This window comes from Cyprinodon tularosa, unplaced genomic scaffold (assembly GCF_016077235.1).
Source record: "Cyprinodon tularosa strain WSP-4 unplaced genomic scaffold, ASM1607723v1 ctg121, whole genome shotgun sequence".
NCBI classification, from domain to species: Eukaryota; Metazoa; Chordata; class Actinopteri; order Cyprinodontiformes; family Cyprinodontidae; genus Cyprinodon; species Cyprinodon tularosa.
In genome coordinates this window covers 178,381-439,945 of record NW_024038015.1, presented here as the reverse complement: position 1 = coordinate 439,945, position 261,565 = coordinate 178,381, and the positions used below count along the sequence as shown (strand labels likewise).

The 261,565-nt window shown below is 37.4% G+C and overlaps 7 protein-coding genes across 10 annotated transcripts; 3 read left to right on the top strand and 4 right to left on the bottom strand.

Annotated features, from left to right (window-relative positions):
* Positions 1 to 35,549: 35,549 nt before the first annotated feature.
* fjx1 (four-jointed box kinase 1) lies at positions 35,550 to 37,283 on the bottom strand. Its single transcript, XM_038275369.1, has one exon. It carries the CDS (start codon positions 36,872 to 36,874, stop codon positions 35,612 to 35,614), a length of 1,263 nt encoding a protein of 420 aa, XP_038131297.1. The 5' UTR covers positions 36,875 to 37,283; the 3' UTR covers positions 35,550 to 35,611.
* A 25,648-nt stretch (positions 37,284 to 62,931) lies between these two features.
* On the top strand, positions 62,932 to 102,456 carry pamr1 (peptidase domain containing associated with muscle regeneration 1). The gene is made up of 14 exons (XM_038275358.1): positions 62,932 to 63,182; positions 77,272 to 77,448; positions 80,376 to 80,501; positions 82,501 to 82,615; positions 86,847 to 87,064; positions 87,582 to 87,689; positions 92,577 to 92,747; positions 92,891 to 93,082; positions 94,717 to 95,562; positions 95,660 to 95,836; positions 96,410 to 96,476; positions 96,584 to 96,813; positions 101,109 to 101,467; positions 101,539 to 102,456. The coding sequence occupies exons 1-14, from the start codon at positions 63,026 to 63,028 to the stop codon at positions 102,070 to 102,072; spliced, it is 3,477 nt and encodes a 1,158-aa protein (XP_038131286.1). The 5' UTR covers positions 62,932 to 63,025; the 3' UTR covers positions 102,073 to 102,456.
* A 15,744-nt stretch (positions 102,457 to 118,200) lies between these two features.
* slc1a2b (solute carrier family 1 member 2b) lies at positions 118,201 to 163,998 on the top strand. Of its 3 annotated transcripts, none has more exons than XM_038275341.1 (11): positions 118,201 to 118,457; positions 150,119 to 150,258; positions 152,135 to 152,287; positions 152,511 to 152,761; positions 154,812 to 154,959; positions 155,340 to 155,466; positions 156,292 to 156,525; positions 156,647 to 156,841; positions 157,787 to 157,921; positions 158,034 to 158,298; positions 161,744 to 161,815. In XM_038275341.1, the coding sequence occupies exons 2-11, from the start codon at positions 150,129 to 150,131 to the stop codon at positions 161,813 to 161,815; spliced, it is 1,710 nt and encodes a 569-aa protein (XP_038131269.1). In that variant the 5' UTR covers positions 118,201 to 118,457; positions 150,119 to 150,128. The 3 variants fall into 3 exon arrangements, with proteins under 3 accessions (XP_038131269.1, XP_038131276.1, XP_038131260.1); XM_038275348.1 differs by lacking the exon at positions 118,201 to 118,457 and adding an exon at positions 147,800 to 147,837 and having other exon boundaries at positions 158,034 to 158,222; positions 161,744 to 163,998; XM_038275332.1 differs by lacking the exon at positions 118,201 to 118,457 and adding an exon at positions 147,800 to 147,837 and having other exon boundaries at positions 161,744 to 163,998.
* A 6,813-nt stretch (positions 163,999 to 170,811) lies between these two features.
* Positions 170,812 to 187,443, bottom strand: cd44b (CD44 molecule (Indian blood group) b). Its single transcript, XM_038275322.1, has 8 exons — positions 187,070 to 187,443; positions 177,332 to 177,497; positions 176,951 to 177,090; positions 176,810 to 176,860; positions 175,448 to 175,756; positions 173,209 to 173,265; positions 172,997 to 173,075; positions 170,812 to 172,505 (listed from the first exon to the last, which is right to left on the bottom strand). Exons 1-8 carry the CDS (start codon positions 187,134 to 187,136, stop codon positions 172,292 to 172,294), a joined length of 1,083 nt encoding a protein of 360 aa, XP_038131250.1. The 5' UTR covers positions 187,137 to 187,443; the 3' UTR covers positions 170,812 to 172,291.
* An 8,355-nt stretch (positions 187,444 to 195,798) lies between these two features.
* Positions 195,799 to 244,656, bottom strand: pdhx (pyruvate dehydrogenase complex component X). Its single transcript, XM_038275280.1, has 12 exons — positions 244,604 to 244,656; positions 242,938 to 243,073; positions 238,350 to 238,433; positions 236,314 to 236,414; positions 227,907 to 228,103; positions 227,087 to 227,185; positions 223,368 to 223,539; positions 223,021 to 223,168; positions 219,815 to 219,873; positions 218,324 to 218,482; positions 197,287 to 197,351; positions 195,799 to 196,601 (listed from the first exon to the last, which is right to left on the bottom strand). Exons 2-12 carry the CDS (start codon positions 243,071 to 243,073, stop codon positions 196,346 to 196,348), a joined length of 1,476 nt encoding a protein of 491 aa, XP_038131208.1. The 5' UTR covers positions 244,604 to 244,656; the 3' UTR covers positions 195,799 to 196,345.
* On the top strand, positions 200,289 to 202,538 carry LOC119776719. 2 transcript variants are annotated; one of them, XM_038275303.1, is made up of 2 exons: positions 200,289 to 200,357; positions 200,427 to 202,538. In XM_038275303.1, the coding sequence occupies exon 2, from the start codon at positions 200,498 to 200,500 to the stop codon at positions 201,284 to 201,286; it is 789 nt and encodes a 262-aa protein (XP_038131231.1). In that variant the 5' UTR covers positions 200,289 to 200,357; positions 200,427 to 200,497; the 3' UTR covers positions 201,287 to 202,538. The 2 variants fall into 2 exon arrangements, with proteins under 2 accessions (XP_038131231.1, XP_038131240.1); XM_038275312.1 differs by having other exon boundaries at positions 200,295 to 200,328.
* A 7,096-nt stretch (positions 244,657 to 251,752) lies between the features above and the next one.
* ehf (ets homologous factor) lies at positions 251,753 to 260,069 on the bottom strand. The gene is made up of 9 exons (XM_038275291.1): positions 259,849 to 260,069; positions 257,914 to 258,028; positions 257,236 to 257,493; positions 255,688 to 255,732; positions 255,542 to 255,580; positions 255,367 to 255,429; positions 255,240 to 255,284; positions 254,960 to 255,155; positions 251,753 to 252,849 (listed from the first exon to the last, which is right to left on the bottom strand). The coding sequence occupies exons 2-9, from the start codon at positions 257,987 to 257,989 to the stop codon at positions 252,750 to 252,752; spliced, it is 822 nt and encodes a 273-aa protein (XP_038131219.1). The 5' UTR covers positions 257,990 to 258,028; positions 259,849 to 260,069; the 3' UTR covers positions 251,753 to 252,749.
* Positions 260,070 to 261,565: the final 1,496 nt, after the last annotated feature.

Genomic DNA, 261,565 nt, shown 5'->3' with positions numbered 1-261,565 from the left:
ATTGACCTTGCAGGCTACACTCTTCCTAGATGTGGCCACAGCAGACATTCGCTTGCAGTGTTTCACTGACTCTTCATCAATCACTCACATAAAGCATGAATGCAGTGACATTGGGGAGGAACAACTCAATTTTAACATGGAGAAACCTCTGAAAGAACCAGGCTTAAATTGACCTTCTGCCAAGACTGCCGGAGGGTCTGAAAAGAGAGAGGCAGAGACATAAAAGGAACAAGAAGCACTGATCTATAAGTAGCTTGTATGATAGAAAAGCTAAAAGTAAATTAGTTCCAAAGGTGGCTCTGCCTAGGAAGGAAACAATTAAGTAGACAAGCTCTGAGGCAGCTATCATGTCAGAAGCGATGAAAAAGAGCACATTAATTATGACTCCAGTCATTGTGAAGTGCTTTGACAGAAAATTTTATCATCACATTTCACTTGAATATTGTAACCCATAAAATCTAATTTGCCTTAAAAATGTGCTGCACCTTACACCAACTCTACAACACTGTATGTACATTTTGGAGACAGGAAAAGATTTGCAACATGAGGTGAGGGGGGAAACTGCAGACTGACGCATCGTAATTCCTTTCAGATATTTGCTTTCACTTAATATGAAACTCTAATTATAGATTGACTTTATCAGACCTGAAACAGTGGTGTGAGATATTTTCTTACTAGTGAGCTGTTACTCTCTGTAAAGACTTATCAAAAAATGAATGAAAAAATGAGCAGCTTAAATTTTACTTTAACATCTGTGCAATATAGAGTAGCCTACCCAAACAGCTATGTTAGCATGCTATTCACGGACTGTACCTTAGCCCTATGCCATTCTTTCCTGAAATTCTGGCCCTTAATGTATAACTTTTCAGAGCTGAACCTCTGCCCACATACAATGTTAAATATATCAATAGTCCTGGCTGTCATTATCAGCGGCACACAGCAACACAAACATGTTACGCAAAGCACTGATGATTGTTTTGCTATGGATAATTCTATCTAAGCAAATAAGCAATTCACGACATCCATCACGGGGATGGATGTCGTGAATTTCTTATTTCAACTGTTGTGTATATTAGCAGCGACATAGGAACCAAGATGCTATGACCGGAAAAAAATTGATTGACAGATGACTATTGATATATGATTGGCCAAATTTAGGTGTACAGGCTGATGTACACTCACCGGCCACTTTATTAGGTACACCTGTCCAACTGCTCGTTAACACTTAATTTCTAAGCAGCCAATCACATGGCGGCAACTCAGTGCATTTAGGCATGTAGACATGGTCGAGACAATCTCCTGCAGTTCAAAGCAAGCATCAGTATGGGGAAGAAATTTGATTTGAGTGACTTTGAACATGGCATGATTGTTGGTGCCAGAAAGGCTGGTCTGAGTATTTCAGAAACTGCTGATCTACTGGGATTTTCACGCACAACCATCTCTAGGGTTTACAGAGAATGGTCCGAAAAAGAAAAAACATCCAGTGAGCGGCAGTTCTGTGGGCGGAAATGCCTTGTTGATGCCAGAGGTCAGAGGAGAATGGCCAGACTGGTTCAGGCTGATAGAAGGGCAACAGTGACTCAAATAACCACCCGTTACAACCAAGGTGGGCAGAAGAGCATCTCTAAACACACAGTATGTCGAACTTTGAGGCAGATGGGCTACAGCAGCAGAAGACCATACCGGGTGCCACTCCTTTCAGCTAAGAACAGGAAACTGAGGCTACAATTTGCACAAGCTCATCGAAATTGGACAATAGAAGATTGGAAAAACGTTGCCTGGTCTGACGAGTCTCCATTTCTGCTGCGACATTCGGATGGTAGGGTCAGAATTTGGCGTCTACAACATGAAAGCATGGATCCATCCTGCCTTGTATCAACGGTTCAGGCTGGTGGTGGTGGTGTCATGGTGTGGGGAATATTTTCTTGGCACTCTTTGGGCCCCTTGGTACCAATTGAGCATCGTTGCAATGCCACAGCCTACCTGAGTATTGTTGCTGACCATGTCCATCCCTTTATGACCACAATGTACCCAACTTCTGATGGCTACTTTCAGCAGGATAATGCGCCATGTCATAAAGCTGGAATCATCTCAGACTGTTTTCTTGAACATGACAATGAGTTCACTGTACTCAAATAGCCTCCACAGTCACCAGATCTCAATCCAATAGAGCATCTTTGGGATGCGGTGGAACGGGAGATTCGCATCATGGATGTGCAGCCGACAAATCTGCGGGAACTGTGTGATGCCATCATGTCAATATGGACCAAACTCCCTGAGGAATGCTTCCAGCACCTTGTTGAATCTATGCCACGAAGAATTGAGGCAGTCCTGAAGGCAAAAGGGGGTCCAACCCGTTACTAGCATGGGGTACCTAATAAAGTGGCCGGTGAGTGTATAACTAACTGGCCTGCACAAGATAATGAAGAAAAAAAAACCCACAGATAAATGACAGGATTGTTTTTTTAAATAGAAATTTTCCAAATTTTGGGACAATATAGTCTGATAAAGAGGATATTTATATACATGTTTAAGCCAGAAGGATTTGACATTTAAATATGACTTCCCTACCACTTTAAACTAAAACTGTTCAGACTTTTTCTTCTGTAACAGTTAAAGCTTCTCCAAAAGGTATCTGGCTTTTCTACAATATGAACAGCCTAAAATGTAACTGATGTTTGAAGGTGCCAATTGTTCTTATCTTCCTAAAGCAAAATGGAATGGATAGACCAAGGTTATGCTTAAAATGGGTTACTGCATCTGGTTTTTGCTATTGGCTAAGCCGGGAATAGGAGGTAATTTAGAAGAACTGACGGGCAGCTGTGGCTTCTCAGGGACTAACGATAAATGTCATGATATTTTTAAAATGTGAAAGGAAAAATAACTAATTGCCTCTATTTCTGCAGCAGACTAGTGACCTGCCCAGGGTGAACCCTGCCTCTCGCCCATAGACTGCCGGAGATAGGCACCAGCCCCACCATCACCCTGACGGAATAAGTGGGAGAAGATGGATGAATGTTTATATTTTAAAAAATTATGCAAAGAAATGCAATTCCCTAAAAATGTGATAAGTCTGTGTCTTCGGCAGGCGTAGAGCTAACAGAACTGCCAGTGTTGCAAGGCAAGGGCTCAAACATGTACAGCTGTAAGCCTTCTACACCAAATGAAGCTTCTGCCGCCCTGGTGTCCTCTTCCACAACATCTTTGTCCCCTCTTCCCTCCTCTAAATAAAAATTTATGATGAAGGAGACTCCACGATGAAGGACAATCCACGACCTCCGACACAAAACTCTCCTCCTTTTGCATGTTTCCACTCTCCATAGCCTTCCTTGACAGTGTTGTTTCTAAGTCACCAATTTAGTGCTACTTGGTCCTAATGGAATTTCCTATTGAGAACCTACTAGGACTAAGTTACTAACTGGTTAGCAACAATGCTTCCGAGAAAACAGCCACAATCAAACTTGCTTACAAACCTTCCACCACAACAATCCCACCCCCTTGATAAACGACCAATCAATTTAACTTTATTCACTCGTGTAATGTCGAGCACCACTCGGGAGAATTGGGAAATGCAACGGTTGGAACAGCTGCTTCCCTATGACTTTAATGATTTGAAGGATGTTCTAAGAATGATAAAGAGGCTTTAAAAACCCCCAAACAATGCTCTAGGGGAGGCTTTCTGCAACCTGTTTTGGACCTTACACAAAGTGAATGAAGTAGCTAGGATAAAGAAGAAATTAACAATTCCTCAATTTCTACTCAAATCCACATTTTAGACCTGTGGACCGTTTGGTTTAAATAAAAAAACACAACACAATCCTAAACACATTGAATTCTTGTTTAAAAATAATAATAACTTGAACCATTCATGTAAAAAGCAACTCAAAAACAATAGTCAAATTATGAATAAGGAAAAACAACTAATTTAAATTAGCTCTGCCATTTCTAACAGGAGGAAATGGATGTGGATTTCTATCACCAGCACAAGGATCAAATGTCTCTTTTGTACACTATTATAAATCAACTCTGAAAAAGCATAATACTTGAAACAAATCCTTAATTTCACATTTAGTTAAGTGATGAGTATATGTAAACCCCTGGCCCAACCTTATATAATCAAGACAGACAATTTGAAACAGAAAAATTTCCAACATCCACCAGTCTGATCTGGAATGTTATACAGCTGAAATAAAGAGAGATGTGTTACATTTCACTTGCTGCTGAACCAGAAAGGCTGTTTTCAAAAGATAAGCCTCACGTCTGCGTGTGCAGGGCATTTTCAGAGGAGTGAATGCTGTCAAGACTGAATGGAGGCACTGCAGTGGTCTGAGGTACTGGTCAGTGCAACAGGGCAGAAGGAGGAGCTATAAAAAGCTGGTTTTACAAGGAAGGGCACAATAAGTATCTCACAATAGTTACCCATGAATGTAGCTGTTCCCTTGAAAAATACTCAACTGTTTTTAGTATACAGCAGAAAAGAAACTATTTATATTTAGAAATTTTTGGTTCAGCTCTACACATCCTATTCTTGTTGATTAAGGAATTTTTATTGCCTTGGTTTATCTTGATTAACACACTTGCTAAAAATGAAATAAATATTTCCAGTCATCTATCCATTGTTTAACTGTGTGGAGGTTGCAGTGACGATGGTGCCTGTCATATGTCTTCTTGTTACAACCTAATAGTACCCACTGCAAAACAATGCAATTGTAAAGCCTTTCAGTATGATTCATTTGTTAATATTTATATACAGTTTTATAATAGTTTAATACCCAACAAGTTCTTTCTGTTTAATGCACAACGTTTCTGTCAATTTTCTTTTCATACATTGCAGTGTATAACCTTTTTTTGACTTATTCACCCCGTTTCTTTGTTCCAGACAAGCTGACGATAACATTAAAATGTATGTGTTATTTTTAGCCGTAGAATTTCTCGGAAATAGCATCGTTCCCTAATGAGAATTAAATGATTTCTTGTTGCAGTCATTATTTTCCATTATGGGCAATGATGCACTTCTTTAATAATAGGGCTACATTAGTTTCATTCTTCAGTGAATTCATCCAACTGTCTTCTGGGATACAGCATATCCTATTCAGTAATTTCATGATTTCCTATTGGACCAATTTAGACTTTGGTTTAAATTACTGGATTTAAATTGACAAAATAAAAGAAAGCCAAGCAGTGGGTTTTCTTAACATGTTAAGGGATAGTTATATATTTGCTTTAAATGGTTGGTTGGTTTCTTAAATAAACAGTTATCACATAACTTCTTTTGTATGTCTTATCCTACCATTAACCTAATAGGCTTTGAAAACAGATGGGTTTTAGATTAAAAGCCTCTTTTTAAAATATTTTTTTGAGCAAGTATTGAAAACTCATTTTATTAGGCCAGATTTTAGCATTGAAAATGTATCTTTACTAGCTTTATGTGATTGTCATGTCTTCGAAATAATTGAATATTGCTTTGTCATTATTTGTAAGACGAAATACATCCTAATTAACAGAGAAAACCATAGAAAAATCAAAATCAGCATCAGTCATGATTGCCATGTCTTTGGGTTCATAAATGGGAATTAAAGTTCAGTTCCTCTTTGAATGGATCAGAGAATGAATGTTAATTTTTAAACTAAGACATGGAAAGTGTTTATTTGTATAGCACCTTTGAGTAACAAGAAAATCCAAAGTTGAAAATATAGCTAGAACGATAATGCATGTCTTTGTTCAAAAAGTCTTTTTGGTTACAGTCTTTCACTATACAACAGCTTCATTTGATTATAGTTGCAAGCTGCACAGTGCAAGATTTCCTGTATCTGCTAAATTCTCGAGATTCCAGAGATCTACTGAGTTCTAAACAAACTGTTCCAGAAGGGAATACATGTTTAGTTGAATTACATCCTCTTTGGTGTAACTGGATATGCAGCAATGCTTAAAATTCGTTTTATCCTTATCAGATACTGTACCTGCAGAACACCCCCCCAACCCCCCCCCCCCCCAAAAAAAATAAAAAATAAAACTATATTTCCTTTCACCTTCACAAAAAGACTCTGGTTTCAACTATAGAAAATATCCTATGGATGTGGTTTAACAATGATCAATGTTGCTTTTGTTTCAGATATAACCTTTGGGATTGTGCCCATTGAAAAACACCCTTGGATTAAATCTGACGAATTTGATGAAAAACTGTTTAGAAAGCTTTAGGCAGGCCTGGGTGATCTCTTCAGGAGAAATTGGTTGCATTTTAAACCTTACAGTACTCCTTAGTTCAGACAGGACACAGGGGACTGCTGTCACACATGGAACTCAACCAATACTTCTCAGAAATTCCTGTAGAAGTGTGGCTGTTGGCTCCTTTACAGCCTCCCTGACCTGGTTCCATTTTGTCCTTTTGAATTTTGAATAAACTCATGTAATCCAACCCACTTCAGCCTTATATATGAAGAACTTTAGGAAACAAAAAGTTGGACCAAACTTGAGCATTTTATATATGTTATCAATATAATACAAACAAACAACAAACCAAACAAAAAATACAAATAAGACAACGGAATCGAACTACTATGGATATTTAAAGCCCACACAAAATGGTGTGAATTCAAAAGAGATTTAAAACCATGAAGGAGGAAACCTTCCTATGTGCAGCAGCAGGCTGTTCCAAAGCTTGGGAGCAGCTACAGAGAAGGTGCAGTCTCCTTTGAGCTTCTGCCCAGTTCTTGGCAATGACAGGAGCAGCAGGTCAGCAGATCTGAAAGAATAAATGAGGCACATATAGCAGTAAAAGCTCAGAGATGTAGGGAGGGGAAATACAACTTAGAGACAAATTGAAAAAAAGAAAATGAATCGTAAATTAACAAGCAACCACTGAAATAAACACCAGTGAAATGTATTAAAATTAGTGTGTGGCTAAACAAAGATATGAAACAAGATTTTGTACCATTTGGAGATATACAATGGAGAACTGATTGACAACTCAAAATACGGTGTGCAATAGAAATTCAGGCTAATGGTGATAAAAAAAACTTTAAAAACTGTTTAAAAGTGCTTTGACGTCCGCATTGGCTATAATTGGCCAGCCATCAGAGCTGAAAGAAAAAGTAAATCCATTATGTTTCATGATGTTAGCACTGATGCCTGGTCTGCTAACTAATGTCACATAGCTACATACTTGACAACCGAGCACGCCACTGACGTCAGCTTTGGCTTTGCCTTCTGGGTGATCCTGCCTACATGTGTCTGCTCTGTTCTGATCTCCTGCCTGTCCTCTGACCACCACACACCAACACCACGTTCCAGCTGGTCGGCTGGAACCATCCTCACCCTCTTTGATTTAGGTTTCTTTAGTATTGTATGTTTTATGTGTGTTCTTTCATGTAACAAAAGCTAATATTTATCTTATTTGTAATGCTATCTTGGTCAGATTTTAAACGTTTTTAACATTTTTTGCATGTTTCTATACATTTTGATGTTATTTTCATTATATGTCAAATATATAGTTGTGTTGTAAAAACCCAGTTAAAACAATCAATCGTTTGTCCTCATCCTTAACTGTTGTAAAAGAACAGGTGCCTAAAACTACATCTACCAAAGGGTTTCTACCTTTGGAACCAGGTTATTACAGCTTTGTGTGTTACTTGGTATTTCAACTCGTGTTAAACACATATCACACTGAAAATAAAAAAAAAGGCATTTAAAATAGATGTATCATGTTTTCATGTTTTACTTTTTGTCCTTTTGTTTTTTAATTACAGCATAAGGCACATTTACATAGTGCTGCACAATAACAACAAAAAACAAACATTTTAAAACATTGAAAAAATATTTTCTGTTGTAATAGTTATACTTTATATTTGATATTAGTTTATCTTAAGGGCTCCTGTATATTCATTGTACACTGATTGGTGTAAAATTCCAAAACAACTAACCTTTTATATTTCATTGCTTTTTTAACAGAACACGAGGTTCTCTGTCTACTAAAATATATATTCTTAAAAATACAGACCCACCATATTAATATCCTAGGATTTAGTTTAATGAGATGCTGTTTAGATGGAGCTGTTAATATTTGTTACAGCAGAGATAACACTTCTCGTTTATTTTAGGAGCTGTATGAAGTCGTTCTTTGACACTTTTAGCTGATAATGAGCTCTGCTGTGCTGTCATACAGGTTGTGTTGTTGGAGGCATACTGGATATAAAAAAAAAAAAAAAAATGTTTCCCAGATTTTGGTTAATGTTAATGTTTAAATTATACCTCAATAAATCACTTTTTTTCTTTTCCTCTAAGGTGTATTTAGAAAATTAATTGATTTTATGATTTTTAAATGAACCACCTTTCTTTAGAGAGGTGAAGGAACAGTGTGTCACGTCATCTGTTTTGCTCTTAACATAAAACGGCGACGATTTCATCTCTTGAGTTTTCTATCGAATGCTTTTTGAAATCGACATTTCTTTGTAGGCTGCATACTTTTCTTACATTCCTCTGTACCTGTTTTTCTTCCAAGGATGTTTTATTTCTTATACATGTGTTTCTAAGTTTCTTTTCTTCCAAGGCTATTTTATATTTTACATTTTTTATCTAAGCATGTTTGATATACTTTAAGTATGTCTTTTACTGGTGCTTTATATTTTGTGGAGCAGGTTTGAGTGAGTGGAGACTTTTTTCAAATTCTGTCTGCATCTAGATTCTTGATTACATTTTTTGGAAGAAAGAATCTGGCTATTCTTTGGTAACATTAAAGGTGATTAGACTAAATCAACAATCTAAACTCAATTAAGAGCAAAACTATAAAACTTTTTACTCAAGTATGAGTAAAACATAACCATAAAAAAAATAGTTCAAGCAAAAACGTTATGCTCTCTCTGCATTTTGTCATAGTAGCTTCATCTGGTCTGTTCCTGTTTGGCTGTGACATGATCCTGGAGAGAAATATCAGCTGTCCTGCTGCCATCAACACCTTTGTTTATAGATCTTCGAGCTTAGCGTGTTTTTCAGTGTAGTCTTGTTTCTCTGACTGTGACTGGATGGATGTGCTTGCTTCGTCCTCTGACATGGGAACTAGCTCGGAGCTCGTCTGCCTGGCTGTGTTTTCTGGATGGGCCGCCTGTGGAGCTGGTTGACAGTTGCCTTTTGTATCTCTGCTTCTTTCTGTATGTCTGGCTCTGTCTCCTTGAACCCCAGTCTGCCTCGCAGATGGCAGCACAAACTGAGCCTGGTTCTGCTGGAGGTTTTTTCTTGTTAAAAGGGAGTTTTTCCTCTCTACTGCCGCTACAAGCATCCTTGGTGTGAGGGATTGTGTTCGACTAAATGTGTCGATCCAACCAACTGCTTTTTTCATAAATAGAAAACTTTGAATCAATCTGACAATATGATCTGTTTGAATTGTCTCTATATAGGGCCTTAAGATGACATGTGTTGTGAATTGGTGCTGCATAAATAAAAATTAATTGAATTAAAATAACTCAATAGTAAATAAGTAGTTTGTGAAAAAAGCTACACAAGTACTAAGTAACCTGATCATAATGTGAATTGAAAGTTAAACATTTTGTGATCAGACAAGCAAAAATAAAAAAAGGATAGCTTAAAATTCTTGTATTTGAAAGACTTAAAAAATGTATACCACTAAAAACATATTAACAAAATATGAAATTCAGAAAGAAGACACACATTTCCAGTTTTCCATATTCTTCAACATAAAATGTATAAAACTAGTATGTTAATGTCAGGGATCTAAGTGAAACCAGGGTATGATACGTTCAGTGATATTATAAATAGTTTACTATAAATTCACTTTCCTTATATTACAGCTGATAGGAAATATCAATAAAGCAATGAAGCTTTTGTAAAAACAGGAATTCCGACTTAAAGATACCGTAAGTTTTATGTTTATGTGCTTGATTAGGTTAGGTTAAGATTAAACAATAAAGCTCACTGGGCAGAGTTGGGTGAAATGATATCCAAATAAGACTAGTGACACTTCAAGTAAAAAATCAGAGTGGACTAAAACAACCTCTTAAGGTATATGATCTTCCTTTCAATTTAACTGAGTGAATGTATCTAGTTTTCCACCTCTGGTTAAAAGCAACACGTTTAGTCAAAGATAATAAAATTACAATAGATTTATTGAGCTCTATTAGATTAAATGGTAGAAAGAAGCTAAATTGATTTTCTCATGAAACCTTTTTATAGAAGCCTTGACATTTGTTTTTTGAAAAAAAAAAAAAAAACAACTCATTAAACCTTCCTCAATCCCTAATATGGTTAGGATGGAGGAAGTGTGTTCAACTTTTGGTTCAACACTAATTCAGTCAACATCTTCCCTCGAACCAAGAGAAAAAAAAAAGTGAATCCAATACAATGGACAGGTTGTCTAAGGAGGCTCTTACTCGGCTTTTCTCACACAACATTGTTTTTGCTACATCTGTGCTTCATCAGTGGAAAACAAGTGTGTTCTTGCCTGTGAGTCAGAATCTTTCAAGCAGAGAACACAAGAACCTCTTGTGTTTTCAGTCCCATGCCTTCTAAAAATTTAAGGAGTATGAGTAAATAAAGTATGAAGCAAAAATACATTAATGTCATATTTAGCTTCCTTCTATTCAAGTTTGAGTATACTGATACTAATGACTTTTTTAATAGTGTTGCATGCTTGGCCACAGCTGGATAACTGCCTGCCTCGATGTCTTGGGATGTGGAGCATATCACTGGCTTTCTGCCCTCAGACAATGACATTCAGTGTTTTTCTCTGTGGCCCCTCTCTGCAGGCCCCTGAACGTGGGCGCCAGGTCACAATGCTTCTCTGTGCCCTCAGACGTATGGCATTCTGGCACCGGTGTCGTACTGGAAAACTCTCAGGGTAGCGCCGCAAGCCAAAAGCCCTCAACCCTTCCAAATCCCTGGATGGCGTCCTCCAGGCCTGAAACTCAGCTTCTGAAAGGTTGAAAGAGAAACCTCTCTAATGTGAAAGTGCATTAAAGTATAAAAGCATTGTCATAGGAAAGTGCTTATTCATTGTTAACCTTTTGACAGAGTACAGCCACAAACAAAAGAAAGAGACTTTATTGTGAAGTAGAACGAAAATGATTCTTGACTTTTTAAAAAAAAAATATATATAAAATTGCATGCATTTCACATTAAGTGCTCTAAGTCAATACTTATAGAATCACTTTCTGCCACAATTATAGCTGCAAGTCTCTAGGGGTAATGTCTCGACCAGCGTTGAAACATTTTTTTTTTTTTCTCATTCTTATTTGAGCGACGGATCTTACTTAGTCAGGATAGGTAAAGAGCATCAGCGACCACCAGTTTTTGGCAATTTTGCCACTGATTTTCAAAAATATTCTTGCCTGGAGCTTAACTTTGTTTGAATGCATTTTTCTGAGGCTGCACAGCAGTCACCAATTCTGCATAGAGTTTGCCTGTTCATACTGTATATGTGGGTTCACTTCAGGTATTTAAGCCTTCTCTCATGATCCACAATCTTGCATGGTTGGCTGATTGGTTGCCCCATTAAAACATGTTGAGGTTTGATAATGATGCCAATAACATGGAATATTGCAGAGCACTGCAGGTAGGAATGTCTAGAGGGAAAAATGATTTTCTATTGACTGCTACTGAAAACCTCTTTAAACACACTTTTCCTCATTAGCTCTCCACACTGACACTAGATGTCTCAGTCTTTCTATGAGTTCCCCCATCAGTGGCTTTCATTGATCCCAGATCACTAAGACACAGCACCTGGCAGTCAAAAGGTGGCAACAAGATCCTGATTGCTTTGTGCAAAAAAAAGAAGAAAGAAATCGAGGGAATGAGGCCGCATTTGATTCAATCACTGAGGTAAGCAGAAACTTTAAAAGCAAGAGAAGTTCTTAGTGTTCAAACCTCTGCTTGTGTGTTTCTAATGTGGCTGACAGGATAGCAGGAAAGAGGAAACACACTGAGGAACAGTAAGAAAGGAAGGACAGAGGCAGAGGATGGTTTTAGTGTAAAAAGCAGGGTGATAAAAAGGGGCGAGCAAAAGAATTCTGTGAGTGAAGGGATGGAGATTGAATTTCCTCTTCACAGGAGAGAACACCGCCTGCGAGCAAACAAAAGAATGAAAAGATGACCTGCTGGTGTTTTCTTGCTGACGTTTGGACAGTCCCCTGTCTTCTCAATGGCAGCCCTTACTTCTCCCTCCCTTTTTTTCTATCACTATCTAATATCAACTCCTAAACTATTACTGGACTGCCAAAGGGGTTGGCATGTGCCAAGTCAGCACACAGACGTTAAAGAAGACCTGTCACAAAGCATAGAGCCGGCTGAAAAAAGCATCTAGTTAAGATTTTAAAAAATGATGAAGCAAAAATCCGATGCATCAATGCAGAAATTAATCTCTAAAGATGGTTAAGCTGATTATTAAATGTGCTGAGGCTGCAGATGTCTACGTGCAGATGTGCGTGTGCCTGTTCATCTCCTATCTTGAGGGCATACCACATCTCATCAAAGCAAAAGCAGATTATAGGATGAATCGGTGTTTCTCTGGGATATAGATGGAACAAATATACGAATGAACGTAGAAACAATGGCATTAAAAGGAAATCTGTTTTGGATGTGTTTATTCCTGAAAGCTATTAAGGGTAGCATGCTCATACTGTCTGAAAAAATATTTTCCTAGATGTTTTACTAAAAGATACGTTAATGTACGTGGCCAACACAAAGGATGAGAGCTTTGTTCTGTTTATGGTGGCTTTACTGAGAGAAAAGAAAAGAGTCGTTAAATCAGTTGGACTTATCAGCTCTGAAGGGGATTTAATCTCCAAACAATAACAAGGAATTTTTATCTGTTGCTTTTTTTGTCTCCAGTGCCTACAAGATTGCATCTTAAATACACCGCGTAATCATGTGAGATTAAATGGTTTTTACATTGTTAATGTGCTGTACAGGAATATTAAATCTGAGATTGTTTAAAATTGGCCCTTTGATGTGAAGTCTCTGCAGGGGGTAGTGCTTTTTCCGTGTTTCCTGTGTTTTTATCACCACTTCCCTGCTTCAGGGTCCCTCTGTGTGTTTTGAAATAGGATATTATAACCTAAATGAAAAAGTGGGGCTGCCTCGCAATGCACAACACACGGCGGCAGATGTGTAGAGATATCTGAGAAGGAGCCAAAAGAAAAATAAGACCAACATAGTTGGAATTAAGGGAAAAAACAAATAGGGAATAGCCCGAAGATGATAGAAGAATAAAACAAGACAGTTGATAGGTTTTGGAAGCTGGGCGTACAAAAGAGGGGAAAACAAGTGAGAAAAAGAGGGTTTAGAAGTGAAATGGAGAGGAGTTTAGAGGCTCTCAAACACTTTTCTCCTGCAGCACAGCAGATGCCACATTCTGTCTGGCACGGTGATCTGTGGCCTGCGCTATTTATACCCTCGCTGTGTCACTTCAGGGCCAGTACAACACACACTACACAAAGATAGCCTCACACACATTAAGGATCAGAAATTTGTAGCCCCCCTGCTTGACTAAATGAAGCAATTTAGAGAGTCGCTCTGAATGGTGCAAGGAAGGAAAACAATATGAAAGCACAGAGACCAAATGCAGCCTCATTGATGTACACAGAGTTTCTGTAAAATGTATTAGCTTCCCTGTAAAGATGTGCAAACTACCTTAATATGAGTTCATCTTTCATTGTAGTTAGAAAAAATCTAGAAGCACATTTTTACAAGAAAGATCCAAACTTTCATCAGATGAAATAAATAAAAATGATCAGTTTTTGCAAAATCATTATTTGTCCAAAAATTGGTACAACTAACAATAGCATTCTTTTCAACTTACATAGGTGGTACTTCAAGAGGGGAGCCCCGCTTATAGCATTGATACTATCAGGCGCTGTATGCTGACCTGAGGAATCATTTAGAATAACTTATATGCATCAGCTCTTTAGGTCACAAAGTCCATGATGTGATAATAAAATAAGAATAAAATCTCCTGCTTTCTGCAAGAAGATCTTGATCAAATCAACACATAGATAGTTCACCACAGACAAAAGTCAACCTTATTTCCTGGGTTTCCAATATTTGCATACCTTCTGTTTCCTATATAAACCCCTGGGTTAAGCTAAAGAGAAGAGAGCAATGAACCTGGATAGTCAATAGTAGCTGTTATGGATCCAGTTCTCTGTATGGTACAGATATGAGAAATATTTGCAGCAGACCATAACAACTGATAACCTCAAAGTAAAGGTTTGATGCATTTAACACCACAGTACAGCGTGATTTTAAGCTATGCTTACCACAACAGAATGTGTTTTAAGTGTTAAAATATTCATTATGCATCAGGTTTACTTGGATTTTTTTTTTCTCAATATCTTTCAAGTGTACTTTTTTATTGCCAAAACTTCTCTTTCGTACACTAAAGAAAGCAGAAGGCAAAAAGAAAGCAAACTGCAGTTTGGCTAAGATGTGGGAAAACAGAGACCTTTTGGATCACCCTGGTTACTTGGATTAACTGCCACAACTTACATCAGCTTTCAGCCTCACAAAGAGACAGGGAAACGAATACAAGAGGCTCCAGTGAAAGCAGAGAGCACAGTGAAAAGGGAAAATGCATTTAAGTAAGAGAACTGTGACCTCAAAAGGTAAAAAAATCACTGAGCTTCAACGTCTTTGTCTTCATCAAACAACTGGTATTGAGAATCGCCTTATTTAGATTGTTTAATTCTTTCTGGGTCATCACACACCTTCACCGTCTTCTTGTAAGTTAAAAATAAATCTAGCGAAGCTTTACTTAAAAAGCTTAAAAATAAATACAAATATTTTTAAACACACCAAATGTGTAATCTCATTTGTAAACCTATGTTGTATTGTTAAGAAGCAGCACAACTGCATGCTAAATGGGCTATCTTTTTAATCAATCAGCCCAAATGTTACAGAGGCAAAGCAGGCTTCATTACACATTCGTTTGCAGAGGCGATGCTATGCCACCCATCCATCAACTTTCCACACCGAGGGGCCCCTTGCAGTAAAATGTTAGATGTTTTGGAACGCCGGAGCTTCTCGTATACAAATACCAACACACTCCTACGGAACATTGTAACCTATTAAGTGTACATACACAAAGTCACCCAAACAGATTGTACTAAGATGGAAGGAGGTGGCGTTTAAGTGCTGGGATATATTATGCATGCAGTAAAAAAGCAATCTTTGAAGGGTCACCTTTGATATCATGGAAGATAAAATGGTTGATTGTGTTTGTGGGATATTTCTTGAATGACAGATGTAAACGTAATAGAAGTACAATGGATTCCTGTGTTTTTTCCTTACTAATCTGTGTGTAAACGTGGTTAAGCAAGCCCTCTGAGGTACAGAGCTGTAGATTGAGCCGGTCGCACCCCATGTGCGTTTGTTGAAACAACAACCGTGTCCTTCTCTTTGAAGTGGAAACTATCACCCCCTCCTATCCTCACTCCATACCCCCTCCGCTATCCATCAACAAGCCATAAATCCAGGCTCTCGTCTAAGTTGCATGTGCCTCTGAAGTTCAGGAATGCCCATGTGAGATTTGAGAACCCAGTGAGTTATGGGGGTGGGACACCTGGGAGGGGTGAAGGAGACGGGGAAACAGAAGGGGGGCTGGAGGGGTTGGCATGATTACACCTATGAAGGGCAACACGCTGACAACAACCAAGACAGATGGATTAGTTCTGTTGAACAGCTATCTTTCACCTTTGAATCATGAAATAAGTGTGAAAAATACAAGCCTGCTGGTATGCACTAGCTCACGTATTCATCTTATTTTTACCAGACCAGGAGTGTGAAGGGCATGGCTGCATGTCCAATGGCAACTTCAGATTGTAATAAGCTGTAGAAAACAAAAGGGTGAGACAAAGAAAGGGTAGAGGTATGTTTTTCAAAATGGCAGGAGGTTATAAAAACAAAACATGGCCGGGGTCACTGGGCCTTGCTTGATTTCTGATCTTCTGCTGCAAGTTCACATTCCTCATGCTTGCGCGCTCAGAGTCCGACCTATGTTTGTGGCAGTGATCAGCAGTTTGTTTGAATCTGTTTACCAGCTGTGTTTTCCTAAGCTCTCTTTCAGCTTCCTGCTGCATGGTGCACAAATGCAGGATGAGTGTAGAGACAAATAATTTGTCAGGAACCGTTTCATTCCAGACGGTGAAGAAAACAGCTTTACAAATTATGACAAACATTCAATCTACAGCACTGAATCCTTTTATGTCCATTTTAGTCATTTTAGTCCATTTGAAACAATTAAAATCATTTGAGGTAGTTCTTAAAAATCCTTAACACATTGTTTGAAACAAACAAAAAAAAATTGTTTTATTAAATCTACATCTTTTACTCTAACATTAACCAGTCTTGATTTAACAAATCCTGAACATTTTTTTTGTTTTTTTCTTTAAGCTGTTCGGGTTTAACCTGGCAGTAGCCAGATAGATGTGTGTGGAACTGAGATGAGTTTTATGTTATCAATCTGGGATTGCTGCCATTCAATCTGTCTGTGAAAAGGAGGGATGTTTAGTACAATACTTTTAATTTGATGGAGTACCCGCTTTCTAAATATACTTTCAGCCAATCATAGGAGCAAATTGAGACGTTTCGTAAGCTGATAAATCAAACTTTTTCCAAATCCTGTCGGAAGAAAAGCATAGACATCTTTTCCATCTACAAATGCACAAAATACTTCTCTTTGCTCCTTTTTTAGATTTGAAAATGTTTACCATTCTAGCTAAAACCCAGTAATGCAACATTCACACCACATGCGATTGAAGCAGCAGAAGCAGCTAGTTCACATGTAAAGTCAATGGTTGACACACATCAAGGTGCATCAAACGGTCCTGTCTTGAGCAGCAGGAGAAGTGTGTCTTGAGGAATCTGACAAGCAAGAAGTTCCTCAAAAGCTTCTGAGCATCTGAGGCACATGACACGATTCACAAGCAGCAGATGCTGGAGTTGGAAAAATTTACCTTTTGCTGCTCGACACGCCATATCAACCAATCAGAGAGCTGATATGGAAGCTGGCAGGGAGACAAACACAGCACTGCTGATGCAGATCGCTATGATCACTCCACTGAAACTGTTAATGCCTAAATTAACTTCAAATTTTGAAACCTGCCGGCAAAAAGTTTACTTTTTTTATTCAGGTGCCTGCAGTTTGTACCACATACCTGAAAAACGCTAATATCTACTTCCAACCAACCCCAAGCTGCTGCTGGGAATTCGCAATGATAGCACACCACCTGTATGTGGGGATTTGCCGCTTCGGCAGCAAAATACTTTAAGGCCGAATCGTAATCTTGAAGAAGTGAATGCAAAGACGAGGTATTATGGTGTACTTTCTCCCTTAAAATTTTTTTTTAAATATATATATATATATATATATATATATATATATATATATATATATATATATATATATATATATATATATATATATAGAAAATATAGCAAAGCCTCTCTCTGCCATTGAACACAGGAGCAGCAGAAGCATCACACGTGTCTGGACAAAATTTACTGGAAACAAAGCAGGGACTTCAAAGAAGTTTGTGACAGGCGTCTGACCTTAATGTGTATAAACATCAACAATAAGGCAACAGGCGCTGTTTTTTTGCCCAAGGCACATGTGGTGTGAACGCAGCATCAATTGTGGTATAGACAGGTGAGTCCTTCAGTGTAGCCATGTTTGTAATGCCCCAGCAAGGCCCTTCTGACTGTTGCCATACCTACATGTCCCACCCCAGTAAACACTTCTGCTTGCATGTCATTGGTCTGATCGCTGGTTGTTATGAGACGTTTTATTGTGAATTGTTCAAGATGGATTTGTTGTGAGACTGAAAAGACAACAGTCCAACTTGCAGTGCAAGTTAGGCCCCGTCCACACGAAGTCAAAACGAACACGAAACGCTAATATTTTCCAGAACGTTTGTCGTAAAGATGGAGACGTAAAATAAATGTGTTCGTCCACACGAATGCATGAAAACGCTGCAAAATGTATGCCAGGCCTGTAAGTGGCGCTGTGGTGCCAAAGCAAAAATAGGCGACGAAATGTTGGGCATGTGCACTAATATTTATACATGGTTGCCCTGCGGGTCCATTTTCGTGGTTCAGTCAATTTCAGGTGCTGAACTATGTCGTCGATATTGCTCTGTTCTTCCTGGAGATATTCCAGAAGAAGAAGATTCTGTTGTAAGCCTGACAGCAGGGTGAGTAGCATGAGCAGCAACCATTCAACACAGTACGGCGCCATTGTTGTTATGATACTGTGTCGCGCATGCGTGTTTAGAGGCGACGCTATGACGCATGCGTGTAAGAAAAAAAAATGCGGTTAGAGCTTAAAGATGGAAACGCGAAAACGGCGTTTCAAAATCTTCCCACTCTGAAGGCTGAATAAAAAAAAGATTGTTTACAGACCCCCGAAACGCCGTTTTCGTATGGATGAGAGGCTGGTTTGGTGAAAAATTTGTGCGTTTAGGCCAGGGTTTGGCTTCGTGTGGACGGGGCCTTAGTCCGGTTTGCCAATTTTATCTATATAGATAAAATTTAGAAAAGCACACATTTGGTGTTAAAGATGCTTTTTAATTAATGATCAATAATGAAATAATTCTAACAGCAATAATTTTTTTTTTTAGAAAATTCTAAGAAAAAATATTTAATTAATTTTCCAGTAGAAAGAGGAACTGCTTTGTGATCAAGGCATGAATGATTAAATGTAAAATTTTGGTGGAATACTGATACATTTTCCAACCTACCACACATTTTTCTCCTGACAGTCAAAGCTAAAATTTGATTTACTTAAAATAACTTTAGCAGAACAAACCTGCTGGTGAGCAGGTTTGTTTTCTGCTTTTGTAATGTCACTAAACCACACTATAAATTTGATTAATAAACGCCCACCAGAAAATATTAAACTAAAAATAAGTACTTGTTTGAAATGAGATCATTACTCAATGTTAAAATAAATGGTTAATCTGATCTTCCATAAAGTCCGAATACAACAAACCAGTGCAAATCTTATTACAAAAATCTATTAAGGAAATGCACTGACCCATTATTCTGCTTGAGAAATGTAATGCCATCCTCAGATGAAACTGTTTCCAATCCAGTTAAGTGCAACATGAAGAATAAATTCAATGATTGTTCCATCGATCTGATCAAAGAATGAATGCGTTCTCAATGATTTGTTATTAAATGAACAAGTCATTTATCTCTTAATCATTCTGCTGAAGCCACTCATCTGTGTGGAATGTCTTAAATGACAAGTTTACAGATACCTAGATATTGTTTGCATTTTCCTCACATTCACTGGTAAAACAAGACCAGCATATAAGTCCAGACAGAAATGATTACACCACTTTGTTGATTTCCTTGCTGGAGAGGTACAGTGCCCAACTCTGTACTTTTCAATTTCCTGATGGGGGGCCATAAATTTCCGCGATTAAAATTGACTCACTAACAGTAGCTGATCTTTCTGACATATTTCAAACCCCAAGAGTCAGATAAATCTCCCCGTTTTCTCTTTGAAAGCATCAATGATACAGAATTAATGAGGTGGTTCAAAAATCGAAGGAGTGGCGGAAAAATGAACAGAGTCAAAATGAGAGAAAATAGATATCTCCCATGTGGTAGAGAGACCTATATTACTTTGGACTGTGGAACCCTAGGAAGATTTAGTTCCTGTTGCAGTGACATTGATTGTGTTGTGTATGTCATTGTAAGTAGAGCTAGATGATTAGCCCCCCCACATTCACTCAATCAATGCCCACAGGATCTCAAAATGACAATACTGACCCAAATCAGATAAATGGAAATAAAAAGATGAGTCAGAAAAGAAGAGTATTTATTGGAAAACTGAAGGAATTTGTGGAATATAAATGCGAATAGCAGCCACATCTCTTTGTTTAAGCCCTTTTCTGTCTTGGATTCAATTAGCTGATTATTAGATGGTATATACCAGCTGTAACCCGACCTTTTCTTCTAAGAGATGCCATTTATTAATATTATATTAAAACCAAGTGCACTAATTTCAGTTCTGCTGCCAAAGGAGGGGTATTAGACATTGGTATAGAAATAAATGCAAAAGCTTTGCTGTTTCTATTGCCCTTCGGTGCGGAAGGAATTGAACTTTCACACCATGTATTGTTTTCTTTCTGTTTAAGGTAATTTAAGAGTGTCAAGAAGTGCCAGACATAAATCCTTACCCTGCAGCCGTGTCACGATATAACTGTTGTTGCTGTTCGCGTGGGAAGCCAAGATGCCTCTGCCTTGTTATTTAAAATGAGTCAGGTTACAGGTAAGACATGTAATTGGGGTGGGGGTGGAGTGGGAACTTCCTGAGAGGGCCTTTGTAAAGAGTACCGTACATATTATCCAAGGCAATGCCTTGAAATAGAAATAGATATGTGGAGATTGTATATTCAAAAAGAGAGAATGTAGACAATGTACATCAAGAAGACACATTGAATCTTGTTTTGTCTCAATATTCACTTCTTATACAGGAGACTCCACAGGCTGAACTGCTATGAAACTTATTTGTGACTTTACAAAATAGATGGACTCTCATGTTTCACATGGTCAGGGATTCTTGCCTTGTAACTCTCTCAAGGCCATTAAAAATGTTCTTTGTCATTGAGGTGTATTGGAATAATTCTTTGTGGATTATATCCTCTTGTGATCACTTTGTATAACAGGATGTACAACTTAAACCGTGAGCAGCTATGATAATGAAGTTTCTGCTGGTGAGATACTGACATTATAACCAGCAAGATTTAGAACTTTTTGAAAATTGAATTTCACTACTAGCTCTAAATTAGCAGCATCAAATTCTGTGGTTCATTTTTGCTGATGTGTTTTTCTTTTTCACTTGTCTGGAAACACACACATTCAGAGGTTGATTGCTTTTTCATCTAATGAGGGCTGCTAATTTCAATGGTTGTTCACTAAAAGGCAGGGGGGTTAATATTAGACGCTGAGTTGATTAAACTTTACTTTGTTGCCATTAAACAACAGATTGGGGGGGTGTTAATGTGACATACTGCTTGTATTGGATTTACTAAGCTAGTTTGAGCAGCTGCACTGAAATAATTATAAAGATAACTAAATAGTGACTGACAGATTAAAGTAGTGATGATTTTCATGAAATGGTACAGATACAGTTTTTGTGTGCATTCAGGGTTAGATCAGTATAAAATCTTTAAAATAAACCCCTTGTTCGTAATTCTTAACTTTCATTTTTTGTTATATTTCAGCAGCCAAATATGTCTTTAGTTTGATAAGGTTAATTTGTAAGGGGCAAAGTTTTAAGAAAATAATTATTTTTAAGAAGAAAACTCAATGCTTGTTGTTTAAAAAACTAGAGCAAAGAATGGAGTTGTGTGCCTCTTTGTTCTTTAAAGAAATAAATATATACCTTGACAGCGTCACTTTCCTATATATATAAAAAAAAAATTGTTGTTGAACACAATTCTGTCACATTAATTAACAGTAATTCAAACTCTGACTGCATCCAAAGCTCAAAATTTGATGTTGGGGAAAATTGGATTGGACATCCAATGAGGTACCATATCTAATATATACTGTCACCCTCAGAAAGATTGTACCCAGCATTCGAGGCAGACAGATGATTGGAACGAAGCAGACGAAGGAAGGCAGGATAATCCAGAGTCAAAGCAGGTGTCGAGGTGGTGCTCAGGATTCAGAACCAGGATATCAGAGATCCGAAGAGGTTCCGAAGGGAATTCCAGGACGCAGTCAGGAATAAGTTCCAAGTTCAGTACACAGAAAGGCAGAAATCCAGCAGGAGTCCAAAGTAGATCAGGTGAACAGATCCGAACAGAAACAGGCAGGCTCAGAGGTCCAGAGGCAAAAAGGGTCAGGATCAGGCAATCAGAAACACTCAGGTACGCAAGAGAACTCTCACCAAAAGCTTGAATAATCTGGCACTGATGGCTTGTCTAAAGGCTGGTTAAATAGAGACAGAAGCAGGTGGATCAGATGAACGGTAATGAGAACTGGGCGGAGATAAGCAGGTGAATGAAATGAGTAATCAGACCAGACATTAACGCTGAAATCATTACATATACCTGTTGTATCATTCAATTCATTGCTTTTGATGTGATTTGATGTTACACACACACACACACACACACACACATATATATATATATATATATATATATATATATATATATATATATATATACTGATTATTGGCATCCTATTTATGAGCATTTAACTGTCCTAGCATAGGAGCATTGATTTTTGATCAACTTTTACTTTTCCTGGTTTAGGCTTCCCTATTCGATGTTTTATATACTGTATCTCAAAGGCAGTGAAAAGACCAGGACAAGCTTCTCCTCTCACATACCAACTGTATTGAATTTACATAGTTTTTCTTCAGAATATTTTATTATTTAAAAAAACATGATTAATGTATTATTGTGATGAGTTTCCAATTGTGCCTTATACATAAATCTTACCAGATCTGACTATGCAATTGTACCAGATACATTTTTTTCACAAAAAAAAACAACAGGATATTCACCCAAGCACAGCCTGGCATGTTCATCAATGTGAAAAAGAACATCAGAGGACAACTAAAAGGGGATTTATTGAACAATTCCTCCATTAACACATTGACCCAGTTCTAAAACACTGGGCTATATTGGTATTTCATTGACATTCTAATTGAGGTTCCTACAAAGGCACTTAAAGCAACTATTTTGTACCCAGATGTTGATCCCTGATATGTTTTTCCAGCATAGTGACAAGTCTTAAACCATATTCTATTTCTTTCTATTTTGTCAGGATTTTGATTAGCTTAAATTAAAAACTGTAAGCATAAAATACACTTCTTTAACTTACTGTATAAAGCATATGATACTTAACCTTTAGATCATTCCTATATGAAAAAGGCAGCTGACATTGAATTTAGTTTAATCAAACAAACTAACAGAGACACAGTTTTGGCCATTGTTTGTAAAGTGTAAAGTTAATATCTTGCATTAAAGTAATCCTGTTGATAATCTGTTTATATGCAATCTAACAAACAGCAAAATTATGTTTTATTGGGCTCTTTGTAAAACATTTCCTACAGTGGTGGATAATCCAGGTGCAGAGGGTAAAAAGCAGAGATCAGTTCCGACCATTTGCATTTCCAGCTTCACAACACAGACTGGGAGCTAATCGCTGCATTAAGTGAAGAGGATGAAGGAAAATTTGAAAGGGTTTTTATTTCTGGACCTGGATTATCCACTTCTGGTTTCTTGGAGTTATTTATTTTGGAATTAACTTCTTAAGTCCATTTCTTAACCCTTTAGCCGGCAGATCATTATTTGTTCTTAATTTATCTGTTGAACTGAAATGTCTGAATAACCATCATGCCAACATATTCCAATAACCAGCTAATAGTGAATTTGGGTCCACCTAATGTGGATATTATCTACCTGGTCTTCATACTCTGTTATAGTCAAATGGCTTTTTTAATGCAGAACATGAGACTAAAGTATGGGACTGCTTTGGAAATTATTTTTACTTTTAATCCAACATTTAACTTTAAATTTATCAGTAAAGAAGTTAACATTCAGGAATGTTGACATCCAAGTTTCTGAATGCTGCTTAATTTAAAGTTACATTTGGAAGAAAAGATAAAGAGGCTCTTCTGTCCTTTCATGGTGAGATATACTTTTGGAAGTCTTTTTTTCTCCTTCAAATCAAAAGTTCGCCTGTAGAAATAGATTTTCAGATTTTGTCAAGCTGCAAGATGAATAAATGTATTTTCTGAGCTTTGTCAGGCAGTGAACACATTTAATCAGGAGGCAGAATAAACACGTTCAACAATAGAAAATATGCGACTTTTGATAAAATGTCCGCTTAAGCTACTTCTGAGCTTAGCCTTTTAAATGCAAACTCTCGGGTTACATTTGATATCCATGCTCTAATGATTTCTAGCATGGTGGATTGGGCAAAGAAACAGATTTCATTCCACTGAAATGTCTGAAAGGTCTGATAAAAGGAAACTTGTGATAGAACGACTGTGTTGATGAATGAGTCAAATATGCACCAGTGTAAAAGCCTGGAAAGCTATTACCTCTTTCTGAAGGATTACAGAAAAAAGTCTGGCCGCTTAGATTTGCAAAGAAATGCAGAGTGAAAGTTGCTGTTCATATTATATTTTAAAAACTTCAAATGGGTCATTGGGGAGCTCAGTGGTTTTGAACTTTTAAATGTGAAAAAGATAATTGAAAGGCCAAACTATTATTTCAAGACTAAGCAGCAAGATGGTAATTAGTTAGATTGGCTCAAAACAAGACGATCTTAGGTTTGAATTCAAGCTAAGCCAGACTTTGAAGTTCACCTGTGCAAAACTGACTTAATTCTGTTTCATCCCTAAGACCTTATCTTTACATTAGGACTCAACGTTGCCATTTGTCTGAAGTGTGAGGTTGAATTGATATATCTCCCTTGTTACTAAGTAGCTGTGTGACAGACTGGTAACCTCTATAGATCACTGCTAGACTGCGAGAGTCTGGGAGATAATGAAAAAATGAGTATAGTGAATGAATGAATTGGCAGTTTACAATTGAAAGTCATACCTTAACCTTACATTTTCATTACCCAATAAAGATTTAAAAACTATTTGAGTTTACTAGAACATTTACTAAATTCAATTCAATTAAATTCAATTATACTTTATTAATCCCCAAAGAGAAATTCAGTATGTCTTGAAATATAAAATAGCATAATTGAATGATTAATTTTAAAGGGAGGTTCCAAATTAAAGTGTTTTATTTTTATAAAATAGGTAATTATTTTGTTTTAAAGAACATATGTCAAATAAGAAGGCTTTATATAACTGTGGAGGCAACGAATCCTTTTTGAGAAAAAAAAAAATATATATATATAATGGTTGGTTTTAGATATTATTTGCAAAAACAGCATAATATGATTAGAGAACATATTTCAGAGATGGGAATGGAAAATGATAAGCTGCTCGAGTAAACAGGTTTAAATAACTTTAAGATAAATGCACAACCAGTAGGATGTGAAGGAAAAAGCTTAATGTAACATCCAAAGGTAGAAATTCAGCCCTTTGATGATTTAAGAAGGCCTATTGTTATGGGCATAGTTACTCTACTGTCACAACTGGGAATCCAGTCATTCTTAAGAAGAATTCAGCGTCTAAGGAGGCAAGACTCTTCTCTATGGTGTTAGGACAGTTTGTCTGACTATCCTGAAACAATGAATTCATGGAATGGTACAGATGGTTTGAATGAACTAAAATACTTAGAGAGGTCATCTTGCCTTCTGCTGCCGATAAAATGCTGATGAGTTTGATGTTTAAATAAGAGAAAAGGTGGAAATGAGTATCATCTTAATTTATGTTCAACATTGATGCCTGTCCAATCCCTGGACCTCAGTCCAAGAGGTGACTGTCACTATGGTGTTTCTGAGACAATAATTCCTTTGGAACAATGGAATGTAGTCAAAATTGTCCTGCTTTGAGAAGAAGTTGCATACAACAAAATATTATTTTTTCTTTCATATTATTTCTTTCAAACAAATGCTTAAAGTTACTTTGCATTTCAAAGCTAAAAGAAAAATTTCAAACAGTTACTCACTTGCTAACATCTATCATTTCTAATACTGTACACGTTGCATAGTCTTCTTTATCACCAACAGGACATAGCTGATTTGTAAATGAGGGAAAAACTTTTTAAGGTATTTTAAGTTAGAAACCTCATCGAACAATGTGACATGATGGATGATGTAGATTGTTTTTTTTTCTCTCTTTTTTTTTTTGGCAGATATTAAACTCAAGCGAACAGATTCAGCCTATATTATAACCTTTAAAATAGGATGAGCATAAAATCACATTAGGACTATCAACCTAAATCTATTGATAAAATAGATATTATATAATATGAAAAATAGATAAAAATATGATTTATTGTCCCACAGTTGGAATACAGTTACACATAAAAAAAAAAAAAAAAAAAAAAAAAAAAAGGAATACAGTTACACATGCATACAAGTGACAGGCAAATAAAATTTTGCAGATGCACGAAGGTAAACAAAAATATAAAAATAAAACAAAATGTATTAGAGGCTGTATGGAAAGGGCACATTTTCAATAAGAAACAATACTGTAGTGCTATAAAAGAAATTCATTCTCAGGTTTAAGAATTTGGCAATAGAGTAGGGAGACAAAAAAAGGCGTATGTAAATTTGTGAACATTATTTACAAAAAAAAAAAAAGTGTGCAAAAAAAGCAGAGATGTAAAAACTAATGAAATTAATATGGAGAAGTGGTAGTTATAAAATGGGTGTTGCTTTCTTGGTACTCTACTGTACTGACCACCATACAATAGGTGCTTCAGAGACACTCAGTTCAGTTCAGTGTTTGCAGTCAAATCACAAACCTTACTTTTTTCTCAATGTACTCATCCTCAGTGTAAATACAGTCAATAATCAATAATCTTTATTGTCATTATCATGAATAAAGCCTCAATTCTTCTTTATTTAATGTATCTGGACAATATCTCCTATACCAGTAATCACCCCCTTATGTTTTCAGTCTCTTTTCTTTCTACACTTCACCCAAATTGTCTTTTTAATTAATGCCTGTCATTATATTTTGTGAGTTACATTTAATTATCTCACTATAGCAGCTCACCAATAAATGAGAAGAAAAGCCTATGTAGCTGCTGTACAACATCCTGCTATGGCAGCAGAACATGCAATTTACATAGAAATGGCTAAATTATCTGACACTGTTAAAGCAAGTGGAAGACTACTGTGAGTACCTGCATGTGGGTCTCTATCAGGGTTCAGCCACTAGCCAACACTAACATGCAGAGAGGAAGTTTAGCTAGCAGGGAGGAATGTGCTGTTTCAGCATGTTGTTGGTATTTGTCATCAAGCATTACATGTCCTTTTGACCTTCTGTATATCGATTCCTCCTACCCTTCAGGCAAGGAGAGGATAAAATCCTCAACATATCCGTGAAACATGATGAAGGACATCAATGACATGTAGCAACCGTTTAGGTTTCAGGCATTTTATACTCTTAAAGTTTTTGATACATATTTTTCTGTAATCTGATAAAGTAGTTGTAGTACCTTAACCTTTGCTCATTTGCTCAACTTTACCCTGAACCCTTGGTCATATCTATATTTTGACCACTGCTGAACTTTAAGTAATGGAAATTTCATGAGAGTTGTACAAAATGAAATTTATTTTGGAAACACTCTGTGTATACAAAATGACAGTAAAAGTTGTCGAGGTCTAGTGTAAATCATATCCACTAAATTGGGCCAGTCAGTTATTTGCATTGTTCTGGGGTTCATTTGAGATCTCCCACCTTTACTTGATTCCTAAAATTTGCATAAGAATATCTTAATTAAAACCGCATTCTGGGCTAAGTGCAGATGGCCGCCAGAAAGATGCATTCAGCTGTAAAATGATAGATTATCTCCACATGAATATGATCAGTTGTTCTTTTCCGCAAAAGAGTAAAACAAGACCTAAAAATAATTTCCATAAGCGGAGTGATTTACATTTACATAGAAATGAATCCAAAGACAAAACAGTTTGTACTTGAAAAACCTCAGTTGGATGTAATGAGACATCAACAAACATCACACTTAAGAATCTGAATCCATCAAAAATGTCCATCAATGCAGCGACAGTAAGGATGGTGGAGTACAAAACATTTAAACCAACGCTGTTATGGATCTGAGTGAGTTTAGATGGAATAAATTGAATAAATCAAAATTCTTTTATGATAAGAATTTAAATTATATCATTAAAGACCTTCTGCGACATCATAAACATCCTCTGAAGATGCTTTTGAAACTTGAATGATCATTATATTACAATTTAACATAACACTGTAGATCATTTACTAAAAAAAAAAAAAATCAGGCTGAAAAGAAAAGTTGAGAACTTCTTAGCTAAAATGCTGCCATCATTAGTTTCTGCAGGCTCCGGGTTGACATTTTGTCGACAGAGCTTGAGGGACAAAGCATATCGAATAGGATGGAATTAAGTGATGAAATTAATCAGGATTTATTTTTATATATGCTATGACTAGCATGAAGCAAATCGTGTTAAGGAAAAATGAAAGCACTCTAAATTGAGGTTAAACAGTTCTTGTTTCTAAAACAGTTTAGTGGATTATACCTAGATAAGTATGCATGTGTATGCACTCAGTACTATCATCAATTTAAATCCTATAATGTAAAATCACACTACCAGGTAATAAGTGGTGTTGTTTGGAATGATCCGATTCTTCTGTCAAAGTTAAAACATAAGGTAAATCTTTGACTTGGGCATCCATTTCCCTCCAATTTAAAAATGTGCAATACTTTTGCAAGATATTGTACATAACTGACTGCATTAACCAACTTTACATTCAACTTTACTGGCAAGTTTGCGGATTTAGGACACTGGTTCATTTAAATATCTCCTTTAAAAAGTTTTTTGCAATATGGGAAATTGATCCACATGCCACCGCAGCATCAAAAACAAGCAGTACTGTGCAAACATTTTTATTTTTACCAACCTGAAAGCAGACCAGAAGTTGTCTCTGAAAACACTTGTTTGGCTTTCTAAAGACCATTATTTCCCTTTAACCCTTGACTTTCAGTCAAGTGTTTCATGATTTTTAGGCCTAACCCTGACTATCCTTTGAGTTAATCAGATATACTATTTCAACCTGGAGAGACTCACAGAAAAGAAGATTTTATTCACATGAAGGAAACAAGTTCTTTGGCGCTCAGACCCCGGCAGAATACATGATGCTGTAAGTCGACATGATAGTTGATGAACAACTTAGGAGGAGGATTGGTGTAGTCTGGTAGTAGAATTAGGTGGAGGATGAGTTGGTCTAACAATAGTCTAAGGCAATTGAAGTGTATTTGTATAGCATAATTCAGTAAAAAGAAATTTCAAAGTAATAAATAATAAAATACAAGAAAAATTAAAGTAGAATAAAAGCAAATAAAGATAAAAGATGATAAAAGCAAGAATTAAAATAAAAAAAAAAGGTTGGACCATAACCTTAAACTAATAATACCTCAATTAATAGTTTACTTCATTAGCAGTTTTAAACGAATGTGTTTTTGACTTTGACTTAAAAGAACTCAGGTTTCCAGGACTTTTACATCTTCTGGTAATTTGTTCCAGATAAGTGGAGCATATAAACTAAATGCTGCTTCTCCATGTTTGATTGGGCTGTAGAGAGTATGCATGAACTAGAAGACCTAAGTAGTCTGGGAGGTTGATACACTAACAACAGTTCCGTTATTGATTTATATGCTGATCCATTTAATGATTTATAGGCTAACAGAAGGATTTTAAAGTCTATTCTCTGAGATACAGGGAGCCAGTGTAAGGGTTTCAGGGTTTCATCAGCGAGGCTGATGAACTCTACTTTCTTAGTTCTAGTTAGAACAAGGGCAGCAGCGTTTTGAATCAGCTGCAGCTATCTCATGGACTTTTGTGTCAATTTTATGAAGACACTGTTGCAGTAATCGATTCTACTAAAGATAAGTGCATGGATGAGTTTTTTAGATCCTTTTTTGATATTAATCCTTTAATTCTGGAAATGTTCTTTAGGTGATAAAAGGCTGATTTAGTAACTGCCTTTATGTGCCTCTGAAGGTTCAGATCTAACACCAAGATTTCAGCCATAATCACGTTTCTAGCTGTGGTAGCTGAAGCTGTTAGCTACAGACTGGAGTCAAAGATTCAACAACTTCTCTGGAAACGTGAGTCAGCAACCAAATTCTCCTCTTCAAATTCAAGAACCAAATTTCCTATTGAGCCTGAACTAACCACTGTGTCTTCCCCTCACTTTTCAGTTCTGGTTGAGCAGTGTTCAGAGCAACACTTGATTCAGCATTATCTCTTCAATAAACCTGTTAAACCTTTCCCCTGGTCTCTCTGAATTGGTTTCTCTGCATGTGGGTCCGAGCTCTTGATAAAACCATGACAGAAATGAATACAAAATGTGATCAATTGACCTTATAATAGCTTAGGCCATGCTTCTAGAGTTTGGGTTTGTGCATTTTGAAAGACTGACACTTGAGACTTTAAATCTCCTTTATCCTTCACAAGTGGATTTTTATTTTGAAAAAAAAAAGGATAAATAAATAAAAAGATTGTTTTGCGAAAAGCATTGTAATGAATCAAATGAGGACATTAATGAAAAAGCAGCAAAAGTCTACTACAAGTGTTCAAACCTTCAGAAAATATGGAAACTATTGATCAAGACTATTTAAAGAAAATGTCATTCCCTCTTAAAATACAAAGAAAGTAGGAGAGGTATTGAACATTTGCACAACATTATTTCTTTATACGTTTATGATGCAATTATAAATTTGCTTGAGTTTTGGCATCTTGATTTAAAAAAGGAGAAGCCAAACAAATAGGAATCAAACAGCATCTTAACTTTAAGTGAAAACAATATTTTTTGCATCTAAAATGATATCAACAGTTTAAAGAACACACAAATAGAAACTAAATAAATCTTACATCGTATTTAGGCTTTGCTAAAACTATTGTGTAAATATTACTTATTCTACTTTCTAGTACAAAGTATTTGCAAGTTGCAGTCCCCCTTCCCCCTCTGAATCTGAAATATATTAACTTCAACTTTCTCTTGAGAAAGAATGCTCAAGGTTTTGACCTTCCTCCTACAACAGCGGTTTGGACAAAGCCAAGCATTGTCCCACCTCTGCAGGACACCACAGTCTTTATGCTGTCAAATCCCCTCCAGTCATCGACTCAGCCCCCCAGATTACCCACCATGGCCCATATTCATTCAGCTGTGACAAAGTGACTCATGTCTATGTGTCATAATGTAATCATGTGCAGGAGGTTCCACGTTGTGTGGAGCCCTAATAAGAAGGCTAGTTATGTCTCTACACATGAAAAACTGAGTGAATACTAAGTCATCTGATCTCTACTTGAAGGAAATTAAGGTACTTTTTCCAGAGGAAAAAAAGGTTTTAGCTCAATAGTTTGGATGTGTGGTGACTTTAATGGTATTAGTAGGATTTGCCTCTAAACGAGCATAAAAGTCAAGAAAAGCTTTAGCTGTGTGAGCCAAAAGGAGGTTTTAACATTCCATATAAAATTAGTTGGGATTTGGTGAAAAATATTGTCCAAGTCTGGAGACTGTATCTAAAGGTATTCCTAGTAGATACATGAAACTATGCATTATATTTATTTCTCTGTTTTTTTTTTTTATTATTGTATTTGTTTTTGTATATTTAGCATTGTTGTTGCTGTATAAAATGTGGCAAAAACATTTAGATTTATCAAAGAAAACAATGACAATAAAGCTTCTCCTTTGATTGTTCTGCAGTTCTAATATACTGGAGGTTTCTACTGTAGGACTGAAGATAAGTAGATCTCAGCCGTTTCTATCTTTCTTGGTGTTACAATTTCTTTCACTGAAACACTTTCAAACTGTTCTTAACTGCTGCAGATAAAACACTGAATTACTGTGAAAAAGATTTCTTAAACACCTAACATTTTCTAGTTTCAACTCTGAGAAAAACAGAGAAAAGCCATTTTATAGCAATTTATGTACACAGCTGGGACTGTTTTCAGTTGCCTGCCCGAGCACTGTCTGTGTGTGTTGGTGTGTCCATGGAGATGATCCTTCCTCTGCTTCTGTGGAATGTTTGCAATGTGCGCAAAGAAGCAGGAGATCAGCACAACTACCTGGGGTCTGTGCCTGGGCATGCCTAGATCCCCTGGTAGTGAGTCTACAATTAGGGTTGTTCTGAAAACAAGCATGTCAAAATAAAAGAGCAGAAAGCTGACATTTAGAAAGTTAAGGCTTGGAGAAAGTCTGCAACCTGCAGAATAACCTACTGAGAGTGGCATAGGCTAAAAGGAAAAAAAAAAAATCTTGAGTGCATACAGATTTGTTGCTATTGGGTGGAAAAGGGAGGTTGAAGAGAAACAGACAGGAAAAATGAAAGAAGAACATATGTGAACAGTTAGAGTAGTTTGAAAACCTCTTTGATTTCTCTCCATTAGTGATTGCCGCTGGCATGGTCCCCCTGGTTAAAAGGGCTCTCATGTGCAGAGGACTCCACAAAAAGGCTAATTAGGAAAATGAGACCCTCATTCTGTCTTTAATTTAGAAATGAAGTTGACAATGGTGTTTATTAAGAAGACAGATGCATTGGAGAAAAGGATTTGAAGTTTATGAAAGACAGGGCATGGGAAAAACCACTAGAAAAGAAGGATCAGGAGTGTGGTTTCGACATGCAGACCTCTGCTATGTATTGTCTTTAATCTCTGGGGTCTGCAGCTTGCTAACAAATCTCTGCAGAGCATAAACAGACATGCTTACATCACCAAACCCAGCTGCAAGTGCAGCCTTTGCAAAATTCCAGCTGAGATACAAATATTCACATATATATCCCCTTTACCCAGCTCATTAACATGACCTGCTTTCGCCCGTATTACAGTCAGTGCACATATTGATCCCTGAGTCCCTTTTGTAGCTGAGGTCCAGTCTGCAAAAGAAAGGGGAAAAAAATCCAGCTGCACCTGCATATATTTCTGTAGTGGAACATGCAAGAATCCCGAACAAAAATGCAGCAAGTACAAAAAATAAATAAATAAGCAGGAATAATTAGACCCAAATTGAGTCTTAAAGGGACTATTGAAAGAAATATAGGAGAAATGGAGAAGTTATGCACTTCCTAAATTATTTTTTAAAATACTACAACTGCTTTGCACGGATCTTCTTTAATAGCCACTTTTACTAAAAACTTTAAGCATAAAAAAAGGAAGTTGTAGTTAGGGATCTATAAAACCAATTTTAAAAACTTCCCATAGGGAAAGTTGTCTTCCTTAGCTCAGCACTTTAATTTTGATGAAAAGAGGGGATTACAGAGATTCTTGTTGTAGCATGCCTGTTGCTGACAGTCTAACTTTTGGGAAAAACTGCCTGCATGATACTCCAAAGGTGAAATATGAGTGGCATAACACACACACTAAAGAGGCTTCAACTCAACACCCCTTCAGCCCAACCACAAAACAAATCAACGCTGTATTTAATGCCTTTGGATACATCCTGTGTACAAATAACACAGTTTAAATTAAGTTTAGTGTATTTAAAAAAAAGACAAGATTTTGGAATGTTACAATGTACATTACATCCATTTCGCATTAAAACTTTTTTGCAGGACAATATTTTCAATATACATAGCAAATGCACAATAGATACAACACACCTGTGAGTTTTAAGGCTGAATATCAAAACACATTGACAACAGTGCAGGTGCTATCTATTAAAGTGTGCAAATTACTGTCTATAAAAAGTGATCTAGATGCCAACAGAAATTACTGAAGAAGCAACATAGGTTAAGGCTTAGGAGTAGGCATATGTTACTTGATATTTAAACAGAAGGCAAAACTTTAAACACACAATAAAGGGATTATTCAAGAGGAGGATAATAATCCACGTCCAAAAAGTAATTAAACAGGTTAGTTTCAATCATCCTGCTCCCTTAACCAGGTGATTATTCTCCAGTCTGTGTTTTGGAGCTGATAGAAACTAATCTCTGTGTCTGCTTTTTACTTTCTGAACCTGGATTATCCATCTATGAATAGTTCTAATTTTTAGTTAAAAATGGTCTTGAGCTATTAATGATTGGAGCTGAAGAAGCTCCCAAATATAGTCAAATAGAAACCCAAACAAAAAGTGGGCTAATACTGTCTTGAAATTGTGACTCTGATAGGAAAATCGGCATGTTCTATCCTGTGTACACATTTCAAAGGGAAGTTCTTTGGAAATGTACAACCACCTACCTCCATTTCTGGTGAAAAACTGCCATATACAGACATGAATCCAATGTTTATAAAAGGACCTTTGCATAAACTCACTTTTGAGAATGGCATTTAAAAAACAAACAAAAAAACAGTAGGAGTCAATTTAGCAATTGGTTCTTATCTAAATAGCCATTAGCTTCAGATTTGGGAGAAAACGAATTCCTATTTTTGTAAAGTTAAGACAATATAAAAGTTATCAGGTGCTTATAAGCTATGAACAGAGATTTCCCTTAAATGACTGTATTATGGTACCCTAGTCACAAACAGGTGTACAGCATATACTCTTTACATTTATCCATTCAGATTTGCAAATGTTCAGCAAATTAATAAAAATAAATAACTTAAAGTGGGCATACTATCTCCTCTTTGGGAGGCATTTAAGTGAACGGGAAGCATAACAACAATTCTAAAACTTATATATTTTATATATATATATATATATATATATATATATATATATATATATATATATATATATATATATATATATATATATGAAATAGGCAAAACATTCTATTCACAAGAGGTAGTTCAGTTATTCATATCAATATTTTTTTAAACAGGCATCAGTTTTGCAAAGCTCATTTTACAGTGCAAACAACAAACTACGGCATTCCATTAGTGCCAAACAGTTGCTTACCATTTCCTACCATTTCTACAGTAAAGAAATTATTTTAAGCTCAACATTTAATGTCAGAACACAATAACTGTCTGTGGAAAACTAACCAGAATACCACATTTGTCATTTTATCCAGTTCATTGCAAAACTGCATTTAAATTATATTAATGAATGGAAGAAAAAACAATATCAAAACAAACTATCTTTAAAACACCCCATGTCATACAGCTTTAGAATAAATTCCTGCTCATAAGGATACAAAAAATATTCTATCTGATCATAAATTACACCTTTTCATACCTTTATTCCCATCTGCCTTTTGTCTTATACATATATAATTACTTTTAAAACAAAAGTAACACAAAAACCCTCATTGTTAACGCCAACCGAAGTTGATTTTAGACAATATGCTGCCTGACACCTTCAGACTTCTGTAAAGTTGTATTAAAGTCTTTAACACAATGACAGCCTAACCTTTTTTTCCCCCCACATAAGTCAACAATAGTATGAATAATCAACATATTCTCATTATCAGTGCGTATGAAATCGTACGAAAAGTTATGCACACTATTTCGTACGTTTTTCCTCAAAAAACCACATCAGTGCGCATGCGCTGGCAGACAGGAAAAAAAAAGCAGATCCGCGGATGGACGTAAAACTGGGAAAAACAGTGCAATCATCACTTATTCATGTCTCTAACTACTTTGCTTGCTGTTTTATATCTTAGGGTTAGGGTCAGGGTTAGGGCTAATTGTAATTTATATTCTATATTGGTGAATGGTGCGTCAGATGAGCATGCGCATGTGGCAAAAAAAAAAGTCCAAAACGTACGAAATTACAGTGCATAACTTTTCGTAGGATTTCATACGCACTCATAATGAGAATAGGTTGGAATAATTGAGGTAATTTTTGTTCATTTTCAAAAAAAATTGGAAAACCTAAATTAAGGTGATCTCCCAAAAATAACATTTTAAAAATTGCTTTAAAAAAGTAATAAAAAAAAAGAAGGCTTTCAAATCGCCCTCTCTAGTATGTTTTCTGACAGTTTTCAACTTTTATTGTGTCCTGACTCAAATGTTTGAGAAGCACCATTACTTGGCATCAATGGCTTGCCATACAGATCTATCGCCAGTGCGCTCTGATTGTTCACATCTGTCTGTATTTTCCCTTGCAGTGGAGGATGTGTTTGTACAGTCGGTCTATCCTGTCCTGGAGAACAGCAGCGTGTTCGTCTGACAGAAACCCCAGTTCTCGAGACAAAGGCTCGCTGTCCCTATAAAGCTCCAGCAGCCTCCACCGAGAGTCCCTGCGCCTGTGCAGCTCCGCCACGCGCTGCGTGGTCCTTTTCCTAAACACGCACACGGAGCTCAGGACTGAATGGTGATATTTCTCCCACAGGTTCAACACCCGAAAGCCGTGCACAAGCCCGGCCTCATTGTCTATGAACACCAGATCTCCGTGCGGCGTTCTCAGCAGATTATTCGTGTCCCTCTCCATCACATGCGGATCCCACTGCAGGCTGAACAGATTGCTGACCAGTCTGTCGAAGTTGGCAGTCAGGTAGTCGAACACGATCAGGTCGCTCCACTGCATCAGCTCCAGCAGCTCCGCTGTGGTTTGGTTCTCCAGCCGCTTTAGCGCAGGATTCAGCCCGACGCTCTGTTGTCTGAGGGGCGCAGGTGTGACCACTCCCGTCAGGTTGGAGATCCACTCTGTGAGAGACACAACGGCTCCATCGCTCCACTGCAAATGGCTCATCCGCGTCCTCACAGCTGCCCATTGCGCGCTGTCGCCGTTCAGCTGTGACAGAATGAGCGGAGGCAGATTGGTGATGCCCAGCAAACCGGCCAGGTAGTATGTCAGAGTTTCTCCCTGCACCTGGTCCGCGTTGATCCCGTAGCGCACACACGCTTTAGTCCCATCTGCAAACGTGGCCAGCTGATTGGACACCCTGCCGCATCCAGGCTCCAGCTTTATAACCGCGGATGTCCTTGCCTTGTTTCTCCAAGCCTCTGCGTATCCCTCAGTGAATCTTACAGGGAGGAGGTCTTCCAGCCAGTCGCTCCAGAATATCCCATCATCGACTGGGGAGCCTAACTTGACCGGAGCCTCCCTTTGCGCTGACCTCTTGTTCCCATTAACATGATAATCACGGGTTCCCACAAAGGCAGATGGGTAGCTGAGGTTTTGAACCTTCTGCCTTTGTGCAGCTGGAACGGCAAGCAGCGCTCGGAAAGTTTTAGCAGAAAGGTCCTCTGAAGGACCTTGCTGAAAGGACTCCTGGCTCGGTCCTGAGAAGCGTCGCTTGTGTCTCTCCAAGCGATTCTCCAGTGCGCTCCAGACGTAGAAAACACTTGAGAGGGCGCACAATAAGAGCAAAGCGAACAAGTTTGCTGAGAGAGCCCTCATGGTTGTCCCTTGGGGTCGGAATCCAGCAGAAATGAAGCAGCTCTGCAGGAGAGATGCAGCTGTGTTCAGCCCACAGTGGAGCTGGTGCGGTTCTGCGCGGTGCGCTCCGCGTCCCGGACAGCCTCGACGCACCGCTGAGCGCAGGATGACTGCTGGGGATCAGGCGGAGATCTCCGGGTCTGCGCGAATCTCCTCTCCCGCCCTGTTCAAGGGACTTCAGGAATCAGTCAAAAAAAAAAAAAAAAGGACAGAAAAAAAAGCGAGAGCGGCGGATGTAATGTTAGATGTTCGCTGTTAAAGCCCCCTGGCGTCGCGAGGGCTCTCAGCCTGTGAATCATAAGGCTCTCTCCCGCTCATCTCATCCTTCCTCTCCGCCGGGCGCTGACTGAGGGTTTGATTTGTGATGGTGTAGAAACGCCGAGAGACACTAGGCGGTGAGGCACGTGACAACAGCCTGAGGTGGTGGGCGGATCGTGGGAAGGAGGGCTCAGAGAGGAGCGAGGCAAGTGCACCGCGTTTTATACTGTGCATAGTAAAGGTAAATATGCATCTACTATAACATTTAATAGTAAATGCATTCATCTTTGCAGTCATTCACCCCATTTTTTAAGCAAGTTATAGGCCCACATTCCTTAAAAATGAAAACATTGATAAGTTAGAGCAGAATGAGGTTAAGAGGTCTGGAATAAGCCTGAGCAGTTCTAATGTGTGAAGGTTACCTTTGCTATACCTTATGCAATTAGCTGAAACGATTAATTTTACATTTTGGTGGTGTTTTATATTACTATACTATATCAATATAGGCTGATTTCCTTTGACTTTCATGTGTTTTTTTTTTCCATTCATGCAGCACTTTTCATAACAAATATGTTGTAAACAATTGCATATCAATTTTCCATAAGTAGGTGATGGTGATTTGTTCGATTCTTTTTAAGCTGCACACTGGAAAAAAGCCCAAAATCTAGATAAGTCATTTTTTTCTTAAAATAAGTGCATTTGTTCTTGAGGAGATAAAAGAGACATTTTGCCAATGGAACAAGACAATTTACATTTAAAATAAAGAAAACACAATTGCATTGTTTTATTTCAAGTGCATATTATTGAATTATCTTATTTTAAGAGTAAAAATACTATTTCCATTGGCAAATCATCGTATTTACCTACTCAAGGTAAGGATAAATACACTTAATTTAAGACATTTTTACTCATATTTAGATCGTTTTTGCAGTGCAATGCTTAATTTTCCTTAGATATGTTTTATTTCATTGTTTAGATTTTGCCAAATAAAGAAAAAGCAAATTTAAAATATACTTTTATTTCTGTATTTTGACAAAGACCAAAATATTTTAAAAAATTATTTGCTTTCCCACTTAAATTTGATATTTGCAGTAGGGCTAATTACTCTTTAAACTTGGCAGCGTTTTCAGGTGTTCATTGTAAACAAGCTGCCAGCTTCTCATTTTAAACTTGTAAAGGGGGACCTTTACATTGTAATATGTTCTTTTTGATTTTGTATCCAGATCATGCATTCATTTATTTATGCATTTCCCCATAAACCCAATCACATTTGTAATGATGACCCAAAGAATTATGAAAATACTGTTAAGTCAATTTACTAATATCTGCAAATTATACCTAAAGCCATGTTTAAAAAGTACAATAATTAGTAAAACCTGTATTACTCGAACCGTTAAAGTCAACATTAAAGTTCAAATTACATGGTCATCATTACAGTATTAAGGCACTGATAAATGTAATAATACTTTAATGAATTATTATAAATATATATTACAGCTTTATCACAAAGTCTAGATTGTAGAAAGACACATGTTTCATAGCAGCTTAATGAAAATATAAGCAAGAGTAGAAGATGGATGTATTCAAGCTGCTTTCCTGCTTTAAGGTGTTTACATCTAATAAAACAAATAATTCAAATTCCAAACATGAAAATTAATGCTCAATTGCAAAAAAAAAGAAAAAGGACTTTACAATGAGAAGGTGTTTGTAGGACACAGGGCAGTGGGAAGAACTATAATCATGAAAAAAAAAAGAAAGAAACCTAAATGGCCTTTAGTTCCTCTATGCAGTTTGTTTTCAGAATAATATCTGAAATATGTTCCTTTTTTTATTCTAAAATAGTCATTTCCCTCTACCTCTAAACCAATTTCCCTCTAAATTGTCCAGAAAACAATGTTCTCTTCCTGGCTTTTAGCCAGGTGTAAGGCATATTAAAATGTACTCATCAACAAATGTTTTTTTTTTTTTTTGGTAATGTTAATAGACCACACCATAAATTTGTATTATTACTAACCCACTAAGTGCTGCAGAATATTTTAGACATGTTCTTTGAATATATGCAGCATAAATACTCACGTTTCATTTGCTTCATCCTTGTTCAAAGCTCTTGTTAGCCTAAATGTAACAAGTACATAAACGTCTTTATTTGCATCTCTCTTGCTGAATTGTTTCTCATTAACACCCTCCCTCCCCTCACTCTTATGATTCTACTCATGTTTTCACACTCCGCATCTTGAACCTTAGCTTCCTAATCAAATTAATTGGGTCATTTTCTAAAGCAACATGCCAGGATGTTAAATTGCCTAAGTCAAAAAGACAGCTGCAGACAGGAATACATGATTAGAGCCAATAAACTACATATCTACTAATGTATGCTTTAAGCAGTGTGAGCTGGCACTGTCTTATCTCTATACAGATTTTAATGAGATTTTACACCTTGAAGAGAGACGTTTTCAAACGGCATTAAAGCAAACCTTGGTTTCTTCTTGAACAGCGAGTGGTATGTAAGCAGAAGTGAAAAACATTTGCACATGGTTAGAGACGTACAGTTCAAACCATAAATGTAAATGTATTATGCAAACCTACAGAAAGCTTTTTTTTCTTACTATTTGATATACATTGTTGGGATTTTGTAGAAATTATGGTAAAACTATACTAGAATGTCAGTCAATACCTGTGAATTTTTTTCATAGAGTTAAAAATATATTTACATAGAGTCCACAAAAACACATCTTACTGTTTTTTCTTTTTTTTTTTTTCTCGCCTTACTGATATTACAACCTATATGAAATGGATTCAACATAGGAATAAACTTTGCATGTTTATCAGTTAGGCTTGCCATAATTATTTCTGTTTCTTAAATGAGAAAATAATAATATTCCATTTGTCAAATGTTGTTATTTAGCACATAGAAATTATTTTAGTTATTCTAAGTGAACTGCAACAGGAGAATTTTGTTTTAAAAGTATTGTGGAGGATTTTCACAAATTTTTATAAAATGGTAAACGGCATGTACTTATATAGCGCCTTTTTTCAAGTCATGTAACTTGACCAAAGCGCTTTACACTACATTCATTCACCCATTCACGCACACACTCCCACACTGATGGTGGCAAGCTACATTGTAGCCACAGCTACCCTGGGACCTGCCCTCTCCACTTCAAAAAAAAAAAAAGTACATGCCAAACCCCTGTACCTGCTCCCGAGTGGAAACGCCTATTAAACCTTCACGAGAGCATGCATGAGCATATTTCTCCTCGTGCACGTTCTGTTTAAAAGTTGCTGTTCTCACGACTCATACAAGCTTACTATGTCCCAACATCCGACCTCACCCCTAAATCCCTCAATCACTGTATAGAGCAGGAAATATATAGCGGACTTTATAATGAACTCAGTTAACTTACTGTCGGACAGATGATCAATGCTTTTTGCTCCCTGATAGTCACGTAAGGTATGCGCCATCTTTGTTATCAGCTGTCGAAGAGAGCTCTCCATGCAAAGCATTCCGGGATATATCTGCCTCTTCTGAGGCCTTTCTTTTCTTCTCATACACTTCGTAGATCCTTTTTCTCTTACGACCCTCGGCCATTTTCAAAGAACCGTGGTGAAAAGGGTGAGCTTCAATTAATGTCTGAAACCGTAGCTCACCAAATATACACTGAAAGTGCATATGCGCAGAAAAAGATAGCTAACGGACAGAGCACGTAGGACGGCCTTTAGTAAACGTCTCACCAGAATGATTGATAATTGGGAAGACCACTTATTGAGATGATCCACCCGGAAATAAGATATCGTCCACTTTAAGACCAGACAATTAGACATAAATGTTATGTTTTATAACTTACAGGTTCATCCAAAAATCTGTTTAAATTGTGAAAAATTTAAATATTAATTTGACTCATATCTGCATACTTCAGCTGATTAGAAGATAGAAGTATGGTAGAAAAACAAACACAAGCAACAGGGATAATCGTATTGTCAAGCATGATCAATTCAAGTACCGGTATTTAGGGAGATTTATAAGGCATGGACTCTATCAAGAAGAATAGAAGGGACACCAAATCCAACAATACAGATAAGCTAGAGGATGTCCTAAAAGTATCCTGGACTTTTATAACACCTCAGAATGCTCAGATGCATGAATAAATGCATTAGTTCTTGCAAAGTAGGCAAAACCAAATACTAAGAGCATAGAAACAAAAATATGTTTCACACTGCATAAATTCTCTTTTTAACATTATGTTTTCTTTCTGATACACTAAAAGTTTGTGTTTCATTATATGTAAGCCGTAATCATCAAACTGCAATATATAAAGGCTTGAAAAATGGCACGTATGTAATCCCTGTTAGGATCCGGGGCCTTGCCCACCAGAGGGCGCCGTGGATCCATGCCTGGGGAGCTTGGGCTCAGCATGGACAGCTGTTTCCCATCAGCTCATTAAGAGCTCTCCCTATTTAAGCTGGAGTAGAGCTCCACTCTGAGCCGGATTGTTGTCCTTCTGTGCCACCATGCCTGTCTGAACCTGAGAACCCTGTGTGTTTCCAATAAATATTGGACTTTTAATCCTCCCTCTGTGTCCGTGAGTGTCTGCACTTGGTCTAGTAAAACCTGCGCATCATGACAGAACAATCCGGCCAACAGACTAGCCCAGCAGACATATTCCGGTGGATGTTGGAGTTGAATCGCGTCATCCTGGAACTATTGAGCCGTCTGGAGGCCCCTGAGCCCGCTCGGTGCCGTCTGGAGACTCCTGAGCCCGCTCGGTGCCGTCTGGAGACCCCTGAGCTCGCTCTGTGCCATCTGGAGGCCCCTGAGCCCGCTCGGTGCCGTCTGGAGACTCCTGAGCCCGCTCGGTGCCGTCTGGAGACCCCTGAGCTCGCTCTGTGCCATCTGGAGACCCCTGAGCCCGCTCTGTGCCATCTGGAGACCCCTGAGCCCGCTCTGTGCCGTCTGGAGACCCCTGAGCCCGCTCTGTGCCGTCTGGAGACCCCTGAGCCCGCTCTGTGCCGTCTGGAGACCCCTGAGCCCGCTCTGTGCCGTCTGGAGACCCCTGAGCCTGCTCTGCGTCTTCCAGAGACTCCGGATGTGGAGCCACAATCGGTGGTTTCCTCTGTTCCTGAGGTGGAGCCACAGTCGATGGTTTCCTCTGTTCCTGAGGTGGAGCCACAGTCGGTGGCTTCCTCTGCTCCTGATGCGGAGCCGCAATCGGCGGCTTCCTCTGCTCTTGATGTGGAGCCGCAATCGGCGGCCTCTTCAGTTCCTGATACAGAGCCGCATGTGGGCGGCCCTGTCTGTGCCTTTTGCAGAGCAGCTGGAGCGGAGACGGCGTCCTCCTCGGGGCTTGCTGCTGGAGCAGGGGCGGCGTCCTCCTCGGAGCTTCCTGCAGAAGCAGAGACAGTGTTTCTCTCGGTGCTTCTTGCTGAAGCGGAGGTGGCGTCCTCCTCCAAGACCCCTGCAGTTTCTGAGCCACTGCTCTGCTGCCGGTCCCATGGCCGGCCACCTGAGACTCTGCCTTGCATCCCTGGTTTGCCCTTCGCCCACCATGGGCGAGTTGTTTTTTTTGGGGGGGGTCTTTTTCTTTGGGGCGTCTGGAATCCGCCCTTGAGGGGGGGTACTGTTAGGATCCGGGGCCTTGCCCACCAGAGGGCGCCGTGGATCCATGCCTGGGGAGCTTGGGCTCAGCATGGACAGCTGTTTCCCATCAGCTCATTAGGAGCTCTCCCTATTTAAGCTGGAGTAGAGCTCCACTCTGAGCCGGATTGTTGTCCTTCTGTGCCACCATGCCTGTCTGAACCTGAGAACCCTGTGTGTTTCCAATAAATATTGGACTTTTAATCCTCCCTCTGTGTCCGTGAGTGTCTGCACTTGGGCTAGTAAAACCTGCGCATCATGACAATACCTTTATATATTAGGAGTTTGACTTTCTAAAATAAGGGATGTTATTTTTACGTGTACCTGTACAGTGTGTGAGAAGTTTGTTTCATATGGAGGTAAAAAGTGGCGAAGCTTAACCTTTTCAGGGGGGGCTGGGTATCTCAGGGGCGTCCACAGCCTGGGCAGCATGAGAATGTATTTATGAATGGGTGATTCAATATCTTCAAAACAGAGAAGCAAAATAAACAGCTATAGCAGTACAGGCAATTAACCATCATACCAAAGAAACCATGGCTGGTGCAAAAGGGATTAATTACTGATTCATTGTATGTGTAATTATTCTTCTCATATTTATTTAAACTGTTTATCATTAGCTGACAGTTTAAGGCAAGTAATACCTCTTTTCGTTTATATAATGGACCTGACGGATTTTTTTTATGCTAACAAAAAGGCAAAAAGGTAATATTTATTTAACTTTATTTTTTGCTCCAGTAATTTTAACTTTTATTTAAGTAATATTTTACTCTGGTAACTTAAGTTGTATTTGATTTTTTAAATAAAATTTTTATTTGATTTTTATTTTTGTTCCTCTGTTTTTGGACCTTGTTCTTCTTCTAATTGTGTGTATTTCCATACAGTGAACATAAAGGGCTGCACAGTCTCTGTTAAATGTAAAACAGGACTAATAGATTGAGAGAATACTGCAATATAGGACTGTATGACAAACCACGAGTCATCTAGACTGAAAACGAAGTGAAAGTAAAATTTAAAGAGTCCAGGCACGGATATTAAAGCTGGCCTAAGTACATTGCTGGAATTCTATGTGATCTGTTTTGCTTTCTGGGAGGAGGGGTAACAGAAGGCCTAATGACAAGCTCAATCTGCAATGGCTCATAGTGTTTCTTTCCTTAAGTGCAAGTATGGGCATGTTCACATATCAAACCTATCTGTTTCATGAATTGCATTCTATGCTGGTCTGCCAACCTCAGAGCGACCCCCGTCTCAGGGCTGCTGTCCCCCCTCCTGTGACATTCCAGCTTCAGCGGCCCCAAGAGAGCTGTAACACTGGGGAAGCTTTACCCCAGCAGTCATGGCCGTTGCTGGTCAAGCGCTGCAGTGACACGAGAGAGCTCAGATCGTCTGTCATTCTGTCTGCAGCGACAGAGTGGCTGTCTGACACCACAGCTGTGATACGATCTCGTCTTCTCTGTGTGGTTCCTGTCTGCCGGTGCAGATGGACACAGGGAGGGGCCGTAGACATAAAGGCATGGCGAAAGAAGAGGAGAAAGTGTGGTGGGCTTATGTCACCCCACAGTCTAAGGTTAGCTCATGCAGAGTAATAACTCAAAGGTCCCTCGACACATTTCAGCTTCCTGTACTGAATAATGAATGTGCACGGCTTCCATTAGCGTTGAAAGCAGCAATCATTTTTCCGGGGCTGATGATTACTCATATATTAGAATTCAGAGATGGGTGGGGGAAGTTTCATGAGAAGAAAATTTGTGTCCCCTGTTTTCTGAGTGAAGAGGATATGTGAATTACTGTTCTGATCTGTATTCTACTAAAGTGAAATTATTTGAAAAAAGAGGGTATTGCACTGGTTATGAATCTATTATATGCAATGCTTTGAAAATATGAACCTTTTCATGTGCTTTCATGTGAACCACAAAGTTCAAAGTATTTTATTTCATTTAATGAATGACAAAAATGAAGAATAGTTTTAAATTGTTTTTTTTTTTTTTTTAAGAAAACCATAACATTACAGTATAATTTGGTACAGTCTTAAGCTTCTATGCACAATTGCTTTGGCTCAGTTATATTTGATGAGAAGAAAACATTAACATCGATTTTTAAGTGCTGCAACAGTGATCAGCCTTAGACTGATTATCTCTATCAAATGCATATGCTTGATATAAACTGATCAACTTTGGCTCTTCATGTTGTTTTCCTGCTGGAAAGTTTATCTTCTTATTACCAGTCTCAAATCTTTTTAAGTCTATGTATGTTTTTTTTCCTTGTATTGCTCTCTTTTTAGCAACTCCAGACCAACTTCTGTGCATTCATTAAAGAAAAGCTCCTCCACAGCATGATTGTGCCATCACTGTGCTTCACTATTAAAGGTTATATTTCAAGCATTCTATATTCAGTAAAGATTGCTGAATATGGGGATTGCAGTCTTTAATGGCTTTGCTCTTTACCCTACAATATCATTTAGACATCAGAAAGAATTTAGTTCAGGATGTACTGGTAAAATAAATGCTTCAGAGACAGATAAGACCTTTTTGTATTCAAAGGGTATTAGAGTCACAGATCTATAGCATTAATCCTAGCACTTATCTCTTGGGTTTGAAAACTGCATAAATTCTCCCAGAAACCTAACTTTATAGTCAATGGTCTTCTCTCAGTTTCTTGGCATCAATTAGTGGGCAGATGGTGCTTGTATTAAATGTTAGAGGTCATGCACTCAATCACAGGATTTTTCAGGATGACGCAGTTTCTAAAGCAGCCTCACTCCCAGTTTTATCATGACAGAAACACAGGGAGTGAGGAGAAAGAATGAGGCGCTGTTGCTACAGCAGTGCATGGCCAGCAGCCACTAAAACTGCTGCTTTATTCCACCATCCACTATGGTTTCCCAGGTCTCCCTTTGCCAGGTTACTGTTACGGCAGTTGAAGGTTTCTAGAAGAACGTCCAAGCACTATTTTACCAATGAATGAATAAGTGGATGCAAAGTGAGGAAAAGCAGAGGGTTTAGTTTATAGATGCACAGTACCATACTCCCCATCTCCATCTGGTTTCAATGCAGCAGGGGAGGTGAGCGAGTGTGTGAGTGTGGATCAGAAACAGTGGTGGGCCATTTAAATTCAGTGCTACACAAGGGGGACTCTCTTGCAAGAGTGAAATCAGGGGAGGAGGAAGGAGATGTACTGTGGAGCAACTTGATTAAAGAATCAGTGTCCAATCTCCTGGATTACAACCCCTGACCTGGCACTGCAAATCCCCTATTTAATAAGTCAGGAATGGAATCCTTTTTCTCCCTTTCCCACTAACTGGCTCGTTGACAGAAGTGTGCTTGGTACTTTCTGGGGATGTTTCTCTTTGATTAAGGGGGAAAAAAAGGAACGCTTTAAGAACATCTGACTATGATTAACAAAGTCATGAGTCCATAAGCCTTTTTTTATTGCAAAAGATGAATTACCCATGTGATATGGCTTTCATCCAGTTTTTAAAAGGCAAGATTAAAAATGGTGGTAAATATCCTCCTAAAGTTTAAATGAAATATTTAGCAGCTCATGGTGGTTCATCAGAGTGGAGTATATGTTCTCATATTAGTTTGAAGTCTACTGTAGGGCATGCTCAAGCAAAGTGTCGTGGTTTTCATGCGTCTTCTCCCTCTTCTCCTCTCCAACCCCTGCAGAATTAAATCCAGTTCAGGTAACCACCAATGAGAAGGACCAAACATTTAAAACAGGGTATTTATTTACAGTTTGAGCAGATGCATGAAGATGAGCATCATGTGGTTCTATTTCTGTGGGCTGGGTGGCGAGAATAAAGAGAGACAGGAAAAACCACACTTTGCATTTTCAAGTTCCAAATGAAGAGCTTCTTGTGGGATCAACCACTTTAATATTTACTTCCCATATGGGATAAACTGTAAACATATGTCAGTTAACAACTGCTGCAACTATTTGCGTAGTTTAAATTTAAAATACTCCTTACTTGATCTACTGATCGGATATTGCTACAACATTTATTTATCAAGAATTATTAGTATTCTATTTTTTAAGAGGCTCGTTTTTTCTTCCCCAAGACATTTGATTCCTGTACAGTACGGTTCAAATCATATCCATGAGCCACAATGGCCTAGTCAAAGTCTAGAGATAACCACTATCCAATGAAGAATCTGTGGCAAGGTTTGAACCCTGACATTTCAAGCTATCCTTCATCCAAACTTACTGTGCTTGATCTACTTTTAAAAGAAATAATTAGGATAATTGCAGCACTATAGGCTTCAATACTTATGAACTCTGCATCCCTAACTATTAGATGTGGATCAACAAAGTTGTTATTATTTTATTGTTTTTATTATTCTTACCCAATTTTAGCTAATTATACTTGTCTTTCTATTATATATGATGTCCTACTTTCTTCTTGTGTCATATAAAATCAAAATAAACACAAAGCGGTAAAACTGAGAAATGAGACTTTTTCTGCCCTTTAAGCACTTGGATCTGTTGACAGTAAAATATAATGTTATACTAATTTCCATCTGTATTATTTAAGGGTTTCTCTTGTTCTAGCATAAAGATTTATGTTTTCTCAAGGCAGGACTTTTAATGGTTCTTCAGCAGAAGTAACAACCATCCTGGGGCATTAAAGGAGGGAAAAGGTCAAAGTTCTGGTGCCCCGTTGGAATGTCGTCCCCTTTCTACCCATGAGGCTGGGGGTGTTGAGAGCACATCGGATTGGAGGAGGGGTAAGCAAACAGGCCACATGGAGAAGACTTCCTAAAAGGTGCTGAAAGACCAACATAAAATACAGGAAACCTTATCAAACTGCTTTAGGCTTTTGTGTATAAACAATATTTACAATCAACTGAAAAAACTCTCTCTACTATCCCTTTCCTTTAGTCTATGTCTCAACCGAGAATGCCTCAAACAATTTAGCATTTTCCTATCCTGAGAGGCTCAGAGTTTCATCCAAACTTAAATTACAATTTCAGAAGCAACAAATTCCTTATTTTGGGCATGATACTATCAGAAACTGCTCTCAGTTACAGGGCGTAGAAATAAAGAAATGCATTGAGATAATATTTTATAACTTGAATTCCAGGCTTCTGAGTCACAACCTGTTACTCCTGTTAAGTGTATTAACAGGAGAGCTATAAAGTGGTCAGCTTATAGCGATGAAAAAATTGATCTGTAGGTTGAAAAGGGGAAACTCTACTAGTGATCTATAAAAAACTAGTCAGTGTAGTCTAACAGAAAGAAAAACATTGGAAATTAGGGGTTTTTATGCTATAACAGGTTAAGTAGTAAACTGTAGAATAAGTTGTGCATATACATGTAAGCGGAATAAAAAAATATCCAGATAGCCAGTGCATGGCTGAATGGAACTCACTGTTCACGGCAAGAAAATGTAAATCTTAATAAGCCATTTTTTCTTAAAATTTTTGCCTTTTTTCTTGAATTGAGGAGGAAAGTGAGATACTTTGCCAATAGAACAAGACAATTTACTTTTAAAATAAGAAAAAATAATGTTATTGTCTTTTTTTTTAATGGCATTCTATCTAATTGTCTTATTAACATTCCTCATTTTATTTGCAAATTATCTTATTTGCCTGCTCAAATTTAGGCTAAAAACACTTTATTTAAGACATTTTTTCTTCTTTCTTGATTGTTTTTTGCACTGTTGTAGATTCTAGATGATATAAAAAGTTGTTTCACAACACAGTAATTTTTCTTTTTCCTGACCTCTGCTGCAGAAAAAAAGACTTTGAGCTGGAAATAGAACATAGTTCACATCTAGTGTTTCTGTAAATTTGCCCTGCACACATGCAGCAATTAAATAGCTTCTTGTCACAGGAAGAGCTTAAGTCAGAATATTTATGGCTGTGGCTTTATGGAGCAGGCATTTCCTGGACACCTTGAGATTAAGTGTATTTTGTCTGCCTGTGCTCTGCTGGTGCCTGGAATTATCAATGTGGAAGACAAGGCGCTCACCACTGATAGATTTGTGTCCCACAGGATGTGGGGTTTGTATCACTGTTGCCTGTCAGCACATACATTATCCTGTTTAAGCAAGAATGATCACTGCTATTAAGAACAAAGCAGGCCCAACTGAATAATTTAGCAAACCAGGTTGAGGCGGCAGGGACTCAGCGGTGATAAAAGAAAAGGAGAATTGATCAAACAGCCAGAACTCAGCGGTGCTGGTATAAATGATAAAACAAGATCAAAGTGATTATTTCTGGTCGTTTTATTCCTAGTTTAACTGGAAGGATTTCGACTCTGATCTTCTTGACTATCATAGCTCACTTTGGTAAATTAATATGTTTTGAAATATATAAAAGTAAAAGGGCTGGGAGGTTCTCTGTGTGTAATCAGACCAGTAATAGGCTGTGTAGCATTTGTTTCTTCGTGTCACTTTAATCATTTTTACTTTACTGGCTGAAGCAGTTCCTTGAAAGAAAAACACACATCACACAGTTCACATCAGGTCTTCACATCAGGCTTTTTCATCTCAGGTTTAGTCTTAAACTGCTAAAATCATTTGTATGGCATGACTCCCTCTAGAGGCAAATAAGGTGAGCTACAAGTCTAGAATAATAATAAAAAAATGTTAAAGTTAAGTAGGCAGGTCTATTGATTTGAAAAGATATTTAAAAAGATTTTATCACAGCCACAGCCTGTATTCTGTTGGGAATTTTGTGTTAGACCAACACAAAATAGTGCATGAGTTGTAAAATAAAAGAATGGCTGAACAAAATGTTAATTTTTTTTGCAAATAGAAATGATGAAAACCGTGTTATTTAATGCAGTTATGTATCGATTAGAGAATTTATGGCGAGTTAGAACATTTGTGTTCATACATACTCTATGGTATCTGAAATAGTGTGAGCTTTTGTGCAAAACAAACCAAACAACGGACCTAGATTCTTGTCTCAAATGTATGAAGCTGGCATAGACATAGCCTTCAAAATCTACAGCTCTACTTTCGCAAAGGCAGTTTCTCAAGTTATTTAATGGGAAGGGATGAATACAAATAAACTCATTTTTTTAAATATACATTTTTTTTTGTTCCACTTCCCCATTTTATTTTAATTCATTTTAATTATGCATTTTGTCAAGGAGTCAAATATGCCCTTGCATTGGACATTGCATAAGATGCTCTTTGTTTTTAAAACTTAATGGACATGCAGGAGACACTGTTACATCTTCTGTAATCAAGGTTATAAGTGGCATTGGAGCTCACCTCAATGGGCTTCGGAGCGCTATGTCAGCAGTCTACTGCAGGACTAACAGAGACACACATCAATGCACGCTCACTTCCCATTAATCAAATCAGTGACCTTGTTGTTTAACAAAAGTGCTCATCTTTTAAAAAAATCAACTTTTGCTAATTAAAGGGTTGTGTGAATTAAAGTGGTGTCAGACAAAAATGAAGCTTTGGCTTGGAATGGGTTATGGGACTGGAATGAGCAGAGAATTCAGATCAGCATGATTCTGTCATCAGAATAAAGATGTAAAATTCACAGATTTTACTTTAACATGACAAATGACATGAAAAATCATTGGCATAAACTCTTGGAAATAGGTCTGGAAACACTTCCTTTCCAAAAAGAGTTTCAGTTTCAGCTTTTAAATTCAGATAGAAGGGGCAAAATATGGCTTCAGCAACATGAGTATTACTGGTGGTCTTGCTGTATCAGACAGAGGGATATCCTCATGGCAGTCTTTAGCTTACCTTAATGTTGCTGCTGATCCTGTCAGCTCCTTTATGGCAGGTGAGCACACATTGCACTGTTATCAAGTTCACATGATTTCAAGCCAACAGATCAAATTACAAATGATCAGCTTTGGTAAGTAGCAGAATGGGAGCTTCTTAGCATGGATGTGGGGAACACAAATCTACAACTACTTTATGATTCTATCATTTTGATATTAAGGAAAACCTTGTATGTTAATCTAATTTCCATACAAGGATTAGATATCTAAATTATATCTTTTTTAACATAAAATGTTTAAAAAGTGAAGACAAAATCTTAGCACATCTGAAGGCACAGGTGTGTAGGAAGAGGGCGCAGTCCAAAATGTGTCTGATAAAGGTCATACTGACCAAAACAGTCCATCAATATATCTTTCACAGAGAGACTGATATAGTGTGCAGAAACCTTACTTTGAATTTATGAGCATAAAATGCTTAAAACTAATACTTAGAATGGGATAAGGCACTTTCACTAACAAAAGTTTACTGTTTAATTTATATTCACTTGAAATCCAAGCAACACATCAGAATCAGAGGAGAAAAAAGAACAGTGCACCAATGTGTTATAATAATAATAATAATAATTTAACTTTATTGATTTCACACTGTAGAAATGTACCTCTGCATTTAACCCATCCACTCGGGGAGCGGTTGGCTGCCATTGTGTGGCGCCTGGGGAGCAGTGTGGGGTCTTGTTCAGGGACCCCGAGTGGATCAAATTGGTTAACCTTCTCAGAGCACAACCACACTGCTCTAACCACTGGGCCAACACTCCCTTCCAGTGAGCTTTCCAGTGATATCCAGGGCCTCATCAAATTTTCTGCTTATAATTGACAACAGTTTCACAGTTGCTTGGTTAATCAAAGTAATTCTATGAAGCTAATTACACATTTTTCTTAATCTTACTAAGCTGAACATGCATTGCATTTGAAATCATCAACCTCATGGGATGGATGCTTTGGTTCACACACTTGTTTGTAGAATCTGTCTGCAAGTGCTTGGTTTTATACACATTGGGTGATGATATAGGAGTTGGAATGCCTGAATTCAATGATAGGGAAGGATGTCACAATACTTTTGAGTAAGTGAATGTATGCTGTACTACGTTTTGCTTTTTGGCCTGCAATTTCCTCTTTGTCCAGAAGAGGCTGCCGCACACAATCTATTTGTCTCTCCTTGTTAGTAATATTTATTGATTTCATATATGGTCACAAACATGATCATTTTTGTATATAGACAGTTGAGAATGTTTCTTATTTTTTATTTGTATCAGATCCTATACACAACAAGAATCAGTGCCACATGGATGAAATCTCATTCAACTCCTCTGCTAAATCTGAGAGCCTACAAACCTTCTCACGGAACAAAGTCCTAAACTAATATAGCTATAAATACAACTGACAGATCAAGTGTTATTAGGGTGGAGCGTGACATCTACAACCCACATTCTGACCGCCAGCACAATCACCATGATCCCACCCCTGTTGTTTTTCCATGTCACGCCTCATCAGTGGCCTTTTTTCTCTGATACGATGAAATCCTGAATTCAAATATTCCATTTTACAGTTCAAATGCCACTTATGTCAGTGGAAAAATATTGAAACCTCTCAGCCTAAGCTTGGCACTACTAAAGAGCAACTGTTGATGTAAAGAAATTGGAGACAGGTAGCTAGTTGACCAGCAGAAGGCATGAAAATTAAAGTCATAGCCTCTAAAGGTTCATGTTGCAAACACGGGCCGTTAGCTGCTGTCTTCAGCTTACTGTCTGAAGACCGCCCCCACCCCCCCGTCTCTTTAGCCAAATTGTTTCCATCACAGTAGCACAACCTCTGTGTTCTACTAAGTAGTGTGACAGGAAGGGCATGCAGGAAAAAAATGATATAAACAGAAACCCTGTTTCCATGATACACCCAAACAAACTCTCTGTGTGAGACAGCCGTCCAGATTACTGGCCTGGAGGCTAACGTTTAGTGGCAATGACACAACAGGAGTCACTTTATGAAAAACAGCAAAAAAAGAGGGTCTAACATGCTGGACAATAAGCAGACAGGACTCATTTCAAAGACTTAAATACCCTGTGGGGGGCAAACTTTTCCATTCAGTGATTTAAACACAAGAGGTTTTTGTTCTTTTTTTATGTCCTGGATCTTAAAGCTGGAATTCTAAAAAACAAAAACAAAAAATATATATATACTGTATATAAATAAAACCTCATTCTATTGTGTTGATAGTCATTTAAATCAGAGTATTTCAAAGAAACTTTCAGCTGAAAAATATTGATCTGACATTGAAAGTCAGTTTTATCTACAATTTTGTAAGTTTAAAACATAAAACTGATTGAATGGGCTAGGTGAGCATTAGAAGCAACCAGGAAACCTAAGGTAGAAGTGGAGAAGCTGTGGAGAGACAAAGCTCAGGCATAGACTCTTTCAACAAAACCCTCTCCAGTCTACAGCCTGTCACACATTATATTAAAGATCAAGTCATATTGTTATCTTTTGTTGATGTAAACTTCCACTGGGACACCTGCTGGTGGATGGATGCATCATGGTATGGGGAGGCTTTTTTTTTCCACATAGACAGACCAGCTAGAAATAGCTAATTTTAATACTAGGTGGAGCTAAAGCCAGGGAAACATACAACCACATCGACAATTTAATGGTTTAGATCAGTATTTATGTATTAGAATGGACTAGTCAAAGTCCACATCTAACTAGAAACTGTGGATAGATCTAATAACAAGAACTCCCAGGATCTGTGATGGAGCTGGGTCTACTTTTTAAAGAAGAAAGAGAAAATAGTTCAGCCTTTAGATGTGCAAAGCTAGTAGAGACATGAGCCCAAGGGAGGGTTCTTGAATGTATTGACTCATTGTGGCTGGATAAAGATCTGGAACCCAGATAGCCCAACTAATAAATAAAAAATAACAAGACGATGTAACATTGCGCATTTGCTAAACTAAAAGCAAAATTGTAACTAGAAGGGTTTGAGCCAAAACCTCACTTTAAATCATGCCTGATCTTGTTAATTTTCCTATTTACTTTCCTCCATCTTCTTGCTTCAACTATGAAGATCCTTATCGTTCAGTAAAAGTCGAGGGAATACATGCATTACAGTCACCTTGTAAGTTGCCAGACCTATGAAGAAAATGTGAAATCTGGAAAATGATGCTTCAGATAGAAACAAGTTCTGGCCTATTAAAGCAGTGTCTGGTTAAGTTATCTCAGACAATGAACCAATACAAAACACACATCACCATTCCAGGTGTTCAGAAGCTTCTCGTTATGCTCAAACACTGGTTTAAGGCAACAGATACTTTCCTGGATAGACAATAAAGTCCTAGAAGAGTTCCAGCTGGATGATGAATCCTCTAAGTGTGGAGCTCAGCTATTCATCCAAGCCTGTGCACACATCCTAAACTGTGCACTGGATATCTTGCATCCCATATGTACGTGCCATCTATGCTGCTATAATAATCCCAGAGCTACTTTGGCCATTTACTAGTGAATTAGGAGTAGGCAATGGAATGTAAAATTCATTCCAAGTTTGTTATCATGAGCCAGAGGTGCTTTCATTGCTGTGTAACTTCATGGGGTGTGGACAAAGAAGCCTGCTTTTTAACATTTAAGCAGCTTTTAAATGTACATGACCTGAATTATAAATTCAGGTGAATCAAAGAAAGTGTGGACAAATGGGAGTGTGACCTGAAGGCAAGAGAGAGTATATAAAATTATGCAGAATACCTGCAGAAAAGTAACTTTAAAATAAGGGGATACTTTAAAGTGTCATGGAAGGGAAATAGTGTAAAAATGTATTCATTTATTCATTAAATAAGTTCTTTACTGAAAAGCATATATAAAATAGCCTTTTTATTTGATCCTTTAAGAATAAAACATCGTTTGATGATCTGACTGACACCTCAATAGTTCAGCGCTGATGCATTTATAAGCATGTAGGCTATTTTCCTTAATTTACTGCAGGTTAAAAGTTTTTTAGGCGGATATGACATCAAGAGCATCCATTTTGAATAGGTGCGACCTAGCAAACAATCACAGCATTATACACAAGATGGATTACGCGGATACTCAGAAGTGTCTAGCATCCAGCTCAACTTAGGCACCAATAGCAAATCCAGATAAGGTAAGGAAAAGCAAAAAAAAAAAAAAAAAAGAAAAAAAATCCTTGTCAGTTAGGTGCGCCAGCTAGAGAAAGAACAGAAGAGTACTGCAGTTTCGTGTTTTGGTCAAAGGTGGCAGTATCATTAGAAAATGCCTCTTTAATCCAGCATGGTGTGCATGTTGCCATGTTTAAAATTAACATGAGAAATTCATAATAGAGATCTGGGGGCCTGGAATTGCATACTTCTTCAAAGACGTGGGAAATAACTTAAATCTTTTTTTCAGTAATAGTTTTTTAATAGTACTTTATTAATAAAGCAGAGCATAACTGAAAGAAAAGTCTAGGATATTTTCAAACTTTATGAAAGTCAACATTCTTATTCTTGAGTTTTATGTTATCTGCTTTCTTAATGATTAAGGTGAGGTTAAAGGCTTTACATATTTTGTCTCTCTATACACTATGAGTGATTAAATATATATATAATAGCAGTTTTTCTGAAGTGAATGCTTCTCTTCTATGTGCACCACATAAACGAAAACAGCACATTTGGCGTGCAGTTTTAAATGGTCTTGCCCCATTGAAATAGTAGAACTGCAGTTTGTCATGGTACCAAGGTTCTGGCACAACTGCTTCTGGCTTTGCTTAAAAAAGCTGCTGTTGGCATCTGTCTTTTACCTTTGAAATAGCCAGCCTAATTTCCATCCACCACATCTAATGGAAACAGAACGTAGTAGTTTGGCTAAGGGAGAGTCAGGGACACTAAAAGGTAATTGTGTTTATACCCTGTTTTAAGTAAGCAATGCAAAAGACAGATTTCTTGATATAAATACATCCTTGATTTTTAGTTACATGTCTTATGTAATTAAATGCTGTGAGAATTTATCTCAATTCTTTTATTTCAACATTTAAATGCTGATGTGGTATCATGTTTTGAGTAAAATTTTATAAATGCATCCTTATAAACCGTGTGATATACATTGAATATCAGACAAGATGTCTTCTCTTTGCACGCTTTAGGTGATGATGGGTCCTTGGTAATATGCTTCTCTTCCACTGCTGCACTCTCTTTATGTGGTTGGTAATGAGATTTACCAATCTCTGTAGGCAAAGAGGCCCATTTACTTTGACCAAATGCTGTTCTGTCAGCATCGCAGCTCATGCGGTGCAGGGTCTATTCATCTTGAGAAAATGTTTTCCACATGACTAAATGTCACTTAACTAATGTAGCAGGATGGATAAATGAATAAACGTCCAACATAGGGCAAAACATAGACTACTTGATTGAGTTAAAATGATCATAATTCTGCTTGTCTTCCACCTTTTAGGATATGAATTGATGGTGTAAAGGTTAGTTCAGAGAAAACACATTGGAATCAATAATTTGTACAACTTCTGACACAGGAGGAAAAAAGCAGCACATAATTACATTGGATGGAGCTGGATGACAACAAAATAGCAGCCACCATGTTTATTTTCAAAACAAACCTTGCAATGTCTGAGAAGGTTTTATTACTCCCATTAATACTCCCATTAGTGACAGAAAATATGTTTTTGGAGCAAGTCTAAAAAAGGTGGAATTTCCTCAACTTGGATAGGTTTATTAATCTAAGCTAATTTCCCTCAATAGTTAGATGAATAACCTTCAATTATAAGTTGATGATTAAATTGCTTTAAATAAAGCATGACAAAATATCACACTACTTGAAATTCTAAATAATTTTCCAAAAACTAAAAGCACTTCACATTAAGGAGATGCCAAATAATGATGTTACAGTATTGCTTCATAGATGATTGGAAACTTGTTGCTATTCTGACTGTTGGCTCAGACAAATGATCAAGTTGAAACTAATTGAATCAAATCGATTTAATTTGATTCAATTAAGAAATACTATACAAATTGTTTATTGATTAAAGAATCTATTATGGTTTCATCATAAATCAAAATACACATTTTGTGTGTTCAAGCTCAAAATTGATGTTCTATTATTTGGACCTAAACATGTTAAGATGAGCAACCTGAACCCATTTTGTCGATAAAACTTTTAAATTAAAGCATTTTAAATTCATCGACTATTGGTCAGACTCAAAAAACTTCGTTTTTGACTCTTTAAGATCAGTTTTTATTTTTTGACGTTCTACCTACAGTATGCTGCTTGATGACCTTTGTGGCTGCAGCTAATCTAAACCTTGAATGTATGTATTGCATTTTGAGGTGATAAGCAGTCTACTATTTCATATGCATTTGGTTTCACTGAAATCTATCATTAGTCATAACATATGTTTTTACTTTGTTGCAGAAGAAAGGATAATATCTGCATCTATTTCTACAAACTAACTTTCCACAAATGATCTCATCAAGTGTATTAAAGATAATTGAAATCATTTTTTTAATTTAGTCTGAGGCAATTTATTCCCATCGGTAATTACTTGGAAGCAAAGCACATGTTTTTCTACTCACGGCTTTAAAATACCTTTTTTTATATGAAGAACTTTATTTATATTTTTTCTAAAGGAATGGAATTAATTTATTATGAGAATAGGCTTCAGTCTTTAAATGTTAAGAGTGCAGTTGTCAGATTTTTAATGTTGCAATAAAGTTTTAAACAATGGGTTGATGTAAAATGCTACTAACTTTTTACATGTGTTATAAGAAACCCTGTGTACTCTAGTTGATGGAAAACCTCCAGTCAAACACTGCTCAGAATTGCTAGAAGTAAAATAAAAATCAAATTCTCCTTATCATGTGCATCGTGAGAAGCATAATTTCTTCTGGTTTTGTTTCCTCATTGTCTATGTTTTATGGATTGTGTATTGATCCTGACATTTAATTTAACTCCTGTCTCTATTAGGGAAAAGATGGTACAGTATAAGAGGTCAACAGTTAAAATGTTGGCGAATATGTTGGGGTGTAACCTGGCATAAGCCACATTGATAACATGTAGTTCAATTTGAATAATATCCATCTGGAAAGGCTCCTGTAGAAAGTGTTTCGAAAAGGGGAAAGGCATTCAGTACGATTCCACAAGCTGATTGAGGTAAAACACTAAGGGGCACCGTCTCATACGTTGAGTTTTTTTTAAGGTTTTACGGCACCAATGGGCTGTACAGTGGGCTGACAGGAAAGGGGGTAGGAGAGAGGGGAAGAGACCTGCAGCAAAGGACCACAGGTCAGATTTGAACCCGGCGTTCTGTCAGATGAGCATACCCCGTCGCGTTGTTGATGTTGTTTTTTACTAACAAGAACCAGATAGGATAAATCAATATTCTACTCCTTTTTGGTAACATGGTTAAAGAGAGGTTTCAATCTGTGCATAATCCGCTCTAACCTAATCTAAATAAAACCAAATGGTATTGATTTAAAATAAGTCATTTTACTAGCGATAATGCTTGCAAACCTTGATTTTTTTGCTTAGGATGTTAAACTATATAGTTAATACCAGTATAATGCTCTATTAATACAGATAGCGCATCCAATTTAGCTTGAAGATGAAATTAAGGAATGACAAATATAAGCAGGCTTTAGGGTTTTGTTTTTCCCCAGGCCAATATTGTGAGTCCTTGCATAGCAAATGTGTCAACCCGAACACACAAACACATTGTTGCATATTTCAATCTGAAAAACTCACACAGAGAGAAAAGATAATTAGAAGAATTTATTGATAAGAAAGTATAGTCTTTGGTGCTCAGACCTCGGCAGGAACATTCATGCTGAATTATGCTTTAACATGCATGAGTAGATGAATGTGAATAGGGATGTTCCCCCTGGCCTGAAACTGGTGGTGGTTTGATCCGAGCTGGTTGACAAGGTGATCTGCTGGGCAGAATTGTGGGACTAGAAGACTGAGGGAGCTGACGCCGGGGCTTCACTCAGACTCGGGATATAGAGGTCCTGCTTGGTGATGCAGGTACCGTGAACTGTCCATGATGAGCAAGCATGAAGCGACAGTGGAGAGGAAAAACTCCCCTTTGGGAAGAAACCTCTGGCAGAACCGGGCTCAACATGGTGGTCTTCTGCCGGACCAATGCGATGAGACGAGGGATGGTGACAACTGGGATTAATACTCTCTGACGAGGTTGAGGTGAAGTCGTGTCATGGAGGACGATTCAGCTGCGATGGCGGAGAAGGGGATGGAGGTGGGTGAATTGTCGTCTGAATCGAAATCCGACATTGCAATTGCAGGATAGCGGCTTGGGTGAGATTTGAGGGAGTTTATAAAGTGGAAGCAGGACGCTGATTGGGCTTCGTGGTGGAGTAGTTCGAAGCTGATTGGCTCGCTTCAGAGACGGATCAGCTTCTGATTGATGGAGGTAAGTCAGAGTTTCTTCAATTGAACTTCCGCTAGAGCTTCATATTAGAACTCAAAGTAAAACTGGTTTTATAGAAAACCGACTTTCCACTTCTTCAATCAGTTAGTATATAGTGAAGTGGAAAAAAAGGAAAATGCTTTAACTTTTTAACATTTGCAATGCTCATAAGCAATCCTTTAAAATGAACCCGTTATGATTCTGGAGTCGGCTTCTCGTTAATTAAGTATCCTGCCTGCACTGCAGATGCTGTTTTTTATTTAGTGCAAATAAAGATGTCAAATAGAAATGTAATGAGTTATTTTTTATAAAAAAGTAAAACTGAAAACAAATGACAGAAGGACTGGTCATTTATCTAAAAAGGATATCTTTGACAAATCATTCATGCAAAACTCTGCATCCGCTACTGTTCCATCGAACCGTTTTTCTGTATTCTTCTGATGATGGAAATGTTGTAGCACTGGTAATTCATTTCAGTGCAAATATTTTTCTCGCCCTGACCTGTCAGGCTTACATTTCTTTCTGATAATTGTTTTTCATAAGCATAAAGAGGACCATTTAAAGGCTTATTATTTTGAACTGTGCATTCACACATAAAAAAAAAAGCTCATCATGCATAGGCTGCAAAATTACATAGTTCTGAGAATATATTGTGGGTGACTGGTAGGTCAGATTGCTTTAATGTGCTTTCAAACTTTACAGTACAGAACCCTCCTAAATGGGCCTGCCCAAGGCAGACTGAAGCAACTGTACAGGGCTTTAGGGAAACTGATTGGCCATCAAGCAGTGGCAGCTTGCCAAAAGAGGGCACTAGGGCGCTGCCCTACCAGACCAGTGACCTTGATTAAGACAGAAAAAAAAAAACAAATTACAAGCAAACAAATTGTGCTTCCAACATGTACATCTGACATGTACAACTTTTATTTCTCATTAAAGTTGTACTTGCGCTGTTGCTCCTCTGCAATACAGAAGTATAGGAGAGCACCAAAGCTATGCCCTGAAGTGACAGGAACTGTCGTCACAGTTGCTCTACAGGGGATTGACAGTGGGGGAGGGAAGCAAACTTAACAAGAGAAGCTAGAGGTGAAACGGTTTAGAGCTGATCAGCCGAACATCAAACTTAATCAGCAGTCCAAAAGACATATGGAGATGGTACAGTGTCATTTTGCAAGAACTGGTTTAGCTACAAGCTTGGCAATCTGCATGCAGTGAGGCTAACGCTTTATTCTGCTTTCCTGCTTCCCTTTTCAAACACAAGGATGTTACCCAGCATGGATAAAGACAGGAAGGAGTGATTTAAAGCAGTTTTTAGAAAAGGCAAAGAAGGATGAACAACCTAAGATTCAAACCCAAAATAATATATTAAAGTGTACTTTTCTATATGTTTGTGAATTTGCAAAATAAATTGTTTTTATATATTGGAAAATTATAACGCTGTCTAATAGCTTCTTCATTACTACAGTATACTGGTACATTATTTTTTTAGGTTTGTGACACCATATTGGACCATGCAAAATATAGATTTACCTTCACAAAGCCTCAGAAAGGCAACATTTATGTACAAAAAGTAAACCCCTACATGAAATTATGTTTTGTTTTTTATAAAATTTTTTTAGAATCTTTTCTCTTGTTTGCATTCACATAAATATACCAGTTTGATAACTTGGTATACGTTTGATTGGTTTTTGGTATAAGTCTATTTTGAATTTATAGTCCCCCGTGGAAAAAAACACCACCAGCCGCCACTGCCATAAAGACAAACAAATTACCTCCAACAAGGAGTTTATGTTTTAGGAGAGTTTGTTTGTTTGTCTGTCTGTCTCTGTGTACAGGATAGCATGGAGAATTGTGAACTTATTATTATGAAAGTTTTAGCAGAGGTGTACATCATACCAAGGAACAATCTATTAAAATTTGATGATGATCCAGATCATAATCCGGATACAGAATTTATTTTTTTAAAGGGATTCTCTATCATTGTGAGATTTATGAAGGAAACGAGCAGTTTCTCCCTAAACCAGAAAGTGGCAGCAGCGACCATTGAAAGCTGAAGCATTTGACTCAAAAAGTCATGGTCCGGTCCAGGCAAGCTAGATTTAGCTATCGGTCACAAAACAAGGCAAAATGTTTTTCTAGTATGTTTTTTGGAACGTGTAGCTTTTTGTGTATGATTACAATTACAACACACAATTTTATGATAAAATGTTGCTTATTTTAAATTAATATATCTTCAATCTGGTTCTGGGGGCCAGATTGACACACAGACCAGTGTAAACTTCTCCAAGACAAACTTATCTTTGGAAAACTTTCTGACTGGATTTAGAAATGGAAAACCTTTCAGACATTTAGAAGCAGAGATTACGTTATTTTCTCACTCAGCTCTTGAACTGAGATCTAAACTCTCCCCAACTCTTCGGGTAGCTCTTAGGATGACCTGCACTCTCCATGTGATTGTTATATCTGCGGAGATAAGCTTTTTTCTACCCAAGATCTTCCATGGCATAAAAACGTCTTATATGTGGCTAAGAGTAATTTATGCTATCAAAAAGAGCTTTTGCATAAAGTTATATACTTTAACATAGTTTTTTTTTCAACAAATTATTTAACTATAAATAAAATTTCATCAACTTAATATTATTTACGTTATTCAAGAAGCTAATTTGTATTCTACTGTTTATTTAACACAAATATTTTCGCTTTTATTCTATTCCATTTTTCTTTTTTTATTAAAGCAAATGTATTTGCTGCTCTTTTACTACAGGTTATTTTTGCACATTGCAGTTGCAGTTGGAATGAAAAAGTATAAACCACGCAACCGTTTTGCTGTAAATATAAAAATAACTAATATTCTATTATCAATAGATTGTAAACAGGCACTGCAAGAACTGCAATGGTTTTACGATTGGTGTTTGAGTGATCTGATTAATTGCAGGAATCTCTAATATTGGCAGAAATAATATATAAAATTTAATTTAGGTTAGGGCCGCATGAAGGCTTCTGAGCACTTTTTAGTTTGATAAAACCATTTGAGAAAGAAAGTGAAAAAGCCTTTTTGGTTTACAGTTTTAAGAGCATTATGTGTAAATGTGTGGTAGAGTCTAAAAGTAGAAGTAGTAGTTTTCACCCAAAGGGTCTGTTTTTAAGCTTCTGTGCCATCACAGTGTACTATGTCTGGTGCATAATTGTAAAAAGGGAAATGCATATTTGGGAATAAAAATATAAACTTTTAATTTGTTTTCTCTCCCTTTTACAGGTTTTAAATTTGCATTTCAAATTTTAAATCATTGTGTTTACTGTAAAGTGGAGTTTTTTAAATATTTTCAGTAACTCACTGTTCACGTTTTCAAGTGTTGCAAAAATTAAGTTCAAGTCAGCAGTCAAGTGCTGTGAAACCTTTTTATAACTTGTTATAAGTGGAGTTTCACAGTTTCAAGTCTGTATCAGTCTCCTGTGGCTCAAGGTTGTATCGTGACACATTATAAGAGAGGCTTTAAAATTCACTGGGTGCACTTTTCACTTAATCTAAAACTAATGACTCTTTTCCATTCTATTGTAAACTGCTTACTGCAGTTTGAGACTAAACACAGCTGCTACATTTGCCCTTGTGTGAACTCAAACATAACTGACCTCAGAATATTTCTATCATGAACACATATCCATTGAGGCAAATATGAGTTCTGTCACCTAATTGATTACGATTATGGCAGCAAGAGTGTGGATCACAAACTGGCTGAATAGCTCACCACGAGCATGTGTTTTTGGATGTGAGATGATAATGAGTTTAGCATAAAACACTGACGCCTGCTTTCATTCATCAGCAGTGACGTCGCTGTTTTAGTGAGGCGAGGAGAGTTTTATTTTATTTGGGAAACCACTGCCAGTGGAACTCCTCTGCAAGGCTGGGTTGTAACTTGAACCCCAGGAGCTGTAAGAGAGGGAGAAACCAAGGGAGAAAGACACGGGGAAAGAAATAGGGAAATGAAGGGAGGGGGAGGGAAGGAATGAAAGGCATAGAGAGAGTAATGTCAGCTGAGTTCAGAAAGTAAACAGAGGCAGAGATTGCAGCATGCTGTCTGCAGGACGGGGAATACAGCTGAGGCAAACCCACAGGAGCACTCGGACAATTGGATGGACAAACACCTTTATGTCCAGAGGAGAGGGCTGGCTCTTCTCCTTCTCCTTAATTTTCATCTCTTTCCCATTGGGGACAGCATGGCCATTCGGTAAGAGCTGTGCTGTGACTTTACCTTTACTGCACTTGTTTGTTTCCCTCTTCCTATCTTTGTTTCTTTGTTCTCAACAACCCAGCATCCACACTGTTTTCATTCTCTCTCTCCTCTTGTCAGTCCATGCACTCCAGCCAATAGTTGAACCACAGGAATCAAAGCTTAAAGTCTATTTATTGCTGTTTTTACAGATAAAAAGACAAGTCAGTGCATGTCCTTGTCATTACATCCCTCAAGGGGAAACATTTGTCCTTTGAAGCCTCAGTGAAGATGATGAACTGTTTTGTTTTTTCTTCTGTTTTTTGTGAGAAAAATAGAAAAAGTTATTGTTATAAAGAATCACCAACAAAGCAATAGTAGGATGCCGTCATGCATTCCTTTAGGTAAACTAAGGCACTTGAAGTCTTAATGATCCAGTTGAATCTTGGCACTCTTGCCCTATTGTCTAGGAGCCCTTCTTTAAATGCTCAAGCATGTTGTGAGGAGAATTAACTACGACTGTCTGAACTGCTGGAAGACATGAGTCACTTTTGAGTCAATTACCCTTGCTAATATGTATACCATAAACCATCCCAAATATACCCCTGCCCCTTGGTTTGATCCCCTTTAGGATGCTTAAATTTCAATAAAACTATACATACAGATGCTTGAGTGTGACATATGGCTGAGCAGCTTGCAGTAAGTGTAGTTTTGACAGATTTCACTAATTCTGTTGTTGTCAGCTTAATTTTCCCCTACTTTTCTTGTTTCATAATCAGATGAAGACGATGCTGATCCATTGCACAACATTAAGTGTGTTTTCTTTTAAAAGAAAAAAACAAAAACATCTTTAGGGGTTGTTTACACATGTGTTTCTGCTTGTGTTTATGGCAGTTCGGTCATGTTTTGGTGTCCTTCTCTGGCTTTTTGATGTGCATAAGACTTCCTGTTTAGGATTCCCTGTTCTGTCTCCTGTTGCTCTTTGTGTTTAACTAAAACCCACGCAGAATTACTCATTTGAGTTCCCTGGTATTGCATAGCGGGGAAGCATAGACTAAAGCCTGCAACTCTAAGAAATGGAGTTCCAACCAGATGTTTACACACAACAAGTTGTTTTTACATGCTTTCTGATATTAAATCTAACCTAAATATTTCTGGTTTATTTCAGATAGAATTACTTACATTATTCCTATTACTTAAATGACAGAATATAGAGGCAAAAAGGGTTCAAGGTTAGGTGTTTTATATGATATATTTATATTTTTATGGCATTGTTGGGTCTGGGTATAATCACTGGAAGAGTAAGATAAGATGATACCAGACTCTTCAAATGTAACAATGGCCATTATTATCAAACACTTTGATTTAAGTTCCACCTCCGCAAGAGAGATGGATACCAAAACAAAGTTTATTCTCCTGAGACTTTTTTCTAGTTTTAATTTGGCTTTTGTATTTTGCTTTTCTGTATGACTCCTATGTGAGTCCTGTACCCTAGTGGTACAGACTTAGTTTAGAGCACAGACCTATAGTTTAATACTAGGTCACACACTTTTATAAGCATTTCTACACACTGCTTACCTACAGAGAAAGAATGTGTGGAAAGACATTTAATTCCATCTGTGGTTTTCAGTTTAAAAGAAAAAAATATATTTAAATCAATCTACCTCGACTGGCCAATCAGATCAGGCCTCTGGGATCTCTTCAGACAAACATTGACCACAGTGCTGCCCTGGGATTTTCCCCTTTGCATGATAATTAAATCACTCTGACCTCAAAATACCAGACAGCTGTTGTGGGCAGCAAGAAAAAGAAACTGTATACCCCCATACAGCACATATCTATACTGTTCCTTCTATCACAGCTGCTGCATAACCCCCCCCCCCCCCCCCCCCCCCCCCCCAATCATACATTAGTGTAAAATAAGCTTAGAAATGTTTTAATAATACAACTAAACTTCTTGATTTGCTGATTTTTTTTTTGGTGAAATTGTAAAATTAGTCACTTAAAACACAAAAAAGTGATTTTATCTGCCTTGATGAAATCTTAATGTGCTTTTAAGCACTAAATTATAGGCAATAACCAATTGTGTGGTCAAGCAAGAGCAAAACAGCGAGGGCAAAACAAACTAACCTAACTAAAATGACTTGAAGTGATTATGTCACAATTCAGTTTGTTTTCCCAAGGTTAGGCTACAAGGCTACAAATAAAATGAAACTGTTTCCTTACCCTAATTTAACAGAACCCAACCCATTAATGTGCTTCCAGTGAAAAACTGTAAAAACAGATCAAATGTTTCCGCCAATGTTTGCATCAAGAAGAAACTGCAAGTGAAAAATAGAAGACATCTCGTTGTGCCAAATAAAATGATTGCTTATGCCCACCCCTGTTATGACATATATGAGGAACCGTTCCAACACAAAATATGAGGTCCTGATTAATTCCTTTCACCACAAATTGTCTTTAGCTAAGTTTGCAGGTTCTTTCTATTCAGCTTCTTTCCAGCTACTCTGATTGACGATTCTAATGTGATGGAAAAAAATGTTTTGAGAATATTTTTATTTATTTTTTTTTGTAGCTCTTCTTTTTTACTGAAAGAAATATGTTTTAAAATATTTGATATATTCTTAAAATGTCTGTGACTAAGGATAGGTTAATTTTTATGGAATGGAAAAATGAAAAAGAGTTTTGAATCAGCAACAATAAAAGAATAATATAAGCTTGTTCTGAAATGTCTTGTATTGAAAAAAACAGAACAGCTTTGATTATCAAATGCTGAAAAATAAATGTCAGGTGGGTTTGGCATTTTCTGTGATCAATAAGATCTGTAATGTGAATTGAGCCACTGAGGCTGACAGGAACTTATTCTCTGCCTGCTTCCTCCTCCCACACATGGCGATTTGTCAACATGAGGACAATGCTGACAATGCCAGCCTTAAACTGACTTTACATTGGTATGGCTGCCCTCATATTACCAATCTGAAAATGAAAAGTCTTCATGTGATTCCTGAGATCATGGTGTTAGAGATCATATGTTTAAATATCCTCACTCCCTGGCCTGTTGTTTTTTTTTTTGTTCTAAAAAGCTTATTTTTCATCTCTACCAATAAGCAATCTACTTGTTGTTTGTCCAGCGTTGTTTTTGGAGCTGGAGTTGGCTGATTTGCTCCCCCCCTAAATCACCTAATTTCAGCCTTTTTTGACAAGAATCTTAAGACAAGTTATGTAAGTTTTAGGTCAGAAAAAAATGTTTCCTGCATATTTTGTGGAAGTGATTCACTAAATGATGATCCTCCTTTATCAGTTTTTGCAGATCTGATTTTATGTGACCTTTGGTCTAAAGTTTGTGCTTTAAAACTCTGTATAACAATGTCTGGGGCACCATTACTACCGTGGGCATGGTAACCAAAGATTTACAAAGGTTATGACTTGGGGCAGATTTTACAAAGTCTCAGCAATTTTAAGCGTTAACTAGAACAGTGTTTTTATTTACATAGACTCTTGACATGCATGCTGAGCAGCGTGTTTGGAAACTCTGTATCTGGAATGGAGCAAGCAGACACTTCTTACATAAGAGAAGATGAACATCCCCCACAAAAATGTGCAGACTTAAAAAAACCTACGGCTGAAAAGAGAAAAAAAAAAAGCTTTTCTGACCTTCATAAGGATTTTATTCCTTAGAGTTTGTCACTTATCCTGTTTTACCAACAATCCTATACCTATAACTAGACAGCTAAAAGGCACAATGGATTATGAATTTCTTTTTAGCCAGGGCACCTCGCCGATGACTGTCAACACCTCCGATCTGTGATTAAATACACATTATGTCTGGGCTCATTGCAAAACCAAAATCTGGAAATGAATTATAATGTGTTCTGCATGTTTAAGTAGTTTTTTTTTTCTCCCATATTTTAATTATTATTGTTAGAGTCTCTAAAATAATCTAAATGAACCTGAAAAGGACATCTGTAAAAATGCTAGAAAAAGGAAAAGTGGTTGTTTGCAGGCCAACAGCTGTGCATTGATAATTTCACACATGTTCTGACCTTCTTAAACTGCCATAAAATCCTCATGACATTTCACCAGTTCAGTCTGTAATAACCTGCAGGTGTTCAACTGAGCACCCAACAGATGTTCTTTTACAGGGTGGTAATCTCATTGATAAAAGGGACAAATTTAAAGAGTCAAAAAGCAAGCCTTGCGTCTGGTGAACGCTTATAAAAGAAAGAGAAAGTAAAGATTTTATTCCAGCATGCATCTAACTATTGGAAGAAACTGTGCAGCTACATCGGCATCACTGGAGGTCAGGAAATCCAGTTCAGTGTGCAAACTCTGAAGACACTGTTGCCTAAGTCAGAATAGAATAGCTGGTTTAGCAGAGCATGAGGAATTATGTGAACTTTCATTGCATTTTTAAAAGGAATTAATAACAAGTCTTCTTTTGCAAACTGTGGGACATTTTTTACAATCTCTACGTCAACATCACAAGCATCAGTTGTCTATATAATGACAATACCAGACCTACTCATGAAGTCCTTTGACTCTTTCATGTTTACATCCATTAAATCTGGTTTCATGGCCTCCCCAGACCATACTGCCACCCCAGAGGCACACAACCTACATAATAAGAGAGAATGGGATCGTAAGCACCTCCTAAAACAAAATGCAGCCAGCAGCACCTCTTCTAAGTACTACTCACGTCTTGTTTTTCAAAAGAAAAAAAAAAAGCAGAATAGCATATTTGACTGTAAGGTTAGAGTGTCAAGAATGCTGATTTCCTTTATTAAATGTATTAATTACATGTTTAACTTTACTGATGCCACCACCAGCACATACAACTTCAAAGCAGACAAAACCAAAACAGTTCAGCAGCTCCATATATATATATATATATATATATATATATATATATATATATATATATATATATATATATATATATATATATATATATATATATATATATATATATATATATATATATTTATTTATTTTATTTATTTACGTGTTTATTTGAACAGGGACAGTGCACATTAATAAACATTTGTGTAAATGAGCCAGTGTTAGCTAAGTAGCTAATTTTCAACTGTAGTCCCTGGGCAAGGTTTAAAATGCCAACATAATAAAACAACAACATTAAAAATTAGTGCAAACAATAAGATAAAATACATAGTTAGTAATCTACATAAAAGTTGGACATTGATCTGTAAAAAACAAAGACATTTTTAATTCAATTCAATTCAATTCAGTTTATTTATATAGCGCCAAATTCACAACACATGTCATCTCAAGGCACTTTACAGTTCAACCAGATCATACAGTCAAATTGATACAAAGTTTTCTATCTAAGGAAAACCAGTTGATTGCATTGACTCATTGACTCAAATACAATCCCTCACACTAAGCATGCTTGTAGCGACAGTGGAGAGGAAAAACTCCCTTTTAACAGGAAGAAACCTCCAGCAGAACCAGGCTCAGTGTGAGCGGCCATCTGCTGAGGCCGACTGGGGTTCAAGGAGACAGAAGCAGAGATACAAAAAGCAGCTGTAAAAGGCGGCCCCGTCCAGGAAACACACAGCCAGGCAGACGAGCTCCAAGGCAGCTCCCATGCCAGAGGACGAAGAGAGCACATCCACTCAGTCACGGTCAGAGAAACAGGACCACACTGGAAAACAGGCCGATCTCCAACATCTATTAACAAGGGTGTTGATAGAAGCAGCACAGCTGATGTTTTTTTTCCAGGATGACGTCACAGCCAAACAGGAACAGACGAGGCAAAGCTACTCTGAGGAAAAGCAGAGAGAGCAGAAGGTTAGAGATTGAACTAACAGATTCTGCAGAATAGGAGAACAGAGAGAGAATGAAGCAGAATGATGAAATGGGGGTCCCTATGTCCTCCAAAAGTCTAAGCCTATAGCAGCATAACTATAGAGATAGCTCAGGATAACCTGAGCCACCCTAACTATAAGCTTTATCAAAAATGAAAGTTTTAAGCCTAGCCTTAAAAGTAGACAGGGTGTCTGCCTCACGGACTAAAACTGGTAGTTGGTTCCACAGGAGAGGAGCCTGATAACTAAAAGATCTGCCTCCCATTCTACTTTTAGAAATTCTAGGAACCACTAGTAAACCTGCAGATTGAGAGCGAAGTGCTCTGTTAGGAACATAAGGAACAATCAGATCTCTGATATAAGATGGAGCTTGGCCATTTAAGGCTTTATATGTGAGAAGGAGGATTTTAAATTCTATTCTTGATTTAACAGGAAGCCAATGAAGAGAAGCCAGGATAGGAGAGATATGATCTCTCTTTTTCATTTTCATTAGAACTCTGGCTGCAGCATTTTGGATCAGCTGAAGGCTTTTAACTACAGTTTGTGGACTTCCTGATAGTAAAGAATTACAATAGTCCAGCCTTGAAGTAACAAATGCATGGACTAGTTTCTCAGCATCACCCCTGGACAGGATATTTCTAATTTTTGCAATGTTCCTCAGATGAAAGAAGGAAATTCTAGAAACCTCTTTGATATGGGATTTAAATGACAGGTCCTGATCAAAAATAACACCAAGATTTTTTACTTTATTATCTGAAATCAGTTTAATCCCATCCAAATGAAGTGACTGGCTAATCAGTTTCTTTTTCAGAGACTCTGGTCCAAAGACTATAACTTCTGTTTTGTCTGCATTCAGAAGCAGAAAGTTGAGAGTCATCCAGGTTTTTATGTCTTCAAGACATGTCTGTAATCTATGTAATGGGTTAGCTTCATCTGGATTTATAGACAGATATAGCTGGGTATCATCAGCATAACAGTGGAAATTAATCCCATGCTGTCTAATAATTCTACCAATTGGGAGCATGTATAAAGTAAAGAGAATTGGTCCTAGCACTGATCCCTGTGGTACTCCACAGGTAACCTTTGAGCGTGTTGAAGATCTATCATTAACATGAACAAACTGAATTCGATCAGATAGATAAGATTTAAACCAGTCTAGTGCTGTTCCTTTAATTCCAACAAAATATTCAAGTCTTTCTAAAAGAATATTATGGTCAACTGTATCAAATGCAGCACTAAGATCCAACAGGACGAGCACAGATACAAGTCCATTATCTGAGGCCATGAGAATATCATTAGTGACTTTCACCAGAGCTGTTTCAGTGCTATGATGAGCTCTAAAGCCAGACTGAAACTCTTCAAAAAGTTCATTATGGTGGAAGTGATCGCAAACTTGTTTGGCAACTACTTTCTCAAGAATTTTGGATAAGAAAGGAAGATTGGATATAGGTCTATAATTGACCAAGTCATCTGGGTCAAGAGACGGTTTCTTAAGCAGAGGTTTAATTACAGCAATCTTAAAAGCTTTAGGTACATATCCCTGTAACAGAGATAGATTAATCACATCTAAAATGGAGGAGGAGATCAAAGGGAATACCTCCTTAAATAACCTGGTTGGAACTGGATCTAACATACAAGTTGAAGGCTTAGATGAAGACAATAATTTTGCTAATTCAGAGAGTTCAACTGGATCAAAGCAGTCTAAACCCGGTTCAGATTCCATGACTACCTCAGGTACAATCGCGGATAGAGGAGTGCTTATGATCTTATTTTTAATAAGATCAATCTTATTTATAAAGAATCCCATAAAATCATTGCTGCTAAGAGCAGGTGGAATGGACGGTTCAACAGAGCTATGGCTCTGGGTGAGTTTGGCAACTGTATTAAAAAGAAATCTAGGATTATTCTTATTCTCCTCTATTAATGAGGAGAAGTATGCTGCTCTTGCTTTACAAAGGGTCCTCTTATACAGCAGTAAACCATTTTTCCAGACTAGGAAGGACTCTCGCAGGCCTGTGGAGCGATATATTCTCTCCAGTTTCCTAGCATTTTGCTTCAAAGTACGCAGCTCTGCATTAAACCAAGGAGCAAGCTTTCTATTTTTAACGGTTTTCATTTTCAAAGGAGCTGCGTTGTCTAAGGCAATACGCAGAGAACTAGCAACCCCATCAACAAAATCATCAACCTGTGAAGGGGAATAAGCTAAGCTTTTGCACTCTGCAGCACTGCTCAGTGACACAGAGCAGAGAGAAAGTGAAGCAGATTCTTTAAAATTTATAACTGCACTATCTGATAAAGATCTACTAAAATTGAACCTTCTTTTGGGGGAGGAGAACTCTGTTAAAGTAATCCTGAAGGTTATTAGAAAGTGGTCAGAGAGGACAGGGTTGTGAGGAAATACTGTTATTTCTTCACATTCTATGCCGTATGTCAGCACAAGATCCAAAGTATGAAGATGAGAATGCGTGGGACTATTCACATTTTGAACAAAGCCAATAGTGTCTAAGATAGCATTAAAGGCTGCTGTTAAGCTATCGCCTTCAATGTCAGCATGGATGTTAAAATCTCCCACTATGATGACCCTGTCAGTATTTAATACCAAATCAGAAAGGAACTCTGAAAACTCATCTAAAAATTCAGAGTAAGGACCTGGTGGACGATACAAAGTTACAAAAAGAAGAGGTTTTCTTGCCTTGAAATTTGGATCAGGGAAATTAAGGGTTAAATGTTCAAAAGAGTTGTAGGTATTAATTGTTTTGGGAGTAATCAGTAAGTCAGACTGGAAGATTGTTGCTACTCCTCCTCCTCGCCCAGAACTTCTGGGGATGTGAAAATTTAAATAGCTTGAAGGAGTTGCCTCATTTATGCTCACATAATCCTCTTGCTGCAGCCAGGTTTCTGTAAGGCAAAACAAGTCAATGTGATTATCACAAATCAAGTCATTAACTAGTAGACTTTTAGAGGAAAGCGATCTTATGTTAAACAGACCGCATTTAATTGTTTTAACTTTTTCCCCAATTGGAGTTATTTTGATTTTAATTAGATTAACATGATTTACTCCTTTGGGAATCTTTGCTAATTTATTAGATTTTGGTCGTGGGCAAGACACTGTCTGGATGGAGTAAAGAGTGGGTAACAGTAGAGAAGCTGCAGAGATGTGTGTTAAACTACAAGAGATGTGTGTTAAACTACAACTCTGCTTCCTGGTCCTGGTTTTACAAATATAAGATTTAAAAAGCATTGACAAAAGTGCATCAGACAGGCAGACAGAAGTTATTGATTATGATTACAGGTTTGATTCTCCTGTAACCATGCTTTTAACATGTTTTTGAAAGTTCTGTATGTGTCTGCATTGCGTATATGAGTTGGAATGGTGTTCCAGGACTGAGCTGCTCACACTGAGAAGGCTGACTGACCAAATGAGCTTTTTCTCAGTGGGACTGTAAGGTTATTAGAAGAGACAGATCTGGTGATCTGGTATATATATATATATATATATATATATATATATATATATATATATATATATATATATATATATATATATATATATATATATATAAATGACATTTAATTTTGTACAGCTTTCATTAGATTTCCATTCCTTAGAGTGTAGCAGTGATCAAATGCAAACATTGTGGGTGTTTGGTTTGGTGGTGTTAGTGTGATGCAGAATCTGTGACATGATTTAGAGTTTTATAAACAGTTCAGCAATCTGATGGCAGTGGGGAAGAAGCTGTTTCGGAATTGGCTCAACCTGCATTAAAGGCTTCGAAGCCTCTTCCCAGAAGGCAGCGGTAAGAACAGTCCATGGTGAGGGTGGAAGGGGTCATTGATATTGTTAGGGGCTTGGGAAACGCAGCGGTGGGATGAAATGTCTTTTATGGAGGGAAGAGGAGATGATCTCTGCTGTTCTCACCACTCTTCTTACTTTCTTCCAGTCTGAGAAGCTGCAGCCTCCACACCACACAGTGAGACACCTGGTCTGAACGCTCTCTATGGTGCTTCTGTAGAAGGTGGTGAGGATGGTTGGGGGCAGGTGGGCTCTCCTCATCCTCTGCAGGAAGTATAATCACTTTTGTGCCTTTTTGACCAGTTAGGTGGTGTTTACAGTCCAGGTGAGATTGTCTTTTGTGCAACCCCAGAAATTTGGAGCTGCTGACCACCTCTACAGCTGAGCTGTTGATGAGCAGTAGAGCATGGTTAGGTCGGTTCTTTCTGAAGTCAACAATGATCTCCTTCATTTTCTCCACATTCTGGATCGGGCTGCTATTTCTGCACCAGCCCACCAGCTGCTCCACCTCCTCTCCGTAGTCCTGGTCGCTGTCGTCTCTGATGACGATAGCGTGGTGTCGTCTGCAAACTTCATGGTGTGATAGGTGGTGAACCTGGGGACGCAGTTGTGTGTCATTGGGGGGAACAGCTGGGGGCTCAGGATGCAGCCCTGAGGGGAGCCTGTGCTTAAGATGAAGACATCAGAGGTGTTCTCCCCAACCCGGACTGACTGAAGTCTGTTTGTGAGGAAGTCTAGCAGCCAATTGCAAAGGTGTTTTCTATCAGATGCTGTGAGATGAAGGTATTGAAAGCTGAACTGAAGTCCAGGAACAGCATCCGCACATAGGTGTTCTTCTCGTCCAGGTGTGCCAGGCTCAGGTGGAGTGCAGAGGAGATGGCGTCTTCAGTGGAGCGGTTTTGTCAGTAGGCGAACTGGAGTGGGTCAAATGTTAGCGGCAGACTGGAGACGATATGACCGAAATGAGGTGGCGGACTTGAAGCATGCTGGCATTATGGATTGGTCCAGCAAAGTGGTAAAAATGTCAGTGATGACACCAACCAGTTGACCTGCATATTCCTTGTATATCCACCCAGGTACAGTATGTTATCAGGGCCTGGGGCCTTTCTTGGGTTGACTCTCCTCAGAGTTTTCCTCACTTCAGCTATGTTAAGGTTGAGTGCCTCCTGCCCCTGGTGTGGAACGGCTTTCACTGCTGGAGTGCTGTTTAGTGCCTCAAACCTTCCAAAGAAGTTGTTTTACTCATTTAGGAAGTCAGCATTAGCTGCATCTACCAGGGGGGAGGGTGCGTTTTAGTCTGTGATCGCCCGTATGTCTTGCCACATCCTCCTGGTGTTGCTGGCATCATGGAAGAGATCCTGGTTCTTCTGGCTCTGGTTCTGCTTCACTGATCTGATGGCACGGTTCAAGTTGGTACGTGCTGTTCTCAGTGCCTCTCTGTCACCAGTCTTTAAAGCTTAGTCCTGTGCTTTTAGTGATTACTAACCTCCCCATTCATCCAGGGTCGTTGGTTGGCCCGGGTGGTGATGTTCTATGTAATGCTGACGTCTTCAATACATTTGTTGATGTTGGCTGACATAGTCATGGCGTACTCATCTATATATTTTTTGTGTGTGTGTCTGTGTGTATGAGAGTGAGTGTTTCTGTGTTAACAAGGATTTGAAAGAAATCAAACTAGTATAAATGGTACTGGAATCCTTAATAAGGCAAATAGCCAGTTAATCCAAACAGATAAAATACATAAAATGCATAGGAATATTACAAAAAATCATTTGTTTCCGGTTTGACTTTATCTTATTTTCAGAAACACAAGCAGATTCTGTTTGGTATACTTGAGAATGGAGAGAGGCGGAAGTTCAATAAGAGCCTGTACACACGTAGAAGTGAGTTGCAAAAAAGAAATACTGTATCTTGCATACACTGTTATTTGAAATAATACTACACACCTGAGTAAAAAAAAAAAGGTTTTCATCCACAACAACCCACAGAAACACACCACTGAGCATTTGTTATAATGCACCATATGACCAAGTAGAGGTGTTAGTTGTGGAGCCATTAAGTCATCTCTATGCAGGGAGTGGCGGCCTAGTGGTTAGGGCATAGATCTTGGAATCCTGAGGTTCTGAGTTCGAGCCCCACTCTTATAGACCACCATTCTGGGAATCTGATCAAGACCCTAACTCCACATTGCTCCCTGGTGCCCCATGATGGCAGCACACTGCATCCCCAAGGGGATGGGTTAAATGCAAACATAAATTTCTCCAGTGTGAGATCAATAAAGTTCAATTATTATTATTACTATTAAGTCATGTAGTTGTTCTGCTCTGCTCTGAACGGAGGTGAGTCCAAGCTGCAAAGTGACTTAAATTGTGCAAATTGGACCAAAGAACTTTACTGGAGTTAATACATCCTTAGATTGGAAAAAGTGTGTATGATTTTCAGTGTTTCTACTGTAGACAAAATTAAGCCTAATAAAATATTCAAGACTGGACTAAAAGTGGGACTGATTAATTATAGATGTTTAAACTTTTAGTAAAGGTTGTAGCCTCAACCTTTCTTCAAATGGACCTAACAAAACTTACATAGCAAAGCAGACATTTGACTGAGAAAACATGAAAGCTGTCTGTCCTCTAAATCCTATTACCCGGTATGTTGAATATCTGATAATATGCTGTAATGATGCATGCTACATACATTAACACATTTAAAAAGTTGTTTCACATAGCTAGAATATGCTTAACCATGTACCGCTAGCATTTAGTAACCTAATGCTATTTGACTTTTCTAAAAACTCATGGTGATATTGCATCTTTCTTACACAGGTAAGAAAACTAATAGTCGAAACATTGTTACACAACCAGTAAATTCTAAAATGCATGTACAATTGCTGTGAATTTGATAGGTGATTCTTGCTCAGGCAATGCTTAAGTTGTAGGGTCTTATGTTACTTTGGTCACTGGTGGGGTTCTAGTTCAAGTCCTGAACATAAACAAAGTGGTGTGGAAATGGGCCTAACATGTTCCCTTAGCATTCCAATGTGGTACCAAAGGGCTCCTAACAAAGCATCAGCATGTGATGAACTGGGTGGGAACCTGGGCTTGTGTAATCTTCTTTTTTAGCCATGTCTTCTTTTCTCAGCACACATCCCTTTAAACATGCAGGCCAGACACATGCTGTGGATGTTTGTGGCTTTAAATGTTCGCTCAGCAGAAATCCAAAAAAATCACTGTCAGGATAGAAAGTACACACTTGCTTTTATCCAGAGGAGATTAGATATTAAAAAAAATTAAGAAAGTGAAAGGATTATCTAGGACTATTACAGATTAAAAGGCCTGCTTTCAGTAAATGACAAGAAATAGGAATTTACAATAAGGAAGCTTTAATAGACCACAAGTTCTGATTTGCACAAAGCAGTACCCCAGAGAGAGCTCTCCTATTCAGTTAAAGACATGACTTACTACCCTTCAGTGTGTTTCCTGAGGTTAATGCCATATCCAGCTGAACCTAAGCTAAAAAATAGCATATACAGCAACCCAAATATAGTAAAGAACATACAGTCAGGTACTGTAAGTGTGCTGGGAAACCCGATAGCCATCCTTAGAAAACCTGTAGAGACATTAAGTCAATAGTATCATATTATTTACTGCCTGCCATATGTCAATACACAGCTATAGACAAAATAGTTGAGGAGAGGGCTAACTGAGACAATTTATGATATCATCAATGTGGAAGAGCAATAGGGTGGATTCACAACATTCCAAGACATCTGTGTTTGTCTCCCGCTGACCATGATCCTCTGAAAGATTTATCACAATTTTTTTCCTTGGTATGTTCAATTCCTCTCTTGTGTCTGTGGAACAAAAACTTCATGATGAATTAAAAACAAAGCATGTTGTTGTGGCTTTTGAAAATCCATGGTTAAGTGCAAAGAAGTCATTATTTATGTGGGACTAAAAAGACGTACAATATGTTGCACTGTCATTGTGCCAAGTTTAAAGTGCTGCCTTGGTTCACCACATCTGCCACAAAAGCATTTCCACTTGTCTGTTTTAGCTTTTAGATCCACTGTTACATAATGGCCACTCAGGCTTGAAGTTATTTAAATGACTGATTTTAGATCCAGTTCAACATAACAGTTATTGGATTAAGACATTTCAAACAATGACTGTCTTTGCAGAAGAGTTTACACAGAGAAAATTCACTTGCATCTGTTTCCAATTGTTTTTATTATTATATTTCTGATTAAGCAACACATAGAGGGTGAAAACTCCCTGGGGTTTATCTTTCCTCTGAAATCAAAGTGAAAACAAGAGGCAGGGAAAAGCAGTTGGAATGAAAAACCAAACTCACAAATGTTTTCATCCCCTCCAAGATCGCTCTCTTTATCCCTGGGTAAATATTTCGTTTGGTCTGTATCCTTCATGGTCGTTCACATAAAACCTCCTTTGTTTTTCCATCATCCCTAACCTGCATGTAATTTGTTGTTCAGATTACAGGTACTTGCACAACCACTGCCCAGGTCCAGAGTGGAACATTATGTGCAGAGGCTGCTGTGAGTATGACGTTATCCGCTGTAAGTGTCCTATACAAGGCACTCCGGTTGGCTACGCTGTGCCCTGCTGCCGGAATGCCATCAACGAGTGTGACCCCTGCATCATTCATCCAGGTAATGCCACTGTGAATACTGACACATAGAAATACAGCACTAAGTTTGCCATTAGCTTTAAATAGCTTGTAGCCTTTCATATAATATGCAGATAAAAAATACTTATAACAACTGATGCATTTGCTTTGTTTCCTTTCTGTTCAATGTTCCTCACATCCTTCACTCATTCAATGCAATAGGCAGCTGTTTTAAATCTCTCAAGAGTAATGAACTAATTTTAGGTGAAAAACCAGATCAGTATTGAAGTGGCAGAGCTCCACTACAGAAACTCTGATCTTAAAAAGGTATGCTGGCTGAAGTTTTACAACTTGTTTTACACTCAATACATTTTCAGTAGATTATGGATTATTAGCAATCTTTATAGAAGCAAAGTTATTGAAGTTGTGTTGATAAATCCGTGCAATTGTCAGTTGTCAGTTTAACCAAGCACTGCGAAGTCATCCTATGTCCTCGTCCATACGACGTCATCTCACATGGCTGTATTAAATAGGAATTAGAAGCTGAAAACTAGTACAGACTACATATTAGTAATGGAAAGTTTGGATAAATGTGTTGCAAAAAGGAAAGGGTTAGGGTTCTTACCTTAAAATCTCAGCTAGTAATGGTGAGTAACATCTGAGAAGAAACTGACAGCAGAAACAGCTGATAAGTCATGTGTTCACTATGTCGGAGCTGATTCCAAAATAATGTTTCCATCTCCTGTTTTGCTCATGAACCCTTTTTCGCAAAAAAACAACAACCCCAAAAACAAACAAAAACCACCTAATAGAATTTTAGGGAGTTTATTCATATTTAGCTGTTTACATCAAGCCAATCTGTGTAATGACCGGGGAAAAAATTAAAAATAAGGATGACCCAGAATTTGACCAGGAGAAAGAGAGATGTTTAAACAATTTATTGGAATGGGAAACTTCCATCTGTTGGGAGGAATTCATCATAGTCAGCAACTAGAAGTTCTGGAAAGAGATTGGACAGATGAGTGACCAGACAGAAACAAAGGGGAATGTTTCTGTTGTTGGATTATAGTTCACTAACCTTCTTTGCGTTTGGGGACAAACTTTGAGAGTTTCTGAAGATGCCAGTTGGCGTGTGACATCACTGGTGGAATTCTGATGATTCCACAATCTGTCCAGGCTGATTTGGAGGAATCCTTCTTTGACAGTTAATTGTTAATCCAACAGAACGCACAGGGTCAGATTGGTGAGAGCAGAGACCGGCAGAATGATGAAGGGGATAAACCAGAGTTCACAATCTGCGAGCAGGTCCAGAGTCAAAGCCAGAAGATCAGAGATCCAGAGACAACCTAGGGGAGAATCCAAGACAGAGGTCAGGGCACAAAAAGCAGGTCGGAGATCCAAAAACACACGACAGGTCCCATAGGGTTTAGGTAAGCTCAGAAAATCAGGAAACAGAATTGGCTCAGAATCAGGCAGACAAGTTTAAAGAAATGCTGAAAAAAACTCACGATAGCTAGTAATAATTTGGCACTAGTTACTGGTCTGAGAGCTGATGGGGTCAGGTAAACTAGTGAATGAGATGGAGGCTGATTGGAAATAGGGTGGAGCTGACAGGTGTGTTGAATCCTGAACCAATCCAGCAGTAGTGCCTGAAATTATGACACTCTGATGTGATACTTCAAGAAATACTTCATTAGGAAAAGTTAAGGGAAATGCACCTTGTGTTGGGGTTTGAGGTGCATTTGTTGCTTGTCTTCTGTGATTCATCTTCACAATATGTTGCCCCTGTACGTTTGCTGCTGTGCAAACTTAACCAAGTAGCCAAGTCAAGGAAGCTGCAGATTGTTTTACACCTATATACACAAAGAATTTACCCAGAATCACTCTATCATGAACTACATAATGAAACCTAAAGAGGCAACAGACGTAAATAGAGGGAAACTTGTTTTAAGTGATTTTACATGAATATGTCAGGAAAGAAAAAGGGTTGTCTGTATATTGAATGTGATAGTACATTTCTAAATATTTCAAATGTGCTGTAAATCCACTCAAACTACCTGTAAAAAATACACAGATTTCCTACTTTATTGTTCCCAAATTGTGTCAACACAGAGAAATGGTCTTGTGCAAGACTCTATTTTAGAAACCAGTCTAACTTCCGATTTTAAGCTTACAGGAACCATTGTTTTAATACATTTAACACACACAAACAGGTTTTTTTATTTGCCCATTTATTTCTTTAATTCATAGTTATTTACAAATAGGTTAACATTATCTATAGTATGTATTGTATGTAAGATACTGAGTGACAATATGAATTTCCAAGAATACACTTTAAACTACTTTAATATGTCCAATTATATTTTGAGGAAAAATGTTTTTTGACATTTTATTTTGAGATTAAGATAGTCTATACTAATGCAGACTAAGATATTTTAACACATGAAAAACACTATTGCTTTCTACATGCTTATTGCCTGTAGAAGAATGTCAGTTTTTCTTCACTGCAAGAATATGCTCATTATCTCTTTTATGAGGAGAAAACAGATGTTCTAAGTTAAATTAATACCTACAAAGCAGTTTTACTGTTTAACACAAAAATGCTGTTTAACCCTATAATCATAGACTTCCATCAGCCCTATTGTTTAAACTCATAGTTTTTCAAGCTGTACATTGCTGTTCACTTTTAATAGACAGACTGGCCTCTTAAGTGAAAATCCATCTGTAAAGGGAACATTTCTAAATTTTCTATTTCAGGAAGCAGCAGCATGTGTTTGTATTCTGTTGTAGTGACAGCTAAGTTTAATAGGTTTAGCAGAGTTGATGCAAAAGAAAGTTAAGGGTCTGTTAAAGAACAGCTACCTTGCTGTGGTGCTTCTCGTAAAATGTAAAATTTTCCTACATATACAGCAGCAGTGTACACTGCATACCCTGGTTATTATAATGTTTCCTGTTCTACATCTGTTGCAGGCTGCAGCATATTTGAGAACTGTAAGCGTTGTAACAATGGCACATGGGGGCCCAAGGATAACTTCTTTGTTGATGGCCAATACTGTGCCGAGTGTCGCCCCGGCTGGTCTGGAGGAGATTGCATGAGTAAGTCTTTTTATTCACTCATGGTAGATTTTTCTCTCTATACTGTAAGTCAAATTGAACAAAGGGGTATGTGTCCTGTGTGCTGGTACAGTTTATGCACAGTTGCCTTGCAGCAAGAAGGTTCTGGGGTTGATCCCCGGCCAAGAGTCTTTCTGCATGGAGTTGGCATATTCTCCCCAAATGTACGTGGTAATTCGACTGAAACATGGACTAGGAGTTCATTTAAATGAGTTAATAGTAACTCTAAATTGCCCTTAGTTGTATGTGGTTGTGTGTCTCTGTGATGGAATGGCAAACTGTGTATCACTGGGTGTATCTAACCTTTCTTGCCCATAGACTTCTTGAGATAAGCACCACCCCACCGTGACCTTTATGGATAAGCAACAGAAGATGGATGGTTCCATATGTTTATTTTTTTTCTTTCTTTCTTTCAAGTTGATTTATCTTCATTTGAGGCTTTTGTGCCATGCTGGATCTTTGCCAAAACCTCAGGGTTTTTTCCACAAGCATATGAATGACAAATCAGTCAACAATTGGCCTGCCCATAAAACAAGCTAAAATATAGCATTAGGTCTAAGTTCTGTTAAGGAAGAAAATATTCTAAATAGTTAACTTTGGAAAAAGGTTGGGTGTTTCTCTTCCTCTCCCAGGTGCGCTCAGCGAGCTGCGTGTGGCCCCCAAGGAAAACCAGCAAGATATGCGAACGTCACAGAATCACAGAATTTAATCCAACAAAAAACAGCTTATGAGTTAACAACAAAACTGCAGAACAACAGAAACATACATTCAGTTACCTGAGGTAAAGAAAAATAGAAAAAGAGAGGCAAAGACGCGTCTTTGGAGAGAGCTGGTGCAAAAGCAAAAAAGTGGCAGCTATCTGAATTTTTGCCCCTGTGCCCAAAATTTTATAATGTAGATAAGTCCTTCCCTTTAGTATAAGGTCGTCCAGCTTGACCAATTGGAAGCTACTTTGGACACTCAGAAAAACTAATTTACGGCCGGGCCCCCCACTAGATTCTAAGGTCATCTGGCTGTCATGAGATAAAGTTTAACAGAATCGATGTGGAATGTTGAGGGCCCCTTTCCTGCCATAAATTTCAAGAACAAACTTAAATTCAGTATTTTGGTTCAGGGAAAGGTTATCTTCACAGCTCAATCATGCTCTTTTGCACCATTCCACCCCAAAAGATTGAATCCTGCCTTAAACCACATAGAATCAACAGAACATAAAATACAATTCCTTTTTCTCACATATAAAACATAATATTCAATCTAACATATTCAATTACCCCATTAAACCTATATCCTGAGCAATTTTCTAATAGTAAACAAAACATTTTCATTCAAACAATTTCAATTTGATTCTGATATTCACACAGATAGTACAACTTTCAATTAAAAAACATGATATTAATACTTAGAAAAATGTCTTAAAAACTAAATGTTAATGTTTTAACATTCTACATTTTATTCAGTATTACAGCATCTCAGATGTTTATTCTGGAAGACCTTTGATCTTCTGTAAACCAAAGAGACCTCTCCCCTGAGGCTCAACTGTTATTCACCCCCCAGGAGATACTCATTTTAAGGCCTCCTGTGCTTTGAATACTTACCCATTAGTAGTTTTAAATCATTAACACAGCCTTGTCCAAAATTCAGAAATATGGTCAAAATGAAAGTGTTCAACATACCTTTTACACACGCCATAAGATTAACTGTTTTAAAAACTAAAATAATCATTTTTCTTTAACAGTTCCATATGCAAATATTCTACCACAGGGCACAGCATACATAGTATGCATCTAATTAATGGCAGATGCCAATGTTTCTTTGTGAATCTCTCTGTTGACTCTTTATATTCTGTTTATGCCTCTTCTGCTTCTTTACTGATGTTGAAAAATTATAAACCATATTTTTCCAGGAAAACAATGCAGAAATATGTTCCCCAAACAATTATCCACTGCTAAAAGAGCAGCATATATCTCTCTGTATGTTTCAGAGTGTGGGGGAGTTATTCGTAAACAACAGGGACATTTGGTTCTTGAGAGCTACCCCAACAATGCAAGGTGTGAGTGGACCTTGCAGGTGGAAAGGCCTTTTACCATTGAACTTCGGTAAGGCAAATAAACTATTGTTTTTAAACATTTCCTTCCTCATCTGTGTAATAGGTCAACGCTAGTTGATTATCTTATGTCTGTGTAGCATTAGTGAGGTGTGGTGAACCATACTAATGTATATATAACCATATTACTGTATAAATCACATTCTTTAAAATTGTCCTATTCAAAGATACCACGATTATCATATACAGTGTATGCTTATTTTGGGGAACTGAAAACAAGCGGTGCAGATGGCGAGGTGGAGAATAAAAGCTACATGCATTATGATTCCTCTCAGAAATGAATTTTTTTTAATCAATATAAAACTTCAATCAAAAGCTGACTTTTTTATTAGCATTAAAATTATTATTAATTGTTATTAAGCATTAAAAACTGCAATTTTACATAAATGCTGTCATTGGTGAGGCATCCCTACACATGACCTGCCACATGAAAAGAAAGACCTAATGGCCAACCTAAATATTAAATCGTAGTCCACACAATATTTAAACACTCTCTACCCATAACAGTGCTCTCCTCTATGATTATTAAAGTGATGTGTACTACAGATTAACACATAAACTTTAACAATCACACTGATTCCTGTAAACCATTAAATTGCATTGTGATGTAGTAATGGTGTGAAAATATATGCACTTTCACAGCTGGTAGACATTTTAAATGAAAGATGTTTTTTTCCTGGATGACTAGGATTTTCAATACCCGTAATGATGAGTCAATCAGACTCCCATTGCTTTTTGATATATACTAGCTGGGTTCAGTAATGGAATAGGGAATGTTGTTGTTGATGTCAATAGTGATTGCCAGGTGATCCGAGATGTCGAGGCTGAGGTTTGAGATATGATTTACTGAGATGCTGAAGGAGCAGAGAAAATTCAGGGTTTGACAAAGAAAGTGAGTAGAGAAGATAAAATGTTTGAAGTTGGGCAATGTAGCAGGTCCAGGACCTCAGTAGCAGGTTTGCAGTTGCTGTCATCATTGCGGAAATCAAAATCAACTAAGAGGATGTCTGCAGGTGAGATGGCACAAAGCCGTGTCAGAAGAACAGAGAAATCAGAGAGAAATTAGGGGTTAGTATTACGGCTCAATAACTGACTGCTAGGACTAGAGAAGTAGGACCAAATAGCTTAAATACAACATGTTAAAATTAGGGATAATCAGGAATGGAGAAGGAGGTATTTTCATTTTCTTTTTTATGTACAGCTGCAACACCACCTCCTTGCCTCTCAGTGTAACTTTTTTTGTGTATATGAAGCCATGGATTCTGGTCTGGTTCAGAAATTATCCAGGAGCAAACCCCAGGATTATCTGTCTCACTGGCCTTTTCTGGATTGTGCTGTGAACACTGACGACAATGAGAGGGTCAATACTGAGGTTTACTGAAAAACCTACACATATAGACTAATATCTGAAATTTGATTCACATCAACCACTGGAACACAAACTTTCATTGAACCGACCTCTTATTTACCAGGCTAACAATGTTCCCTCAATTGCAGAAACATGTGGTTTTCTGAACCTTACATTTGTTAAGTTTTCCAAAAAAAAATTTAACATGAAGAACACTGCATTTAATAAAGAGGAGAAGACAAAGAGCCAAAAACATTGCAATGCCATGAGTCAGGAGTTTCTTAGAAACTCAGAGGAATTTTCTCTAAATATAACATAAGAAATAACATAACATCCCCATTCCCATAAAAGTTAAAAAGTCTGGCAAAATGTTATTATATTAATTGTGTTTCAGGTGACATAAATTAATGCTGGCTATTTATTTTAATGGATGCTAAATGGACAATGATTTTAATTCTAGTATAATAGCTGCTGTTTCATTCATGCTCACAAGCCTAAAGCCAAGTTCACGACCTTGGAGATATAATAACGGCAACAATATACAGCACAAAGTTTCACAATCGCAGTCATCACATCACCAAAAAGATTTTTAAAAAGATATTTATCACATTTATAGTTTGAATTCAGTTGTATCCAAGTACATTTGAAGATGGTATAAAGCTCCCCAAGCTAAGGAGAACAGAGGCCAGTGAAAATGCTTGGACATTTGGTTTTAAATGTATGTTTGTGCCTTTGTATATAAATAGACAACCAAAAGGAACCCTCTCCATGTTGTTCCAACTTCGCTACACAAATGTTTAATCTGATTCACAGAAAATACTTCATTATCAATCATTTGAGATTGCAACAACACCTTCTATGTGCTCAACATCTCAAATATTGGTCTCTTTATCACTCATCTGTAGAAGCCATTAATAAATGGCCTGATGGATTGAAATTTTTTACTTTGCACAAGTATTAAGTGTTATGTGTTTTTTTTAAGTTAATATCAGAATTCTACAACCTCCCTCTCCAATCAGGAAAATGTATGAATTTAATTATAACATGATTTTCTATTTCTATACTTGTGTCCCAAAGACTTTCAAAGGAAGCTTTTAAACAGAGACCTAGCACAGCTGTTCACAGGCTAGTTTGTTTATTTATTTTTTTCCAGTTGAAGTTCTTCAACAATATTCGAATGATTTATTCTGAAATCCAAGTGATATCAATTTGTAGAAACTGTTGCAGACTTAATTTCCCTCAAACATCATCCCTTATTAGTTAATATTCAATTAATTTTAATACCATTTATTTATATACCGCCAATTCACAACACGTCACCTCAAGGCACTTTACAGTTCACCAGATCATCCAGTCAAATTGATTCAAGGTTTTCTATCAAAGGAAAATGAGTTGATTGCATCGAGTCATTGACTTGAAGGCAATCCGTCAAACTAAGCATGCTTGTGTGCTGGAGTTGGTGCAGAAACACTACTATATTAACCCTGACCATTGTTTGCACACAAAAAACAAACACACCAAAGCTACCACATATTTATAAACTGAGAGACAATTTTACACTATAAATTTAAGTTATATGTATTTCAAATTCTGTTAAAGGAGAACATGGTTAATTAATTATCAAGGCAACTTTTTGCCATACCGTATTTGGTGAGGCTGTAAGTATGCAGGGAGTGTTTGGTTTTTAAGTCTCAGAGGACCGCATCTAAGAGCAAGCTAAGAACAATCTGGTGTTTAGGCTCCTTTTAGTGGCTCTTAAGCAGTTTATAGATATGCTGGATTTAAGAAGAATCAAACAAAAACTAATTGGTCATATTACCAGTGCAGAAAAGGCAGCATGAGGCCGGGACCCTCTCTGTGGCAGAACCGATTACTAGAATCTACATGCAGGACCAATTAAGCAGTTAGGTGGTTTCTTATGCAGAGCTAAATCAAGAAACAGAGGGAGAAATTGGGCTTAATTACTGACAGAAACTGTTCAACATTAAACTTCTTTGGTCTTACACTGCCTCCACTTTAGGAGCTTTAATGGGGTTGCTTCTGCAAGGCCAGCAGTGGGAAAGTGGCCTGAAGCAGGCCAAGATCTTTTTCATGCTTGTTTAGTTTTTTTAAGTTACATAAAATTTTATTTATTTACAGCTCCATTTAGAATTTGGTTTTGTTTTCAGAAGACATAAATGACTCTTAGGTTGCAATAAGAAGTGTGTATGTTTGGAGTCAAGGTCTAGTCTTTTTATCCCTCTTTAGAGCACTATATCAAGCATGGTGGTAGCCTCCTAATGGTAAGGGGATGTTTTCTGCCAGTTGTTATGGGTTTCTTAACCCTGTACCTCAGGGCCCACTTTCCTTCATATTTTAGATATGTCTCTTCTTCGGCACACCAGATTCAAATGATTGCATTACGTCCTTGGCAGCCATCAAATGTTGCAAAGGCCTTTTGATCACCTTTTCATTTAGATTAGGTGTGTGGAGGCAGAGAAACGCCAACAACATGTAGGACAGTTGGCCCTGAGGACCAAGGTTAAGAAATTATCCATTATGGTACACTGAAAAAAAGTACAATAATGAGAACAAAGACTACCTTATTTAACTTAACTTTAATTTGCAAACAATTTCTGTGGATTTAGATGTGGTCAAATATATCAGTGTGAATTAAAGAAACCCATAAATGATTAAAGCTTTGATCATGTTGTTTTGAAGATTCATCTAATGTAGACTATGTTGTATGATCAATTCCTCTTGAAAAAGGAATGCATGATTAAAAGCCAAAAATAATGTTTATATATCCATGAAGTAATGTAAAAGTTTGAATTTCTGCAACTGTGTCTTCTGAAACATCTAAACATTTACTTCCTTGCTTGTTATTTACATCCAGGTTTATGATGCTGAGCCTGGAATCTCACCCTTCCTGTCGTTATGACTTTGTGGAGGTCCGTGATGGAGACAGCATTAACTCCCGTGTCATCGGTAGATTCTGTGGAAACAACCGTCCCGCATTACTCCAGAGCTCTGGCAACACTTTGCACATTCTGTTTGTTTCTGACGGATACAAGAATTTTGACGGATTCTTTGCTACTTTCCAGGAAAGCTCAGGTTGGTTGAATAAAAAAGACAATAAAGCACCTCTTGATCAGAATAGTTTGTATATTTAACTGTAAAGATCAGCCAAATTTTAAATCCTCACCAGTATTATTAGCAATGGAATATATTTTCACATGAAAGGAATATTAGTTCTATAAAAGTGAACTGGCATATGTTTTGTGTAATAAATATAAAGGGCATTTGTAACACGACACGCAATGAACTAAGAGGCTCTGTAGAACCGTAGCCCACAACAGATGAAAACAAGAAGAAGTTGCCATGGCACCCCTCATCCATTGCCTTTGTGAAGCTCTTTGGTGGTGCGTGACTGGCACCTACATGTTGCAGGTCAGAATTTGCAAAAGTAAACGGAGGCTGCTTTGTGTGCAAATACTTACATGTATTTAGAGACGAAAGCAGGAAGGACTTCAGCTTTTTATATGAAGGATTTAATAATTTTGAAAGGCATTTAGTAAATATATGTCCCTAATTCTGGTTGCATCTCAGCATCACATTTGTCTTTTAACAGCTTGCAGCTCATCCCCTTGCCTGCACGATGGGACTTGTATTCTGGACACTTCTTACACTTACCACTGTGCCTGTTTAGCAGGCTATACTGGGAAGAGGTGTGAAAATGGTAGGTGTTTAAGATTTAACCATGCAAACACAGTGCTAGTAGTTTGTATTTAAATATAAAACCACAGAGATAAAAATGTTGATCTATTCAAGTAATTTTAAGTCCTATACCCTAATTTTTTTAATCTAAAGTAACATCTGAAGAACCATACTGAGCTTTGTGAAGTACGAAAACTATTTGGGTATATCTGAAAGGAGGCACACCTAGTTACGGCATATTTATCAAGAACTTATTTCTTCCTTGAAGTTTTTTTTTTTCTATTGTGTTGCTGGCCTGAGTCAGGCGATGATTCACAGTCTTGAGGGAAATGTTTGTGGTCTGGACTGAGTTCTCATCAGCTGCCTCCAACAATTGTGGTTTTCTAAAGCTATAAAATAGGTTTTTAGTAGAGAGGCTGAAATCCACCTAACTAATCCGTTTTCCTGATTCTAGGGAGGATAATGAATGACACAATTATTTCAGTTGATGACAGTGACCTGCGAAAATATTCACACCCTTTCATTTTTTTAATTCATCCTGCATAAAGTTTAGTTCAGCTAAACCAAACTGTTTTACAAATTATTTTATTAAATTTCATGTGAGAAATCTAAAGAAAACTGTAGTGGGAATAAATAATCTCTGTCAGGGTTGGTGGATGCAGTTTTGGACCCAAATGCAGAGTAGAAGGAGGTACAGAAGATTGCTTGCAAAATTTAATGAACAAGGCAACAGAAACAAAATCCAAGAATCGAATGCAGAAAACCAAAAACCAGGAGATGTCAGAGAAAAGCACACATGGGGAGCCAAGTAACAACTAGAAACCAGCAAAGAGTAACTGAACCGGAGGTGTATATATGGGAGACAGAAACAATGGGGGGAATAATTATCTGTTAGGGAGCAGGTGTAGACAGAAGTAACCTGAAGGAGCTAAGCCAAAGGAGACAGGCACAAGGGGGCAACCGAGAGCAACTAAAAAAATACAACACTGCTTAAATATAACACAAAATGGAAAAGAAACCAATGAAAGAAACCAAGAAAACGGAATGACATAAATAACTGAAAACTCAAAAAGAAACTCAAAAAGAAGTCCAAAAGGGGAGAACCATAACAAATATCCCTTAAATTCTGTAGCATGTTATAGGTAGGCTCTATGTATGCACCCTGATGCTATATCTCTCAGATTCTTTTTCCTGAAAAGAGATCACTCAGGAAAAACTCTTTAAATAATACTTCATAACTTATATGTTTTAAATAACTAGGAGACATGACAACAGATTTTGATAGAAATTGTATTCTTACTCAGATCAGAGAAATTGCTTAGAATTTACAGAAGGGAGCTGCTCACCTCCGGGCTCATCTCTCAGGCAGTGAGATTAACAGTTAACAGTTAAAAAGGCATTTTATACATCTCCAGTCTGCCACATCATCACATTTTAAATCATACACATTAGCAGATGAGTAGACATCATGGCTCTAGCTTTATCAAAATATTACAATTTGTTCTCAGTTGAAGGACACTGCTCTCATTCCATTCTCAAATATTTGCCCCGTACAGAATTAAGATTATAACTGTATATCAGGACAGAGGCACCATCTTAACCAGATAAACTATTGTGAAAAACATCAGTTCTGACACGCTACAGGCAGCCAATACCAAGGTGTAATAAACTCACACATCTTAAATGATAATTATCCTAACAATTGTAAAAACTAGCTACTGAGTAACCAGGCAACAAATGACTTTCCACCAAAACTGTGAGTGCAGCCACAGGGAAACAAATAGCAGCCAAAACTCCTTTGGTATTTGGTAGCAGTAGAGGAACTCTAGAGATTTATAACACAGGTAGTCAAATCTTTAACTTGGAAACTGTTTATGACAGCTGAAAGAAATCCATAAAACATAATTTTGGAGTTTCCTAGTAGTCAGGAGGTTAACAATTGTTGCAGAAAAAAAGAATAATGGTTACAGAACACCAAAATTAAACTATTTGGCCTGGATGCAAAAAGCATTCAGTAGCAAAAAACTTACTATATATGTTTCCTTGAGCTCATAGTCCATATAGTTAAACGTGTAGAAGCTTCATGTTATCTGTTGCAGGAAAGCTGGTTAGAGTTGATTAAAATATGCAGGGCAATCCTGGAAGAAAACCTATTAGATAAAATAAAAAACACAGCAAAAACCTTGAGGAGCAGAGGGTGCATTTCTAGTTATGACAAATACAGTACAATATATGGATAAACCATGTGGATAAATAGTAAATTATATAGAAGATATAAATTACATATTTAACAGGCACTATCCATCCAGTGAAAGATGGTTTTATTTTTAATTTACTAAATATACAAAGTTTGTAGAGGCATGTATGAAGATTTGAATCTTTAAGTCAAATCTTATTTCACACAGTACATATCCATCTGTATTCTCCTGAGAAATCAAGTTATCTTTGGATTTATTAAACAACAAATGTCTTTCATGTTTTAAAGTACATGTAGTCCACATTTACTACCTCAAAGTCAGATAACACATTTTAGATATAATCTCAGTGTCAATATTTTGTGTTTGTAATGATCAGCTTGCATGTCTTATATAAACGAGCGTATATTGTTTTATTGGTAACACTTATTATAAACTTCATATAAATCTTACTTTCTTTTGCCATTTTATTTAATTATTATACACATAATTTCCAAATAAAATATAGAAATTATGGGTCACGACTCATATTACGTGTCATTATGAGCAGCATGCATTGTGCCCTAATTACTCCAGATTGTTTCATATGAATGTGGACAAAGCCTAATATAGACAAGTAAGGAAAAAACATTAACATTCAGCGAAGAACAGCTTCTCAGGCAGGCTCAGCATCGTCTGCACGGGGTTCAAATAGGTTATCTTTTATGACAAATGGCTTTAAACATCAGAACATTTTAGCAAAGTATCATTGTGAGGTTAAGGAAGGAGGTTTCTGAAAAAGAAAAACAATCTGAAAACCTTCCTAATAATAATAATAATAAAATGAAAACACTTAAGGACAGTGAACCAGGCAATGTAAAGGGAGGTAAAGTTAGCAATAATAAGAGAACATGGAAACATGAGCAGTGTCAAATATAGACGCCAGAAAATAAGAGAAGAACTGCAGCTAAGTTGATGGAAGGACGGGTCCTACTTGCATTGACTGTGGAAGGAGCAGTTCAGGCATCCAGGTTGCCTCTCCTCTTAATTTGACATATACCCAATCTGGTTAATCCTTTTTGTCCATCTGGATATTAACCGGTTTACCCCATCCACCATCAGATAAAGACTCAATCTATGTTTTGAGGGACAAGAGGGGGCTGCTAGTAGTACTACTGCATTGATAAGACTGGCTTATATAGGAAGCTGCATGAATGAAGGTGTTTGTGTGAATGAGATGTAAATACATCTGAGCAAAAAGGGACAAACATGGAGAAATCCAACGGGAAAAAAATTAAAAAAGCAGAATTAGCTAAGAATTAACTAAGAGATAAATATAATTAAAACAGTCGGTTGTGCAAAAATTTAAACGCTTCTAAATCATGACAAAAGTATCATAGCCGCTAAAAATCATTCAAATTCAGGGATGTTACAACTGTAATATTCCACATATTTCAATGGGATTTTAAATTATGAATAGTTTGGGAAAGAAAAGAAACAATTCAAGTTTTTATTACTTGTTGATTGCTTTTACAAATGTAAGCTTTGTTTGCTTTTAAGTACAGCTACAAGGTTTTAGAAGGCTAACTAGAATTGACTTGCATTTATCTCTTCCTGTCAACTCTCTGGTTTCCCGTCTCTGTGGAAAAATCCCAATGCATGATGTTGCTGCCACCATGTGTTCTGCCAGGGTTGGTTTTACTGTAGCGTGCAGTGGTTGTTTCAACACCCAAATTGCATGCACTGATTAAACTTGGAAATAGAGACTGGCGCTCTTTCAACAATAGTTTTCGTTCTGCTACTTTATTTTTTCTTAAAAAAAAAAAAAAACAGATCTAAGCTCTCTGATTATAAGAGCCTGTGTGCCTTTTATTTTTGTGTATAAACTTATAAATGGCATCCAAGCCACTGCATGTTACTACCAAACAGAAACGATTGAGTTCTGCAGCCTGATACACAAGCACATGCAGTAGTAGCCATTAAAAATTTCCCCACTTTCCTTGATCGGCTAGTCCTTGGCTGGTCCCCTACAGTTCCTTTTTAAACATCAATCTTTCTACTAAAATGTTCTTTCTGTCATGATTTGTGGACGTTCAGATCTAAGGAGAAGCGTCATCTCCCAGTCAGACCCTGTAATTCAGCGAAAGGGTGGAGTCAGAATTAAAAAATACGCAAGAGGGTGTCACTCCAGTGGCTGGAAGTTGGAGGGGATTTTGCTGGGAGTTGGAGGGAAGTAGGCCCCCATTTGGCTGGTGTTTAACTGCGAAAGATCCTTTTGAATAGCTGCTACTGTAACTAGACCTAGTTCAGTTCAAAAATGTTCTTTAACAGCAGTGGAAAGTTGAACAGTTTGACTACAGCAGTTTTATTACACATTTAAAGGCCATGTGTGAAAATCTTGCTGTTAACTGTTCACACTTCCACATGAAGGGGTAAATTAATTGTAAATGCTCTCTGTAGTAACAGGGTAACCTTTAAAACCTCTCTCTAAATGAAAAACAAATGTGTTATGTTGAACTTTAGTGAGTCTACTCCCTGTTGGTTAGAACCAGAAGGATATTATGGCACTGATGTTGTGTTTTGTTATCCTTTAGAATAATCAGTTACAATATAGACGTTCCATACAATATGCCTTCCATATGTACTCATTGTGAAAATCCACATGTTTAAAATAAAAGGAAATGAAAGCAGTATGTGTTCATCAATAAACTGTGTGTGCCTTTATTTCCACTCAGTGGTGGGATGCCGCAGGCCTCCAGTACCCAAACATGGCTCCACAGAGGGGCTGTTTCTTCACTCTGGTGCCCGTATCACTTACCGGTGCGATGTGGGGTTTAAACTGCGAGGGTTTCGTACTGCTATCTGCCTTAGCGATGGCACCTGGAGTGCACCGGCACCTGAATGTGGTAAGATGAAATAAGGGGTTTGTTTTTATCCAAACAGTAACATTTTTACATTTGGTTCGTCACTGTTTTTGTAAGATTTTTACACAGCCTGGGGGAGGATTTAGATCATGGAAAAAAGCTTGATTTTCTCTCCCTGCCTGCAGTGCCAGTGGAAAGAGTTTGTACTTTACCACCCAAGCCAGTAAATGGTGACCACTTGTTGGTTTATGGACCCAATGATGTCCTTATTGCTCTTCAGTATATATGCAACCAGCCCTATGAACTCATTGGAATCTCTCAGAGAACCTGTCTCCCTAACAACACCTGGAGTGGGACTCCTCCTGTTTGCTCTAAAGGTCAGACATTTTTTCACTCAACGGGAAAATAATCATATTTTGCATTAGAAAATTGTCAGTTAACTTTCTTTTAAGTTTTCATTATAAAAAAGTAAATGCTTAAAGTGTGCGTTTGGATTCAATTACACTGAGAAATTATTTGTGCACCTTTTGTAACGTGTGGTGTTTGTCCTACTGGTTTTTCTCAACTTGACACTCAGTCATACAGATAATGTGAAAATTCTTCTTAGGGTTGCCATATATTCTTAACGATTTGACCAGCTTTATATTTCTGGTCGTACGTCCCCTAGTAGAACATCCACCATAATCAAATGTCAGTGTCATCCCCGAAACACCAGCTTCTCTTTCCCTTTAAAACAAGATTAATCCCTATATCATTATGTTTTGATCTTAATTTTTTAAATAGTGATGGTAGTTAGGTAAGGTCAACATTCTTCACAAATAACATTTTATATCTAGTTTAAAAGATAAATTTTATTTTTACTAAATCAGAGTACTTATTTCCCATATTTACTGAGTCCCTTACAGCAGTGATAACCGGGGGAAATTGTATTCCTAGTGTTCCACGAGTGCATTGCAAGGGGTACATGAAAATATTTAATTTCTTAAGTAGTGAAATAAAACATTGCTGGGATCTGTTTTGCTTTTTGAGAACACAATTGAAAAAAAAACAACCTTTTTCAACCAAAAAGTAAGTTTTTCTTATGTGTTTGAGTTCACCTTCAGCTGTGACACACATCAAAACCAAGCAGAGAGACAGAATGGATGTAGAGAACAGCCTGGGATCAGCTGTTTTTCAGACTGAGCTACCGGAGCTCATCAAAAAAAGCTCAGGTGTCTTAATGGAAAACAAAATAACACTAATTAACTCAGTTTGACGCTAATTTTTGTTTTGTATTTTTTTCCCAATTCCTCAACCTTAAATGTCATTGTAAGGGAGTTACTCATGAGTTCCAGCTTTATAGCGACAGGCTTATAACATGATTTTATTTGCTATTTATTTCGATTCCTTACTTACAGGCAGAGATAGAAAGAATACAATGCCTAAACTTTAATGCTGAAAAGTTTAAGTAAAAAGGTTTTTATTTTATAACCAGTTATTTAATGTTTTCCTTTTGGACAATACTTTTGACTGAGGGGAAACTCATGGGAAGAAAAAAAACGCCCAAAGGGGTACAAAAGCAGAAAAAGGTTGGGAAACACTGTTTTACAGGCCAGTCCGATTTGAAGGGCTAACAACTAATAGCTGACTTATCAACAAATTGTCCCGTCATGATCCAAGAGAGCTGAAACCATTAGGCTGATTTTTGTTAAATATTCTCCTAAACAGGTCTGTAGTAAATGGCCAGGAGTTCTGTCATACTCTTAATTTTTTTTTCTTTTTATATATATATAGTTTAACAGTCCCTCCTCGGATGTTCAATCCTTTATTGTTCTATGCATACATGTCTTCACAGCTTTTTTCTTTATGATGTTTTTTTTATTATTATTAATATCTCTAAAAAAACTTTTTTGGTGGCCTAATCCCTAAAATACAAGGAAATGTGAAATCATTTGGACAAATGTGATGGGCATCAAAACTGTTCCAAGTTTCTCACTCACTACAGTATATATTCCTCTTCTTTCATCCTCAGTGAATAACACGTTATCTGAAAAGGATAAAGGGCAAAAGACAGAACTTGGCAAAGGACCAGATAAAGAGACTAACAAAGACACCAGCAAAACCAAAGAGATACCTCAACAAAATACAACAGAAAACAAACGTACTGGCGGGGAAGATATACACTCTGTTGGAAAGAACACAACATTGGTTGACAAAGAAGATAAGTTCACTGGAACAATTCCAGAAAATACTTTGGAAAAGGGTAAGGATGAAGGAGATATAGAGGAAACAAATACAGGTTTAGAAAAGACAAATGAAGACAGAAAAAAAGAAGTGGACACTAAAAGCGGTGATGGCAGCCTTAACAAAGTTGAGGAAGAAGAACCAGAGGCATCACAACCACCTCAGAAAAAAGAAGACAATCCAGACCCTGAACCAGAGAAAAGAAAGACAAACACAACGGAAACAGGGGATAAAAAAATCAAAGGGCAGGAAGATAAGGAACGGAAAGAGGAACAAGTTAATGGAAAGAAAGATCCAGATAAATTTGGCCCAAATGACACAAAACTGAAGACAAATGTATCTGAGGGTGAGAGTACGTTGGAAATATTTGAGCTGCAAACAATAAAAATTAGCACAAGTACCATGGATTTAAAGGATGCAAAAAAAGAAACCAGCACCATTGGGACTCCAACAATGGTAAAGAAAATGAACCCCTCTAGAGTTAATGTGACACAGTTCACTTTGTACAGAGCAGGAGGGGAAAATGGGAAAACAAAGGAGAAATCTGAGGACGAAACTCAAATCTTTGAAAAAACAAAGCAAGTGGAAGCAAAGAGGAACGAAAAGGAAACAGAAGACAACCTGAGTATCGCAGGTAAAATATTTCTTTAAATAAAAACAACGAAAATACTGTGTTGTACTTATTACTGATGTCTATTCAGACTCACTGACAGTGTGCTCCACTTCTGTAGAGAAGAAGTGTCCACCTCTGCCTCGCCTATACAATGGCTACCACCAGGCGGTGCCAGAGTTGGATATGGAAACTGTGGAGTTCATTTGTAACCACTCATATGCACTGAGTGGTGATAAAAGGCGAAGCTGTCAGTCTGATGGTACCTGGAGTGGCAAACAACCTCTTTGTTTCAGAGGTATTACTTTTTAGATAGAAGTGTTACTTCAAAGAAAGAAGGAGATAAATTGTTGTTCTGGGTTTTCCTTCATAGACACATTTTTTATGTGAGATTATTTGATCCAAAAGATATAGAAAAGATTGTCTTAAATCTTCCGCTAAATTCCCACTAAACATCTTGATAATAGTTTTAACATATCTGAAAAAGGTCATCCAGTCTAATTATTTGGAGCTTCTTGTCATGGGTTAAAGAAAGAAATATCCTCATGTTTTACTCTCATGATAAATGTAAGTAGTAAGAAAAAACTCAAAGCATGTTTACAAAGAGAATATCAATTTGGCTATAATACTTAAACATCCAGATCAAAACAGTTCTCCTGTCTTATGTTGATGTACAGTAAAGACCAGTCATTACTAGACACTTTTAGATACACTTTAAAACAATTCCTGTTATATATGTAAATAAAACATATCAGTGAACTTTTTTCTTGTGTTGTGTGTAATGGATGTATTCTGAATGTTGTGTTTTTTCACCTTTTTTTTTTTTTGTTTGTTTGTTTTACCTGTACCTTATTCTTTTTTTTTTTATTAGCATGTCGAGAGCCTAAAGTATCAGAGCTGGTGAGACAAAGAGTTCTGCCACCAAAGGCACCATCAAGGTACGTTTATTCATGTTTTACCATTATTTGTTGAATTGTTAATTAATAGTTCTGAGAGAATTTTTTTTCTGCATTTAAAGAGGATGTTTTTTTTTTTTTTCCCACAGGAAGACGGTAGTACACAGGCTTCTCTCCTCTGCACTTAACCAGCAGCTCTATCTTGCTGCACCCACCAAAAGTTCCCCAGTGCTTCCCCAGTTGCCCCAGGGCTTCCACCATCTTTACACTCACATTGAGTATGAGTGTGCTTCTCAGTACTATCAACATTTTGGCAGTGCTCGGCGGACATGTTTGAAGACAGGGAAATGGAGCGGACGTCATGTCTCATGTTCACCAGGTGAGGACAGCAGAGGATTATTTATTGTAATGTGATAGAGGAAAGATCCCAGGTTTACTAAAGCTGTTTTAACATGTATATCAGCTATCATAAAATGTCAGGAGATCATTTATTAAAGTTCACAAACTAAAAACTAAATAATTTCACATGCATATTGATTTAAAGATACAGAGAAGAAAATTAAAATACCGGTAAGCAAAATCGTATTGAAATTTAAGAAATTTGTGTTTTTTACACTTTTTTTCGACTAAGTCATTCTAATTGGTGGATTACTATACTTCAGGTCTTCTAATTGTTTCTGGACCCCATATCTGGTTATTGAGAGATAGTATAGATTCTCAGATGTGGTTTTACTAAGAGTTTATGATCATTTATATCTAATCAGCATATCACTTAACATTTAGACAGACACAGATACAGATATTTTAGGATTTTCTGCCATGGAGAGCCAGACAAAGACAGAAATAAGATATTGTCATCTAAAACAAACAACAACAACAACAAAAAAACACAACAACCCCTGAGCTCTATTTACAATTCATACAGACTATAGATTCCACTTAGAAAGGGTTCATAAATCAATCCAATCCAATTTTTCTACAGCTTATAAACGTGCAGTCACATGGCCTTTTCTTACGTCAATGATAAACGAGTATTTGGCAATCAACAAGTTTCTCTATCTCCTTCTTTTGTCAGTTTACTAATTTATCTTCAGTGCCTATTACTCAACAAATATATATTTACCGTGGGTTAATAGCTGAGTTTTTAAAAGATGCGTTTTACTTATAAAGTTGTATCTAGAAACTATTACATAACTGACACATATCAGATGTTCACTGACACTAGACGGTTTTTAACATCTTGTTTACAACAGGTTAGAAGGCTAAAGGTTTACATTATCTCAATGGTGAACACCTTAAATTTAAAATTTTGTAATGGAATTTGTTCTAACATATAGAGAAGAATAAAACTTAGATGTAAACTTAGCTGTAAAACTTGATAAAGAAATTAATACAAGGACATTGAAAACATATTTTTTGTATTAAAAAAGTTTTTACTGCAAAGTAAAGTCCCCAGAAGGGCACAAATGTGAAAAAGTGAAAAATATCTAATATCAAGAGGGATAAGACCTAAGTAGTGCTTGGAATACAATATAAATGTTGCTGCTCTTTATAGCAGGAGCTAAAGCCTCAGAAGCTGGGGAATTGATGGATGCATGAGTTGATTATTGCCACTAGATGGTGATAGGGTACAATATTGTTTGCGTCTACTGATCACTCTGTAAATAAAAATGACTCTGAGGCTCAAGAAGGGCACATAGTGCTTTATTTTCACATATACAAATGGTTTGGGTGATTTTAGTATGGGCTTAGGACCTAACAGAACACCTTTATTAAAACAATTGTTTATCAGAGCCAAGCATTTCTCTTCTGTTTGACAACAGCAACAGGAGTTTATTTTTAAAAGGCAATAATCAATAATATTATAAAAAAGTTATAATATTTAAAGTTTGAACCACAGTGCTTTGTAAAAGATTTCCTGGATTTATTACTGTGTTTAAGTATGGATGTATGATTTTATTACATTTAAAAGTTCCAAACTGGTTGTGTACCTTATTTAGCCAGTCCGATCTATACTTTGGTATTCACCCAATTTCATTGATAGAAACCATTAGATTAAGCTTTGAGTGTTTGCACTGAAAATTAAAACATGCCAATTAGGATTTCTTCTTGTGACTAGCCTTCCTGACTGGGCTGAAAGAAACATCCCATCGCATGATATTGCCGCTACATTATGGGAAGGTGTATTCATGGTCATACGCTAGTTTTTCCTGTAAAACATCATCTAAATCCAGATTAGAACATTTAATTTAGGTCTCATCTGAACTAAACACGTTGAGCCACCTGTTTGCTTTGACCCTAACATGACATAACATAGCAAACATTAAACAAGACTTCTTGCTATTTTCTCTTAGAAATTACTTTTTCCTTGGCACTGATGGCCATGCTTGTGAAGTACAAGACTAAGCTATATTCTGTAAGAATTAATATCCATTTTTACTGGGTATTTTTTTGTGTTGTTGTTGTTGCTTCTGTTGGAGTTTACCCCAATGGACAAGATAGTTACATCCATGCACCTTTGGGTAGGGGGGAGGTCTCTGACTGTTGTTTCTGGCTATGAGCTGGACTGCAGTACAGCGTACTGGTCCTTTTTGGCATCTTAAGGGGGTCAGCACCCCTCAGGACAGGGAATCTAAGCGTACCATGCTTTCTGCTTCTGTTTTCAATGAAGCTGCCCATAGCTGTTGTTGTAGAATCTGCAGTGCCAGGTGCAGCAGCAATCCCCTAACCCTGGGAGTAAGGGTCCTATAGAGCCTGGTTATCTTGTGGAACTCCTGAGGCGACATGCAGGTATCATGAGGTAAGGTGTCCCACTGCCAGGGCAGCTACAGAGGCAAACACTAGTGCCCGGGCGGAGTATGTAGAGACTGGAGTGAAACACTGTCTGTCAGCCTTAAAGCGAATTTGGCAAACGGTCCAGCGCCTCTGAAGGAGGAAGCAGTGCTTTGCTAACACTGTTTTTATAGGGAATGGAGCGCTGCTGACCTTGAATGTGAACATTGTCAGATGGTGTAAAAGAATACCCTGAAGACAGCATCCTGCAGTGGAAAAGGAGAGAGGGCAATGGGGCTGGACTTGTTAATCAATCCGGCTCAAGTAGGAAAATTCTACAGTGACAAGGGCATCTGGGATGGTGGGATCCGCCCTATGTACCTTAGGTCTCTGGATGTTGTCTGGTTGTCTGGCTGTCTTGGCTGACAGCTGTGGGTGTGTTCCAACTATAGAGATAATTCTTCTTAGATAATTCTTCCTTGGTAAGGATCAGGGTTCTGGAGAGGAGAGTCTAGCTGACATTGGCTTCAGGAGGAGCATGGTGGTTGTTGTCCTAAAACTGGACCAGCTCTACACCCTCTTCAGGGTGCTTACAGGGTCCTTGGGGTTTGGCCAACTGGTCCACATCTGTTTTGTGGACCTGAAAAAAAGATTAAACTATGTACCCCATAGAGCCCTATCACGCCTTGTAAAGGGCACTGTCAGGAGCCTTTTACAAGGACCCCTTTACAGGTCAGTAAAAGTCAGTACAAGTGGAGCAGAAGTTTTGTCCACATAGTTGGTATTGACTTGGACCCATTAGCAGAGCATGTTGGACTTAGCAGGGCTGTATTCTGTCACCACTCCAGTTGATAATTTCAGCTCCTCCAAGTCATGAATTCTGATTCAAGATTGAGACCAGAATGAGATCCTCAGTGCAAGTGGCTGAAACAAGTTTCCTCCGCAGGGTGGCTGGCCACTCCTTTAGAGATAGGGTGAGGAATTTGGTAATCCGAGAGACATTTGGAGTAGAGCCATTTCTCCTCCACATTAAGGCTTGGAAGTCTTTTTTGATGGCCCCCTGGAGAGCTTTTCCAGCTATATCCCGATGAGAGGAGGCCCAGGAGACGATCCAGGACACAAAGGAGGCCGTTCCTTGGGTGGCTTAGGAGTGCATTGGGATTTCCCAAGCAGAGCTGAAGGAGACATCTGTAGAGAAGGAACTATGGGAGTCTCTGATGAGACTGCTGCTCCTGTTACCCAGTCCTACGTGAATTGGAAGATGATATTATGAGTACAAGTAGTTTTGTTCAACAGGCCACAGTGTTTCACTGAAGAGTACCATGCAAAGTAGGTTGAATACTTGATTTTCACGTGATAATTATTCTTAGTATTTTGTTGATTTGACAAAAAATCCCCATAAAAGTAATTAAAATGGGTTTTAACATTAAATGCAATAGTTTAAGGGGTAAACTATTGCACTGTATCATGCTACTTTTAAGCCATTAGAAATTAAACAAGTAATATTTCAATTCGTTCTGATTTCAATTAGTTGATTATTAGATTTATTTGATAAATAATACAAATATGTACCAACATTTTTATAATATGTTAAGCAAACAGTCAAAACATTACATAAATTAAATTTAATGAGCTTTTTTTTTATTTTATTTTTTTCCTGTGCCAGACTTAGAACCTACTTAATTAGAATAGTTCTTGGCATTTAACATCTCCATCTTTGCCACAGATTTTTTTTTTTTTTCTCAAAACAAATCTAACATCATTGCTCAACCCACAGTTTTTACTGTAGTTCAGTTTCAGTGTATGTAAAAATGATAAAAACAATTTAAAAAAAGTAAATATTTCTAAGCCTCTTTTTCCTGTGATGAAAGGCTTACCTCTCGTTTTCTCTCTTTTTGACAGTCTGTGGGAAACATGTAAACTTTGACCCAGAGAGGCTGGAAGAGGCTCACTGGCCCTGGCTGGCAGCCATCTATCGCCGCTCCCACAAGGGGACAGGGACTAAGGTGATGAAGGCAAGCAGCCAGGATGAACACTTAAAGAAGGATACAGGAGCAAGAAGTAGCTACCTTGATCATGGCTCTGACTGGCAGCTGGTCTGCAGTGGGGCCCTGATTAACCAAAGGAGTGTGGTGGTTGCAGCTCACTGTGTGACAGAGTTAGGTAAGATGTATCCTGTGGATACAACCACTATCAAAGTGGTCATGGGGAAGCACTATCGCGATGACCGCAGAGAAAATAAAGGTCCTCAACAACTCAGGGTAAGCTTTTGGATGCTCTTTTTACATTCTTTATAAGGAGTATCAAAGTAACAAATCTCTTTCTTTTTCAGGTAAGCTCAATTGTTGTTCATCCAAACTACGATCCTTTTATTCTTGACTCTGATATTGCTGTTATAAAGTTACAAGACAAGGCAAGGATTGGAGAAAAAGTCCTGCCGCTCTGCCTGTCAGAGACCCAGGAAGAAGAGGTTCCATCTGGTCAGGGGCTTGTAACAGGCTGGTCTCCTCTGCAGGATATGAGTTTGGGCCCCAACGAGAAGGCAAGGGTTGGGCTGGTTCACCTTGCAGATATAGTCCCATGTGAGCAGCAGTATGCACGTAATGGCATACCAGTCAGTGTTACAGACAATATGCTTTGTGCCAGCCAAAAACCTGACTATGGACCATCTAACATATGTCCATCTGACACTGGAGGGATCCTTGTCCTCCCTGCAAATGCTGAGAACCAGGTCAGCAAAGGCTTGTGGAGATTGCTTGGACTAGTGAGCTTTGGTTATGATCAGGGGGAGTGCAATCCTGAACTCTACACAGTTTACACACGTGTGGCCAACTTTAAAGACTGGATTGAAAGCAACATGAAATAAAGATCAGACTGATTTTTTTTCTCCTTTTTCGAGTAATCTTTCTGTCCAATGTCTATTGCAATGGGGCATTTTCTAAGCAAATGCAGACGCAACACTGGACAATATACTGCTTTAACTAAAGGGGGTGCCAAAATAAATAGATGCATTCCATTTACCTCTTCCACTGAATAACTCAAAGTTTAGGTCCCTAAACCTAATATTAAAGACTTGAAAATTACCAGAAAACAATTCAGCTGAAAATTCAGCTGATAAAGGTTTGGATTGTACTGATTTTTATTATTTCAGTTTTTCTGAATATCTTCAGCTTTGATAGTGCAAAAGATGTACATAATATATTAAAAGACATAATGTTACATTTTTTAATAAAGATTGTATTAAAGTGTACCTGTGGTTTTCTCTTATAATTTTTTTTACCAGCATATGCATATGATATATACATTCATTTGTATTTATACACCTTGAGCCTTTTTTCTGTTTTGTCACATTTCAGCCACAAACTTTGAAAAATTGTGTATAATACATCAACAGACATGTAAGGCAAGGCAACACAAGTTTATTTGTATAGCACAGTTCAATGCATGGACATTCCAAAGTGCTTTACATGAATTAGATAACTAAATAGAAGATAAATAAAAGCAGAATAAAAGCATATAAAGATTAAAAAAAAGAGCTGGACCACAACCTTAAACTAATAATACCTCAGTTGACAGTTTAACCTCAGCAGACAAAGGGTTTTTAACTTTGACCTGAAAGACGTATTTTTTAGTTTTTTAAGTGGGAAAAAGCAGATATTTAAAAAGTATCTTGCGATGGATCCTTTTAGATTGGATTTATATTCATTACCTAAGTACTGAATACCCTGAAGAGCCAAATACTGCAACTCTAGTTGCAGTATTTGTTAGAATGTCTTTACCAGCTCTGGAAATCTTTCTTTGATCTGGTTTCAAATGGCTGTATGTATAGGGTCAATTACTTGCTCCAAGGTAAGCCCTAAGTGTAGCTTTGTGCTGTATCATATATAGTATTATCTTCTTTTTTCTAAATGGTTACCAGCCTCTGTTTCCCTACTTTGTGTTGGTGATATTTCATGAGAATAAAAAGAAGAAGCATTTGGTCATAGTAGAATAAAATGCTAAAAGAAGTCCCAGAGGTTTGATTATTATCAACAGGGCCTTTATGTAAGTGACCTGTACTATATACTGTAGCTCTTTTCAAATCCGGAGACTTGACCAAAGTGCTTTACACTAAATTCAGTCATTCAACAATTTACACACACACACTGATGATGACAAGCTGCACTGGGGCTCACTGACAGAGGCGAGGCCACTCTGACCACCAGCTCTGACCACCATTAGAAGGCAATGCAGGTGAAAGCTGGAGCCAGCAATCAACAACCTTCCTGCATCTGACGCCACTTTCGCCCCATGTACACGTTTACCAAGAAATCTGTCTGAAAATTCAAATAATAACAGAATATACTGTATTTTTTATATAAAATAATAGTGTTTTGCTGAGTGAATACAAATAACTTTTATATATATTTTCACAACTACTGTTTATAGATAATCTTAAGCTTGTTGCACAAATAAGATCTTTTAAAAATAATTTTCTATTTAGAGATTATTTTACACAAAGGCAAGATTTACGGACTTTCAGATAGATAAAATAAAAAAATTATTATTAATTATATTGAATCATCCATATCTAAAGTGAATAAAAAAGATTAGTATTAAAAGAAAAAGCCAAAATAGGACTATAAAGCATCATACCAAAATAAATTAGCATTCAACAGCTTGAGAACTTGAGGAGAGCCCAATCACAAAGCCACATAGTTTGTAACTTTATAAAAAGTGTTTGGTTGTGGTATGGAGTTGGTCCTAATATGCAAAAAGATGGAGAAAACCTGCTCAGTGACCAAAAGGTTTTAAAGGAAATTTCTTAAAAAAGGTAAGAGCGAAATCCAGGAGCATGATCAGGAACTTAGTGAAACATGCAATGAGATGTGGTTATACAGCAAAAAGTAAAAACAGAATTAAAGAGTGTATAAATAGTAAGCACAGGTGATAATGATTAGCATGATGCAGGTGGACCAAATGAGACTGGTTAAGTTTGACCTGTGGTTTTATTGTAAAATGCCGACAACGAGGCCTTGAAAGGAAATACTATGGGGTTGTCAGGGGTAACGGCAGGTCCAAATTGAAAGGTGTGGGAGGCAGGTGATTTATTAAATATTAAACAATCATTCCAGACTCTAAATAAGGTGAACATGACCACTGATATATTCATTGTCAGCACAGGAATGACATGTGATGTTATGCAATAAGTTTATATCAGGAAACAAGCAAAGCACTAACTTCTGCTGGGATGGTGACGTCATCAGCCGTCTTAGAAACCAGATAAACATAGTTTTACCTGCACAAATAAAGTAGCACTTAAAAAGTAAGCTAGATAATTTGATTAAATTCAGAGCTTAATGGGGGGATAGTTGATCTTTTGGTGACCTACAAAATAATGTTTAATATCTCTGAAACAACAGTACCACAAAAAGCACACATAAATAAATTTGAAAAATGTATTTATATTGTTTTTCCTTTTTACAAATGACAACTTTAAGTGCACAAACCTGTACTAATGATGTCATGGTTTTGGTTCTGTTCAAGTTTTATCTCTGAGTTTTCATTGGTCTTATTTTCATTTTGTGTTGTAGTTATTTTTGATTGTATTTGAGTTCTAGTAGGTATTTCTTGTTTGCCCTCTTGTGTCAGTCTCCTTTTTCCTAGCTCCCCTCTTCCCTCTGTTCACACCTGCTCCAAATCTGCTAATTAGCCTGGTCATAGTTTCTTCTCTCTCCTCATATATTTTCCTCCTGTTCAGTCACTCTTTGCTGGTTTGTTGTAATTTCTTTGCCCCCTTGTTGTGAGTATTCCTGGTTCCCAGTTTCTGTGGATTTCTGTTTTTGGATTTTTACTTCTATTGAACTTTTTGGATAATAAATCTTCAATTAACCTCCTTCAGTTTCAGTCTGCATTTAGGTCCACCTGTTCAACCCCCATCCCCGCGGGGACAAATGAAGCACTAACCATTCAGTCTATTTGGTGAGTTTTTTTTCACGTCGATAGGGTGTCAGCTTAACGCAGCTAAAGCTTCTCCTGTTTGATGACTCGGTCCAGGGTTTAAACACTGTGGATCTGAAATGCAGAGCAGTGAACTGCGGCTTGTCTAAATCACTGCGGACATCGCGTTCGGTCTGAGTGTACCATAAGAAAACTCATTATGAACAATAGCATGCTTAAAGGATAATTTAACAAGGAAAGCTATAAAAACAAGAGGACAATATCTAAAAAGCATATAACGACTCATTGGGCAGATAAAACCAGATAAAACCATTATTGAGTTTGCTGTTTGACAGCAGCTGGTAGGAGCAATCTGGTGAAGCACTCTTTTGTGCATCCAGGATGCAATAGTGTTACATTGAATGAGATTTCCAGCTCTGCCAGTGCTTCATGCAGGGGTGGGAGACATTATCCTACAATAATGTAATTTTTTTAGACTTAAAATCCTAACTAATGTCTACCTCCGTTTGCATTGGGGCAGTATTAGCCCAGTGGTCAGGGTAATGCACATGGAATGCAGAGTTTTGAGTTCAAGCCCCTCTCCCACAGACTGCCACTCTGGGTCCCTGAGCAAGACCCTTAACCCCACCCTGCTCCCCGGGGGGATGTGTTAAATGCAGAGAGATAGTTTTGTTGCTCTGTACTTGTGACAGTGTAATGGCAAAAAAAAAATTTAAATTATGCCCAGTAGATATCCAAGGACATTGCAGGCCCTCTTAATAAGCTTATTCAACCACCTTATCTCTGCAGCACTAAGTTGATTCTGTAGAATCCCATGTCATAAGAGAAAAGACTGATCCCACCACCGAATTAAAAAAAACTTTTGGAGTTCCCTTTGTACTCCTATCTATCAAAAATACAAAAAAGAAAAATACTCTGCAGCAAGGAATATTCTACGAAAACAAAATTAGACGTTAGAACACCAATCTGTTCAAAGCCACTTATAATATTAATAATACTAAGTAATACTACTTTTATTTTTTAGTGCAGCATGGTTTTAATCATCCAACATTAACATTATTAAAAGTCTTTTCATCTTACTGTATTCCAACCCTTTTTGAATAATAGGTTGAGTCCTGAATTTCCCAGAGGACAGTTCTAACCACTGAGGGAGGAAGATCGTCTCAGTTCACAGGCCCCTGTGAACTTAGACGGCATCATCAATAGACAGAAAAACAGAAAACACTCAACCATAGACTGACTGATCTGTTAACACAGGCATTGCCCTGGCTTTGCACTAGAATAGTGATGAGAAAACCCCATGAGAAAGCAGTTAACACTAAAAAGCCAAATGGGGCTAAATAGTTAACCACCATGAAATCTTTAGGTTTCTGTTTTTAAGTCGGTGGCACTCTGACTCGGTGTGAACAGGACAGCCATAAAGCTGGTGGAACTATTACAATGGCAAATCCTTTAGACTCTCACTATAATGCTATAAAATGTATTTTTAATAACTATGTTTAGAATTGTATTTCCTAGAGAGATGCATTTTTTTAATCTGGATAATAGCTTTATGCCATTTATTTGTTGTTAAGCATAAATGTCGCCTATGCTGATGAAGCTAAATATACAGCACATGAAACAACTGATCTCCAAATAATTCTGATAGCTGAGTCTTATATTGGTGCTAATAACAAAACTGATTGCTTCTCATGTCTGATATTTTATCTTTATTTTGAAAAAAGAAAATAACTTTTTTTTCTTTTTGGTTTTCAAACATCCATTCAATTTATCATTTAAATAAAAGATGTTCTCTGATAAACATAGAGAAAATAATCGGACTCTGGATTTCTTTGAAACTGTTCATTTTTGCACAGATAGAAAGTATGCACAACTGCAACCTCAATTGTCCTTTTTTTTTACTGTTACCCAACTTTAACTTTAACCACCTCTGCCTCCCCAGTATAATGCAAGTGTAAAGATGTTGAGAAATATTTCCATTTCTTGTGCTTTTTGAAATTATTAAGGGAAAAAAAACTTACCACAATTAATACCTAGACCAATTAAAATGCCTTGTATTGAAATCTAATAATCTAATACTGAAGCCTCTAATTTTGCTATGAGCATTTGTGATTTTATGTTTTGTTAAAGCTAATGCAAAGCTGGAAAGCTCAGTGAAAGAATGCTGCACCCAATCTGCACTATCTGTTAACATTTTTTTTCAGTTTGATGGGATTGCAGTTGTGGAGATTAACCTGGACGGATTTCAATGGACCGGAAAGGAGCAAGAAATGGACTTGCTCCTTATGGGAAGGACAGAGAACATGTATCTGAAAGGGGACGGTCTGAAAAGCCACGGTGAATGGTTTTTCAGACTGATTAATAAACATAACAACACAGTTACTTCGTCGGGAGTACATGAGCAGAACGGAGAATTTAGGGAGGACATGAAATGTCGGGGTTAGGACTGCTGCGCTACAACATTTTGCGGTGGTTGACCCAGCAAACATGCAAAGTTGTATTTGAAAGCAATTTGTTCAAAAAAACATATAAGTCAACATGTAGAAACAAATCCTTCAGCAATAGACAATTCATTGTAAAACATTTCAGCATATAAACTACTGGTAACTAATTCCCCATTTTTTTATGTCTAAATACTGATTTCATCCACCCACACACACACACACCCACCTGTCCGTCCGTCCGTCCGTCCGTCCATCCATCCATCCATCCATCCATCCATCCACATCCATCCATCCATCCATCCATCCATCCATCCATCCATCCATCCATCCATCCATCCATCCATCCATCCATCCATCCATCCATCCATCCATCCATCCATCCATCCATTTCACGGAAACACAGAGACCCACAACAGTGCACACACACACACTCTGCCTAGGGACAATTTAGAAATGCCATTTAATCATCAGTCATGCTTTTGGGAGGAAGCTGGAGTACCTGCAGGGAACCCACACATGCACTGGGAGAACATGCAAGCTCAACGAAGACAGACCCTTTGCTGGGAATTGAACCAAGGACCCTCTTACTGCCTTACTTGCAACGTAAAAAATATAAGGAAAAACACCCAATTTCTGCAATATTTGTTTGCTTTTATTATTCTTGTTACACTTAATTACCATGATTTACATTAGGAAATGGCCTATTACATTGGCTTCTATACAGAATATTATACAAATGCTCATTTACCCCACATAAACAATCAATTGAACCATAATAATCATATTACTCCATATTATGTTACTGTAGCCTCAGAAGATGGTCTGTTTCTGAACGGTTAATGCTTGGCATTTTAAATTCTTTTGTGTCTGTTTTAACGAGTCATGATGACTCCTAACCAATAAACTGATGCTGTTCAGCCAGTGATTTGCTTGTTCCCAGTCAAGTTTGTATTTTTGAAAGTGGTGGAGAATTGGGTTTAACGCAGGTGACAGAGAGCTTTGTAGATGAGGCGAGTCTGTCTCTAGGCAACCATGACAGCAGCTGATGTGAAACTGAGAAGGTCCTGGTAAAAACCCACCTGGACATTAGTGCAAATGCTTTAGGAGTTCCTGCTATACATTTAGTTTTTTTTAGTTTTTATTTAGTGTTGATGTGAATTTGACAGACATGTGTATTAATAGAAATGCGGGACAAATCCTTTTCATTTATGGAGTCAGTACAGGATGCAGTGTTTAACTGGCAAATAAAGGATGATTCCATATTCTGAGGGACTGAGCTATTACACTGTATCATTAGTGTTTTCTGAAAAACAGCAATTTTAAGCATGTTCATATTTGAAAAATAAAGGCCACTAGTGCGCACACCACTGAGCTACTACTACAATATCTATAAAGTGCTACAGAAGCAATGTCAGAGAGAAAAAGCATAGAAACAGTTTAATATATATATTTGCTTAAAATAATCTCGTAAAAGTCAAATGTATTTGCTCAACTTAAATTACTATAATTTACTTACTTTACAATAATCGTATGGACATCAAGTGCACACCAGTACTCTGAGGTTTTGAATATTTAATGGTTCCAAACCTGAAAGACTTTGGACTAACATGACTGTTTTGCTTTGTTTTCCGAAGCTTTATGGGGTAAAACCATACTCCCTAGCATGACAAAACTGATTTATTGTCAATGCTAGGAGCAGTATGTGTTTCAACTCAGCAGCTGTATTGCGTAATAAGGAACAGTCATTAAAAAATGTCATGTTCTTCTCAGGATTTTGTTAGCCACAAACATATATCACTTCTGAAACCTAGAAAATAAAGTTCAATGTAAGTCTGCAGTGAATGGTGAGATGTAAAAAAAAAACAAAAAACATAACAGATTTAGGTAAAAATACAATATCTAAAATTGCAATTCTACTGTTTGCAATTCTCATCTTTTTTTCAGTCAAGTTTACTCAGGACAGTAATATTTAACAGTAATAGGCAACAAGAACTCTTACCTTCGACAATCAAAACAAGCCATGTAGTAAAATTTTTATTTGATTACATTCAATTATTTGACTGACTGCCTCCATAGAGCAAGTCAGAACTAGCTCTAAAATGAGCAGCATTCCTATTCCTTCACTTAAAAATGAATTGCCTTTTTTTCTTTTGATGGTAAAGATAGTTGAAGTTCCACTGAAAGACTGCAGGAAAGCTGTATTTTACTTAAGAACAATATCAGCATTTTATTAAATTAAAAGGCTTATAAATAAATTAATAAATTAGACATATGGGAAATAAAGAAGTGATTAACTAATATTGGGCAGAACAACTATTCCCTGTATTATAAATATTAATTTTTACATTTTAAAGATCACATAAAATAGATTTAGCAATTTTTAAAAATCATATTATCATTAATATAAGGGAGGTTAATGAAGTTGGATTTTTCACAGGTACATTTTAACAAGTTAGATGGACTGGATAAATTGTTGGAAACTGGTCTGAAATAACAAGAAGGAAAAGCATTGGAAAACTTGAAAGGCACTTGGAGAGTCCAGACCTCTGTCAAGCAGCATATTCTGCCCCATATTATGTCAGTAACTAAAACTCACACAAGATCTGGAACATTTTAAGAATTGTTCTTTGAGGTGCACCTTTGGTAACAATTGCTTAAAATTTGTTTCATAAGTTTATAAATAAGGCACAACATGTGTCTGCAGCCTCTGGTGTTTGTTCTGCCCTCATCTTCGTCATTCACTCTTCTTTCATCTTTGATCAACAGATCAAAGCTTTGAGCGACGCATGGCTCACCTTACCTGCATTTTGTCCTCAGTCTAATACTTCTGGACTATTTGGAATCCGATGCTGAAGTTGTTAATATTCACTGCTGCCACCCTCTGGTTTAGGGGGAACTGCTTGTTATGCCAAATAATGTTAAAGAATATAAAAAAAAAATCCTGCTTTTAAGGTTATAGTGTGGATCATCACCAAAATGTAATTGCTTGTTCTTTGGACTGAGTTGCACCTTAGTAAAACATTTCCTTAAAATCTATTCATAAATTTTAATCTTATCCTGTACACAGATGTACAAGCACAAACTCAACTAAAAACATAACCTCTTTGGCAGAGGTAATGACAATCACAATGTATAGACGATGCAATGACTAATATATATTCATACAGTACATCAAAATCAGCATTCAACGTCTTGATGCTTTGTATAATAGTTATGAATGAAAGACATTTACAAACTCTCCATCACCACTTGCCTCTGGTGACGTCTTTCTTTCTCTGGGTTTTTAATCATACATCACACATGCTCACTCTGTTCCTGCCATAACACCTGCTCAGTCAGATACCCCTGCTTGTCTGCACAATTCTGTTATCATCTCTCACTAAATTTAGAAAAAACCTATTTCCTGCATACAGCAAAATTGAATGTGTGCTTTTTTTGTTTGTTTCTTTTCATCATGTATCTTAAAATCTACAGTTTTAAGGCTGTATGAGAGTAAATAACACTTGTTTCCTCCATGAGAAATATTTCACATGGTATTGTTTCGCCCACATTTGCAATTACAGCCCTTACTTTATCCCCAATATCCAGGGTGGCAAAGCTGCAAATAGAATCAGTGAAGCTCTACTGTAAATGCTGCTTCCCACATGAATGCCTTTTTTGCAGCCAAGCCTATGTGTTGCTTTGATTTATAGATAAAGCCTTCTGTAGCTGATAAAACTATTTGTTGTTACTGAAGGCAAAATAATTTATACATTTTGGAAAGAAATAAAACGCTTCTGGTAAGTATTCACTGTGCTGCATGTTTTACAGTATATTACAGCCTGATTTCAAATGATATTAAATGAATCTCGTTCCTCAAAATGTGAAACCAAAATAAGCCAACGCACAAAAAAACGGTTCTATGAGCTTTTTGCAGATTTTAAAATAACAGATTTTAAAAAAAGATAACAAAGGGGCTTAACATTAAGCTTAGGCAATTAAGAATTCTGTTTACACTGATCATACCTGAGATTTTTTAACTGTTAAAAGAGAGTCTACCATTGGGATATTTAACACACATATCTATATAAAGTTACACAATTAAAAGTGGTAAAGTGGATGTCAGTAAAAAAGGTAGCTAATTGTTAATTTCAACAATTTTTTTGTGATTTTATAGTAAATAAAGACAATGCATGAAGTAAAGGAAACTGCAGACTTCTGAGACAAGATTGTCTTGAAGTACTGTAAATCTGGAGGAGGCTGCAGAAACACTTCTGGTACACTGAAGGTCCCAATAACTAATCTAAAGCCTCTAATGTAATGTAATTATCATAACAATGTAATACATATATATTACATGTACAACATCAATTTAACACTTTTGACACATCATTAGATAGTGTGTGTGTGTGTGTGTGTGTGTGTGTGTGTTTGGGTAATATTCTTAATATCTGACTACAGTATTATAATGCTCCATTAACATATTAATATTGTTGTGATGGATTTCTATAAAGTTCTATTACATGATCTATAGACTTCATACTGAATATGCAATGTGATGTGCCTATTTTTTTTTAACTTAAACAGTTAAACAGTTTTGATGCTATGAACGTGCAAGTGTGTGTCAAAATAATGGATTTATCTGTGTTTTAAAAATCTTTAGCCCCCCTAAAAATGAGAACCTCATCGTTGTTTAATGCTGTAGCGCATGTATTGTTTACGTTCCAACCGGTCTAACTAAGGAGTACCAATATGGGGGCTTGTGACTTCACTCCACCCTGTACTACCAACGGGCTATCAGCTATCCAGTGAATAAATGGAGATCAGTGGTCCCATTGAGCACAGTGGCCTCCATCATTTGTAAATGGAATTTCAGAACCACCATTACCTCCTCCTAAAGTTGGTTAAACTGAGAGAAGAGCCTTAATGAGGGAGTTGAACAATTGCCTGGTGGTCAAATCTCTGTGAGGGCATCTGTTTTCCTATGTGGAGTGAACATAATCTTCCGAAAGAGCAAACACCTCTGCTGAATCCACCAATAATGCCTGTATCGTAAAATGGCCAGAAAAAAGGTAGATAGGAGCTTGTCTGGAGTCTCCCAAAAGACAACTTAAGGACTTTCTAATCAAGAGACAGAATTATCTGGTCTGATGAGACAAACGACGCAACGCTTTTGTTGCAAATGTCATCTTTGGAAAACCAGCCACCACTTATCACCAAACCACAATTCATACAGTTAAACCTGTTATTGGCAGCATCATGCTAGGGGGATTTTATTTTTATCAGCATTAGGAATTGAGAGGTCAAGATAAAGAAAAAGATAAATGCAGCAAGGTGGAGAGACATCTTCAGGCATCAGCTGTAATTTCCACCTGAACCAAGGAGAGTTGAACCCTGTGCATTTCAGAGCCACCAAGCTAATCACAGGAGCAACATATTCTCATTATGAGTGCGTATGAAATCGTACGAAAAGTTATGCACACTATTTCGTACGTTTTTGGACGTTTTTCCTCAAAAACCACATCAGTGCGCATGCGCTGGCAGACAGAAAAAAAAAGCAGATCCGCGGACGGACGTAAAAATGGGAAAAACAGTGCAATCATCACTTATAACAACGTTTCTTGCTGTTTTATATCTTAGGGTTAGGGTCAGGGTTAGGGCTAATTGTAATTTATATTCTATATTCGTGAATGGTGCATCAGATGCGCATGCGCATATGACGAAAAAAACGTCCAAAACGTACGAAATTACGGTGCATAACTTTTCGTACGATTTCACACGCACTCATAATGAGAATAGGTTGACAGGAGGAGCCTCTATCTGCTTGCTAGTTTCAATCAGTGATGGGCAGTAGCGCCGCTACATGTAGTGAAGCTATTAGTTTAACTACATTTTCCAGTAGCTTGACCGTAGCGTCGCTGCTTTATTTATCAAGTAACTTTCCTGTAGCGACGTTATTGTTTTGATCAAGTAGCGACGTAGCGTCCACAAACGCTACAAAATCCAGGGCAAAACTAAGAAATGAAACCAGGTTTTCTATTTTGAAACAACAATCAGCCACAAGCTACTGTAAATAGCAGTTTCAGCTGACGCTCTTGTAAGTGGCGTAGTAGCACAGGCACACTCAGTAGGGTTAAACAAGCGCACCCTTTCCGAGGCTGTCGTTCTATTGGCTGGAAAGGTTGCTAGGCAACGATCCAACTGCAGTCTGAGAGAGCAAAACAAATCCGCAAGCAGAGCCTACGGGTTTGCGAGCGTAACAGAGCGCGGTTTGTGCGCGAAGAGAAGGAGGCAAGCGAGAGGAGAAAATATCTGTGCAAGAAGGATTAAATCTGAGAGAAGAAACAAAGATTTGAGAGAGAAGAGAAAATATTTGAGAGAGAGCGCATGTTTTGAGTGTGAGCATTATAAGTTTTGAGAGCAAGAAGATGAAATTCTTTTCTCAAATTGAAATGATGTGCTCTTGCATTATGGCAGGATAATTCTCCCATATCTATGTGCCACTAAGATACTCTAATTAGAGAGCAGTAGTGAAACTTCCATATTGTGTTTTCATGGCCTAGTTTACCTGACAGGATGTTTACATAAATCTGTTTTTAGGCTGTGCACAGATAAGATTTTTTATGGAGGAACAGCTCTACCGTATATAAAATAAATACATAAATAAATAAATGCTCAATAAATAAATAAATAAGCATTCAATTAATTGCCTCCAAAAATACAATGAATAAATATGTAGGTAGAAATTAAATTAAATGGTGAGACATATATATATGTATCTCTTAAATAGCTTATTTATTTTTTCACCTTCTTTTGTAAACAGTTTTGTTTGTTACTTGAATCAACTGTTTAATTGAGGTCTTTTGTAGGGTTTTGTTTTCCCTAGAGATGTCCATTGAATGCAAACTCATAGCCATGTCTCGGTGTGTAGAACACTACACAGTACCTTTAATTTGGTTCTAATAACAGCAGATTGTTTACTAGTTTGTCTACTAGTAATTACTTTAGTTTTTATTTTAATATGCTGATCATAAAGCAATGTTTACACTGTGATATGTCATTGGCTGATCTTTAATAAATATTTTAACTAGTGTGTCAGACTCATTTTGAATTGATATTAGGTTGGTACAACGTTAAGTAGCTTCTGATGTAGTTAAGCTACTTTTAACACATTAGTGTAACTTAGCTTGCTATAATTCTTTAGGTGGTAGCTTTTGTGTAGTGAAGCTTAATTTATTGTTGAGTAGCTGATAGCTTAGCTCACTACACTGGACAAGTAGCTTGCCCAACACTGGTTTCAATGTAATATAGTGGACAGGAAATTTATAGAGCAAGTGAAAGCTTGTTTTGCTGTGAAATGCAAAAACACTCTGTTGGCATCGATAGCTGTGGATCCACCCAATTCTTCCGAAACTAAGTCTTGAGAGAGTATGCTAACCTACTCCAAGAGCTGCATCTGAATGACAGTTGGTTTTTGTGGTTCTTCCTTTCATCTAGCCGAGCAAAGAATACCAGAAGCTGTAACTGGGTGGGGTTTGCGCTGGAGCTGGGATGACAAATAATGAATGACTCCACAGATTTTAAAACAGCTTTTTAAAAGACAACTAAAATCATCTTAAGATCATTCCTCATTTAATCCTTTTTCAAAATTATTTACTCTGCATTCCATTTTGATTGAAAAAGCTTTTCTTCACCTATGTCACAACCACAACCAGTCCCTGATTGGCTGCCTTTACGTGATTTTATAGAAAAGTTCTGATTTTTGTACTTCTCCGGTCACTGCAAGGACCTCTCTCACCACATGGAACTCACTGCTGGCCTTGTCACTGTACTTGTCCGCACCATTTCATAGTGATACTATCTAAATCCACTCCATAAGACATGAGGCTGCAGCCAAAGGTGAATCAACAGTGTTAAGTAAAGCCTATGAATGCTTATGCACATTAGATCTTTAAGCTTTGTATTTTTAAAACATTTTCATGAGTAATCTGTGCGGAATGTTGAGTAAAACATTAACTCAGTACCATTTGGAACAATGTAACACATAACTAATACACTACCATCGCAATGTTTGAGTGTAAAAACAAAACTTTTCTTTATTTTTCTAATTGGTGTTTTAGTTTTACACCAGAATTAATAAGATACACACATTTACAAAAAGTTATCTTTTTTTTGTTAGGTCAGACAATATTTCCTTAACCTTCTGGGTGCCATAAACTTGTTTTTTGGAAAACCTAATACAACTTTTTTGTGGTCATTTTTCGTTAGCAGTTCCTTTTGCATATGGTTACCAGTTTACAAGATGACATTTCAAAATTTGTAATAACATCCATTACTGCGAGAGATTTAACAAGTAGTTTATTCATATAAAATTGCTCAGAAATAAGATTTTATGCAAGATTTTAAATTTTGAATGTTAATAAAGAAGACAAATTACCTTTAAGTACACACCGATAAAAAGAAATCAAGGATCTATTGATCTATTTGAGCGTTTTAGTTTCTTTAACACTATTGCTTCATGTCTTAAAGAGAACATGATAAGATTGTTTGGTTGCTATGATTGAAGACCTAAACAACTAGCATCTGCCAGATGATAAGTTTTTGGTTGATTAAAAATTACTATTTTAATGTACTTCGAGAACATAAAATTGTACAGATACTGCAGTACATAAAAATAAAAACAGTTGGAATGTTTAACTTGACTTGATCATAACTAAATGAATTTAAATTAAAGTTTTCTCAATGGTATTCTAGAATTGAAAAATGAGGCCACAAAAGTCACAAAGGTAAATCAACAAAAACCCACCATCATTACCTTCTTTTGTGTAAAGACAGATGATCAGCTTCAAACAATGTTCAAGAAATAATTAAAATTAACATAATGAGATATTGATAGAGAATTAATATTCCTGAAATAATGTGTTCCCCTGGTCCAGATTCAAGGTCCAGCAATACACCATTATTAGTTCATGATCATCAATCATCAATTGATAGCTTGAGAGATTGTATTTTTGCCTAAAACCTTACCCCTGAGTTTTAATTGATCAAATAGTTTCGGGGAGCAGTAACTGAGTAATGTTGAAGTGGAGCAACCAATTTATTTGGAATTAACACATCATTGTAGGCTGATGCTAAATCAAAAGCTTGGTGTGCAACAAAAGTTAAACAAGGTAGTCCCAAAAGGATCTTTTTTTTCAGTGAAGGGATGCTCATTGCTTTAGAAAACAGATTATAATTAAAGTTCTTTTTTTCTGGGTGGAATGACGTGGATGGCATAGTTGAGGTGACTAAGAAGTCCTAGGAACCGTTATCTTGCTCACTGACAGGAAACCAGCGAGCAGGACAATAGTCAGTGATTTTAGTGTTTAATGAAGAACAAAAACAAGCCTGTTGCAGAGATTGAGTTCAAAAACTATCCACTTGTTGCTCTGGCAACAACCAAACAATAAGCCCCACCAAAACAAAGGAATGTGTGGTAAATGGCAGGAGGAATGGGGAAAAAATTGTGTCCCTGTACACTTTGGAGAGGAGTTTGTGGAGAGGATCAGGACCCCCAAACTACTTGGGATTGGTACACACATCTCCCAGGACCTCACATGATCTGTTAACACTGTCACTGCTCAGGCATCTCTGAAAAATGCAAAACAGTACATTTTGAAGACATTAAGGAAAATGAAAATCTTCAAGATATATTATTTTGTATTGCTGCATTTATTATAAATGCTCTCAGGAAATGGTCTGCATGATCACTCAAGGCATCTTAGTGTGACAGAAAGGCTCCTAAGAGAGTGAAGGTCTCTAAGAGAGGTCTGCTAAAAAAATATAAGACACTGCTCCCCATACTGTCTGCCCTTTAACAACTGATGGCTGTGCTGATTAAAAAGAATCATATAGGGCTGTTCTAATCAAGAATGTGCTCTTTTTAAATTTCTGCCAGTTTTCATGTTGAGCCTTTTAGATTAAAGTATGTGCCCAAATGTTTTAGTTACATTTATAAAGAAATACTCTGTTACATTTTATTTAGCATGGGTTTCTAGGGTTGCCAATATTTTTTCAAATACTACAAAGATATGTATTTCATATGGTATTTCAACAACGCGGATATAGTTATATTAATCTGCAATAATATATTAATTAATTATTGATTTTAATCCAGATCATAATTGTGAGACGTGTTATAAATTGGTGTAACTTTGACCACAGGGACACAATGTTCTCTGCACATTTGCTTGGATTTTATTGGTGTTTAAAGCTGAAAAACTCCAGCTTAGGCTTTCATTTGTTTTTTTCTTATCCATTTGAAATAAAATCAGTCTAAAGGATTTATGTTGTATTTAAGAAAAACAGACAGACACAGAAAACGCTTATTACTTCTATGTTAAAGCTTGGATTCAGGCAATTACAATTCAGTGTGGTGGGTTCTGATCACAGACTCTGTACTCCCTGTGCTTCCTGTCCTAAACAGGTTTCGCATGAACTTTAACACTGAATGGTGTTTTTGTGAGGGTGATTAAAAAAAGGGAGAAAAATAAGGAGACAGCGAGGGGAAGAGGGAATGTAAGGCTGCATCTTCAACCGATGGGAGCTGACATTCCCATACAGAGAGGACAAAGAGGAGGGGCAGGGAGGAGGTAAATTGTGGGGAGTAAAGCGCAGAAGAGCGAGGAGAGGCAGAGCTCATTCAGTGGGAGCGCACAACTGCGGGAGCTGCTCGGATTTTAGTGGCAAAAAAAAAAAAAAAAAGCAAAAACGAAGCCGCTCTGTTTGGTGTGTGAAGCGCTCCTGTCCCGGACCGCTGCGCGCTCTGCTGTGGCTCACCTAGTCTGAAGCGGATGCGCTTGTAGAGTCTGCACAACCAAAACTTTTCCCATCCTGGTTCCCAGCTAAGGTAAGACATTTTTGGCATTTATTCTATTATGCAAACGACAGGGTGATCATAGGGGAAATAGATTTACCAGTTAAATCTGCAGGAGGACAAGGGTGGCATTGCTTAAGTTTAGATAATTTCAGACTACAATGAGTGTGAAAATGCATTTTTTGTTATTTTTTGTTATTTACACCTAATCAATGAAATAACAAGTAGTACTGAAATAATGACCATCAAGATTGAAGACTGACTTAGCCTAAATCAGCCACTGATCAGCAACTGTATATATATATATATATATATATATATATATATATATATATATATATATATATATATATATATATATATATATATATATATATATATATATATATATATATATATATATATAATTTCATCCACATATTGGATTGAGTTCGGAGCAAAGAAATGTGTAATAAAAAAGGGAGGACAAACTGTGCTTTCCCGTTGAGACTGCAGCTTCTGGCTAATATTGAAACACCTTTAGGTGCAGAGCCTTGTCCTCGTTTATTATTGTGTCTCTTGATTCTTTAACGTTGTTTAAATCGGCCAGCCTTACATTAAATATTACCGAGTTACTTTAATAACCCATCTGATAAGATTAGCTGTCAAATAAAATAGGGTTAAAGTTGCATCCAAATTGATACTGTTTGGGAATTAATTAACCACATTGCGTTTGAAGGACACGTGTTGCAGGTGGATTTTCAGCTTTAATATATAACGTTCCTTTTTGTCAACAAAATAAATGCAAGAATTCCAGTGAATAAAAGGTTTTTCAGTCGCATTTATATGTGAGAATATTAAATAGTCATAACCAAGAAAGGTACAGTATGCAGCTTTTCCTGTTTTGCAAACATTTTTATTCAGTTCTGTGTTAATTCATTAAGACAATTTAGAAAAATAAAATACAGGAATCGCTTCTTTTTGCACCTCGGTGACGCCACCCACCTCCCGATCCAATCAACACCATCCTTTTTCTCTCACATATTAACAAGCTGGATGCTCATGACACTCACTCACTCACAGAAACATACACTTTTTTCAAAGGTACAGTACCATAAATGTTACCATGGAAACCAAGTCTGTTCGCACCCTGAGTTGCTTTTAAATGGTCTTGCAGGAGCATGTGTCTTCATGCATTAGCAAATGCTCATGTGAACTCTTGATCAGATTATTTATCAGAGGATTGGGAAACATAAGTATTTGCATCTGTGGGCATGTTTCTCTGTTGGACCAGGGTGTCTGCGGCTTGTGTCCCAATTTCCTAATGAAAACTTGATGAATTGTAGTAACCTGGATAGTTTACAATCTATTGCATTTTGTCGTCTTCCCAGTGGCTGCTATCTTTTTGGCGTTTTCTGCCCAACATGAATGTACAAAGCAGACATTTAAGGCAAGCTTGGACACGCTGCAAAGCACAAAGTGTCATTTGGTATTAGCACATGTCTTTAGGGGTGGGTTGTTACATGCAAGCATATATGTTCACTATAAGGGGGAATGTAAAATTTTCCAATCTTATGAATAAATAGCAATCATAATGTTTATGTTTTACATATGTTCTATACATATTTGCTATCCAGGCCCAAATTTTAAGATGAAATGAGGACGGTTTAATTTCTGGGGGTCCACTGTGGTTAACCCTAACAGCCACCACTTTTTTTTTTTTTTTTTTTTTTTTTTTTTTTTAGCAGATGTAGGAGATTAATTATTTCATGGTTGGCAGAACTTCATTTCTTAATGGTGACCAAATACAGGAAATATTTTAAACATTTACCACAGAAAAACTGTAATTGAGTGATTTAATTGGTTACCAATGTGCATGCAAAATGTTTAATTAATGCTATCCAAGTATATTGTGTAACATGAATAAGAAACACATCTGGCATAGAAACATGTAAACGTCATGCATGCCTACAAACAGATAAATGTCATGCATGCCTACACATGCAAAGCATCATCAACTCAAATTCTTCTATCCATGTTATATAACTGTTGTCTGTCAGTAATTTAAATAAGTATATTGTGTTTATGTAGGTAAGGCATTTTAGAGAAAAAATTAGAACATCTGCTAAAATTCAGCATATAATGTTAGCAGGAAGGTTACAGATAGGGCAGGCTTATGTCTATTGTTTTAAGCTCCATTTTATATGTAGCTTTGATCAGTGCAGTGCTGTTGTAAAATAAATAAACACAAAAAAGAAGACGAGAGGTAATGAAACTCTTGTTTTAATATTTTATGTACATATCTCAGTTCGACAGAGCATGTGATTGAGTAGAGGCGTTGGGTCTCTCTTTCTTCAGGCTCTTTTGTGCTACTAAAGAATCCTGCCTATGGGCAAGTAACCAGAAGATGGAACATATGTTACCTGCCAGGGAGTGCAGTTAAAGCTTTCCTCTCACTGTTGGGAGGGAGATAGATTGTAGGCGCCACACTGGAAAAATTAACAAATCAAAAAAGTGGAAGAGAAAAAGACAGTAGAACCAGGAGAAAAGGAGGTGAGAACTCAGGTGAAATAAACAAGAGACTCAGCAGGGGAACAGTCACTGAGATGGGGGAGTTTGGACTTGTGTACGGCTGTGCATGACCATTGATGGAGCTTCTCTGCCATCGTTTTGGCAGTCTTTTACATGTAGTTTGAGTAATCCTCCTGGGAACATGCGCAAGATGCCAAAGTACCATCCAGCTCTTCTTTTCGCTCTTTACTACCCTGTTGCTTTTTTATTTCTCTTTCTCCTGCTTTTCCAGTGTCCCTCTTTTTACCCAGTCATTTAATTCCTTCCCAATTAACTTAATATCATCAAGTTTCATTTGTTTTCCTCACCACTGTATCCTGGCTGTGAATCTTCCCAGTGCTAAGAAGAGGGGGATCCATGCTTTTATGAGTTTGCCTATAGAATGCCTGTAGCCTGGATTCTTTCTCAGAGGGCCTGAACAGAGTGAGTCAATTCCCATGGACTGACCAAACAAAGAGCCTGCTTCCCTTCACTTCTGTATGACTGCACAGGAACAGACACGGAGGCATTCACCAGCAGGGCTGCTGCTCGGCGGCTACTGATAGATCTCTGCTTGCCATGGCTGAAGCGCTTCTTTGCCTATTCAATACGATGGATGCATAAGTTATGTCTGTAATTTCTGCAGGTGTGGTGGAAAGGAGCACTGATGTTCATTCTTTCTATATTAAGCCTGTTTGAAGGTTTGTTTTGATTTCATTTTAAGTAAACATAAAATACCATTGAGAAAAATCACATATTAGAGAGTAATATTAGGAATTCTCAGAGTGTTGTTTAAAACAAAGCATCCGTCAGATAACACAAGTAACGGGCTTTATATTCGCAGTTATGATACCTTCATATAGAATTCTGGAAGAATAGCAAACCCAGAGCAAGTTACTGCCAAATGGGGATTTTTGGTCTTAACACAAGACTTAACACAAGTCAAATGGTTTGGTCAAGAAACCCACCATTATGATAACAGGTTGCAAGTTCATAAAGGCTGTATGATAAGATTCATATATATATATATATATATATATATATATATATATATATATTTTTTTTTTTTTTTTTCTGAACAAAACTAACATCAATGTGTAGGAGTGGCCAGAGAAAATGTTTGAATATGATGAACCTGTGGATGTTGCTACAGATTATGGTGATGGCAAGGAGGCCTTCCAAATTAAAAAAATTGGAGCTTATCAATAACAATAAAACATCCAAATTAAATTGGAAACATGAAAGAGTCAATTAACCTAATAAATAGTAGAGATTTTTTTTTTCATTTTTTTTTTCAAAGATCATTTCTATCAAGACAGGAATTAATCATGCCTTTACAAATCTTGTGTCTTTTGAGAGAAGCTTTTCTAATATGTATAAAATAAAAGTTATTGACAAAATACACAGAATTGTTACCTTTATCTAAGTCTGTCAAAAACTGCAATACATCTTCAGTCCAGCAGGTGGAATAATCAGTTGGGTTAGTTGCAAACCCAACTGATTATTTCTTTACTTTCAGTGCTATGACTGATCATAACAGTGTTTGCTCAATTTAAAAGAGGCTATTTATTTGTTGCTATTGTCCAATTAACAAATGATAGTACACTAGCAACGTTAGTGTTACTGCAAATGATTAATTCCTTTCATTTTAAATTAAAGTATATACAGTAATTTGGAATCGAAAGCTTAAATAAGGATTTGCCTATTATTTATTTTTCATTAACGTTCATCTGTCCAGAGTTGTTGCATGATTCATGTAAAATAAATAACTAAAAAGGTTTGTGGCTGGCTTTTAAAAAATCCACTTTAATTTAGCTCTAGAAGGACTGTTTCATGGTCTCCCTTTTTGTGCAGACACTGATAATCTGCTGCCTTCTTTTTGTCTTCCCAGCATGTCTCTCTGCTTCTCCTTCCATTTCCTGCAGTTAGTCTAGTGGCTAGCCTCGATCAGCCGTAGCCTCACCATGCTTTGTATCTGTTATCCTCCCCCTGGCCACCTGTTGCCTCTACCCAGCCTTTAAGGCTGATTTATACTCCGAAACCAGGTCGTCTGCGTAGGTATCGCAGTGAACAAAAAGCCATGCCCGCCCTCTCCGCAGACACTCCGCTGTACCAATTGAAACTGGCCGCAGACAGTAGGCCGGCTTGTTCTGTTTTTATGACCGAAATTGCAGAAAACAACTCGTGAAGATTGACCAGCTAGAAGATCGAGGTGCGCGAGAATGCTGGGATCCTTCTTCCACTTGGATCCCCGCTATTTTTCACCGTCATGTCCCTCCGTTGTCGGACTAAACTCGCCCCCACTTCCTCATCGCCTCGGCCGTATATAGACCCACTGCCTATAGCGCAGACCACGCTTCAAAATTTAGCATAAATCAAAAATGTCTGCGTCAAGCTCACTGCAACACATTGCTGCAGGAGTATAACCAGCCTTTTAGTGCTGCTCCCCTGACTTATCTGATCTTCTGCTGTGCTCCATTGATCCTAAGCAGTTAGTCTCTAAAGCTAGCCTCTGTCAGCTGTAGCCTCTCCCCTCGCACAGGGACAGCTTCCCCAGTGGATTAGAGCAAATTTTTTGTGATCTTTATCCTTATGTGTTGGTAGAAGTTTTCATGGTATTCATAAATCATTGTGACTCACATCACGTAACATTTACTGTGAGTTTTGTCTTATTGTCCATCTCTGTGGTTACTAATGATGTTTACCCCTAAGATTGAGGCAATTGTCTAGACTCGCACTTGTATGTGTGATTACACCTTAATGCTGTCTATAAAATCTAAATCATACAGTCAACCTTTTCAGGAACATTTGGTCATAACCGCGTCGTTCAATAGAATGAAACAATATTGAACTTTAAGAAATATATTGAACCACTATCATTAACTGATTTCTACTTCTTAGCTTAGTTCAAATCAGCATACACAGGGAACTTCCGTATTCTGGTTCTTGATACGTCATCTTTTATACAGAGCTAACAGTTAAAGTTAGTATGGAATGCCTTCAAGCTAAAGATAACGGCTGAAGTTAGCTTTGCCAAACTAAACTACTATACACAGAGAAATGCTGCAGAGGAGTGATTCCCCAAGTGGTTCTAATTGAAAATGGCGCTGATTCACTTTCTTTAGTGCTTTAAGAATCAATGGGGATTTGTACTGGGCTGAGATAGCAATGGTTGTTCACTCATTAATTGTATAAATTACAGCTCGCACTTGGGAGTGATTCGCACTACAGATTCTATCACTTGCCCAGTGGTGAATTCGTTCACGCTGTCAGGCTATGTTTTGGCTATAACGAATCATGCTTTTATTCATGCAGTATACTCAAACATTATAGTATTCTCAGATTCACTTAATTTAAATGCTTTTCTTTTCTTTATTTTTTATTTGTTTTTGTTTTTTAAAGGACTGTAAAACATAAAATAAAAAACATATAAGGTATATACTTAGTAGGAGCATAGTAGTAGTTTTGATAATTCTCATTTATACAGAAAACTACACTGTACTCAGGAAAAGTACACCAAAGTGCAGCAAGCTTGTTGATACACAAATAGTTAAAAATAGTGGAAATTCATGATCTAATGTATTTGATGAATAAAAAGAAGATAATCAAAATATTCAGTATTGGACTAGCAAATTACTCATCAGAGATGATCATGTGAAACCGATCAGTGAATATAGTTATATTTATAGTTTAATATCTGGTTATCTTTTTGAATCACTAAATCTCCAATTTTTTGATTCCTACACTCACAGAAATTATATAATTATTATAATTAAAATCATAGGTTTACATAATTAAAGTGGGAGTCTAGAAGGGTTAGAGTCAGCATGTATGACCCTGTTATCTCATTTGCCCTTTCAACACTGTAATTGTCCTCAAATTCTGATATTCCCAAACCTCCAACATCCTATTGGTGCTACATCGGAATTCAGGTCAGCAGGGGTGGGGGGTGGGGGTGGGGGTGTGTGTCACGGAATTGCTCCCTAAGTGATTGGTAAGACATAGAGGAGGTAGAGCAGGAAGTGGGTAAAGGGTGGGGGTCCCATATTTGTTTTTTCTCTCCAGTTCCAAAGACCATGCCACTGTAAATAATCTGCCTATTGTGCTGCTACAAAGCAACCATAATGAAGCACATGAAGAGATTTCTTTGAAACAAAATTGTTAATCTGAACATTAGACACAAGATTAAGTCTGACAGATTCACACATGGAGCTTTATTTAGTTTATGCTGGGGCTATCTGTGCCTTACACATGTTGTATAATCTGAAAATGAGAAAGGTGACAAACAACCATATTTTAATCACAGATTAAAAAAAATAATAATAATCAAAGCAATTGGACCCCCCAAAGAGAAAAACAAGAATATAGTGCTTATATGTGTTTGAAAATGAAATAATCCAATAGTGGCATGCACTTCGATGCAATTCAAAATAGTATATTTGAAAAGTTGTCAAGTTTCTTTAGTATCTCCACCTGTTTTGTGAAAAAAAAGAAAAATAAACAGGAATGCGATTTAGTTCTAAATGTCTGTTTGCACATATTAGAATTACAGTTGTTTAGATGAGATAGACTCGGCTTAAATTTAGGACTGGAAACAGCAACAATCTTGATAAGAATATAATTTCTGATTGAGTCATAGAAAGCTAAAGTTTTACTGTACACATCAGCATAAGCATAGTATGAAATGTTGTAGTAGTTCATAGGGAAATGCTAGAATCCGATGTTGAATAAAAGTGGTCCAAACATTAAGCCTTGAACAACTATGCATGTAAATGCTGTTTACAAAGATTTAAAATAGCAAAATGATGCTAACTTGTCCCAGTTTTTATGAAAAAAAAATCTGATGTTAAGTGTAAAGCACAAGATCTACAAACAGGTTTAGAAAATGCTTGAGTCTGATATTGGCCAGTAGGTATTGTGGCATCCAGATAAGCTTCCTCCTCTTAAGAGGTTCGATCCCTTATTGAATAAGAGAAAAGAAAACTAGATTCAGATTAATGAAAAACAGATAAATGGATATACTGTAGACATTATATCATATTCATTGCCCTGTTGGTTTTAGAATTCCCCATGATAAAGCATCAAAAACTCTATGAACCTAAAAAAGTTCTTACTGATGATGCATCCCCCCAAACACATATAAGCAAACTGTTTTATTGCTCTCTTTACTCCCTCTTCCTTGAAGTCTGAGCCTTCTTTCTTTCAATTTTTACCCTTTTTCACTATTCCACAAATCCTCAATTAAGTTTGTAATGACCCTCAAAGGCAGGTTTGTGTGCATCTTTTGTTCAGACTTGGGGATCGACTGGCATCAGTGTTCCCTCTCGGGTATGCAAATAGCCTGAGCTGTGGGAGAGTAAGGCAGAGTTGTCAATTACCCGCTTAATCACGAGAGCTCCACTACTTTCAAAAATTTTAGGGAGCAAACATGGGACATGCATTAGAACTTCAACTTTAAACACAATGCCCAGACTCAGAACAGTAACCCTCAGCATCCATGTCCTCCCCTCCTCTCTCAATGTTGCTGTGGCCTGTTACTTTCAGGGTCTGTCACCCTCATCCAACACCCATTTGAAAAAAAAGCGCAAGCCCTAACTGCCTCTGTTCACTTACATAGAGCCCTGACCAATCTACCCCTTCCAGTGATCGGTCTATCCCATCCTGACAAGCTTCAGTTGATAGACCCTACACTGTAGATCTTTTTACCTCACCCCACTCATCCAGCGGAACACACAGCAGTGCTGTTCACTGCCCGTTTGTCAGTCCCTTTTTCAGAAGTAAAAGAGGAGAATAGAGGAGGGGGAGTTGCAAAAACAAAAAACGGAGGAAACAATTAAGTTTTCCCTCCTCCCTATGAACCCCATGTTAGCAGTTTCCCAGCTCCGGATTCTGTGAACCAACTTGGGGCCAGTAAAGTGTCCCATTATTCTAATAGAGCTGGCGTGTTCCAAGAGCGGCTTGCCTCAATGGCTAATGAACACAGAGAGGGGTTTGTTAGGGGGTTTTGGCTCGCTGCATAATGTTCTGGTTAATTGGGAACTCTATCTATCTATCTATCTATCTATCTATCTATCTATCTATCTATCTATCTATCTATCTATCTATCTATCTATCTATCTATCTATCTATCTATCTATCTATCTATCTATCTATCTATCTATCTATCTATCTATCTATCTATCTATCTATCTATCTATCTACCTACCTACCTACCTACCTACCTACCTACCTACCTACCTACCTACCTACCTACCTACCTACCTACCTACCTACCTACCTACCTACCTACCTACCTACCTACCTACCTATCCATCCATCCATCCATCCATCCATCCATCCATCCATCCATCCATCCATCCATCCATCCATCCATCCATCCATCCATCCATCCATCCATCCATCCATCCATCCATCCATCCGTTTGTACTGGGTAAAAGTTGGCTCTTGCAATACTGAAACATGCTATAATATTGTAAAGCAATGTTTACTGTGCTTGTAAATATTTTTTAAAACATGTTTGTAGAATGATCACTTTATGAAAATATCCTTGTATTTGGGTGGGGTGTGAGGATATGGTGTCTAAGTTACAATTGACATATTCATAAGATCCATTTTTCTTTTTATCTTCAGTGATTTACTTGGGAGTTTTACTGTATCAGATTTATAATACGAAACAGGCTTCTGACTCAGCTTCTGTTATTTTAATTGCTCAAGTGCATAAAAACAATCCTGTAACAATCCAAACAAGGGTACGTGTTGTGGCGCTAGGGTAAAGCGCCTAAACTGACAGTATAGTAACGTAAACTGACACTGCTGCTTACCTGCACTTTAAAAAATCAAATAGTCTAGAGAGCTAACAAAATTTCTTTTTGTTTACACTTGTGTGTATAAAATGACAAAATAATTAAAAAAAATCTGTCTCTAAGTACAGTCTTTAGCATGTGTTTTACTAAACAGGGGGGTTACACAACAGGGGATTACCGTACCCTGTTTTACTTCAGTTAAATTTAATGGCCTCCTCCAATAAGATGCCGAAAACAAGAAATCTATAAAAAAAAATCAACAAAATCAAAAAGTAGACTTTAAAGTTTATGATCTATAACCAAGACCAATAACTTGTCAGGTTAGGAAGTGGTTAGTTGAGGATGAACTCTTATAGGTTTAATAAAATCAAAAAGGCAACAGAAACAAAATCCAAGAACCAAAATACAGGAACCAGGGGGAAAAAAAAACATGTGGAGCCAAGTAACAAGAAACCAGCAAAGAGTCATTAAACAAGAGGTGTATATATGGGAGACAGAAACAAAGGCAGGAATGATTATCTGATAAGAAGCAGTTGTAGACAGATGTCACCAGAAGGGGCTAAGGGAAAGGAGACTGGCACAGAGGGCAACCGAGAGCAACTCAAAAAACACTGCTTAGATATAACACAAAATGGAAAAGAAACCAATGACTTATACAACTAATGTGCAGCAGTGATCAAATTCAACAAGATGGGAGAAAATACATGGTGCAAAACTCAATGATATGTAAGTTCAGGACATTGCAAAGACAAATATATATAGATAGATATAGAAAATATATAGATATAGAAAAGACAGAATAACAGAAATCAAAGTGGAACTAAAAACTTAAAAAGAAATAAACAGACGTCCACATAGGGCACAATCATGACACAACTATTTCAACCATATGATAGGTTATTGAGCTCAACCACGGAGTAAAAGCACAATCATGACCACTAAGGATTATATCAATGGGTTCTACAGAAATTTAAAACAACATATATTATCTGACATAAGTAATCCACTTGAAGCTTAAACATCAATTTATATCAAAGTCAGTGGTACCAACATGCCTGCTCAAAACACATAGGTTATTCTTTTTGGCATAGCAATGGTCATAAGCATATATTTCAGCTTTATAATATTTTTTAATTTTCTCATGCAATAAGCATTGTATGTTTGCAAGAATGCCCTTTAGTCAACACTGCGGGGTGGTGTGAGGAGAGCAGGCAATGGCTACTGGTTCCGGCTGTGCTTTGTCCCCAAAGACTCTGCTGTTTAATTACAAAGAGAGCATCCAACCTATTTTAATCCATCTATTCTCTATGCAAAGGCAACCTGAGTCCTCTGACTTAAATTGCAGCAGACTGAGATTTAGGATTCCAAATGGCTATGTCATATTATATTGCTTGGGTCTGCATGTGTAAGTTTGCATTTCTACAGTGGGGACTGGTTGGAAATGGACGGTTTCCTGCGTGATTCCTGTGTGATTCCCACGTGAATCACGTTGTATTTCCTGAGGCCAGTTTTTTTATTTCAAAAAGAACTGCAATGTACCCGGACAACCACCAGGTGGCGCTTGGGACCTCTGCCGTGCTGAGGGTGACGTTTGTGGGCCTGCAGTCAACTGAAAAGCAGGTTTATTGGGGATCTTGGTGTGATACTGTGCTATTTTATTTTGTTTTTGATTAAAATAAAGTTAATGAATTAATTTAACTGCATAATCTTATTTTATGAAAATGGTTGCGTAGTTATAGATACACCTCCGATCTTATCTGAGAACTGTTATTTCTATTTATCTGCATCGCTATTATTTAATGAAAAATAAAATTAATTAAGTTGGAGCCGGGGATACGGACTGTAGCGCAACCAGAGAAAGGCGACAGAGACAGTGCTGCGGCTGGTGATGTTGAAATTAAAATCATATCCAAAGTTGATTCCTCATTAAGATAAGCCAAAGTTATTCAAAAGGGTATGTAAGAAAATATATTTTCTTTAGTTTTGTAAAATATAAGGGCCGTTGAAAGCTTTGTTTTTGTGTGTTACTTTCTTGCCGTGCAATACGTGACACCCCTCCCAGTCTGGTCAAGTAGCAGACTGGGAGGGCTGTCACGTGTTGCGAACTTATAGCGCAGTGGTTAAGCTGAGTGGTCTCCAGATCAACAGCTCGTGGGTTCAATCCCAACTGTGGCCGAGTTGCCTTAAATGTTTTTTTTATTTTTTATAAAGCATCTTAAAGCTACAGTGTGTAATTTTCAGCGACATCTAGCGGTCAGACTGCAGACTGCAGCAACATGAACGTCTCCCCCCCACCGCTTCTCCCCCCCAACAGTACGGCGAGCGTTACGGGACAAAATGTCTTCCACGACGTCCGCATCACCTACCTTCTCAAGTGATGAGGTTTGTTTACATAGATAATTTTACAGATAGTATTTCATTAGTCTGTGTAGGGTATAGATTTCATGTAGACTTAAGATAATAAATATACCCGTTATTTTTTCTACGTCGTTGTGACGTTTTGGTGAGCTGCTTTGCATGGTGATATAAACAGACGAAGTAATTGTAGTCATTAGTTTAACAGCGAGATTGTGTTCGCTGGAAGAATATATATTCCCCGTTTACAGAGTCCAAGTCTTGTTTGTGGCACGGGGGTTACAAGGCAAGGAAGAGGGAAAGGAAGAGGGCAGAGAGGCCGGGGTGAGCATGCAGCTGGGGCCAGGTGAGAGAGGGGAGCCAGCGGGGTGAGAGCAGAGGAGGAAAGGCTTGAAGATCTCCAAAGGAGCCGGAGAGAAGTAACCGAGGTATATATCCAGAAAATTATTTTACAGAAAATTACTGAATCATTACCTGTGAAACGTCAGGGACGTTGCTGAATAAGTATACTGGAGAGTAACAGCATCATCACGCAGCATGTTATTGTTTTAGACAGGTCTGAGCATCCTGTACTCCAAAAACTGCAGTGATATTAGACAATTGTGTGTATAGGATTAATTACCTGTCCAAGAGAAAACTGGCAACTTGAGCGTCACTTTGAAAACCTTTTTCCTCCATCAGTGACTTCCATCGTGTAAATGCCGTGCCAATGTTGATCCGTGTTTTTTGTCGTTTCTTGTCACTCTTGCGTTTATTCTCGTCGTGTTTCCGCTTCTTAGATGACGGGGGTTCGGTGTCCGCCGCTTTTCGTTGTGATACAGAGTAGGCATGATCCTCCATTCGTCTGATGTTTGGCCACACAGTGCCAAACAGTTTGCAAAGTCACTCACGCCTGCCGCCTTGTTTACCTTTCTTGTTACCGAGGCGCAGTATACCTGCTTCTTCTTCTTCTTTGGTTTCAGGCAGACTAAACGCTTCTCAGGCATAATACTGCCATCCACTGTTCAGTACCGTCTCAGTTCATCTCTCTCAACTTGCCGTAGTTATTTTCGAGCGTAATGGGCGATCTCGCAATCGCTAGTTTGTTGCCTCTGCGCTGCCGTAGCGCAAAGATGTCAGCCTCCATGGCTGCGAGACCCGCTCCTATGTAATTATAAATAACGAATTCTAAGGCAACGCAAATGTTATGGTTAAAAGGCTGAGCTCATAGGTGATGATAAATAACATAGTTATGTATAATATATTAAATTTCTGAATTTATATGCCTGTAATTATTACACACTGTAGCTTTAATGCACCTTTTTCCTCCCTGTTTGCACCTCCAGTAACTTCTATGCCAATATGTGACGAGTGAATTTCTCCGCTGTGAGATCAATAAAGCTCATCTAATCACATCTACTCCAATCTAAATAAATAAATAAATATACACATGTTCAATAAATAAATAAGCATTCAATTAATTACCCCCAATAAATAGTGAAATGATATGTTCTCATAATAAATCATTTATTTAAAAAATGCTGTTATGTTCCTTTTTTTTTAAATTCCTTTTAAAATGCTTAACTATTTTTATTCTTTTATTTTCTTTCAAAAAATCACTAGATAACCACAAAAAAAAAAAAAAAATCTGTAAATGAATTGTCTTGACAAATAAAAACATTTTGAAGATATAAAAACTGTAAAATAATAGGAAATAAAATATGACTAGAAAGGATTCACAAAAAACTGAATTTTAAGTATTAAAAAATTAAATATATAAATGTTAAAGTATTGCAATTGTTTCCAAATTAATTTTTCTTTGCACCAACCAAAGGGAAAAAAAATAGAAAAAAAGCATCTGAATTTTCTTTTTCTTTTTTTTTTTTTTGTGGTTATCTGCTGCGGACATACTGTAAGTGGACTGGTCATGTTATTGTCCGACTGATGTGTGGGTTATACAGGCCAAACATCTTCCCTTGCCAACCCAAATAATGAAATCGTTTTTTTTTTTTTTTTTTTTTTATCTTGACGAAAACCAGAAATATGGTCTGCCTGCATTCATCAACAACTTATGTTTGTGAGACCCCCTACCCCTCAGGACCCCCGCCTAATCAATGCAAAAAATAACGACAAATGGCTTTAGCAGGTTATTCAGAGTTGACGCGGTACTTTGCAGACAACTTACTCTCTTGTTCTCTGACAATAGAATTCAACCACCACCATTTACAGAGACCCCCTCCCCCTCACAGCTCAACTTTGTGGTTTCAACACTGCAGCGAAAGTTTCCTGATATGGGGAAGAGTGACTTGAAGGACTGCATTGATAAGATCAACGAATTTCTCCGTACAACACGCAAATCATCCCAACGACTCTCAATGTAAACCTGTTCAGTATTCATCACAATAAACACATTTTCTCTCATGCTCTTTTCCCACTTTGTGTTGTTTTAAAATCTAATCTGAAATATAGAAATAGAAATTATAGAAACAAAATGTTTCACAGCAGTTTTTTCAGGAACAGAATCAGGTTTATTGACATTGTCAGAGAAGGAGTTCACAAACTAGGGATTTTTTTATGGTACAATCGTGCAAGATGACACATATAAGGGTAAATAGAATTATAAAAATATCTAAACACTGTGGCAATATATAAGCAATATCTATACCGTATATCCAGGTCTGGGACGGATTTTAGCAGGGGCTTACCGGGGCTGCAGCCCGGGGCCCCGGCATTCCCGTAGGATTTATATTTTTGTGAATGGATAGTGTTAGAATTTACCGTATTTTCACGACTATAAGCGCACATAAACGTCTTTTTATCCCTTGAAATGTGCGGTGCTCCCTTTGGTAAGGAGACCAGGTGGGGTTTTTTTCCACTCATCAACATCGCTGTTGATGCAGAAGCAGCGAGTTTAAAAATAAAATTAATAAAATTGAACAATATCACACCAAGATTTGTGTGTTTTGGTGAGACGTTTCCTAGCTTTCTTTAGTCTGTCTGCTTCCCTGATTATGACCAGTTTTTTGTCCTGTGGATCAGCAGTCAACTGAAAAGCAGGTTTATTGGGGATCTTGGTGTGATATTGTTCAATTTTATTAATTTTATTTTTAAACTCGCTGCTTCTGCATCAACAGCGATGTTGATGAGTGGAAAAAACCCCCACCTGGTCTCCTTACCAAAGGGAGCATCGCACATTTCAAGGGATAAAAAGACGTTTATGTGCGCTTATAGTCGTGAAAATACGGTAAATTCTAACACTATCCATTCACAAAAATATAAATCCTACGGGAATGCCGGGGCCCCGGGCTGCAGCCCCGGTAAGCCCCTGCTAAAATCCGTCCCAGACCTGGATATACGGTATAGATATTGCTTATATATTGCCACAGTGTTTAGATATTTTTATAATTCTATTTACCCTTATATGTGTCATCTTGCACGATTGTACCATAAAAAAATCCCTAGTTTGTGAACTCCTTCTCTGACAATGTCAATAAACCTGATTCTGTTCCTGAAAAAACTGCTGTGAAACATTTTGTTTCTATAATTTCTATTTCTATATTTCAGATTAGATTTTAAAACAACACAAAGTGGGAAAAGAGCATGTGGGAAAATGTGTTTATTGTGATGAATACTGAACAGGTTTACATTGAGAGTCGTTGGGATGATTTGCGTGTTGTACGGAGAAATTCGTTGATCTTATCAATGCAGTCCTTCAAGTCACTCTTCCCCATATCAGGAAACTTTCGCTGCAGTGTTGAAACCACAAAGTTGAGCTGTGAGGGGGAGGGGGTCTCTGTAAATGGTGGTGGTTGAATTCTATTGTCAGAGAACAAGAGAGTAAGTTGTCTGCAAAGTACCGCGTCAACTCTGAATAACCTGCTAAAGCCATTTGTCGTTATTTTTTGCATTGATTAGGCGGGGGTCCTGAGGGGTAGGGGTCTCACAAACATAAGTTGTTGATGAATGCAGGCAGACCATATTTCTGGTTTTCGTCAAGATGAAAAAAAAAAAAAACGGATTTCATTATTTGGGTTGGCAAGGGAAGATGTTTGGCCTGTATAACCCACACATCAGTCGGACAATAACATGACCAGTCCACTTACAGTATGTCCGCAGCAGATAACCACAAAAAAAAAAAAAAAAAAAATTCAGATGCTTTTTTTCTATTTTTTCCCCTTTGGTTGGTGCAAAGAAAAATTAATTTGGAAACAATTGCAATACTTTAACATTTATATATTAAATTTTTTAATACTTAAAATTCAGTTTTTTGTGAATCCTTTCTAGTCATATTTTATTTCCTATTATTTTACAGTTTTTATATCTTCAAAATGTTTTTATTTGTCAAGACAATTCATTTACAGATTTTTTTTTTTTTTGTGGTTATCTAGTGATTTTTTGAAAGAAAATAAAAGAATAAAAATAGTTAAGCATTTTAAAAGGAATTTAAAAAAAAAGGAACATAACAGCATTTTTTAAATAAATGATTTATTATGAGAACATATCATTTCACCATTTATTGGGGGTAATTAATTGAATGCTTATTTATTTATTGAACATGTGTATATTTATTTATTTATTTAGATTGGAGTAGATGTGATTAGATGAGCTTTATTGATCTCACAGCGGAGAAATTCACTCGTCACATATTGGCATAGAAGTTACTGGAGGTGCAAACAGGGAGGAAAAAGGTGCATTAAGATGCTTTATAAAAAAAAAAAACACATTTAAGGCAACTCGGCCACAGTTGGGATTGAACCCACGAGTTGTTGATCTGGAGACCACTCAGCTTAACCACTGCGCTATAAGTTCGCAACACGTGACATCCCTCCCAGTCTGCTACTTGACCAGACTGGGAGGGGTGTCACGTATTGCACGGCAAGAAAGTAACACACAAAAACAAAGCTTTCAACGGCACTTATATTTTACAAAACTAAAGAAAATATATTTTCTTACATACCCTTTTGAATAACTTTGGCTTATCTTAATGAGGAATCAACTTTGGATATGATTTTAATTTCAACATCACCAGCCGCAGCACTGTCTCTGTCGCCTTTCTCTGGTTGCGCTACAGTCCGTATCCCCGGCTCCAACTTAATTAATTTTATTTTTCATTAAATAATAGCGATGCAGATAAATAGAAATAACAGTTCTCAGATAAGATCGGAGCTGTATCTATAACTACTATCAATCTATCTATAAATATTTTCATGAAATAAGATTATGCAGTCCCAATGTTAAATTAATTCATTAACTTTATTTTAATCAAAAACAAAATAAAATAGAACAATATCACACCAAGATCCCCAATAAACCTGCTTTTCAGTTGACTGCAGGCCCACAAACGTACAGACACGGTGTCTCTGACTAAAGGAGCTGGTCAGCTCCTCTTTTTATACAGGCTCATGCGTGAATGTCCAACGAATAACTCCAATTGTTGTTTCAAAAATAGAAAACCTGGTTTCATTACTTTACATTCTAACATTCATTACTTTATAAAAAAGCGATAATAATTATAATAAAAAAAAAAAAAAAACATTTAAGGCAACTCGGCCACAGCTGGGATTGAACCCACAGTCTATTGAACCAAAGACCACTCAGCTTAACCTCTGCGCGATAAACTCGCAACCCGTGACACCCCTTCCAGTCTGCTACTCGACCTATGTAATTCTGACTCATGGGACGCCGAAATGGAGTCAGACTGCCACCTAGTGGCTATAGTAGTCACATGTTTTTCACACAATACGTGAAACACGCGGAGCGTGAGTGAAGTGTCCATTTCCAACCAGCGCCCACTGTATTTTTGTAAATACAAACTTTAAGAGTTAGTTTCAAATGTGCTGGATCATTTAAATAAATTTTAAATCTGAGAGTGTATGAAATAAGTTAAGTGATCTATATTGCAAAAATTGATAAAGGAAATGCAATCCATGGAGCCTGCTGCTCTACAATTTATTGATAATGTAAAAATAGTTAACATGACAGCACTAAAGAAAACACCCTTTTCCACCCTTTCCTACACATTTCTTTATTATTTTTAATTTCCCTTTCCATTCATTGATCTACATCCTTTTATTCTTTAGACAAACCTTACCTATTCCTCTCCTTTGTTTCAACCCACTCCCAAACACAAACACTGCTACTCATCTTTATTTGCACTAAATTATTGCTGTCTCACTTCTCTCTGCCTTCCCTGTCAACATCACAACGGGTATGCTGAACCATGGCGGTACTTGTGGAGAGGGGTGTGGTGGTGATTTAATGAGCTCCTGTGGGGATCGTACTGAAGCCATCAAAGGCGAAGTTTTGCTATATACTGTTGCATGTTCAGTTAAGCAGAGGCACATTTCCTATAGTTCAGTGATTCTTTCTTAGATATAGAAAGCAAGAAAGAGCATCTAGATGTTTTTTTTTCTCTGCCTTAAAACTAATCTGAGCGATAGAGACAAGGGAATAGTGGACTGATACTTTACTTTAGGAGGATTTGTATGATGGGCATCTAGAGTAAGATTCTGAAATAATGAGACACCGATGTCAAGGTTATGGTAAACTGGAACAGGGAATATAAATTTCAGGTGCTTAGTGATAATGTCCTCAAGTTGTGGCTGCTCAACTGACCTTCAGCAGTGAAAAGTTTTTTTTTGTATGAATTATATGCTAATAAACCTATCTCAGATTTATTGCAGTCCTGTCACAGCAGAATATCATTATATGCTGATGGGACATAATGACTGTGATGCTATTTGCATCTGAGAGAATTGCACAGTCGAACAAGAAGACACACAGACCTTCTCCAAGGATTCCCTCATTAAACATCTGTCTATATCTATAGATAGATAGATTATCTATCTATCTATCTATCTATCTATCTATCTATCTATCTATCTATCTATCTATCTATCTATCTATCTATCTATCTATCTATCTATCTATCTATCTATCTATCTATCTATCTATCTATCTATCTATCTATCTATCTATCTATCTATCTATCTATCTATCATCTAAACATCTGTTATTCATGTAGTTTTCAGTTAAGAGAAATTAGTTAAAGAGTGTACACAGCAGCACAAAAGCAATGATTTTTCAAAAATGTAAATTCATAGTACGAGTGTAGATGTTATAGGTTGAGGTTTTACCTAATGGCATCTTAAAAGCTGCTTTTTAAAAGGAACTCAATCTGCACTTAAGTCAGTGTAATCCATTCTTATATGAGTCAAAACTCCAAATGAGGATTACTGTTTCCTACATCACAGAACAACAAGAATAAAAGCTGTACTTTTTCAGGTCAATCTTCTTAGTCAGATGGAGCTCTAGACTTTGACTCGACTCTCATCTTTCCTTCATTAAGGGTTGTTTAGGTTTTTCTGGAGGGGACATCAATGTGACAAAATGAGTGAATTTGTGACTGACTATATAAACTGACTGACTATATAAACACTATATACTGACTATATAAACATCTGTGTGGATAACACCATCCCAACCAGAACAGTGAGATGTTTCCCCAATAACTAACCCTGATGATCATGTGATATAAAAGAACTAACATTCAAGAGAAAATGAGTTTCTACGGAGGGAGAGAGGGAAATATTGAGTATACAGTAGCATCTTAAAGATTAGAAAACGCAAGGAGGCATACAGGAAGAAGCTGGAGAGAATGCTACAGCAGAATAATTGTAGAGATTTGTGGTCAGGAACTGATTGCAGGCTTCAAACAGAAGGGAGATCAGACAGACAGAAATCTGGTCAGAGTCAATGAACTTAGCACATTCTTCAATAGGTTTAGTTCAGGAACAACCTCAACATCCTTCTCTCCTACTCATGGTCATACAGACATCTCCCGATCCAAAGTTTCCTTGTCACACCTAATTTTTCATCTTAGACATATGCCATGGACCCTCCTGCTTATAATATTTTTTTTTTCTCAGCAAAATCAAAAGATGGTGCTTTCTTTTGTCTCTCCCTTCCACTGGTCTGTTTCCAGAAGTCAACTGGAGAGGCAAATGGAGAGACGAAATCACAAAAAGGCATTCAGCTCAGATGGTGTCCAGAAGCTAAAGTTGTAAAGGCCTGTGGAGAGCAGCTCTGTTGAATATAATACCAAATCATCAACCTTAGCCTGACCAAGCAGATGGTTGCATTGATGTGGTAGATCTCCTGACAAGACCTTAGTGGCATCGGATGAAGGAGTTTCCCTGCAACTGAAGGGTTGTTGGTTCAAGCCCTGGCTCCGGTGTTCATTGTTGTTGTGTCCTTGGGCAAAACACTTCACCTGAATTGCCTACTGATGGTGGTTGGAGGGACTAGTGGCACCAGTTTTCGGAAGCCTCGCTTCTGTGAGTGGGCCCCAGGGGAGCTGTGGCTACAATATAGTTTGCCACCATCAGTGTTTGAATGTGTGCATGAGTGGTTGAATGACTAAATGTAGTGTAAAGACCTTTGCTCAAGTCCTTTGACTAGAACAAGGGCTATACAAGTACAGGAAATGTATCGTTTACCATTTTGTTCTAGTACCAAAAAGAAATTCAGCCAACAGTCCTCAATGACTATTGATTTGTTGCTCTGACATACAATATCAAGAAGGTCCTAGAAAGACTCATGTTAGTTCACATAAAAAAAAAAAAACAAACAACTATCAGGCCTCTTGAATTTTGCTTGTTGCCATGGAGTTGAAGATGCCATAAGACACCTGCTTCAACAAAACCACTGTCATTTACACAAGGCAGAGAGAACTATGAGGATCCTGTTCTTCGAGTCTCCAATGCAGTTAATATGATACAGCCTGATTTTCTTTGTAAGAAGCTTCAGAAGACTGAGATGGAGGCCTCAACATTACCCTGGATCAAAGACTATCTGAAAGACATAGAGTTTGTGATAATGAAAGTTCAGTTATAAAATTAAAGAGTCACCAGGAATAGCACTCCTCCAACTTACAGTGCATGGCAGACTTCTGCCATTTGTAGAAATACTCACATGACCCTGGAAATTATCATCTGACCCTGAATGTGAATAAAACACGAAAGATGACTGTAGATTTCAGAAGAAATAGAAGCAAGCTGATTACTATTTCCACCATGGGAGAAGTGGAGGTAGTGAAGGAGTGAAAATAGTTTAGTGTTTATCCTGTCGAAAGGACTTGACTGCAACTGTGAAACCATCTAGAAGTAGGAACAGAACAGACCACAAATTTTAAGGAATCTTGAGTCCTCCAGCACTACACAACAACTTTTTTTTACATTTGCGTTGCAAAATCCAATAAGGCACTAGTTTTGGCAGTGCCCTGCAGGGAAGAAGAAACTGAGACAAGCTTTTTTAATCCAGTAGTTCTCGATGCATGTTTAAAGTGTCTGCTTGCTACCAGTGACCTGGCTTAAATAAATAAGCAATCTGCAGCACCTGATGCCTGCTGAGGAGTCTATGTAATCATTTCATTCAGGTCTGCTGCAACAGAGGCTAAGTTCAGACATTTCTTTTGCACATATGCGACTTGAATTTGATCTTTTCATGACAGTCTGAACAACCCAGATCCAATTTTTTCCAATGCAACCCAGGCCACATTGCTATGTGGTCCTGAATTTGATACGTATCTAATCTTTTCAAATGTGACGTGTTTGGGAATGGCCAGGTCGCATTTATCCATCCTGTATGCCATTAATACTCGAGAAAGGTCACTATTCTGTGTCTTGCTATGCATAAGCGGCAACAAAAACAACAACCATGGTGGACGGTAATGTGGAGAGCAGCACTTTCAACCATCTTGAAAAGATTGTGTTGTGTTGGCTAAGGTTGGAAAAGATTGATGTGCTCCAGCAGTACCATCCATGTTTACCTCCGTAAAGACAGAGCTTGCCTGCTTGTGACGTCATTGCGTCCTCCACTGTGCATGGTGGACACAAGTTTTATGAATGCAGTTCACACAGGAGATCACATACAAGTCCAAATATTTGTAAAAGTGAACAACCACGCAAAAGAATCAGACTTCACAAAATTGAACGGACTTGAGCATTAATGCCGGCAATGTGAACGTAGCCGGAGATACATCTAAAACATGCAGGAGGATTAGGGTTGAGAACCACTTTTTAAATCAAAATGAAAGAGAGAGAAATTTATATTAACAAAGGATCAAGTAGGTCTTCTTTAGAGGTTTGATGGTGGCTTTTAAAAAAGCTGTTTTACTGTTTTAAAAGAGTCATAGAAGAGCTTTTTCAATGCCTTACCTCTTGCGGAGACTCTCCCCCACTATTCTCTGATCTACCGCTGTCCTCCTTTCATCTCCTGCGGTAAGCTTCTAGAGGCTAGCCCCGGCCTGCTGCCACCTCTGCCCGTTCTGTCTCCTTGGTGGACTTCTCCTATGTACCACTGTCATCCTCCTCCTGGCCTTCTGTGCTCTATCACTCAATCAACCACTGTGCTTCTTTGATATTTGCAGTTAACCTGTGAAGTTAGCCCCTGCCAGCCGCAACATCTCTCCGTGCTGGCATCGTTTCCTCAGCATGCTCCTCCTCCTGACCTACAGTAGCACTAGCAATCCGCTGCCTCTCCCCTGCTCTAGTGCTTTGTCTGCTCAGCAGGCTTCTCCAATCTCCAATGGTGGTAGTTTCAGAAGAGGGCACTGCTGGTCACCTTGACTTGATTCTGGTGCTCTTTTTGTTGGTATACTTGCACAGATTTCCTGCTGGTGCTGCTCCAGAACACCTTCTCACGTTAGAATCAATGATGTAGTACAAATTCACCTGAATTTCAAGGAATAGCTTGCAAAACTTCCACACTTACGTTCAGTGTGAAAGCACCATTGGAGAACCTACTAGGGGAGATTCTTTTTACCTTCAGCTGCCTTTATCTCCAACTCATTAAAAAAAAACTATAACATGTACATCAACTTTAAATTTTTGAATGACTGTGAATGAAAAGATATTTAGCCATTTAAAGACTGACTTACCAGTGTTATCCAGATAATGTCCTGCTCTTTAACCTAAGCAAGCTGGAGTTAAATCAGTCAGACTGAAACCAAATTATTAGTCTCACCCGAATATTCTTGAAAATGTTCTCATTGAGAGCAATATATCTATATAATATTCAAAATGTATCTAAGGTAATGCTGGATTTTGAGCAGCTCAGACCATCACATTATCACTACCATGTCTAAATTTAAATGCGATGTTCTTAATTCTAAAATGCAACATTTCATGTCAGAGGTTAAGAATTGATCCAAAATGTTTTTTGTTTTTTGTTTTGTTTTTTTGTCAGTCTTTAAAATTATTTTCAGTAGTTTAGCTATCAAGATTTAGTTGGGGAAATAAGATAAAGATAGTCTCTCAGTTCCTTTGTGAGATTGTTGTCTTTACCTGAGAACTATTTTCAGAGCTGTCAAAAGTATCAAAATGCATTACTCAAATAGAAGTATAAATCATACTGCTTAAAAACACTTTTTTTAGAAGTTAGAGTAGCAGCTTAAGCTTTTCTCTCAAGTAAAAGTGTAAAGGTACCATTTTAAAACTACTTAAAGTATAAAAGTAAAAGAAATGCAGGAAAAAAGTTTAAGGACAGATACTTTAAGCCTTATACTGGTTACTCCACTAGCCTATTAGAAAAATATTTCTCTACGATTTTGTATAAAACTAAGAAAATTAGGATAACGAAGTTATCATTTCTTATACTTACTTATCTTAGTTTTAGAACTAATGTTATCGATATCCAATTTAATTTAGTGTCATCTTGAAAATAATTTATTGTGGTCTGTAGTGAAGTTCCCCTATACAGACAAATTGGTGCAGTCCCAAGTCCAACCACAAAAAAATAAATTCTCTGGATGAAACAAATTATTTTGATGTAATTTTTTTATATACCAAAAGGCCATAATAAAAATAAGCTTAAATAAAATCAAAACTAACGATTTTTAGAATACTTGACACTTCTGACTATCTTTACCTGGTCCTTTTCTCATTATTGAAGCACAATCAATAATCGCAATTGAGATTAATGAAGACTGAGACCTTATGTTGTTGGAGTGTGTCAGCAGTTCCTTTAAGATTAAGACATTGAAGCTATGGACCAGCCCGTCTGTTCATCAGACTTGAATCCGATTGAGCACGTCCGGCACATCATGTCTCGATCCATCCACCAATCTCATGTTGCAAAACAAACTGTCCAGGAGTTGGCAGTTGCTTTATTCCAGGTCTAGAGGAGATCCCTCAGGAGACCATCCGCCATTTTATCAGGAACATGCCTAGGCAGGTTATAGAGGCACATGGAGGGTGCACAAAATGCTGCACATCATTTTGATCTGTTTTAAGGATATTACATTGAAGATCAGCCTGCATAAAAGCATTCTATTATATGTAGTACAGTCAAGTGTTCAGGAAAGATGATGAATTCAATCATCAACTGCATCAGGGCACTGACCACTTGATGGACAGCCAGACAGACTGTATTTGTGGGGTCCCTTATACACTAGCAACAAGTCTGCACACATCACAGCCCTTCACATGACCACTGACATAAACACAAAAACAGGAGATGGTCTTAGGTTGTTTTCATGCACGTTATTATACATGCATTACTTAGCCCTTGAAAGGGTTCACAGTCACCTGATGAGGAAAAAATGTAAAAACACCTGCTTAGACAAAAGGTACCTTTTCTTTAAAGCAGCCATGTGCTGCAGCAGAAAGGCAGATCCAGTTTTTCAGCTGCTCAAATAGAATAAAGTAATCAATGTTGTTAAATGCTAAATAACACTGTGGTTCGTCTGGCAGTCTGCATTTTTAAAGATATAATTTAACATCTCGGCAAGAGCATTTTTGGATTTTGGAGAGTACGGAACCCTATCTGGTAGATGTCAAATCTGCTGGTAATCTTAAGGTATTTAAATGTGGAAAGTTGCCTTTTACATGAAAATCTCGATTAAGGGGGTGTTTGAGATGTCCAAATTTTGTTACTAGGGAGGAGTGTAGGTTTCAAATATAAGTATAGTAAATTAATTTTTTTTTACACAGTGTTAGCTAGGTATAATTTCAGTTGGGTCCTGTTCATTGTTATAGTTTAAGGGGAAATTGATTTGCAGTACACATTGTAAAAGCACAGACATACCTACAACCGTCAATGGTCACTAATTTGTACAGAACAGTACAATAGAAGTTCAAAGAAGAAAAGAAATAAATGAATATTTCAATAAACACATAAAGCTACTGTCAATACATCTAAGCACATGGTAGCTAAAATCATTGCACATAGTGCATTGAAAGTGCATTACCTTCCAAGACATTATCTCCCAACGTCAAAGTGATCATAAGACAATTTTTTGAAAGAAAGACAAACTAGTCTTTAGATAAACTAAAGAAACTAAACCTAGTGAAGGCTGCGTAAATTATTGAAACACTGCTGTGTTGTTTTCTAGTCTTTGGCATCCTAAAGCTGAAGGATGTGAAACTTAGTAAAAGGATGGAGGTTCAGGACAGCTGGGTGTATATTTGGCTTTAGATCTTACTCACATAAGTGTATATATTTTGAAACTGGGCTTGTTCTAAATAGACACAAGCTATAACACAACTCAATTTCATTAAAATGAAAAGGTGCTGATGGACCTTTTTACACACAGCATCCGTATAGATTCAAAGATCAGCTTATGGTCAGTAACAGTTACCAGATACGTATTTCTGCTTAGTTTCCAAAATTCAAGAAGCATGTCTTTAGCTTCAGGGGTTTAGGTACTACACAGGAGAAATAATTATTTGAATTTTTGCATGCTGTTTTCATTACGTTATTGTTTATGAAAATGTATTCAGTTAAACCATTATCTCATAAACCACATAGGCACTGATTGTAAGACAACAGCTCCTCCAAATTGTCTAATTAATAGGGAATCCTTAGACAAAGTGGATGTATATCAGCTTTACCATAGTAATTGTTGTCAGAATAGCACAGGTAGTAAGGAAGGAGGTAGAAAAAATAGCCTGAAGGCCTTCTATCATGTTTTCTTTTAGCACTGAAAAAAATCTAATTAATCTTGATTAATCGATTATTAAAATAATCGTCAACTAATTTAGTAATTGATTAACCATCAATTGGAGTGTACAAACTGTAAAATATGCCTTAAGCTGACAGAGCAACCCACTTAGAGCAGTAATTTTTTTTTTTTATTGTAAAAAAAATTTATAAACATTTTGCATTTAGGATTTAAAAAAAAGTTTTCGTCTGTCAATGTGCTCTATTCAGAACTCTGCAAGTGGAAAAGTTTGTGTTTAGCCTGGTTTAATTTCATTAAAAAAATCTTCTTTAAGGATCCTCTGGCTACCGTAATCGAAAAGATAATCAAAATATCAACATAGATTGAAAACTTTGAATCAATTTGACTCTAAGATCTGGTTGAACTGTAAAGTGCCTTGAGATTGCATGTATTGTGAATTGGCGCTATATAATTAAATTGTATTTCATTGAATTGAATTAATAATTTTGCAAAATAACCGTAAATTGCAACCCTAGCTTCTTTAAAATTGGAAGCTATACCATGGAGCTATAAGGAGTCATACATTACTTAATGTGATGGTCCAGTAATGAACAAAAATACATAATTGCTTCACGAGTACTATAAATGGCAAATGTACACACCTGTATGTTCCCCACATTTGTGTAACTTGTGCTTTTTTTAGTACTTTTTCTAAGGAATTTGACCAGCATCATAAATGCTGTTTATGTCATGTACAGTAGTTATGCATGGAAGGCTAAAGACTATCCAGAATCAAAACAGCCGTCCACAATTACCTTCTTATCCTACATAGAGTTTTTTCTGTTGAGCTCATTGAAGTTGAAGGACCAGGACATAGGAACAAGAGCTGGGTCTACAATTAGACAATTTTAGACACAGCCAACTATTGAATTACCCAAAAAAAAACAAAAAACATGAAAATATAATAAATGGTACAGTAACATTAATATACCACCCCATAGGCCCAGTATGTGGTATTTATCTAAAAAAATTATTTTAGGGTGAATTATACAATAAAGAAGCTTCGGATATTACATTTTTTTTTTAACTCTATTGTAAATTGGGTTTTTTTACAATCTGTGGTGTACCTGGTTTATAAACCAATGTAATTTTCTAATATTGATTTATTTTTCAGGGAATAATGTCAGAGAAGAACATTTTTTAAGTTTAATCCCAAAACCTGGAAACTTAAATGCTTTGCAAATGTAAAAAGGAAAAAAAAAGAAAGCAAAGTAGACTTTCTGTCTTTTTATTTAACGTTGAAGTCACAAATTCATTTGTAACCACTTCCTTTATAGTAGAACGTTTTCTGCTTTTGCTGTCTTTTTTTCAGTGAATCTTCTCCTATCAACAAGCATCTAGCGATATGTGATTAAGTGAAACAGTAACAAAGCTTCTCTTTACTTGTGGGGGCTTGAATTTTTCTCTTAATTCCTATGCACCTCACAACTTGAAGTGTTTGCTGAGAGGTTCCTATTGGTAGGGACCTGGTAGGGGGTTCAAAGCTTGTGGACATCCAGAATGTGAGAGCCTATTTATTTCCACTGTAATGCAAGTGGTTGTGAGGCCCATGGGTTGAGGGGGGTGTTATATCCGGAAATTGGCCAAGATCCAGTTGTCTTTGCTCCTCAGTATATTGTGACACACAAATCATGAGACTGGGCCTCTCAAAAAGCCAGTGGGAAACTGGTATCCTAATTTAAATGTATATCTTTGCAATCACATGGGCTACAAAAACTCCGAATTAACTTAGCTTTACTGCACAAACAGGCCCTTGAGAGAAACTGCATAACCAAACATTGCACCTGTGGTGGATTAGAGTAAATATCAGTAGTTTATTGATAATGCCACTGTCTAAAGCAATCAAGCTCTGGCTCTTAATTTTCTTTTATTTCAAATTATCTAAATGGTTTCATATTGATGTTACAGAGAAAAATCTATACTGAGATGAAGAAAATATGCGTTTGGTTGCTCTCCTGGGTTGTATAGGATCTGTAAGTGGTTTTTAATCATGCTGTGTTTGTATGCTGGATTTGTGTGACTAAGAGCTTCCTCTTTTCCCTCATCCCCTTCCCACTAAGCCAAAGAGAGTTGCTAGGACAACCCCTTGTGGTCCCTATTGCATCGTAGCCACCCTCCATGCCAGCACTGAGGGAACCTCCTCGCACTGGGAAGGCTGCATAAAATTGGGATAATCGGCGTCGATTATGGAAGACAATTGGCTGCCGCTTCTCAGAGATTCATTCATCCTGGAAAAGAGACTGTTGAGGGAGGGGGGCAGAGAATGGGACGCCTTAGTTCCTCCGCTCCTCTCCCACGGTGGGCACAGGCATGACATCAGTGGCCTGAAAGGACTGGCATTCTGGACATGTCCATTACTCCCCCCTGCCTCACTATAACCTTGCTCCCCATCCATCCCTAGCCCAGCCTCCCGTCTTTTCTTGCCGCTGCCAGTTTGGATGCAGTGCTTGGCCAGGCGAGTAGGGGCCACCGCCACTGTTTGCGTGTGAAACAAAGCCTTTCAGAGGGAGAGAGAGGAAGCAGAGAGCTTCACATGGTACCAGCCAAGAGGAGAGATGGCTGCCTCAGCCTTCCCCATCTCAGGCCCCTCTTTTGGCTGAGAGATGCTAGTGTGACCCCAGTACCCCTTCTCCTCTAGGGTCCCTCTCTGTTTCTCCTGTAACCCCTTCTTGTCTGTCCTGGCCTTTCGCTGTCATCTAAAACATACCCTTTTTTCATTCCTTAGAATAAGCATTGCATGTCAAAGGATTTAGGAAGAGGGATTTCACACGACTCAACCATTGGAAAGATAAAGATGGCATTCCTCTGCCTTTTGTTGTGAGAGTGGTCATACGTTTAAACAGGAAGAAGCTTTCCCATACATTTCCCTAAGTAGAATAATGCAATAGTGCTAAGATGTGAAGTCCCATGCTGCTTGGAGGCTAAAGGGAAATCAGTGTGACAGCACCCTTATAAGTACAATGAAGTGCAATGGGTTTATGCATTAGTGAAATTACACAAATCTATATGCTGTTGTGTTTCATTCTGAAATAGAAAATATAATTGTGATTTATTAGTATAGTATGCATTTTAAAATCCTCTGTTATGTCACTGAGTATTGTCCTTCTGGATCTTACAAAAAATGAAAATCTATGACCATAATTTACTACCCTCTTAGCAAAAGGGAGAAAAATGCTACTGTTAACATTTCACCACTATAAGGAATTATCATGCTCATCTACAGCAGCCTGGCCTCTCCCGTGCTATAAATGTAAGCTATAGGAGTTAGCAAATTTACACAGTGGTTTGATTATAGAATCCCCAGAATGTGTTAATTTACTCCTAGGTTTTACGTGGTGTGGATATGTTGGTGTGCATGTGTTGGTACAGCTAGACGGTGGGTGTACGTTGGTAGTCAGGTTGTGTGTGTGCATGCGAGCGGCGGCGGTGGGGGGGTGGCGTGTATTAGTTAGGGGGATGCATCACACAAATCAAGATGGGGCAGTCCAAGTTTCTGTGGCTTAGACTGCCTCTGCTGTCCAGACAGAGTTGACTGTCCGCTCTCTGGATGCTTTTGGGTTGGGCAGCTGAGAGCGGCTAGCCGTCAGCAGACCTCTGGTGCATTCAGTCTCGGACATCAGCCAACATTTTTGGATGGAGCACATGTTACAGAACCAATGCTTTCTTCAGCTGACTCACTTTAAACTACCAAAGTCTGTTCCTGGTCAATGTATATTGCACTAACCTCATCTCCCCCAGAAATGAAGTAAGTGCTTTGAATTTACAATTTTTTTCCTTTTCAACAGACCTCTTTTTTTCTACTCTGTGTTTTAATCTCTCAAAGATCTAATATATCAGTTAACCTTTTTTGTTGGCATGGTTTGTTATGCAAGAAAGTAGGTTATTATATATATATATATATATATATATATATATATATATATATATATATATATATATATATATATATATATATATATATATATATATATATATATATATATATATATATATATATATATATATATTATTTATTTATTTTTTTCAAAGAAAACAAGTCTTACAAAAAAGAGATTAGTGATTTATGTATAACATACTCTATTCCGTTCTTTACACAATTTTACAAAGCTGCTTGTTAACAGGGTAATTTGAATACAATGAAAAACTTTTACATTTCTTAATATTTCCAGAAAGTCATAACATACAACTAATCCAGCCTTTCCCTTAGCTTGCTTTAATTGGTTTTAAATGATCCCTTTAGTATTCTGAGACTATGAATGTACAGTTTTGTCATGGCTAAATTATAACATTCTATCCCCCAATAGGCCTATAACTCAACTTGATTCTAGTCTAACACTTTGCTATAAAATTTAAAATTAGATAAGCCCAATCCTATTTAAGAATGGATGTTACTGAAATAATGCTTTGTGAAATCATATGTTGGGGTGAAAATATACTATACTATACTATAACATTTAATTATGTTCTTTTTCTCTTGCATTATATTTTTTCTTAGTTTCTTTTTTTTTTGCCGAGTTTAATCTCATTACTGCCTGAAATAAAACTGTTTGTTAAATTACTTAGCAATGATAATATACATTTTGTCTGTTCTCTGTTATATGCTACTAAATCATTTAGCATGAATTAATCAGTTCTTTCAGTACCTCTTTATATTCATCTGCTCCCACCTCCTGCCTCATTCGTCTCTGTCTTGAAAGGAGAGGTGCTAATGAAAAGATATTGCTCACTTCCTTACTCAGAGCTAAAAATAATGTGACAAAAAAGCATAGAAAAAGGGAACGTCCAATTTAAATACATTATTCCTTCTGCTTGTAGTTAAATTATTTGGTAATGTACCTGCATTTTTTTTTATCCACCCCTTCAGCTATAGATAGAATGCAGGTGTTTGTGCTCTGCTGTTTGCATTCTACATTAATTTGATATTTATAGAAGTAGATGGGACTGCTTCATCTGTTTGCCAGAAGGCTAACCAGGTGGTCTTCCCATAGTTTATGTTTGGCACACAAAGCTAGAGAGAGTGTTAATCTGTAATCTTAAACAGGATTAAAATTAGTTTTGTTGTTAGGTTCTTATCAAAAGGTAGCTTAAACTTGAAAAGCACAAGTAAAAAATGTACATCCTGTTTTTGACCAGAAGTGTTTGTAACCTATTTTGGTGTTGAATTAAAAGATAATAATGGTTTGAGTGGTAGTTCTTTTTTTTTTTTTAACCAGCCTTAGATATCTTCACAGGCAGGAATCACAATGTGAATAGTTAGCTTTATATAATCCATAGTCAGTAAGAAAATAATCTATCCTAGATTTAAATACTCCCTATTTTGTGTTTTTCTGCTGTTATGTAAGGTGTTTGACTAATACCTGATATTTTGTGAATCATTGTTTTCACACTTTCCCTTTGGAGAACCTAAATTAAGCCAAAGACTTCTTAGTACTTTTGTAACTTCACAGAAATTCGAAATACAAATTCCTTGTAATACCTCCTGATTTGGATGGATGGATGGATGGATGGATGGATGGATGGATGGATGGATGGATGGATGGATGGATGGATGGATGGATGGATGGATGGATGGATGGATGGATGGGTGGATGGATGGATGGATGGATGGATGGATGGATGGATGGATGGATTTGAATATAAAGCACTGAAGAGAAATAAACTGTTTTTAAACGGTTATTCCTTTACTGAATGACCAAAAAAAAGGAAGAACTTCCTACGCAGCCTCATTTTGTCAGCTTCCATCTGTTGGATGCTATAGTAACCATCAACTGTGTTCAAGTGACAGCTTTGCAACTCTTGAATGCTTCACGCTCTCATCACTTTTAAGCACTATGTGGTTTTTAGAGACCATAACATTTCAATCAAGTAATATTTTTAGATATCACTGTGAAATTCACAATAAAACAAGGTGTACTGCTTATCTAAGGATATTTTTTGTAATTGTAAACACAACTATTCATTATATTATTATGTGTTAAAAACCTCTCTTTTTTGTTTGTTTGTTTTTTCTTCTGTTATTGTCGCAGTGCCAACAGTATGCCTAAACAAGTGGAGGTGAGGATGCATGAGAGCCACCTGGAACCCATTGAGGCAAGGCCCCGGTCCAAATGTGGCCAAATCTGCTCCAAAATGTTCAAGAACCTCCTCCTCACACTCACCGTCCTTGGTGAGTAAGCCCCTTTTTATTCCTAGAAGTCTGATAAAAAGCTTTGATATTTGTTAGCATTTTTTTTTACTGCTAGCTGTAGAATAAGGAGGAGACGCCATCTGTTCTCAGTGTTCCAGACAGTATGATAACTGGGTGTTCTGACCTTCCATGGCAGAGCTGGGGCCACCTGTTTGTGTCAAAGGCTATTTCCCACACACTTGTCATCCAAACAACCCATGGTGATGCATGCAAAGTGGTTAACATGTGAGACAAGATAAAGTACATTTAGGATGGGGTTGTTGAACATATCTTTAAATAGATTTGTTAAACCATCATGCCTATGTAACCTATAAATGATCACATAATGGATGGGACATCCCAGAACCCTCATTAAGTGAGCCGACAGGGTCATCATTTTCCTGTCATATTACAGATAAAGGCCTAAAAGTGAAGTAAAAGACTACAAAGGCAAAGAACAAAAGAGAAATTCTGAACGCTGAGTATATAGAATCCACCTGACGCTGCCAGCCCTGGGAGTTGTTTTTTTTTTTTTACTGACTGTAGACCATTTAAAATAATTAATGCAGAAATTGGCCATTGATATAGTGAGTACATCTGTCTCTGCTTTGTGGATAATCTTGTGAGTGAAGGAGGAGGGAAAAAGCAATAATTTGACATACATAAGGAACAAACTCATACTTAATAAGGATGTCAGACAAAATTCAACTTTTAACAGTTAAAATAAAAAAGAATTGTAATTTATAAAGTTCCCAGCAAAACCAGAGTGATTCCTGATATAAATATTTGTTTCCTATTTGTTAAATGATCTGTTGATAAAGCGTAATTAGCAGTGATTTTGATAGTTGGCGATGGAAAGCACGTGTTTCAACAATCAACAGTTCAACAATCTTAATTTCAAACTTTTCTGTTAATTTATATTTCTTTAACTGACCGTTGCGGGAGCTGGTTAGGATTTTGAGAGAAGGGGGCTGAGAAAAAACTTTATCCATTCAAAAAGTCACAGAAAGTGGGTCTGTTTACTTTTACAAAACACTTTACAGTACAGTATTTTATTGTTTATCTTTTAACTCTTCACTATTATGTTATTCTTATACATTTTTCTAAGGTTCATATTTGTGTGACCATTTTTTCTAAAATCTTTTCGCTGCTGTAAACACCAGAATTTCCACATTGTTGAACAATAAAGGGATTTTCCATTATATTCTATTCTTCTATTCTTACCTGGTGCAGAAGAGAAAGTGACAGAGTTTTTATCCTCTCTATGGAAATATTTAGTTTCAGCTACATAAAATATGTACAACTACCCAGAGCCCCACAGGCTGGTTAGCTGTCAAATATCTTGACAGAGTAGCTGAAGCAATAAAGTATGTCCAGTGTACAAGTGTTCCCATGAGAAGCTTATAGAATATTGAAACACCTCTATGGTTTACAATCTGAGTAAACCACTGTGAAACTGCTACCATTTTTATAAGACAAAAGTGCAATAGGGAGATTTACATTTAAACTGGAATTCAATGACTATGTATTGTATATCAATTTTGTGAAATAAAACGCAAAAAAATCTTTGATTAAAGATGCCAAACCAGGAAACCCGACAATTTGATTTGCTCGTTCTTCTAAAGCAATCTGATGTTAGTTGGTTTTAGTTTATCTTCAAAACGCTGCTTGTTAAATGTCACCCATAGCATCTCGTTTACCACTGACTGGAGAATGTGGGAGTTGTAACAGAGGTGTCTTGAAAGACAAATATCAACATCAGGAAAGAAAAGAAAAAAAAATTAAAAATGTTCCAACTGTGAATATTTTTTCTTCGCTTAAAGCTAAATTTATCACCATTTAGTGATTATTCATGTTCCTTATTCTTTCACTTTAGGTGTGATCCTGGGAGCTGTAGCAGGGATGTTGCTGCGTGTTGCTTCTCCCATTCATCCAGATATTGTCATGGTGATCGCCTTTCCTGGAGATATCCTGATGAGGATGCTAAAGATGTTGATCTTGCCTCTCATTATCTCCAGTTTAATTACAGGTGAAAACCGAGCTATTATGACCACAAACTTTTAATTGTATAAAAAAAAAAACAGCATAGCTCATGTAGAGTGAAAGTATTTTTTTTCCTTCGATTTTGTCTATTGTAGTATTTCTGTATTATACTTAATTTGGATCATATAATCCACAAATTAATTTGTAATTAAATTATTATAGGCTGTTTTATCTGTTTTCTTCTAACATCTTAATGATGTCCGCTGCAGGTTTGGCTGGTCTGGATGCTAAATCTAGTGGTCGCCTGGGTACCAGAGCTATGGTCTACTACATGTCCACCACAGTTATCGCTGCTGTTCTGGGTGTCATCCTGGTGTTAGCCATCCACCCCGGTAACCCCAAGCTGAAGGAGAATCTTGGCGAGGGCGAGAAAAATGATGATGTGTCCAGCTTGGATGCCTTCTTTGATCTGATAAGGAATCTTTTCCCAGAGAATCTAGTTCAGGCCTGCTTCCAACAGGTAACAGATAAGATTATATTTTGGTTAGAATTTTGAAAGGGTCCAATATAATTTGGGAATTGGCTTTTCTTAATTTAAAGTATGTTAAACTGGAGGGGGAAAAATCTATTATAGAAATAAGTTGGCTTAAGACTGTCAAGGTTGGTGGATGTTGTTGAGGACCCAAATGCAGAGTAGTAGGAGGCAGAGATGAGTTCTTGCAGATTTAATTTAGAAACAAATTATAACAGAAGCATAAATCCAAAAACAGTGCAGGAAACCAAGAACCAGGAGATGCCAGGGAGAAACACACATGAGGAGTAAGATAATGAAGAGAATCCAGCACTGATGAACTGCTGAGTGAGGATTATATATAGGAGACAGAACAAAGAGTGGAGTAACAAGTTAATTGGGAGCAGGTTTGGACAGAAGGAGCTAGAAAGGAGCTAAGGGAAAAGGAAAGGGGCATTAGGAGGCAACAAAGAGTAACCAGGGAAAACAGGGTTTAACTGTAACTGGAAATTAACTTAAATTAGGCTGAGGGGGAATAAAACTAATGACTACAAATAAAGGAATAACCAAGGGGAAAACAAGAAGATAGGAGAAGGGACTGGAGATAACCGAAGCCATGACAAACATAGGCTAAGGATAAGAGAAAGAATAACTAACTGAAACTAGACCAAGGAATAAATAATAGCAAAAATGCTGAAAAGAGTAAAACTAAGAACCCCAAAATTTATTAACTCTTGACAATCCAGAATAGCATAAAATAAAGCATAACTGACAACCCAAAATGAAAACGTACACAGAATGAAAAAGTCCAGAATCGCAGATCATGACAAAGACAAAAGCTGTGAAGCTGTTTACTTAACCATGCAGATTACGTGATACAGATTATATTAGCTGTACCGTCACTAGTTTACACTGGGAGCATTTGCAGATTTTAACATGCAGGACTTTTGCAACATAACTATTGCACTTTCATGCAAATAATAGCTACCGTAAATTCTCTAATATAGGCCCGGGCCTTTATTTCACTCAAGTGCATCGCGGTCCAGGCCTTTATTGGATAGAGGCCAGTATTAGAGACAGGCCTCTATTGCTATTTGAGCAAAACAGACTACCAGTGGAATGAATAAAAATGAGATTTTGTGTCTATTTGAACCTATAAAACACTAGGTTCATTTATTGAAAAAGTAGTTACCATGTCTCGCTTGGTTTGAAGTAAAAAAAAAAAAATATAAAAATCCTCCAATTCTGTTTAATTCTCCTCCTCAGTTTCCTCCTCCTCTTCATCTCTCCCTTTAATCTCCTCATCACTTGCGCTGCTCCTCCTGTTCTGCTGCGTGTCTGTTCTCTTCCTCGCGCAGACGGGCAGCAGCAGGGCTTGTCGTTCAGCTGCGCAGGGCTGTGGTACTTGTATGTTACTTACTACCACAAGTATAATGTTGAGGTATGCCCAGAAAAAACGTTTATAGCCCCGGCCTGTATTAGAGACCGGCCATTATTTACCTCCTCTGACAGCGAGACCGGCCATTATTAGAGACCCGGCCGCTATTGGAATACAGGCCAATATTAGAGAATTTACGGTATACACATACAGTATAAATCAGACAAATATTACTGCAAGGATCTCAGGCAGAGAGGGATTTTTTTACTTTCTATTTCCATCCATCCATTTTCTGGCATGCTTAATCCCAAGTGGGGTCGTTAGGGGTGCTGGTGCCTATCACCAGCTGTCTACAGGCGAGAGGTGGGGTACTCCCTGGACAGGTCGCCAGTCCATACTTTTTATTTGTTTCTTCTAACCCTTCTAAGTAAACATTTGACACATGAGTGCCCATCTACCGAGGGACAGAGCAGGATATATTCTGATAGGAATAAAATTGGCTGCTTTCAAATAGCACACTGAACTTACTGTTAATTTCAGTAAAAAAATCTAATTTAGAGAAATATTACAGTCTAAATATACATTTTTTAAACATTAAATTTAACTTTGTGTTAAGATTTGGTAATAAAACATTAGTAAACCAATAAGGGAGCCCTAATGCTTTGTATGAATATTTTTCAGATCCAAACAGTTACAAAAAAAGTGGAAATTGCTGTTGAAGAGGAAGTCAATGTCACTACTGTGGAGGGACTGGTTGCTAACATTACCAAGGAGCCTCAGTTCATCATCAAAAAGTCCCTTCAGTTCAAAAGTGGCATGAATGTTTTGGGTATGTAAGCCTGGGACATCATTAATGCACTGCAAACATTATTACCATTGAAATGTTCATCCAATTTATGCCAGGATCATCCTGCTGCCATGCCAGTCATTTCAAGTGTGTGCTAAAACTTAATAGGCAGAGAGAACCAAGCTACTTGTGATGGAGAGGTTTTCATTTTTCTGCTGTTGCGGCATTTTCATCAACATAGAACAAGTCATCTTCAGAATTTTTTTTTTGTTGGACTTGGCATTGTAAATATCTTTAATAAGGGAAATTGTTAAGATATTTAGATCATGCTTTTCTGCTTTCTTCCTGCCGAAGCTAGCTGATGAGCTAACCCTGCATTGCTGTAATGCAAGGTCTGATGCATTCATACTTTTCTGTCACAGGTCTGATTGGTTTCTTTATTGCATTTGGCATCTGCATGGGAAAGATGGGCGAGAAGGCCAGACTCATGATTGAATTCTTCAATATCCTCAATGAGATTGTGATGAAACTTGTCATCATGATCATGTGGTTGGTATCCCTCATTAAGTTTTTTTTTTTTGACCCATTTAAATTTCACACTTATTTTAAAATAAATTAATCGGTAAATAATTTTTTTTTTAGATGCTTTTTTTTTTCACAAATAAAAGGCATCCAGATTCAATATTTTGGCATGAGAGAGTGTAAACACTTCCATCTCTCAGTGCAGCAAAGTGTGGTAGTCCTTTATACATCTAGAGATGTCTGGCATGTTTACTTTCCCAATGATCTCAAGGTCAGTGGAATTAAATGGAGATCATTTTTTAATTTATATTTTTCAGCCATCCCTTTAGGTACTCGATGGGAAAGAACCTTGGAGTTAGGTCGTGTTTTTCTGACAGTTAGATAGGGTTTGATCTAAACCATTCCATCGAAGCTCTGGCTTGATATCTAATGTTTCCTATCCTCTAAATATGCAAAAATGTGTTTTTTCATAAAATTTAAAAAGGTCCATTTTGTATTCATACACAAAAGCAAACTTTCTTCCATATGTTTGCTTTGTCCCCTGCATGGCTTGTGCCAAAGTGCGACTCTTCCATAAAAGCCAGTTTTATGGAAAGCATGACCTGTGGTTGTCACGTCAACAGGTTCATCAATACAATTTCAGAAAAATAAAGTCAACTTTGAGATAGCATTACACAGTAAGGAGATTTTCACAGGGGTATCAAACACGATAACAAGTGAACCTTCCAAAGTAGCGAGAGCAAACTCTTTAATTTCATGTTATTTTTGATCATTTAAACAGTACTACAACTTTTTTGGATTTTCCCATATTTTAATTTCAAAGTAATAGAAAACTCTTTTTCATCTCATAAGGTACTCTCCCTTTGGTATTGCCTGTCTGATTTGTGGCAAGATCATCTCCATTAAGGACTTGGAAGTGGTAGCCAGGCAGCTTGGCATGTATATGGTGACTGTAATTATTGGCCTCATCATCCACGGAGCAATCTTCCTGCCCAGCATCTACTTTGTCATCACAAGGAAAAACCCCTTCACCTTTTTCTTGGGAATCTTCCAGGCCTGGATCACTGCTCTGGGGACAGCTTCCAGGTTAGAATGAATACCAATGAATGAGTGAACAAATGAATAAGTCATTTTTTTGTGTACAAATTATTTTCCTGTGGTTTGAGTGTGTATTTATAGTCCTTCTTGTTCCTGCTTTTATCTCTAGTGCTGGTACACTGCCTGTCACCTTCCGCTGCCTGGAGGAGAATTTGGGCATTGACAAAAGAGTCACTCGTTTTGTACTCCCAGTAGGTGCCACCATCAATATGGATGGAACTGCTCTGTATGAGGCTGTGGCTGCAATCTTTATTGCCCAGATGAATGGTGTGTATCTTGACCCTGGCCAGATTGTCACAGTCAGGTGAGATAAACACTATTTTATGCTAGAATTTATTTTATGTGATTCAGGGTTAAAAGCCTGTTGTTTGTAAACTAAGTTTCTAGGGTCTGAGCTGTAGCCAGACCATATATTACCAGTAAACAGGACAATTAAAATGAAGCAAATAAACCAGCATGGAGAGGCAGCCACAGTGTCAAGCCTCATGGCAGGCAGGAAGAAAAACAGCGGGCATTTGCTCTCTTTCATTAATCTTTGCCAAAAGACTCTACACATGGTGTGCTTAAGATGGATGACCCTCACTTTGACACTTTTATGGCACATAAATCAATGAAGCCTAAAATTAAACATGTCATATTTCCCATTTTGGAGCAAAATTTGGTTCTCTCCAGGGGATTTTCTTTATGCAGGCTAAAGAGATCCTGAATAAAGACAAAGTTTGAATTTTCTCATTATACGTGTTTCTTCTGTGTAAGCTTTTCAATCCCACTTAAATGTTTGAGATTATGAAGATTTAACCTTCGTAAATACAATTATACAGTGAGGGAAAAAAAATCCCAATACTAATAGTGACTTAAAGCAAAAGGGTAGTGTGTAGACATGCTTGACACCTTCAAGAGTGGCTAAATTATAACAGTCCTGAATATCTTAATGGGCTGATCCTCCACCCTCCCACCAACTGTCTTGCAAAGGATGGCACATTAGCATGGACTTTAAGAGGTTTGATAGGGGTTTTTTTTTATAGTTTCTTCCCCTTGAAAAACTGCATTTCAAAACTGAATTTTGTATTTTCTCTGAAGATCTGAATTATTCAAAGATGACAATAGGGCAACAACAGAGGAAATTTATAAGGGGAAAAAATTGTTAACATACTGGCTTTATATATTAGGAGATTTGATTAATTAAGTGTAGCTAATTTTCTGAATAAATCCAGGGAATAATTCCTCTTTTTTTTTTTTTTTTTTTTAGTCTAACAGCCACCCTGGCCAGTGTGGGAGCGGCCAGTATTCCCAGTGCTGGCCTGGTGACCATGCTATTGATCCTTACTGCTGTCGGCTTGCCAACTCAGGATATCAGTCTGCTGGTTGCTGTTGACTGGCTGTTGTGAGTCTAATAGAAGCATGATGACATTGTTAATTTGTTTTTTTTATTCTTACATAGATGTTCTTAATGAAATATGATGATGTGTTTTAATGACATGGTTTGCTCTCCTCAGGGATCGATTCAGGACCTCGGTGAATGTGGTTGGCGACTCCTATGGTGCAGGCATTGTGTACCATCTATCCAAAGCAGAGCTGGATGAGCTAGATGCACACATGGCTAAATCGGACGACATTGAAATGATGACAAAGACCCCGTCCTATTATGATGATATGAAGAACCACCACGAAAATAATTCCAACCAGTGCGTTTTAACCACAACTGCTACCACAGCTGCTACTGCTAACACTAACTGTTCTGTCTTAGTAGATGAATGCAAGGTACAATTAACACTTTCTGACTTAGAGACCTCTATATAACCCTCCAGCTGCATGCTCATTCTGTAGATTTGCTTTGTTTCTGCTTGCTTTACACTTCACCTTTGTAAAACCGGGCTTACACTGTGTGATTTTTTTGCCCTTTTCCGGGCAACTTTGCTGTTATGCGAGTATTTCCCAATCTCAGCCTGATCGTGCATCTATTATGCAGGGTGTAATGAAGACTGATCAGCCTCTCACGACCACCTCCCAATCAGGAATCATGAAGTAGGGAGTTGACCGTTTCAGTTGACCGTCGTGGACAAATCGCTCAGTGTGCAAACAAGGACGCTGTTTCTTCTTCTGCCTCTCAGATGAAGACACAGAAGCATGGCGGGTGGCGAGTAAATGGAGTTATTTCTGTAAAATTGACAGACCGTAGTAGCCACGTTTGCTCAGCCATGTCTTTGTCCAAATACGTGCTTTCAGCACAAAATTGCACATTTCCAAGGCAGCGCGTTTCACTCTAGTGAACTTCATGTTCCTTTTCTACTGGTTTAGCTTCCGGATAGACGAGTCAGAGTAGCTCCATCTCACTGCGGAGCTGAGTCCGACGTGGTTTTTAGACTTGTGAGCATCAGAGCGTCGGGCCGCACAGTGTGAGAATATACATCGTGAGCTGTGAACTCACACTGTACGATGAAACAGTGTGAGCTGTACCTGCGTGCAACGACTGAAAAAAATCACACAGTGTATGCCCAACTTAAGCTGAGATGCACATGCTGTTTCTTTCACAAGTGAACCAGGTAAATGCACTACGTTTACTCTTCTGGAATAGCTGCTTTTGTGTTTAACCCTTTACAGGGCACTCAGTGGAATACTTTGAAATTCAAAATTTCAAGTCAAGAGTTTTATTTAAGGACAGAACAAGAACTTATTACTTTTCTAACATTAACACAGGAATTTTCAGGCCAAAAATCAAGGCTAATGTAATTACCAAAAATAACAATTTCACCTAATATCGTTAAAGAAAATCCAAAGTGCTTTATATAGAAATTCGTGAAAAACACCTACAGAAAGAAAGAAACATATCAGAACATTAATACAGATCCTGGAACTTAATTTTTTACTGTTAAACTTAGCTAATTAACTTTTTAAATGTTCTTTTTTACTTTTTTAGTTAGTTAAGCTACATTTTCAACTTCACTTTTTTTTTAACTTAATTTACAGTAGCTAACATATCACACACACGGTATGAAACATTAGATTACTGGTGGTATTCTATGGAGCAGTTACATTTAGCTTTATGACAGAGGTGGACCTTGCAGACTTTACAGATTACATTTGACTTCACCATTTTGAATCAAGCTGAATCAAATGAGGGGCTCGTTACCACTTAGAAGTAATTAAGTCATTTGAATCAGCTGTGTTTGAGCAGGGAAGCCCCGCTCTATGGTGACTTGTGATTTTGAAAGACACTATTCCTTAATAAAATAACGTTTATTAAGAGGTTTCCTTTGTATCATAACTTCAAAATAGATTTTCAAAATAAAGTCTAAATAAGTAATTCAACAAGATATCTCAAGGCTTAACTTCACTTTATCTTGTTGTGGCTGATCATATTTGCTGTCATCCATTTAACCTTGGATTAAAGTGTAGTCACAGGAAATGTTGCATAATTAGCAGTTCATATATTACTGGTGCACACCTCGCAATCACACTTGAGTGAGTTGTTTCCTTGCAGGGTTTAAATACTCGAACACAATTTATTTCTCCTAACTTTGAGAGCTAGGCCAAATCAATGTAAAGCTGCGATAATTCTAATGTAAAACAGGTAAAAATCACACCTGTAGATGTGTTATCATTGGTTGCAGCCGGAAATAGCTAGTTCCCTGACACTTGCATACCTTGGTAGAGGAACTATGTTGATGAGGCTTTTAGGAGGATGAATTGAGTTGCTAAGCAACATTATAAATATGTAAAAAACAAAAACCCATTCAATGTTGTTCATTTTAGGATATTTTTGAATAAGTATAGCCGGAACTCAAAGGTGTGCTACTTCCAGTATTTGTGCTTTTTTCTAATTCTACATGTTGTTTTGATGTAAATTAAAATAAATATTTAGTAAGAGAGTAAGAAAAATAGTCAAAATATTACAGTTCTGTGCAAAACTGCCCAATTACTATCATGCCAAAAAGTATTTTTAATTATCTTAAAAAAATGTTTTCAGAAGTGATAAATGTTTGGGTTTTGAGAAGGCCATTCAGGTTATTTTTTACCAACCGATTCTATTTGAGTCTAGTTATTATTAGTCCAATTTTAGATATGGCAGCTTTTTCTGTAATAACTTCTAGACAAATATATTTTGGCTTAATGCTTAACATTGTCATTAATAATTCATGACTGCTAGTTCATAGTATAACTGATGTATCTACTCAAAACAGAAAATAAGAAAACACTAAAGTTAATTCCAAGTATGTCATTTGGTACTTTGACATAAGTAGATATCTTTAAACTATGTGTTTCTGAAATTTATACAAATAAGTCACATTAATTAAATTAATGATATTAAACTGTATTTGGACTTATCATTTGCATACACTTGATAATACAACACAAGAGGCTGCTCTGCCCAAAATAGAGGCAATTATTTAAAATCTGTAAAGACAGAAATAAAACCCAAGAAAATACACTTATAAGAGGCCTTTAGTTTTAGGGGGAAAAAAACTGATGGCTTGAAAGAAACGTGAAATTAAATCAGGGTTTTTTAAAACTTATGTGCAAGTCTGCATGCAACAAAAATAGATACAGGAATTTTTTAAATAAATATACACTGATACCTTTTTGGTTTTTAAAAAACTCCTTTCAGACCTATTTTTCTGACAGATAATTTTGTTCCCTCATGGAAAATTGATTAAATGAAGAATTTACTTGTGGAAAAACATGCAATTTTTTTTATATTTATCTTCGGATCAAATGTTTTAGTTTAGAATTTCTGAAGTTGGTTTATATGCAGTATATATCTTGCCATATCAGCTAACTCATATCAAGTCTCCAATTTATTAAATTAAGGCTTCTGCTAATAGTGACAAATACTACAAATGCTCTATTATGAACATTTACCTTTCTATAATGTTTGTATGCAAATGCTTATCAATGGCCGTTTAATGACCAAATTCAATATGAAAGCATTTTAAAGATTTATAAAATAGAATTTATAGAAAAAGTCTGCAAAAGTCAACTTTTGCTTCTCTCTTCCGAGTCATTAGCTTTAGATCTAATGAAAAACTACTCTTGACTTATCATAAATAGAGATGCAAAGTAATCTATCTGCTAAAGTTACATATTACTGTACGTATTACATATTTTTTAATAGAACCATAAAAATGATCAAAACTGCTTTTAGGTTTAGAGGCTATCTGACTTTTTTAACCTGTGGTGCTTAAATCTTGCTGCTCATTGCTTGCAGGTAACCTCAGCCGCTAATGGTTCTGCTGCGGAGTGCACGCTTGATGAGGAGGAACCAAGGAAACATGAATAATGGCAGCGTAGAGATCCCCCTGCTCCTGGGCTCCACGAGCTTTGCTATCTGGTGATAAAACAGAAGAGTAAATGAAAAGTCACGTGAACAGAACTACTAATGTTTTTTTATGTAGTTTTTTTTTTATTTTCTATTATTAGTCCCTTTAAAAAACTTTTTGTATTTTTGTCTATCTGACTGATATGTTATACTAATTCACTTAACTGTGAGCTGATAACAGAGTCATACCTCACCTGTTAGAGTTCAGTCATATCCTGAATAGCAGATACTTGCACAACATGCTTCAAGGCTTGGGGAGGAAGGAGGAGATGAAAAAACTGGACAAATATTTTTAGTAACAAGTTTCATTTGTATGTTTATATGAAAAGCAACAAACTGGTGGTATTTTACACATACTGAGGCTGTCTTGTATGTCTCATAAAGGTGGTGCCCTTTCATCAAATTGGGAATCCCTGTTAATTCAGAAAATTGCTATCTGTATTAAAGCAAGTATCTTTTGAAAAAAAATCATTAAATTCTTAATATTTTATCCATTGCCTACCTTGTAAACAGGCCATAGGGAAATAACTCTGAGCCTCTTCACATGGAAATATTATATTGCAAAGATTATCCCATAAAGCCAGTATTTGTTTTCCCTTTTCTTCTGTGAAGAAAATTGACTTTCCTCTTTCACGCGTTGAGAGAGATTTCAAAACTAATTTATTTGTGTGGAGAGAAAAATTACTACAGGGATCAAACGGCTATAAAATCAACCCGTTTGCAGAACCCCTAGCACTACTTGTCGCTTTTTCTATTTGCAACACACTGACTATTTTTATTCAGCTGTGTTGCCCCTAAAATCCCTGTTCTAAAAATTAAACTTTACGTAGCACTTTTTAATTTTATTCCCCAAAGTAAATTCATGATGCCAATGAAATTAAAAGTAATTTTTATAGCTAAAAAAGTGAAAGATAACTCTAATATATAGAGATATGGAAATATATCACCCTGAATGAAACATAAGGATTATACTGAACACAAATGATGCCAACTTGGTATTTCTTGTTGGTGTTATCTTTGCCCATTACACCTTTTCTCTTTTTATGAAACTGATTTACAGAAAGCACAACCGGATACTCAGGCCTTTTTTGTTTACTATGACAGGAAAACCTTGTCCTGCAATATTAACGTGTTTACTTTATCAATTTTTGTACTTTTCCAATGCTTTGTCTGTAAAAAATTGTTTACCTTGGACATTCATCTTTAGAAAATATATCTATATTTTGGAAAGGGAGGATTTCCAGCACAATAAGCAAGCACAGATATTCATTTTTGTAGCTACACTCAAGTGGCTGAATCACCTTGTTACCTGAGAGCACACTCATCTTTTAACACTTATAGAGCACACTAGATGAACAAACACAAACAATTTGCCAATAATAAACCTTTTCAAGAGGATTCTTGAACTGATTCCTAAAAATGTAATAGTTTCATTGCCATCAGAGCTCAAGACTGTTCCTACAAACCCTATATGCTGCAGCTGTGCTTTTGTGCCAATCAGACGACTTCTTTGGAGACTCCAAACAAAAAGGGACAAACAGAGTAATTATGAGAAGAGCATCTGCCTCAGTTTAAAAAGATGGTAAATGTCTACAGAGCATTGAAGTAATGCATACCAATGTTGGTTAAAGGGAAAGTTCAGTATTTTTGGTAATGTATCTGAAGTATAACAAGTCTCTTGGCTTTGTCATATGACTGAAATCTAAGTTAGCTGGTTATAAAGGCTGGAGCTAGGAACTAACTAGAAGGGAACAAGACAAAAATGAACTTCCTGCTTCCTAAAAAAACACTACTGTCAAAGCAGTTCATGCAATGTGTTATGAACCTAACAACATTCACCATGTTATAACTGACTGGATATTTCTAAAGAGGAGAGTTATTATTTACACAGGAAAAGGATGTTTGAAGCAGTGCGACACCAGTGTTCTTGCTCTTTGAAACAGGTACACAGGACCTGTGCTGTATTTATTTGTCATACTGACCACCTTGTTGAAAACGAAGCACAATAGATATTTTTGCTGTTGGCACTTAAAAAGCTAACCTGGGGTTTTAATTAAGATCTTTTTTTAAATTGGTCTTTAAGTTGGATAATTTTAAAACTCCATTATCTACGTGGGCACACTTTACCAATATGCACTTCAAACCATAACAAAAACACTAGAAAAAAAACCTCAATAGGTAATTTTTCTTAAAATAAGTGCATTTATTCTTGAATCGAGGAGGTAAGTGAGACACTTTGCCAATGGAACAAAACTATTTAGACTTAAAATAATAAAAAGCAACTACATTTTCTTTTTCCAAGTGCATATAATCTAATTACCTTATTTTAAGAGTAAACCAAACTAATTCTATTGGCAAATCATTTTATTTACCTGCTCAAATTAAGGTTAAATACACTTAATCTAAGACATTTTCACTTATTTTTATGTTGTTTTGCAGTCAATTAAGAAAAACAGGAAAGTTTGAAGCAGTCAGACAGACAGGCAGAAAACTGCTTTTCTTTTTTACTGCCTCTTTTACTTTCTTAAGGATAAAGCTGTGTGGATAGCAATAACTGCCTAAAGCAAACATAACCATGGCTTAATTAATGCATAGAACAGCGTTAGCATGAACTGCTCCAGTGCTGTAGGTAGCGGCTGTTTGAAAAAGCAAATCTTGGGTTCCCTCAGGTTAGGAGTTAGTTTCAGCTTCCCATTACCTGAATCCTGAATTTTCCATTAGCTCTGTAGAAAACAGGAGTGAAACCCTCTATCATGTGGTTTTGGACTCAATTGATTTCAGCACTGGATCAGTCTCTCCTCTTTGGTTTCTTTTCAGTTTTGAGGAATGACAACCATGCCTTGAAGGTAACAATAGAAGAATTAACAGAGCATTTAGAGCCACTCTGTCCTTTAGTTGTTGAAGCACACTCACAATAGACACCTTTAAATGTATCTAACATAAGTGCTTATGAGCAACAATCTGCATACTTGGTGTTTTGCGTAACATAATAAAAAACGGACGTATGCTCAGATAAGAAAAAAAGAACACATATGCTGATAGATAACCTTTTGTTTGGTTCATGAAAAACACTTAAATCTTTAAAAAAAAAAGTTTTAACCACACTGTCTGAGCTGCAGGGGACATAAATGAGATAAACAGGCTCTTTAAGCCTTATCTTTAGAGCTTGTGGTCTTCAGGAAATATATAAATAAATCTTTCCACTATGGAGACGATGCAGACCATAGTATCAATAAAGGGGAATGAGTGTTGAATGACTACTATGTTCATATGATGTCTGTAGATGCATGAATTGAATTAAACTGCTAATTTTTTTTTTTTTTGCACCACTATCTGAAAAGCATATTTTGAAGTGCCTCAATGCACTTTGTGTATATATTGTAGTTAACAGATTTTTTTTCCTTTTATTGATTTGTTTTATTTCTTTTGAAATAAGTTTTAGAAATAAAGTTTTATTCCTGTGACTCTTTAAAATGTAATCACCTAGAGGAGGAAAAAAAACATTTATGTTTTATTAGATTAGACCAAATGTATAGAGGAAATTATGTAATAAATTGATTGTTTTTATTTTCTAATTGCTTTCAACTAGCTGTTTAACATACCCGTCCCCCACACAGTATATAAATATCTTTTTTGTTTTTGTATCTAATGTGATCGTTTTTGTTCTATAAAGATATAAGCAGTGTGAATTCATTTTCATTGTACATACATGGATATAATTGTTCTGTTCAGTGGCAATGCAGAGGTTTATTAAAATTTGCAGTGATCCTGAAACAAATGTTTTTTGCATGGAAGGAGAAAGGTGAGAAAGAAGAAAGATAAAGAAAGATAAAGGTTGAGCAATGATTCTTTTAAAGGAATCTCACTTACTGTATTTGAGGTAGAACTTTTGTAAAGACAAAAGAAAAAAGGTCAAGTTTGCCCTCTGTGTAGAACAGAGAGAAAGAGAGAGATGAACCATAGCGAAGTTAATCAGCTATTTCTATGCCTAAGGAGCCATAATCCTCAGGTGAATGATCTGAAACATTTTCAAAATGCTGGCTTTTTAGTCTCAGGCATCTTTGTTCAGTGGATTCATCTCAAGCTGTGAGACATGGACATCTGCATCCCTCAGAGTCTGTATATCACATCACACTTTCCATCTCTGATGAAAAATGAGTGTCAATAAGGTTTCTAGGAATCCCACTTGGTTAATTACCATAATTCTCAATGGCTTTTGCATTTGACACTGAAAAAGTATGCAAGACAAAAAGTAAATAGCAGAATGAAATGAATGAAAACCTTTGACCTTGTCATCGTGTAAATTCTGTCTTTTTCAAGAAACAGAAATAATGATGTGTTTCATCTCGGCATTAAAATTGCTTGTGGTCTACCCTTATTGTAAACATGTTGTAATATCTCTGCAGTGACAAGAGAGTATGTGTGGGGGAAATATGTTTGGGTAAAAATTAAGAACAAAGTATTCTTTTCTCAGTTTTTGGTCAACATAAAAACAAAATTTCTCTTTCTACATATAAGCAAGTGTTGTACCCTTGGTGTACATATACAAGAAAAACTAATAAATGTTCATAACCATGTTCTGTGTGACTTACTTAATACTTTTGATGATTCAATATCATTTGTTGGTTGAATTTAGTCAGATTGTAAGTCATATAGATTATTTTTCTCAACCATTTGGTTTATTGTATTTAAAAAAACAATGTAGTTTTCATTTCATTGGAGTCATTTTATGGTCTAACTCTAAACTCTCTCTCAAGGAGTCACTGGAATCTTAGTGTAGTGCTCTAGGCAGTAAATGTATCTGTTTCATGATTTAGATTGCTGAGCACATAGTGCACAACCACATGCTTAAGGATAAACACTTTAATATTTAAATCTCCTTGATGCTCTTGTAGGCATATATTAGTTCTGCATCTCACTAGAGACTCGACTGGGTTTGATAGCACCCTTTCATGAATGGGATAACTGTAAACAGTAAAGTAAAAAAAAACTTAGGAAAAGAATGTGGAAAAAAAGAAATACATTAAAGCATAAAATAAAATGCTATCATTCATCTAGAAAGTAGATAAAAAATAAAATAATAAATTAGATGATAAAAAATAGTTTGTATTTTATAATAATAAATACCTATTTAGCTTATTTTATAACTATAAGATTAGAAATTGTTTCTAGAATTGGTACCAGAAAAAAAAACAACAACAACAACAAAAAAAAAAAAAAAACATCTGGATTTAAAGTAACATAACTTGATGCTGTAAATTAATAATTCTGTCTGGTTGATAAATAAAGGCTGAATAAAACAAATAAATGAAACACTCCTTTTTACAATGAAAATGAATTATGTAAAGTTGAAAACAACAACTAATCTTTCCAGTGATGCTTTTTATACCCAATTTTTCTGACTGGGCAATTTACATTACATTCATAGATGAGACTTTTCTTAACAGGTATGAGGACAACCTTTTTAAGAGCACAGCACAGTAAGGTGAATGCTTAGAAATAGTAAGAGACAGTTAGTGTAGCACCCTGAACCTTTAGGTGCACCAGTATATAATCAAATGACTTTTTTAAGGTAGTATAAATGTGGAACTTAAAATATAAAAGAGCCACAGAAAGATCATCTTAATTCTGGTTGTTTGGCTGTCTAAAATGTCTAACAACTGATCCTGGCATTCACGTTCATAGGCATGTTAAGTGGCTTCAATGACAGTAGAAGCAGAAGAAAGAAGGATGTTGCTGCTGCTCAGGTATTGAGCACTATACAATAGTTTCTAAAAAAAAAAAAAAAAAAAGAAGAAGAAGAAGAAGTTAAAGGAGCAACATAGATCAATGTTTAATTTAGCTGATTTTATCTTTGGGTTCTACCCAGCTAATGTACTGTATAGGTGCAAAAAAATAATCCTATAACATGGGTCATTGTAGTCATATGGTCAATGCAGTCCTGCAAAAATCATAAATGTAAACATTTTAGATTAAACTTTGTTGGCATCCAAAGCTTCTACATACTGTTCATTCATTTTAAACTATTCCCTATAGCTACTGGAGAATGTAGTCCGTATAGGCCAGAAAGCAGAGTCGTAGTTTAACACACCTCTCTGCAGCTTCTCTACTGTTACCTACTCATTACTCCATCCAGACAGTGTCTGGGGCATGACAATCCTCCTTCTCACATATAAAGCCTTAAATGGCCAAGCTCCATCTTATATCAGAAATATGATTTTTCCTTACGTATGTTCCTAGTAGAGCACTTTGCTCTCAATTTGTAGGTTTACTAGCGGTTCCTAGAATTTCTAAAAGTAGAATGGGAGGCAGATCTTTTAGTTATAAGGCTTGTCTCCTGTGGAATCATCTACCAGTTTTATTCCATTACGCATAAATCCTATTTACTTTTAAGGGTTAGTTAGAGTGGCTCAGGTTATCCTTAGCTATAGTTATGCTGCTATAGGCTTAGACTTCTGGAGGACATACAGGTGCTGGTCATAAAATTAGAATATCATGAAAAAGTAGATTGATTTCAGTAATTCCATTTAAAAAGTGAAACTTGTATATTATATTCATACATTACATACAAACTCATATATTTCAGATGTTTATTTTGTTTAATTTTGATGATTACAAATGACAACAAATGAAAATCTCAAATTCATCATATCAGAAAATTAGAATATTGTGAAAAGGTTCAAAATTGATGGCCCCTGGTGCCACACTCTAATCAGCTAATTAACTCAAACCACCTGCAAAAGCCTTTAAATGGTCTTTCAGTCTAGTTCTATAGGCTACACAATCATGGGGAAGACTGCTGACTTGACAGTTGTCCAAAAGACGACCATCGACACCTTGCACAAGGAGGGCAAGACACAAAAGGTCATCGCTAAAGAGGCTGGCTGTTCACAGAGCTCAGTGTCCAAGCACATTAATAGAGAGGCGAAGGGAAGGAAAAGATGTGGTCGAAAAAAAGTGTACAAGCAAGAGAGATAACCGCACCCTGGAGAGGATTGTGAAACAAAACCCATTCAAAAATGTGGGGGAGATTCACAAAGAGTGGACTGCAGCTGGAGTGAGTGCTTCAAGAACCACCACACACAGACGTATGAAAGACATGGGTTTCTGCTGTCGCATTCCTTGTGTCAAGCCACTCTTGAACCACAGACAGCGTCAGAAGCGTCTTGCCTGGGCTAAAGAGAAACAGGACTGGACTGCTGATGAGTGGTCCAAAGTCATGTTCTCTGATGAAAGTAAATTTTTGCATTTCCTTTGGAAATCAAGGTCCCAGAGTCTGGAGGAAAAGAAGAGAGGCACTTCATCCACGTTGCTTGAAGTCCAGTGTAAAGTTTCCACAGTCAGTGATGGTTTGGGGTGCCATGTCATCTGCTGGTGTTGGTCCATTGTGTTTTCTGAGGTCCAGGGTCAACGCAGCCACATACCAGGAAGTTTTAGAGCACTTCATGCTTCCTGCAGCTGACCAACTTTTTGGAGATGCAGATTTCATTTTCCAACAGGACTTGGCACCTGCACACAGTGCCAAAGCTACCAGTACCTGGTTGAAGGACCATGGTATCCCTGTTCTTAATTGGCCAGCAAACTCTCCTGACCTTAACCCCATAGAAAATCTATGGAGTATTGTGAAGAAGAAGATGCAATACACCAGACCCAACAATTCAGAAGAGCTAAAAGCCACTATTAGAGCAACCTGGGCTATCATAACACCTGAGCAGTGCCACAGACTGATCGACTCCATGCCACGCCGCATTGCTGCAGTAATACAGGCCAAAGGAGGTCCAACTAAATACTGAGTGCTGTACATGCTCATACTTTTCATGTTCATACTTTTCAGTTGGCCAACATTTCTATAAATCCTTTGTTTTTATTGGTCTTCAGTAATATTCTAATTTTCTGATATGATGAATTTGAGATTTTCATGTGTTGTCATTTGTAATCATCAAAATTAAACAAAATAAACATCTGAAATATATGAGTTTGTATGTAATGTATGAATATAATATACAAGTTTCACTTTTTAAATGGAATTACTGAAATCAATCTACTTTTTCATGATATTCTAATTTTATGACCAGCACCTGTAGGGACCCCTATTTCATCATTCTGCTTCATTCTACCTCTATTCTCCCACTCTGCAGAATCTATTAGTTCAATCTCTAACGTTATGCTGTCTCTGTTTTTTCTCATAGTAGCTTCGCCCTGTCTGTTCCTGTTTGGCTGTGACACCACCCTGGAGAAAAATATCAGCTGTGCTGCTGCCATCAACACCTTTGTTTATACCTTTGAGTCAATGAGTCAATACAATCAACTGGTTTTCCTTAGATAGGAAACCTTGAATCAATTTGACTGTATGATCTGATGAACTGTAAAGTGCCTTGAGATGACATGTTGTGAATTGGTGCTATATAAATAAACTGAATTGAAACTGAATTGAATATACTGTAGTACCTAAGGAAGTTAATATCTCTTTCTAAGCAGGTTTTCTGTCCGTCAAAAAACAAACATAATGTTACTTGTGATAGCCATATGCATTCAAGCCAGGAACATGTTTTGAACTGCAGGTAAACCTTTTGTATAAATGTATTTGGTGCACTGGGAGAAATCTCGCATAAAAGTCAAAATAAATATAAACATAATTAAACAACTGTACAATAGTAACCACATGTTATGGTAAATTGCTTTGTGCCCCCTCAATGCATGCAGAAAGCTTGTACACCCCTCTGATATCTATGCATGCACGTTCCCGCTGTAAAGAAACCATCTTTATCTTTCAGAAAATGGCGGCTTTGGTCTTACTTTTTCTCTCGTGCTGACGTTTTCTTGGATCCCGACCCTGGTACCATGGAAACCTTAGTTTTGTTTTATGTGGGAGCAATACAACAAGTGTTTCCTGTCATGTCATTAGTTCTTTTTCTCACCCCCCGTACTCAAAGAGTGATCAGTCAGCAAACACCATGTTCCAGTGCATCAATGTCTGTACACATTTATTTTGACTTTACAAATCTTTCCAGCAACATCTTTTTGTCAAATCCCTCTTTTCTAGTGCAACTCCTCTTCTTCAAATCAGAACAAGTGTAAATTAAGAAACAAGCCAGAAAAATGTATTTTACAATGACCATATATAATTTGGCCTGATACTGAAAACTAAACATATTGGCTATGGAAAAAAAGGTAGATCAGGACACAATGTTGGGTATATATCCACATTATGGAAGGTTCAATAGAAAAAGTTTCTCATAAGACCGAAAGCTTTATATAGAAACATTAATGAAACACAGCAGCTTCCTTTATCACATTAAGTGGTATTGCAGAGCATACAAACATTTGTGATAGTCTTTATCTCATAAAGAAGCCATTTGCATTGCTCCTGTATATGTCCGCTGTGGATTTGTTTCTTGGTGTTGGCTGATGTGGCCTGCAGTCCGATATTTACAGATAAGCATCAATCACTCATGAAGAAAAAAAAAAGCTTGAGTTTGATTTCAAAATTGATAAACATGCTTAAAATGACACCCATTTCGTTGTTTTGCCTCAAAGTCTTGATCTATTGTGCACAATCCACATAACACATTTTAATCCCCATAATTGAAGCATCACATTATTTCTAGATTAAGCATCTTTAGTTGTATATAAAACACCATTAATCATGCTAATTCAGAATGCTATCTATTTCGACCTTTGAAAAACTAAAATATTTACCTCTAAGGTGCAGATTCTGGTTAAATAGTGCTAAAAATGGAAGCAGTTCTTCTTGCTAAATATGACAAAGCCCTTTCCTACAACGTAGCAAAAAAGCACTCAATGTTATTGTAACATTTGAAAGGTTTTACTTTATGTACATAAAACTTCATTAAATTGGAACAGATTGTTATTGTTACATCCCTTGTTTTCTGAAAAGAAAAAGCAAAAGCAGTCAACAGGGGATGTTCTCAGTATGCACAGAAACAAAAATAAAATCATTAAAGCTTAGAAACAAACAAAAATGATAGAAGTATATAAACAAAATAGGGAAGCTTTTTCCCCTCTTAAATAAAATGCAACAAAAATCATATGATTATCTATTTATTATTTCCCAGTTAAAGTAAACTGCTTGAATTTTGGACTTTTTAAACACAACATCTCATCCATTCCAAACCACTGCCCAGCCCCATAACAAAAATAAATGGAGCATTAAAAGTAATTAAACATATTTGCCAACCTTGTTCAAATCTCTAATTTATGCACAGTTGGATTTGAAATGCTTTGCTCCATTGAAAAGCTTTCATACAGACTTTGTTGCCTACTTTAGTTGAACAATAGCTCAAAAGGACACATTTAATGCTCTTAATCAGTGCCCATCCACTGACAGCAAACAACAAACAACTTTTGAGCACCAACTCCAGCTTTTCCACCTTCTCAATAGTCTTCCCCGATCATCAGCTCTTTCCTGATCAACCCTCAGGCCTGCTGGTCTTTATCTGGAGACTCCTCTAAAGTGATGACAGTGAACTCCTCTGTTGTGCCGTTCTCCTGGATATTCTCCTTGTTCATAAGGGTCACCATCTCCTGTTCTCTCTCAGGATTGTTGGAGCTGGATGGCACAACTGCGACCCCATTACCATCACCGCTTTCTTTGGTGGTTATATTCAGTGTTTGTCTTCTGCCACACCAGCTACAGGACACAAGAGGACAAAAGAAACACCTGTTATCACCAAGGTTTACCAGCATCCCAACGGGTGCTGGAATGTAAATAGATGATGCAGGTTAGCTTGATATTGGCCAGTTTTTAAGGTTCTGGAAAGAAAATCAGCTAAAGATTAAATAAATCAACCTTTCTGATAAGATAAGCAGAGGGATCAAATATCCAGTTAAATATCAGCCAAAAGCTTGCTCATTTCGACAATAAAGCATGTTGGCAAGGGTGGAACTTATTTAGAGACACATCACCAAATGTAAGAAGGGTTATATTTTATATTCATACTATTACTATCTAAATCCGGTGTTAATACATTTACAGAAAACATGTAAAATAAAATTTTCTCTTGAGAAAACTTAAGATGGAGGTTGTTTTTTTAGTTCAACCAAAGCCTATCAGATTATTTAAACTGCTGTCTGAAGCTGTAAGCCGCAGCTCTCTAAGCATCAGGTCAATCAAACTCTTACCCTTTTCTTCTGGCCACGGCTGCACACACAAGAAGAACTGCAGCAACTGCTAGGATAACAACAATAACAACCAGCCAATCTAGAAGAAGAAATTAGAAATAAAAAGAAAGATAGAGTTAAATCTTGTTCATTAAAAGAAAAAAGAGCGCTGTCAATTTATTGGTTGATTTCTTTCATCATGGGACTTTTAAGGTGTATATGAGGTCATTCACCTGATGAGCTGCTCTTTTGTCTTTCACTCTCAGCAAGACTGTCATTAGGTATGTACCCTACACATAAATAAAAATAACACATGTTATACAAAAACTGAAAGAAAAAAACCACTGCCAGCTTTCTACAACCATATTCAGTCATCTGCATCATAGAAGAATGGTTCTTCTATTTAATAGTTGCAGGATTTGTCTGCTTTGATCAAATTCGAATTTACTTCCCCTCTAAATATATATTCCCAAACACAAGGGGGCATCGTTTGTTTGAAAAGTTGCTTCAGTTACTCACTTTGGCCCTCCCAAAACTTGTTGCATCACATTTTATATATATATATATATATATATATATATATATATATATATATATATATATATATATATATATATATATATATACCCGGTATATATATCTTGGGGATCTCTAAATTCTATCCAACATGTGCATCTCACTAAATTAGATTATTAGAAAGGTACTTCATTTCAGTAAATGAATCCACTTAATGAAACATATCATGCACAATTAATATATCTGGACTGATGTTTTTTGGCTACTTTTAAAAGAAGGGTTGCACTACTAATTATTAAGGAAAAAAGTTTTTAAGGTATGCAAATATTTTACATTTTTCTCAAGGGGATGGGTTAAATGTAGAGGTAAATTTCTCCATTGTGAGATCAATATGGTTCACTTATTACTTATTACGGTTGCATTTTTCAAATTCGTGATTACCAAAGTGTTTTGAAAGCCCAGCTTTCCCAAAGGTAAATTAGTATAACTAATGTATTTACTCCAAACTGACAAAATTAAAGTTAATTGGAAAGGGTTACACTACTTATTATTATGGAAAAAGGTTTTTAAGGTATGCAAATATTTTACATTTTTCTCAAGGGGATGGGTTAAATGTAGAGGTAAATTTCTCCATTATGAGATCAATATGGTTCACTTATTATTTATTACGGTTGCATTTTCCAAATTCGTGATTACCAAAGTGTTTTGAAAGCCCAGCTTTCCCAAAGGTAAATTAGTATAACTAATGTATTTACTCCAAACTGACAAAATTAAAGTTAATTGGAAAGGGTTACACTACTTATTATTATGGAAAAAAGTTTTTAAGGTATGCAAATATTTTACATTTTTCTTGCTTGAACTTTTCTATCGATATATTTAATTTTTATAGATTATTTAATATATACTGCTGTCATTTTTTTGTGATTTAGTTCAAACCATTGCAGTTAAAAACAAATGCTAAGTGTACTCTTACAGTAGTTATAATAGTTAGAATTTATCAAGAAAACCTAGTTTAACTAGAAAATGAGGTCAGATATTTACTGACAGGATGGGGGACAGTTACAGCACCTGCTGCATATATAAAACAGACCATATAACAGTATTTTTAACTTGTTCATAGTTTTGTTTACCTAAGTGTAACACATTTCTTCAAGTTAGAAGAGGATCTTTATGGCTGTGCATGACTGCATGTTTCTCTGTGTATGACTTTTTAATATCTGCATCTTTATGAGTAGGATGCATTGTTAAAATACAATATAGAAATATACACATATTTGAACAAAAATCTTAATCATGCAATCATATTGTTGGATGCAAGTATTTAGTTGTCATATGCCGGCATAGATAATGCAAATTTTATGGCAGGTATATAGTTTGGTATACAATAACTGGGGGAGTGTTGACCTTAGAGTAGTGTGCTTGTGCTCTGAGAAGGTTGCAAGTACCCCGTTCGATCCCGCACAGTGGCAGCCCACTGCTTCTCAAGGGGATGGGTTAAATGTAGAGGTAAATTTCTCCATTGTGAGATCAATATGGTTCACTTATTACTTATTACAGTTACATTTTCCAAATGTTTTGAAAGCCCAGCTTTCCCAAAGGTAAATTAGCATAACTAATGTATTTACTCCAAACTGACAAAATGAAAGTTAATTGGCGAAAAGCCTGTTAATTCTTCCTATGGTACTGAAAAGCCAATTTAAATCTCTTACATCAGCATATAAGGCCCTGGCCTCCTCACCAAGGCAAATATATAACTTCTATTTGAAATTAACTGCATTTGTAACATATTGAACCATCCCCAAACAATGCTGTAAGTTACTGACCCCATGTAGGGTGCTCGGTCTCCTGTAGTTCTAATCTGAGAAACAAACTTAATTTAATGTTTATTCTAATTTATTGAGATGCACTATTAGATACCATTACAGTTCCTATCAAACGCTGCTTTTTGGTTTTTACCAGTAGGCTTTGCTTCCTCAGTGACTGTCCTTTCACCCAACATTGTTGTTCCAGCATGGATCATTGGAGGCGTGTTATTCTCCTCTGGATAAATTGTATCCATCCCAGACCCATCAGTTTGGTTTGGCTCCACTGTTGTGAAAGTGGAAAATAGAGTGATTCGGCCTTCGCCCAGATCCGCTTGAGAAGAAACAGGGGGAATAGTATTTGTCATCTCCGATGTTGCTTCTGTCTGACTGTCAAAGTAGGAAGTTGGAGTTGTTTCTGGATCTGTTGTTCCTGAGGTCAGAGGCTGTAGTTCCGTCGTAGCTGTTTGGAAGATAATCACTTTTGGTTTAAATGATAACATACTACATTTCATCTATTATTTTAAAAATGGGTAATATCCAAGCTTTACCAATTACATACAGTATTTCCAACCATTTAATGGAAATTAGAGGCTATTATTTGATGGTTTATAATCAGAAAAAAAACATGTTGCAGTTCTGCTCACATGGAAATTCTGTCTGAAATATAGAATGAGTGTAATTCTGTTTTAGTTGCTTTGCATTTTAGATGCAATTCAACATATGCATACAAACTGTCAGAGATAAGAGTTTCATTTTTGGGGGCCACTGTCTTAGACTTAGACAAACTTTATTTTCATTTTGTATACAAAAACAAAACGAAAATTCGATACCTACAGCTTTCAACAGTGAAGTAGCAGCTTACAACGGTGAAATGAACATTTGCCATTTATAAAGTGCAGTACTGATCAAGAATGTAGACCGTATAGGAAAAATGAATCCAGTTTTAAGTCATGGTGCAGAAGGTATTGATAAGGAAAGGTTCAGTGCAGTGAAAAAAAAATAAAAATGGTGCACAATGCAGTAGAGCAATGAGTTGTGTTCAATTTAAAGGGATTATGAAAAATATCAGCAATGTCTGTAGTGCAAATACGCTCGTATGATGTTTTCAAGTGTGATGTAGAGTCTTGGTTAGAATTTCAAAGGTTCAACAGTCTGATCGCAGCGAGGAAAAAGCTGTTGCAGAACCTGCTGGCCCTGCAGTAAATGCTGGTAAGCCTCTTCCAAGAGGGCAGCACTATCCCACTCGATGTTCAACAAAATGACACATTCAGTTCTTCAGTAATATGTAGTTTATCAATTTATTTGTTTAACCATTTGAGTGAATCCCTCTTGCAAACACAGTTTAGCTAATTTGGTACGGATTTGACAGGAGCAACTCTCCTCTTCTATGTCTCTATTCCAAAACTGATCTAAACCATTAAAGTAAAAAAGAAAAAAACATTGCTGAAATTTTGGATTTTGAATTATTTTTCCTCATTAAAGTCATTGATATGTAAGGACGTATTGTACTGACCTGGTTGATCTGATTTTTTGAAAGCTTGACTGCAGTTCTTTTTAGGACCAGCTGGCAGTAAAGAAACATAAGACAACCATTTTTAAATGAAAAAAGCAAAGAAAGTTTTTTTATTTTCATCTTTCTTGATTATTAATTTACCGTTTTCATCATAGCAGTAGACATCAAAAGTTTCATTAGTTGAAGGTGCTTGAAAAATGAGCCCAGTCATGTTCTTTGCGCAGTTTTCATGCTCGGTTTGTCTGAGAATGACAATGCTCCCATCGCTGATCCAACCATACCTAAAATAAAAAAAATTTAAAAAAATTTAAAAGTAAACGTTTAATGACTCTAATTTTGATCCACCATGATTTACCATCATATAAAGCATACTTAGTATCTAACAATTTTTTGTTGAAATTGTGTCTAACTTTAAATGAAATATACTACATTTTATACAGTAAAATAGATCTCTCAATATGGAAATATTTTTTTCATAGTATTCTATTCAAGGAAGTATAAAAGAATAGCCTCCCATTTTACCTGCAGGTTTGCATGCTTTTATTGTATGCATGCTCGACTTGCTCTCGAGTTGCCATGATGGTCTCAAGCTGCTCGCAGACCGCTTTGGCCATGTCAAAGGTCAAACTGTGACGACCCGCTCCCTCAGCCAGAAATACACCAACAAAACTGCAGCCGCGGGAATTAACTAGAAAGAAGCAAATACACAGAATGAGGAGAAATGTTTGTATTAAGAGCAGATCTAAAATGTTGCATCACATCTTCAGTTGGTATACTCAATTCCCCCACTGAAGCTTTATGTTATTTCATGCTGGACAATTGACCAATAAGGGGCACGAATGGAGAGTGGGGGTGGGAGTAAAATAATTCTGTAATTCAGTAATTTGCCTAGATGTCATTTAAATTTTGTTTCTAAGTTTGTACAGTTTGTACAATAAAATAATCCTTTTAAAATATTTTAAAAATAAAATCTACAACATGCATTTTCAATTTACCCCATTGGTTACTGAGTCAAGACACGCATTTTGAAAAGCAGTCATATTTTTGGCCATTCTTTGCCAAATGGCTCAACTTTAATTAGACAGTTTGGACAAAAATCGGGCCAGTCTTGATTTTTATATCTTCTCACAGATTCTCAGTTTAGCTTTGGACATTGATTGGCTCATTCTAAAACATGGAAGCGGTCTGATTGAAAATTTTTTACAATAACTCTGGTTTTATGTATGGGTTCTTTATCTGAACCTTTCAAGCGTCACGTTTCTGCAGCTTCCTAAAGCAATTCCCCCAGGATTGTCCTGAACTTAGCTCTGAATATCTTCAAATCAAGTCATCAAGAGCATGATACTGCCACTACCAGCAGCATGATCTCTTTTATTTGGTCTATAAAATGCATTTCTAATGAAATACAGTGATGTTTGTGGTAGTAAAATAACAAAAAGGGTAAAAGTAATTTTTTATTTCCTTTCCCAGGGTTCAAAGATATAGCTTTTAAACAGAATCAACTCCATAGTTGATTAATTGCACAATTGCCCAGGAAGTCATAAATAAATAGTCATCAAATATCAATGAAGATGCTTCAAATATATTTCAAGTAATAAAAGACAGGGATCTTCATACTACAGAGCTTGTCTTCCAACAACTATAGGAATCATATCTGATTAGGATTTGAATCATAATCTTGAATACAGCCTCCCCCTAAAAACAGATTGGTCATTACAACCAAAGAATTATTTGAATTTTACCAATTTTGCGTCTAACCAATCTTTTGAGTAAAACAACCAATCTTTTGAGTAAAACAACCAATCTATGTTAGTAATGTTTTTAACCAATCTATAGTGTTAACAGGGCAAAGAAATACAAATTGGTCACTCTGACCAATATACAGATTAATTAGTGTAATAACATAGAAAGTCAAAGCCGGGGCGTGAACCAACAACCTTCTGGTTGCATCTGACACCACTGTCACTAATAAATGAATACTATATTAATGTGAAAACCAAGGTTAATGCCAAGATTTGCATGTTGTACTTGTACACATCATTGCAATTGTTCTAACGTTCCAAAACTATTATACACACCAGTTATCATTTTTTATTGGTTGTTTGGTTAACAAATTAAATTGATTGATCCAAAACTAATGACTTGGTCTGTTTCTGACCAACATATTGGTTTATCCAATCAAAAGATTGAAATATTATCAAACAATGTTATTGCCATATTTGTGTGTTGAAGTCTGGGGTAACACATATAAAGGTTCTTTACAAAAAAATATTTACTACCCAAAAAATGTATTAAGAGTCATTTATCACATACAAATCCACATCTTTTTAATCAAAACTCATGTAATGCATGGACTCAGTATGCTTTTAAAATGCTCTGGTGTTTAAAGCCAAAACCAGTATCCTTCCAAAGAATACAATTTCTTTAAGAATAGAGAGAGGATCTGAGAGAAAAATATGATTTAATGCATCCACGAGCAGATTTTAGCCAGATGATTTGAACGTTTTGGAATATGAATAAGGTTTTTAATGTATTTGATACTCTTCAGTGTTTTATAAAGTAAGAAGTATTTTAAAGTTTTTCCTTTGCTTGTTTTTAGGTGTCAGGAAGCCACTGTAATGTCTTCAAAACTGAGGTGATTTGCTCTCTTTGTTTAGATGGAAGATCAACAACTAAGCAAGCCAAAACATTTTCTGTGGTGCAAAACATGATTTTAACCATGCCTGTTAAAAGTTCTCCTGGATAAAATAAACTAAACTAGTGGACAAAATAGGGTTTATTTATTTAAAGGTTATCATTTCGAGGAATGTCTACATCAAAATGCAATAGCTAATCTTATTTTTTTATTTTTTTTTTTCTATTTACCCAACTGTAAAATACATTGATATGTTGTAATTGGGGCTGCTCAGTGGCGCAGTGGGTAGCACTGCTGCCTTGCAGCAAGAAGGTTCTGGGTTCCAGCCCCGGCCCTTTCTGCATGGAGTTTGCATGTTCTCCCTGAGCATCCGTGGGTTCTCTCTGGGTACTCCGGCTTCTACCCACAGTCCAAAGAAAAACATGACAGTTAGGTTTTTTGGCTTCTCTAGATTCTCCTTAGGTGTGAGTGTGTGCGTGAATGGTTGTATGTCCTGTTTGTCTCTTCGTTGCCCTGAGATGGACTGGTGACCTGTCCAGGGTGTACCCCGCCTCTTGCCCATATACAGCTGGAGATAGGCACCAGCACCCCTCGCGTGTCAGATAATGGATGGATGTTGTAATTGCAACTTTCGGACCAAGTTTATCTATTTTTGTTTTTTTTCTCTCTTCTTCATAGAATCTCAATCCTTTATCAGTTCTTCCTGCCACCATCTGCATCAAAACAACAGTTCTAAGTCAATTTGCTGATGGTTAAGTTGGTCTAAGATTGTTCAGGGTATGGAAATAAAAGCAAAAATGCTAAATTGGCCTCATCGGATATTATGCCAACAGATGGTGTACACAGAGAAACTGTTGACTTGGTGAAACACCTGGCTGGCAGGTGAACTCTGACACTAGGACTTGGGGACAGACAGCAGGTGTTACAGTAGGAGCTCAGGAATTAACACACAGTGCTGAGGCTGAATGTTTACTCTCAGGTTGATTTCAGGGGAGACTGGTGGTGCAAGGTACAGATAGATTACCTGCATAGAAACAAACCTTGACTGGCTTTAGTATTCTTTTGCAGTTTACTTTAGAAATTAACTGAAATACAATTGTCTTAACATTTTATCAGCATGCACTCTAAGTGAACACTTTTCTCCAACAAATAAAGGTAAATGCTGCTAATCAAACGAAGAATGGCTAAAACATTTAAGATACTTTCAGAGAACTGAGAGGTAAAAAAAAATAAAATATTTCTTGACCGCAGATTGTTACCAGGGTGAAATATTTCTTAGTGAAGTTGCAAAATTTAACAGGAAGATCACATTTATTTTAAAATCTGATACATGTTGTTTTGTGACATCTCACAAGTGTGCAGAAAAGAAAATCACACATTTGACCTAGCAGCCACACCTGCAACACATATGCTGCCTAAATTATTTATTTATTTATTTACTTTTTTATTTTTTTTGTACAATACGACATTTAAATACATTTTTGGGGATTTTTAAACCAAAAGAGTCAACAATCTCTCATTCTGTTTAACTTGTATTCAAATTCAACAATTTGTGATATACTCCTGCCAGCCTCTTTATTCGGGACAACTGGGCAATTGCTTAACACAAATCGAGCGAACCAGATAATAACACGTGCTGTTTAGTTTCCTTTAATCCTGTTTTATTCGATTGTTTTATTTTGTCTTTGCAGTGTTTGCTTTTTAATGCATCCAATTTTTATCTTTCCGTTAAGCAATCACGAGGAACATGCAGGAGATAAATCTGCAACAACTGTGTGCTTTTACATCATTGTGGACAGAAACATTTCCTCCACACCTTGGTGAATTCATTCCTACAAGAATTAAGCTCTTTAGCATTAAAACCTTTATTCAGCTTTAATCTTAGAGATGTAACTTAAAAAGAGGCCATGACGTATAACAGAAGTATAACATTATATGCAATAAATAATTAATTTAATGGTTATTTTTCTCACATTCTGTAGATAAGCACAATTTCATGTCTTCATAAAATAATTTTCTTCACTTTTTCTTTTCTTTATTAGGTTTAACATTTGTGAGATACAATAGGGGCCCAGCCCCTTTTCCAACATCCTGTTATGAGCAAACAAGGCACCAACAGCAGCAGGAAGTTCAAATTTTGTCTGTTAGAGGCCGTTGTGCAACAGCAGCAGGTTCCTGTGCACATGCTGTACGACAATTTACCTCTTTACTTCTCACTTTCTCACAGGAAAACCTGACACAGCCTCAGCACATGCTAAAAGAGAAGCGCGCTTCCTTCACGGTGTAGAGGGATAAAATTAACAACAACTTTGGCTTTGCAATCTGGCCTGAAAGATCAAAGGAAGAAAACCAAACCATCAGTGGGCTGAAAAAGAGTTCTGACAGCGATCTAAGGGGGTGTTCATTAATATGCAGAGAGACAGTTGTGGGTTTCTTTATAAAGTCCAGAAGCCTGTAATGCCACGGCATTGAGTCTCACTAAAGCTCCTTTGTCACCTAATGGAGTTGGAACCAAGGAGACTGCAACTTCGAGCTGCAGAGCTCAAAAGAAACAGAGCTGTAAAGCTCTGTGTTGCCAAAACCTCCAGATGCAATGAGAGTAATTGTCAACCAAAGCCTTCACTCCACCTTTGCTGTCTTTTTTACCTCTGCTTTCTCATTTTGTTTTGTTTTCATTCACCGCTCTCTGTTTGTCGTTTCTATGCCAGCAATAAAACACAATATACCCCCCGCACACACGTCTTACAAAAAAATGTGAAGCTTGCAGATATTCAGGGCTGATTATTCCTTCATGACCTTGTAGAGTCTTGCAGAAGGAGAAAAGGTAGCAGAATGTTGTTTTCAACATTGACAAATACAAATCGGTATCTTTTCTGTCTTCTTATCAAAACACTGTGTTGGGAATGGTTTCACTTAATCGCTCGGAAAATAACATCAGGTTTCATAATGTCATGATTAGGTAAAAAACCTTCTGTGTCTGTTGCATTCATACTGTTACATCAGTTTTGTCATAGACCATAAAGGAGTTAGGAAGCAAGAGCTTGTTGCCCCGATTCTAACAAAACTACGCCGACCAGCATCATCTCCCCAGGGTGAACTCCATGTCATCAGCAGACATATCTCTCATAGTGTAAACAGTCGGTAACTGAAACTGGAGCTGGGGTAATACATTTTTTTGCACTCTTGAGCATATATTTTTTGCACAAAATACCGGAGGGTGAAATAAGAAGTAAAATAGTTCTGCATAGAACTAAACTAGCGTTCTATGCAGAGCGTGTGACAATCTCACATCTATAGTTCACACCTCATCCCACTTCAGTTCTGATAGGAGACTTTTTTTTAATATCAAGGTGGAAAGTCTGCCATACATTTAACTGCCCCAAAATGTTCACTTCTTCTAACATGGATGCCTTATTTGTAATAAGTAGGGCTGCAACTAATGATTTTTTTGCAAATCGATTTATCTGTCAATTTTATTTTTGATTAATCAATTAATAATTGGATAGCAAGTTCCTTAACGAAGACTTTTTAGGAAATTAAAGGTGAAACTAAAACTTTCTACTTGAATTGTGGATAGAGCATATTAAGAGATGAAAACTTTTTTTTAATCTTAATTACAAAATGTTTATATATATATATATATATATATATATATATATATATATATATATATATATATATATATATATATATATATATATATATATAAATGTACAATATCTATATAATTACTGCTCTGAGTGGGTTGCTCTGTCAGCTAAAGGCATGTTTTACAGTCTCTATACTCCATTTACCAATTAGTCAATTACAAAATTAGATAATGATTATTTCAATAATCGAATAATCATGATTAATCTGATTAATTGTTTCAGCCCTATTACTAAGCTCTCCTAGCAACCGTTGGGTTGGCAAATCAAAGGAACTCTACAAACGATTAAGTATTCTCTCAATGTGCTTTCAATGGAGGTGCCAAAACAACGTTTTTGATATGATTATATTGATAAATATAGCCCCGCTGTGCTTCTTGTAACTCTCAACCAAATAGTTTTAATAATTTGCTTTAAAACATAATTTCTATAGGTAAATCTTTGCTACTTTCAAAAATAAATTTTCTCATAATTTGATTATAGGTAATAAGTAATTGATTATTTAGTTTAATCATTATAAAAAAAAAAACAAGTCAATTATTCAATCTGCTTTAATCTTTCTTGAGTCTTAAAAAATACATTAAACTAACCAGAGGAAGTCCCCTAGGTTTAGTTAGATTACTGATTATCATTTAATAATTTACACAATTTATTTTTCTAGATACTTTCTAGCTAGAAAAAAACCGTTTTGTTTTTTTTTTACTTTTTTACACACCAACATGACATTAATTGCAATCCATTTAAAAAGTCACGAGAGCCTGAGGTAAAGCTACAAAAGTAGAATATGACTGTTATCAAAGACCTTATGTTTAGCAATGCTTTTATTTCACATTCTTGTTGGCTTTTCATACAATATCCAAAAGTGGTCAGATTTCCGTTATTTTTGCATAACCTGGACGTTAAAACCTGCTTATTAAGTTTCTTTAAGGTTTTTCTCAATTTCTCTCAAGCAAAATTTTTTGTTTCTGTCTAGTATCTTGAGATGATGTGGATTGTGAATTGGTGCTGTATAAATGTAAGGAATTTATTATGTGAGCATGTTGAAAGTAACTTAAGACGTTAAAAAGCTGGTAAGGCATTAAAAATAGCTTTTAGTTTGGGAAACCATTTTCTTTAGGTGAGCTAAAGTTAGTACAGTAAGAGACCTTAGTTACACAGCAAATGCCAAAGTTACTGGTAGCTCATTCCAACGTTGTGAAGCAAGAAATGTAAACAGTCTGGTGTGACTGCCTTTTTCCTTTAGACAGCAGGGCCATTCCTGAAGAGGAACACAGCAATTGAGAAAGAGCTTATATAGCCAGGTGTAAAGCAAGTTTTGGTTACTTCAACATGATCTCAGTTGCCACAAAAGGTCAATAGTTTTGAAGAGACAAGGGTCTAGTATTTTGTTGATTACACAGAGCTGAAATTTGGAAGATGCTTTCAATAACCATAACAAGATTTGGCCTTCATTATGAGTTACATAAGATGATGCAGTGTTCAAAGTTGTATTACTAAATGAAAGGTGGGAAAAGGACAACTGGTCATTATTCACGAGAGCCCGGTTACATGCAATTTTTGTTGTGGAGATGTTCAGGTAGGCAAATTGAAACCAATTGATCCTGTTCAAATATAACTTTAATCTGAAAAGAAAACCTAATATTTAAGAAAGTCTCACAGTACAAAATACTTCAATGAGTCATTAAAGATTATGCTGGCTATAAGCAAGAAGGGTCTCCCATAGCAATCTGTGGTACAGGAACAGATGTGAATATCCTTTAAAAATGAGAGATGTTAAATTTTGACATGTGATTAGTGGATCAATCCTGGCTATATTTCTCTAAGCATTTATAAATCTATGTACGCAGCTAAAACTCGAGGATAAATGGGTAGAACATTTGTCACAAAGAGGTGTTAATCACACACATATAAGTCACAAGAAAAGCTACGTGAAAAGATAACTGGGCCAGGGTCACAGCATTTGGCTTTGATGTTGTGTGTTTGTTCTTTTCATGATATCTTGTCGGAAAGTCAGGAATAAAAGGTACTGACATTAAAAGTCGTTTTGTGATATTCAAAAAAGTAAGCTTGGTTAATCACATGGTAGAACGATACAAAGCATTAAAAACTATATGAGCAGGGTTTCAAAATTAGGATGTAATAATTATTAGTTAACAGAAGGCAAATTGTAAGATAAAAATGCTGTGCATTCCACAGAGAAGGTGTCCAAGAACCTAGCCTTGCGGAACCATGTAGAAAGGTTATAGAACCTTAATGTTTATTTCTTGCAATATTATTAAAAAAAACAACAACAAAAAAAACATCAAAACATCAAGGAATTCTGGTTAGATAAAAAAAAAAAATGAGCCACTGATAAAAAGCTTGGCAGACAGAAGCTAAGCACCTGAGTCTATAGAAACAAGGTTCCCCAATACAGGGTGTCTAGTAGAGGGTACATTGGTGGAAGAGGCAAACACGTGCCTTTAAGTATTCAAAGACCATGTCAACAAAAGCACTCTTTGTGAGTGCCTGGTCTAAGGAGATCCTGACCACCCCTCACATTGAAACATGATACATTAGCAGTAAGGAAACAAATATGATCATGTGTGCAAGACACATAACTTTAAGGCTGACCAGTTAACATTTTAGTATAGTAAACATATTGAACAATTTAGATAAGCTTTTTATTGTTTAATGGATTACTTGGTTTTCCTGTACAATATGCTTTACATGATGTGTGTTAAGTGCACATACAAGACAAAAACAAGTTTAGAAGTTTAAATGTTTTTAATAGCCCCCCCATTTCTTTTATTTCTAATCAGTCATTCAGCTTTATGCATATTATAAATACTTTATAAATGACTTAATTTTAAAGTTTTACTGTCTTTTTTAATATATTCAGTCCTTGCAAAATTTTTGCTGTAATTTATGATAAAGTCTATTTCTTGAATAAAGGGGGGGGGGGGGGGGGGGGGGGGCATATAGCAATGTGACCTTTTTTTGTAAATAAGGAGCATCATTATGCTTGCAAAAAGTATTGGATAATTCTCCTAACAAGACGAGTTCAGATGTTAAGTCAGGACATAGATGAAGTATCACTATTAACAACTAACAATCACAAAGCCACACTTCTTACTATATAAGGATCCTTGGGAAGCAAAAATGGTCTGTCTTTAGGGGTAAAAGGATCCCCCTCCCTGTCTCACACTCTGCACCTGAGCTTTCTGTATATTCTCTAATTTTTTTCCTTTAATATGTTTCCTCTTAGTTTTCCCTGGTCAAATATACAGATTTAGACTATATTCTCTTTGGCAAAGAGCCAAAATAAGATATTTGTGAACAACAAGACCACAGACTCCTCAGGGAAGAATGCAGACAGACCCTAGACCTGTTTGATTCAAAGCCAACTAAACCTCCAGAGACTATCGCTCCTAGCAACAAATCCACTAAAATTATATGAGACACAAAGTGTAAGAAGGAGACAATAAAAAAGCAGAAACCCAAATTAACAGAGAAACATTCTTTGTGTCACAAAATACAACATTAAACAAAGGCTGAATAGTAATAAGTAATGCTCAATTAACACATCTGTTTCTAACATATCCACATTTCATTAAAAAAAAAATCCTTAAACGAACAGCTTCAAATGCAAACACGTGTCTGAATCGGAGTGTGGAAGAATAAAGGCAGTCTCCTTTGTGTCTATCATGCCTCCGTCTCAGACTATGCCAGACGTAAGCCTGTCTGGAGTAGCACATGCTTTTGCCGGCATCAACTGATCCATTCTACAAGCTGCAGCCAGTAGCGTCTTTCACTCAGGGTTCTCTTTTAATGAGCAGTCTTATCTGTCTTTTGCTTGCCTCACAAGAAACAAAGGAATACTGTCTTGTGAAAAGAGCGGATATGAAGGAGAATTACCATCAATGCCAACACACATAAAATGAAAAAAATTCAAAAAAGCAAAGAGCAATTATTTTGGTAAAAGCATAAAGTGCTCACCTTGAATTTCATCCGTCCTGCCAGAGGCCAGTATTCCAAATATGACCCCTAAGAAAAAAGTCCACATCTTTACCAACTGGCTGGTGATTGCTGGGTGAGCAGCTTGGTATAAAGGTGTGTAACAGTCCTATTTGTGTCCTGTCTTTCCTCTACAGTACCAGCAACTATGGCTGGATGGTGTCTGTCTATAAAGCAGGGTAAATTAGTAGACCTAAGTAAAAAATAAAAAAGACAGAAGAAGAAATCTAAACTTGCTCTGTGTGTCTAAACACTGCTGGAAGTGACTCCGAATTAGAATCAACTTTCTCCTCTCTGCCTGAGAGACAACAGAGGCTGGTGGCATGCACATAGAAGAGGAAGAGTGGTTCAAGTGAACACACACCCTTCTGCCTCTCCCACAGTTGCCCCACCTCCCCAGCTGCCCCACCCCTCTACTTTCTCTCCCCTTTATTTCCCCTTCAGCGTGACTTGTCCTTGTCTATCTACCCCATTTCCATCCTATCTCCTGACACCCCCATTTCCTTTATTTATGCTCTAGACACAGATACAGTTTCAGAAAGCCATCTGGTCTTTGGTATACTCTTTTCTATGTTATTAACTTATCAGATCTTTTCAGGCCAGGTCTTAATGGGTTTTCTGTGTATTTAAAAAAGTCAGCTTCACCTAATATTGTTGGGTAAACAGAATGCTTTTAAATGGGGCAGATACACTCACTTTACCAGGCACATCCTGCAAACAATGGGTCGATATCCTGTTAGCTTTAATTACTTACATAATTTCTGAGATATTTGACATTATGACATCACACAGGTGCTCACATTTTATCAGCTGCAAATCTCCTGGTCCACAACATCACAAAGGTGCTCTGCTAGATTGTGGTCTGTTAACAGTGAAAGTAATTGGAAACAGTGAACCAATTGTTATGCTCAACCAGTGTGATGAGATTTAGGACATGTAATTTTTAGGGTTTAGGATCATACAGAGATCAAAAATGGAAAATATTACTTAGGTCGATTGTGAAATTTAGAAATGCATTTGCTGAAAAGGGCCCTACAGTAGATTGACCCAGAAATTGTCTCCTTACTACCAGGCTTAACTTTTGGCAGAGGTCAGGTTTGGTTCATGTCTTAATCTAGTATCTCCAAATAAACTGAATGTTGCAGCTAAAATGGACTCGTCAGACCATGGAACATTCTGTAATCTGTTATTCACCCCATTTTTTAAGATTGTGTATAATGTAGGAGTTTCTTGTTCTTGTCTGGCAGGGACTTCATCCTGTGGGGTCTTGCTGCTTCAAGGTTCAATATATTGCATACGTAGAGATTGTATGTTGAAAACCTTGGTTATAGTGACTTTTAAGTATTTTCTGTCATCTTCATTTTTTGGACAAATGAAAGAAAAAAGGCCCCCCATCTGCAAAGATGAAATTACGGCAAAACTCTTGTTTTTTTTTTTCATTGTGCATTAGAATTACATAAAAATGACCTAAAGCAAGTCTACATAATCTTAACAACCACCTCTATCATGAGAAAGTTCTCTCAATTCTTATTCCAGGTTTAAAATTTCACTTCATCAGGTAATAGCAAGTGTCAACTCGGGTTTCTGGAATCTCCCAGTTGCTGTTTGCATGCTATTGCGTAATACCTCAAGTAACAACATGGAATATGAAACCATGACTAGTTTATGTTATTCTTTTATTTCCCTACTGATAGACGTTGAAAACATGCCTAATGGCTTAATATGGCCACTAACTTTGCAGCTATGCAAACAGCACTCAACTACAGTTAGAAAATATCAGTATTGTGGCATCCAGTATTTAGATGAAGCTGTTTTTTATGGACTGGTTAGTGCATCTTAAGTAGTTTCTCCCTGTACAAATATGGCTACATTTTACAAAAATAAAAAAAGGTTTGATTGCTTTTTACACTTTTACACAGGCAAATGTTGACCTCCAGTTTCCATACTGGGAAAATGTTGGCAGAGCAACGCTACTAGCTTATCTATTTTACTGATAACAGACTGAGTTCTGGTAATAGCTGCTATCTAAAGGCTTTTTTGTTAGTTTTTTTAGTTTTTAACCGATTAATGATTAATCGTGGGGGAGAAACCTGATCGTCATCCTGTATGCAACATTAACACAGATTCTTACATTAAATTTAAGGCATTTAAGTCTATAACTTCAATGACTAAGATAATTTAGTCACTTTAAAGAATAATAAATGTTTCCATTAAATATCCTTTATAGAGGCTCCGGTGATCTCTCACTGATTATCGACGAATATTAATGTAGATATTACTTTGAAATGTTTTTCCTCAAATATTTGAAAATATATTAATTACTTTATTTGAAATCAAGCATTTTTAAGCTTTTATTGACTGCCCTTGTAGAAGAGACACTTTCGGGTTCCCTGACACTAGTCTTGATTTATTTATTTAAAATTGTCTTTCAAAGGGGTTAAGATGTCACTAGCTCTACCAAAATCTTTTGAAAGAGAAATCCTCATGGATTCTTTGTCCTGCTTAGCAATGGCCATTAAATGCTAACCTTTTGCATGAAACATACCTGGTGTGTTCACATTCATCCATTGTTCACTCACTCACCCTTACAGAGTCTTTCGGGTTTTCTTCCTTCCTCTAATGGCTATTAGGTGAGAGGTGGGGTACATCTTGGTCAGGTCACCAATCTGTCACAGCGCACTGTAATACAGTGCGAACAACCATGCACCCACTTACACATGTTGATTTAGAGAAACCATTTCAACTAACATTCATGTTTTGTTGTGCTGTGGTGGGAACCCATAGCACCCAAAGGAAATCCACACATGCTTAGAGAGAACATGCAATCTGTTCAGGCTGGTAACTCTAACCAGGTCATTTTTAGTAGTCGTTTTCTGTTAACCTTCTAAGTTTCATATAGTCAGCTTATTTTAGCATCAAGTAATATCAATCCAGACACTTGTAGCATATTACTTTGCCATCTAAGTCTATATTTCATTTACTCTCTATTACTTAATTCAAGTAGAGGTTAGAAAATGAGGAACAACACATTTCACACCACCCTACTATACCGTAGGTGCTGTTCACTTCCTGTTTTCAAGCTCCCATAGCAACACCATAGAAACAGTACAACAAACAAACACATGCAGAAAATCGGTCTCCGCCAGTCACGTGACTTTTGTTGCTAAGACGCCATTTTAGTTGGAAAAGGTGTAGTGTAAACAACCGCAGCATAGCTAAACGAAGGACTAAAGGCCTGTTTACATAGCAGCCTGTCCAAGATAAGTCATTACAGTTAACATAAGCCTGAAAACAGGGGCGGATTTAGGAAAATCGGTCTCCGCCAGTCACGTGACATTTGTTGCTAAGACGCCATTTTAAGTGGAAAAGGCATAGTGTACCGCGCCCGAGGTAAACAATTGACGTCACTTGGCGGAGACCGATTAGTAATACCATATATCTGGATTTTTTTGTCTGTGATAAGTTCCTCTTTCGTTCAAAATCTAAACAGTTGCAGGATTACCAGCGTTTCTATAGAGTCATAGAATAAATCATTAGATCACCTTTGTTTTCTTTTTTAAGAAGGAAACAAATTGGAGTTTGACTCAACAAAAAAAGTCTTGATCACAAAAGTATATTAAAACCAACCCTGGATTGACTTCAATGCATTTAGGATCTTATGTGATGCAGTAGCTGATATCTAAGTAGGAGGCAGTCTTGTGGGAAGCTATGGAAAAGGATAAGATTAATAAATTCTCTTTGTTAATTTTAGTGGATACACCAGCCTGGTTGCTACAGTAAACAAATCACTAGTGCTTTACGGCTAATATCTGGTTATCACTCCTGGATGACTGGGGGTAATAAAAATACCCCTGAAAAAAAATGGCCATGTCTGAAAGCAATATTAGACATGAGGCTTCTAGGTCAGCCGATTAAAAAAAAGAAAAGAGGAAACTTTTCCATCATGGTTACATGGTGAAAACAGACACATGCGTCCTCATCAGACTTCCTTGTGGTCTGGGAGTCCTTGCGGCTAAACTAATAGCACTTCCTCAGCATTCCTCTGACACAGCGTGCTTTTTCCCTTTATGCCAGTGAAGTCAATGGAATTTAAAAAGTGAGACATTGGGAGATGCCCATATTCGTACAGAGTGTGATGATTGGATGTTTGCACATAACTTGTGATACAATGATGACCAACAGTAGAGTGGCCTCAGGGTGTCTGCAAAGATTTGTCAGTTCTGAATGTTACAGGTTCCTAAGCTGGTTGGTGGATATTGTATCTAAGTGTTTAACAGGCTAATATTGTGCTTTAAAACCAAAACCACTAAAAATACTGAAAGTACTAGCCACGGCATCAGGTACACCCTGTTAGCCTTTGTTTGGACATATTTACCAGAAACCATTAAGAGGCGATTTAAACTTTGTGGCATGACACAGCCTAATCTGGGTATACCATTCCAATAATGACATTGTCTTATCTTTTTCTATTTGATTTATGTTATATGTTTGGGTTTTCCTTTTCTGCACAGTCTATTGAAACATTTGCATTCATTTTTTTGTTCTTTCATAGATTTCTCTCAAAGTCTTGTGTTTACCTGAAAGGTTACATTAACTTTTTGCTTTGCCTTTGAAACAACATAATTTCCAAATTTACGGATAATAAAGGGGATTTCTATTCTATGTTAATTCCATTAACCTCTTGGATAGACAGTCTTTGGTCATAACAAGGTGGGTATGATCAGGAACATACTCAAGCTGGCTGTGAGATTTTTTTGGCCTATTTCCAGGAGGATGGTTGCCATATGATTTATTGATTCCCTATCAATAAGGCAGGCAACCCCAAACTCGGTCCTCAAGGCCCCCTGTTCTGCAGGTTTTAGAGGTTTCCTTGCTCCAGCACAGCTGATTTTAATTGAAAGCTGATTAACAGGCTTTTGGTCTAGTGCAATCATTATAACCAGCTGTGCTGAAGCAGAGAAACCTCTAAAACCTGCAGGACAGGGGTCCTTGAGGACAGAGTTTGGGGATGCCTGCAATAAGGGTTAACAAATTACTAAACGGGTGTATTTTATATAGTAGCTAAATTATCTTGATTGTTTTTTTTTTTTAGGAAGATAATCGCAAATTACACTTTTATGGCACATAGTGAATTTTGGAGGCACCAGGTTCTGGTACATCGGTATATCACTGTCAAATTAAGATGACAGAGCTGACTGGAACGACGAGCGGTTCAGTTTTTTCTTTTTTTTTTTTTTTTTTTACCAAAAAAGGATTGTTTACTTGTCAAATGAGATGTTGAATGGTTGTGTGGTCATTTATCATCAAGTTCCCCCCGTAGGAAACACTTTATAGTTGTTATAATTTAAAAGTTATCAGTGGAAACAACTTGTTTGTTTGGAAAATTTTGTTTCTAACTAACAATGCTAATAAGAAATAAATAAGAAGTTATTACCCTATCTATATGAACACATTTCAATATAATTAGTCATTTACTAATATGGCGGGTTATAAGAAGAAGTTATAAGAAGCCGACCAATTATGTCTCCATGCTTCTACTCTTTGACAACATCTCTGCTGACTTTTTTCTACTATTTAAAACAAAAAATACAGCATAAATCTTAACTTTATGATCTGACATTTGAAGTAGACATATCACTATCACTATCTTTGTCTTTGATAGTCATTTGTGTCATGAAAGGTGTTTGTTTTTAATGCTATGGCAACTTTGGGCTGCATCCTTATTTTGACTATTGATTATTTTAGTTTTGGCATGGACTCAAATGCTACTATGGTAAGACACAATTCCACAAATGAAAAAATTGAAAATCAAACTATTAATGATTATTGAACCAACTCTACAAACATAAAAAAATACTCTGATCTTCTTTGAGTACCCAGAATCATTTTTTTTTTCTACAGATGTTTTTGCTCTCACTCTCAAGCTTCCTGTTAATACTTCCTGCTGAATAAACATAAGATAGTAGAAGATTTTTTTTTTCTTTTATGCTGCTGCCTGGTGTAGTCTGTGATGTAGTGAGAAAGACTTGTTTTAAATGTGTTTTTCTTTTTTTGTGCATTTGATGAAGCTCTGCCTCTGTGTCTGGAGCAGAATGAGCCCTTTCTGCGTCATGAGAGCATGACTGGACTTCTTCAAAAGACAGGGCTTTGCAACAACAACAAAACAAGAGCCTCTCTTCAATTTGGCTGCCGGGATGGCAGAGAAAGCATGTTAAGCTGGTGATACAGTGTACTGCAAAAAGAAAAGGAATGCTTTATGTCATCCATGCTAGATTTTGGATGGAGATACGCCTCAGTTAATTCACCAGTAAAAAGTTTGCTGTGGTTGCTTGGTTTCAGACCCGTGCTTCCTTTCAGCATGAGCACCCAATTCAAGGAAAATACATCATTGTATAAAAATAGAAAAAGTCAGATAGAGAAAAGATATAGAGGCATTACGGAAAAACCCTGATAGCTTAGAAAAAAAAAGAGGGGAGAGGAGAGGAAATCCTGTCGACAACGATTGCACAAAGCTGATCGTGAGAGATGAAGATGAGAACCAGCCATTTATAAACCCTGGTGGTCATTCAAAAACCATGCAGGAGTGTGGGGAAGGGAATATACTGTATTGGGATGGGCTTATCTTCTTTGTCTTTAAAAAGATGTGACTCTTCACACACACACACACACACACCCCTCTAGAAAAATCCTCCTCACTTGTTTGACCAACATCCTCAAAATGCTATAAAACAAAACCACATGCACGCCTAAGCACCTGAGGTACAAACACATCCCATTTTGGTCTCCATAGCAACAGCCCCTATCTTTCTGCACCACACTGCCCAGCCCGAGCCTTGGCACCATCTTCCAGAACCCGTGTATTGTTCATAAAAGGACCTTGGTGGGAACAAATGCGATTATTTCCACCTTGGAGCTCTCTTATCCAGCTGTTACTTATAACAGGATCGCTGGCCACAGATTGGCAGGCGGCCATCCGTGAAGTAAATGTCATACTGTGACAGAGAGGCCAAAGGAAATGTCACAACCCACAGCATATTGCTGCTTATGCAGAGTTGTTATTTAGAGTGGTATATTTCAGGTGCTCCACAGAACTCCACCAATGGATAGCAAAATGAAACATAACAAAATGTGACCAAATGGTAAGATTTCACCAGCTTAATAAGCTTATTTGATAAAATAGTGATTATTTAAACTCAATACAGCATTGCTCTGCTATTTATCCTAAAGAAGGATACATGCTCATACTAAAAAAAAAAAAAAATCTGATTAAAATAATACAAATTTAGTAAAGAAGTAGTTCAAATATGATGCAAATTACTCCATCTACAAACATGTTAACATGTGGTGTTCAACTGTCCTTCCTTCCCGTTGTACTGCTAAGGTTTGTTGCAGGAAAAAAAACAAAACTGCAACCTGCAAAAAAAAAAAAAAAAGGACAGTTGCTTTAGTTGCACCTTCCGCATTTTGCTTCAACCACTTTAAGGAACTACTTGGAAATGAATCGGTATAAAGACACCTTCAATCTCTGGAACATGCCGTATCAGGATGTATATGTAAATGTTGCAGAAGCAGGATTATGAGGCAGCTCACGGAGAAGCAACACATTTATATTCAATGAGAAGAAGATGCCTGGAGATGAAAGAGGAGATTAGGTGGACTGAGACTGAGAGCTGATCAGATGGGGTTTAAGACAAACAGTGTATCATTACTAGGCTCACTTTGAAATGGAGGCCCATCTCTTACACTGCACAGACTCTCCAATATAAAATCAGTCAAAAATATTTAGCTACTTGAGATTCTCTTAGAAATGAACATCTGTAAACTGTTCATGTTCTGCAACAAACCTCTAAGTAAAGAGGGTCTGTAATAAAATGTATGCCAAACAGGGGGAAGGATACTTAAGGCAGATTATATAAATGAGACATGGAGAACATTAAGGTTTGCTCTTTTGTTTTTATTTCCACAAGGAAGCTTTTTCCTCAGCAACTCTTAACAAAGGCAACATAGATCTTTGGACCTTTCGTAGAAAATGACTGGCCTCTGGCAATTGTTAATATTACCCTGCAAAACTTTCCTCTGAATTACCCTGTGCCCATGTCCTTGTCTGCCTTAGTGATGAATTTTAAACCACCCCACAGCAACCACAGAGCAAAATGTTCTCTGCTTCTTCCTCTCTTTGTAAAGTGGTGAGAATAAAGGGCTGCAGAAACATGGGGTAGCATTGGACCAACTGCAAACTTCCTTAAGGTAATATATAATTTAAATAAGAAATCTAGAAACCTCAAAAATGATTAATGGGCCAAAATACAACCATATACTTTAGCCATTACAAGGATAAAGATGTTATTTTATCAAACTGCTAAAGCTGATACTTCACTCCTGTAATAGGAGCAGTGCTTATGCAGCATGAGGCATATTAAAGAGAATCAAATGCATATCTTGTTTATTCATTTTCTTAATTAACTTAAAAAAAAAAAAAAAAACTGGTACTGATGCAGTTATTCACTAGCATCTGCTCAGCCAATGCTTACAGCAGAAACACATCTGTCAGAAAACACTTGACCCAATCTACTGAGCTTGACAAGTTATCCTAATTGGCCAATTATGTAATGCATTTAGATTTAATTCAAACCAAGATGGCTGAGGGCGGCTCTACAATTACACTGTGTCAGAACCGTGAAGGAAACATGTTCAAATGAATCACAAAGACGTAAAGGTTGAAGACAATGTTTTATTGAAACTTAAATGACACAAAACCAAAGTTCAATTAAATGTGGACTTAGAGAAACCGTCAGTGACAATTATTTTAAATAATAAAGTATTAACAATAACAGCTCAATACGTTTGTAAATTTAGTAACAGCACTACAGTTAATTGACTGTAGTGAAAACTGTATTGCCACAGACCTGTAATAAATATTGATAAAAGTCCATTCTGAGATTTTCCCTTTTTAACGGGACAGAGGATTTAAACTGATACGCATCTTCTTAGGTATTCTATGTACAATGCTTGTGTGGAGGATGACCTTCCTAATTACCAGAGACACTGTTACCATTGCGATTAACTGACTCAGAAGTCCAACCAGGTGATAACCAGTCAGTTTTTATTATATACAATACCAGTTTGTAGGCTTTAACTAATGCAATTCTAATCTATAATTTAAGAGGTCTGTAGTTGTGAAAACAAGAGCCAGGTTTTGTCTTTAAAGGATTTGTATTTATAACCTTGAAATTTTCATTTCAAACTCACGTTTTTCTTTCAGGCAAGAGCCATACGCTGTGGTTGTTCAAGGTTGGAACGAAATTTATCAAGAAACCTGGAGGCTAATTCATCATCTACTAGCCGCCCATCACTGGACAATGTAACTGTCATAAGCTGTTGTGTACGCAGCGTCTGGTCTTCTTCATTCAGTCGCAGCTCAGTTCTGGAGGTGCCGACGGCAAGGATGCAGGCCTGAGGGGGGTTGATGACGGCGCTGAAACCACTGATTCCGAACATCCCTAAGTTAGATATACTGTCCCCAGGTGGAATAAAAAGGAGAAAAAAAAAAACAGTAAGAAGAAGAAAAATGAATATTTTTAACATTTATTGTTCTTAAGGGAATGATGAACAGTCAAGAAGCTGACGGTCCCAGCAGTAGACTGACGATATTCTGGACACTGTTTATTAAGCCTCCACAGAGGCCTCAGAGCTGTTTGGCTTAATGAAAGCTTTTGCTCCTAGGATGAAATAAAACGAATAAAAGAGCCCACCCCAATATATCCTCAGTCACAGCAGGACAAGGAGGGCTACATCTTTACACAGATTCATTGTTCTTGTCTGACAAAGACACCCCATTAATGTGTAAATGACACCATTAATTCAAATAGGCTGGAAAAAAAAAAACTCCTGTTTCTCCAATGACAGCACCATAACTTGTCATCCAAGACCACATTCAGTTTAAGACCACACAAAATGTAAAATATGAAGAAAATACGCACAGTCTGTGAAGCCAAAATGAAGCCATAAAAGCTAATTATGCTGACTACTAAGGAAAGTTATGGTTACGCTGATAGGCAGAAAAAAAATGCGACAGTGTTGTTTCATAAAAGTTTAATGTAAGCTTGTCTTTGCTCAGTTAAAATAGTGACTGCAAAGAAAAGAGGAAAAAGGAACAGTATGACATACATTCCTCCTTTTTAACAAAAGCTTGTGTTTACCTGAATGAGCCTCCCTGGTACTCCTCAGGTAAGAGTTTACCGTCTCGAGCTTTCTGGGCCAACACCTGTGGAAATATTTCATGTCATGTAAGCTTTGCATCAGGAAAGAACAAAATAGTGGCTTACACAGAAAACCAGACACAAAACAAGCAGTGAAAAATAACACAAGCTATGATTTTAGACTGTTCTTTGGAACAGTACGATTGAGTGCAATCTTTGCAGCTGAAATGACTGAATGAGGTTTCTTTTAATTCAATTTGTAGCACTTTACTAAGCTAATAAAGAAATACATATGTGTAAAGTGGATCAACATAATCGTGAGTTCAGTAAGAAGACAAAAATACCCAGCTTGGTACCGCTGTGACCTCATTATGAATTTTCAGTTTAGTTTTCCCCGTTACCACAATGATAACGGATGTGACACCATCTTTCAAACAATCCTAGAGCCTCATCATCAACTGACCAATTAGTGATCATGGTTTGTCCTGAGGTGAAAAGGCCCTCCCCTTCAGCAAGGACATTTTGTTTCTGCCTATTATGCATCTAATCGATCAATCAAAAGCTTAAGGATTAACAATGTTCTATTATATTTGTGCTTATTTGGCCCCGGCCTCCACTGTCTGAGAGCAAACACTGTATTTTAAAAGACTTGCGCTGGGTGATTGGACACCACAGAGGGTCCTGTGGATCTAGTTTAAGGATGATTTGTTAAAAAAAAAAATCAAATCTATTTTAGAGATAGAAGGCAGATAATGTGGACATAAACAATGAGGGAAAATATCACAGCAGCACCTTAAGGCTCTCTATGCTAATAGTCCTGCAATGTAAAGTCCTGTTAACTTCAGGCTAAAATCGGGTTGGTTACTCTAACATTAGCTCAAAAGTGGCGTGAGTTACAGTAGAAAATGCAGTGATGTGGTTGGACAGGAAGTGTGACGTTAAAACAAAGAGATAAAGTTTAGCTGTCTCTGATTTTAGTGTTTTATGATAAAGAAAATTGTGCCATGTATAGAATGTTATCATGGTAGCTGGGGGTAGCATATTTAGCACAGCAGTGGCTGTCATGGTAACGGAAGCAGAGGAGCAGCGTATAGGTTTGTTATCATGCCAAATGGGTAGCTGTCCTGTGATAAGGTGTGTGGATCAACTGATATTTGTGGTTCTGGGTGATTGTTGCCATAATTAAGACAGCAAGGTTTAGATTTAATTGGTGACCATTTATTTAGAGTTAGTTATGAGTTGTTTTAATAACTTATTTTGACTTGTGAACACATTGATTGTCTCCAAAGTTCTGACATCTTCAAGTTCCTCATGAAAAAGAGTCAGTGACAGGGAAATAGAGAGGTAGGAACTTCATGAATACAAAATGATGATGAGGAATCGACTGATTAAATGTGCATTTCTTCTGCTGTGCCAGCCTGCAGCTCAAAGTAAGATAACTATTGTACTTTTGCTAAATATCAGGTTTTAGGCATTTTATTAGCCGAGGAAACTATTCAAATAATTTAAAAAAGTATTTTGTCAAATGTATGCCTTTAAACAAATAATTAGATGCTCAATACATTTATTCACGTTTTTTACAAAATGTGATTCATGCATTTGTTTTGTATTGACTTCCTATTTATAGGAGTACTTTATATACAGCGACCAGACACCAAAAAAAAAATAAAATAAAAAATCTAAAATCAGACAAAAACCTTTTTATACTTTAGTTGACCTGACCAAACCTGACAGTATGCCTTATATATGAAAAGACTAAATTGTGAATAAAATTAATGCACATTTTCCTACAAGACTAAGACTAAACCCTGAAAGGCTGCTAAAAAAAAAAAAAGAACACAGTATCAGCATTTCCCCCTCATCCTTTTCTTACCCACAATGCTGTCTGTTTTATGCTAGACTTGACAAGATAAAAAAAAGCCCTATCCATACCTTTTTAGTCTACAAAGACTTGGGGACCTTAGAGATGTTTTTTGGCAAAAGTCAAACAGACCTCTTTTGGTCCCCATTGTTTTCTTTCCATGCATCTCTTCAATGAATTCCAAGTTTGCTCAGTTTCTTTCTTATTGCTGGCTCATTAAGTTATGCAATATTCTAAATTGAAGCCTAGAGTGATTTAGATGGTGTTTTCAGTTTAGATGTTTCATCCGGGATGAGTGATTTTGACATTCTTTGAAGTAATTTCGGTAGGCTAACCCTTCCGGGGAATGTTCACAGTAGTTGCATGTTTTCTCCATTTGTGGATAATGGCTCTCACTGTGGTTTGCTTCACTCCCTAGTCCCCTAACAGATGTCAATAGTTGTGTACTAATTGTTACATTTCTTGAGATTGGAGGATGAGAATCATGTGTTATATTGGAGCATGAGGAGCATGTCTTACATTGGAGCATGTCTTACTGAGATTGTTTAGCCTACTTCATGTATTAAGGATGAGACATTATTGTCAATTATCCCTTCTACAAGACTGATGATAGTCTATGACTGACTGATTTATGAATGTCTTCCAAAAATGGTTCATCAAGCTATGATTTGACAAAGAGGTGAATCAAAATTTATAAAATACTACCAGACTGATGTAAATATCAATTTTCTTTAAACAATAATCATTAATTATATAATTTCTACCTTTGTGGACTTGTTGATGTTACCTATTTGGGAACATTTTTGGTGTATTTGCCAACCTTATAAGGGTCCTGTTTATGTTGTGGGGACCAAATGCTGCTCCCAATGTAGTGGACCCCCGTATTTAATGTTAGGGATTCAGTTTAGAGGACTGGTGTTAATTCACTTCAGGTTAACGTTAAGACTATAATAATAACTGTTAGGGCTAGGTTAAAGGTTAGTTAGTAAAATGAATCTAAGCAAATATTAAGTCATAATATGGATAGAAATACAAACTTGCGTGGGTTAACAATGACTGACGCTGTCTTTCTACAGCGTCTCTGAAACCATGAGATGCATTCTCAGAACTGTGGTGGGATGAGCGGCTGAGATCTCGCGAGAGCTGTGGGCGTGTGCGTAAGTAAAAATGGCGACATACAGGTAATTCAAAACAAACAATTCCAGTCCTGGTAAGTAAGCCAATAAATGTAAATAAAACAAGCAGATTTAAACTTTGACAATTGTACCGTATTTCCGAGGGAACAAACTGGAAGACGAGACCTTGACGAGCCTGGAGAGCTACCTGGACGAGTGTTTTGACAACATCGTAATGGGGAAGCCGAAGAATCCCACATCCACGAACACACCGTCTTCCAAACGATGTCGGTCTAGTTCAACCAGTGCTGCTTCTACATCTACTTTGTCTCCAGACAGGAGCTACAGCGACGTCCTGGAATCCATCGACAAAAAGCTAACTAGCTTGGACGCCCGCCTTGCCCTGGTAGAAGTCCTGCATAAGGAGTTTCAAGCTTTGAGAGAGTCGCTGGAATTCAGCCAAGCTCAGCTGGCCTCCGTCACCGCCGAGAATGAAGCGCTGAAGGGGGAAGTCACCAAACTCGCCGAGGGGATGATCCAGCTGTCCGGCGAAAATAGAAAGATGAAGGAATCCATTCTGGACATTCAGTCGCGGAGCATGAGAGACAATCTCGTCTTCGCTGGAATCGCTGAACAGCAGGACGAGGACCCTGAGGCGATAGTACGTGAGTTCCTCCAGAAGAAGCTGAAAATCCCGGCGGACCAGGTAAAAAACATCACCTTCCATCGCGTTCACCGGCTCGGAGGTAAGAAGCCTGATAAATCCCGTCCTAGACCAATTGTAGCTAAGTTTGAGCATTACAAGCAGAAAGAGCAGGTCAGGAGTCAGGGCAGAGAGCTGAGAGGAACAGATTTCAGCGTCAATGACCAGTATCCAAAGGAAATATTAGATCGCAGGCGAGCGTTATTCCCAATCAGGAAGAAATACATCAGTGAAGGCGTCAGAGCTACAGTAGCAGTTGACAAACTTTATATTAATGGTCAGTTGTTCAGGGATCAGAAGATCACTCCTTGGCTTTATTAGATGCACAACAGGCAGGTTTAAAAGCATGTGACACCTGATTAAAGTGTATAGAACATTTCACGGTGATAAATGAAATATATGCACAGCTCTAGAGCACGTTTGCACGGTATGACTGCTAGTTACAGCTGGGTACAGAATGCATGGGCTGGGGTTCTTTTTCTTTCACCTTTTCTCACTCATTGCACTCTCTTAATTTTCTGTCTTCCTTTTCCTTATTCGTCTGCTTCTTCCCTGTGGTCCACACAATCACAAGCACACGGTTTGATGCTACCTGGGTCTAGGTATAACTATTTATTCAGAGGCATGTACTTTTCATCTTCTCACTCACACCTATGGTGAATGTAAGGTTTGTGACATGGAATGTGCATGGGGCTGGCACCAGAGAGAAAAAGCTTAAGATTTTTAACCAGCTTAAAAGATTAAATGCAGATGTTGTCTTATTGCAAGAAACCCATAAATCAGCGGCATCTATAAGTGATCTTAACTCCCCTGAGTTCCCTGATGTGTTTGCAGCCTGCTATAACTCGAGACAGAGAGGGGTAGCTATTTTAATCCACAAAAACCTCAGTTTTACTTTATTAGACAAAATTATAGATCCTGAAGGCAGATTCATCATAATTAAAATATCTATTTATAACCAAAAGTTGTGTATTGTCAGCATATATGGTCCAAATGTTGACGACCCCTCATTCTTCCACAAAGTTTTTCATGCACTTTCAAAGCACGGGGATTGTTCTCTAATTATTGGGGGTGACCTCAACTTTGGTCTAAATGGAGAAATGGACAGGTTGAGTACAACAGGGACTCAGCGCAGTTGGCAATCATTAAATGTAGTCAAACAATACATGAGTGATTTTGGTCTTTGCGATGCATGGCGATCTCTTCATCCTAACAGTAAGGAATACACTTTCTTTTCCAATGTCCATCATTCCTACTCTCGTCTGGACTATTTCCTAATCAGCAGCTCACTGCTGTCTGACGTCTCAGATGCTGTAATCCATCCTATTGCTGTCAGTGATCATGCTCCTGTTACTTTAACCCTAATAAATAAAAAAATAGTCCCACAAAACAAGAGCTGGAGATTAAATACATCACTGCTTAAAGATGAAGAGTTTCTCAAATTTTTCAAGGAAGAGTGGGCATCATACTTGGTGTGCAATGATTTACCAGGAACATCAGCATCTATACTATGGGAGGCAGGGAAAGCAGTGATGAGAGGTAAAATTATTTCATTTTCATCTCATAAAAAAAAGTTAGAACAAAAAAAGATCCAGGAATTAGAGGGAAAAATAAAGTTACTAGAAAGCTCGCTAGATGAGGAAAAGTTAGGGGAAATCCGTAAAATAAAACTAGAACTAAACGAATTTATTGAAAAACAAAATAAATTTTTAATTCAAAGACTTCGAATTGACAACTTTGAACATAGCAATAAGTCAGGAAGCTTCTTAGCTAACCAGCTAAAAATAAACAAAGAAAAAACGACTATATTTGCAGTTACAGATTCAATTGGTAATACATTACAGGATCCGGAGGATATTAACAATGCCTTCCGAGATTTCTATAAATCTTTATACACATCACAGTTAAATCCATCAGATAATGATATCAAGCGATTTCTGGATAAAATAACTCTTCCTAAATTATCAGAGAGTCAAAGAGCGACCCTGGACTCACCGCTGTCTACAGCTGAAGTTCAGGAAGCATTAAAAAACATGCCAAATAATAAAGCGCCAGGTCCAGACGGGTTCCCTACTGAGTTCTATAAAGAGTTCTGGAACATTCTGGCCCCAACGTTCCACAGAATGCTGCAGGAAACTCTAGATAATGGCAAATTTCCAGTTAATATGAATTCTGCCACCATTAGTCTCCTGCTTAAGCCAGGCAAAGATCCTATGTTTCCGACCAGCTATCGTCCCATATCCTTAATTAATGTGGATATTAAAATAGTCTGTAAAGCTTTAGCAAAACGGTTAGATAAAGTCACTCCTCTCATAATCCACCCAGATCAAACTGGTTTCATTAAAGGGAGGCAGTCAGCTGCTAACACACGCAGACTGCTGAATTTAATAGATTATTCCTACAGCAAAAATCTTAAATCCTATATATTGTCCTTAGATGCAGAAAAAGCATTCGATAGAGTAAACTGGAAATTTTTATTTGCTACTCTACATAAATTTGGCTTTGGCAATTCCTTTATAAATTGGTTAAAAATATTATACAGCTTCCCAACAGCCTGTGTCAGGACAAACAATCAAACATCTTCCAGTTTTTGTCTCCAGAGGGGCACCAGACAGGGATGCCCACTCTCCCCCTCACTTTTTGCTATTTTTATTGAGCCTCTGGCTGCTACAATCAGACAAACAAATATGATTAAAGGTATAAAAGGCATGAAAATGGAGCATAAAATGAGTCTTTACGCAGATGATGTATTACTTTATCTCCAGCACTCAAACACTTGCCTCTCTCAAGTGATTAGTTTACTAGAATCTTTCTCAAAAGTCTCAGAATACTCTATAAATTGGTCTAAATCTGTAATACTACCAATTAATTGCTCTCTACAGAATCCCTCAGGTCTACAATTGCAATCAGGAAATATCAAATATTTGGGAATTACTGTGTCATCTAAACTAGCTGAGTTACCAAAACTCAACCACACCCCTCTTTTAATGAAAATAGAAGAGGACCTAGAAAGATGGAAATCGCTTCCGATCTCCCTTTTGGGTCGGGTAGCCTCAATTAAAATGATGGTCTTACCCAGAATTAACTACCTATTTTCAATGATCCCAAATAAACCATCAACCTCGCTCTGTTGGGGCGGGTGCCGGTGACGCGTGGTGCGGTGCATCGTGCGCGGCTTGGGAGTGGAGGGTTGCTCGGTGTTTGGCGGCGGGGGGGGGACGGGCCGTGGCCGTCCTCCTCTCGGCGGCCTGTGGGCGGTGCGGGGCCGGAGCGGGGTGGGTCGTGCTGCTTTCGCGCCGGGCGCGGCGGGGGTGGTGGGGTCGCGTCTGCTGCTTTCTTTTTGCTGCTTGTGCCGGCTTCTGGCGGCTGGGGCGGCCTTGCTGCTCTGGCTCTCTGGCGTGCGCCGGGTGGGGCTGCTCTGTCCTTTGCTTTGCCTTGCGGCTGTGTTTGCTGTGGTCGGTGGGGGCGGGGTGGTTTCGTTGTGTTTTTGGGTGGGGGAGTCCGCCTGGGGGCTTGGTTGGTGCCGTCGGTTCGTCCTTGTCGGCCTTCCGGTGTTGTTTCTGTTGGGGCTGCTCGGGCCCCCGCATGCCGGCGGTGCGCTGCCGGGGGGATTCCTGTTCGGCGGGCTTGCCTGTCTCCTGGGAGGGCAGGCATGTTGACTTTTCTGGGGAGGAGCATCTGGGTGGAGGGGTCCTCGTGGTGTGGCGGTGGGTGTTGGGCACTGGCTTGTTTGCGGCCGTTCTTCTCCGGTGAGGGGGAGAATATTATAATTTTTTTGTTTTTGTTTTTGTTTGTTTTTTGTGTGGGAGGGGGTGTGTGGGCGGGGGGATCGGGGCTTGGAGTGGGGCTCGGGATTTGCGCTTAGCTGTGTTGTGTGGCTTTCTTCTTCTTCGGATTGGTGCTGTGGGACCGGTGTTGGGGGGAGTCGTTCGGGGGCCGGGGTCGGGGTGGGGGTGCTGGCGCCGGTGCCGGGGGTTTTTGGGCATTGCCCGGCCCTACTGCGGGGTGGGTCTGGGGTGGCTCCTTGGGCCTGGGATCCCTGGGGCGCATTGCCCTTGGGCGGGGTCCCCGGTGGGGGTTCGGATTCTGTGGGGAGTGCTGCTTGGGTTCTGGGCCGGTGTACGCCTGGCTGTCTGTCCCTGCTGCCACGGCCTCTGGTGTGCCGGGGTGCCTCGGGGCCTGCTGGGCTGGGGGGGGGCATGGACATTAACACCTATGGCAAGTGCTTACCCCCTCACGGGTTTGCACTCTGTAAGTGGGGGAAGGGGAGGGAGGGGGAGTAGGTATGATCTCGGCCTGGATGTCTTCTGTCGCTTGTGTGGTGAGTAGCTTGATTGTTATCGTAGGGGAGGGATTACATCTCCGGAGGGGGGGTGGGGGGTGGTGATAGAGGGAAGAAGATCTTTGAAGGGCTTTGGGTCTGGCTCCCTGTCTTGGTCCTGGTCCGTGCTGCCCCCTGGTGGGGCTTCGTCCGGGGTGGGGGCTCTGCGTGTTGCGCGTTGGCTGGCCGGCTGGGATTGTCCCTTCCCTTATTCATTTATTTATTTATTATTATTATTTTTTTTCTTATCTTCCTTTTATATTTTTTTATTTATTTATTTATTTATTTATTTTTATTATTATTTTTTTTTATTTAATTTATTTATTTATTTTTTTTTTTATTTTATTTATTTATCTACTTATTTATTTATTTATTTTTTTTATTATTATAATTTTTTTGGATGGACAGGACGGGGGGGGGTGGTGGAGTCGGCTCCGTGCCCGGCTGGCTGGTGGGTCCTGCTGCCGGTGCCCCCGGGCTATGGTGGTGAAACTGGTGGGGCCCCCTTCTCTGGGGGGGCTCTCGGGGAACGGGGGTGCCTATTGGAGTCAGCGGGGGAGCTGGCTCCCTGGGAGTGCAGCAGGCACCCCAGTCCTTTGCTCCCCATCCCCGAAATCCTCCCTCTGCCTGCTCCATCACTCGGCCACACATGTAGGTTTTTGGGGAGGGGGTCGTTACTGGAGGGCCACACCTTCTGATGACGTCCCCCACCCCAATTTTATTTTGCATTTTAGACACTTCCATCTACATCATTTTCACAACACACATCTATGTAGGGCATTTTCGGGGGGTGGGGGTCAGGGCCACCGGGGGGGGCTTATTTTATGGGCCTCACCACGGTCGGCCTCCTCCATCCCCTCTCGCATCTAGACATTGAGGGTTGAGGGTTGTCGAAGGGGGAGGGTGTGCTGGCACCGTCTATCTCCTGGAGGGGGGGTGGAGTGTGCCGGACACCCCCTCTTGGTACTCCCAGTTTTAATTGCATCTGAGAGCAACACGCAACAACACCACATTCGAGCGGGCGCAGTGAGGATCGGGGTCTTCTCACACCCTTGTTCTCCGGCTGCCGCCTGGAGTCTGGGGCCTGGAGGAAGAGCGGGCCACCTGGTCCGTGTTTTTGGCTGGGGCTGGCTGCGGGGCCTAGGTGGCCTGCTGGTGGCGGGGCTGTCACTTCTGCTCTCCCCAAAGAAGGTTGGATGGAGGGGCATGAAGTGCCTGGTTGAAGGTTTTTTTTTTTTTTTTTTTTTGTTCTTTTCGGGGGGAGGGGCGGTTCTGGTTGGGTGGCCGGCGCGGGATGGGTGGGCCCCGGTCCCGGGGGGGGCTCTTGCGGGGGGTGGTCCGGTCCGTGTGCGGGGTGGGGGGCCGGGCTTGAAGCAGGAAAGAGATGGGTTGGTGTGGCGGTGTCGCCGCTCCCCTCCCCTCACATCCGGATTTTAGGTTCACTTATGGGGTCATCCGATAGTCCCGGGACCGACCACCGGTGTCACCGGGTTTTTGGTCCTGGTATTATTGGATGTGAGTGTTATGTGTGAATGTGTGTCTGCGTTGTTATTTTCTTTATTTATTATTATTATTATTTTATTCAATTTTTTTTTTTTTTTTTTTTTTTTTTTTTTTTTTTTTCCTGTGGTACGAGTGGGGGCACTAGGGAGGGAAGGCATGATTGAGATGGTGTGTTTTTTTTTTTTTTTTTTTTTTTTTTTTCTTTTTTTTTTTCTTTCCCAGGTTGGGGTCTCAACCGCACCCTCTCCCAAATACATCTCAAGTCTCCGCTAAGTGCGGAGCCCATTCCCCCCGTCCTGCTCTCCCTCCGCTGGCTGGCGTCGGGGCTCACCGGTGCACTGGTGGAGCTGGGGGTGGATGCCCGGGGGACTGCTGGCTCATTCCTGGCGGCCTCTCCACTGGCCCCGGCCGGCCGGGGCTTTGCTGGGGCTCCTGTCTGGGGGTGGGGTGCCCTTGGGGCCTCGGATCCCTGGGGCCTGGGACTGGATCCGCTTCGGGGTGGGGCTGGGTGTTGTTCGGGGATTTTCGGGGTCGGTGCCGGTGCCTTCGCTACGATGCCGGTTCCTGGGCAGTGTTTCTTTCCTATGCCGGTTCTGTGGTATCGGTTCGGGGAGGGGGGGAGCTGCGCGGCATGGTTGGGTGCGGGTCTTGGGTCCTGTTTTGGGCTCCGGTTTTTCCGCTCGCACTTCTCCTCTTGCCTATTTATTTTAATTATAATTATTAATTAATTTATTTATTTACCTATTTATTTATTTATTTATTTTTTTTCTCTTCCTCGGTGGGGGGGAGCGGTTGCGGGCGGGTCGGTGTCTGGTGTCCGCTGTCGCATTGTGGGGGCCCTTTTTTTTTTTTTTTTTTCTCTTTTTTTCTTTGGGGGGTTTGGCATGTCTGTTTTCTCGGGGGGCAGGCGGGCCTGCTGGGTGGGGGTCCGGGCGGCTCCGGCGGGGGGTAGTGTTGGGGGGCCGGTCTGGGCGGGCTGGCTGCGCTGGCTGGGTATTCGGGTGGGTTTTCCCTCCTGGAGGCATGGCGGGGCTGCTCTGTTCCCACTGATCGCGGCGGGTGGAGCTGCGGGGCGGGTGTGGGCCTGGGGTGGCTATGACCGGCGCGTGGTGGGGGGCCGGGGCGGCGGAGCTGCTCTGGCCGCGTGTCGGGGCCTGGTGCGGGCTGCGGGGGGGGGTGGCGGACGTGGCTGGGCTGCTTTGGCATCGTCCGGTGGGGGGGCGGCGCGGTTCGCTCCGCTCTGGCTTTGTGCTGCCCCTCGGGCTGCTGGGGGGGGTGGTTGCGCCGGCTGCGGTCTGCTCCTCTTGCGGTTTTGCGCCGGGCGGCTTTTCTGCTCTCGGGCTGATTCTGTGCGCGGTGTGTTTCGTTGCGCGCTGTTGGCATCGGTCTTGGTGGGGTGGGGCTGCGCTTTTGGCCGGGGGGGGCGTTTTGGGGGGGGTCCCGCGGCGCTCGTGGCCGGTTTGCGGCGGATGCGCATGGGCCCCGGCCGGGGGCGGGGCCGTCTTAGTGTTTTCCTGGGTGGTGCGGTCGCGGTGGGTGTTGCGGCCGGTCGCCGGGGCTTGGTGCGGGGGGCGGGGCGTGTTTCGGTGCTCTGTGGGGCTGGGGCGTTTCGGTCGGCGCCGTGGGGGGGCTGGTGTTCGGCGCCCGGCCCTACTTCGGGGTGGCCGGCTGCCGGCGGGGCCCGCGGACTCGTCCCCGCGGCTCCCCGGGGCGCCGGCATGGCGGTGGCTGGGGGGCTTCCTCGTGGCTGTCTCTCCTCCTGCCTTGGTGGGGTCTGATTTCCGGGGCTGGCCCCGCCTTGGTGCCTTCGCTTCTGGGGTCCCCTTGGGCGCCTGGGGCTTTGGGTCTCCCGGCGCTGGACTCAGTGCTCTGGGGGGTGTGCCTCTCCGGCTCTCCACAACCACTATTGAGCATTTTTTTCTATGGTTAAAACTTTACATGCACAAGTTCACCCTCACAAACAACTACAGGTGCTAGGCTTCAGGTACTTAGAGATTCACTTCCAAACAGAAACCCCACATTCATATCTTCAGGTAACACAGAGTACATGTCAGACTTAATAATATTACTTTAGTGATAGTTTCAAGGTGTTTGCTTTATTGTATATCTCGTACCATGTTTTTTGGTTGTGCTGTTCTTTTTTCTTTTTTTTTTTTTTTTTTCTCCATCTCATTACAGGTGTTGAAGCAGACTGAAAATGTTTTGTCATTGTCTCCTTCCTATCTCCTCTTTCTTTCATCTTTTGTCCTGTTTTTTTCTTTTTCTTTTTCCTTCTTCTTCTTCTGTTTTTCTGCTCTACTTACATTGCAGTGTCCATATGAACTGTAAAACTCCCTGCATAATTATAATAAAGCAATTTATATACATGAAACAAGTGGAGCGGTATGGCAATTGCGATACCGCTACACTTGTGAAAGTAAAATCTGTTGGGCTCCTTTTGGCATCAAGACAATTATTCTTATTGCCACCTTGCCAGACAGGACACTGTATAAAAAAAAAAAAAAAAAACAAAAAAAAAAAAAAAAAAAAAAAAAAAAAAACAATGACTAGTTAGAAAAAGGGAGTTAGTTAAAGTTAGGTTTGGGTTTGATTGGTGTTGGTAATGGTTGGGACATGATCAGGGTAAGACCATAGAAATAAATGCAGTATGAATGAAAGTCAATGGAAAGTCCCCACAAGGATAGCGAGGCACAACATGTGTGTGTGTCATAGTTTTTTCCCTGCTTTGTGCACCATGAATTGCCTTTTGTGGATCATAAAGTTTACATGAAGTTACATTCAAAAAATTACATTTTCATTATTATTAGAAAAAATTACTTTTCGAAAATCTAGGCGAATACACTGCATTTTACACCTTCTTCAGCTCACACAAAGCAACAGAGAAGTTTTCTTTGCCACACAGCTGATAACAAAATGCATGATAATACAAAACAACATAAGCCAAACAGCTGTTGCCACTGTTTGCACGAAACGTTTGGCTTTATTGTTTAATCCATATCAGATCTAGACAGCAGCTATTTGGCTATATTTCACAACCACTGCTGTCAAGTAGACTAAGATCTAAACACGAGTGTCACCTGCTAAACACCGGGGGTTTCCCCCCTCATTTTCACTGGCAATAAAAACAGAGAAAACAGAAGCTTTCTGTTAACCGTTTTGTCTGGTATGAGGTAGAAATACATAAAACATTTTCAATCAAAATGTGAGTAGGCTTTCATCTGCTACTAGCTAATCAGCCCACGGTTTTTCAAAGTGAACTCAGTTTCTGCTGGAATGTTTTTTTTTCCATCAGTTTTACAGAAATGAATGTGATTTAGATTTAGAAGAGATGGGGTAGTATTTTAAAAACAGTTGTCAAATAGTACACAGTAATCTTTAATAATAGACTTTAAACTGAGAAAGAATATATAATGGTAAATCCCTCTAATACTCTTTGGTATATATGAATCTTTTAATGCTTTTGCCAATCCTTAGGTGTTGTGAATTTAAACAAACTTGTGGTCAATAAAGTGGAAGATTTCAGCATAAGTTTGACCATTTTATGTGAAAAAAGTTTTTGTAACTTATGTAAATGTTCAGGTACCAAAACATTTCTTCAAAATCTCTTTTTAACAATTATCAAGGAAGGACAACAACCTTGGCTCCTGCTAGCACTGCTGCCTTGCTGCAAGAAGTTCTGGGTTTGATTCCCGGCTCATGGTCTTTTTGCATGGAGTTTGCATGTTCTTCCTGTACATGCATGTGTTCTCTAAGAGTACTCCAACTTCCTCCCACAGTCCAAAAACATGGCTGTTAGGTTAATTGGCTGATTTTCTCCTGAACTCACGATTCCTGATCGGGAGGTGGTCGTGAGATCCTGATCGTCCCTCGTTACCCCCTGTACACTACACGACGCAGGATCAGGCTGAAAGCCGGTGTAGGTACCAGATTGACTCGGGCTGCCAGATTGACTCGGGGGCCTGCGCCTTTTGATGACGTCACAACACATAATTGTTTTAACGTTTGCACAATTGCGCAAAACATTTTGATTGGTCTGGACAGCTTACTAAAGTAATTATAGCGGGGTGTAGGTTTTATTCGAAAGCGGTATTGCGGTTTGTAAACGGAGAATTTTACGAAGAAATTCTCCATGGTCCCTGCTCCTTCCGATGACGTCACCGAATTCGCCATGGGCCTTGCGCCTCCCGATGACGTCACATTATGGCAACGCCACACAGATTAAAGTCCCTCTGATACCATGGATCATTTTTACGAAGAAATTCTTCATTATCTTTCAAAAGGGACTTACCACAGCCTAACTACATCATGTTCAAGTCCTGATACCAGAAAGGCAACCATTCGTAAGACATCAAAACATTATACTGTTAAAAGTAAGTACCAGTGTGACTGACAAATGTGCAAAAATATGAATTAAACTGTGTTTATAGAGCAGTATCTAAATGAATGTTTTATTTGTTGCGTTAGATGGGCAGTTGTATTACAACTACCAGGGCAAGCTCCGTCTGGTGGTGTTTCAAGCTCAGGTTTGTGAGGTTTTAAGGAGTTGCCATGACAACCTTGGTAGCGGAGGACATCATGGCAGGCGCCGCACAGTAGAGAAGGTGGTAGCTTCCTACCACTGGAAAACCTTACGAGAGGATGTCAAAAAATGGGTAAGATTTTTCTAATTGTTTATTCTTCTGAATGAAAATTAGGCTATGCTATTAGATTTGCTAAGTTCTGTTTAAACTGTGATGCTTTCCATTTATTATAGTCCCTACATTGCTTCAAATATACAGTGTACTTGTGAGGAAATCAACTGCAATTATTTTATCACTTATTTTAAAGGTTGATGAGTGTCCTCGCTGTCAGCACCATGAAAAAATAAAAACTGTGGCACCCATCCTTCATCCTATCCAAGTCCAGGAAGCATGGACTGTCCTTGGGATAGATCTAATTGGTCCCCTTCCTACCACCGCAAAGGGCAAACGGTAATATTACATTTTTGATAAAGAGAACAGAGAACATGACAGTCATGGATACAAATTATGTTCAAAACAATCTGCTTGTATGTTGCAGGTTCATTCTAACTGCCACAGATCTATTCACCAAGTGGGTGGTGGCAAAATCCCTCTACAACAAAAGTGCCACTGAGGTGTCCAAAAAAATTGTCAATATTTTGCTTGACTTTGGACTGGTAGAGAGGATTATAACCGACCAGGGGCGGGAATTTGTAAATGAGGTACAGTTTTATTTACAAATAATGTATATTTGTAATGAATCATATTGTATCACTCAAAGCTATACAAATGTGTCTACAGGTCAACCGTGGTGTGTTTGAAGGTTTGGGTGTCAAACACTGTATAACATCAGCCTACCATCCCCAGGCCAATGGACAAGATGAGCGCACCAACCGCAATATCAAGACTGCATTAGCCAAATACTGTGGGGAGGACCAAAACGACTGGGACATCCATCTACGGGGAGTAGTAGCAGGCATCAACACATCCAAACAGGTGTGTAAGACAGTGTACCAGCAACATGCCCACGACATGTCCATGTATTAATTAAAAAATCAAGAGAGATTGGTCAGAATCACTCAAATGGCACTTTATTCTTGCAAAAATTGAGGATTGAGAGAAAATGCCTGCTGATCCGTATGAAGTTTTCCATCAACACACGGACATAGAAGACTGTAAAATGCTAATGATTGTATTTTTTTTCACAGAGATCTACAAAGCACACACCCTATTGTGCTCTGTTTGGAAGACACCCCCGCACACCAGGTGTAATAAACAACACAACGCAAGAAAAAGGGGATGATGACAAACGTGTCATGGTGATTGAGGAGACAGAAGAAGACCTGGAGGCCAAGGCTGCAGACATTGCAGAACTCCATGCAAAGGTGATGGTGAAAAGGAAATATATGTCTATGGAGTTATGTATTATGTTTTAATTAATCATAACATTATAAGAAACATCATTTAATATTTTCTCAGATTTACCAGAACATTAAAAACGCGCAGGACAGACAAAAGAAGGCGTATGAGACAAAAAAAAAAAGAGGGAACTTGAAATCCTTCCACTTCAAAATTGGTGATGAGGTCCTCAAAGCAAATAAAAGAAAGGAAGGCCGAAAAGGAGGGCGACTTGAAGCCAATTGGTCTGGACCATACGTCATTACCTCCATTTCTGAAAAGGGTGTGGCAACGCTGTCCAGCAAAACAGGTGCTCAGCTGAAACAGAACACAAATGTTTCACAGCTGAAGCCTTTCATCCGCCCTACATTGAGAGGTATTAGGATTAGCAATTTAAAGACTCGCTGTACTTTCACAGGCATAAGTTACCTTCATAATACTTTGTTCTTTTCTTCAGAGTCCAAAGTGCCAGAAGTTTTAATTTCTCAGGGAGATGACTTCCAAGGTACAAATTTAAATACAGTTTGTTCATTTAATTTTGCCATGGAAGTAAGAAACATAACGTAACTGTACTCAAGATGTCCCTTAGTCTTTAAACTATAAAAAACAATCCCCTGCAAGTGTTTTTTTATAACCACTTATAGCTGAACAGGAGCCCATTTCTGGCCCACTGGTGCCACAGCAGTTAGTACGTGACCATGACTACTGGCCTTCTCTGGGATATTTGACTGATTTCAATCCAGTCCAAGTCATGCTGGTAGGCATATATGTGTGTCCTGTAAATTATTTAATGAATGGGTATTGATTATATTTCAATTTGTTTTCTGCTGGTTTTAATTGTATTTCCAATCTATTATTTGTAGCTCAAATATGTACTTGATTTAAACCGGCCTGGAGCAGAGCTTATTGCCAAAGATGGGGATGTCTGCCTGACACGGGAAGACTTCTGGAGCTTGGGTCTTCCCCAATGTATGGAATCCAATGTAGGTATATTAAAGCTGTTGTAATTGATTTCAGATGAATCCACAAAGTCTTTACTATTTTTAACTCTGTTGCAGATTGGAAACGCATGCTTCAAGCTGATTCAAGAAGCTGCCCAAAGACGTGTATGGTTGTCATGTATTAAAACAAACATTATGTAGAATTAAGCCCTTATAGTTTAAATTTTTTTCTTCTAATTAGTGTACTCTAAACAATGAAACGTTGCTGTTGTTAATCCAGTTTACCATTATGAATTTGTAATTTTTATCATTGTAGGGAAAAGATGTCCACATTGTAGACATGTACGTTGTTCCAACATGGAAGTCCAAAATGGGGGAGCCAGAGGCCGCTCTTCTCGTAAGTTGTTTTATTCCTTTGACCCTCTGTATTACTTTACACACCTCAATATGTCTTGATATACAATTCTGCAAATTCACTTGTTCAAAAGCGTGACCTGTCAAAAGACATAATCATCCCTGCCTGGAGCCAACAGCAAGGAAAAGCAGATCACTATTTGCTCTGCGTGAGTCCATTTCAGATTGTGTGAACTATCAAATTAAAATTTTGCTCAATGTATTCTGTAGTTTTGTCAATTTTTTTCTGCTTAGGATAACTTCAGTTTATTTGAAAATGGTTCACAGGTACTGAAGCCAGCAAAGAAAGAGCTCTTTTTGCTGGACTCTCTCAAACCAGATGGCTTTGGCGACAGTCATTTCCAAAGCATTTTTAGGTTTTGTAACATCACAATCAGCCCTGTTCTGTGGCTTGTTCAGTATGGGAGTTCTAAAGAATTCATAGTATTCAAAATTTGCAGGTACACAACACATTGGCCAAATGACAAAATTAAATTTCTAACCGTTGCTATCAAGTCTGCCTGACTGAGTATACTGTGAATTCCAATATTTGGGTTGTAGAAAAATGAGCTTAAAGCCTCGTTTAAAGGCTGTTTCAAAGTTGAGCCTCGTTCAATGGCTATAAAATTATTTTTCAGTCCTGTTCAGTGGCTGTTTTTCTGACATTAATACATGTAAGAGGTGACTCATTTGCATTTCTAATGATGTTAACAGTGACCTCGCTCATCACATTGCTCCAGGCCATTGGACAACTAAGTTTGGAAAAGACATCGAGGTATACCTCTCCAGTGTATTAGGATTGTATTTTTAAGCTTAAATCTGCATTTTTATTTTTATTGTAAGATTGGTACATTCTTCTTTGATGTTTGTCCTATTCTTTCAGAGTTTCCCTCACCAGACCACCGGAAACTGTTGTGGCATCTTTATATTAATGGTTAAAAAAAAATCTAGTCTCTATTGAAACGTTTTTTTGTATAATTTTAATCCACCATAACTGAATAGATATTTGATTTTCACAGTATGCCCTCAGCATCAGCACAGGTGCTCCATTCTTGTTTACTGAGGTCAGTATTTTTTCTTCTGACATGTGACCAAGTACAAAAAGGATCTTAAATAAAATTTCCTATACCACTTGTTTGCAATTTCTACAAGGCTAAGTATAAGCTAGAACATGCTTTACCATTTGTTTGAGTAATTAAAATAATTTCTTTTAGAGGGACATGGTACACATTCGGAAGTGGTGGTGCATTAGTCTGATGGAACGATTCCAGATTGAAGGGTAAGACAATTGTAAATATAGTTCCCAAAACAACAAAATTACTTCCACATTACTTTAATCTCTTTTCTTCTGTCATGAATGTACAGCCATGGGCAGAGGTTTGCACATTGGACTAGCGAGGCTACAGCATTACTGAAAGGGTCACTGGAGCCAATGTACAGGATCCCAAAGTCCAGAAAGAGGAAACATGAGGTGATCTTGGTGACGGTCCCAAGTGCTATTCTTCTGTTTATGATCGACTCATTAAAGAAATCCAGATTATTTCATATAAACATACATATGTCTTCCCTTTCTCCCCTAAAAGGTTGTGTTTCCCAAAGATGACAGATGTTTCATATTGGAGGTAATCTATTAATAACTTTCTTAAACTCCAAGCACATAACACTGCTGAATACAACACTGAATACAACACACCAGATGAATTAAAACATAAGGGAAATACAATATGTTTGTTGTCATTAATTTTCCATGCTCTCATTTCTCCCAATTTATGCCTTGATGATCAGAATGATTATCTTTTAATATATTTTGTTTTGCCTAACTTAAATTTCACAGTTGTCAGCATGTCTGCTCTCTGAGATCCTCGGGGAAGTGGTACTCCTGGAAGGAGATCAGGCTTACATGACACTGGGGCTCGTCTGCACCACCTTCAGAGACATCATGTCCACTGTAGGTTTCAGGAGAAGGGTGCATTTTCAGTGGCTTGACAGTAAGTGCTGTAATTAAGGGTACAGTGGTATCGTTATGCATATTTTCACCAGCTCTTTGGAAATGTTCACTGTTTGTGTATAATTTGTTTTTTACAGGTGTTGCTAATTGGGGCAGGTTTTCGTTGTCATACAAGGAGGAGTTCTACACCATGTACAGCATTGAGACATGCTGCGAATGCAGAACTCTGTACAAAAAAAACACACCTGGTATATATATTTCAAACTTTATAGTCTTGAATCTATATAGATCCAAACGGTATTGTTGTAATTCGTCATTTAACACAGAGTGTAATTGCCATTGATCAGTGTGCTTTTTGTTTTGTTTCGTTTTTTTGTTGTTATTTCATTTTTTTCTACAGGATATGTTGGGAAAGGAAAAAGGGGAGTGCTGCAAGCTATTTACTCTGAAGACCCTAACCCTGGATACTGCAGTCACTTTTGCAGCCAAATGCAATAGGTAAACATAAGTTAGATACCTGGCCTAGACTCAATTGGCTTACTGAAGTTTATCCAGAAGGATTAAAGTGTAAAATATAAAGGAACTGAGTAATGTTATTTATTAGAAAAGCCTTGTAACTGGGAGATTCTTTAAAGCAATCCCTCTGAGCAGAGGTGGGATGCTGTTGTGCATGTGCAAGTTGCCCACAATACCTTGAACATAAATCAAATTATGGTCATTAATGTTTTACTTTACTTTTCTTGATCATATAGTTATGTAATTAGTATATATATATTTATCATTATTATTATTATTATTATTAAAATATATATATTTTAATTATAATATATATATATATAAATATATATATATATATATATATATATATATATATATATATATATATATATATATATATATATATATATATATTATTTTTCTCTTTTTTACAAATGTTAAACAGGGTATGGACATATCAGATACAAGTGTAATGAAGATATTACACCTATGTTTATTGTTCCTCTCCTTCCTAAATCTCCAGGATGTCATCCATGGATCTGCCTGTCCAGAGGAGAAAACACCACGACACTGTGGGATTTTTTACCAGCTCTTTTGTTTAAATGTTTGTGTTTACATGAGAATAAAGTTTGAACTGAAAAAAATATATACCCATTTCCTGTAATCTGTAAAAAAATTAATGAAAAATTAATGTTTTAATGTATTATAGGTATTTGGTCAATTAACGGACAATGCCAAACGATTACCGTTTATTGGCTAAATAAAATAGATTTGTGACAAATAGAGACCGCGGGCGCAATGTAGTTTGTTTGAGTGGAGTTGCCATATCGTTACGAGTGGCGTTGCCATATAGTGTGACGGGTGGAGTTGCCATATTGTGACGTCATCAAAAGGCGCAGGCCCCCGAGTCAATCTGGCAGCCCGAGTCAATCTGGTACCTACACCGGCCTTATCGGAAAATTCTCGCATGACTGAAAACTTGCCCCGAAAAGAGCAAAAAAAAAAATTGCACAGAGTAAGCCCGGCTTTAGGGGTGAGTGTGTGCGTGAATGGTTGTCTGTTCTGTTTGTCTCTTTTTTGCCCTGCGATGAACTGGTAACCTGTCCAGGGTGTAACCCTCCTCTCACCCGTAGACAACTGGACACCCCCTCGCGAACCCAATTAACCCATTTCATTGTGTATTAAGTAGGGTGGTACGCTGTAGTAAAACTATCATCTCATAACCACAAAATTAGTTAGATATAACTATATATATATATATATATATATATATATATATATATATTTTTTTTTTTTTTTTTTTTTTTTTTTCTCCATTTCTCATGTCTGGCTTTTAGTGGAATATTTCACTAACAGAATTGACAGCATGTCAAAATTTGACAATCTTTTAGTTGAGATTAGAACACAGAATATTGAGATAAAACATGTTCCCATAACTGAAAATTAATTGCTTAGATAGAGTGAAATAATGTAGAATTATTTTACGCTATCCCTGTTTAAATTACTAAAAAAAGGACAGGTGTAATATTTATTTCTACCAGCATTGCAAATGTAATCTCTATGGACCGACTCGCTTTTACAATTGGTCTGAGTTAGAATTAGAATTGTGCAGAATCTGATACTATGATTTTAATTGCTGCATCCATCCACACATACAGGTGTGTAGAGGTATTATGGTGTCCCCGATTAATAAATTAACCAACTAATACAGGTTATCAAGTTCAATCTGTAAATATTCGCACACAATTAACTTTAACCATACCCTCAACTTATCCATTGAACAGACCTTTACAGAATTTTACATTTGAAAACATTTTTTTCTTTTCTATTCTTGCTTTTAATAAACTTTTTCCACACCTTAGTAGTGGCTGAGATCTCCTGGACTCCTTTGTTAGCAGCATTCTTGATGATTGGTGTGATGAGGCCTCTGTCAGTAGCCACTGCCACTGAAATATGGATGGAATCTAGTGGGTGAGGTCCATCATCAGACCAGGTCACATTTACTTCTGGCATTTCCTGGGGAATAAATAAGACTTGACGTAACTGTTTCAATGGAAAACAGGAGAGCAATCAAATACAACAAACTAATGAATTAGAAAATACATTATATCAACATTATATTTTGACTAGAGGCTTTCCTTAACGGGATTTTTAGACTAGAGGCTTTCCTTAACAGAACAACTAAGACTATATAGACAGAGCTTAGAAATGCCTCCACAAAAAACCCCAACATAAATTAAGTTCGCCTCTGCTTCTAAACTCCTTAAACTCCTGCAATCTGTGTATTTTGGAAATCAGATTTAATAGCAAAGCTGGGAAGTAGGCCCAATCCACAAACCACAGAGCAGAAGAGATCAATTACAAAGATCACAGCACCAGACATTTCTGGACATCTTCCGTTGCAATTTGCCCAAGCTCTCATCAGATTAATCAGAGGTTTATTTGGCAGCATATGCAAAACTTCCTTAAAATTTCACTGGACATCAAAATATTAGGATCGTCTAGAACTCGGTGTATGGCAAAGGATGTGGAAACATTCATTTACAAGTATGGCTGTGGAACAATATGCTTATACCTCACAGAAATATCTCAGCAAACTGAGTACATGTTGTGAGCTATTCAGGCATCTGTTTTCACCCTATTACAAAGATGTATATTAACTGCTGTCATCTTGAATGTGAAATCATTGATGTCAACTAGGGTGAAATGTGCAAAAACTGTTCCAAATGTATTTTTAACCTCAGAAATGCAATCTGTTCAAATTAAACTGATGTCCAATGAAGGACTCCTTCTGCATATGATTTCACTTTTGTCAGGACATGACAATGATGCATGATGATACATACACAGCATGACAGGTATGCATCATCTGAATGTACAGCTGTGCATGATATAAAATCAATACCTTGAAGAGAAAAATTCTTTCATTCCCAAATGAAGGAATTTTGTAGAAAAAAAACAATTCTAACAAAAAAATCTGGAAAGAAATGACAGATAAAACAGAAAAAGGCGAGCTGTAGAGGGTGGGGCTCCGATTTACAGTTCACATAGTTATGCTCCAAACAACGACATTTACAAAAATGAAATACCAGAAACATTAATTCAAATGCCACAATAAGAAATTATTGGATTTAGCATTTTTCTAGAAATAACTGGTTTGGAAGAAAAATGAATAAAAAGAGCTTAAAACTTCTGGTCTAAAAGCAGAATATCCTACTTTGTTGACAGTGTTATGCAAACTCCAATACACACAGCAAAAAACAACAAAAAAAAAAAGATGAATGTACATTAATATATTGGCTAAAAAGCAAATTTCCAGGAAATCAGAAAAATAGGTGGAATACTTACTTTAAGTGTAACTGCAGCTGCCTTGATAATGAAATCATTAACGGACACTTTAATCTGATCTGAAAAGACAAAGGAAAAAAATATCCTTTAAGCCTAATTTAAGCTCTCAAACACAGTCAAACACAGCATATAAAATGTGCCAGTGTGCCAGGAAGGTGGTCCAAAAAAGCAGAAATGCCAGAAACACAAAGAAGCTTACTGATAAATGCATTTCTAAAACAATACAAATAAAATAATAGCACAGAAAAATGCCTTTATCTTTCATTATTGACAGTTCATGTGATGGAAAGTATGTTTACTATAGATAAGACATCTGTCTTTATTTAAAGCCAAGGCAATAGAACTCTCTCCTTTTTTGTGTGTTAGACATCAGAAGGGCAGATGGGTTTGGGCTGGCAAGTGTCTGCCCACCCAGACGAGTGTCTAAAAGTGCCCAATCATTCAGTTATGAATGCTGTGAGCTGGATGATTAATGAGCTAACCGTGAAATCACTCTGCTCCTGAACAATAAGGGGCCACAAAAACAACCGGGGCCAGAGAATCCCTCAGTACACACAGCCTTGCTAATAGGTATGGAATGAGCATCCCATTTCCTCCCCCTTACAAATCACACCCATAGAGCTTTACTGTTTGAAACTGCACACAGTGCAGCTAAATGTAGCCCATTACTAAGCGTTTAAAAAGAAAAAAAATACTTTTACCGTTTCCACATTACTGTAAAACCGGTCAAAGTAGGTCTGTAAAATATGACTAAAAATTTGAAAACACCAATTTCGAAGAGATGTGACATCAGTTGAAAAGTTCCCTTTTTTGTCAACCTCCATTAACAACCTTCCCTTTGTACAGTCACATCCTGATATCTGTTACACAAGGTGCAACTGTTTGTCAACATTGTTAAGCAGAGCTGCAGGATAGAGTGTTATGAATGTTGAAAAGTATTACATTCAAACTTTAAGCTAGGGAAGACAAAATTATTGTGCTATTACTAAAATACCATCTGTATGTCTCTGCATATCTTGCTTTTATATATCTCTGATACAGTCAGTACTCTATTTTATTATAATATATATACATACATATACATATATGTTTCTAACCACCCTAAAAATGATAAATAGAGCAGATTTGATACTTTGAAGGTAAAGCACAAAGTTCATAAGGCTGTGGAAACACTTTCTCTAGGTTTATATACACACATGTTATGACAGCACTGAAATATAATTTACAGCAAATTGGGTTAACAGAAATTAATATCTTAATAGAAAGGGAATATCTTAGCATACTCTTTTTTTTCTATTTCTTTTTCACTTATAAATAAGAAAAAAGAGGGGAAGGATTAACTTTTCTTGCCACTGAAATTTGCTATATAAATATTTTTGCCTTGCCAAGATGACGTGATTTAAACTAGCGCTATAACAGTTTTCCATCTAGAACTAAGGGGGGGGGGCATTATTTTTGGTTTCTGCTAAGAACTTCTGGGAGAGTCTTGCAGAAAGGCACTAGGGCCCAATCCCAAACTGGTCGCTAACGACTAATCCTGAGCATTAACCCTCCGTTTGCATGTTACCGAGGAGAGTCGGCCAAATTGAGTGCCGTCCCAAACCACAAAGTGGGTAGGGTGAGTTGACTGTTAGCCCCTTAAATAGTGAGTCTGCATCAGTGCCTGCTCGCTGGAATTTGGCAGCAGGTGTAATGCTGGCGTAATAATAGCGGAGGAAACACATGCATTTAAATGCAAGCTCCACCGATTCGCTGCATGTTCGTCACACTGAGAGAACAATCTCAAGTTAGGTATAAGAAAAAAACGTAAATAATTCCAAACAGAAAGGTCCTCTTTGAAATAATTTTGTCTGAGTTTTTTTTTTTTTTTTAGAAAGGCGCAAATAGATTTTATAACTGTGCCGCAGGCCTACAGCCACGCACTCGTGGCGTCACTGTGTTGCCTTAGCAACGACTGCTTTCCTTTTCCATTGGAGGGAAGAAGCCATCTCATTCCCGTTTATACCCGCCACCTTCAATCAAAGTGCCTTCCACAGCTGCGAGGGAGACTTTATTAACTTGATAGTTAAGTGTTAGCGGTTAAGGAGCGGTTTGGGATTCAGTCTAAGTGTGTAGAGGGAAGAGTTGAAGATGTAATGGTTTGAAGTCTGAGTTGTGGCTGAAGACAGCAAATCTATTCGTTCAAATAAACTCATAATAGAGTCAAGTCGTCTCCACCTGCATGAGCTGCCCCCTACCCTACATAAAACTCAGTAGAAATGGCGAGCCAGCTGCACGCGGGTGCCATACTGGAGTCTTTTCCGAAGAAGGAGTTTATTAAAGAATGAGGAAATGAAGCAGATCTACACCCTCGCCCCTTATTTTAGAGGTAGCCATGCTGGCTGATGTCTCTGCTTCATGAAACAAAGTACCTGCAGTCAGAGGGGACCTGCAAACTTTGGTTCAACATCTGGCTTCATTTAAACCTAAATGGTGTTGGTGTAAGCATTGATAAGCTTCCAAACTTTTGATTTGGGGTTCCCGTCTACTGCCATGGATTCAAGAAAATACAAAATGTTGAACTTTTCATCTAAATTACCTCAAGGTGAAATATCGTAGCAGGATGAGGAATTGCTAAAGCATCTTCCTTGGTGAGAAATAAGCAAGAATGTAACCTCTTATAGAGCCTTCACTGTTCAATATAAATAAACGCTAACCTTATTCAAGTGGAATAAATGCCAAAAAGAGCTTGATGGCAGAAGTAAATAGTAACACCATGAGCAATTTGTCAATATAAATAAACTGCATTGATCAGGTGTCAGGACTTGATTTTTGATTACAAGCATTCATGTAAAGCATTATAAAATACAATGATTGGGACTGAGACCATGGAGTGGATTGAGACAGTCTTGATTTAATAATTTTGTTTCAATAAATTAAACAGGAATCTGAAATTTTCCTTGATTTTTTAAAGCAGGGTTCACAGAAATTTGTTTATTGAGACAAAAGAGGCCCTTTTCAGAACCAGACAAACATAACCATCATGTTTGAAATGGTTTTCTGAATGCATGAATGAGCAGTCATCTGAAAAGTCGGAAATGCCCCCTTCCCCTTCCAGAAAATGAACCCAAGGGAATTTACTACGAGATATTTACTTCAAGGATGGAAACATTTGTCACTGCAAAAACTATTTCAGACATGTTCACTTCAAGTTGTGGGAGTTTTACCTTTGGCAAGCTCTTTGCGGAGCCTCATGACAGCAGCCATGTCACAGTCTATGGAAGCATATGCATGCGGGATCGTAGTCTTTGACTCTGTCAGCCTTTGAGCAATCACTCGACGGATATTTGTGGCTTGGATCTCAGTGAACGTTCCCTGAAGAAGACAATCAGAGGGAATTGGGGAATGAATAAAGACAAGGATATATTTTGGATAAAGGTAAGGATAAGGGAAAAATTTAAAAGGGAATAGATGTGTAAATGCAGTGAACGGCTTTTGTAACAGTGAAGTATTATCCAAATGAAAGAAAAAAAAAACATATTGATTATTTCTTAAAGTAAAAAAAGATACTCACTGGTGCTCCTGGTTTTCCAGGTACAGATAGTGGAGGGATGTTGGGCCGGGTGCCTGGAAGTGGAAGAGAGGCTGCTGGGGTGGGTACAGGACTTGGGGTAGGAATTGGTGCTGCTGTGGTCACAGGAGCTGCTTCGGGGGCCGGGGACTTCTTCAAAAGGTTCAGCGCATCTCTATTGATATAGAAAATAGCAAAATGAAATGTAGACAAATGCATACAGCAAGTAAAGTTATTAATATAAAAAAGGAAGCATGAACAAATGAATTCAGCAAATGACTTCTATCAATACATCAAATTCAAATAAGGCCTGAAAAACAAGGGAGGGAAATATTCTATGTATCTGGAAAATACATTTATTAATGGATAGAAAGGTAAAGAAAATATTTTACAAAATCTCATTAATCTTTCACAATTTTAAATATTAATTCTAGTGTTTTCAGAGGTTTATCTTTTTCCACCAAGCTGACTTAGCAGAACATTTTTGTTGTATCTGGTTTTGTTTGTGTCTGCCTTTGAGAAAGGTAACTCTAGGTCATCGGTTAGTAGATAAGTGCCATGAGAATCATGTCATGCTCACAGCCATCCATAACAGGTGTGGTAGGATCAGGTGTCAGCGTCACTAAGGGAGTACCTAATTCAAAACCTTGGTTTTGTTACCCTTGCTAGAGGCAACTCTAATAACATGCAATGGTTAATTACAGCAGGGATGAAAGATTTTTAAATCAAATTAAAGATCTTTTTTTGAGAGAAATATCTTGTTATCCGAGGCTTTATTTTAATTGTGACATGCATCTTTTATACATTACTCAAACTAAAATGAAAAACATTGATTTACTTTACTATAACCACTTGACTAAAACTGAGTTTTTGATAAAACAGCTAATAAACATCGAGCCATAAGCGATGCAAAAATTATCATATTTTTTTTTCTACCAAGGAAATCTGCCTTAAAGCTGTTCTTTCATCCTTTGCTTTAATTTGTGTTCGTAAAAACACTGATCAGGGCAAGGATCAGGTGTTTGAAACTCCCTGGTTCCAGTTCACTGCACTGTTGTCCACCAACCCAAATGTAGGCAATCTTTTGTTTGGACCAGCTGCTCATGCTTTTACCGTGCTGCTAGGACTGCTTGGGATTCATGTCTCACTTTTGTTCAACATTGTGTAGGTCCATTTTTAGTCTCTCCGGGTCTTTCCACGCTTCTCCCTTTCCATAATAGATTTGTCTTTGGAGGCAGCCTAGAAATCCTAGAGTATTTCCAAAATGTCATCTTGATAATCAGTTTAGGAATTAAACAAAAAAAGTGCTCTCCAACAAGATCCAACCAGGTTGATAACAACACCGCTGATCTCTTTATTGCAGTTGCACTCTTACAAACAGCCAAGGCAAAATAACTTCTGAAAGAGCAAGAGAAGGTGACTTGAATATTAAAAGGGAAACAAGGCATCTCTCACATACAAAAATTCTCAAAACAAAGAAGAGGGCAGAGAGACAATATCTTCCAATGGCCCCACAGAACAAGCAGGAGAAATGATGAAACTACGTATTTTACTTGATTTAATTCTTTATTCTATTTTGCAAAGTTACTCAGACAAAATAATTAATTTGCCTTTTGGTTCACGTGTAAAAAGGACAGTTATCTAGTCTTTTAGTTTGTTATCAAAGAGTCACACGAATTTACTGATTTAGCCACAAAAACTGTGCAGTTAACACTCCGGAATATATAAAAAAAAACTGAAAATCCTCTTTCCATTATTTGCTTAACAAGTCAAAAAGTAACTGTCCAACTGGAATGAGGAGTGATGCATAATAAATCAAAAGCATGTCATAATTCCAATGTCGCTGTGGACAATATGTATCTGGAAAGAACTGCTGATTTACTTTAACCTGAAGATGGAATTAAGGAAGAGAAGTATTTAATAAAATTAAATGATTTTGAAGCTAAAACAGCAGAAAATCAGATATGGAAATAATGATTTGTCATTTTTATTATATGGGGTTCATGAACTCAAATGAAGAAAATGATTGACATTTAAAATTTTTGCTTCTAAAATGAAAGACACCTTTAGCTTTGTTTTTTTTTAATAACAAGGCTTATTGTTATTGTTTACATTTTTTAAGAACTTTTTTTCCAATCGTTCAAGCTCATTTAAAAAAAAAATAGTTGCATTCCTCTGAACAAAGACAGACACATTCATCTAAGAACATACTGTCCATGTTTCCATGGTCACCATGAATCCTTGAGACTGGGTCGCTATAGCAACAGAAGTTCCGTAATGAGATTCCCCAGCAGGCTGTTTGGAGAGCAGCAAGAGCATTCAGATAGGTCTCAAGTGATGGCAGGTAGCCATTACAATGTGTGTGTGTTCAAAGCTTGTTCAGTGAAACTAGTTTAGAACTGGACTAGAAGACTAAAGATCTTAACCAACCGTCTTTCAGCTTATGTTCTTAAATTCTTTCTGTTTACAAGGCCTTTATGGATATCGGAGGAGATCAACTAGAAAACTGAACAAACAAAAACCTCAAACTTACGGAGGCTCTGATGTCTTTACCCCTTTGGTCTTGCTTTGAGTTTAGTTCTGTGGCCCTTTGCTGTTCCCATACTGCCCAAAGTGGTAGGGGAATTTGTACTACAGCATGTGAGCATTTAAATTATGCTTGGTAAAAATCAGAAACTGCAAAGAAAAATAATTCTAAAAATAATTTCACAAAATCTTTGTAGAGAGATGAACCATTACAAAAAAAGAGAAGACACTAATAGATCAATGGTAAAAACCAGTGTTAGTTTCTGAGTCTGGGAAAATCTTGGGCTGATTCCCACACCCTTAATGGCAATCTGGGAGATTCTAGCTTATAAAAAGTCTTTCTTTTTGTTTTCTAGAGCATTGTGGCACCTTGTTTAAAGCCATATTCCGCAATTTGTACAGCAAAATGTATCTGTTTTTAAGAATAACCCTTACACTGAAAACAAGATCTCTAACATCAGTATAATTAAGGGATGTATGATAGATTTTCTTATTAATGTTAAAGCTTGGTCTAGGCTCAATGTGTCCATGGGGCCATATTACGTTACTTTGGGCTTCCACGCCCCTGTGTGCAGCATCAATGTGGACAGAATTTTGGCACTGAGGACCTAGGAAGATGTAGAACTATGTGGAAAGATCCACAAGAAAAAAGCAATAGCTGTGACTGCTGGGGGTTCGCAGATGTATACATCTATAGACATCTTGTGATTTAACCCATAAATATCACAACTATCAACAGATTGTGGGAAAACTCCTGAAAAACAATTGACTGTCGCTCTTGGGCAGCATGATGAAGCTTTGAAAAACTGAAGAAAAAATTGTAAATGGCTGTGTTTTCTGTCTTTGTGTGGTGTAGTGTAATGTAGTGCAGTGTTGTAAGCTTGCAGTTGTGCTGCAAACTACAAACTGACAACACCACAAAGAAATTATTTTGGGCTAAAGCCAGAAATGCCCTGACCAGGAGACACCCGCACCAAAAGCATTACATCTGTTGTGAGATAACATGAGTCAGACTAGCAGCTGCTACATATATATCAGTATTAAAAAACCGAAGAAATGCTCCAGCATTTAAAAGTACTGATCTAAGTCTGCTTCTACACATTAGAACTTTGTACATCAATTATGTTGGATCCCAAGTGAAACAAAGCAAAGCTTACATTTAGTTAGCTCTGATGTGAAACTAATGAGCCACTCACTCTTTAGTGATCAGTCCCCTTGGCCCTGTGGGAGTAGCCAACTTTGGGTCGATACCATGGGACGCCAAAATGTGTCTCGCTGCTGGACTCAAACGCAACCTGTGTTTGAAAGAAAGTGTCGTAAATTATGCTAAAAATGTAGCTGTAAAAAAGCCACATGGCTTAAAAATAAACACACAGTAAGGAATTCAAAGGCAAGCTTTTAAACTTACTATAACCAGACTTAAGGTTCATAAGGCAATATCAAAATGATAAGGAGGAATAGCACACAGGACAGGTTGTGTTTCAGGTTGAGTGTGGCTATATTCTAATAAAAAGACCTTGCCTCTGAATTCTGTAAAGAGGAAAATAAACTTCTAACAAGCACCCATACCATCTAATTCTTAGTTTAGATTCCAATCAGAATGGGTTTCCAGAGGAAGTGACCTTTTCAGCTTTAAAGTGCAGATGAACTAGAAGGCAATGACTGGCTAGTGTAATAGAAAACCTCATCTTGTTTAGAGGCAGCCTTGAAAACTTGCAGCATGATATAAATGTAATAATGTAATGTAATTAGTGGCTTCACAGTGTTGAACATATTATTTTAGGAACTTATCACACATCTATAACCAAAATCTGGTCTGTGGCACAAAACTGAAGCTCTTCTACTATTCACAGAATTTTAACATCACCATTTAATTATTCTAATAATAATTTGAATCAATATACATTAATCAATACAAGTCTGACTGCAATTGTTAACGTACTATCTAAATAAGCTTTAAGTTACACTAGACAGATTTAATTTGTATGGATCAAGAGACCAAAATGTACGACTCACGGCTCTGATGGGACTGGTTTTGGTAGAGAGCTTGGAGATGGAGCAGGAGGGGTCATCACTGAGGCATTTCCAGTGTCTGAGACAGATGGTGATGCAACATCTGGAGGAGGGATCTCAACCTGCTTCCAGTCCTGCCCTTCTTCTACCATTAGGGCAATGAGCGTGCCAAGGCGCACGTTACGACTGCCCTCCTCCATCTGCAAAGAGGGCGAGCAAGCCACTTCAGAAAATCATTGGAAACAGATTCTATCACTCAACAATTGCAATCATAAGGGGAACAAAAAAGTAAAAGGACTCTTGTGCAAACTTGTAGAAAATTACATAAGCTAAAAAAAAAAGGAAGCTATTTCTGAGCTCTGAAGTCAGTTGAAATCTCTTCTTACTGACTAAACTGTTTGAGAACCATTAATGAGGAACCTCTTTCATCCTCTTTCCAATTTCATAACTTAACTGTATGATCCTGGAGAAAAACCACACTGCAGCACAACAGACTTCTTTTAAAATGCAGTGTTGCTATGGTTCTCTATGATGTTAGCCATTGATTTTCTTGTTACTTAGTAAACCAAATCAAACACAAGCCTTTTGTTTATCTCTCTAAGCTATGCGGGGTGTTGTTTCTCAAATATAGATCCATATAATTGAAGACTGGGCACAACAGAGCCTTCAGCAGGCTGCACTTTATCACTTTATACAAGGATGCTTGTCACAGTTAGTTAAAAATGAATACAGAAACAAAAGAAGAGGTGAGGAAACACTTTGTGCTGTTTCATCAAACTGGTAAAAAAGATTATAATGAGAATTTAGAAACAGAAAAGAAATGGGGAAAATATGACTGAAGTAGCATTTAAACAGGTAATGTGCTCTCTATCCGTGCAAGCTGGTGAAATCGAAAAGCAGAACTCCAATGATCAACCCACCAAACTGGAAATAACAAAAGAGTGAGAACACCTGAGCCACAAGGTTTTGCCTCGACTACCCTACTTTTGTGCTTTAAAGATGACGCGGCTGTCCTGCAGCAAAGATACAGAGATAAATATGGATGGAGCTTTAAATAAATCTGTATGCCTGAGTCCCATTAAGCACTGCTCTATATAATGAAGCACATATCTATATATATATATATATATATATAGATATTTATAGATATATATAGATATATATAAATACCAATAAGATTTAAGTCAAGTAGGACTTATTGTCATTCTGATAAACACTATCTGATTTTTAATTTCCAGTACAATATTGCAGCTTCGATTATTAACCATTTCAATAGATCAACAATGGTCAATATCAATAGGTATGAGAACAACTGACCCTTTTATTGTTAACCAATGGGTTACATGAACTTTAAGTATAGACATAAGAATATTCTAGAATCTATTGAATAAATAGGTTGTGCAGTGTGCAGCACTGATGCCCTGCAGTAAGAATGTTCACTCGAGCTTCCTCCCAAAGTCCAAACAGGACCGTTAGGCTGCTTGGTTTCTCTAAATTGCTGTCAGGTGTGTGGTTATACGTCTATGTTGAACCTGTGATGGACTGGCGGACTTCTAGGGTGTAGCCCATCCTTTGCCCAGAGACAGCTGGAGATCAGGACCCCCTGTGACCCTGACAGACAGCCGGTAGAACTTGACTGAGTTAAATAAATAATAAATTAGAAGAAAAAAACAAGTTTTGAACTCAGATGCTGTTGTGATCACAGTGGCTCTGTGTGTGGAACACAAGCCCTGTTGGATAGAAACTTAAAATGACCATAAACTGTTTTTATCAGCATGCTAATATCAGAGAATTTAGATATAGGCCAACATAATCTGATGTTCCATTCTTGGCTGATATCCAACTGATTTCAATATTTAATTGGGGAATCCTTACTTTTGACATTTATTTAGTGTGAAACTCAGCATAGACAGTGCACAATCCAAAATAGACACTTAGACAAAAAAACAAACAAAAAAAAACAAAAAAAAAAACAGACAAGCTTGATGTTAACAGCTGTAGAATTGCAAACTGTCCTGGTAAAGAAGGTTATAATACTCTCACAAACGTTTCAACCTCAGAAACTCCCAATATCCAAAGAAGCCTTATAAATACATCATAAACATTAATGTTTTTTCCACAATAAGTAACTATTTTTGTAAATTTAACACTAAATCTCCTTTAGATACACAATTTTTTTTTATATTTAATGACTAAAATTATTAAATTATTCTTGAGGTTGAAAACAAATTTGTTTTTTAGAAGTCAATCTTGATCTCTGGCATGGGAGCTGCCTTGGAGCTCGTCTGCCTGGCTGTGTGTTTCCTGGACGGGGCCGCCTTTTACAGCTGCTTTTTGTATCTCTGCTTCTGTCTCCTTGAACCCCAGTCTTCCTGTTTAAAGGGAGTTTTTCCTCTCCACTGTCACTACAAGCATGCTTAGTGTGAGGGATTGTATTTGAGTCAATGCAATCAACTGGTTTTCCTTAGATAGAAAACTTTGTATCAATTTGACTGTATGATCTGGTTGAACTGCAAAGTGCCTTGAGATGACATGTGTTGTGAATTTGGCGCTATATAAATAAACTGAATTAAATTGAATTTAATTTTATAGATGCTGGGGCTTTAAGAGTCAAATACAGCGGAAGTATCCTCCTTTCTTAGTAACTGTGTCAATCAGTCAATCAATTCTTCTACAGTCACCATCAAATATTAAGCTCAGTTTTTTGTTAATAACCAAAATTAGGTTTAATAAAGCTTTAATATTATAGGTGAACAGATCTAGTGTACGACTCTAAAAATTTGATTTTTTTTCCCTGTGTAAATACAAAGTGTCACCCAAAACTGCTTTTTGCACGTATGCACATTTGCATGTGTGTAGTCTGTCTGGTTTTTCCACACCTGTCTCGAGAAGCAGGTGGTGATAGATGAGGGTAAGAATAAGGGCCTCTTTGGGAAACACAGAGCTCTGTACATTTCCATGGAGATCAATCAAAGAGGTCTCAGAAGGATTTTTCCAACCAGATGAAATACCTTTCCCACCACAGATACTTAATGCACTGTTTAAAAAAAAAATGCCTGCTGAAATGTCTGTGTCTTGTTCCCATTTCTTAATTTAGCATTTTGAAGATCTTCTTAGAACTTTCCAAAAACTCCAGCTGAGCAAAACACCGGGTTTATTAACGCTCGTCTAATCTGCTGCTGCCTCGATGTGGCCCTCATAGGAGCCCGCTGGCACCTTGAATTGATTTTCAAATAAATAAAGGTACATTTGTGCTTTTATTTTCATGTTGATGCTTATATTAGCAGACAAAATGTTTGTGTAGACACAATTAAACCAGTATTACAGAATACAGTGGTGGTCCGGCTGCCATGAGAGCGGCCGTGTGAGATGAAGTCTCTCCATATTCAGAATGCTTGAGAGAAAAGCTGAGTTTAGCTCATGTTTGTTAACGTTGGACCAGAAGATATTAGTGCCCTTGATACCAGTTTATCCAAAGCATAAATCTGCAGATGAAAAACAGCTTTACTGTTTCAGACAACAAAAAAAAAAAAATCAATTTCTAACCACACCCCAACAAAGAAAAGGCAACAGCAGTCAAGTTAAATATTGCCATAAAATAAACGACAATCTCATTTATATCTCTCAACTACCATCTTTAAAGTGTAATTATTTTAAGTTTAACTGTTTATTCTACTTTCAGTAAATAAATTATGTATAAAAAAACAATTTATTCAATTCATTTTTAAAACACTCCTTGCAATTACACTGTGCCATCCTCTTTGAGATCCACTGATTTATGGCTTTCTGTGTGTTAAAATCTTTTAACTTTGCTCTAGTGACATAATCAAAATTAAGCACAAGGTGGTATTTTGTAGGATTCATGCATATCTCTGTGATCCTCAATAATTCTGCTATGTGGAGATATTTAACCAACTTAATGTCAAATTTTTTTTATTTTTTATTTAACCTTTATTTAACCAGGAAAGTCCCATTGAGTTAAAGTAACTCTTCTTCCAGGGAGTCCTGGCCAAGAAGGCGGCTTAAAAAGTTACATTAACATAAAACCACAGGAGACAAGACAACCACAGCTACATATCATCTAGGCAAAAGTAAACACAACACAACAAGATTGGGCATACACATACAACCAAAAAGCAAATAGAAAACAAGGCATCCAATCAAAAACAGTTGCATCTGTCAGTGAATGATGATTTTAACAGGTCTTTAAAAGAATTTATGGATGGAAGTACTTCAAGATTTAAAGTGGCTTGAAGTTCATTCCATGCTTTAGGTGCAAATGATGAAAATGCTGTTTTTCCTAGTTCAGTTCTTGTAAATGGAGTATGTAAAAGTATTTTTTCTGATGACCTAGTCCTGTAAGTACTATCTCGAATGGAAAGTAAATTAAAAATGTATAAAGGTAGTTTACCCATAAGGGCTTTGGCAATAAAAGTCAGTACATGAATTTTTCTCCTCATGTAAAGAGAAGACCACTGTACAGTTTCATAGAGAGTGCAGTGGTGAGTCCTAGCTGATGCACCTGTGATAAAACGTAAGGCAGAGTGGTACAGTACATCCAGTTTTTTAAGTAAGAATAAACTGGAGTGAATATACAGTGTATCCCCATAATCAAGCACTGACAGGAATGTGCTCTGAACTAGCCTTTTCCTCGCAAGATAGGGAAAGCACTTCCTCATTCTAAAGAAAAAACCCAACTTTGGTCTAAGTTTCTTACAGAGGCTCTCAATATGGACACCAAAGGACATCTTATCATCCAACCAGATGCCTAAATACTTGTAAGATGATACTCCTTCTATTTTAGTGCCATCTTGTGTTGAAACACTAATGTTAGGTGAGGATCGTGAATGTGTGAATGTGATTGTTTTAGTTTTTTTATCATTCAGTACCAACTTTAATTCAATAAGAAATGTTTGTACATGATTAAAAGCAGACTGCAATTGTGCAAATGCAGCATTCACTGATGAAGCTGTGGTGTACAAAATAGTGTCATCTGCATAAAGATGCACTTTTGCTGTCTTTAGGTCCTTACCCAAGTCATTTATATAAAGAGAAAATAAAATTGGACCCAAAACTGACCCTTGTGGGACCCCCATTGTAACTTCTAATGATGTTGAGGTATAGTTATCAATTACAATACACTGCGTTCTATCATTAAGGTAATTTGAAAACCACCGTAGTACAGTATCACTAAAGCCTATTCTTTGTAATCGCTTCAAAAGAAGATCATGGTCCACTGTATCAAACGCTTTAGAAAGATCAATGAATATTGCAGCACAAGACTTCTTATTATCTAAAGCATTCAAAATGTCATTTGTGACTGTGGTAACAGCTGTGACTGTACTATGACCTTGTCGAAAGCCAGACTGCAATGGGTTTAAAATTGAGTTCTCAGTTAAAAAAAGTTTGAGTTGCTCGTTTATAAGAGATTCAAACAGTTTGGCCAGCACAGACAATCTAGAGATTGGGCGATACTTGTCCAATAAGGAAGGGTCTCCACTTTTCAAAAGTGGGAGGACAAAAGCAGACTTCAAAGATGTAGGTATGGTACCACTACATAAACTAAGATTAAAAATTGAGGCAATAGGCTCAGCAATCAAGTTAGCAGCAGTCCTAAGAAAATACGGTTCAATCTGGTCAGGCCCAGCAGACTTTTTACAGTCTAGTCCTTGCAAAGCCTTCTGAACTTCATAAGCAGAAATACAGCTGAAATTAAAACACATCCAGTTAGGGGTGCAAATCCGCTCGTGTCAGTACACAACCCAGTTCCAGCATTCGACAGTACAATCCGCCAAGAGGAATTATAAAATCCATCATCATTCGCAGCTCCCACGACGCCCATGAACGGTGAGTACAGCGCAAACACAAATGATAGATAAACTGGGAGTCTGAAAGTGCAGCCAGACCTACGTGACTGAGTAGGCCTAGGCTTACATAGTTGTTTATGGCTACTCATCGCCATAGTGTTACGATTTTGTGATGCCACTTAAAGAAGTGCTCTGAGGAAAACGTGATCCAAAAAAAAATCTAAGAAATATAGCCCAATTAATTCATTAAAAACACAGACACAGGTAACGCAGACAGACGTGAAAACACCTATGCCGCCATCTTGGATAGTTTGATAGAAATGATCATGATTCAGAAACAAAACTACTAGCATATATCTGAATTAGGCTTGTCCCGATCCGATCCACGTATCGGATCGGGACGCCGATATTGGCAAAAAAATGCGTATCGGCAAAGCATGTAAAATGCTGATCCAGACTGCCGATCCAGTTTTTAAAAAAAATCCGGTCCGTATTTTCCAGTTTCGCCGATTGAAACGATCCATTCCACTATTTTGCGCCAGTGTTTCCCTGTTTTTCATTATTATTAAAACTTACAGTAATATAGCACCTTTAACTGTTTACGGTTTTACTGTTCACTGTGCAATATTAGATTGCTATTAATAATTTTGTCCAGTTTGTGTTTATCTCTTAATAAACAGGTAAGTTTGGTGTTACCAAGCATTGTGTTTTATTCAATCTCACCTAATTTAGCTGGCTAGATGCTATCAAGAGTACTAAAACCCTTTTCAACATTAGTCTTACAACTAAGGCTAAATACTTTAACTTAAACTTAAATACATGCTCGGATAGGCTGGTATCGGCCAGTATCGGTATCGGATCGGAAGCCAAAAAACAATATCGGTATCGGATCGGAAGTGCAAAAACCTGGATCGGGACATCTCTAATCTGAATAGCAACAGGTTTAGTCCGGACTAAATCTTTAAGTGTCACATTCGACCGGTAATATAAGCAAGGCTGGGAAGTCCAATTAGGTTCAGCATATCAGGCTCATATAAAAGCTCCTAAGCTTTTGAGCACATTTCTGCATTGTACTTTTGCTTTCTCTAAAAGAGATTGATAGAATTTTACTAGACTTGAATATGAGCGATATATGTAGAGATTCGCGAGGGACTGTGTTTAGGAAATGAGAACATCTGGCTCTGATCAATAAAGCATGACAGATACACGAGTATGACTCCTTTCCCCTTAGCAGTGATGCTGTCACATTTCAGTGTAATTTCTATTACATAAAGTATCAAAGCCAGACAGAATAACACGCAACATCAGTTAAATTCATCTCAGCAACCAGAACTGTTTTGAAAATAATTGGTTTCCCAACAGAAAAGCAAAAGTTGTTGTCAGAGAGACAGTAAAATGTAGAGATCAACAAGCAATAGTTTTTATTAATTCAATCCAGTCACAGACTAATACAATATATCAGAGGGTTGGTAATAAGTACATGTAAAAAAATTTCATGTTTTTAAGTCACTGGCTAATAATACCATGCGCTGCGTTTCAGGTTTTCATAATTTTCTTTTTATTGAGAGTGGAGTAGACAGTAACTCATCAACGTTCATTTATTAGCTCTAACGGGTATTATTTCAGCGTGAAATATTCTTACTTGTTCTCTATCAGACAGCACTAATGCTGCTTGACCCTCATTAAAAAAGTCCTTCTGGAGGTCAATTTCTATGTCTACTGACACCTGTCAGGGGCAAATTATCATATTAGCCTTTAAATTAGGAACCCTTTGGGTGCCTGGTGGAGCTACACTACCAAAGGCTAATGAGATTTGATTCAAAACAGGACGGTGGAAACGTTCTAAAATCTGTAAAATCCTGCCAAGGTCTGCAGTTAAACACACAGATACACACACAGTTTCACAACAAGTACAACAGCTTGGGGCTTGTCAAAGGAGGACCATCTTTCTTTGCCAGCTAAAGCCCCTACCCCCAATTCTTGGGTGGTTGCTATGGAAACTATCTTATCCCCAGTGTAGCAAAGACATGGAAGAGAATAGTAGCCAGTGATGTGATAAGAAAAAAAGACATAGCACAGCCATTTCTATTTGAGAAAGAAGTATAAAGCAATAGACACAAAGGAAAAACACTAATGGGAAAATGCGGGATACACATTTGTGGTGAAGATTGGTTGTAAAATATTTAATTGAAGCTGATTCATTTAAAACAGAATGAGGAGGAGTCCAAAATACAAGGGAGGTAGAAATGCAGATTAAAGGACATGAAGCAGCAACATTTGCCTCTACACATGTATGAGAACTTTCTTTTGTAAAGCAAGCTCTCTAGTGGTGGAATCCTGCTGAATGACAGATGATTTCTCCATCTCTGGCAGCTTGTTAAAAATTTAAACAATTAATAAACACACTGGTGGGACGGAGAAAAACATTTGTCAATGAATTTAACTTGTCAGTGCTTCTGCTGTCTCTACAAAGGGAATGCAGATTAAACATGAGTTGCTATTAGCATATCCAAGGAAGGATCCCCAATAGGATAACAGATCTGTAGCCTATGTGAATATGAATACACTCCAGAACAAAGTTACTCATAAGTTACATCTCTTACCATGATTTTTGCCAAAACGCCATCATCATTGGATTCCATAGTAACCACTGCCTTGTCTGTCTCTATTTCACACAGGGCATCACCTGCTGCCACAGCCTCACCTGTCAAAACAAAGAACCATATCTGAGAACTTATAGGAGACACATTAATAATCATTTATCATTCCCCCAGCCAATGATGAAACATCATCTTCATTATTAAAAAGGTTCTGAGCTAAGCTAAAGTGCAGAGGAATCACTTGAGCTGTGACTGGAATAAATGCATAATAACTACTGTTGGCATTTCCAATTGATCTTAACAAGAGGTCTGCTTACACTAAGAACACACTAGAAGATCTGAAATAAAAATAAAATAAATGTATTAAAGATAATAACAGGAAATGTCTGCATTGCTTTGAATATAGAATACATAGGATTATATAGTGTTGTAGTGAAGACACCAACAAAGACCTTTTATGGTCTTGGCCTTGCCTCGGTCCCCTTTAAGCCGGGCATACACTGTGCAATATTTTCAAATGTTGTATTCAGCTAAAGCTCAAACTGTAAGACGCACCGCAGGGTTCAAAGGTTCACAGCTCTATTCGGCCCGAAACGCTCAGATGCAATCTACCTGCTCACACTGCGCGCCTAAAAACCACACGTCGGACTGAGCACCGAGAGATGGCGCTGGTCTGACTCCTTAATCTGGAATAAGAAGAAGAACTCCCTTGTTTGCACATGCACAGTGCTTTAGGTTCTGGTAAAAAGGCTCGTAGAAGCTTGTAGCTCTGCTTCAACAGCAGGGTTTGCTCACAAAAACCTCATGAGGGCCGACTGAATTTCATGTTTCATTTTCTTCCGAACTTACGATTCCTGATCGGGAGGTGGTCATGAGAGGCTGATTGTCCCTTGTTATCCCCTGTATACTACACGACGCAGGACGCACGATGAGGCTGAAACTCGGCCCGATCCAAAGAATTCTCGCACGACTGGAAATCGTCCCAAAAAGGGCAAAAAGAAAAACGTACAGTGTATACCTGGGCATTAGTCTTGGTTGGTCTTGACTGCAACACTAAGATTATGTATTAAGAAACAATGTGCTACTGGGAGATACAGCAGGTGTTATCGTAGATCTCTGCTTAACTTAAATAAACTCCAAAACACACAGGCTTAAATTGAAAGGCAGTTTTTTGAAGATGTTTCGACATCTTTCCAGGAGTTTTTGTCAATTCTGTTGGTTAACATCAGTGGACCAAAAACTATATATACATATACCTCTGGTCATTAGCTTTGTTTTCAGTATGCTTGAAATGAAGAATGGATGGGAGTATAAGGAACCGAGCTAAAAATCCCAAGGAGTAAGGATTAGAAACCCCCAGAGAATAAACAATATTGGATTTATGCAACCAATTAACAACCAATGACCAATGAGGTTTGGTTTGACTTTCAGTATTAAAGATTCAACAAGAAGCCTGGACCCTTAAGCTACACCAGAAAGCAGTTGAAATAAAATCTTTATACTTTTGGACTATTTAAATTAAAGGGTATGCTAACAATACCTATAATTACAAAAAATAAAATAAAATAAATGAAACAAACACTTAACAATTAAGTTGAATGTGTTTAAGTAAAATAAACAAAAAAAACATTCCCTTTCTCTCTTTGTTATTTATCTTGCAAATTAATGTAAACCCTTCAATTTAAGCAAAAAAAATACATAGCAACAAAGCAGGGCAGCCAATCAGAGCAAAGTGTACACAGTGTTCCAAGATGAACCAGAGCGAGGCTAAGACACCTGGCTAAGAAGAGTTGCTAAGCAGAGAATAGCAGGCAGTCCTCTAACTCATTGAGTCAATAAAAGAACTGCCCCACTATTTAAACTTGTTGTTGACCAATGCTGATTATAGACCTTAATATTGCTTTTAGTTATGTTTAGAAAAAAAATGGACCACAAACTTTAAAGGGTAAGCAGAAAACAAAATACAAAGATTATATCACAAAAAATTGCATTTATTATTTCTTTCATTGTCAGGAACTATAGACATGTGCTCCATTTACCTTCCTTCTTCAGCCATTTTACTATGTTCCCCTCCTCCATGGTGGGGGAGAGGGCAGGCATTTGCACTTTGAGTGGACTGACACCTAGAGGAGGGAAAGAAAGCGACACTAGTGTTATTAAAATATGAGCAGTGAAAAAGATCAAAGTGTGACACCTTAAAAATCATCATCAGCAGCAACTTGGGTGCCAAAATAAATAAGTTAAAATGATTAAAATAAATAAAGGCAGAACGTTTGGGCAGTAAGCAGATCTGAAAGGGTCAACAGATCCAACACACAGCTGAACGATGAGACGTAACAGCAGGTCATGTCTAACTGTGGACCTGACAACTACATCAAAACAAAGAGGTTTCCATCTTTCTTAGTTGTTTGAGCAAACAGGCGTCACTGACAGCAGTCAGCCAGATACCAAGAGGTCAACTGGCTCTAAATAGCCTGATGGAGAGAAGAAATCTTTCTTATTTCAACAACTTGTCTTCCTTGCCTCAACTTTTTTTCTGGTCTGTTTTCTGTTGTTGTTTTTTTTTTACAGATTGACCGAGGCCATACATATTTTAGGTAGATGTTTGGAGAACATAGGCTGTTAGCACAGAGGCATAGGGGTGTCTTTAGCCACAAACTCTTCAACATACATAACGGGAGACAATGGAAAGACAATTTTTTTCTGACACATTTAATCTGATTGGATTTTATGCACTTGATATAAGAGACTGCAGTTGTTTGTATTTCTTATTTTAAATGCAAATTGTGCTCTTCCTACTTATTTGAAGAAAAATGTCACTTATTTCAAGAAAATGTTACTTCAGATCTCGATTTCTTGGCAGTGAATTTATCAAATGTGAATATAGGTTAACTATTATTACAAAAAAATCATCTTCTTTTAATCACTACTCTGTTTTTAGAATAATAAAGAGTTAAAATTGAGTAATAACAGTGGAATGTTTAAAGTGGAAATAAAAAGCAAGGTGCATTGCAGTAACTCACTCCTCAGAAATACCTGAAACAAATAATTACAATATAGCAGGTTTTATATTGAAACAGAAATAAAATAAAAGGAATGGCTGGGTTTTTTGGTCTTGCTGCTGCGGCCATCAGGAAGCAGCATTGTAAGAAATGGTAAAAGCAAAAACTACATGAGAGAGTGGAGAATCAAAATAGAAACAATTTTCTATAATTATTTTAATACATTGAAACAGGCTCAAACATGAATGAAAAATAACAGGCTCTAAGAGATTATTTGCTGTTAGAATCCAGGAATCCTAATGTGTTGCTGTGTCCGAACTACACAAGTAAAACCAAAGTAAAAGCGAAAAAATAAAAACACTAGCTTGAAGTAATTTACTAATTTTTACTTCAAATTTAAAGACTTCTTGTATGAACTATTCAAACCAATTTAAACCCTTAAGAAAAATATCAGTTCTCCAAAAAGCAGAGAACTAGTGCCATCTGCTGGATGGTAGGGGTGAAACGTGTTGTTTTGTTTTTGTCTAACTGATCATGCATTTTTAATGCCTCTATATATTAGATTTTATTTATTTATTTAGAAGACAAGGAAGTAAACCCATTCAAACTCGATAAAGATAGTGCATTATGAGACACCTGCAGGAAATTGAGAATGTAAAGTTTTGTAACGTTTTTAAAACCCAAAAATCTTTAGCTTTTTTAAAATGTGCATAAAATGAAAGACCGAAACCATTATTCAAAAATGTTAACATCTTTAAATCTTGTGGTATTGCTGATTAAGACTTGGATTCACCACTCTAAAATGACTGGAATACTTTAGACAGGGTGTCTTACAGTGAGCATGTGCTTGCTTTACAAATCACATCTTAACAAAACAAAGCAAGAAAGTTTCTGGTGAAGTTAAGAAATAAAATCAAACAGGAACTATAGAAATCTCTATATCATGCGTTAAGAACTGTTTGTTTTCCTTTTTTTTAACGTCTTACAATAATTATACTTGTAACAGTATTACAAATCTTTCGTTTTTAGATGTAAATTTAAAAAACAAATCTGAAAAGTATTTTCTTTATTCTAAATAGATTGTTTTTTATTTTACTTTGCTGCCAGCTCTGCATCTGATTAATGTCAAAGGGAAACCAGTCTTTTCTACACCATTAATTATACCTTTAAAGGTAGAGACTGGTTGGAATTATGGCTCTATTGGCCTGCCGTAGCCTGAACAGGTGTAAGTCAGCCTGGTAAGGCTCTGACTATATGGCCTAAAACAGACTTTAAAAAAATCACAGCACAAGAGACACGAATTTAGGCTTGGGTCAGAAAAATACCCATAATGCAAAAGGGATTTTCTGTAACCATAGCAGTTAAGATTGTTAACCGTTTTCAAAACGGAGCAACGTTTTAAGGAAGTCCTTTATTATATCTCAAATTAGATGGATTCATCTTTCAAATTTCAACAACTTGTAATAGCTCGTCTTAAAAAAAAACACATTTTCGGTGATATATGTTATCCTGTTTCCTTTCAATCTGTTAGTCCTGCCTTTAAAATTGAGCCCTACCAGCTCCTTTCTAGACTGATATTCTATGTATTCACTCTAGAAAGTGGCTCTTTGCAGCCCAAGAGTCAAACCTTGGAACAAGTTAAATGCAATTGCTGCTGAAAATTGGTCAACTTTTTCATCTTTATTATTCATTTTAAAACTCCAAGATCCATTTTGCCTGAGGGGTAAGTGTAAACTTGCCAAAAATGTTAAATTATCACACAATGTCAACTAAACAGCTCATTTAAAGGTTGCTTTTGTATCCTTGTTTGGGTAAGTACACTTGATAAAACAGGTGTCTAACAATGTTGGCATAAGCTGAAAAGAGAGGGTGGAACAGGTTGTAATTTTGACGATAAATATATTTCTAAAAAAAAAAAAAAAAAAGAAGAAGGGTCTTTGCACATGATAATATATGTTTTGAATGGAGCCTTTGAGGGTTGTTAGTTTCCCTACTTAGGAGTATAACCTTATATACGCCAAACAATATTCAGTTTTAGGATAGTCTCACTACATAAGATGCTACCAGCTGACAGAGATGATAGCATCCAAAAGATGCTGAACTACACAGAGTGGTCAAATTCAAAAGCTGAGGTGACACTGTTCTGAAAGAATTGATTGAAAGTCTGACAAAAGAAATACTTTTTCACCTGAAATTACACATCCAATACCTGCAGAGCCACACTTTAAGTTCTGGAGTTGCGCACCCCTGCTTTTAAACAGATGGACCGATTTTTCTTCCCTTCCTATTAGAGGTAGATACGTCAGTTGGACGATATTAACATGTTATTTTCTTGTATCAGCATTAGATATCTGCATATATTCATCCATTATTCAGGAGTCATGTCTTGAGATCAAATGAAGCTAATTTTAATTTTTGGCAGTCGGTCTCAAACTCAGAACCTCAGGATTCCAAGCTCTATGCCCTAAACACTAGGCCACTCCCTGCCAAAAAACTTGGACTGAATGATCATTTAATACAATCCATTAATCAAATTGGTTTGTTTAGAAAAGGTTTAATTTGTGTAAAATTTTAGATTTGTTTTCAACCAATGTACTTCTTGGTCTCAAGGTGATATCAGTATTTGTTCTAAGATGGGTACTTGTAACTAATAAAGTAGGTGTCTATGAAACAGCACTAGCTACAAACATTTAGTTTGCTCTATGTTCACTGTAGTGAAATATTGTTTTTTTTCAGCATGTATCACAGCTGAACTGCCCTTTAAATGAAGGTCACCTCCAAAAGGAGATTAAACAAACGCCTGTTTTTGAAAGCAGTGCTCGTCATTTTTCATTGTTGCTGTTAAACATAAAAGGAAAAATTTGCCCATGCACTGGTGATTTCTCCAGTTGTAATCCACTGTTAGTGCTTTGTTTAATTTGTTATGGTTCCATTAACATTTTGTATCAATGTGTCATTTCTATCATAAAAACATAAAATAGTAATGACTTTATTTTAAAAAATGGGGGGTGGGGTGGGGGGGGGGGGGGGGTGGCAAAAAAAATCGCCTCATTGTAGCAGATTGGTGTCAAAATAATCGGTATAGGTATCGACCTAAAATAAACCAGTATCAGTCGACATCTAACTCCTAAACAGTTCATCCATAAGAAAATCACACAATAATGAAGTGCTTTTGTATTCCTAATTGATGATGTTTCATTAAAAGTGTATTATTCACAGTCAAAGACTTTGCAAAGGGGTTTCCATCACTAAACGTAACACTACTGAGGAAAAATTCAATTTGCAAGCAAATAAAGAGGCCATTCGAACTTCTTAAAAAAACATATAATACATCCTTTACAAAAATGATAATCATACGAACTATTTTAGCCAGAACAATTGTAGGAGATCCAAAGCTAAGCTAAAATTATCGAACAGATTGTTTTATAACCTTAACGCGAGGGAAATGGTTAAGTCAAATACCGTAATACATAATAAAGAAGCTGTTGTATATGATGACACACGGCAAAATAATGGGAAATGGATCGAAAACGTTCTATTGGAACCATTATATTTACGCTAGCAACAAAATGTCATCTTAAAAAAAGGACAAAGGGTAGCCCTATTACTACAGTATAACACTCACCGAGGACCCATGACGACTGGAAGATATATCTCACACGCTCCTGACACGGTTGTCGGTGCCACAAACATTTGTTGAACTGAGACAACCTGAGACCAAATAAAACTCCCTGACGACCCAGATGCAAGGAGGCCGCCATGTCTTCTTCTTCTTATGAGATTTTATGGCGGTTGGCAAACTTGTGAAATGTGCATTACCGCCACCAACTGATATGGAGTAAAGCAAGGAAACAGGAAACGATTCACCCCCCCCAAAAAAAAAAAAAAAAAAAAAATACAATAAAATAACCTGTGTAACTTAAACCCACATAATACTAAATTATACTAAATTACATTTGCCCGTATAATTTTAATTTACTCTAGGTCATCGTACCTCTGCCAGTTTCTGATGGTCCCATTGGTCTTTCCATCATGCTTCCAACCATCTCCCAGTTCATATCTTTAACATCCAGATATTTTTCTGCAGCCTTCACTATTATTTTGATTTTTTCTGTTTTTTTTGTCGTCTGAGCAGTACAATTAATCACTTCCACCATGAAAAGAACAAAATTTGTCTTTTTAACAATTAGTGAGTCTTCATCAATTTTTGGAGATTTCTCTAGAGGTTTGAAATTTGCCGTGTGTTGAACTGTAGGTTTGGGTTTTTCTGACTGAGATGGGATCCTTTTTGCAGCTTCAGCATAAGTTATTCCAAGCTCAAATTTCATTTTTTTTATTTCTTCAGACCTTTTGCTTGCTTCACAGCCGCGATAAGCAGCAGTATGTTCTCCACCACAATTACAGCATTTTATTTTAGCTTCTTTTCCACATTTACCATATTCATGTTCTCCTGCACACCTTCCACACCTCTGTTTCCCTTTACAAACTGCTGCAATGTGTCCGAATTTTTGACATTTGAAACATCTCAATGGTGGTGGATTGTAGATTTTGACATTGTAACTGATGTAACCGATGAATACTTTGCTTGGTAATTGCTCTTCCTCGAATTTAATTAGTACAGATAAACTGTCAGATCTTTCTCCGTTTCTTGTTGTTTTTAACCGTTTTACTTCTTTTACTTTTGCACCGCTTATGTTTTCCAGAATCTCTTTTTCAGAAATTTTCAGAGGAACTCCTCCAATGACTCCCCTGCTGATCTTTTTGTTCTCCATTAGGCTGCACTGAACTCTTATCCCGTCAATTTTGTTAATACGTATTGCTTTGCCTTGCTGGGCGCTGTCTCTGCAGTTAATTAGCAGGTCTCCACTGTACAGAATTCTGGCACCTCTGACTTCTCCAACAAGTTTATTGATGGTTTTTGTTAAGTGAACCGGATTCCAGTTTGTAAAAGAGTCTGCCTGATTAACGACTTTGAATATGACTTTGAATTCATTTTGTTGTGCTGTGGAATGTATGGATTGATCATCACTGGATTGTTCTGAACTAGATTCCCCTTTAACTGATCTCTGTTTTTTCCGCTTTTTCTCATTTTTTGATGCTGCTATCTTCCAACCTTCATTGTCACTATTTCCCTCTTCCATCCCACAAGAATCGCTTCCTGTTTCCTCACTACTCACGGCCCAGGACATTTCTCCACAAGCAGAGCAGCTTCAAAACACGCGCCATGCACCAAACGACCAACGTTCCTCCCCAGGTCCACACGTTTAGTTGAGGGCGCCTCAGGCCGCCATGTCGTCGTCCTCCAACGACGAGTAGAGGAGTCCATACAAGTGCCTGACGGAAAAAAAAAAAAAAAAAAAAAAAAAAAACATTATCAAGAACAAAATAACGCTCAGGGTTATTTCGTTAATAGGGCTGGTTTATATTTTATATGAAAATAATGATGTGGTCTTTATTGTTTTATAAAAAAATAAAATAAGAAAGCTGACAGCAAGGTTGCCAACTGTGGGTGTTTTGTTGTCTTGGTTGCAAATAGCTATAAATTCACAACAATGAGGCCATTGGCTTTTCTTGTGTAAACTTTGCAAATGTATAACCAGTTTAACCTTTTATGCAGTGATAACAAGGGTTTCCAAATACTGAGAAAATATATTCTGGCATTTCTCCCTTTTATATCCAAATATATAGGGATATTGCATATAATAATAAATCACTATCATAACTAACATGAATTCATATATAAACTGGTCCCAATCTATTTTATGGTTATCATTTTACTTCAGAAAAAAAAAAAAAAAAAAAAAAAAAAAAAAAAAAAAAAAAAAAAAAAAAAATATATACACTATATTGCCAAAAGTATTTGCTCACCCATCCAAATTATTGGAATCAGGTGTTCCAATCACTTCCATGGCCACAGGTGTATAAATTCAAGCACCTAGGCATGCAGACTGTTTTTACAAACATTTGTGAAAGAATGGGTCGCTCTCAGGAGCTCAGTGAATTCCAGCGTGGAACTGTGATAGGATGCCACCTGTGCAACAAATCCAGTCGTGAAATTTCCTCGCTCCTAAATATTCCACAGTCAACTGTCAGCTGTATTATAAGAAAATGGAAGTGTTTGGGAACGACAGCAACTCAGCCACGAAGTGGTAGGCCACGTAAACTGACGGAGCGGGGTCAGCGGATGCTGACGCGCATAGTGCGAAGAGGTCGCCAACTTTCTGCAGAGTCAATCACTACAGACCTCCAAACTTCATGTGGCCTTCAGATTAGCTCAAGAACAGTGCGCAGAGAGCTTCATGGAATGGGTTTCCATGGTCGAGCAGCTGCATCCAAGCCATACATCACCAAGTGCAATGCAAAGCGTCGGATGCGGTGGTGTAAAGCACGCCGCCACTGGACTCTAGAGCAGTGGAGACGCGTTCTCTGGAGTGACGAATCGCGCTTCTCCATCTGGCAATCTGATGGACGGGTCTGGGTTTGGCGGTTGCCAGGAGAACGGTACTTGTCTGACTGCATTGTGCCAAGTGTAAAGTTTGTTGGAGGGGGGATTATGGTGTGGGGTTGTTTTTCAGGAGCTGGGCTTGGCCCCTTAGTTCCAGTGAAAGGAACTCTGAATGCTTCAGCATACCAAGACATTTTGGACAATTCCATGCTCCCAACTTTGTGGGAACAGTTTGGAGCTGGCCCCTTCCTCTTCCAACATGACTGTGCACCAGTGCACAAAGCAAGGTCCATAAAGACATGGATGACAGAGTCTGGTGTGGATGAACTTGACTGGCCTGCACAGAGTCCTGACCTCAACCCGATAGAACACCTTTGGGATGAATTAGAGCGGAGACTGAGAGCCAGGCCTTCTCGTCCAACATCAGTGTGCGACCTCACAAATGCGCTTCTGGAAGAATGGTCAAAAATTCCCATAAACACACTCCTAAACCTTGTGGACAGCCTTCCCAGAAGAGTTGAAGCTGTTCTAGCTGCAAAGGGTGGACCGACGTCATATTGAACCCTATGGATTAGGAACGGGATGTCACTTAAGCTCATATGTGAGTCAAGGCAGGTGAGCAAATACTTTTGGCAATATAGTGTATATATATATATATATATATATATATATATATATATATATATATATATATATATATATATATATATATATATATATATATATTATTATTTTTTTTTTTTTTTTATATATATTTGGCTAAAATTAGCCTTTTTGTAGAAAATAATAGATTATTTTAACATGAATTGCACTATTACAGGTTACTTCTACTGATCTAATGAGAACTGAAGCCTAATTTATACAAACATGATCTCCATTGGGTGATGTACTGCCTCCTAGTGGGAAGAATGAAAACTCGTTTGCATGTGAAACATACTTATTGTAAAATGTTTAAACTGTACATTAATGTGATGAATAACATAATCTACTAATCTGATCTGGTATTACAGTATAACTATAAGTTCAACTTCCCTAAAAAGACCAACAAACTGGTTATAGACCAATCTCATATGTGCAACAGTGCAACCATGATTATTCTAGTAAATAATTTTCTAAACTTTGAAGAAGGTAATTATTTGAAATTCTCATATTTATTTATTGTATTTGAGTGTTTCAAATATTTATGTAATACTGTGTATTATGTAGGATTAAGTATTATGTATAATTTCTTATGTATAATTTATGGACATAAACAAAATATAGAAATTCGTAACACGTGTCTACACACATTTTCATTCATACCATGGCCATGCGCCATGGCGTACATGAGTACAACTTTCGTTAAAATATGTACACACACCCATCTACAGTGACTAGGAGTATGCTATTCATTGATGTTTACCTTTCCTTTATCATCTCATATGTTTTTAAGAAAACCAGTTAGAGCCTTTTTTCCCGGACAGTGTCATCCTTGGACGTTAGACATTTATCGAAATGCATGTTCATGTAATGTTTCTTTAAGCATGTAAGATTTTGAAATTTAGATAATCTCTGTAATGATATCTCTCTTAAGCTGGTCTGGTAGCTGTTTATTAGATGTCATCATCAAGACCAACCTGAAGGACTGCAGCCTTTTCTAAAGGCAGCCAGATGATCAGCCTGCCAAGCGACTTATTCAACCCGGAGTCCGCGTGGTGGATGGACCCTGATGAGAATGTCACTTTTAACCTTATTAACTTATGTTCATCTCTTAAAGTTTGAAAGGGGGTGTGTAGAGAAAACCTCTCCTGTAAAATATTTGTACAACATTTAAAGAAGTTTTACTTATTCTTACTTATTTATATAAAGAAGGGGAGACCTTTGCCAGTCCGGGACCCATTAATTAACATTTGTTTATTGTTATTGACTTGCTGCATTATAATTGCTGTATTTTATTTTATTTTTTCATGTAAGTTAAATATAGATTGTTTTTCATTTAACTCTTTACTAAGTCACCTGGGATATAACACCCTGGCCTTTTTAGCCTGTCTTTGTTATTTTCATCACCCGCATATATACATTTACCACAGACCAGCTCACTCTGATGCTGAAAAACGGTGAGAGCTTTTTGAGCGTCTGTGTTTTCTGTGAGTTTGAACTGTAGCCAGATGTCTGGTTAAGTGACTGTGTGAGTGACTGTGAGCACAAAAAATAAACAAACCTGTTAATTTTAATGTTTGAAATTGTGCAAGATCAGAGAATTTCATTTAATAGTGGACAAGTGTAGTTATGAATCTCATAAATTGAGTCTTATAAATTATCCAGATGGCTCTCTTCTGCTAGTAATGTTTTCGGGTTTTTATTACTATTTGTTAAATGCATTAAAAATATATTTTTATCAGCTCCAAAAAAGAAATACAAATAGAATACACAACAAACAACCAGAGGTTTTCCTCTCTTTTGTCTTGAATGATAAAGTATTCATTTATTTTTGGTGCACTGCTTAAATGTATCAAAAGCAATGTTGCAAACAGAAAATAAACATCAAACCCTCTCAGCATAATAGAGAAAAAAACATAATAGTAGGAAATTTACTGGCAACAGTTTTAAAACAGATTAGAGGTTGTGTGTCCTTGTTGTTAGAACAAGGAAACTACAATATTAAATTATTGTTAAGGCAACAGGGGGAAAATTCACATTATTGGAAACTTAAAAAAAATAACCACCAAGCAGGAAGGAACTAATTCAATTTTCACAAGAACAAAACAACAAAAAAATCCGACGTGTCAAAAAAAACAAAAAACAATAATAACTTCCTCATACTTTAACACCTCAGAGAAATGCAGACAGGATGTACCTGAAAGTAACAGCAAAGTTTCTCTATATATTACTTAGAGCATATCATGCTGTAACATGTCTCAGAGAAGGTAATTAGGTTTAACTGATCCATGACACATATGTTATGCTGAAACCATTCCATTAAATGTTATTACAGTAGTTATTAGCTTGGCTGTGGCCAGTGCTCTGTGACATACTCCTATCCTTTAATAAGTAGGGCTGCAGTGAGGCAGCTCTGATCCATCCAGGTCACAGTCAGAAATCAGGCCCTTACTGCTTTATTTGAGTGTGAAAGGGGGGAGTGATAAGAGAACCTGATAAGATGGTACATAGTATCTGCTGAGAGAATACAATAGCTCCACTGAGCAGGATCTCTGATACAAAATCCCTGCAGTCGTCCTGCCCGTGCTCAGGCTATCTTTGATCACTTCCTTGTTCTTCCTCCTGCAAGAATCTGATTGGATTAATGTACTCCCTTTTAAATGATATAATAGCTTTGTGCAGCTCATTCAAATCTACTACGATTTTCTGATGAGGTAAGATAGAGACTCTTGTGGGAAACTTTTAAATGTTTTAAATTCAACACACTGCTTTCATAGTCTAGTAAAATGCATAAGTAGGGTCAATGGATGTACACTAGGGTAATAAATTATGATTTCAATTCAGTTTAATACAACAAAATAGCATATAACCACAATGAAATACACAGATTTCCATTTAATGATCATGCAATGTTATCTTTTTTCCTCATATATATTATAACCGGTTTGAGTGGATGTTTGCATGCGTGACCTCATTGCCTTCTGCAGATGCCCTGACACCAAGCTATAGCTGACTCAATACATGTTCTGCTGGTTTAACGGTGCCTTTCTGATTTTATATCAACACAATTTCCTCTCTCAGTTTCAGTTGGTTCCTAAGAAACCTTTAAATCTTAAGCATTTGATTGAGATTCATACATATACAGCATTAGGTATGATAAAGCTTAATTCCAATCGGATGCCATAGGGCTTTAAACATGCTCACAGAATCAGGATATGTAAAGCAAGGGCTCATGTTCAGCAGACAGTGGTCTGTTAGGAAAATGAAGCTCTTGTCTGTAGAGGTTAGGTCAGTCGATTTTATTTGCCTATAACTGCCCATTTATCTTCAGTTAGTCACATAAAATACTCCCCCGCATAACAGCTCCCAGCTGCACTCAGATTGCTGCAAAGTGAAACTAAGACCAGATTTTTAAACTTCAAGTCTTTACATGGCCTAAAAAACGTTAGTTACCCGTTTCATTTCTTTGCACTTTAGTATGCAGGTAATCATGCGGAGCACTAACTGAACATATATGGTTTATGAGAAACAAACATTTCATAAAAAATTTCAGGCAAATTACAAATGGTACAGGCAGCACTTAATGTACATTTTGTTGATAGGAGCTGAAACTTGGTTTGACAAATACCATTAAACAGCTTTCAGCTTCTGCTGTCTCCTCCAAAAAAATCCTTATGTACAATATAGAAACAAACAAAACACTTATGTAACTTAAGCATTTAAAAATAATCCTGTTTTACAGGTGATCATAATTTATCTTAAAATTGTACTAAGGCACTCATCATCAAAATAAGAAAGATTAAAATGCCAATTAAGAAAAGGGTACATGTGTTTTGATCTTAATTTTTATATTTATTTTTTGCTCTTATTTATTGCTCACTATGGTGCTAGTTTTATCTTATTTTTATTACAGCACACATCGAAGACAATTTCTCATATTGTAAAGTATTATCAAATATAATCTCTTATAGAATTAATCCCCTTGTTACCACAACATAGCTTTCTTAAACATGCAAACAGGTGCAAAGGAATTTTTTTTTCTCCACGAGCATCACATGCTATTTCCAAGTCCATCTGTTTCTCTTGAGGAATGCTAGGGAAAATATTTTTATGTTCTACCAACACAAGACTAGAAGTGTGACATTTTGTAATCTCTAATGTGACTTTAACTAGAATCACATGTTTTTGTAAGATGAAACAAAAACGTAACTTTTCCATTTTTTACACTTAGTGGGTTTGGAAAATAAAATAAAAACACGGGTCCTTAGTGTGACTGCCAGAGGGATGATGATTGAAAAAATACAACTAAATGAAAAACTATTTCCTTTGGATAGAAAAAACTAGTTTATGTCTGCTTCTCTTTTTCATATGTATTGTTCAACTGTGAACATGTCAGAGATGATTACGTTCAGCCTCCTTGCCAACAAGAGCTATATATATATATATATATATATATATATATATATATATATATATATATATACATACATACCCGGGTCCCCAGGGACCACCATCCTGCATGCTTTAGATTACAGCAAAAATAATGCATGGCCTCCACTGCATGCACAAGGTATAGAAGCCTGTTAATCACCAATTCATTTATTCAGTTGTGTTGCATCAAGGACACATTCAGGACAGGGCTGGGCTATGGAGCAGGGTTAGGAACTACTCTACTTAACTGTAAGGTAGGACTATACTCTGTGGCAAAGACAGATTAAATCATTTTAAAGGCTATTTCTGGGTCTAATTGGGGCTCATTTCTAATTTTCTTACTGTTTAAAATAAAATCTTAGATTGCAGCATGAAAGAAGAAATAACAAGCTGTTATAACTCTGTATAACAACACAGAATTGGAACAATAGGAATGCGATGGATATGGACTATAATTTGAACAATGGCTTGCCTCATGTATATCAACAATGTGACAATCAGCAGCCCTGATTTGACAATGTAATCCTGAGCATGCTCAGCCTTATTTACACTTCTAGGATACAATTTGTTTTAATGTACTTGTGAATGAAATAAAATCAAAACTGATTTCTTAAATAACGACTGCTTTCCCCTGCAGGGTTAACTAATCTGACCGCCTTTCAGATATTGCATCTGGTTTTATCAAAGAAGAAATATGTTTTGCCATTAATAACTATATTGCATGTTCCTTCGACTGGCAATATTATAACAGGAATTTGTGAAATATTGAACTAAAGAGTGAAAACTAAAGAAACCGGTGAACAAGAACAACTTTGAAGACAAAGGCAAAGATAATGACTCCGTGTAGTGTCAGTAAATGTCACACTATGTAAAGAAGGGTCCCAAATGCCAGATAAGTCAGGGAAAAGATTAGACATGAATTTGCTTGCGAACACAGGCCAAAGAAAGAAGCCTTTTATTGACAGTGCTTTTATCTGGAGGCCAATCAAGGACCAGCCATTTGTCAGCTGTCTGCTGGAACCAGCTTGGGCACGCAGAGGCAAACAATTTACCACGTGGCATTTCACAGTGTCAAGATTAAACAAAGGGATCCTTCGTTATCATTGAGCACAGCACATTTCATACACGAGCTTGTAACAGATCCAGAAGGAAAAAGATGGTAAACTGCTGTTATTAACCACAGTCAGATGCACATTAGTCAAGTTTTCTCAAAAATTGCTACAATTTGCATCATACCTTTTGGTTAATATAATCATGTCTTTGACTACAAATTTTGTCTGACATTTAACAGCACATCAAACTCCTTAAAAACACACATGGAAGAAATAAAAACGGTTACAAACTTTATTGTATGAAACTTCAACAAACACATTCAATTCTTTTACAACTAAATAAAAGCAAAGCATTTAATGAGGAAATACAAGCTTTACATGTTCTGTAAATATTAACATTTTATCTTTAATATCTTCACTGCACTGTGCTTATGGGATTTTCTAAGGCACGGTTACATTTAGTTTTATCTTTATTAAATGATCTAGCATGCTCCCCAAAGGACACTTCACAGTATCAGTGTCAAAACATGTAACGTATGCCTGTGTATGCTTTGACAGCTATGTCAACATGTGTTTCTTTGGGACTTGCGTTTTCATGATTGTTTTCATTAAGAAAAAAAAAGCTTCACTCTGTTTATTGCTACCGTTTCTAGTGCTTTTTGTTTAGCTTTTTTAATTTCATTTCATGTAAACACCTTTTCGTAAAGGATCTCAGTGCAGTATCAACTCAATGAGCAAGGCAATAAGATAAAGCAAATAAAAGTAGGAAACACTTGTAAACAGCTTCAACAAACATATTTAATAAGGCAAATAAAAAAAACGTTAAAATGTGACAATTTTGCATAAAAAACATATTTGATAATGACATTATCACTTCTCTGCCTCCCTCCAGCCTCTGGCATTCCTTCCGAACTTGTAAACCAGTCTGCGCCCATCTACTCGCTCTAGGATTTCTCTCTTGTAATAATATCTGTAACAGAGACAGTAAAAAAAAAAAAGATGTAAGATATAAAAAAATGTCTACATTTTTATTTTTTCTCATGTATTTTAAAAACATGTCCATCTTTTACATCTAAACTGCCGGTTCAATTCTCTTGCTCTCACAACAATATGCTTTTTTTTTATAGCAAGTCCTTCCTGTTACACTGACGTAAACATTTCAACTGCTTTTTATTTTCGCTGTTAAATTATAAGATCTCTGATGTTGTCAAAAAAAAAAAAAATTACTGTGTGGTAAATTCTGTGTGCAGGGGAGAAATGTATGAAAAACAATTATTTTCCATCCATTTGAAGCTGACGTCACCTAAAAGTTTCAGTGATTAAATGTCAAGACAGAGGAAAGGATGCAGTGTTTGTGAAATGTTGATTGAACATTATGCATCTGTTACACAACCAGGTTTGATCTAATAGCTGTACAATTGGACCGTCATTTGACAACGTTCTTGCTGTTTGCCAGTGAAACACGTCATTAGAAAAAACAATGGTGCTAAAACGAGCTAATTTTCCCATAAATGCAAAAGCAATCTGTGAAAGAAGACAACTATGTTGCTATTTCCATCTTTCCAGTAAGCCTGTTAATTATCTTAGTTCACTTCCTGATTTCCCAATCGTATTTATTTTTCCTTTTCAAAACAGTAACATCTGATTACAGAAATGTAAGACGGTCGGTCAGTTTGTCAATATTTTTTTAAATAAAGAAGTTCAAGGTGCGAAATTAGAGTGTAACAGTTATTTTGTTATTATACATTTAAATAAATAAAAAAATTGAATAAAAAGTTTGGTGGCTGGCTAGTTCAAGTGGGAAACTAAAGTGGTAAGTCACCCGTCCTGCAAACAGGAAGCCTGGGTTAGTATCCCAGCTGGGACTTATGAGCTGCCAGTGTGGGTCCTTAGGCAAAACTTTTCACACTATGTCTGCTTAGGACAGTGGCAGCCTGCTTGGAATCTTGAGGTTCTGAGTTCAAGCCCCACTCCCACGGACTGCCACTTTGGGTCCCTAAGCAAGACCCTTATCCCCCACACTGCTCCCCAGACGCCCCACAACAGCAACCCACTGCTCCACAAGGGGATGGGTTAAATGCAGATAGTTCATTTCGTTGGTCTGTACTTGTGACAATGGAATGACAATAAAAAGCTGAAAAAAAAACGTTTCCACATAATTACTCAGATAATAGATTGAGGAAATAATTAGAAACTACTGCAGTTGTCTCTGAGTATGATAAAAAATTTCAATTTTTACTCATTTTATACTTACTTGTGATCTGTGATTTTAAGTAATGAATTTACATGAAATAAATATTTTTGGCAATTTTGGGCTCTAATTATTATGTTTTTTGTTTTGTTTGGGACTCTAAAGATACAAACTGCAAATTACCCGACAACACCAAAATCTATTCAAAAACCAGCCAATATTTCCTTCAATGAAATATATAATAATAATAATGATAATAATAATAATAATAATAATAATAATAATAATAATAATAATAATCTCTCTCTTAAAGCCTGGACCATTTTTTCATACTATAGTTGTTACTGAACTTTCTGACAAATGAAAACAAAAAAACATACATTTTTCTATTAGATTAGATAATTTAATTGCATTATTTGTGATATCTTAGGCATTTCTATATAATCTTTTATGGGTTTTTTTGTTTCCACTGCATCTGTCTGATTTTGTAATACAAGGTTTTCAAGAACAAAAAAATTACACTGATGATGCACAGGTCTCAAAAACGAATGTATCAATTATGATACACTTGGCTTTTAAGGGTAAGTTTTTAAGTTCTTGGTTTGTATAATATGATAAAAATACTTCAATTAGATTTGTTTGTCCTTTGAGCAATACAAGTATATAAAATTGACAACCTAGTCATTATCAAATGCTCTCTGCAGTGATGGGAACAACCAGACAAACCAAAACAAAAACTGTAATCCATTGGTTGTTTAAAAAAAATCATATGAAAATTTATTGATTCTCTCTGCAGTCTTTCCCACAGTCTTGTCTTAGTGTGTTTATGATATGCAAACATGAGGTTTTATATTTGTGTTGCAACATTCATAAACATGTGTGGCTTTACCTCATTGCACGACTTAGTTTCTCATAGGTCATGCTACTGTTGTTCTTCTTCTTTCCCCACAACTGAGCCACAGCCTCAGACTTCAGGAAACGAAATACCCCCTCCGTCCGATCTTCCCATTTGATCAAACCAGGGTTTCGCTCTGGGTTCAGAAGAATGTCCCTTATGAATTCCCACAAGTGGGTCCCTCTCGGGTCATTTGGGACAGAAACAAGAGGCAGTAAAGCAACTGATCTACATGCAGTAAATGAAACTGTAATCTTATAATTTCATAACTTACTGTGTTTTTTGACCTGATGACTTCGACTAAAAGACCGTTTAATGTCTGAAAGAAGGGATTTAAACATGGTGAGCTGCTGTTATTCATCAATTAGCTCCTATGTTACAAAAACCATGTTTTTTCTTACCAGGACTAGAAGGCGTGGGAGATATATTGGGAGCAAGAGATGGAACTGTATGATCATAGATCTCTGTTAAAAGAAAGAAGAGAAAAAACACACTAAAATTTTCAGTCTGGCAACTCTTTGGATTACAGGTATTTCTGGAAGGCAATCATAATCAGAAAAGACATATTTGCTTTACCTCCGGGTGTATAGCTGACATCTGGAAATGGACATAAATCTGATGGAAAATGGTTAAATGTGAGAGGATAGAGCATTATTGGGAATCAGCTAAATAGCCTTGAGCAAATCTTTCCACATTCCCTGAATGCTGTTTTTCCAACTTACTTTCATGTTTGAGCTCCAACTGTCCGATATCGACATGGTACTGGCCTGGACAAGGCAACAGGAAATACATGTTAGAGCAAACATAAAGTGTTCTGCAATACTTAGAAGATTAACCCCATTTTTGACTGGACATCTACCAATATCATTTAATGCAGTTTTTGAGAAGTTCTGGTTTCTGTGTCAGACTTTAAGGAAGTCCCATAAAAAAGGCTGAGGAATCAAGCATGAATAAGTACCCAATTTGAGCCGTCTGTGATATTTCGGTCTAACTGCTGTTTATCTTTTACAGCCTATACTGCTTATTCCACATCATTTACTAAGGCTCGAATGCTTTACTACAGTGGTACAGAATAGAAACCTTTAAAGGTGGAATTTGATTAAAAACATTAAGTTAAGATATAAAAAACAGCAACAGAAATAAAAACCGATGCAACCAAATCTCTTGTGAGATATCACCACAAAACTTGAGGCTTGATTTTAGTTGCTCTTTAGATGCTCTTATATTGGTTTATGTATTTTGACAAAATATGAAATCAAACTAAGAAACAGCCTACATATTTAAGATGAGTTTTACTCTGTTTGCAAGCTTTAAAAAAAATCCTGAACCTAGACTCTGCTGAGTGAACTGAAGCTATCAAAACGTGCCCCAAGCGGTACGCAAGGTAGCCTGAGATTACATGCAGCTACACCAGAAAAATGCATTTCCAGGAAAAAGTGGGTGAAATGAGTTAAATTTTCAGAGTTTATTCACTGAGCCTAAACATTTTTGCTCTGATAGATGGATGGATGGATTTCTGCGTGACAAAACTTCTGAACCTAATTGCATTTTTGTTGGAGCAGTCTGTTTTGAACTCAGGATACCCCAATCCATATTTTGAGCATTGCATACCCATCCATGCTATAAATACATTGTTTTTAAGTACAAAATTGACAACCAGTGTATAAATAATGTTAAATGTAGGAGAATTTCGCTCCGTTTTTCAGTCAGTAAGAACAATAGCAGGGCTTAAGTTTCATTTTACTTTCTTTGTAAACTGGAGGTTAAACCTGTTGTACCAGGTATGCTGGTGCTGCTTGCATTTGGAGTAGTTTTATCTTGAGATGGCAGATTAAATATGATCTGTTTTTCTCATTTGTTTCATAACAGACATAAACATTAATTATTGAAAAAGCTTTGTTTGGTAGAAGTTACACATGACAGAAGTTAAAGGCTAAATGGCGATTCCTTGAATCTGCAAATGTCATGTTTCTTTGTAAACTCTAATTAAAATCAATAAATGATTCATTTTCTGCTCTTGTTTTCATTTACAGATCGTGATTTGTCAGACAAGCGACTCCAGAAAGAGAAAACAACAAATCTATCATCTCTCTTTGTTTTAAGTAGTCCAGTGCCACGCAGCGCAACCCCTGACCGACTTCTTGATCCCTTCTCAGCTTCACTCATCGACACACTGTCCCACACACAGCTCTGATTACACAGCCTCTCTTTTATTGGTAGTAATGATCTTCTTTTTTGCCCAATCAATCCTCTCTCTATCTCATACCCACCACCTGATTTGAGCTCTGTGATGCTGTTGTAAAGAATGTGTCCCACGCTGCCAGCAGCACGGATGAAGTCATGGTAGTTCAGGCTGCAAAGCTGATGGCCGTCCATGTCAAAGTTTTGGAAGGGAATACTGGAGGCATCAATCTGGTGGATATCCATGATCTGCTGCAGCCACTCCCACACCTGGTACTTGCTCCAGAACTGAGGCTGGGAGTCGTGGGGCCACAGGCGACTTGTGTAACCAGACATCACCAGTGGACCTGGACATAGACATCAGTAATTATACAACAACAACAAAAAAACAACCATTAATGTTATTTACAGTTTTATAGAATCATTAAGTAGGAAAATATATTCAACTGTTATGTCAATAATAAATCTAAAACGCAATTAAATAAAGGAGTTCTTCAGGCATTTCTCAGTGAGGTATCTTTGATTCTTTTCCTTGAGTTTTTTCACAACGGCTTGCCCACCAGGTAGGTAATATATCATTGCTGAATGATTTTCATTCAGTATACTAACAGCAGAGGGATAGATTGTATTAGAGAGCATTTAAAACACCTAGTCGGAATATTTTACTAGATTTTCTTCACAATTTGATCAAACAATTGCTGTACCCAATGCCTGGAAAGATTAATATTGATTTCATTTTTACTGACAGGGCGGGTAATTGTCCTTACCGTCATGATAAGGGTTAGTAGGTACCCAGTTGGAGGTCAGAGGGCTTTCCAGGGTAGATGACGGAGTTATGCTCATATTGCAAAATCTAATCTCTGTTGTAGCATGGCCCAGGATCTAGAGTAAAACAGGAGATTAATATAACTAACAGTTAAAGAAAAAAGTTCATAATATTAAAGTCACTTTGGGTTATGTCTCCACAGCTTAGAAAAGAGGTATTGTTGCGCAGGTTGTCTTGCAGTTTCAGTAGAAAATTTGCCACAGAAAAGGAGGAAAACAGGATAAACAAGACAGAGGTACAGCCATTTTAAAAGCAAATGAATGCACAGATCATCCGCTGCATGTTAACTGCGAATGTTGCTGCGATCATTTATAAACACAATGTCTAAATGTCTGCTTGGGATTTTTATATTTGTGTGGTGTAAAAGAAGGTCTATTTGTGGTAGTTCTAAATCATAAACAGCACCGTGCCACCAAAAATTGCACACATGGAAAAAAGCTCTTCTTCAAAGTATTATTTCAAATTTGCTCATTGCTATTTATGATGGGAATCACCGAGGTTAATTAAGCACTATGCCCTAATTCTTTACATAAAGCTGCATAATCAAGTTGGTACATTACATACAAATGAATATTTTTCAAGAGCACCAAAAGCTGTGGCATAAAGCATCCTGTGTCTGGATGTGCTGTACAATATGTATGCACTGTGTAAGCAAATTTATCTGTTGGGTTTTACTTCTTGAAGGAAGTTCATTTGTTTATGCACAGCATAAAAACAGTTCAATTTGGAACCATTATTACGAATGCCTCCCCTTTGCACAGCTCGATTTCAGTCAAAGTGCTCCAATTAACATTTCCATAACAACTGTTTTCTTTTTTTACTGGAATGGATTTTATCAACTGAGCAAACATTCTTTCTTAACAGTTACAATGTTTTTCAAGATTTTGTTTCCGTAAGTTTTTTTTTTTTTTTTATGAAACAAGCAAATAAAAGCATGTTTAAGACTTAACTCTGAACACATTTGCATGTGATGCAAATATACTTGTATCAGAATTTCACCACCTCCACTGTTTTGGTGGCAGAAGTTGTGGATGTGCACAATGGCTGACTTGTAGCTTACATGGATCACTGTTAATATTGAATTTTAACCGTGGGTTGCTGTTACAAGTCTAACAAGCGCTGCATTCTTGAGATATGAAGCACACAGTTACTCATTACCTATTTTAATAATGGCACTGTTAACGTGAACAGGTGCTTCACAATCTGCTGTCTGTGTTTGTAGTTGTGTACCCACAGGACATTTTCCAGCACTTATAAAAATAATATAATTAGTAGTGTAAAGACTTTGAAATTTGACAGTCACCTACTTTGTAAATTCATGTTGGTCCCTGACCTATTTTAAGCAACTGCACCATAAAATATAAGTCCTACTATATTGTTATACTTTTATTGTAGGTGTAAAACAAAATTACACCAAGCCTCATTATTCTCCATGATCTCAAAGGCAGTAAATAAGGAATAAACCATATCATTCACTCACAAATTTTAAAATAGATATATATATATAAACCTTTAGTGTTATGACTCAGGTTACTGTAACCTGAGTCATAGAAGTAGATTACAAATGTTCCAGGATTGTACGTTAGAGAGTATTTAGCCTTCTCTGAAAAATTGCAAAACAAAGATGGTTTGCATTCATTTTCACATTCCTCTAATGTAGGCAGAGAAGCTTGCAGAGTTTCCAGGCCTCTTTTTAGCGTCCCCCACATGGTTTATCAGGTATCATAGAATCCCCAATTTATTCATTCTTAGTAGTTATAGTAAGCTTAATTAAGTTGCAGGAGTGTAAACACAAGTCACACACATAAAAACACACCTGATGAGGAATTTAAAATAACTTGTAGTTATCTTGATTAAGGCTAAGTTTGACACATACCAGAGTAGAACAATGAGGCCTTACTGGACCAAGCTGAGAGAAGTCCCACGTAGGTTCTCTGCTGGTCAAGGTGGATAGATCAATACAGCTTCTGGTGATTCTAGCTCTGTGGTGTTGTTGCGCTGAGAGCTGGATGAAGTTGGTCGTCCTGTTTCTCAGCACTTTGAATCAACAGATGCAGAGTCTCTACAGGTGTTATCCCACCACTATGGGAATTTTTATTAAAGTTAACTTCCTTGTACTGCTTTGATTGGCTCCATACAAGTTCATACAAGGTTGTTATTTGCATAATATCCACCCACCCCCATGCGCACACACACACAGACACATACACACACACAAGATAACTTGTACATTCCTCACTTGCACGTTTCTTCTCACACTCTTTACCAAACAGGGTGAAGAGGTAAGTTCGCTTGAGTTCATTTTCACTCAAGCAAATTAATTCACTCTTACAAGACAATTTATAAACACTAACACACATACAGACAATGTTTTTTTCCAAGGATTTTTATGGGTTAAGATAACTTTTAATAAAAATGTATGCATAATTATCTGAATTTTTAAATGACTGCAAAGTTGCACCATATATATTTAATTTTCTCCCACACTGTTTACATTTGATCACCGCTGCACCTTAAGAAATGGAAATGTCATGAGAGAGACAAGTTCAAATCAGAAATTTACAAACACAAATCTACAGACTCAGATGAAGCTGTTAATCAACTGAACATTATATATTTGCTGTAATGTTTTCAATACCTGCGCAGTATGGTGTGCAATCGACAGCACCCTTCTCATCTTATCATCATCTCAATCTTCTCATTTAGGTGAGGGAAGAACAACTTTCAGCAACACAATCTAGGATTATTCGCATAGATTGAGGATTCATATTTGTATTTTTGTAAAGTTGTTACTTACTAACCTGTATCCATAACATTGAAACTTTTATTTTCACAGATGTAACATTTGATGTGACGTGTACTTATGATACAACTCTTAAAGCTATTCACATTATTGATCTATATTTAAAAATTTAGAAGCCATTCATTTTATTTTGATTTATCTTACTCTATAGACTTTGCATTGACTTCCCTTTATTTCTATGCCCCCAACCTGACATTCAGCCTAACCCTATCTATTGCCATAGCATACCATTTGTTGTAAAATCAACCTCCTACCAAGGAAGGGAACTTTCACTCATTGCGAAAAGCGGACTGCTCCCCACAAGGACTTGTAAGAGCCTAGAGTGTATGCATTTTGTTGGAAGTTAGCCTTACAGTTTCCCTTCAAGAACAGGGTAACATTTATGATCAACAAACACACCCACACACATCCAAATTTGTTGTGTTTCCCCACAAAAAATTGATGATTTACTTATTTAGTCTGCTTACATGGTTGCTGAAGTAAAGTTAAACAAGAAAAAAACATTATCTTGTATACTTTGCCATAATATCTGATTTTCTTATAGCCTGATGAAGCTGACAGGCTGATTTGGCTTATTGAAAATATTCATTTAAACATGGGACAATAGATTATAAAAAAACTGTGTATCTTTGTATAGTTGTGTACTAAAATACAAAATCAATTATGATAAAAAAAAAATAGCAATTATATCAAAATTAGTGTAAAAATAGACCTGATACTTGCAACAATATAAAAAAAAAAAACATTATTAGGAACAGGAATATTAACTGACAATGTCAAAATTACAATT

Bases quoted from the DNA above. Each gene is read 5' to 3' on its own strand.
- ehf (XM_038275291.1), bottom strand. From the start codon at position 257,989: ATGAGCATAACTCCGTCATCTACCCTGGAAAGCCCTCTGACCTCCAAC. The intron at 255,156-255,239 runs GTAAGTTATGAA...CTGTCCCAAATG, and splicing joins TCATCAGGTCAAAAAACACA to ACCCGAGAGGGACCCACTTG. The intron at 252,850-254,959 runs GTAAAGCCACAC...TCTCTGTTACAG, and splicing joins AAACTAAGTCGTGCAATGAG to ATATTATTACAAGAGAGAAA.
- pdhx (XM_038275280.1), bottom strand. From the start codon at position 243,073: ATGGCGGCCTCCTTGCATCTGGGTCGTCAGGGAGTTTTATTTGGTCTC. The intron at 197,352-218,323 runs GTGTGGAAAAAG...ATATTTCCACAG, and splicing joins AGATCTCAGCCACTACTAAG to GTGTTGGCCCAGAAAGCTCG. The intron at 196,602-197,286 runs GTAAACACAAGC...ACCTGGGGACAG, and splicing joins TACCAGGGAGGCTCATTCAG to TATATCTAACTTAGGGATGT.
- pamr1 (XM_038275358.1), top strand. From the start codon at position 63,026: ATGCTGTCTGCAGGACGGGGAATACAGCTGAGGCAAACCCACAGGAGC. The intron at 63,183-77,271 runs GTAAGAGCTGTG...TTTGTTGTTCAG, and splicing joins GGGGACAGCATGGCCATTCG to ATTACAGGTACTTGCACAAC. The intron at 80,502-82,500 runs GTAAGTCTTTTT...TGTATGTTTCAG, and splicing joins GTCTGGAGGAGATTGCATGA to AGTGTGGGGGAGTTATTCGT.
- LOC119776719 (XM_038275303.1), top strand. From the start codon at position 200,498: ATGGGGAAGCCGAAGAATCCCACATCCACGAACACACCGTCTTCCAAA.
- slc1a2b (XM_038275332.1), top strand. From the start codon at position 147,800: ATGTATATTGCACTAACCTCATCTCCCCCAGAAATGAA. The intron at 150,259-152,134 runs GTGAGTAAGCCC...CTTTCACTTTAG, and splicing joins CCTCACACTCACCGTCCTTG to GTGTGATCCTGGGAGCTGTA. The intron at 156,526-156,646 runs GTTAGAATGAAT...TTTTATCTCTAG, and splicing joins GCTCTGGGGACAGCTTCCAG to TGCTGGTACACTGCCTGTCA.
- cd44b (XM_038275322.1), bottom strand. From the start codon at position 187,136: ATGTGGACTTTTTTCTTAGGGGTCATATTTGGAATACTGGCCTCTGGC. The intron at 177,091-177,331 runs GTAAAATGGGAG...TTTTTATTTTAG, and splicing joins AAAAGCATGCAAACCTGCAG to GTATGGTTGGATCAGCGATG. The intron at 173,266-175,447 runs GTAAAAACCAAA...ATTTATGTGTAG, and splicing joins TGAGGAAGCAAAGCCTACTG to GGTACATACCTAATGACAGT.
- fjx1 (XM_038275369.1), bottom strand. From the start codon at position 36,874: ATGAGGGCTCTCTCAGCAAACTTGTTCGCTTTGCTCTTATTGTGCGCC.